Here is a 288,358-nt window from a genome sequence, read left to right as displayed (position 1 = left end):
CTGAATTCCATTGCAAACTGGCAAAACTCTATCATGCTCACTAAACAACACACACAGTACCCAAGAGAAAACAAAAAACCCAATAAAGGGTCACTTTAATATAGTGTTTCATTATTCATTTCATTTCAACTTATTTTCGTGCTTATATCCAATTAAGGTTCAAGCACACTGTCCTGGTCACACACCTCAGCTATCTGGGCCGTTTGTCTAGGACAGTGGGTTAGCTGTTAGTTGGTTAGTGGTTAGTGAGAGAGAAGAGGGTGTAGTGGCCTTACACCTATCCATTGAGCCCTTAAGAACTCGCTCTGGGTTGGAGCTGGAACCGGGCTGCGAACCCTGTACCTACCAGCCTATAGTCTGATGGCTTAACCACTATGCCACCGAGGCCGGTTTTTCATTATTACATGTAGGTCATCCTCTTTAAACCAACAAGTCTTTTGTGTGAGTGTTACTTTTAACAGTTCCACCTTCCTCGGTTCATTACTTATATTGGTGGCCATCTTGAATAAATTAAAATTAACAGGTATAGAAGAACTACTTTCATTGTGTTCATTGAACTCTAAAACCATTGGTTAAATGCAAGAATTACTTTTCTGTATCAAACAATAAGCAATTTATTGCCATTTTCTCCATTTGAACCACCATATTGGCAACCATTTTGTATTCAGGTGACCTATTTATGAAATCTGAATTATGAAGGAAGGAAATGTTTTACTTAACGATGCACTCAACACATTTTATTTACGCTTATATGGCATCAGACATATGGTTACGGACCACACAGATACTGAGAGAAGAAACCCGCTGTCGCCACTTCATGGGCTACTCTTTTCGATTAGCAGCAAGGGATCTTTTATGTGCACCATCCCACAGACAGGATAGTACATACCACGGCCTTTGTTACACCAGCTGTGGAGCACTGGCTAGAACGAGAAATAGCCCAATGGGTCCACCGACAGGGATCGATCCTAGATCGACCGCACATCAAGTGAATGCATTACCTGCCCTCATGAATTATGATGACACCAATTATGATGGCACCAGTGTCTTTCCTGGCTCCTAAAACCATGGGGTAGATATAAAAATTGTTCTTCTTTGTTTTCTGATTTGGCCATCATCTTGGCCGCCATCTTGGAGTTTTCAAATTTCTCAAGGATGGCACCCAGTGGATTATCGATGTGAACCCCCAACAGTGTCAGAATCCATAGATAACAACTATGTGTCAAATTTTGCACACCCAAGTGGTAATTCTTCGAGACTATCATAAACACACACACACACACACACAGAGACATACATATATATATATATATATATATATATATATATATATATATATATATATATATACATCCATACATGTATGCATGCATGTATGCATGCATACATGCATACATACATACATACATACATACATACATACATACATACATACATACATAAATAGATAGATGCTATGATAGGTACTATATAAAATTAGTGGGCAATGGGTGGAGTGGTGCCATATTTTTCAAAATGGCCACAATTTTTTTTTGAAATACATATCTTTGGACATCCAAATCTAATCGACATGTTCTGTTATTTTAAATGTTTGACTATGGTTTATAAAAATAAGGAATTGCTTATAATAAATATTTAATGTGATTAGATACAATGTAATTGTTATTGGAAACTCAGACAGTATTTACATACTTAAAAGTTGGTATCCTGACATTAAAAGATGCAAACTCAATGTGCTCAGTCAGAATAAAATGTGTTCAGTTATGTTTGTTAATGGTTTGACAATGTAAATTCTAATTTGCTGTCAAAGTGTTGCTTAAACATTTCACTACCTGTAATTCTGGTTGTTTTTTTATATTATATTTATACCATCTCCTATTAATGAGCCATAAATTTGCAAGTGCATTTGAAGAAATCAGTCAGCTCTCATAGTGAAGCCATTGATGCCTCTGGGTGCCACACATGTTTCGTTAGCTTTCCCCATTCCCCATTGTTTATAAATGTCTGCTTGTTTCTGTCAGTTGCGCTATATAAAATACTGAGCTGTCCAACACTACCTTTGTGACAAGATCGTTACCATCACCTAAAATTCTCCTTACAGAAAATTCCATTAATTCTGCCTGCACACCTGCTGACTTGTTAGCAGTATGGTCCACACTGCTTGCCACTCATTTAAGACTTTTGATTTCAGAACCTGCAGCCTATCTTTATAACAGAACAGGATGACCAGTATTATTGCAAGATTTGTCATTTTGATGTATGATCGCACAAGTACCTATAGTGACAATAGCCGATGATTAATGTTATAACAGGTGTTAAAACTGTATTGATATATTTTATATTTTATGAGATATTGAGTAAAATAGCTTGTGGATGGTGGCCATCTTGGATTTCAAAATGACAGCCATATATTCAATGTCACCATTGGATTCTTAGACCCCTGAAATGTCAGTCTAGGTGTTAAATCTGTATTGATATCTTTACTACTAAATGAGATATTGAGCAAAATAGCAATCTAATTAAAATTAGCTCCACTATTACATGTGGATCTAACAGCAGCCCGTTGGAGCTCATGTCCAGTTGACCTTTCATGCCGAGGGTATATGAAATGATTCGGGTGAATTACGAAGTATGCCGAAAACTAATTTCAATATAAAATTTTATATAAAATTTGTTTCAAGGCAAAAAAAAACCCGTGATGGTAGAGCCATAAAATGTTTATACTAGTATACAATCCAGAGTTTAGTACTGCACTTTCCCCCCTGTTTTTCAGTGTTGAAATAGACCAACAAGGTCGCCTATTGCATAAATAGTCTTGCCCAATATTTTTAGAATTTGTATGCTCCCGAATAATGCTATAAAAGGTGAAGTGTAATTGGTCTATACTTAAATTGTTTTTTATAGATGAAATGTCAGATGCTGTTAGATCTACTGGCGGACCCAGTAGACCTAATGTTAATCAGATTGGCAAAATAGCATGTGGACGGCGACCATCTTTGATTTCAAGATGGCAGCCACAATTTGCAAACACTTCTGTCACCACTGGATTCCTAGTCCCCTAACATGTGGGTATAGGCATTTCAACTCTCTTGATATGTGTATTAGTTAAGGAGATATTAGACAAAACAGGTCCACAATGGTGGCCATCTTGGATTTTAAGTGGGCCCTGGACTAAATATCCTTGTATTGGGTTACTCTAACCATTTGCCAATGTTCATGCTTTCACAGAAAAGTGCACAATTGATCAGCTCAGTCGCTCCACTACTAGCATGGATAGTAAACATACTGTAAGGTTATTCACATATATTTGATTACAAAATAAAAACATTACATACAATTTAGACATCTACACTGATCATTTAGATAATGGATTAATCTATCACATATAGTGTCTACATAAGGTGTTTACTTAGCTGAAATATACATTAGTTAACAAATATGTAAATTAATATAACATCTTTTGGGAAAAGTAGCCTCGGTGGATGATAATGTACCCTCGGTAGTTGGGTACTGTAAAATCCACCATACTGAAATCTTAAGTGTCTCATTTTCCTAGAACTATCCCTAGCACTGACAGTAAACATACATGTACCATAAGGTTATTCACATATATTTTTAAATAATAATAATAATTTCTTTTAATTTGGAAATGTACTCTGATCATTTAGATAATGGATTAATATGGACATATTTAATTGTCATGTCTACATTAGAAGGTGTTTACTTAGCTGAAATATACATTAGCCAACATATATGTAATGTAATATACCATGTTAAAGGAAAAGTACCCTCAGTGGATGATATCCATGTACCTCGGTAGTTAGGTACAGTAAAATCCACCCTTTTGAAATGTTAAGAATCTCCTTTTCTGAAAACTAATAATAAAAATTAAATTAAATTAAAATTAAAATTTTCATATGTAAAGAAAATCCACCCTAATCAGTTAGATAATGGATTAAGCCATCATATTCATATTAAATTGTCATGTCTACATTAGACAGTGTTTATGTAGCTGAAATATACATTAGCCAACATATGTGTAATGTAATATAACATATTAAAGGAAAACTACCCTCGATGGATGATCGATACCCATGTACCCTCGGTAGTTAAGTATGGTAAAATCCACGCTTTTGAAATTTTAAGAGTCCTCTTTTCTGAAAACCACTCCTGACATGGATAGTAAATATGCAGTAAGATTATTGACATCTTTTTACTAAAAAAAAAAATAATAAAAAGAAATTAATTTAAAAATAAATAAATCCAACTTTCACACATGGAAAGAAAATCTACCCTGATCAGTTAAATAATAGATTAAGCCATCACATTCATATTGAATTGTTATGTCTACATGAGAAGGTGTTTACTTAGCTGAAATATACATTAGCCAACATATATGCAATGCAATATACCATATTAAAGGAAAAGTACCCTCGGTGGATGATATCCATGCACCCTCGGTAGTTAAGTACCATAAAATCCACCCTTTTGAAATGTTATGTGTCTGTTTTTCTGAAAACTACCACTGACATCGGTAGTAAACATACAGTAAGATTATTCACATCTACTTAAAATATAATAATATAATTTTAATGGAAATGTAAATGCACATATGTAATAAAATGGAAATCTACCCTGATCAGTTAGATAGTTGATGAATAATTCATATTCATATTTAATTTTCAGTGTCTACATAAATTGGAGAGACCGGATGTAGCCCACTGGTAAAGCATGGTCGGTCTAGGATCAATCCATTTTGATTGGACCATTGTGCTATTTCTTATTACAGCCAGTGCCCCACAACTGGTAAAGCCGTGGTATGGTGCATATAAAAGATTACCTGCTACTAATGAAAAAATATAGTGGGTTATCTCTCTAAGACTATATGTCAAAATTACCAAATGTTTGACATCCAATGAATCAATGTGCTCTAGTGGTGTCGTTAAACAAAAAACCCAGTGTTTACTTATACATATGTATTTCACACACACACACACACACACACACACACACACACATTTATTTCAACTTATTTCCGTGCTTATATCCAATTAAGGTTCAAGCATGCTGTCTTGGGCACACACCTCAGCTATCTGGGCTGTCTGTCCAGGACAGTGGGTTAGTTGTTAGTTGGTTAGTGGTTAGGGAGAGAGAAGAGGGTGTAGTAGCCTTAAACCTATGCATTGAGTCCTTAAGAACTTGCTCTGGGCTGGAGCCGGTACGAGGTTGCGATCACCATCATGGTTGACAAAGAAAAATTTACCTTTAAAAACCTATATTGTATATTGTTGTCATGGCATGGCACGTTTAAGAGAAAACAAAATTGTGTTACGTAACGCTGTTCAATACACCCCAAACCCCTTGTAACGCCACATAACGCTTGGACTTACACTAAGCGTTACGTAATATTTGAATGGCGCCTTTATTATATTTAAACTAAAATGTCTTGCATCTTTTATAAGCATACAGTTCATAATATTCATGCTCTGTTCAAGTGAACTCGGAAATTATAAATTTGCTTTACGCTCCCGTTCATTTGCAAAGAGCAGATTCCGGAACCACGTTAACGTCTAATTTAATTTGAATATGACAATTTTAAACTGTGTCCCACACAAGTCATGTATACTTTATTTTTATATAAGCTGTGAAGTGTATTGGATGTTATTTCTAAGTTTGAAGATCATCGAACCGATTACTTGTATGAATTCAGTCGAACATTCAGTGGCGGAAATTATCGAACTTTTCAACACATTTGTTTTCCGCTTTGGTGTTTCAACACATTGGCAAGAGTTTCGATCGTTCCAGCATTTACGGTTAGGGTTAGTTCTCCATAGAGCTATGTAAATGCTCAGACGATCGGAACTCTTTCCAAAGGTTTTACCGAGATTTGTAACAAAATTTTAAAAAGGTTTTAGGTGTTACATTAGTCACTTGTCATCGGGCATATGCAGTTAACATAATTACTTGCCCGGCATGAAAATTCCACTTGGCACGGGAGTCGGGCGATGGGATTTTTTAACCCCTGCACCATGATGTGTACCACGTTGATTTACTACTATTTGTGGATACAGTGGTGTTCATTTCAGATGCCACATGTAATATGCTTTTTTTCTAGTTAAGTTCTTATCATATGCCCATTAAAGTCTTTCAAAACACAGGGTCACTGCAATAAATGAGTGTTAAGGTAATTATTTATTGGAAATGAGAGACTCTGACTATGCATGCACACACTACATATACAACTAAGCATACACAACCAACCCATAGTATGTATCTTCAAGAGTAGTATTTTTATTTATTATTTGTTTTCAATATGATACATTGCATTTGTATACAACCTTGCATAACACTGATGCTTCCTGAGGTGTACATTAAATCAGGTTGCACTGTAGGAACAACACTTTCAATTATGTTGTCACATCATATCAGAACACTGAAGATCCTGATAGTCATGAAAACACCCAATTGGACCCTTTTTGAATTTTGTTTTGTTTTTTGTATAGGTTGCATATAGTACCAAAGAAAAGAGTTCCGTGTCAAAGTTCAAATATTTACGGAGTAAAAGCAGCTGTGGGTGTGATTGGTAGTAATATGTGACATTGATTATCTGTGCAAATACTATTATCCATTGACAATAAATAAATACACTTTTATTTGTTATACAGTTGTTATGCAGTATATACCAGAAGTTGAAACTAATGCGGGGTACCCCCGATTTTCTTGCTGGTAGATTAGATGTGAGGTGCCACACTTTCTATTGCTGTACTCCTTGGGTGTGTTGAAACGCTGCTTATATCAGTTTTATTAGTAAACGTTAACATTATCGGCAATAGGAATTGATTTGGTCTATTAGAACCTAATGGGTGTTATATAGCGTCGCAAATGATGAAAGATAAAACTCGCCACCATCACGCACTGAGCCACTCTTTCCGATTAGCAGCAAGGAACCTTTCATACAGACAACATCCTATATATAGGATAGTACATACCACGGCCTTTGTCACACCAGTTGTGGAGTACTGGCTGGAAAGAAACAGCCCAATGGACCCACCGACGTAAACAATATGTCACCTCATAATAGTTTTAATTTACCTGCAACAAAATAAGGTGTCACATGGTATTTATGATTTAAAGAGTATTTTTGTTAGTAACCTTCATTTTAGCTGAAAATCGCAGTCCATTTAAGAAAAAATATTTTACCCTGTACTGGTTTCAACCTCAAGTGTACACCGTATATCAAATGTAGACTTGGGGGGGGGGGGGGGGGGGGTTGAGTAGATCATCAGCCCCCACCCCCTGCTCCGCCGTGCCTGATACTACATAAAAGATAATAGTACAAATAATCAGTGTCGCATGTTACTACCAAATAGACCTGCATTTTTATAACAAGACAATGTCTTTGTCTCTGTGTTAAATGTTTGTGGCGGGTTTTTTTTTGTCACAAATATAGGAATCTACACAATAGAAACAAACAAACAAACAAAAATAAAACAAAACAATCAGAAAACAATACAACCGCACTTTTTAATGTAAAGGAATTTTTGATTCAATGAAACAGTAAACATTTCATATCATCAAATTCAGTTACATTTTTCTTTTTACTCTAAAGATGTATACTAAATATATTTAGTTGGATAATAAACCAAATTTAATGTCAATGTGTGTGTATATGTGTGTGCTCGCGCATTTGTGTATAATAGGTATACACCAATGAAGCGTGAATAATATGTAATTTATAACTTCCCTTAAAGATATTATACCCCCAATTATAATAAACATAATATTTGGCTTGATTGGTTTCTTTTTGAAGTGATATTAGCAAATTCGTTTACACCTTTGGCATATTATAACAGTACACAATTACATACACTATTTTTTAAAGTGTTACACGAAGTAACTAACGGGTTATTCGTTATATAAAATGTGCATTAATTATCAACAATAAAGTTTAATATTGTGTACCACAGGTTCGAGTCCCAGCAACGGCATGGGGCAATTTGTGAGAACAGGAAGGATTTAATTACCCCCTGCGCCAGTGCGTTAATATCTATGTAGGTAACAGTCATGTAAATAAACGTGCTATGGCGACACTACAGAATTGACGTATGCATTCATAATCATATAACAAAAATGCTTAATAGAGCAACTTTACATTGAAAGCTATCCAGCGTTCTGGAAAAAAAAAAGTCATGTACTAGTTGATTTTAATATAAGGATATTCTTTTTGAAAAGACATGGCACCATTCATTCATCTAAATATCGAGTAATGGCTGACTGGAATTAAAGTTGTGTATGCAGTTTACAAAGACACGTTGTATTAACTTTGAGATTATTACCCTTCTGTGTTTCGGTATCGTCAATATCATATATTAGGAGTTAAAATAATGTATTATGCCAGTGGCTCACGTAATACAACTTTTATTCCTAATATATGATATTGATGATATGAGAGAGAGAGAGAGAGAGAGAGAGAGAGAGAGAGAGAGAGAGAGAGAGAGAGAGAGAGAGAGAGAGAGAGAGAGAGAGAGAGAGAGAGAGACAGACAGAGACAGAGACAGACAGACGAGAGACGAAGAAGAAGAGAGAGATAGAGACAGACATATATACCAGTGATCAAAATATATTTTTGTGTGAAAGAAGAACCGGGATATCATCATGTGGGATGCTAGATAAGTACGACTTATAAATATAAGTGAAAGTCAACATTAATGTATCGCCATAACTGGGACATAGCAAAATATTCACACGCAAACACATTTACATAACCAGATACACATACAGGAGCGCATGAACACACAAACATACATGCATGCATGCATGCTTGCGTCGATCCATCCGAGACAGGACGTAGCCCAGTGGTAAATAGTTTGCCTGATACGCGGTCTGTCTAGGATCGATCCCCGTCGGTGGGCCCATTGGACTATTTATCGTTCCAGCCAGTACGTCACGAGTTGTATATCAAAGACCGTGGTATGTGCTATCCAGTCTATGGGATAGTGCATACAAAAGATCCCTTGCTACTAATGTGGGGGGAATGTAGCGGGTTTCCTCTCTAAAACTCTAGCCGATGATTAATAAATCAATTAATATGTTCTTGTGGTGTCGTTAAACAAAACAAACTTTAAACCATCCATCGATCCATCCATACGTACGTACGTAACTACGTACCAGCCACTCACTTACCTGCCTACATCCATTCATCCATACATACATGCATATACATAAATGGTAGATACACGCACACACATACATGTACATACAAAGTATATACATATTTACACAGCATATTTCATACTATTTCTTGTGATATGTCATTCATGAATCACTGGTTGGAATAGGAAAACTCAATAGCTTCACCCAGATAATCGACCCTTCATTGTATTCCATTTCAAACGAACGGATTGCAACCGAACGAAAATCCCACTCGTTTGGGCAGGCACAGCTTCAAAATGTCCACATGCCTTTAAATGGTGTAACCAGAGCCCACGTTTGGTATATATAAATATTTTGTATGTGCCATCCTTTCTTTGGGAAAGTGCATATAAAAGACCCTTTGTTGCTAATGGCAAAATGTGACAGGTTTCCTCTCAAGACTAAATGTCAGAATTGCCAATTGTTTGACATCCAATAGCCGATTATTAATTCATTAATGTACTCTAGAGGTGTCGTTAAACAAAAAACGATTTAAGCAAATGTAACAAAAGTATTTGGGACATTTTGGGCTTCATCATGCCTCTACATATTCGATGCATATCACCAAAGCTACATATGGATCATGATATCTGCTACACATACAGACGTAGTTGCCTTAGCTATTACAACAGTGGGTGTACTTGAGAGATGTGAACAGTGGGTGGCGTTTAGTACAGTATATACATACCTGCTCACCTCATCCCGACCAAATTGGTAGGGAAAAGGGAATGGGGATGAGTTCTTCTCCAATTTGAGAAAGGACAAATGTGGTGGCCTGTATTTATGTGATGGATGAATGTTATAGTTCTGTTGATATATTGCATATAGTGTTTTTAACCACAAACGTTAACATTGTTGCTTATGGGATTTTATATGGTATAGTATAACCTATAACGGTATCCCAGTCGCCTATCATGACGGAAAGCCTCGAGTTCGAAAGTCGATCGATCGAGATAGTAAGTCAATCGATCCAGATAGTATGTCGATCGATCGAGATAGTAAGTCGATCGATCGACAAAAATAATTGGATTTGATGTCCTTCCCAGCCACCATATGTTTCTGGTCGTTCTAATATTTCACTAGGTTAAGTTTCATTTTATTTTGCTAAAACACATTGAACATACAGACACTAATATTCTAAACAACAAAATATATTTAATATGTAACTTTAATCGTAGAAATATTTATTAGTCGGAAACATCTTATAATGCAACAAACTCAGCTTTGGTAAGGGGATTGCTAAATGACGAAGACAAGGAAATATTGTCTCCCCACACTGAAATACGGGTCTGCAGACTGTATGGGGAAAATTGTGAAAAAAAATGTCTTCTGTAAAGATCGCTGTTCGAGCTTTACAACACCTTCATCTGACCCTGAAACATATTTTAGAAACATTATTTTTCGGGGAATAGACACAACAGTGTGAGACTATCTATGGCAACCCTGGAGTACTGCAGTAATTCTTTCTGGTTTCATATTACCCATTGTCGTATACATTTATGCTTAGTCATGTGTTTCAGTAATTCCCGGGGAAAGAAATTGCACACTTAATTTGTATTTTTTCTACTTCATAATAAAACCATGTATTTCATTTGTAAATAAAAACGTTTGTAAAATACCACACACACAGAACCAAAACAACAACAAAAACAACACATTTACATGTACAACTTCACACACACACAATTGTAAACACACACACACAATTTACATCTGTATTTATTGTAATGCGAACTTTGTTTAAATATTGTCAATATGTCTAATCATGAATTAAATCATGTTCAGAATTTTTCGGAGAATAGCTTTAATAATTCTTCCTGGTTTCGTTTACCCATTGTCGTATACCGTTATCCTTATTCGTGGGCTTCAGTAATTCCCGGGGAAAGAAAACTGCGCGCTGTTAATAAGTATTTTTTTATTTCATAAAGACATATATAGATTTTAAAAGGTGAGACGTTAATACAATATTGAATTGAATATATTGCACTTGTTTATAGAAACGTTTGTAACATACCAATAGTGAATAAATCATTCTGATGTTTAATCATCGGCTATAAGCATGTCAAACATTTAATAAATTTGAACATAATAATAGTCTTAGAGAGGAAACCCGCTACTTTTTTCCATTAAGAGCAAGGAATATTTAATATGCACCATACCACAGATAGGATAACACATACCACGACCTTTGATATACTAGTAGTTGGGCGCTGACTGGAACGAACTTTCGAGTAGTTATGCCTGCAATATATACACAGACGTGATGTGGTAATGAATATCAGTATCGTGTCATTCAGTTTGTTCGATTTGGCTTGAAGTGAAAAAAGAAAAGAGAAAAAAATATATATATATATATATATATTGCAAACAACACACACATACACACAGACGCACACACATACACACACACGCACGCACACACGCACACGCACGTATAATTATACTGTTATGTGCAATTTGTACAAACATAATATAGGCAATGCGTCTAATCATAATATAGGCACTGCGTCTAAACATAATTATAGGCAATGCGTCTAAACATAATATAGGCAATGCGTCTAAACGTAATACAGGCAATGCGTCTAAACGTAATATAGGCAATGCGTCTAAACATAATATAGGCAATGCGTCTAATCATAATATAGGCACTGCGTCTAAACATAATATAGGCAATGCGTCTAAACATAATATAGGCAATGCGTCTAAACGTAATACAGGCAATGCGTCTAATCATAATATAGGCAATGCGTCTAATCATAATACAGGCAATGCGTCTAAACATAATATAGGCAATGCGTCTAAACATAATATAGGCAATGCGTCTAATCATAATATAGGCAATGCGTCTAAACATAATATAGGCAATGCGTCTAATCATAATATAGGCACTGCGTCTAAACATAATTATAGGCAATGCGTCTAAACATAATATAGGCAATGTGTCTAAACGTAATACAGGCAATGCGTCTAAACGTAATACAGGCAATGCGTCTAAACATAATATAGGCAATGCGTCTAAACGTAATATAGGCAATGCGTCTAAACATAATATAGGCAATGCGTCTAAACATAATATAGGCAATGCGTCTAAACGTAATATAGGCACTGCGTCTAAACATAATACAGACAATGCGTCTAATCACAATACAGGCAATGCGTCTAATCATAATACAGGCAATGCGTCTAAACATAATATAGGCAATGCGTCTAATCATAATATAGGCAATGCGTCTAAACATAATATAGGCAATGCGTCTAAACATAATATAGGCAATGCGTCTAAACGTAATACAGGCAATGCGTCTAATCATAATATAGGCAATGCGTCTAATCATAATATAGGCAATGCGTCTAAACATAATATAGGCAATGCGTCTAAACATAATATAGGCAATGCGTCTAAACGTAATACAGGCAATGCGTCTAATCATAATATAGGCAATGCGTCTAATCATAATATAGGCAATGCGTCTAAACATAATATAGGCAATGCGTCTAAACATAATATAGGCAATGCGTCTAATCATAATATAGGCAATGCGTCTAAACATAATATAGGCAATGCGTCTAATCATAATATAGGCACTGCTTCTAAACATAATTATAGGCAATGCGTCTAAACGTAATACAGGCAATGCGTCTAAACGTAATATAGGCAATGCGTCTAAACATAATATAGGCAATGCGTCTAAACGTAATATAGGCAATGCGTCTAAACATAATTATAGGCAATGCGTCTAAACATAATATAGGCAATGCGTCTAAACGTAATATAGGCACTGCGTCTAAACATAATACAGACAATGCGTCTAATCACAATACAGGCAATGCGTCTAATCATAATATAGACAATGCGTCTAATCATAATACAGGCAATGCGTCTAATCACAATACAGGCAATGCGTCTAATCATAATATAGGCAATGCGTCTAATCATAATATAGACAATGCGTCTAATCATAATATAGACAATGTGTCTAATCATAATACAGGCAATGCGTCTAATCACAATACAGGCAATGCGTCTAATCATAATATAGGCAATGCGTCTAAACATAATATAGGCAATGCGTCTAAACATAATATAGGCAATGTGTCTAATCATAACATAGGCAATGTGTCTAAACACAATATAGGCAATGTGTCTAAACATAATATAGGCAATGCGTCTAATCATAATATAGGCAATGCGTCTAAACATAATATAGGCAATGTGTCTAAACACAATATAGGCAATGTGTCTAAACACAATATAGGCAATGCGTCTAATCATAATATAGGCAATGCGTCTAAACATAATATAGGCAATGTGTCTAAACATAATATAGGCAATGTGTCTAAACACAATATAGGCAATGCGTCTAAACATAATATAGGCAATGCGTCTAAACACAATATAGGCAATGTGTCTAAACATAATATAGGCAATGTGTCTAAACATAATATAGGCAATGTGTCTAAACATAATATAGGCAATGCGTCTAATCATAATATAGGCAATGCGTCTAATCATAATATAGGCAATGCGTCTAATCATAATATAGGCAATGCGTCTAAACATAATACAGACAATGCGTCTAATCATAATATAGGCAATGCGTCTAATAATACAGGCAATGCGTCTAATCATAATATAGGCAATGCGTCTAAACATAATATAGGCAATGCGTCTAATCACAATATAGGCAATGCGTCTAATCATAATACAGGCAATGCGTCTAATCATAATATAGGCAATGCGTCTAATCATAATATAGGCAATGCGTCTAATCATAATATAGGCAATGTGTCTAATAATACTACAGGCAATGCGTCTAATCATAATATAGGCAATGCGTCTAATCATAATATAGGCAATGCGTCTAATCATAATATAGGCAATGCGTCTAATCATAATATAGGCAATGCGTCTAATCATAATATAGGCAATGCGTCTAATCATAATATAGGCAATGCGTCTAAACATAATACAGACAATGCGTCTAATCATAATATAGGCAATGCGTCTAATAATACAGGCAATGCGTCTAATCATAATATAGGCAATGCGTCTAAACATAATATAGGCAATGCGTCTAATCACAATATAGGCAATGTGTCTAATCATAATACAGGCAATGCGTCTAATCACAATATAGGCAATGCGTCTAATCACAATATAGGCAATGCGTCTAATCATAATATAGGCAATGCGTCTAAACATAATATAGGCAATGCGTCTAATCATAATATAGGCAATGCGTCTAATCATAATATAGGCAATGCGTCTAATAATACTACAGGCAATGCGTCTAAACATAATATTGGCAATGCGTCTAAACATAATATAGGCAATGTGTCTAAACATAATATAGGCAATGCGTCTAATCATAATATAGGCAATGCGTCTAATCATAATATAGGCAATGCGTCTAAACATAATATAGGCAATGCGTCTAATCATAATATAGGCAATGCGTCTAATCATAATATAGGCAATGCGTCTAATCATAATATAGGCAATGCGTCTAATAATACTACAGGCAATGCGTCTAATCATAATATAGGCAATGCGTCTAATCATAATATAGGCAATGCGTCTAAACATAATATAGGCAATGCGTCTAATCATAATATAGGCAATGCGTCTAAACATAATATAGGCAATGCGTCTAATCATAATATAGGCAATGCGTCTAATCATAATATAGGCAATGCGTCTAATCATAATATAGGCAATGCGTCTAAACATAATATAGGCAATGTGTCTAAACACAATATAGGCAATGTGTCTAAACATAATATAGGCAATGCGTCTAATCATAATATAGGCAATGCGTCTAAACATAATATAGGCAATGTGTCTAAACACAATATAGGCAATGCGTCTAAACATAATATAGGCAATGCGTCTAAACACAATATAGGCAATGTGTCTAAACATAATATAGGCAATGTGTCTAAACATAATATAGGCAATGTGTCTAAACATAATATAGGCAATGTGTCTAAACATAATATAGGCAATGTGTCTAAACATAATATAGGCAATGTGTCTAAACATAATATAGGCAATGTGTCTAAACATAATATAGGCAATGCGTCTAATCATAATATAGGCAATGCGTCTAATCATAATATAGGCAATGCGTCTAATCATAATATAGGCAATGCGTCTAATCATAATATAGGCAATGCGTCTAAATATAATACAGACAATGCGTCTAATCATAATATAGGCAATGCGTCTAATAATACAGGCAATGCGTCTAATCATAATATAGGCAATGCGTCTAAACATAATATAGGCAATGCGTCTAATCACAATATAGGCAATGTGTCTAATCATAATACAGGCAATGCGTCTAATCACAATATAGGCAATGCGTCTAATCACAATATAGGCAATGCGTCTAATCATAATATAGGCAATGCGTCTAAACATAATATAGGCAATGCGTCTAATCATAATATAGGCAATGCGTCTAATCATAATATAGGCAATGCGTCTAATAATACTACAGGCAATGCGTCTAATCATAATATAGGCAATGCGTCTAATCATAATATAGGCAATGCGTCTAATCATAATATAGGCAATGCGTCTAAATGTAATACAGGCAATGCGTCTAAACATAATATAGGCAATGCGTCTAATCATAATATAGGCAATGCGTCTAAACATAATATAGGCAATGCGTCTAAACATAATATAGGCAATTTGTATAATAAGTTTAGTCAGAATTTACTTTTTAATAATACCAACACTTTTAATTTTAATACGTATCCCAGTGGTAAAGAATTCGTTTGATACGCGGTCGGTTTGGGATCGATCCCCGTCAGTGGGCCCATTGGGCTATTTCTCGCTCCAGCCAGTGCACCACGACTGATATATCAAAGGCCGTGGTATGTGTTATCCTGGGATGGCACATATAAAAGATCCCTTGCTGCTAATCGAAAAGACTAGCCCATGAAGTGGCGACAGCAGGGTTTCCTGTCTCTATATCTGTGTGGTCCTTAACCATATGTCCGACGCCATATAACCGTAATTATAATGTGTTGAGTGCGTTGTTAAATAAAAGATTTTCTTTCTTTCCTTCTTAACTTAAATAGGCTACATATACGTGGTGGTGGTGTTTTGTGTTTTTGTGTTTTTTGCGGGATGTTTTTTAAAATATCCTTTTATCTGTGATTTGCATATATTTAAGTTCCTTTTTATTTATTGCTGACTGCACACTGTTCCGAGTATTGGTATAACTGAATCTTAGTTATGTTCACACATTATTTTTAAAACAAAAGTTCTGTTTATTTTCTTAAGCTATCTAAACTTAATTGTATTAAAATAAAATTTTATTACAAAATGAAAACAGGAAGGAAAAGGAAAATGTTTTATTTAACGATGCACTCAACACATTTTATTTACGGTTATATGGCGTCAGACATATGGTCAAGGATCACACATATATTGAGAGAGGAAACCAGCTGCCGCCACTTCTTGGGCTACTCTTTTTCAATTAACAACAAGGCATATTGTATATGCACCATCCCACAGACAAGATAGCACATCCCACGGCCTTTGATATACCAGTCATGGTGAAAATGAAAAAAGAGGCAAACTCATTAAACTACAAAAACGTCACTTTGAGTGTTTGCCAAATTGTGATGACTCGTATTTAGTACCGATAAATTTAATGTTTGTTTTGTTTAACGACGCCACTAGAACACATCGGCTATCGATAAAGTTAAAAGTTTGTTTTATTTAACGACACCACTAGTGCACACTGAATTATTTATCATGAGCTCCAATTGTTGCATGTTTAATATTAATGTAGTAGACTATCATATTTTGTAGTATATGTCTAACATTGCTGACAAAAAAATCACCAAACTGACATATTTTTTAACTGTTACTAAACTTTGCATACAGTATCATTTTAAAACTTTCATTTATAGCGTATAATTTCGAAGAGATTAGTTTATTAAATTTTATTATATCTACAAAAATGTCACAGTGATAACGAAAATAATAAATAAATCTTACCCTAAGGAAAATCGTGTGCAATTATTTCCTGCCGTACACCGTTCCCACGGAGTACTCATGTAACTTGTATGAAGTTAAAATGTTATTTTTGTTTATTTTTTCACAGTCTTAAAGAAACCCTTCTAACACGGGCCTAGGAAGGTTCCAAAAAGTGGGGCGCGCGCGCGCGCGCACACACACACACACAACATACACACACACACGTGTGTGTGTGTGTGTGTATATAAACATACCCCTTTGTCCCCCCCCCCCCCCCAACACTTCTTACGCCAGTGTCTAACCTTTTCTGTTAGCGGACACAGCCAGGAGAGCACATACCAAGGCCTTTGATATACCAGTCGCGATGCATTGGTTGGGACGGAAACCCCAAAGAGAGAATGGGTTCCCTTGTGTAGTTTGATCCTACGACGCAAGCACCCCAAGCGAGCGCACTACCCACTGAGCTAGATCTCGCCCTGCTTCCACCCACCCACCCCGTATTTTATATATAAAAAACCGGACTATATAGGGCCTAATAATCTTTCATGGGGAAACCACGCGTTTGTTAAAACTGAAGTTGTGTTTGTATTTTCAGTTAGTATCTGATGTAACAATAATGGTGTCAGAGAAGAGATTGTAGTTTTAAAACCGTAGACATAGTTATGTCTGAATTGTGCGAGTTCTTTGGGGGGAAGGGAACGTGGCACAAAAAACATTTGCGTGACATTTGTCGCTGGTCTAAAGTAATAACGTAATTTGACACATTCCAGCGACTTGTCGATGCACGTCGACCCAACACAGGGCTTGTTACCTTTAGAATCACGCACAATTACTGTATGGTTAGTAGGGTAGGTCATCAAGATTAACCTCGAATTCGAGGTTAATCTTCATGAACTGGGTTACTGCGGGAGTGGACGTTTAATGATTTTTGTTTCGGTGTTTCCCCCATTTTTCCTACTCACATCAGTTGATTTTCAGGAAATATTTATCGCTAATATAAAGTACAATCAAACCTGTCGTAGCGACAACCTGTAATCAGCGATCACCTGCTTTAAGCGGCCACTTTTCCCTCCCAAACGATTTATAATGTAAATGCACCTGTAATAAGCGGTAACCTGTCTAACGCGGCTAGCGGCCACTTAAATAGGATCCCAAATCGCAAAAATACCTGTATTAAGGGCCACAGTAAATGTTTACTATTATATAAAGGGATATTTTTAACAACAGCAATCAGGTGCAGCAAATAACCGATCTTCACACCTTCAGGAATTCTAATACCCATTCAGTCCCGACATCTCTACTGTGTATCAGTTAAGAAAGTATGATTCTAGAATGGATCGAATTGCCTCTGGGCAGGCTACGCCTGGTATTTGTGATTCACTTACTATATACCGCATGAAATAGGAATTAAATAATTAAATGGAAAAAGAAAACAAACTTGTTGAGAACGATTAATTTACTACATTCCATTTGCATTATTTCTGAAGGCTCGTTCCATCCAGTGCACCACGACTGGTATATCAAAGGCCGTGGTATGTGCTATCATGTCTGTGGGATGGTGCATATAAAAGATCCCTTGCTACTAATGGAAAAATGTAGCGGGTTTCCTCTCTAAGACTATGTCAAAATTACCAAATGTTTGACATCCAATAGCCGATGATTAATGAATCAGTGTGTTCTAGTGGTGTCGTTAAACAAAACAAACTTTTTTATTTCTGAAGGAGACAACATGCCAAAAGTTGATTTATAGTTCACTGTGAAGCACACATCCGTTGATTAGTAGTACAGCCAATAAAACAAGAAACAACAACAAATGCTTTAAAACCTATATATAATTATGTGGCAACCTGTAATCAGCGGCCACATGTCTTAAGCGGCCACTTTTATCTACTCCCTTGTGTGACCGCATAAGACAGGTTCGACGTGTATGTAGACCTTTAGAAAACATTTAGCCACCATATATATATACTGTTGTGGTCGCCTCTAAAGGACATCAATAAAGTTCAGAGAATATAAACAACATCCACAGATAACAAAGCCGAAGTGTTCCAGTTTCCAGAATTATACCTTTAAGTACTAGGATATGACATTGTGTAAATGAAAATAAAATAATGTTTACAGGTAAGTTTCCAACAGATAGATAGATCTCTTCATTTTAGCCAGTTATATTAAACCAGTACTGACTGTATCTCCAATAAATGTAAACGTAACTGCAGCTTGCTTATAAAATATTACTTCAATAAACTAGAGATGGTAAATTTTTAAAAAAATACTTTAAAATATGTTAAAATTATTCTGGTGTCATTTTAAATGTATGTAATGCAATAAAAGTAAACTTGGAAATTTGGACAAGGGGACATGAACTTGCTTTCCTGGCTGTGGGGAAAGTGCATATAAAAGATCCCTTGCTGCATATAAAAGATCCCTTGCTGCATTAGGAACAATGTAGCGGGTTTCCTCGGATGACTATGTGTCAGAATGACCAAATCTTTGATATCTAATAGCCGATGATTAATTAATCAATGTTTTCTAGTGGGTACACAGTGTTTAAATTGTTAAGAAAGTTAACGTTTTAATATGTTACTTCACTGTCAAATATATATAAGGAATTTTTTTTTCCCCTTAGCAGGCATCTCCTCAAGATAGATGAATGGGTTCTGAGCCTAAAATGAAAGGAAGAACAATTTTTTTTTAATAATAATAAGACCAGAGTTGCTATGTACTATTATTTCCTATGTTTATTACCCTTACGTATAACTGAATAAAGCTATTCTTCAGGGAATATGTATTGATCACCACTTTTCTTTTCCGAGGATTTTGTTACTGTTAGTCTTATGTAATGAACAAATCGGTTTTCAGTTTAAAAATATGGCAGTTCTGTAAGGGTTATTCCCCTTTTTCACATTCATAATAAAAACCTGGTGATCAAATGCCCTGTAATTTTCAACTATGGACTTAAGGGCGGATCCATTATATGGGCCAGGGGTACTTGTTCCCAGTGCCGTAGCGTGGGCGGGGCCACCGGGGCGGTTACCCTGGGCGCAAAATTCTGGACTGGTGGAATGGGACTCGGGAAGTGCTATCGATTCTCTGGTAAGGGGGCGCAATACGTGCCTTGCCCCTGACTAAAAAAAAAAAAATGACTCTTCGTTTTAACAATTTGTTTACAGTTTTCATTAGAGTGAACTTATCAGGGTGTTGTTCCTTCCAGGCATAATGCAGAAGTATGATCTAACAGCTGGTCAAGTGGTGTTCAGTCTACCTATAAATCAAGGACATTTATATGGGGCATATATGACAAGCTCGTTGGTCTTCTTCACAAACTGAGGGGCGGGACGTAGCGCAGTGGTATGTATAAATATATTTTTAAAAACATCGCCCCCCTTGCCCCCCCCCCCCCCCCACCTTCCTACGCCAGTGTCTAGCCTTTTCTGTTAACGGACACAGACAGGAGAACACATACCAGTCGCGATGCATTGGTTGGGATGGAAACCCCAAAGAGAGAATGGGTTCCCTTGTGTAGTTTGATCCTACGACGCAAGCACCCCAGGCGAGCACACTACCCACTGAGCTAGATCTCGCCCTGCTTCTACCCCCCACACACACACACACGCACACCACTGGCGTAGGAAGCGGGGAAGGGGGAATGTGCCCCCCTCCCACTTTTCAGATATTTTGCTTTATATTTGCTTTATAATAGTGTAAAAGTGTGTAAATATGAAAGTGTGCCCCACCCCACACACACTTTTTGGCACCTTCCTACGCCACTGCCCCACCCCACCCACCCCACCCCGTAGTTTATATAAGACTGTGACGGGACATGCTCTTATTTTCTTTTCGCCTGTGGCGATATTAATTGTTTTAGAGGGCCGTGTGCAGTCCCAATATGCACTTAGACCATGTGGCCAGTAGTTACGTAATACCTCCGATAGTGCGGTTTTACGACCGTGGTTTTTGGCGAACTAGGCGACAGTAAGTCTGGCCGTCTAAGGAAAAATACCGTCTCTGGGAGTTGGGGAAAATTCACATGATAGGTGAGGTGCCGCGTTGTGCCCCCAGGCGATATTCGCTGTCTCTCAGATTTTTGAATAAATAGCTAGGGTTTTAGAGATATCAGGGAGAAACATATTGGAAGGCTGCCAGGGAACGTTAGTCCGTTTGGACTTGGTAAATATTATTTCTGCTTTGTTGTATGACCTTGATGTGATTGATGTGACTTTAAATATTTTAATACTGTATTATACCAATATTATTTGGACAGTGTTTCCAGTAAACTGACGAAGTAAATTGTAGGCTTTACTGTCTAAAATTATTAAAGCTTAACCAGTCATCCTAGAGGACCTAGGTAAACTGTAGGTTATTGTCTTTATTGTGATAGGTACCAGTATTAAGTCTGTATTACAAGGTTACTGAATGAGTAGTTAAGGGTTAATTAAAAATTAACCAGTTAGGAATAGAGTTATAATTCCTTTATTAATTAAGTTCCCCTGGAAGCGTTTCTCAATTATCACACGTGTGGGTGTTGTGTCATGGTGAAGTGATTAGAATATTGTGTTAACTAGACATCTAGAGATTAACTAATTAAGTGATCAGTTCTGGGTTGTTATTATCTGTTGTTGTTAATTAACTACTGCGGCAGTACATTTGTCAGCGTAGTATTAATACAGATTCCAAAGTGTATTGTGTTTTTGTTGTGTTTTCTAGTGAACTAAACGTGCTATATTACATATACTTTATATAAGATCTTATTTCTGATATACCTAGAACCGAGCCACGCGGGTATTGGACTGCCCGATACAGAGAGATCTAATAGATATACAGTTAGGAGAGAGATTTGGATAATCGTGTTTTATTCAGTTACGGGTATTATAGGATCCCCGTGACAGACACCGGACTATATAATAACCTTTCAAGAAACACATTGAATATACAGATACTGATATTCTAAGCAAGAAAACATAGTTAATATGTAAGTTTAATCGTAGAAATATTTTATTGTTCGGAAACATCTTACAATGGAGCAAACTCGAGAATGTCCCTTTAAAGCCCATCCAGTGTTTTGGCAGATCAGCCATATTCACAGATTCACTGACCATATCAACATCATAGACGCTCGTCAGTCCATCCATGAACCGGTTTGACGCTTGGTTCCTTCCTTCACATATTTCTTGGATCAACCTTTTGCTGATGTTTTACATTTCGATTTTGTATGATTGAAGCTTAAAGGGACATTCCCGAGTTTGCTGCATTGTATGATGTTTCCGACTAATAAAATATTTTTACGATTAAACTTGCATATTAAATATATTTTCTTGTTTAGAATATCAGTATCTGTATATTCAATGTGTTTCTGGTCGTCTTAATATTTGTAAGAAGCCCAAACTGGATTTTGTCTTCAAATAACGTCGTACGTACGACAAAAACAATATTTTAGGAAATAAGATGAAATTTAACCTAGTACAAATATTAAAACGATCAGAAATACGTTTAATATACAGTCACTAATATTTTATGTAATTACAATCGTTAAAAAGTCTGTTAATCGATAACATCTTAAAAAGTGCAGCAAACTCAAGAATGTGCCTTTAATATTCCAGTACAAATGAAATGTTGACGGCAGTTCTATGCCATCGTACAATAATAATTACATTTTAAATTTATTTTATAAAGAAACAATTTGCAATGTAAAATTCCAGATTTTATAAAAAAAAAAACAACATTAAATCAAACTTCAACATTTAACCATTGTGGCATAGCTTCCGCACAGGCAAAGCCCGTTTTCATTTACCACATCCATAATTTCCAGGAATAAAAGATTGGACACAACAGACAATACATGAGGTGGGGAAGATCCCCTTTATCCTAAAGGAATCGAACCTCAAATGAAACACTAGTCAGATTATAATTATCAGTTTGATATTACGATAATATTCTCATTCACGATGCCTCACCTTTGATCTGTGTCACAGAAAGAAAGAAATGTTTTATTTAACGACGCACTCAACACATTTTATTTACGGTTATATGGCGTCAGACATATGGTTAAGGACCACACGGATTTTGAGAGGAAACCCGCTGTCGCCACTATATGGGCTACTCTTTCGATTAGCAGCAAGGGATCTTTTATTTGCGCTTCCTACAGGCAGGATAGCACAAACCATGGCCTTTGTTGAACCAGTTATGGATCACTGGTCGGTGCAAGTGGTTTACACCTACCCACTGAGCCTTGCGGAGCACTCACTCAGGGTTTGGAATCGGTATCTGGATTAAAAATCCCATGCCTCGACTGGGATCCGAACCCAGTACCTACCAGCCTGTAGACCGATGGCCTACCACGACGTCACCGAGGCCGGTTAATAGTGTCACTTTCACTATTCTGGAATAGCTGCAGAAAGCGATTGTGAATCTTCTTTCACGATCGATTCCATGTGCCTTTTACTTTCCATGTACCGGCCTCGGTGGCGTAGTGGTTAAGCCATCGGACTACAGGCTGGTAGGTACAGGGTTCGCAGCCCGGTACTGGCTCCAACCCAGAGCGAGTTCTTAAGGGCTCATTGGGTGGGTGTAAGGCCACTACACCCTTTTTTCTCTCACTAACCACTAACCAACTAACAACTAACCCACTGTCCTGGACAGACAGCCCAGATAGCTGAGGTGTGTGCCCAGGACAGCGTGCTTGAACCTTAATTGGATATAAGCACGAAAATAAGTTGAAATGAAACTTTCCATGTGACTTTTCACCCATAGGCACTTGATGACAGGATAATTTAATTGTTCTCAATATACTCCAACAAGAACCTCTCGAAAGCACGTACTACATACAAACCCCTAAAGGTATTATTATGGTCAACGTGAAAAAATATATAATAATAATAAAAATAGTATTATTGTATCATACAAATATGATGAATATTTATAACAATTGATAAAAATAAAATAAAAAATTATTTCAATAAATTAGCGTCCCAACCACTGAGATGTAGCCTATATTGTTACAAGCGTTTTGCAGACGTTAGTGACGGTGGCATTTTTACAACACTCTCTACGCAAAAATATAAATTTGAAAACAGACTTGAAATATTGGAAAAATAATTAAGGAAACTTTTTAAATCTCTGAGATGTTTTATAAAGATGCAATAAAATGTAAACTGTAGATATTACACAAAGTAATTAAAAAACGTACATGTACTTGGTCAAAGTCGGGTATATAATAATTTATGGTCCTGATGAAGGTTTTCCATACCTGATTATATCAACGTCATAAGGTATTTATCAAGAAGCATGTGATGCAACTTAAGCTGTAAAATTAACTTTGTACCTATTTTTACATATTTCTCAAGTAATTTCGTATTTTAAAATTTGTATTATGGGCCGGGTAAAATCCTCACTTCGGCCCGGCCCGGAATAAAACGCGGTAAAAACGCTTGGCAGAGGGTGCTGTTAAAAGAAAATAAAACAAAACAAAAACAGTACTGACAGTTGATCGGACATTTGGGTTGGGGGTCTGCTATTTCAACAAAATGTTATTTAAAAACAATAATAGACATTTCTTGATTACAATAAGTTTTCGATATGAAATTGAACTTATCTTTCTTTGATTTTGATAGTTAATCACTCATTTTTCTTCTTTCTTTCGCTGCATTCACACACACACACACACACACACACACACACACACACCGTACTGTGGTATTTGGTGACAAAGTAACTTCCACATATTCGTCTACAACGTCAATAGTAGCTAATATGCAGTAACCGTATCATGTACTAGTGTCACAATTGGGAAATAGTTTATTACCCTGTCATCAAGTACCTATGTTTTCACCGCCCTGACTAAAACTGTGTGCGTAATTAATTAATTGTAGTAAAACATGATCAGCGTTGATATTGATCGTACAGGCTTGGGAAGTTTGTCCCAATGTTAAGAAATTATATTTTAGATTCACATTTTATTAAAATTGTATCGTACAAAATTAAATGTAGGCTGAAAACCATCCGGGACATCTCGGCCAATAACGACTGACGAATATGGTCAAGGTGCTAGTGTTTCACGGATAAACACCCAAGATTGATCAACACTAATTCAAAATCACAATAGACTTCGCAGGCTCTGTAATGATAGTGGTACGGGACGTATCCCAGCGGTAAAGCGTTGGTTTGATGCGCAGTCGGTCTAGGATCAATCCCCGTCAGTGGACTCATTGGGCTATTTCTCGTTACAGCCAGTGCTCCACAACTGGTGTAACAAAGGCCGTGGTATGTACTATTCTGTCTGTGGTGATGGTGCATATAAAAGATCCCTTGCTGCTAATCGAAAAGAGTAGCCCATGAAGTGGTGACAGCGGGTTTCCTCTCTCAATATCTGTGTGGTCCTTAACCATATGTCTGACGCTATATAACCGTAAATAAAATGTGTTGAGTGCGTCGTTAAATAAAACATTTCCTTCCTTCCGTAACGATACTAAACCAGTGAAAACAAACACGGGCGCTATAAACAATGCTTTACGAGTGTAGTTCAACCGAACTTTATTTATTTAAAAGCTTGGCATCGCATACATCGTAACTTGTAATATATAAAAGTATCGTGTTATGATGTAGCTGCGCTAGCAAAAGGAAGGTCAGAATATTTCCGTTGATTGAAGAAATATTAACAATAAAATAAAAGAATTAACCAAATACGAGGATTTAAAGACTTTTATTACAATTCAAAGACTTTCAAAGAATTTAAAGACCGCTACGAACCCTGTCAAGTAGATTTTTAAAACAAAAACTGTATACATATATATTTTGTAGATATTATAACCGTGATTATTATTATGGACTGTTAAAATAAAAAAACTGAACAGTTAGTGAAAGCACTGCCATCTTATTTAACTTCGTAAATATATGGAAACGGTTTGCCCGTAGCAGCCAGCTCCTCGAGATAGATGAATGCGTTCTGAGCCTGAAATCAAGAGAAGAATTCAAATATACATAAGACCACAGTTTCCAGATTTTATTATTTTCTATGATTATAAAAAATAATAAAACTATAATAAAACTAATGAAAACAATAATTCTAGAAATTATCGCGCGCGCGCACGCGCGTGTCTGTGTATGTGTGTGTGACAACCAAGTTTTTTGGGGTTTTTTTAGGGTTTTGTTTATACTAGACTAAATATTCTGTAAATCAGTTTTCAGTTTTAAAATATGGTAGTTGGGGAAACGTTATTCCCACCTTTTAATATTAATAAGCAAAACTTATTAAGTATTTCATTTGCATTTCAATTGAATACAGATAAAATAAAGATTATTTTTGTGGTTTATTTTTATTTTTACTGATTTCGTTTTACCAAACCTGTCACACACATTCATGTCTTTGCAGGCAGACCACAACATGGTGTTTTAATATTTTGAATATATGATCGCCTGGCCATCACGAGAACATGTTACACGTCTGCAATAACTCAGTGAATCTAGAGTTATTGCTCAGTACAGAATACTACATTGGAAAAAAAGGAAAGAAATGTTTTATTTAACGATGCACTCAGCACATTTTTATTTACGGTTATATGGCGTCAGACATATGGTTAAGGACCACACAGATTTTGAGAGGAAACCTGCTGTCGCCACAACATCGGCTACTCTTTCCGATTAGCAGCAAGGGATCTTTTATTTGCGCTTCCCACAACCAGGATAGCACAAACCATGGCCTTTGTTGAATCAGTTATGGATCACTGGTCGGTGCAAGTGGTTTTACATCTACCCATTGATCCTTGCGAAGCACTCACTCAGGGTTTGGAGTCGGTATCTGGATTAAAAATCCCATGCCTCGACTGGGATCCGAACCCAGTACCTACCAGCCTGTTGACCGATGGCCTAACCACGACGCCATCGAGGCCGGTGCTACTACATTGGAATGAAAGAACGAATGTTATATTTAAAGACGCACTCAACACATTTTAATTATGGATACTTGCCGTCACACAGATAATGAGAGAAAAAACCTGCTGTCGCCAAGCAATGGGCTACTCTTTCCAATTACCAGAAAGGGATCTTTTATATGCAGCATTCCACAGGCAGGATAGTACATACCACGGTCTTTGCTATATCAACTGTGGAGCACTAGCTGGAACAAGAAACAACCTGATGGGCCCAACGACAGACACTGGGCCATGTCCCGCCCATTGCTACATGAGTTATATAAGATATAATCTACCTTACAACTTGTTTAAAAACGGGTTTCTCTTCTTCTTTTTCTTCTTGTTTTTTAAGCAACAAACATTTAACACAGAGACCAAAAAAAAAAAAATTGACATTACAAATGTGGATGATGATAAGATGAATGGTGAAGCCGCAATATTTCCATTTTGGTATGGGACTACTTGACAGGGCCGTGCTCCACGCTTGCTGTCATTTGAGCTATCTCGGCATCACCCGAGCCAGGGGTACACGGAACTTGCAGTGCATACTGGGTAACCATCCCCCATGTTGGGTTATACACTCGCGAGACACCCCCATAATCGCGCCCGTGGGTGAAACTCGGTGTATGTGACCGTACACTTACCCATTGAGCTTAGTGGTGCACTCACTCTGTGTTGGAGCCAGTATTTGCATGAAAACAAATCCCCCATTGCCTCAAGTGCGATACGAACCCAGTACCTACCAGCCTGAAGTCCGATGGCATAACCACCACACGACCGAAAAAAACCTACATATTTACTAATGAAAGCAAGTTGGATACTTTTCTAAACGAAAGGTAAATGGTATGTAATGAACACAAGCATAGTATTGTATTTCTTACATATCAAAGATGTTGCTGAACAGAAAATTAAACGTCACAGAGCAATAAATTCCAGGTGAACACTTATATGTAGCAGAACAATTAATTTTGGTCGTGTTTATTTCATTTCATTGAATGGTATGGCTGTGATGACAGAGTCATCACCTAGGAGCATCCAATCATATGGCTATAAATCGATAAAACACACTTGTTTGTTGTTGTCATGTGATATCATAAATAAGAAATATTGTTCTCACCAACGGGTTTGTAAGAAAGGTTTGGTGTTTTTTGTTTGTTTGTTTTTTTGTTGTTGTTCTTTGTTTTGGGGGTTTTGGGGTTGTTGTTTTTTGTTTTTTGTTGTTGGGTTTGTTTGTTTTTGTTGGGGGGTCTCAATATCTGTGTGGTCCTTTACCATATGTCTGACCTCATATAACCGTAAATAAAATGTGTTGAGTGTGTCGTTAAAGGGACATTCCTGAGTTTGCTGCATTGTATGATGTTTCCGACTAATAAAATATTTCTACGATTAAACTTGCATATTAAATATATTTTCTTGTTTTGAATATCAGTGTCTGTATATTCAATGTGTTTCTGGTCGTCTTAATATTTGTAAGAAGCCCAAACTGGATTTTGTCTTCAAATAATTCCATACGTACGAAAAAACATTATTTTAGGAAATAAGATGAAATTTAACCTAGTACAAATATTAAAACCACCAGAAACACGTTTAATATACAGCCACTAATATCTTATGTAGAAAAATATATTTGATATGTACCGTAATTACAATCGTTAAAATGTCCACAATGATTCACTATCTCCTTTGATGCCTTTCTTAATTTCCAGTCTGAATTGCTATTCCAACTCCATATCTTTGTCCTTGCCTTCCCGACTCACTACGACAGGTGCTTGCTTCTTGCAGCCGTTCTACATTACTGGTAGAATTTGTCTTACCCTCTTTGTAGTGGCCGCTGTAACGTCATCAAAGTCAAAGCAGTCCTTGTATCTCGTGAAGGCCAGGATGGTTGCCAGTTCTGCATCGACAGCCATTGGTGTTCCAGTCTTGAAGTAGAGAAACAATAGCTTCTAATTACAGAGACTCTTCAATTGTCATTGTGAGGTCTTTCCCAAGGGCCGACCCAGTAAATATTTTAGGGAGGGGACCATGGTCAAAAGGTCACATGGACCAACTCCTAGAAAATAGCATTTCAATTATAAATGTACATAAATTGTTTAAAAAGGGGCATTAAAAACATTTTTGGGGGCGGGGAAGACAAATAAACATTTTGATTATATGGTTATCAACTGCAGTTTTTCCAAAAGCGCGGTACAATTTTTAGAAGCCACAATGGAAACGGGTCCTTAGAATGACAGAATCTCTATATTCAATGTGTTTCTATTCGACCTGAAGTTTATAGTGGCTAAAGTTTAATTTTACTTCCTAATATATACGTGTGCTGGGTGTCCAGGTGGCCGCCACAGTTCAGCTTGACTCCTCTCCCTGCGGGGCGAGACGTAGCCCAGTGGCAACGCGCTCGTTTGATGCGCGGTCGATGCGATGGCCGATGCGCGGTCCTTAACCATATGTCCGACGCCATATAACCGTAATTAAAATGTGATGAGTGCGTCGTTAAATAAAATATTTTTCTTCCTTCCTCTCCCTGCATAATTTCAGGCCTTTGTATATGTATATATGTTTTGTTTTGTATGTACAAAATTATTGTTTGAGCTACGTGCAACCAATAGGAGGACCACAAACACACTGGATACACAGACACTGACAGAGTTTTATGACATTGAACAAGGGAGGCGACCAAGGGCAAAAGGGCATATGGATCAACTTCCTGAAAAGGGCACTTCAATTAAAATTAATACAAATTGTGAAAAAGGGGCATTTTAATGTTGGGGGGGGGGGGGGGGGCACGTCCCCTAGTCCCCTCCCTTGGATTCGCTGTTGCTGAAATATTAAGTTCTCAATCTTAATCTTTTGAAATCCAATGCGTTTAATATCGTTTAGTATAGTTGCTTAAACAACTATATGGACATTTTCGACAAAATTGTACACGTTGTATGGGGTTTGGTTTTATAATATATTTTAGTTCAAATGCAATATGATGAAGCTGATATCGAGTGATAAAAAAACTAATTAAAATAGAATGTTTAAACTGGCTTATTCTTTCTTAGCATTAGTAATGGTACTAATGAAAAAATGCATTAATAAAACAAACGGGGTGGGATTACAGCTTGGTAGGGCCCAAACTTAACAACGGCAATTGCCTTTATTGTAATATAAATTGGCGTGGATTGAGAGCATTACCGATGGCACTTTTGTGCCGCTGTATTAAAATTACCGCCATCGATAAAACTCCTCAACTACAGCAGTATTTAACATTTGTACAATTAAAATATGTCTACATGCAACAAAACAACCTTTCGGTCATATTTATTTGCTGTAAAAGTCACCTTTTAAAACCTTTTTGTTTTTTTAAATGCAGTGGATGACAAATTCTTAAGTTAGAACCTTGGCTCAGTCGGTAGAGAGCTCGCCTGGGGTGCTTTAGTCGTAGGATCAAACCTCCTCTGGGGAATCATTATCTGACTGGTTGTTTCTTTCCCACCTCCGAACCAATGCCTTACGACGTATACACCAAAGGCTGTAGTATGTGCCTTCCTGTCTGTGGGAAAGTGCATATAAAACATTCACCGATGCTAATGGAAAAATGTAGTTGGTTTAGTTCATGTCATAATTATCAAAAGTTTAATATCCAATAGCTCATGATTAAGTGATCAATGTGTTCTAGTGGTGTATTTAAACAAAACAATGAATAGTACGATGAAGAAACCTAGGCATGAATAGTTCAATAAGCAGTTCATTTGCTTGTGTTGTTATTGTTATTTTTCTTTTACAAAACAAATATATATATAATATATATATTTATGTACCTTGAATGTTAAATCAACATCCCATTTAAATTCGTCCTTATGTCCTGCAATGTTCCCTTTGTAAGTTACTTTCGCTGGTCCTCTATGTGCACCTTTGGGTAACTTGAACATCCGGTGTCCTGCAGAAACGTATTTGGCGCCCTCTGTCGGAGAAATAATAGTCACATTTCTATTTGCTCATTATATTATTGTGTTGCATGTGGAAATGATCAGTATATCATAAGCGTCGGGAGATATGACACCAGTTGTTGGGTGAAATATTTAGAGGTGTTTGTGTAAAGTGTTCGGTGACGTACTGGTTAACCCTTTGGATGTAAGACTGGTACGTACGGAATTTTCATCCCGGAATCGGCTCCTGTTACCCACACGGGTGACAAATAGTGAAGGGGGCGGAGCGTAGCCCAGTGCGCGGTCGGTCTGGGATCGATCACCGTCGGTGGGCCTATTGGGCTATTTCTCGTTCCAGCCAGTGCACCACGACTGGTATATCAAAGGTCGTGGTATGTACTACCCTGTCTGTGGGATGGTGCATATAAAAGATCCCTTGCTGTTTATCGAAAAGAGTAGCTCATGAAGTGGTGACAGCGGGTTTCCTCTCTCAATATCTGTGTGGTCCTTAACTATATGTCTGACGCCATATAACCGTAAATAAAATGTGTTGAGTGCGTCGTTAAATAAACCATTTCTTTCTTTCTTTTACAAATAGTGATGCAACAGCTCTCACCCAAAGTGAGTTTAACAACCCGATGGGTAGGTAAAAGACCACAACACCGACTTTTATCTCTCTATCTGCTAACTCACTGACCGGGGCATGCAGACAGTCCAGATAGATCAAGTGTGTCTTCGGGACAGCGTGCTTTAACCTTAATTAGATATAAGCACGGACATTGTTCCTAATGCAGTAGCTAGTGGATATTTGGTTAGCTATTAATTTAGCTGATGGAGTGACGGACCTTCATACAGAGGGTCCGTGGTTCAAATCCTCTCAGTGAAAGTTGATTTATCTGTTACAATTATTTACGCTGGACATGTACATGTACATGTTGACTAGTATTCGCACCAACATTAACATGAATCTCATAGAACACGATAATAACAGTCAAATTGTTTACAAACACTGGCCTTGCTCAAGATTGGGAGTTTTTCTCATTCCAACCAGTGCACCACAACTGGTTAAAGGCCGTGGTATGTGCTTTCCTATCTGTGGGAAAGTGCACATAAAAGATCACTAGCTGCGTTAGGAAAAATGTAGCGGGTTTTCTCTAATGACTACGAGTCAGAATTACCACACACACACACACACACACACACACATACACACACACACATACACATACACATACACACACACACACACAGACACAGACACAGACACATACACACACACACACACACACACACACACACTTTAAAAATCATTGACTCCTAAATTATATAATATTTAATATTTATGTGTAATGGGATCAAGAAAGAAGATATTTGAGAGCATGCTTACGAACTTTAGCCGTATACTCATCACTGAGATCCACGGGTCCAGCCATTGTCATGTAAGATGTCGTGAATCCTGCAGATTTCATGGACTCTCCGAATTCGGGCCAAACCGTGGATCCAGTGAGACCATTATCTGATAACAGAACACAGCAAACCTTGTTATGCACCCAAAAAGAGAACACTGTGCGAGATGGTGACATCACACCGCAAAATCCTACATATGTCGCATTTTCAATTTAAAGGCATCTGATTAGCTGCTCTATAATGATAAGTTAAGCCAAATGGCATTAACACTACCGAAAGCAATTTTGTTGTTTTGTTTTGTAGTTTTATTGTTGGGATTTTTTGTTTGATTGGGTTTTTTTTCATTGTTGTTTTATGGGGTGGATTTTGTTGTTGTTTTGGGGTTTGTTGTTTGTTCGTTTGTTTTTGTTTTTTTGGGGGGAGGAGGTCTTTGGGGTTAGCATACACGTATATTGCAATTTATGACATGTACTACTACACGTGTACCTTTCAGATACCATATATCTCATAATACATACCTATCTATCACTTTACTAGGTGGCTACCGACTGAAATACTGAGTGTATGTTGCTGGGTATTACCTCTGAGTGTTTGTGTGGTTGGACACTAGGTTTGTACCTACACCAAAACATAAAATCAACCTTATACTCTTCTGGGGCTTGTTTGCTGGCATATATACATCATTCAGGTAAAATTCGCCACCTTCCTGTTCAAAATAAGACATTTCTTTTCAAGTCACAGGACCAACAGACTTAAGAGTTAGGTGGTTTCATGCTGTTTTACATTTTGTTTCCCTGTTTTCAACATCACTATATGTAAATACGAAATGCAATATATTGATAACATATTTGGTCTGGTTACAGACAAACAATTTTAACAGATTTACCAGCCACGCTACAGATTTTTGAAGTCATCTTAGCGCTACGATATCGTAAAACCGTAGCCCTAAGATAGCTTCGGAAATCTGGGCCGAGGGCCCCATTCTACTAAGCGATCTTTGTGCTAAGATCACCTTATGTACACAACAACCTTATAAACCTAAGGTGGTCTTAACGCTAAGATCGCTTTCTGGAACAGGGCTGAGGCTCATAACTAGCAGGGTTGGACAGAGGTGGAGGGAGCAATTGTTCCCACAAAAAAAAAAAAAACCCAAATCAATATAAAAGTGTTTTGTTTAACGACACCACTAGAACACATTGATTAATTAACCATCGTCTACTGGATGTCAAATAAGTGGTAGTTCTGTCACGTAGTCTTCAAAGAAAACACGTGTTTTAAAAAAGAAGAATTTCATTAGAAGAAAAACAGTAATTTAGAAGTGACCTATTTGTCGACATGAAGTTAATGTTTGTTTTATTTAACGACACCACTAGAGCACATTGATTTATTAATCATCGGTTATAAGATGTCAAACATTTGAGAATTTTGACAGATAGTCTTAGAGAGGAAACTCGCTACATGTTTCTATTAGTATCTAGGCAGGGGCGTGCGCAGGAAATTTTGCAGGGGGGGTCGAGGTGTCTGGCGAAGCCCGTGGCGGGGTGTCTGGGGGACCCTCCCCCCGAAAATTTTGACAAATTGACCCCTTTTAGGGCTATTCTGAGGTGTTTTCCATATCCATTCACAGGAATGTAAAAAATCCGGATATGAATTTTCTTTTCGCCTTGAGCAGGGGGGTGTTTCGACCCCCAACCCCCCCCCCCTGCGCACGCGCCTGCTAGGGATCTTTTATATGCACAGACAGGATAGCACATACCACAGTCTTTGATATACCAGTTGTTGTACACTGGCTGGAACGAGAAATAGCCTAATGGCCCCACAGACGGGGATTGATCCTAGACATGCTGTGCATCAGGCGAGTATTTTACCACTATAACACTGAAAACTGATTATTTGATGTACTGTACTACTGCTTAACTATTAATAATATTAACTAGGTAAAACCTAAAAGCGAGCGCAAGTAAGATAAATTAAGTGTGTGTGTGTGTGTGTGTGTGTGTGTGTGTGTGTGTGTGTGTGTGTGTGTTGCATATATATATATATATATATCAGAGGTCTCGCTACATGTCATAAGCAATGGCGGGCCCTCCTTCTCTTAAGACTAATTTCCAATAGGCCCGCCATCCATTGGCAGCGATAATAATATCCGCCATCCGTTTATTTAGACTGCCATCCAAAATCACAAGTCATGTCATCGTCTTGAACTACCAGAGTAATCAGGTTCACTCGTCGTTTACAAGACATTTTCGAATTACTTGTACCCTGCAAATCTTATGTACCATCCCTTCCTATAAGTGGAACCAGCTCTACCGATTCCCTCCATCCTTTTCCTGAATACTGGAGAGACCACTATATATATATATAAGGCAGTCGACGAGATAAAAATATTGTCAGATTCCTTGTGTAAAATTATTTTTTAAAGAAAAACAAGCATTGGCATGATTTAGGCTGTGTACTATTTACAGCAGTTATTTTTAATATTTGTTTTAAAATATCGTCAACTAAAATGTGTTTTACGAATCATGTTGAAACATTCCGTAAATGTTCGTTTGTTATATTATTTTGTTTGTCCATATATTAATAGACCACAATACGTGGCAAAACACATGTATACTGTTCATGTATTTATGAATAAACTGATTTTTTTTAATCGTCTCACCCACAATGCATATGCGAATCTATCATATTTTTTCTGGTCAAAATCCTATTTAAAAAAAATTCAGTGCATTCTTGTTTTGCAGGGTAATGCATCGAACGTATTTTCTAAAAATATATCAACACGATCCCCATCATAAGGTATTTACGAAAGTAATATTAATTAGCCTTGTTCTGCATTCGTCGCAGATCTGTCACCCATTTACTCCGAGTTATAGGGGTTTTTTTAACGTGATTTCACTTCTGTTGCAAAATTTTGACTTTTTTTTCATATCTAACGTATAGGACTCGGTCTGTGTAGGTCATTTCACCTTGTCATAAGCGCTCGCTGGCGCTCGGTATAATAATGCCAATTTTTTTTTTTTTATATATATATATATATATATATATATATATATATATATATATATATATATATATATATATATATATATTTATTGTTTTAAAAATAAGAAAAATACTCAACATTTTCACACCCAAGCTAATCACTGAAATTATTCCTCTAGGGATCTTTAAATTTATGCAATATATTTGGGAATTTAACACCACAGTAAACTATTTACCTTCAGGGTGCTATGAATAGAAGCAAGCACCTTTTCTTTGTTAGGGCATAGACAGAGTACACCATTTGACCTGTAAAATAAACAACGTTGAGGGTACAAAAGTGATTGTGTACAAAAGTATAGTTATTAAATTACATTAAAGGAATGCTTTTGGACTGATAGGCATATTCAACGATAACAAATGCACATTATTGTTTTATATCAACAAGTATATTGGTATATTTAATTAATAAAACGGTTAAATGTGACGGCTATTAGACATAACGGGCGCAGCCATTTTGTTTGATCACAGTGAATACGCCCTCTGGCGAGCCGGTGGTTATGTAATACTTAACGCGTGATGTCATAATGATGAAACGGGCATGCTTCGCAATGTTCTGTAATAATATCCATTCCACTAAGCCAGCAATAAGTATATATTATTTTTCAAAACAAAATAAAACACCATTGTCAAAGTCGAAATAATTGTATCATATTTTGTCCATGCATTAACCTACGTCCGGTACTGAAATGATAAACGGAGTGTTTTCTTAGTTAATAGATCTGTTCTTTTTAACTGCCTCCACTTGTGATTCCTAATTGGCAGGTGTATAATTGATAGGTAATCTGACAAGGCAATTAATTACCGCCGGTTAGACACAAAAATACGTACCAGTATTATTAACATTATAAGGTATTGTGAAATAACCTGCCACCCCTAAAATGGTAATGAACATTATCAACCGTCATGCTTTATTACTGTAAATAATTCTGTAACAGTTATGATTAAGTAGATCTAAAATCACAGAACTGACCAATTTCGTAGTCCCAAAAGAAATGGGTATCGTGGGTGGTCGTCTTTGCTCCAACGTAGCCTATCAATAGGCCTAATAGTATGCATTTTTTTCTTTGGATTTTATAAGAAAGAAAAATACTATAACTCCATTTCGTTCTGTGAATGCAAATGGAAATATATTTAGTTAAATAGTTTATTATATTATCAAGTCATTTATGTTGTTTTACAAGTCAGGTTGATCAAAGCGATCCGCCTTGTCGTAAATTAAAAAGAAAGAAATGTTTTATTTAACGACGCACTCAACACATTTTATTTACGGTTATATGGCGTCAGACATATGGTTAAGGACCACATAGATTTTGAGAGGAAACCCGCTGTCGCCACTACATGGGCTACTCTTTCCGATTAGCAGCAAAGGATCTTTTATTTGTGCTTCTCACAGGCAGGATAGCACAAACCATGGCCTTTGTTGAACCAGTTATGGATCACTGGTCGGTACAAGTGGTTTACACCTAACCAATGAGCCTTGCGGAGCACTCACTCAGGGTTTTGAGTCGGTATCTGGATTAAAAATTCCATGCCTCGACTGGGATCCGAACCCAGTACCTACCAGCCTGTAGACCGATGGCCTAACCACGACGCCACCGAGGCCGGTGTCGTAAATTACTGCGTTTGTTTACACTGTGCATACAGGAGTTGGTAGGATCTGACTTCACTACCTCCTGGGCTAGAGTACCGGACGCGACGAAAAAGAAACAAAATGGCTGCCCCCAATTAGCAGGAATAATTACGTTTTCTAAATTAATTCCTCATTGCTTAAAGCGTTAGTATGTGTCGGTGGTCCGGGTATGCATCTTTCCAACACATAAGGCTCATATTTGACTTTAGTTATCCGTTAACATATTTTAATTTTTGCAGAATACCAACTGTTTCATTATAATTAAACGGAATGAAATCGGGGAACCAAGTTTTAAATACATGTATCTTGGATAATATAATTTCATTAGACTAATCTGACCCAAGTTGAAGGTATGTTTCATATACGTTGCATTCATCGTACCCTAAAGGGATTGTCTGAAGTTTGCTGCCATTGCAACGTGTTTACAACTAACAGTGCCTTTTTGATGACATATATTAAGTTATTTTGTTGTTTCGAATATCAGTGTCTGTATAAACAAAGTGTTTGTTGTCATTCTAATGTTTGTAATCGCCTAAACCGGATTTTATCTACCAATAAGTTTGTACATACACGAATGAAAAAAAAAAATTTACGATGAAAACGAACATTAGCAAAAGATCGCAAACACGTTGGAAATGAAGGCACTAGTATCCTAAATGGTTTGTGGGGGGTTTTCAATTTAATATGTAATTTTAGTCGCCGGAAATGCTCTGTTTGTCGGAAACGTCATACAATTTCTGCAAAACTCAGGACAGTTCCTTTAAACATTTACAGTAATGTAACGCATTTAAACATTTGCCTTAAAGGCCTAGTCCCTGGAATATTGTTAATATTGAGGCTTTTCAGCCGTTCAACATATTTTGTACACGATTACTTCCCTTTACTTAAAGAAAACATTGGATATATGGATCGAGTTTTGGGGTGGGTTGTTTTGTTTTTTTACATCTATCCGAAATCGATTAGTCTGTGACGTATATGTTAACTTGAAACTGATTTATTTGTGACGCATAAGTTAAATACAATCGCTAGGGCCGTAAATAGGTTTTAGTTTAAAAAGATGTTTAAATTTAATTTAAACCTGCTTTTTTGAGGATATGTAAAAACAAAATAGAATACTTCATTCGTGCCAGTTAGATACATACCATTGATCTTACAGCGAGTTGTTTCAACAGATTAGATACATTTAATTGTAGTATAAATGGTATCTAAAGGCACGAATATAGTATTATCCTGCAATTACTAATATCAGTGGTGTAGGAAGGTGCCAAAAGGTGAGGGGCACACACACACACATATAATATAATATAATATAATATAATATAATATAATATAATGTAATATCTTACATTTTCAGTGCAATCAAAGTATGTGATATTTTTCAGATCACATACTTTAAGAATTTGATAACTTTGCAAATTAGGTGTAAATTAATCGAGATCACGGCACTAGGTTTATTGACATTTAAGCAAACGTACTAGGGTGACATTCCATAATTGACGTATGCATTCAGTCATCAAATAAAAACATTTTAATAGCAATTTTATACTGAAAGCTGTCCAAAGTTCAGAAAAAAACGAAAAAAACAACGTTTTAGCACTAGTTTATTTTGATGTTAGGACATCCAAAATGACATCTTTCAAGTTTGACTTAATTTTTCTGCAAAAAGACACCACGCTACATATTCTTACGTCATTTGAATATCTAGAAATGGCGGACTGGAATTAAAGTTGCGTGTACAATTTACAAAAACACGTATTAAGCTTGAGATTATATGATAAAGAGATTATTACCCTCGTGTGTTTCAGTATCGTCAATATCATATATTAGGAATGTATTATGCTCGTATTAACTTAAAGTAAAGTAGGGCTAGTGAGAATTTTTAATCGTCGCTAGTAAATTAAAAAAAATCTCTGATCCCATGGCTAATGGATTTTATAAAAATTCTAGAAGCCCTCTTAGATATTGTAGGCAAAAAGGCATTCAACACGTGTGAGCTACCCAAGAAAACGGTAAAGTTGTATTTAAATTGGTTTAATTTCATTTTTTTAATTATCTATAGGATTGCAGGATAAATAAACTAACCGGTTGTATACTGTCTTAAGAAATCGTCGAGACAAGGACTGGGATGTGGAGGTGGACAGCAAAAGAAGTTGAAAGATAGGAGGAGTTGCCAGATTGGGAAGAAATTAGATGGAATTCAAAGGAGAGAAAGGAAAAGGGGCAGTGGGATAAAATAAAAATTAAAATTAAAACCCCCCAAAACACAACATAACACAACAAAAAACAACACAACAAAAAACAACACCTAACCGGTTATATACTGTCTTAAGAAATTGTCTTTATCCTGCTAAAATCAAATGGCGAATGCGGTTCGGCGTAGCCTCGCCATTCTAATCATCGCAGGATAATTCCGATATCTTAAAACAGTAACCAGTTATTCTCTGTTTCTGTCTGTCGCTTACACGATGATATCAAAACTGTTATCTTTAAAGCCAAAGTCTTCTTTCAGCCGTTCCGCATTGCCGCAGTGAAACTCGATGTTTGGCTGCGACAAACCCCAAAGGTCGCAGTGGTACTTCCTGTATTTTCTGCTGATGTCAGTCTGAAATGAGACGAACGTCCAGCAGAAACGAATCCAGGTGGGGTTTAATTTGAAGTTCAATAGGTTTAAACATTCATTCATTCATTCTTGAATGTGAAGTGGAAACCACCCACAGAGTATTTTTTCTTTACTTAATACATTTAAATATTTATATGAGTTAATCAATGTGTTCTAGTGGTGTCGTTAAACAAAATCAAAACTTCTTTTTTGTATTATTTAAAACAAAATAGTTTTAGTATTTTAGCAATTGTACAAAGCAAACTTTTTACGTTAAAAGTCGGGCTATGCTCTCCTCACAAATACATTTGTTTGAAAAGAAAATTTGTTTGGAGCTCGGCCGGATCTCACCATATTAGAGGCGATATCAACCCCTGTCACGTGGCCCTTTGGACCAACTAGCTTGCTGAGAATGAAGACGAGGCTGCCAGAACCGGACCCGACATCAAGAATTTTACATCCCTGCACATGTGATGGGATCGCCAATCCAGACCCGTGATACCTAAAGTGAATAATAACATACATAAGATTAACACAACCATTATGCTAATTATAGCGTCCAAGAACTGCAGAATATTAGCAGCAATATTTTTCAATGCATTCTACTGTTCTGTGCACTGAGACAATGCATGTCTGGTTAAAATTAGAATAGCCCGAGTACTCTGACTGTAAGAGAGCTAGACGGACATTTGGACATAAATACGCTCTCATTACAGTCAGAGACCAAGCTATGTATTTTTTTGGCAATTCCCGACAACCAAAAAGTTGGCAAAGATTTCCGCTCTAATACCACAACAATCCTATGTTTGACGTCAAATACCTTTACATAGATAATTTTCGAGTTAACTGATTAAAAAAAAAAAATCCCCATATTAATCACATAGTACAGAAAGAAATGAGAGCGTATTTATGTCCAAATGTCCGTCTAGCTCTCTTACAGTCAGAGTACTCGGGCTAAAATTAGAATTGTCTAGCTTGGTTTAATCATTTCTTAACATCCAATGAGTTCTTGATTTCTCTCATGTTCAAAGAAGCTCAAAACAGTGGTGTGGTATGATTGATGCTGGTCGGGGGTGTGACATAGCCCAGTGGTGAAGCGCTCGCCTGATGCATTGTCGGCGTCGGTGCACCTAATATTGGGCCATTTTTCGTTTCAGCTAGTGCGCCACGACTGATTTATCAAAGGCCGTGAAATTTATTATCGTGTCTGTGGGATGGCACATATAAAAGATCCATTACTACTAATGGAAAAATGTAGCGGGTTTTTTCTCTAAGAATATATATTTGACATCCAATAGCCGATGATTAATACATCATGTGTTCTAGTGGTGTCATTATACAAAAATAAATTAACTTTTTTTAACTGCATGTGTGCGTGTGTGTGTGTGTGTGTGTGTGTGTGTGTGTGTGTGTGTGTGTGTGTCTCTCCAGCCAGTGCACCACGACTGGTACACCAAAGGCCGTGGTATGTTCTATCATGTCTATGGGATGGTGCATATAAAAGATCCCTTGCTGCTAATCGAAAAGAGTAGCCCATGATGTGGCGACAGCGGGTTTCCTTCCTCAATATCTCTGTGGTCCTTGACCATATGGCCGACGCCATATAACCGTAAATAAAATGTGTTGAGTGCGTCGTTAAATAAAACATTTCCTTCCTTACAAATAATTTGAATGGAGAGGCCCTTCTGGAAACTCAAGCGACGGGATAGTCGTGATGAGTATATTATAGCATGAATAATCCTTCGAAGCCATATGTGTGTTTCCGGTTTCCCAACCTACCCTAATTTTATGTAGCAACCCTGAAATTTTTACACAATTTTTGTTTTTTTTAAACCATGATCCCAGATTTTTTGCAATCAGCAAACTAGATTCGGAACACCTCGGCCGATTACGGTTTCTCGGTTTGATTCGACCAGTCCAATGCACATATTTCATACCAGTATTCCAGTCAAACCCCACCCCGCCCCATCCTCTCATTCACGCTCCGTGTCCGTGCCCCCGCCTCTTCACAAATTAGTGTATCCGTCCCTGATATTTGTCGCACCTCTTCATAGTTTCAGGGTGAAGTTTTTTTACTATTACTCTCTCTTCCTCTGTCAGGTCGGGCTCGTTGACGTTACAGACAAAATCACAGCTCAAAACGAGGTCGTTGTAAGATTCGCTGATTTTCTTAGTAATTTCATGATCGGCCATGTTGAAATCTGAAAACGATACAAACTAAATAAACTCTGTCAAAAAAGAAACGCATAGGCGAAATAGTCATGGAATTATCTCTTTAATACAAAGTGGCATAATTTCATTATTATTCATCAAATTTGACATGAGTATGTGTCAATGTTCTTGCTATGGACTGACCGCAATGGGGGCGTTTTTGTCACCAAACAGCGTCGCACGAGGGCGCTGAAATCAGTACCTTGTGTGGCCACCAGCAGCAGCAATCACATCTCCTTGGCATAAATTGAATGAGTATCTGAATCCGGGCACGTGGAATCCTAGCCCATTCTTCCTGCAGTGCATGTAACAGTTGCGGAAGCGTCTGAGGCTCCGGGTCATGCTGGCGTACACGTCTGTCCAGTTCGTCCTATAGATGTTCAATGGGGTTGAGAACTGGCGATCTTGATGGTCATGGCAGCACATTAATGTCCTCATTCTGTAGGAAATCCGTTATTACACGTGCTGTATACGGCATGACATGGTCCTGCTGAAAGAGTTCTCTCTGTCGATCCAAAATGGGAAGCATGTGACGGCGAAGAATTTCATCCCAGTAGCGTACAGCTGTCAGGTTGCCTTGTACGAACAAAAGTTCACTTCTGCCGGTGCATGAGATGGCTCCCCACAACATGACATCATTCCCTCCATCGAATCTGTCAACTTGGGCGATGCAGTTGTTGGAAAATCGTTCAATGCGGCGTCTGTAAACACGTTGTCGTCCATCACGTCGCTGTAGAAGGAAACGTGGCTCGTCGCTGAACCATACTCGCCGCCAGTTTGCCAAGTCCCACCCCCTGTACATTCGTGCACCAGGGAACACGTAAATGTCGATGTTGACATAAAATATATGGTGAGAGAGGGTTGAGGCTTTCTGATAAAAATCCATTTTGAAGTACTCTTGAAGTTGAATTGTTATAGAGGGGTTTTATCGAGTTTTTAATAGATATTTTAAAATTAAACAATTCCAACGCTTTTTCGATAAATTTCCAAGAAAGAGAGTCAAATGCTAGGGACATTCCCGAGTTTGCTGCATTGTAAAATGTTTTCATCTAATAAAATATTTTTACGATTAAACTTACATATTAAATATATTTTCTTGTTTAGAATATCAGTGTCTGTATATTCAATGTGTTTCTGGTCGTCTTAATATTTGTAAGATGTACGAAAATAATAATATTTTTGGAAATAAAATAAAATATAACCTAGTACAAATATTAGAATGATCAGAAACATGTTTAATATTCAGCCATTGATATTTTATGCAGAAAAATATATTTGATATGTAATTACAATCGTTAAAAAGTCTTTGATAGTCGATAACATCTTAAAAAGTGCAGCAAACTCAGGAATGTCCCTTTAAAGAAACAAACATATAAATTCTATCCATCATGTATAATCTATTACTTACGAATATGAACTCGCCAAACTGCTGTTTCAATTTCTAGAAACTTCGTTTCTGCGTGAATCGAGAAATTTCGACGCCGTGCCGTAAGGCGATACCGCAAGATCGATATGTAATAGTTATACTCACACTTTACGAGGTGTGTTACTGACTATCCCTACAGTTCTAGGTTTACACGACCAAAACGGTATGGATATTCACTGATACACAGGCACGGCGGAAACAAGTAGATATGGGGGGGGGGGGGGGGTGGATGACTAAGCAAAGCAAAGTTTCTAGGGGGTTCTGGGGTTTTTTTATCCCCCGTAAAATTTTGAAAACTAGATGTCCTGAAATACAATTTCCTGCATTCTACAAGTAAAATTCATCTCTGCCTTAAGATTTACCATCCGTCAGTGGGCCCATTGGGCTATTTCTCGTTCCAGCCAGTGCACCACGACTGGCATATCAAAGGCCGTGGTATGTACTACCCTATCTGTGGGATGGTGCATATAAAAGATCACTTGCTACTAATCGAAAAGAGTTTCCTCTCTCAATATCTGTGTGGTCTTTAACTATATGTCTGACGCCATATAACCGTAAATAAAATGTGTAGAGTGCGTCGTTAAATAAAACATTTCCTTCCTTCCTCGTTTGGAGGATGCATAATTATGTTGGGCACATTGGAGGTTACAGTGGGTTAGTTTGTCAGTTACTAGACAGAGACGTTTTGTGCTTCAGATAGCAGGAAAATACTGCAAATACAACATATTAAAATATTTTTTATGAGGAAGCATGCCCTCTAGACCCCGTTTGTAATGCAATGAGTTGCATATGACACACCCCTCTCCCCCCCCCCCCGCAAACAATTCTGGGTCAGCGCCTGGAAACACAATTGTGACGGGACATGCTCTTATCATTTCGCTTGTGGCGATGTTAATTGTCAGCGTAGTGTTAATACAGATTCCAAAGTGTATTGTGTTTTGTTGTGTTTTATAGTGAACTAAACATGCTACATATATATACTTTATATAAGATCGTATCTTTGATTATACCTAGAGCCGAGCCACACGGGTATACACTGCCCGATACAGAGAGATCTAATAGATATACAGTTAGGAGAGATATTTGGATAATCGTGTTTTATTCAGTTACGGGTATTATAGGATCCCCGTGACAACAAGCAATAACTAGAAAGTAGTAAATAATGAAATAAAATTAACATGCGTCTGGAGTAGTGAAACTGAAACGGTCTACATGTATTTCCTTTATTCATGTCACACGTGCACATGTAGTTTGATGTACGGTAGTTTTATTAGTGTGCGTTTTAGTGCTGTACTGGTATCGGAATATATGAAAAACTCAAGGACGTAGTTTATATTTCTCGGGATGGGAACAGTATGGAGAATTAAGTAGTAAAATGCCATTTCCGAGAACAGTTTTATATTTAGATAGTCTAAAACAAAAACCTACAACATTTTATGATATGTAGAACTAGGATTTTTTTTTTTTTTTTTTAAACGTTTACTGGATTGGGGTAGTTGACACCCCTACCACGCTAACTACAGCTCCACACATTGCATCATTTTTAACAGACATATCGTGCTATAAATCTCTCACGGGAACTGCTGTGAATAATTGTGTATGTGTAATTACATGACTCTTTCTATGGGTTGAAATATTATGAAAACATAATTTGAACTTTGGTATATGCTCCCCGCCAGTTTCCCAAGTTCCACCCCTGTACATTCGTGCACCATCGAACACGTAAATGTCGATGTTGACGTCGCAGGACGGGGCCAACATACGGTCTCCTAGCCCGTAAATCAGCTTCCCGAAGTCGGTTCCGAATGGTTTGTGCAGACACCCTCCTCAAACCAGGTATGCTTCCAGCAGTGTTCGTTGCTGTGGCAGTGCAGTGACGCAAGTGCAGAACCTGGATGTAGCGATCTTGTGCTGCAGTTGTTATGTGAGGTCTTCCACTTCTGGGCCGGTCTTCAGCTGATTGAAACTGCTGATACCTGTCCCAGAGACGTGAAATGGTGCTTTGATGGACGTTCATGTGGCATGCGACTGCTGACTGCGATTCACATGGAGGCGGCCTATTGCAATGTTTCGATTCGGCAGTCTTAGTCTTGGCATCTTGTAACTCGTCTATGTCGAAATGGAAATGAGGCATCATTGCGAGCATAGCAGCTAGCTTTAAATACCCATCACTACCCCAATCTTTTCCCCGAGTTTTCACGTGCATTCGCCAAAATCGGACCATTTCACGCCGATTTCCTGCAATTGTCGCACAACGTGCCACAACGTGCACAACGTGCGTTAAATTTGTTTTTGGGTGCATTTGGGAATGCTGTCCCATTCCAGGTACATTAACAAACATGGTCATTCAACAACATTGTACAAAAAAACCCCGATATTTTGTAAAATCAAACACTTTTCTTCTTTCCCTATCACCTATGCGTTTCTTTTTTGAAAGAGTATATAAACGGTCTCACACGGGAACTCGTTTAGTATTCTCTATGTACGTTATGACAATAAATGTGCATTGCATTAGTCATCATTTTTGTTTCCGTTTTGTTTCATGATCATGATGACCATAGAGCTTGGTGCATGTACAGACATTTCCTTTCAGTGTCCACGCTAATGCTGATGCATAGCTTCTGTACTCTGACTTCAGTGGACTTTGTTTGAGTTTGGTTTTTTCCTTCTACAAGGAGAGTTTCCATACTTTTGCTTCTCCTAGACAGTTGTCTTTCTTAACTCACGTCCTCGGTCTGTCCGGTCCATATTAGTCTAGTATCTACCCTTTGACCAGGCCAGCTTGGGTGACCCTACCAGGAGCTCATGCTCCAGCTGGCATAGCTCTCCGAGTCTTTGAGACATGCAAGCTACCTCACCATGTCAAGGAATGGACCATGATATAGGTTTTGTTTCAAATATAGGTGTACAGTTAAATGAAAGGTGTAGATGTACCATGATACACCAACAAGTGTAGGTGTATCATTATACACCTGCAGGGTGGCAGTTCCCCCCCCCCCCCCCCCCCCAGTGCTGGAGAAAAACCTCAAATTTGGGCGAAAATTACACGGATATTCGGGCAAAATGTGCTAACTTGAGACCTTTTTTACCTTGTATTTCCATGATTCTACCCTCACAATTAGTTGTAATCTAGATGTGAAAGTGCGTAGTGGTTTGTTTGCAACCCTATATAACTGTTTGGTAGTAATGCTAATAGGAATAAAAGGTGTTATGCAGATTCTGGCATTTTCACGTATTTCGGGCAAAAGCCAGCCTACACCGTAAACAACTGGGAGCCCGTACACCTATGTGTACACTTTGTTAGGAAACGTAGATGTATCGGTGAAAACACCTACACTTTTAGCAAAAGAAACCATGACAACGAGGCTGGAAATGTCAACGCTGGGAATGATTTTTGAACGTTTTCCATATGCCGAATTTTACTTGCAGGAAATTGCATTTCAGAAAAGGGGAATCGATACAACCTAAAGTATACCTCTGAAGAACATGAGCAATGGAATCATCTACCCGCTCGCTGGTGATAAACGCTTGTGACTATGGATGGGTGAAAAATGGTTACTTCAAATACCTGCAGTCATAGCTCGAGTCACATCTAGCCCTCCCCGTATTGATATTGTAGGGGAGGGCTTGAGAGGACTGTGTAATACTTCGGCAGTCGTCGACGACAAAATGGTTGCCAGCTACTGTGTCTACAATACACATTGTTTCCGGAATATCACACAACAGAGGTTTAGGTTGATTATTCTCGAGTCCAGCCATGACGGTAAACTTACATGTTACCAGTACTAACGCTACACGAAGAAACCCGACGTCTTTAAGCGAAACGAACCTGAGCTGTACTTTCTTGTGGTGACGTAAAGCAAAGTGTGTACTCACGTGACACGTTGGTATCAGACAAAAAGAGCCTCGTCGACATTCTGCAACTGACTGCTAAGGATGGATTTGTTGTTTCCAACATTTTGTTTCACATTTACCGCCCCCTTTCAATAAAACAAAGTTCTAAAAACTCCTTATGTAGAGGTGAATTCAAACACGTCGATCAGGGCCCGTGCTTATAAAACTTAAAGTCTAGACTTTAATGAAGTCCAGACTTTAACGTAATGCTATTTGAATGGCGTTGCCATGACGTTAAAGTGTGGACTTTATTAAAGTCTAGACTTTAAGGTTTATAAGCAGGGGGCCTGGTACTTCCTTTTGTTGATGAAATGCAGCCTACCGCCATTGTCATGTGTCATGTCATAGGGTTTACCGTGCACATTCAGAGCAAGCTGTTGTAGCGCACGCCTGTCGTGGGCGCAAGTGCTTGCGGAGCAAGCTCTTTCGTCCAAGACAGAAAGTTGGGGGGGGGGGGGGGGAGGAGGGACCGCCTGCACTGGCAGGTGCAAGGGAGCACCAGCAGTCCGACCGGGATCGGTAGCAGGCGGGGGTGGGTGGTGGTGCTATGGAATTTTGAATGGAGCAGTTAATATGCCAAAGAGAAAAGGTGCGCAGTTTTGATTTGAAGGAATTTTGGCGCGAATTTTGAATGGTCAGTCTAAACTGTAAAGGGTTACCGCCATTGCCCGTCGCTCCTATTTATTTGTGGTATCCTAGGCTCCTCTGCATTCGACCCTGCTCAGGATTTTACTTGTATTGAACACGAACGAACTAATGAATGCAGTTAAGGTTAAACATTACTGACATAACACAGAGTATTCAAAGATATTTTATTGTAGAAAGAATAGCTGTATATTTTTGCGTAGGATAATTATCATCCAATGTGCTGTACATAACCTTTGAAATCCGAGAATGGGGTATGTGGGGGAGCGGCACTATGCGCTTCATCATTGAAATGAATACACCGTCCCATCCACTCGGTTCAAAGATGAATTAATATATAACTGGCCACTCCAGTTGATGGCAAGGTTGAAATTGTTACGAAAGTTCACTTTTTTTAATTCGAATCTTCAAATAGAGTTTTAAAATAAAAGCTGTATATATATATATATATATATATATATATATATATATATATATATATATATATATATATATATATATTGTAGATATTATAACCATAATTATTATTATGGACAGTCAAAGATGAAAACAGAACAAGAATGTCAGCACTGCCATCTTATTTAACTTCGTAAATATATGGAAACGGTTTTCCCTTAGCAGCCAGCTCCTCGAGGTAGGTGAATGGGTTCTGAGCCTGAAATTAAAAGACAAATTCAAATAAGACCATAGATAGACGCTGTATTCTATATTGTTTTCTATATTTATTATCCTAACATAACACTAATGATAACAATCATTCTGGGAATTATCAAAACTACGTTTCTTTTTCAGGGTTTTGTTTACACTAAACGTATGTTCTGTAAACCAGTTTTTAGTTTTGAAATATGGTAGTTTCGTGAGACTTGGCCTAATCCCCTTTTTTGTATTAATAGTCAAAACCTATTCTCGTGACAGAATTTCAATTGAATATAGGTAAAATAAAGATTATTATTGTGATAGTTTTATTTTTACTGATTTCGTTTTACCAGAACTAACAAACAGACATGTATTTGAAGGAAACCCACAACATGGTGGTGTTATTTTTATCTTTTGAATATTAGAGAATACCCTTGTTATCACGAGAATAGCACTGCTGCAATAACTCAGTACATCTAGAGTTAGTGCACAATATAAAATAAGTTACATGGGTGTCCGTCAGATATAATTTATCTTACACAGTGTTATTTCAAAACATACTTCTGTGTCGGGATACCGGGTCAAAATTGGCTGAAATGTCTGCTGGATATTCCGGCAAGCTACAAACTATGCCGGCCTGAATCAAATAATTGCGGGGACGACAAATATACCTTTTATTTGTTTACCTCAAGCGGATCACAGGTGCTAAGTGTCCATGAAATCCATCTAGTCGAACAGAAGGTATTAGGTGAAAACCAGCGTTTGGTAATGGGCATAAGTCAAACTATACCCAGATTGTATGCTCTGCTTCACCAAAACAAAAGTACACAGTCTCACTAGAATGTTACTTGATGTTAATTTGTTTACGATCCCCCTCTAAACCTCCCCCAAAGTTCACCTGGCATTCCATCTCATGTCACTGGGGGTCCCCTAAATGGATTTTCTGGATCCGCCACTGCTTCAACTATTTCAGTTACTACTTAAATACCAATCATTCGTAGTACCAGGAGACGTTGTATTACAGTAATTATTTTTCTTTTCTCTTGTTTTGTTTTATTTTATTGTTGGTTTTTTTTATATAATTTGTCCTCCTTTTAATTGTCTCCTTTGATGCCTTTCTTAATTTCCAGTCTGAATTGCTGTTCTAACTCCATATCTTTGTCCTTGCCTTCCCGACTCACTACAACAGGTGCTTGCTTCTTGTAGCCGTTCTACATTACTGGTAGAATTTGTCTTACCCTCTTTGTAATGGTCGCTGTGACGTCTTCAAAGTCAAAACAGTCCTTGTATCTCGTGAAGGCTAGGATGGTTGCCAGTTCTGCATCGACAGCCATTGGTGTTCCAGTCTTGAAGTAGAGAAACAATAGTTTCTAATTACAGAGACTCTTCAGTTGTCATTGTGAGGTCTTTCGCAATATTTTAGGGAGGGGACTATGGTCAAAAGGGCACATGGACCAATTCTTTGAAAAAAGCACTTAAAATTGTATAGAAATTGTTTTTTGGAAAGGGGGTACCTTATATTTGTACACTCCGGGGGATAGGGGGGCAGTTGCCCCCTGAGAATCTTACTTCTTTTTTTAACTCCAGATAATAGTGTTTCATTTGTTTATAAAAAGTAGTGCGCCCCCCCCCCCCTAGGATTTTGATCAGGATACGGCCCTGAGGGGGGCAAGTGCACTTGGTCCCCTAACTTCGATCCATCCTTGTTTTCTACTAAAATAATATATTAAATACATTTTAATAATAAAGGCCATTCTCCATGTACACGGTTTTTGGACGAATCAAAAAGTCACTTCTAGTTTATCAATTATGGACCAGACAACGTTAAAACAATTAATAGTACAATGAAGAAAACTTGGCATGAAATAATTCTGTTTGTGTTGTTTTTATTTTTATTTTACAAAACAAAAATATATTTATGTACCTTGAATGTTAAATCAACATCCCATTTAAATTCGTCCTTATGTCCTGCAATGTTCCCTTTGTAAGTTACTTTCGCTGGTCCTCTATGTGCACCTTTGGGTAACTTGAACATCCGGTGTCCTGCACAAACATATTTGGCGCCCTCTGTCGGAGAAATAATAGTCACATTACTATTTGCCCATTATATTCTGCGTCGAAACGTTCAGTATATCATAAGCGTCGGGAGATGACACCAGTTGTTGGGTGGAATATATAGACGTGTTTGTGTAATGTCTTCGGTGGCGTAGTTGTTAAACCTTCGGGTGTAAGGCTGGAAAGTAATGGGTTCGCTTCTCGGTATCAGCTCCCACCCAGAGCGAGTTTCACGACTCGATGGGTAGGTGTGAGACCACAAAACCGACATTTCTCTCTCTATCCACTAACTCGCTGACTTGGACAGACAATCCAGATAGACGAAGTGTGTGTCCAGGACAGTGTGCTTTAACTTCAATTAGATATAAGAACGAAGATTAGTATAAATAAAATAAAATAAATTGTTCCTACTGGCAATTTGCCTACCTATTACCTCAGTTTGTACTGAAGGTCCGTGGTTCGAATCCTCTCAGTGCAGGTTGTTTTATCTGTTTCAGCTAGGGGGATTTAGCTCAGTCGGTTGAGTGCTCGCTTGATGTGCTTGCGTTGCAGGATCGAACCACCTCGGTGAATCCATTGAACTGATTGGTTTTTTGGTCGTTCCAACCAGTGCACCACAACTGGACAAAGGTCGTTGTATGTGCTTTCCGGTATGTGGGAAAGTGCATATAAAAGATCCCTTGCTGCATTAGGAAAAATGTAGCGAGTTTCCACTGATGACTACGTGTCAGAATTACCAAATGTTTGACATCCAATAGCCGATGATTAATTAATCAATGTGCTCCAGCGGTGTCGTTAAACAAAACAAACTGGGTTGTTTTTTTAACTGTTTAAACGATTTACCCTGGACATATATTAACGTTGACTGGTGTTTGTGCCTCTGGTTTTTTGCAGCCATATATGTCAGATGTAAGATGTATACTTCGATAAAAATGTTTTAGCATTTTGGTAAATGTACGTATAAATAAAACAAAACTCGTGACTTTCAAAGTGAAATCAGACACTGGATTTAATTGATGTATCATTTAACAGGAAATACAAAATGAAATGTCTAACTGCACTGTCATTGACATCGTGGCATGACAAGGTACCATTCGGTGCTATACGGAATGGTACTTGCCTTGCTAAGATGTATCACTGAGTGTGGCTTGAGGGTCCATGCACAATGCAGTAGTACCAAATTACTAACTGTATGGCCTTAGTATATTACAAATTAACGATGGCTTTAGATGTACTGGCGGACACTAAAGGTAGAAGAGGAGAGCAAGCTGCAATTGAACTGACGTTTTACACACACACACACACACACACACACAGAGAGAGAGAGAGAGAGAGAGAGAGAGGAGAGAGAGAGAGAGAGAGGAGAGAGAGGAGAGGGAGAGAGAGAGTGAGAGAGAGGTTGAGAGAGAGAGAGGAGAGAGAGAGAACGAGGAGAGTGAGAGAGAGAGAGAGAGAGAGAGAGAGAGAGAGAGAGAGAGAGAGAGAGAGAGAGAGAGAGAGAGAGGGAGAGAGAGAGAGAGAGAGAGAGAGAGGAAGAGAGAGAGAGAGAGAGAGAGAGAGAGAGAGAGAGAGAGAGAGAGAGTTGAGAGAGGAGAGAGAGAGAGAGAGGAGAGAAGGGTTGAAGGGAGAGAGAGAGGGCGGCAGAAACAGTTAGAGAGAGGGTAACGAAATTTTACACACACACACACACACACACAAACACACACAGAGAGAGAGAGAGAGAGAGAGAGAGAGAGAGAGAGAGAGAGAGAGAGAGAGAGAGAGAGAAGAGAGAGAGAGAGAGATGATATTTGTGAGTATACTCACGAAGTTTAGCCGTATACTCATCACTGACGTCCACGGGTCCAGCCATTGTCATGTAAGGTGTCGTGAATCCTGCAGATTTCATGGACTCGCCGAACTCAGGCCAAACCTGGGATCCAGTTAGACCCAGATCTGAGAAGAGAACAAAGCAGAACCTTGTTATACACCTAAAAGAGAGAACACTGTGCGAGATTGTGGCATCACACCGCAAAATCCTACATGTGTTGGATGTTCAGTTTAAAGTAGTCTGATTAGCTACTCTATATTGATGGCAAGTCAAGCCAAATAAAATTAACACTAACAAAAGCGATTTCCATGTATAACGTATAAAATTTCCGTGTAGGTTTTACCTTTCGGGTTTGGGGTTTTTGTTTTATATTTTTTGTTTTATTTTGTTTTGTTCCGTTTTTGTTTTTGTTTTGCTTTTGATTTTGCTTTCGTTTGCTTTGGTTTGGATTTCTTTTGGTTTTGGATTTTGGATTTGGTTTTTGGTTTGGTTTGTGTTTTTGGTCGGGGGTTTCTTTTTGTTTCTTAGTTTTTTTTGTTTTTTTGGGGGGTTTTGGGGGTTTGTTATGTTTGTTGTTCGAGTTTTTGGTTGCTGTTTTTTGTTGTTGTTGATTTTTTTTGTTTTTGTTTTTTTAGGGGGGTGTAATATACACGTATATTACAACATAAAAAATGTACTACTACACGTGTACCCTTTAGATACCATATATCTTACAATACGTATCCATCTACATTTTACGGAGGAGGGTTGGCTACCGACAGAAATACTGAGTATATGTTGCTGGGTGTTACCTCTGAGTGTTTGTGTGATTGGACACTTGGTTTGTACCTACCCCAAAACTTAAAATCATCCTTATACTCTTCTGGGGCTTGTCTGCTGCCATATACATCATTCAGATAAAACTCGCCACCTTCCTGTCCAAAACAGTAAAGAATTGCATCATTAAGTGACATGGCGAACGGACTTAAGTTATGTTAAGGTAAGACAACACTCAACACATTTTATTTACGGTTATATGGCGCCAGACATATGGTTAAGGACCACACAGATTTTGAGAGGAAACCCACTGTCGCCATTTCATGGGCTACTCTTTCCGATTAGCAGCAAGGGATCTTTTATTTACACTTCCCACAGGCAGGATAGCACAAACCATGGCCTTTGTTCATCCAGTTATGGATCACTGGTCGGTGCAAGTGGTTTACACCTACCCACTGAGCCTTGTGAGTCGGTATCTGGATTAAAAATCCCATTCATCGACTGGGATCCGAACCCAGTACCTACCAGCCTGTTGACCGATGGCCTAACCACGACGCCACCGAGGCCGGTAACTAAGGTAAGATTACCAACCGCCACGACAAGGTTGGTCAACGTCCTGCTCTCACAGGACAGCGCATACCACGACCTTAGAAATACCAGTCGCGGTGCACTGGCTGGAACGAAGAACAGCGCAAATGGCCCACCGACGGGGATTGATCCCAGACCGACCGTGTCAAGCGAGCGCTTTACCACAGGGTTACGTCCCGCTCCGTGGTTATGGAGACGAGAGCTCTCTAGTTTATTTGTGAGAGTTACAGAGTACGTCCTCGTTTGAACGTCAAATACTCTTGTTTACTTCACTTGTGACCTTTTCAAAATACGTTACAGGTTTGTAGTTTAACCAAACTTAGTGTTAATTTTTCACAGGTTGAAACTAGGGTCTGCGACTTTAACTATTAATATAAATACATGTATACAAAAATATTTTAAAAAACATGTAAATAAATATTATTTAAAAAATAATAACAGAAAAATACCCAACTTTTCCACACCTAAGCTTACCAATGAAATTAATTCTCTAGGGACCTTGAAACTGAAGCGATATTTTTCGGCTAAGTTAACTGCACAGTAAAATATTTACCTTCAGGGTGCTATAAACTGAAGCAATATCTTTCGGCTAAGTTAACTGCACAGTAAAATATTTACCTTCAGGGTGCTATAAATTGAAGCAAGCACCTTTTCTTTGTTTGGGCATAGACAGAGTACACCATTTGACCTGTAAAATAAACAACTATGAGGGTCCAGTGATTGTGGACAAAAGTATATTTATTAAATTACATTAAAAAAAATATTTTTTTATAGAATACCAACTATTTCATTATAACTAAATGGAATAAAATTGTGGAACCAAGTTTTTAAATATCTACGCTAAAATAATTTTCATTGTACTAAGAGATCATTATTTGAATGGTAAAGTATGTTGTGTTTTATCCTATTTGTTTATACACATTATAAAGAACGAAAACAACTGTCGTAAGTTTGAAGTATGTTTCATACACGATTCACGACTGCCCCGAGTTTGTTATCATTGTAACATGTTTACAACTAACAGTCTTTTTGATTACTAAAATTAAATATTAAGTTATTTTGTTGTTTCAAATATCAGTGTCTGTATAAAAAAAGTGTGTGTTGTTATTCAAATGTTTGTAATCGCCAAAAACCGGATTTTACAGGTCTACCAATAATTTCGTACGTACGACAAAATATATCTTATGAAGAAAACGAACACTGACTGCTCAAAAACATTAGCACACGACCGCAAACGCATTGTATATACAGATATTGGTATTATTCGAAACAAAGAAAGAAAGAAATGTTTTATTTAACGACGCACTCAACACATTTTAATTACGGTTATACAGCGTCGGGCATATGGTTAAGAACCACACAGATATTAAGAGCGAAAACCCGCTGTCTCCACTTCCAGGGCTACTCTTTTCGATTAGCAGCAAGGGATCTTTTATATGCACCATCCCATAGACAGGATAGCATATACCATGGCTTTTGATGTGCCAGTCGTGGTGCACTGGCTGGAGCGAGAAATAGCCCAATGGGCCTACTGACGGGGATCGATCACAAACCGACCGCACATCAAGCGAGCGCTTTACCACTTGGCTACGTCTCGCCCCTAAATTAGTGAGGTCACGGCACTACGTTTATTGACATATAAGCGAGCGTACTACGGCGACACTCCACAATAGACATATGCATTAAAAGACTTCAAACCAAAACATTCCAATAGCAACTTTACACTGAATGTTGTCTAGCGTTCTGAAAACAAAAACATTACATGCACTGAAGTACTAATCAAAATTATACTCAGGTGATTTTCCAGTCTTACATATTTAGTTATAAAAATACCTGGAATAAAAACCATAAAAATGTGTCAGTATTATCATGACCTGTTATGGTATTCAAACAACCGGTACCAAAAATGACAATAAATGACCTATTATAGACAGAAATATGAGATGTATTTACAATTTTACTGCAAAACATATGTAATTTGAAACAGACTATAACACCCAGTTTTATATTGAACACACCTGACACCACCCCTCTGCTTTGCTTAGTACTTGTAATTTCACCTGTCAGCTTTAATCAATATCAATCTGGGTGTTATAGTCTGTTTCAAATTACATATGTTTTGCAGTAAAATTTATTAGTACTTTAGTTTGGTTTCATATAAAGATATTAAAAAGGTCACCACGTCACATATTCATACGTCATTTGAATACCGAATAATGGCCGACAGGAATTTTGGTTAAGTATAACGTTTACCAAAAACACGTTGTATAAAAATTGAGATTATATATGATAATGAGGTTATTACCCTCGTGTGTTTCGGCGTGTTTCCTATTAGGAATAAAAATAATATATTATGCTCACCAGAGACTCGCATAATACAATTTTTATTCCTGATACTGGTGACACCGAAACTCACTCTGGTAATATAACCTCTGTTTCTGTCTGTCGCTTACACGATGATATCAAAACTGTTCTCTTTAAAGCCAAAGTCTTCTTTCAGCCGTTCCGCATTGCCACAGTGAAACTCGATGTTTGGCTGCGACAAACCCCAAAGGTCGCAGTGGTACTTCGTGTATTTTCTGCTGATGTCAGTCTGAAATGAGACGAACGTCCAGAAGAAACGGATCCAGGTGGGGTTTAATATGAAGTTTAGTAGACCTTAAACATTAACTCATTCATTCATTCATGCATTCTTTAATTTGGTAAAGCGCTCGCTTGATGCACGGTCGGTTTGGGATCGATCCCCGTCGGTGGGTTCATTGGGCTATTTCTCGCTCCAGCCAGTGCACCACGACTTGTACATCAAAGGCCGTGGTATGTACTATCCTGTCTATGGGATGGTGCATATAAAAGATCCCTTGCTGCTAATCGAAAAGAATAGCCCATGAAGTGGCGACAGCGGGTTTCCTCCCTCAATATCTGTGTGGTCCTTAACCATATGTCCGACGCCATATAACCGTAAATAAAATGTGTTGAGTGCGTCGTTAAATAAAACATTTCTTTCTTCAATTTGAAGTTCAAAACCACCCATAAAGTGTTTTTGTTTTTCAGTAATACATTTAAATCTTTATCTTAATGGCCCAAGTCTGATGGTCCTATTTAATTAGTAGTGTGTTTTTTTCGTTGTTGTTGTTGGGGGGGGGGGGGGGGGGGGGGGGGGGGGTTTGGGGGGGGGGGTGCTATTGAAGCATTTTGGCTGTTCTACAAAGCAAAGGGCAAGTCGGGCCCACAGGTACCCCAAACCAACAAGGCCGAGAGTATAGTTATTTTATATACTAAAACGCAAAAGAAACGCAGGTTCTCATTAAATTGGATATAAAATATTAAAAAAACAAAACGAAATGAAGATTTCAACATTTATTTTGGAGCTACACCAATTCGGCACACATTGGTGTTGGAAATTTTTGATTGAATTCCTTTTTGGCTATTGTTTCATGTCATAAAGTAGGGTGGGGGTCCATGTTAAAAATGTGAAAAGAGACGACCTGTAGCATTGTCAAAGTCAGTATCGCGTGTGACCACCCTGGGCATTCAAACAGGCAGTGCAACGTCTCCTCATTGAGTTGACAAGCCGTTGAAAGAATGCCTGAGGGAGTGAGTTCCATTCATGGACCAATGCTGCCTCCAGCGCCTGCATATTCTGAGGTTGTCCGCGAGCCTGAAGGCGACGTCCGATTTCATCCCAGACGTGTTCGATAGGCGCCATGTCCGGTGATAAGGCTGGCCACGGCAACGTTGGGATGTTGTGCTGAGCCAGCAACGCCTGTGTTGCCCTGGCAGTGTGCGGCCTGGCATTGTCTTGCTGCAGCAAAGCGCACACGTGGGTGAGCGGCAAAGAAGGGAACGACGTGATTGTTGATGACGTCATTTTGGGTACACGGCGGCATTAACGCGTTGTCTGAACACATGAAGTTGTGTTCTGTGGTTGAATGAGAACCCACCCCACACCATCACACTACCCCCCCGCCCCATCGGTCGGCCTGCAGAACGCAGCAGTCGGAGTAACGTTCATGTCGACGTCGCCATACTCGGATTCGGCCATCAGCGTTGGAAACATTGTAACGGCTCTCATCAGTAAACAGAACTTGTTGCCACTGGCCACGTCGCCATCTTTGATGTTGTTGCGCCCACTGTTGACGTTGTTGGCGGTGCCGAGGGGTCAATATTGGTCCCACATAAGGGACGGCGGTTACGGAGTCCTGCTGCCCTCAGACGGCGTCGGACGGTATCGGCGGACACTGGACCACGTGGACCACGCACCTGGTGAGCGGTGTTAGCGGCTGGCAGCATCCGATTCCTAAGGTGGGTCACCCGGATGTACCGGTCTAGGGCTGCGGTTGTCACCCTCGGGCGGCCGGTGCGTGGTCGATCGTTCACAGATCCAGTGATTTGGTGACGTTGAGAAAGGCGTGCGATTGTCGAAACATGACATCCCAATTGTCTGGCTACAGCAGTACGGGTCTGTCCGGCTTGCAACATCCCGATGGCCATCCCTCGCTGGAGTTGCGTCAGTCGCGGCATTTTTAAAATGTGATTCTGTTGTCTGTCACTACTCAAATTGAATTTATGCGATTAAATCCAGGTGTGTAGGCTTTATAAGCATTTCAATGAGTGTGTTTGCACTGGATTCATGATACGGATGATCCAGCACGTGCAAACAACGTGTTTTGAGAATTCGTGACGTCACACAGGTAATGAAATTGACACGCAGGTGGGACTGCGGTGTGGGTGTGTGCCATGTCCTTTAACACAGTTGAGGTTCAATTCCACCAAAGATACTGCTTTACAAAGTGCAATTCTTTCGCATTTTCAGGACCTGCGTTTCTTTTGCGTTTTAGTATATAATATATGTAACTATAATGTTAACTATCCTGTCTGTGGGGATGTGCATATAAAAGATCCTGTGCTGCTACTCGAAAAGAGTAGCTCATGAAGTGGCGACAATGGGTTTCCTCTCTCTCTATATCTGTGTGGTCCTTAGCCATATGTCTGACGCCATATAACCGTAAATAAAATGTGTTGAGTGCGTCATTAAATAAAACAGTGATAATACTCGCGGTTGCTTTTTGGGCCCGACTTGCCCTTTACTTTGCCATGCTCCCCCGGAAAAAAATTCTCTGTCCCAACCCACCCCAATACGCACCTTTTATGCCGTTAATGATTTTGTCTAATGCATCTGAACATTTATCATAAAAGCCACATCTTTGACATTTGTTTTTAATATGGAACCATTTTGGCTGTTCTACAAAAAAAGAAAGAAATGTTTTATTTAACGACGCACTCAACACATTTTATTTACGGTTATATGGCGTTAGACATATGGTTAAGGACCACACAGATTTTGAGAGGAAACCCGCTGTCGCCACTACATGGGCTACTCTTCCGATTAGCAGCAAGGGATCTTTTATTTGCGCTTCCCACAGGCAGGATAGCACAAACCATGGCCTTTGTTGAACCAGTTATGGATCACTGGTCGGTGCAAGTGGTTTACACCTACCCATTGAGCCTTGCGGAGCACTCACTCAGGGTTTGGAGTCGGTATCTGGATTAAAAATCCCATGCCTCGACTGGGATCCGAACCCAGTACCTACCAGCCTGTAGACCGATGGCCTGCCACGACGCCACCGAGGCCGGTAACTGTTCTACAAAGTTCCGTTACTGTTTTTGTGTAATATATTTAAACGTGTGTCGTGAAAGGATCATCTCTCTGGGGCGGGATGAAGCCCAGTGGTAAAGCGCTCGGTTGATGCGCCGTCGATTTGGGATCGAGCCCCGTCGGTGGGCCCATTGGGCTATTTCTCGTTACAGCCAGTGCACCATGACTAGTATATCAAAGGCCGTGGTATGTGCTATCCCGTTTGTGGGATGGTACCTATAAAAAATCCCTTGCTACTAATGGAAAAAAAATGTAGCGGGTTTCCTCTCTGATACTATATGTCAAAATGGTCAAATGTTTGACATCCAATAGCCGATGGTTAATAAAGCAATGTGCTCTAGTGGTATCGTTAAACAAAACAAACTTTTTTTTTAAGGATAATTTCTGGCATATTTTTCAAACTGAAGCATTTGGTTGTTCAACAATTACACGCAAAAATAACGTGATCTTTCTCTTTTTTTCTTGTGCCGGGGTGTCGTTAAACATTCATCAATACATTTATTCATTTTTAACGTGTTTTTTTTTTTTTTTCGGGAATACCAGACATCCTAGAACTGCCATTTATTTATCAGGTGCGTGTGCAGGGGAGAGGTACGGGATTCGAACTCAACTCGCCCACCCACCCCGCTCAAGCAAATTTTCTTTTTTAAATATCAGGGTTTCTGTCAGATTGTAAAATGGGTACGGTGCTATACGCAAATTTCTTTGCAGATTTTTTTTTTTATCATTACTGTATGATTGCCTTAACCCTAACACTAAAGTTAACCCATTTTCTTTCTGGGGGAACTCAACCCACCCCACCCCACCCCCAATACCCCCGTGTTGACTACATTCAATTCCATAGCGCCATACCCAAAAAACATTCTTTCTGGCAGAAACCTAGAATATATTTTCCCCGGACCGGCCTCGGTGGCGTCGTGGTTAGGCTATCGGTATACAGGCTGGTGGGTACTGGGTTCGAATCCCAGTCGTAAAAGAGTAGCCTATGTGGCGACAGCGGGTTTCCTCTAAAACAAAAGTGTCAGAATGACCATATGTTTGGCATCCAATAGCCGATGATAAGATAAAAAAATCAATGTGCTCTAGTGGCGTCGTTAAATAAAACAAACTTTACTTTATATTTTCTATGAGAGCATGACTCGATCCCGCTCGCTATAAACTTCGCTCGCCTGTCTAGAATCACAAACACATGCCCCTGTGGACATGTTATTCCTACGTAGGTATGTATTAGTGTATGTTTAACGACAACCCATCACAAAAACAGATCAGCTATTGGGTATACATTTTTAAATGGGACATTCCTGAGTTTGCTGAAATGTTTTTAAGATGTTTTCGACTTTTTAACGATTGTCATTACATATCAAATATATTTTTCTGTATAAAATATTAGTGGCTGTATATTAAACGTGTTTCTGATCGTTCTAATATTTGTACTAGGTTAAATTTCATTTTATTTCCTAAAAGATCTTTTTTCGTATTATTTGAAGACAAAATCCAGTTTGGGCTTCTTACAAATATTAAGACGACCAGAAACACAATGAATATACAGATACTGATATTCTAAACAATGCAGTAAATTCAGGAATGTCTCTTTAACGATCAATTCGTATAATAGTTTTTCCACACTACCCTGCCTCTCTTTCCAACATTACTTTCATCATCATCCCTCCATCTCTCTCTCTCTCTCTCTCTCTCTCTCTCTCTCTCTCTCTCTCTCTCTCTCTCTCCTCTGTCTCCACTATCTCTCTCTCTCTCTCTCTCTCTCTCTCTCTCTCTCTCTCTCTCTCTCTCTCTCTCTCTCTCTCTCTCTCTCTCTCTCTCTCTCTCTCTCTGTCTGCACTAACCAGATTTGGGGTGATATCAACCCCTGTCACGTGGCCCTTTGGACCCACTAGCTTGCTGAGGACGAAGACAAGGCTGCCAGAACCAGACCCGACATCAAGAATTTTACATCCTTCCACATGTGATGGGATCGCCAATCCAGACCCGTAATACCTATAATCGCAATGTATATAAGGTTAACACAACAAGATTAATATTGAAGCATTTTGACTGTTCAATATATTTTTATACACGATTACTTCCTTTTAATTAAAGAACACAGGATGGGTTTTTTAAACACCCAAAATCCCTCTCTCTCTCTCATCATCTCATTCATGCCCCGTATCCCCATCTACTACACAAATTAGTGTATCCATCCCGTGGTATTGGTCAAACCTCTTCATAGTTTCAGGGTGAAGTTTCTTTACTAATTCTCTCTCTTCCTCTGTCAGGTCGGGTTCGTTGACGTTACAGACAAAATCACAGCTCAAAACGAGGTCGTTGTAAAACCCCTTGACTTTCTTAGTCAGTTCATGATCGGCCATGTTGAAATCTGAAAATGAAAGAAACGAAATATAAAAAGCTGTCCTGGTGTCTTGCACACCCAATCGTTAAGGAAAGGGATATAATCTTTATTTATGTTGCATTGTAGAAAATAAGAAAGTTCTACGTCAAAGTTCGAGATGCGTGGTCTGACAGTCAAATATACTCTTCAATAAAAAGTAGGGGAACGTGAAATATTAATGTTAGACCGAACATACCTTTTGACCACAGACATCTTAGTAAAGAACGTTCAGGTCTGTTTATCAACACACCGAATCACATTCCATAGTTTTAGTACATGCATCATGCAGTTGCCCCATACACGTTTGTGGGGTGTCATTCTCGAGTTGGACAATTTCCAGGAATTTTCATTAATCACTGTGGAACATTATTTCTGTCAATCTTTTTCATTCTGTTGATCATACAGTTGTTATTGTTTTGTGTTTAGTCATTTTTATTGTTTGAATTTGCGATTTACTGATAAAAAAACGTCAACTTTCATATTTCACTTCTGACCCTAATCGTCCTTCAAGATCTTTGGTGGTCATAAATCAACTGTGATACTGAACACCGGTTGTAATGTTTGCCCAATTAATTCACTATTATCATATAACCATTCCCCACAGCTAATATACCTTACAATTTTGGCAAATGTAAATTCTTATTAGAGTTTCCCTACTGTTTTTTTAAGAGTATATTTACGGTGTAAATCCAGCTGCGGCTCTGATTGGTAGTAATATGAAGATGGTGACATTGATTATGTGTACAAATACTTTTATCCATTGGCAATAGATATATACATTTTTATTTGTTATACAGTTGTTATGTAGTATACACGGGAGGTTGAAATCAATGCAAGGTACCCCCCAAAAAATGGAACTGCGATTTTCAGCAAAAATGTGCGATCGGTCTGGGATCGATCCCCGTCGGTGGGCCCATTGGACTATTCCTCGTTCCAGCCAGTGCACCACGACTGGTATATCAAAGGCCGTTGTATGTACTACCCTGTCTATGGGATGGTGTATACAACAGATCCCTTGCTGCTAATCGAAAAAAAAGAGTAGCCCATGAAGTGGCGACAGCGGGATTTCCTCTCTTAATATCTGTGTGGTCCTTAACCATATATCTGACGCCATATAACCGTAAATAAAATGTGTTGAGTGCGTCGTTAAATAAAACATTTCTTTCCTAGCCACACGTCGGGTCCATGCATTGGAAACCGGCGATGGCCAAAGACTTCACCAATATAGTCCGCGACAATGAGTTGTTAGAGACTTTCGGTTGTCTCGGTTCATGTATCACACCCCGCGGAGCAGCCAGGCGAGAGCTAAAGCAGCTTGCTCTGAATGTGCACGTTGTTATGACCTGACCTGACCTGACCTGACATGACATGACCTTTTGATAAATATGTGGAATGTAGTTACCTAGCTCCGACTACGGTTGGACTGCTGGTGCTCCCTTGCATCTGCCAGTGCAGGCGGTCTCTCCTTCACCCACCCCAACCCGGAGGAACCGGCTGAGGCCGGTACTTGTGCCCAGGACAGGCGTGCGCTACAACAGCTTGCTCTGAATGTGCACGTTAAACAATTTCCCAATTCCCAATACCCAGCTCGGGTTACTTGGTCAAACCATAAAAGGTACAGTGTTTTGACAACACGGTTCACAACTACTGAGAATTATGGTAAGCAAAATATCTGTAAGAGTTTGAGTATACACACCATTTTTCTGGCATGTTGGTATTAGTTGTACCCACTCTTTCCGCTGTGTATGGATCAATAAGCATATACGTGTGGGTGTGGGGAATCAAAGGTACCACCCGTGGAGCCCTTACGACCAAAACGTGTAGGCCAATCAATCATTCATTCAAAATATCTAAGAAGGGTTCACCTTGAACCTGGGTTAATTTATTTTATTTTATTAGCCCTTTTTCAGTTTTTACTCCGTGACTACATCTGCAGTGCTTACATATAAAAGTCGTTGAGACTTGCACAGCGTATAAATTATACAGGGGCCGCGGAACGGGTGGGTACGAGCTTTATTTTATTTTCTAATGGCATTTCCCCTTTTCAACATCACAGAATCTCGTTTCACTCTGTTGTAACTTTATGCAAATGTGCTACAGGTATACTGGCGTAGGAAGCGGCGGGGTGGGGGTGGGGGTGCCCCCCCCCCCCCCCCCCCCCCCCCCCACACACACACCACACCACACCACACACACACACTTTTTGGCACTTTTCTACGCCCGTGAGGTATGTAGATTAACCAAACTTGGTGTTCATTTCCACGGGTTAAGGGACTTTCCTGTGTTATCGACTGACAGAGACTTTTTACCGATTGTAATTATATATCAAATATATTTTTTCTGCATAAAATATTAGTGGCTGTATATTAAACGTGTTTCTGATCGTTCTAATATTTGTTCTAGGTTAAATTTCATTTTATTTCCTAAAATAGTCCGGTTTGGGCTTCTTATAAATATTAACACGACCAGAAACACACTGAATATATAGACACTGATATTCTAAACAAGAAATTATATTTAATATGTAAGTTTAATCGAATAAATATTTTATTAGTCGAAAACATCTTAACAATGCAGCAAACTCAGGAATGTCCCTTTAAACTAGTGTCTGCGACTTTAATAATTATTACATAGTATAATGATATATAATTTTATATTTTATCGAATGAAGCGCTACGTTGTCGTATCAGCATAAGAAAATGACTTCACTAACCTTGTTTTTACACCACAGCACTGGAGCAATTTTTCTTCGAAGTCACACAGCTGTCTGTACAGAAGGCCTACTGACTAAAACGAGCGACGGTATTGTTGCAAAGCGCGCCAGCTCTTAGGTGTTTTACGGTAGGTCATGGTCACATCTGACGGGTTCGTGGACTTTCCACGGTCTAATGATATTCATACAGGTTAGTTTGGAGCCGGTGTTAATCTTTATTTACACATGTATGTAAACCGAGGTATGAAACTGATTTAGTACCTTCAGTAGTTTCTTCCATTTTCAATTCTTGTGTGTAAATATATGTACGGTAATATGTTATTTAGCCTGCCAATTTTAAATGATATAAGATCAACATAGATTGGTACATTTTTCTTTGATTTAATCAAATTAAATAGAAATTCTGATTCATATTCATAGACAAAGAAAGAGGGGGGAAATGTCCAGTTAAAATTAAATTTGTATCCCCCAATTCGACATACATGATATCAACAATAAGGAAGTCGAAAATTTAACATGTGTCTATCTAAGTGTATTAAATGTTTCAGGGCCGTAGTTAGGATTTTTTTATTTGCGGGGGTCGGGGGGGGGGGGGGGGCAACTGAGTAGTTAATAGTCTATAACTCCTTAAACGGTTAAGGAGATAATTTTCTATAAGATTCTATAATTTTTTCCGGGGTCAACTGCCCCCCCTCCCCTTGCTCCCCCCTGCTCCCCCCCCCCCCCCCCCACGGCCCTGTGTTTATGTCTGGGCCAACTTGCTGTCTTTACAAACTGCCAAGACGAAGAGTAACAACAGCGGCAGAAGATCGTTACATCAGGGAAACCCGTCTGTAAAATCGCTTTCAAGCAGAAACTGACATCCTCATTGGTTAACCGAACCGGCCTCGGTGGAGTCGTAGTTAGGCCATCGGTCTACAGGCTGGTAGGTACTGGGTTCGGATCCCAGTCGAGGCATGGGATTTTTAATCCAGATACCGACTCCAAACCCCGAGTGAGTGCTCCGCAAGGCTCAATGGGGGTGTAAATCACTTGCACCGACCAGTGATCCATAACTGGTTGAACAAAGGCCATGGTTTGTGCTATCCTGCCTGTGGGAAGCGCAAATAAAAGATCCCTTGCTGCCTGTCGTAAAAGAGTAGCCTATGTGGCGACAGCGGGTTTCCTCTATAAAAAAAAAACAGTGTCAGAATGACCATATGTTTACCGTCCGATGATAAGATAAAAAATCATTGTGCTCTAGTTAAATAAAACAAACTACTTTTTTGGTTAACCGATGTATTTTTCGTGTTGGGATGTCAGTAAACATTCATTCATTCATTCCTCACATTGGACACAACAGCACCATCAACTCCGCGTACAGTGGACCCAGCAACGTCTGGGCTTGAAAAGACCACAGTGGCAAACAGTTATGTTTACCGATAAAAGATGAAATCATATGGTAGGCTTCGCATATGGCGGTGCAGGGGTAAACGATTTGCAGACTGCTAGAATTTTAAATTGATGTTGATCATCATGTACCTTTGTTTGACACCTAATAGCCGCTATTTCTCTTCATAGCCAGTGCACCACAACTGGTATATCAAAGGTCGTGGAATGTGCTATCCTGTAATTTTTCATATTTTTAAAAACGCACGTGCGTTTGAGAAGTAACTGTGATGGAGTCGAGTTTTAGTCTATTTTTAAGGGTATTTTAACGTCACAGACTCTTGTTTTACTCTTTTGTATCTCCACATTTGTTACAAGTTTGTAAATTGACCAAACTTAGTGTCCAGTTTTACGGGTTGAAACTAGGGTCTAGGTGAAAAATATGCCTTAGTGTTTAAAAACTAGGGTCTGTCCCTTTAAATACCTCGAATCACCAGGGACCCATGCTATAACTAAAGTTTGTTTTGTTTAACGACACCACTGGAGCACATTGATTAAATAATCATCTGCTATTAGATGTCAAACATTTGGTAATTCTGACTCGTAGTCATGAGAGGAAACCCGCTACATGTTTCCTAATGCAGAAAGGGATCTTTTATATGCACTTTCCCACGGACAGGAAAACACATACTACGGCCTTTGTCCAGTTGTGATGCACTGGTTGGAACAAGAAAAAAAAACAATCAGTTGAATGGATCCCACCCCCATGTGTTATACAAAATGGTACCTTGTCTTGCGAAGATATTTGTATATATGTATATATATATACATTACATACAATTAAAAAGAATGTCTTCAATTAGAAAAATAAATAAATAAATGCACGGGTGTTTGGGTCTTGGGCCCCATTCGACGAAGCGATTTTTGCGCTAAGATCACCTGAGGTGCATGAGGATCGCTTCGTGGAACGGGGCCCTGGTTGGAGTTTCGGGGTGTTTACTTTAGTACTACTCGACAGACGTGTCAAGCGTGCTACGCTGCATTGTCGTAAATGTCCAGAAATTCTAACCAGGACCCGAACGCCCGTAAATAAATGTAGGCCAGGGCCGTAACCTCCCGGGGGGGGGGGGGGGGGAAGGGCAGTTGCCCCCCTGATAATCTCACTTTTTAACTCCAGAAAATAACATACACATCTCAGGGTTTAATTTGTATAGTGTTTTCATTTGTTTATGTAGTGCCCCCCCCCCCCCCCCCCGGATTTTAATCAGAGTATGGTCTTGTAGGCTACGTACTTGCCGTGCATGCATTAAATATATGAGGTATGCAAGCACGTCGAAAGTACTTGAACATGGAGGGGGGGGGGGGGTGACTGAGATCGAGGGTGTCCGGGATCCTGCTTTCCAAAAAAAAAAAAATGTTTAAAACGAGAAACTCGGTGGTGTTGTGGTCAAACCATCGGACATAAGGCTGGTAGGTACAGGGTTCGCAGCCCGGTACCGGTTCTCACCCATAAAGAGTTTTTAACGACTCAATCGGTAGGTGTAAGACCACTACATCCTCTTCTCTCTCACTAACACCTAACCCACTAACCTTGACAGACAGCCCATATAGCTGAGGTGTGTGCCCAGGACAGCGTGCTTGAACCTTAATTGGATATAAGCACGAACATATGTTGAAATGAATGAATAAAGCGAGAAGTTCTAAAATGCATTTCCTTGCATTTTAGAAGTACCTGTCTATGGGATGGTGCATATAAAAGATCCCTTGCTGCTAATCGAAAAGAGTAGCCCATGAAGTGGCGACAGCGGGTTTCCTCCCCCCTCAATATATGTGTGGTCCTTAACCATATGTCTGACGCCATATAACCGTAAATAAAATGTGTTGAGTGCGTCGTTAAATAAATCATTTCCTTCCTTCCTTCCATATAACCGTAAATAAAACGTGTTGAGTGCGTCGTTAAATAAAACATTTCTTTCTTTTCTTTACTTTTTAAAATCAAACCTCGTCGTTTTAGGGGAGCTATCACTAGTTCAAGAAGAGTAATGTTTAACTCTCCATCGCATGTGAATTTATATGGTACCAATATGGTAATATCTTAAATGGTTCCTGATATTCTAAGTTAGAGGAGCAAGTAATCGCTCTCCTCAATGAGTTAACATTTGTATGCAAGTGTATACATACGCTTAGCCTGAGAAGTCTACCTATTGAGAGGGGCGGGCCGTAGCTCATTTGTACAGCGCTCGCCTGATGCGTGATTGATCTAGGATCGATCCACGTCGGTGGGCCCAGTGGGCCATTTCTCGTTCCAGCCAGTGCTCCACAACTGGTGTAACAAAGGCCGTGGTATGTATTATCCTGTCTGTGGGATGGTACATATAAAAAGATCCTTTGCTGCTAATCGAAAAAGAGTAGCCCATGACGTGGCGACAGGGGTTTTCTCCCCCAATATCTGTGTGGTCCTTAACCATATGTCTGACGCCATATAACCGTAAATAAAACGTGATGAGGCCGTCGTTAAATAAAACATTTCCTTCCTTCTACCTGTTGAGAGCTAGACGGATATTTGGACAGTTATAATCTCTCTTATAACTGTCCACGTATCCGTTTAGCTATCGAAAGGCAGAGTACACGATCTAACATATACGCTGCATATATAAACGCCAGTCGGGTACAAATTGTATGAAATAATTTCTAACAATGAACAAACGTACCATGCAATCGAATAATTCGTTACATTTACAATCGCCAATATAATTAATTCTACTAACAAACAATGGCATTACTTACTATGACACATTTTCATTTCATTTCAACTTATTTTTCGTGCTTATATCCAATTATGGTTCAAGCACGCTGTCATGGGCACACACCTCAGCTATCTGGGCTGCATGTCTATGATAGAGGATTAGTTATTAGTGGTTAGTGAGAGAGAAGAGGGTGTAATGGTCTTACACCTACCTATTGAGTCGTTAAAGCTCGCTCTGGCTGCGAACCCTGTACCTACCAGCCTTATGTCCGATGACTTAATCACGATTCCACCGAGGCCGGTGTAGGCCTATCTAGAACGTTGTTGAATTAAAGGAACTGTTCTGATCGATGTTTTCAATTTTTCATTTTACTTCATATAGTGTTTCGTACGTATAAAATTATTGTGAGGTAAAATTTCGATTTTGACTACGGTTATATCATATATGGCGTCGAACATGTGGGTAACTTGGACCACAAAGATAATTCGAGAGGAAACCCACTGTCGCTTCTCAATTGCGATTAATTAGCAGCAAGGGAATTTTTATATGTATAATCCAACAGACAGGATAGTACATACATAGTACATGCCATGATCTTTGTTACACCAGCCGCTGGGACGACAAATGGACCAATGGGCCAAACGACGTACATCGATCCTAAACTGACCGCGCGTCAAGTGAGAGCTTTACCACTGCGCTATATATCGCGCTCCGATAGTTTAAAAAAGAAACTATAATTTAGTTAATATGTAATTTTGGTCATCATAGAGGTACAGTTAGTTGGAAACATCTGAAGTCAAACTCAAGACCGTCCCTTTAACAAGAAAAAAATAATAATAAAAAATAAAATAAAATATATATATATCTTCAAAAAAAGAAACTTGACATTGATTTTCAAAGTTTAATAATAAAATTTTTTAAAAAACGACGTGATGCTGACGGGTCTTGTCTAGATATATCATGCCCGTCAGTGCACCTGCCATATGCACAGGAGCCGTCCTGCCACCATGATGGATTCCTGCCCACACCATGACACTGCCACTACCAAAACGGTCGACTTTTTGTACGCAGTGTGGAGCATAACGTTCCCTTCGACGTCTATAGACACGTGTGCGTCCATCAGCACGTGACAGGAGAAAACAGGACTCATTTGACAACAAAACAGTCCTCCGCCTGGCACGTGTCCATCTCACCCTCTGCTGGCAACTGCAGACGCACCGCTAAGTGACGTGGGGTCAAAATGTTACGTCGCACTAGTCTTCTATGGAAAATTCCTGCCTCCCTCAGACGATTACGAAATGTCTGGTCAGAAATTCTGCGTAGTCCAGGCATTTGTGTCGCTGTGGTTGTTGCTGTTGTGGTTCGATTTCGAAGATGACACACCCGGATGTATCGATCTAGAGTGGCTGTGGTTACTCTGGGACGACCTGACCTTGGCCTGTCATTAACACTTTGAGTGGTGTCATACCGTGCCCATAAAGCAGAGATGCCCTGTCTGGAGATGTCAAAGTTGCCCCTGCTTGCAATCTCCCAATGGCATTATTGCGTTGAGCTGACGTCAATCTTGGCATTATTATGTTACCTACAGTGTCGTTATGCGGTTTGTTTGAATCACTGTTGATATGACCTTTTATGCCCCACCAACAGAGGGTTCGGCATGCAAAGTTACATAACTCCATGATGCACGTGCTTCTCTGAGGATTGCGTCATTGCGTTTCAGTACAAACGTTGAGTATGGCTACGTTTATGCGAATCGAACGTGTTTTATAATATTTTTGCATCACCATTCGCTTACTTACTTGATTGTCTTTACAATGTCTTTGATTCTGTAAAAATAATCCGATAGCATTATTTTTACCAATGTCAAGTTTCTTTTTTTGAAGAACACACACACACACACACACACACGCACACACACACACAGTCCAACCTGTCTATGGTGGCCACTCACGGGAATACTGAAAAATGGCCGTCATATAGAGGTAGCATAAGATGTAACATTTAAATACCACTACTACCACTACTACTTCCAATCCTCAACCGCCTTGTCACTTACATCACCTCTCTCGCCGCTCAGTGTACCTACAGCAATGTTGTGTCTACGCCTGAATGATTCCAGCTAGCCATTTGACGCTTTGAAAAGGTCTACACCCAAATCCACTCTGCCCCGGATTGGGCCCCTGGCCTTCCAGTGCGAGTACGAATAATTTTTACATGCTCATATACCACTAGAGTTTCGAGCATGTCCGTCCCGGGGCCTGTCTCTGGATAGCCAGGGGCTTGTCCCGGGACAGAAAAAAAATAAGCGGACAATTTTGAAATTTACATCCAAAAATTAAATAGTGGGCCTTTAAAATTTTGATGCGCATCTCTAATATAATTAATAAAGAAAATTCTACTCATTAAATTTGATCGGGTGGTCAAAAAGAAATTAAATAATATCGGTGGCCTGACTCGGGATGGGGGATATTGGGGGGGGGGGGGGGGTAGAGTTAAAAATGGGCAGATGTTTGAAAATAGCAATTAGTAAAAAAGTTAATAGATTTTTTTTTAAAAAGAAAAAAAGTTACAAGCCAAAAATAAAAAGAATTAACTGCTCGGTCGAATATTTATATAATTTGGAGTATTTTAGAAGGACAGTCCAAAAATAAAGAAGAGAAAGAACAGAGGATCAGACTATTTAATAATATTAAAAAAAAAAAAGTAATTTCGACATAACTTTTTGAACGAAGGTCTAAAAGTTTAAAGTCCGACCTATATGTCCACGTGAGTGGCCTCGTTAAGGCCGTTGGGGTGCACAGCTTGTAGGGACGAGATGGGTTGCATCCCGTCAAGAAAACCCCTAGATTGACAGTCAATAGACGTTGAAGGTGTAGTGCTGTGCTGAAATACAGATCTTGAGAAGCCGGATCCGTCTGAACGAGAGAGAGAATCAGACTAGGGTATAGTCCAGTCGTCATGGGTTGGTATAGTGGTGCGGACGGGCCCGACTCCGGAGGATACGAGATGGTATCACAATAAAACAAAGTAAAGTCTAGAAAAGAGTAGTAAGGGCCGACCCCGCTTCCTATTTCTTCTTAGAGTGGGGCGGTCAATCTTCCAGTGCTGCTAGGACAGGCTCGGACATGTAGAGATTAAACGCAAACAACCGTGGCGTTATGAAGAATGGCCGTCATACGAGTCACGAAAAAAAAGTCAACATAGTCAGACGGAGAAATGACGTGGAGGCAAGGAATATCGCTAAAAAAGAATCCAACCTGGTGGTGGTGCAGACTGTCGAAACGAGAAGCGTTCCAGCGTTCAATTAGTTTCAATCCCAGTAGAAAACTTCACTTCGCTGACAAAAACAACAAAAGTCAAGCCGCGAAAGCACGTGCAGTGTGCACAAACACGTCTTACTGCGACGAGCTCCAGACTGGGAATATGGCCTTCCAGGGGCCGAACCCTGGGGGGACGTGCTCGAAACCTATGTGGTATATGAGCATGTGAAAGCCTTACGCACGCACCCAAATCCACAGCAAATTATAATGCCTTCTCCTTAATCAACGGATCGTTGACATTTATTTTACGAGCTGTAGCATCATTGAACCATTTCCACGTCAGTATGTTTATATCCTCTTTTTATCAGATGGCTGATTGGTTTCATAATCTGCCAACACCTCTCTGCTTTTCTCCACCACAGACAGGTCCATTTACCCTTTTTGGTTAAAAAAAAAAAAAAAGGCCGCTGACCGCGTTGAGCAGGTGGTTGTCATATAGAGGTAAAATATACTGTAAATTGAGTTGGGGGGGGACCTGGAAGTGGCCGTCATAGACAGGTGGCCGTCTTATAGAGGTGGCCGCCAAAGCAGGTTTGACTATATTATGTATGTGTGTGTGTGTGTACATATATACACACACAGTCAAACCTGCTGTGACATATATATATACTCTTCAAAAGAAGAAACGCAAAACCACATTGTCGTAACATTTGGAGAATTGATTTAATTATTGAATGGTGAGTCCGATAATTACCAAATGTTGCAGGATTGTTCACAATTCACTCTAGTCCATTGTGAGTAAGTGATAGGACACACCACCAAGGTCAAGGTCATCTGGAGTCAATACCGGGTGTGGCCTCCGCGTGTGTTGACAACTGCCTGGCACCGCCTGCCCATTGAAGCAACCAGAGTACGGATGACGTCCCGGGGGATGGTGGCCCACTCGGCCTGCAAGGCTGCTGCCAGCTCGGGCAGGGTCTGGGGCTGTGGTTGTCGCTGTCGGAGGCGTAGGTCCAACTCGTCCCATAGATGCTCAATTGGGTTCAAATCCGGTGATGTCGATGGCCAAGGAAGGACATTAATGTTGTTGTTCTGTAGGAAAGCCGTTGTGAGACGTGCTGTGTGAGGCCTGGCGTTGTCATGTTGGAACACTGCGTTGGCGTTGGCCATAACTGGAACGATGTGTGGCCGGAGGATCTGGTCAATGTAGCCCTGTGCATTCAGGTTGCCCTGCACGTGGACCAGGTCAGTTCTGCCAGTGTGTGAGATGGCTGCCCACACCATGACACTACCCCCGCCGAATCTGTCCACTTCCTGCACGCAGTTTGCCGCATAACGTTCACCACGACGCCTATACACGCGACATCTTCCATCATGACGTCGGAGCAGAAATCGGGACTCGTCACTGAACCACACCTGTCTCCATCGCAGTTGAGGCCATTGTCGATGAATCTGGCACCACTGCAGTCGGAGTCGACGGTGTTGTGGTGTTAAGATGACACCTCGAACTGGACGTCTGGCACGAATTCCTACCTCACGTAGGCGGTTCCGTACGGTCTGGTCGGATATCCTGCGCAAACCTGGTATTGCTGCGGCTGTGGAGATGGCAGTAGTCAATCGTTCCCGAAGGTGGCGTACCCGGATGTAGCGGTCCTGCCCGGGGGTAGTGACCCGTGGTCGACCGGATCTAGGGAGGTCACGTGTTGATCCATGTTGCTGGTAACGGTCCCACAGTCTGGAGATGGTGCTTGGGGACACATGGAATGCCCTGGCAACGGCCGTTCTGGATTCGCCTGCGTCTAGTCGGCCGATGGCATTGTTTCTCTGCGGTTCACTGAGACGTGGCATGTCCTGGATTGTCAACTGTCGGCCAGATACAGAGGCCAGGCAAGCGAACACCCTGCACTTTTATACTGTCGGTGTTCATGTTGTACGTGCAGACAACGCTCGTGCAGTGGTGACATGGTTGCACGTGGCTGCGTTTTTGCGAATATTCACATTTTGGAACTTTATTGTACAGTAGCTGCGTTTTATCGAATGTAACCGTGGGAATGTGTTTGGGACATGCAATGACCTTATATTCACAAAGCATGAACCGGTAGGAAACATAAAATCGGAGTTATAACCCATTTGTACCCTTTTGCGTTTCTTTTTTTGAAGAGTATATATATATATATATATATATATATATATATATATATATTAAATTAATTGCCTTCAAAAATCCCAACCAAATGTCATCGAGCAATGTATGTGGTAAAGTGCAGAATTACCAAATGTCGGACATTCAATAGCCGATGATTAATTAATCAATGTACTCCAGTGGTGTCGTTAAACAAAACAAACATTTATACCAGTATCGATGATCGATTAGTCCCCGCCCCTGGTTATGTCAGTGTAACATATAAAATTTTCTCTTTTTGTACAAACCTGCCTCGGTGGCGTCGTGATTAGGCCATCGGTCTACAGGCTGGTAGGTACTGGGTTCGGATCCCAGTCGAGGTATGGGATTTTTAATCCAGATACCGACTCCAAACCCTGGGTGAGTGCTCCGCAAGGCTCAATGGGTAGGTGTAAACCACTTGCACCAACCAATGATCCATAACTGGTTCAACAAAGGCCATGGTCTGTGCTCCCCAGCCTGTGGGAAAAGCAAATAAAAGATCCCTTGCTGCCTGTCTTAAAAGAGTAGCCTATGTGGCGACAACGGGTTTCCTCTAAAAAACAGTGTCAGAATGATCATATGTTTGACGTTCAATAGCCGATGTAAGATAAAAATCAATGTGCTCTAGTGGCGTCGTTAAAACAAACTTTACTTTTTGTACAAATTTTGAAAACATTGGTCAAGATATAATTAAAACATAGGCTGCTCATCCATAGTGAAGAACGATATTATTTCCTACACTCAAAACATGTCGTCATCTAGGCGCTAGTAGTGACACATTAACAAAATAATAGTAAAATATATAATTGTGTAGGATAAATAATATTATGGGTATTATTTTCTCTAATGGTGTACAAGGGCTGTGGAAACAGGTATATCTGAGTTGAGACCATGCACATTGTCCAACTTAAAAACGGATGTGTCTGAAACACGATCGAATTTTGAAATTGTTATATGTTCATAATGTTGCACGATATTTGTGCTAATAAAGCAAAATACACACAATGAAATCTGCTCTTCTTGAAAACCGTGTATTTTAATTGTTATAGCTGTATCGCGCGCGCGTGCCGCCTCCAGTACAAGTGAGTCCTAAACGGCATGACGCAATCGTGCGTTCTTGAATTGTAATCAACTAAAAGCATGTGAAATTAATGAACGGCAAAAAAACAACGTCGTTTTAAGTGTAGAATATGTTTTAATCGATGCCCCAGAAAAGGCGAGAGGCGAACGTGTTTTTTGTATTGGGGGAAATTACAACATACAAACTGAGTTCCTAACAGCAGCACCATTACTTCCGGTGTAATTATTCTCACATTGGTTGAGCACGTTCGACGTTTTTGTTTATAAATGTAACTATCACTTGGTTCGTTGTTGCTGCTATTGAGTAATGTACATTTGATTTAGACCCCGTACACGTCGTCGTCGTCATAAGAAGATCCTACGTAATGCAGCGATGCCGCGGTGTTTACATCAGTTTATGTCGACGATCAGCTGACCTCCAAAAACATGGCTTCTTCAGATGGGCCAGTGTGAAATCCACTTCTCTTGTCGTTGTCTCAACCAACAAACATCATTATTATTGTTGTGCTGCGTCATCAAAATGCCAGTACATATTAAGGCACAGTGTAAGTTCCAGATGAACCCAGTCATTTATCTCGGTTGTGTTTTTAGCACTAGTAAAGTCTGCTGATCATGGGGACCAGACAACTCGGACCCATGGACAACTCGGCCAAGACAACTCGGCCCCGAGTTATTGATACGGGTTCATTGATAGGAGGCTATATCCACGAGTGTTGTACAACGATAAATAACTTTTGCATGTTTTTTTTTAGTTCACCAAGATAAACCTCGAGTGCAAGCACAAACAGCGAGGTTTATCCTGTCTAGGCATTCCGCCATTAGCAGCTTCTGGACAACGGTTCCGAGGAATTTTGCTCGGAACGAAATTGCGGTCAAAATAACGATTACCATCACATTTCCACACCCTAATCATATATTGTGATCTATTTCGAGCTCACTAAGACCAAGAAATACTTACTTCGAAACAATCTTCACTTTGAATTAAAGGAAAAAAAGTCCGACTTTACCGAGTGGATTCTAGCAGCCACTTTCTAGCAGACAATTTCAGCTGACACGCATGGCGACGTTCTAAACACCGGACTCATACGCTTTTCAAACACCGATATGCTAATTATTAGTATTCACTATAACTTAAGAATTTCAGAGTTTAAAAGAGTATCTTTATATAAAAAAACACACAAAATCAAAATAACAACCAAGACTCATTTTTATGTCTTAAAAGGTCTTCGAAAGGAGTATGAGTCCGGTGTTTAGAACGTCGCCATGCGTGTCAGCTGAAATTGTCTGCTAGAATCCGCTCGGTAAAGTCGGACTTTTTTTCCTTTAATTCAAAGTGAAGATTGTTTCAAAGTAAGTATTTCTTGGTCTTAGTGAGCTCGAAATAGATCACAATATATGATTAGGGTGTGGAAATGTGATGGTAATCGTTATTTTGACCGCAATTTTGTTCCGAGCAAAATTCCTCGGAACCGTTGTTCAGAAGCTGCTAATGGCGGAATGCCTAGACAGGATAAACCTCGCTGTTTGTGCTTGCACGCGAGGTTTATCTTGGTGAACTAGTTTTTTCTGGGATCATCTCCAATGTTTAGGACACTGATTGTAGAACAAAAACAAATTATTCGAACAGCGGAAACTATCTTCAAAGTAGAGATTGTAGACACGTTTAGAATTTAAAAAAAAAAAAACTTAAATCTATTTTTAGTTGTAGTGGAACACCTTTCAAATAATAATAATTAATAAAAGGAAAATATTATCTTGCTCCTAACCCCTCAAAAAAAAAGGTCAAAATTTAATTTTTGTAATCAAGGGACATAACTCCGTTTAGTTAAAACAAAATGACACAGTATAAAATATTTACCTTAGACAAGTTTAGTATCTTATTGTGGTGTAAACTATATTAATAACCATTAAACCTATCAATATTTTCCCTAATTATTCATCAGAATACCAAAAATGTATGTAAATTCAGCAAAAACATTGTTAAATGAGGTATTACTAGGAATACATGATGTATGCACAGTATGGTATTACCCCGTAAAAAAAGAGAGGGTAATTTAACTGATTTACATTAATGTTATTGGCATAATTGCACAACAGAGAATATTATACAGTACATAATGTAGATTTCAGTGTTTAAGTGAAAAATAAATGCTGGGTTGGACAAATATTTTAATAAAATACAAGCTGTACAATGTTTATCTTCATTCAGGCTTTTGAATGTGTCTAAGCAACTTCACCATAAAAATATGCATGTTTAAATACAATTATATATTTTACTATTACATTAATGTTAAATCTTTACAAATTGTCCTTTTAAATATGTCATTTCTATAGTACCTTTTAAAAATAGTATGTTTGTAAACTCAATAATTTCGTTTGAAGCAAAGGTCGTGCATGTATATATACATATATAATTATATTGAATTCTAAAGAAAATCACTTTACCTGGAGAACTTTATAAATATAATAGGTCATTAAAATTTAAAATGATCTTACAACATGAAAAGATTCTGATTTGTGTCAGCAGGGATGTTTAAATTATTTGTGCTTTAAGTTTAATAGCAATGATGATGATATCATTGTAACTCACAAAATAATACTTTTCTGTTGATCATTCTAATACAATTGTCATATAAGCTTTTTTGCTATTGGTTAATTTCCGTGATAAATCGGACGGTAGATGTACGCTGTCATTGGCAACCAGGATTTATCACGATGGCAAAATTCCGAAAACTCGTCTTATATGCTGTCACATGGTCTCATGTGTGGTGTTTTCGTTAGTATATTAATTCCGCACCTTCCATTATATTTAAATGTAAAAATAATTTTTAGATCAATATGATGTTAATATTATTTCGTGCCATTATTATTTTTAACATTCACAGCAATGAACACCCACACTCCCAGAGTAAGGTCCAGTCCCTGATCGATCGCAACAGTCAGTTCGATCATGTGTCTTATTGCCTGCTATTCTAGTCTGTCTTACCAAAATGGCACAAGCAGGTTCAGCAGAAATAATTGTATCACAATCTAAAAAGTACACCATTTTTGTTTAGAACATACTTTTTGGGACAATAAACTTGATAAAGAAGACAAAATGGAATGACTCGATTTTGTAAACACAATTTTAAACAACAATAACTGATTTAAAATTGCGCAATATTTTGAAAAACTCACGAAAATAATGCTTACCGTTTCGTAAATGAATATTTTTTTTATGTATTTATAAAAACAATAAGTGAAAATATGTTAGTAAAAGTTATAAATTTGTAGACCTACCCCATCAACATGATTCTTGGTCAAAACTAATCCAGGCGAATTCCTCAAAATAATTCAATATGAGGTTAAAACACTACTTCACTATTGTAAATTCCAATCATATGCATACGTTTTGCAACACAAATTAACAGCAAACAACAAAATATTTTTAGTGTATCCTGTAAATATTACAAGAAATCATGTTCAAAATACAGACTACAATACTAATAAATTTGCCTTTACTTCGCTCCTAAGTCAGTGAAGTCATGTCAAAGGAAAGAAAAAATATATTACGTCATAATTTTACTTACTACAAGCGTTTTCATTGAATATCGGAAGTAAGGAGAATAGATAATTAGGTTTTTAAAATTTGTGGGATTTCTTTCATAAAAATACAATAAAATTGATTACAGATACTCCGAATAGGTGTAATATTAGAATAGGGATAATTTCAGTGTTTCGTTTTTAACTATACGGATTTATCATAAAATTTGGATAACCAAAATCTTGTTTTCGTCTCATCTCTAAATCCAAATTTTGTGATAAATCCTTATAGTTAACAACAAAACACAGTGATATTATCCCCTAAATGACATGAGGATCTGAACTTATTTTAAGTATGAAACTATTATTAGCACCAACCCGAAACCACTTTTGTCTTTCGAGCATATAAAATTAAACTATTTCTCTGTCTTCTACAAATGAAGAGATCTTCATATATATACATGTCCATTAACACATCCTAAAAGGACGTTATAAAATTGACTGCGGCTAATGGTGAGTTGGGAGGCCCTACTGATAATGTGTTAAAGCCACATAATTTTTTATTATGGTCTGATGGGCCTAGATATTATTTGGCTATTGGATTTCACAGTAATGATCGTCTTCGTAAAATAATGGAACCAAAATTTTTTCCCATGATTATTATATTGAGGACGACTATTCAATGAAAATAATATATATATATATATATATATATCATTTTTTGTTTTTAATTATGTTTCTGATATCACACTACTGGGGCATGTTTGACACAATCACGAGACCTGATTTGGATTGTTGTGTTAACCGAAATTCTCAGTGTTCCGGTTCAGGTAAACCCGAATCAGAGTTCCCACGTGCTCAATTCAAACACGTTACACATTTGAACCAAAATCAGTACCACTAATTATTTCAAGTATATCTCTTATGTATGTAACCAAATGGTGTCAGTTATTAGGTCTAAAATACAATTTCTTTTCTAAATCTGATGTCACAGTCCTTTACATGTAATTTGATTATTGTTGAATAAATAGTTTTAACATGCGTACATGTATTTTAGGTACTTTATTTACAGTCACTGTACATAATAAAAATCATGGGCTAGGATTGTTTGATCTTAGAGTAGCATGGTGATTTCCCTAAAAATTTGGCACGGCATGGTAGACCAAACACTTTTGGGGCATTTTCACAATTTTTGGGGCACTTGTATTTCATTAAAAATAGAAAAAAATTCATTGAAATAAACAATGTAATTTATGTGTTTGCTTTAATAAATGAATGGCAAAAGATATAAAAGGCATATTTTATTAATTAATAATACCTTTTTTGGTGTTTTATAAAGGCAATTTTAGAATTAATTACTGAAAAAGGCTTCTTTAATCTCAGGGCAGCATGGTGCTGATTACGGCAAGGTGGCATTAGACTATTGAGGCATGGTGCCGCACCATGCTGAAACAAGCTAGGGAAAACACTATAACATGTGGCTAATCTATATGCATGTATGTACCTTTTAATCAGTGAAATGCACTAGTACATGATGTACCTTGTTTATGCTTTCAGTATACTACAAGACCAGCTGTGGTAGACGCACATATTACAAAATGTGTTCAAGGTACTGAAAGCTTTGGACCAGAAGAAAGTTCACAACAAATTACGTTGGACCCTAGCGACAAACCTTCTGACGTGAATTCAAATGCTGTTGCCCTGACACAAACTGTAATTGAAGACCAGCTCAAGAAGGATCATGCAATATCCCTTCACTTCAGAAAGTCAGATTTGATTTTAAATGTTGAAAACAAGAAATTGTCAAACTTTAGCCTCTTCCTCCCAAGTGAGAAAGAGGTCTACCACATCGCAAATGATGATGATGCAAAGTCTCGGTTGTCAGAACCGTATCCCACAACCGTGGAGGACATTCCCAAATCTCGACAAATGGAAGGCGAGGAACCTGCACCATCCAGCAACATTGAATCAATAGAAGAACATTTGTGGAGAGAATGTCGTCTAGATTTGCGCAAACTGCCACAGTTATATCTTCAACTTTCCAAGATCAGATTAACAGGTATGCACATGGCTGGGAGGCTGTAGGGTGAGGTGGGGCAGTACTGAGGTACCAGCAGATAGGAATAATGATACCGAATACATGTACGTCTACATTGTTAGTGTACTTGCTGGTTGAAAATTGGATTAATGATATAATTATTGAGTGCAGATTTTTGCTCTTCAGATCCTAGGATTTGCCACTTTGCTGAGAGTACTGTTGACTACATGCTTGGCTGAAAATTAACATCCTTCTAACATTAAACTGAGTGATTTATATTATGGAAAATGATTTATGATACTGTCCAAATGAGCATTGATTTTTGATCCTTTTGTACACAGTAGGTTTTGGGTTGGGATTTTTTAATTTACATTCAAAGGGAAGCTATAGATATCTCTAATTAAATTAAAGTCACAGGAGTGATGGGGAGCCAGTGTGATAGCTCCCTTTAAACGGCCAGGGGCCTAATTCACAAAGATCTCTTAGGCTCTGCTAGACAACAAAGTATTCTCTTTGTAAGTCTTTTAGCATTGCACTGCGAGATTGCAAAGTAGCGAGAGTTTAGTGAATTAGGCCCCAGGTCTGAAGCAGGCAGCAAATGCTGCTCAGAATATACCATATGCTTTCTCATATGCAGTTTGATTTTCACAGGACTTTGTAAACTGTAAAATAAATTACAGAATTGAGAATTCCTTAGTTTCAAGAGTGATAATATAAATCATAAACTTTTATCCACACACAACTAATTACGTGAAAATTGATTTCTAGAATTGCTGCTCACTTTCTAGCATAATCTTCCAAATTAACATTTGAGAATCACAAGGATAGCTTGTAACTGCACAAAATTAATTTTGATCCTTGGATCCATGAAGGAATTTAACAAAACCTCACAACTTCATCCATCTTTTAAAATCAAATAAATGCAGGTTTTCTAAAATGCATAATAGGAGCGTCTACGGTAAATTAAAAAATAAGGGATTGCCTGTTAATCTATTACCATTACAATTTGGTAATAAATATTGTTTAAATCAGTTTAAAAAATAATCCATGTCTCATAAAGCTGCTTGCTACTTTGTGTAAATAGGTACCGGTATGAATTATTAATTATGCTAGTATTTACAAAACATTTACATTTGCAGATCTAAACACTGAGAAACCAGATTTCTAATCAATTATGTATCGATTATAACTGCTTTAAAATTTCATTTAATGGTGAAGGTTGCATTTGCAAGCAGTTCAGCCGTATCTGTTTGGTTAGTACAAGCTTTATTATTATAAATAAGTAAATATTTAGTATTTTGAGTGGACAAGTGTCACAGAAATCTTCCAGTTCCAAAATATGTTTCTCAGAATTTCTTCATGTCTGGTATTAAGTATACATGTACCGGTTAAGTTAAATGAACTACAAATATATTTTAATATTTACAGTTGAAGAAAGACAACTGTTACTGGAACATTGCATTGTTTCCATACAGAGTTGTTTCCCTTCAATGCTTTTTTTTGGTATATATTTTCTAGACTAATTTCTATAATTGCTACTCAGTTTTTAACATTTGCATCCAACTTAAAATTAAAACAGCATCTAGATTACTTTCCACTCCACAAAATGTATTTTGAGGCTTGCACTTTGTCTTGTTTTAAATTGTAATATTGGAAGTTTTAAGTATTTTGTCCAGAGATTACTATGGTGGGGTGGGGTGGGGGAGTTGAAATGAGCTTCATCTCTCACATTTTTGGGAGATTTCGGGTTTTTTGTTTTTTAAGTTGGCCTAAACGCATGCAGTTTTAAGTTTTTATATTTACTCTCTTATAATTGTTTACTTGCATGAAGGTCTGGTGGTTTTGACCGCAATGGCTGGATATGCCATTGCACCTGGTGCTTTTGAGCCAACAACATTCCTGTTTTGTACCCTTGGAACTGGACTCACATCATGTGCGGCAAATTCTATCAATCAGGTACTTTTGTTTTGTTCCTTAGGTTTAGCCACAGCAGGACTTGTAGAATTTTTATAAAATCCAGTGGCCATGGGATCAGTGGTTTTAAACATTCACTAGCCACAATTAAAACTTCACTAGCCCTACTTTACTTTAAGTTGATACAATTTTACTAATTAATAGTAATAATAGGATATGTCACCAAGAGGGAGATAGAGCTTAAAAACACTAACATTGGATGGTGGTGGTCGTGGCAAGATATTCACATTTACAAAATAGACTTAACTGCAGCATTTGACCTTTTTTTTCACTAGCTGTCGGGTACGGCAGTAGTAGTCATTTACTAGCCCAACATTGAATATCAGTAGCCATGGGTGTGGGGCAACCATAATCTAGAAGTCCTGGCCACAGTATAAATGTATACCTCTTTACAATTTTGAGTGTTGTAGTGGGGGGGGGGGGGGGGGATAGTCTTCTTCCGATCCAACTGGAGAGGACTATAGGTTTTGTCTCTGTCATTCTGTCCGACATAAGAATTTTCCAGACTATATTCCACAATGCCTTAAGTTACTGAGCTAACATTTAGTGTGTATAGCTTTATCATGTAATCTTACAGATCAAGTTTGACTTTCATGGGTTTTAGGGGCAGAGTTTAGCTCAATCAGTTGAGTGCTCACCTGAGGTTCTTGCATCGCAGGATCAAACCACCTCAGTGGATCCATTCAACTGCTTGGGTTTTTTCTCGTTCCAACCAGTGCACCACAACTGGTCAAACGTTTTGGTATATGCCTTCCTGTATGTGGGAAAGTACTTATAAAAAAGATCCCTTGCTGCATTAGGAAAAATATAGCAGGTTTCCTCTGTTGACTACGAGTCAACATTACCAAATGTTTGACATCCATTAACCTATGATTAATTAATCAATGTGCTCCAGTGGTGTCATTAAACAAAACAAACTTTTTTTCATGGGATTTATCCATTTTTGACAGTTATGACCAGTTTGAAAGTTTGACTTCCATGGGAATTTGTTCAAGGGTCATAACTCTGTCAAAATTTGAATTTATCCATGATTGACAGTTATAATAGCCCTGGAACTGACAGTTATCATTAGCATGTCCTTATCATTCTATTATTTCCATTGTTTTGCAGTTTTTGGAGGTGCCCTTTGATGCTCAAATGAACAGAACAAAGAACAGAGTATTGGTTCGGAAGTATATGAGGTAAGAATAGATTACTATGATGCATGTCCTCTCAGACGAGATCCAAATTGCAGGGCGAGGTTGCTTCTCTCTTAAACTTTTCTGAAAGGGTGAAGTTTTTAGCAGGAGGGAGACTAATAAAATATGCTTAGATACTTAAGACTTAATTATTATCTATGGCAGGGTTTCTTCCAGAGGGTAAACCGGGTATGGTATACCTGCATTTTTTGCAGATTTTGACAAAATTAATGATGCTTATCATCACTGTATGATTTTCTTAACCCTAACCCATATATTTTCTAGGGGAGGTCCTAATACCTCAGGTACTTTTGTTTTGTTCCTTAGGTTTAGCCACAGTATAAATATATACCTCATTACAATTTTTAGTGCTGTAGTGGTGGGATGTAGTCTTCTTCTGTTCCAACCGGAAGGGACTATAGATTTCGTCTCCGTTGACTGGTTGCATTCAGCACACACATTGTAAATATTCATTTCCATAGCACCATACCCTAATATGTCTTTTCTGTCGGACACACTGTATGGGTATTCCTCCAGTTCTGCATCACCATTCATCCGTGACTGTACAGTGCAATTGTTCACTGTTTTAACAAGGCAACACCCATGTCGTCTGACAGTTATTTACAAGGTGAAGTGAAGTTGATCAAAGTGATATTTTGGCTCACTTCGCTTGCTGGTCCTAGATCTTTTTTAAATATGCATTCCAGACATCCAGTATTACATATACACATAGATGTACATGTTTACGTACTAAAAAAAATAAAAATGTGTTTTGGTGTGATTCATTTAACTGAATGTACTGGTACAATGTTGATATGAATCCTGATATTTGGTGCTGGAAGGGACCATCCAGCATCAAGACTAAATTCATTAAGTGATGTTAGTGCTTTATTATACACCCATCTATGATGGGTCGTATAATGGTATGGCTCTGTCTGTATGTCTGTTAACGTTTTCTTGTCTGGACCATATCTTGCATATCAAACCTCACATGTAGGAACAACTCGGGATGGTGGTGTGTTGCATACTATTATTAGGTCACTGTGACCTACTTGTCACAGTCTACTGCACATAAGGGTAAATCATTGTTAGGGACCATATCTTGCATACAGATGGACCATGTAGGAATAACTTGGGATGGTGGTTGGTCCAAAACAAACTCTTCATCCATCCCATTGCAAATATTTCACAAAATTAGAATTGAATGATACCCGTAACATATTTATTAATATAAATATGGTTTTCCATCAAACTCCTGATGGGTGTATCAGGTACCTCACTGGTACTCTTTGTTATTCATGCCATGCCTTTTGATGTAAGTATGTGAACAAGATACAAGTAGTATACGCCATTGTTTAAGATGTTAAACAAGTGTTATTTTTAACATGTTTTCAGTGAGCTGCATGCTGTTTCATTTGCTACTGCCTGTGGAGTCACGGGACTGACCATGTTGACTCTGGGGGTAAACAGTATGACAGCTGCTCTGGGTGCCTTCAATCTGGTGTTATACACAATGGCTTACACCCCTATGAAGAGAATGACCTCTGCAAATACCTGGCTGGGTTCCATCGTAGGAGCAATACCACCCATGATGGGTTGGGCAGCAAGCACAGGTGGTTTGGAATCAGGTTGGTTGATGAAATGAAATGAATGAATGAAAGAAGAATAAATGAATGTTTAACAGCACCCTAGCAAGTAGAACACATCAATTGGGTGTAAAACAAAGGCAGTTTGAGTTATGGATGGGTATTTGAAGTGGGGGAGGGGGGGTGTATAGGGATGAATGTTTTTTATACTTAAGGTGGGACAAACGGGTAAATGGTTCTCATATGGGAAGCATGCCCCCTTTTTCTGTGTGCCTGCTTTCAAAAATATAATCACGGCTTTAGATTGCACTGAAGTCGAAGAGATAAACATTGTGCCTATAATCTAAATGCCTAAATTAAGTATGAACATGCTGACTCAAAACCATTGAAATATATATTCACAGACCTTCAGCAGTTTTTAATAGTATTACTGTACTAAAAGGACCCTGTACTTAGAGGAGACAACAAAAACCTGTTGTACCCAAATTAATGAGATCTAAAGCTTTGCTAGCTGGTGTACCCTTTTTATCAAGCATGTTAGGTTTAAGTTAGGTTGAAGTGGCGACAGTGGGGTTTCCTCTCTCAATATCTGTGTGGTCTGACGCCATATAACCATAAATAAAATGTGTTGAGTGCGTCATTAAATGAAACATATCCTTCCTTGTATTCAATCCTCTACATTAACGTTTTCTTTTCACATTACCTGTCCTCAAACAAGGGCACCTCCCCCCCCATGCAAGTGGTCTGGTCCGAACATCCCAACAGCCAATGGGATGGCCTAAATTCTTCTACTGCATACTGCTCTCTAGTTCCGGTCACATGACTGTAACTTTCTTCTTTTTCTCTACGCTAAAGGGTCTGGACGTCCTTTTGCTTGGCTCTGTTTTGGAGTCAATTTCCGGGTTGTCGTGTGCCATGTGGCCTCACTTCAAGATGCAACCTTTGTTCGGGATTGTCTGATGTCGAGTTCTCGACTTACTTGAAGGTGGTGTCAGCGAGGACCAAGAAAGTTGAATCTTCGCCTTCGATTGCTGACTCCGTGGCGAAAGTGTTAGATCTTTTCTACCGACCATGTTGAAAGAAACAATGGCGTCAATGGTGACCTTACCCAAACCGGCGGTTTTGGGGGCAGGTCCGGTTCCGGTCCCCTCTTCAGAGGGTGCGGCTTCTTCAGCTCTACCGATGCCTAAGACTTCGGATGACAGGCCTGCCGTTTCTAAGCAGTTTTCTAAGAAGCCGGCTCATGCAGATAGACGTTCTACGGACTCCAATGCTCACCGATCTTCGGCGGGGAAGTCATCTTTGGCGCATCGGAGTCCGGACCGTAGCCGTTCCCTACGACCTGCACGGCTCCCTACGGATTCGATTGATCCGGTTCACTGGCGGCTTCCATTGCGGCAGATCGTTTGGCGAGTGCTCCGAGACTTTGGGGATGCAGCGCCTACAGTGGTTTCTGCTGCAACTTCGGTCTCGCCATATTCCAGGGGTTTCCAATGTACTAGCCAACACGCTGTCTTGACCGTCGTCTCCACAGCCGACTGAATGGATGCTCCATCCCGAAGTGTTTCGATGGGTGTGCAACAAACTTTGGAAACCAAACATCGATCTCTTTGCCACACGATTCAACCATCAGCTGAGGGTTTACGTGTCTCCGGTGCCAGATCCAGAAGCTCTGGATTTCGACGCCTTGGATATCAGTTGGGAACAGATGGACGCGTACGCGTTTCCTCCACCAATCCTCCTTCCAAGGGTGCTTCAGAGGTTTCAGCTGTACCATTGTCGCCGCTTGCCAATCCACATCCTTTACCACTGCCAGACTGGGATCATCTGTTGCTGCATCCCACGTCAAGACTATACCATCCACGTCCGCAGTTGTTACAACTGCACGCGTGGACTTTATCTCCAAGACTTTGAGGAAGAAAGGTTTTTCTTCACAGTCCACGGCGGCCATTTTAAAAGCGCACAGATCATCTACTACTACGGCTTACAACGTCAGATGGCTTTGCTTTCACCGTTGGTGTATTCGGAAAAAACTTAAACCTCAGATGATCCAGATACCTCGTCTTGCAGATTTTGTGCTGTATCTGCGGACCGCTTTACGATATTGAAGGAGTCTACCATAGCTGGGTACGTTTCGGTCATCGCTACTGTTTGTGATGTCGCTACTGGAACGAAGTTGTCAGGTATTCCTGAGATCCATAAGATGATCAAGGGGTTTTGCCTTGAGGATCAAGTACACCGGTTTCGGGGGGGGGAGCTTGTTTTGTTCAATGTTCTGACGGATGCACCTCATTACGTTGTCGCTTGTTATTACTAACACTTCAATACGTGAGGGGTTACCTAACTCCTGCATCCCTGGTGGCTACGTCTTCCCACCCTGTCAGAACCAGCATGTGATGTGGCTTCTTCCGCCTCCTGGTACATTGTTCTGGGAGCCGTACCTGCCACTGCTGACGGATGCCACCATTCTGGTTGTTGTTACTAACATCACCTGCATTGGTCTGTGAAGGGCATCCCTAGGAGGAGGGCTTACCAGGGTTGGCCTCATTCTTCCACTAGTCAGCCTCTTTCCGGTTTGGGGATTTGTCATAAGCATCTACAGATCTCGGCACCCACCACCATCTGTTGAATGCTGCCCTTGTTTGAGGACAGGTAATGTGAAAAGAAATGGAGAAAACTTGGAGTGTTTTCTCTTTTATAGATACATTACCTGTCCTCAAGATTTCATCCCGCCCGGGCCTCCCCGCTTCCTGTTCTCCGTGCGATGCGCTCAGGGAAAAAGAAGGAAGTTACAGTCATGTGACCGGAACTAGAGAGCAGTATGCAGTAGAAGAATTTAGGCCATCCCATTGGCTGTTGGGATGTTCGGACCAGACCACTTGCGTGGGGGGGGAGGTGCCCTTGTTTGAGGACAGGTAATGTATCTATAAAAGAGAAAACACTCCAAGTTTTCTCCATTCTGTCTAGGAGCAACATGTTGATGGTGCCTACTTCTATTTGTTTTAGGCGCCGAGTAACAAGTTTAGAAGACAGGGCCCTGTTCCACAAAAGAATCGTAGCTAAGCTTAATTGTAGTGACTTAAAAGTTGCATTTTATTAAAATCTTCTTTGTGAAGAAGTGCGAATTAGTTAAATAATAAATTAGTTTACCAACTTTTTGGAACACCTTGGATGTATTCATTGGTATCAGACATCCATGAAGTAACTTTGTCAGTTTATTTGCTAAGCGATAATTGCCGAATTCATAAGACATGAGAGTTATATCCTGTATTTTCTATGACAGTCGTATGGCTTAGAATGTTTTTCAATGAATGCCAAGTTTCATAAATAGAGGATTCGTTAAGAGTGGTTTTTTTAAAATGGAAACTATCAACCAAGTCTATGTTAATCAGTATTTGAGCCTCGAAAAAATACCAATTAACTAAACTCGGTTGATATTTTACATCTTAAAAAACATGAGTAGCAAATTCTATTTATTCTATAACACTTGTAAAATAACCTTTTCATTTTTTATTATTCATATTTAGTAAATTACAGTACTGAAGTCGCCTCCATCAGTAATATGACATCGTCATGATTAGCACAAATTACTTTGAGGTCACGCACTTAAACTAAATCTTATGAACATGTTATGCTCAGGTACATGTATACAGGTCTTGATGGTTTGTAAACAAATTACCCATTCACAGAAACACGTTATTACGGTACTGAGAGACCTTGAAAATTTGCATATACCTTTAAATTTGCATACCATTATTAACCGAGTTAATAAACTATATTATCATATATTGATATCATTATGACATGGATATCATGGGTATGTTAAAGATTAAATGGTATAATAAACTATATTATCATATATTGATATCATTATGACATGGATATCATGGGTATGTTAAAGATTAAATGGTGTATATTAGATCCATTTTTACACGAAAAGTTGGTATCCTCCTTAGAAAATTATCAAATCATCATCTAACTGCCATTTGACACCGTAATTTACAAAGATAGTAAGCAACGCCGCGTCATGGAACGGGCTGGCTTTCGAAGAACAAAATTATGGTCACAATGGTAGGTATTTATGGTGAAAGTAGTGCTACGATCACTTCGTGGAACAGGGCCCTGGTTTATATCTGGCACTATACTCATATAATGTACTGGTGTGTTTGTGTGTGTGTGTGTGCTCAGTGACTAGCAGTAGCACATGAAAGTATCCTTAATTACCGGTCGCTTATGCAACCAAATCAATCACATCATAGAAGGCTGATATTCCTCTTTTCTTTAAAATAAAAATAAAATCAATATCAAAATTATTTTCATTTGTTTTTTAACAGGAGCATGGCTGTTAGCTGCTGTCATGTATGCGTGGCAGTTCCCACATTTCTGTGCCTTGAGCTGGAACCTTCGCCCCGATTACTCCCGAGCTGGATTCCAGATGCTGTCGGTGGTGAACCCGGCGATGTGTAAACGGGTGGCGCTCCGTTACTGCCTGGTCACAACCGGCGTCTGTCTCCTCTTCCCGGTCTTTGATGTCACCACGTGGGCTTTCGCAGCCGATTCTCTCCCCTTGAATATGTACCTGACCTACCTAGGCTGGAGGTTCTATCAAGATGGCGACAGTAATTCTTCACGGAAGTTGTTTCGATTTACGCTGCTGCATATTCCAGTTCTGTTGATTCTGATGCTCCTCAGCAAGAAATCTTATGGAAAAAGAACTAATGACTTGAAACCTTCAACAGATCAGCTAGTGGTTCAAAATGTATAGTGTATTAAAAATTAAAAATTGTGTGTGTGCCTGTTATTTTAGTGCGAGTGATGGATCAACGGTGACATTTTACTGTGGTTTTAAAACAATAAAATTTGACTGAGACACAGGGCAAGCTTTGGGTCAGAAATTTTCGCCAAATTATCTATTAAAATCCAATAATTGCAAAAGCCCTGTAATATTGTAACAAAATATCAAATATTCCATAAAATTATTTTGCCAAATTAAAATAAAATTTTCTAATTGTTTTTGAAATTCGCAGTTGCCGAATTTGGCTAGTGTCAGAGCTAGCCCTGGAGACACCTAGTGGTAAATTTATATTGAACTTCAAAAACATGTTGTGGGTTCACTTCCCCTATTCCTAGCTGTTGTAAAAAAAACAAAAAAAGAGGATAAAATGTTATACGTTCATATTGTTAATGTTTACTTTTGGGATGGGTGAGGACGGATATAAAGTTAAATTTTGAATTGTGTGGAATGGTGTCCGTATCGAAGTCTAGAAAGATGAGTTGTAAAACATTGTCTCCACAGGAAGTGTGTGCAGTTTGAGTTTTAGTAACACACTGTAGGAAAGAGACTACATGTACTTGTATTGCTTAATTGAATAATTCTCAGTCTGGTTTGCATTCTGGCAAAAAATATCAGGTTCCTAATTGTGATATGTGTGTGAATTTTAATGAGCTTGACAACCATATTCTGTATATACGATATTTATGTATTTTATAACCAGCTGCATTGTAAGTGTTTTTATTAAGTTTTTGTTCCAAGTAAAATACTGTGTTTACCATGAGTTTTAACATATCTTACTCTAGACGAGTTTAACTGATGCAATATTATTTTCTATATATATGTGGATAGCAGTTTGTTGTGAAATACCAGAGCTCACCCTGCCCATTGCCAAATTAGCCAGCTGCTAATTTTTATAAAAAGTGGCTACAGTGTTTAGCAGTTGGCTAATTTTTGTGTAAATTAACTCTTCTTTTTATAATCATGTTCACGGAATTACTGCACATAATAAAAATTTGTTTAAAACTAAATTCTTTTTTGTGTGAGCCCTGAAATACCTTACAGGGCCGTAGCTAGAGGGGAGCCCAAAAAAAAAAATCAGAAAAAATTATAGAAACAGAGAAAATTCTCCTCTTAATGGTTGAAGGAGTTTTAGACTATTAACTAGTCAGTTGCCCCCCCCCCCCCCCCCCCCCCCCCCCCAAAACAAAAAATCCTAGCTACGGCCCTGCCCTAGGAACTAACAACCATTCACAAAAAACACTGCATTGCATTAACGTAATGTTATTTATAGAGATCATGGAAACTGGAAAATCTTAAAATGCACAGCTTCTACAGTGGATGACCCGATGGGTTTCTTCCTGTCAGCAGTATCACGCAGTGTATGTAAGGGCTAGGATTGAGCTCCTTTCGTGGACTATTTTAGCCATTTTGTGTTTCAGTACTATGCTGTCGGTGGGGTGGTGCATAAATAAGATCCCTAGCTGCTAATTGAAAGGAGTAGTCCATGGAGTGGTGAAAGCAGGTCTCTTCTCATCTGTATGATCTATGACCATATGTCAAATGCCATATAACCATAAATACAAATGTGTTGAGTACATCATTTAATAATACATTTCTTTATTTTCTTTCAATTAATAAATATTACTTATTACTGAAAATCAAAGTGGGGTTCATGTTTTATACTACTACTACTACTACTAGGTCTTACTTATCTCAATATACCTACAAACTTTCCACTGTTCTATGATTTACTCTTCTCATTCGTTGATGTCATTAAAAAAAACCTTGAATGTTTATCTTTCGATAAACTTTAGAAAATTATGCCGTATCATCAAACGGGACATCAGTGGGTATGTAAAACAGGTCATGGAAAGGAGGATAAAAGCTGATTTATGTGTATTTTTAACTAAAGTTGTTTGTGGTGATAATATAAGAATTGTTTTGTGGTGGGGTTTTTGCAAAATTATTTAGCTATAACATTCACAAATTTAGTTTAAAATCACTTGGCTACGCAACACAATTTTATTCAGTTTTGTGACTGTTAATGTATACATTGATAAATTCACACAAACATGACACACAATTATTATATGTAAAGCTGCATTCTCATTCCACTTGTCACAAAATCATTTCTAAAGTACAAACACAAACCTTCCATGTTAATTAACTGTTGTGTTTTCAGTATGAAGATGTACGGCCCTCTTGATTCTTTTGTCATATTTTGTAATACTTTTTGACATTGTTACTGAGATCAGCAGAGTTAAAATCTGTGCAGTACTCGGTGGCATACCTAGGGTATGGCAGGTATGGCACATGCCTTAGACACCACTTGAAAGGGCAGTTTCTATTAAAGTCGGATGTTATCTAAAAGATGGGTGTCAGTTGTTTGGACAAGAGGAGCAATTTCAGTGCTTGCCATAGGTGCTATTTTCTGTAGATACGCCATTGGCAGTAGTAAGTAGCAAGTTAATACTGTGTTAAGTGGCGTAGGTTAACAACTGCATTTAAATGATACCAAAGAAAAATAAGGCAGACATCAGAGGTGTATTGGGGTGGGGGGCAGGGGCCTGCCCCCCTAAATTTTGTGACAGTTATAATTTTATTATATATTAATTTTCATCCCCCTTGACATTCCACCTCATGTCATTGCCCCCCCCCCCCCCCCCCCTTACGACCCCAAATGGATTTTCTGGATCTGCCACTGGACATGACATCTATTAATATTGTTGAGATTGCAGTTTTAATAGCATCATAAAAAGACTTGATTTAATTGTAGTAAGTAACAGTATGTTGGATGTAGAATTGATGTATATTGTGGAATAAAATTTTGGAAATGCCATTCGGGTGACTAATGAGCATTGTCATTGTTTCAGTATTTTGTCATCTCTTAAAAAATTGAACCACTTTTGAACCATATACTGTGTGTGTATCTGCGAAACACAGTACAGATGTGACATACATGTAACTTCATTACATCATTCACAGAAAAGGTTTATTAAAATACTCGGACACTCAGTAAGCCGGAATTCCCTCTAATCTGGATGTTTTTCACAGTCCTTGTTTTTTCGAGATTGGTACATAACGTCACCTCTGATATACCAGTCACGTCATTCTGAATGAAAAATAACCCAATGGTTCTACCAATCCACTGCACGTCTATTAATAAATAAATACAAACTGGAAATATGAGAACCGGTAAAAATTAAAATTAAAACATATTGAAAACAAAGAATTTTAAAATGGTCAAATACATTTTGGTAAGATTTGTACTTTGATTTCACATTTAATTTAAATTAACAGGTTCATTGTAATAAGTTGGTCATATGCTTCAGTTATTTTAAAGTAAGAAAAACGAACACATCTCACGGCAGTAGCAAGTAGACATTGGGGGGGGGGGGGGGGGGGGGAGAGAGCTGACATCAAGGGCGCAAAACGGTTTCTATAGGGTTCCTGTGCATGCTTCTCTAAAATTTTGAAAACTGGATATTCTGAAATGCAATTTGTCACATTCTACAAGTAAAATTTATCTCTGCCTTAATATATATATTTTTTTGCCTGTTTCTGATTGCATGTTAAATAATGAAGACCAGCTATCGGCTGTGAGCAGACGTACCACTGTCAACATGCAATGCCCAAGTTGTTCAGACACGTTACTGTCAATTTTCAGATTTTCGTGTATGGACCCACTAAACCCTATTTAATGATGTGACAGTCACATTTTGTATTGTACTGACAAATGATGCCTCAAGTACTATCCTGTCTGTGGGATGATGCATATAAAAGATTCCTTGCTGCTAGTCGAAGAGAGTAGCCCATGAAGTGGGGACAGCAGGTTTCCTCTCTATAAATCTGTATGGTCCTAAACCATAGCTATATGCCTAACCGTAAATAAAATTTTGAGTGTGTCATTAAATTCCTGATTTTATTTTGTAAGTCACAATTTTCTTTTATTCAAGCACATTTGTCAAATTGCTAAACTTTCTTGGCCAAGTATATATATATACATTTCAAGTGTTTAATAGAAGTCACAACATCCATGACCATTACATACAGGTAGATAACTATTTTAACGTGCTCATATACCACTAGGGTTTCAAACACGCCCATCCAGAGTCCGACCTCCGATCAGATCGGTGGCCTAACTCGGGATGGGGTGACAATTACAAATGTGCTATTACTATATACACCATGACTGGCACATCAATGGCTGTGGTATGTGTCTGTAGGATGGTGTATATAAAAGATCCCTTGCCACTAAAAGAAAAAATGTGGGTTTCCCCTCTAAACCTGGCCGCACGCTGTCCTTGCGAGCTACGGTTTTGGCCAGCATCATTTACAAACGACGCCGGCAAATATCAAATTATTTTGATTTCTGCAGTCATTGCTGTCACAGCTGTGCCAAGAACCGCCGGCATGAAATCACTGCGACATGGCTACGGCGTTATCCGCACACCAAGGCTTGTGGCTCTGCGATTCATGGCGGCGATCAAAAACCGTAGCTTGCAAGGGCAGTGTGCGGCCAGCTTAAGAATATATGTTGAAATTACCAAATGTTTGACATCCAATAGTCAATGATTAAATAATATATAATCAATGTGCTCTAGTGGTGTCATTAAAACTTCTTTTTTTTTCAAGTGTAATGGAAGCCTGTTACAAATGTGCCATACTACATGTATATTCAGTACTGTATCGTTGCAGAAGACCGATTCCAAAAATATTTACGAGATAAGGATTATGCAGTCATATATTGCAAATCTGTCAGGTGCTTATATTGTCTACAGAGAGCCGACCTAGACTACAGTATACAGTTCCAAATTTAACTCCATCTATAGGTAAGACTGATCATTTACAGCATGTCATGCAGGTGCCAGAAATGTATCTAGTTGCCAGAAGCCCCTTTAATGTGATACTAGCCAACCATAATTTAGTTGGGTTTTTTTTTTTTTTTGGGGGGGGGGGGGGGGGGGTTAAGGGGTTCATTTGATATACCAAACCCCTACCACCCCTAGCAAAAGACTAGGTCCACTTTTAAAAAAAAAAATAATAATAATTTCCCACACAAAGACTTCATTATACTTTTACAACTTTAAGTTGGAGCCAGTTTGGGGTGGTTTGGGGTATCAAATATGATTGCCATATGCACGCTAGTCCACAGAGCGCGTGGTTGGTCTGGGATTGATCCCTGTTGGTGAGCCCATTGGGTTATTTCTCATTCCAACCAGTGCACCACGACTGGTATATCAAAGGCTGTGGTATGTATTATCCTGTCTGTGGGATGGTGCACATAAAAGATCTTTTGCTACTAACCGAAAAATGTAGTGGGCTTCCTTTCTAAGACTACATGTATATGTCAAAATTAGCCGATTATTAATAAATGAATGTGCTCTAGTGGTGTCATTAAACAAAACAAACTAGTCAACAGAACAGGGATTTTTACACTGTACTGCTTGCTTATCATAAACAAAATAAGACACAGATTTTGACTTTTTGTTTAATTGTAAAGCAACAGTGAAATCGAATGCAACAACAACAAAAAAGACCACTGTATTCATAAAATATAAACATTCATTTAACGATAGATTTAACAAAGAATCTAATTAATGTATAACTTATAGATTAAATTTACTGAAAGTCAAACCTTGCATGTAACAAACATCATCAAACAAATAATTCAGACACTATTAATTCATTTTAGTCATGAATACAATCACATATATTTACAGGCCTGTAGCCAGAATTTTGAGGGGGTGGGGTGGGGGGTTGTTTAGGGGCATACTGAAAAAAAACCCAGTGGGGGGTCAACCAAACCATTGGCTACGGGCCTGATTTACTAATTGATTCTGATTATCCTTTCAAAATGTCTATACAATATACTGGTATACCGGAATCTTAAAAAAAACCACCCCAAAAAGGAAAATTAATATGCAAATACAAAGGATTAATAATTATAAGCAAATTGTAGAGCTGTAGCAAATGAAGGGAAAGATATTTACATGTACCTTTTAAAGAAGATTTTTGTATACATAATATTAAAATATTATTTTTATTAAATATAAGTCCATTTATTGAATAATAAGCTATTTTAGAAATGAACTATTGTGAAATAGTTTCACATGTAAAATACATGAAGCATACAAAAGCATAAATAGAAAAGGTGCTGCATTATGAATAATTATTGCACCCGGCTGTCTGTAACTATGCAAAATCTGATATGTTTTTTATACTGGCAAAAAAACAAAACCATACCTGTATAGACTACAGAAATGCAACAAAAAGTTTGATACAAAAAATTGTGACCAAAAATAGAGAGAAAAAAATCAATTCTGACACAATAAATACATAATGAAAGAAAGAAAACTGATATCACAGAAAATTAAATCTGTTCAGTTTAAAATATATCTATTGGAATGATGAAACGAGGAAAAAAGTTAAACCCAAATAATAAATTAGTTTAAAACAAATTCACAAACAATTAAGAGAGTCACGGGTAACTTTCTAATTCGGTGGGGGTTTGGGTGAGAACTAATCTATAATGAGGGTCATAGGTACCTTTTCTAATTTGGTGGGTGGGGGGTGGGAGCTAGTCTATAATGAGGGTCATAGGTACCTTTTCTAATTTGGTGGGTGGGGGGTGGGAGCTAGTCTATAATGAGGGTCATAGGCACCTTTTCTAATTTGGTGGGAGCTAGTCTATAATGAGGGTCATAGGTACCTTTTTTAATTTGGTGGGTGGGGGGTGGGAGCTAGTCTATAATGAGGGTCATAGGTACCTTTTCTAATTTGGTGGGTGGGGGTGGGAGCTAGTCTATAATGAGGGTCATAGGTACCTTTTCTAATTTGGTGGGTGGGGTGGGAGCTAGTCTATAATGAGGGTCATAGGCACCTTTTCTAATTTGGTGGGAGCTAGTCTATAATGAGGGTCATAGGTACCTTTTCTAATTTGGTGGGTGGGGGGTGGGAGCTAGTCTATAATGAGGGTCATAGGTACCTTTTCTAATTTGGTGGGTGGGGGTGGAAGCTAGTCTATAATGAGGGTCATAGGCACCTTTTCTAATTTGGTGGGAGCTAGTCTATAATGAGGGTCATAGGTACCTTTTTTAATTTGGTGGGTGGGGGTGGGAGCTAGTCTATAATGAGGGTCATAGGTACCTTTTCTAATTTGGTGGGTGGGGGTGGAAGCTAGTCTATAATGAGGGTCATAGGCACCTTTTCTAATTTGGTGGAAGCTAGTCTATAATGAGGGTCATAGGTACCTTTTTTAATTTGGTGGGTGGGGGGTGGGAGCTAGTCTATAATGAGGGTCATAGGTACCTTTTCTAATTTGGTGGAAGCTAGTCTATAATGAGGGTCATAGGCACCTTTTCTAATTTGGTGGGGGGTGGAAGCTAGTCTATAATGAGGGTCATAGGCACCTTTTCTAATTTGGTGGGAGCTAGTCTATAATGAGGGTCATAGGTACCTTTTTTAATTTGGTGGGTGGGGGGTGGGAGCTAGTCTATAATGAGGGTCATAGGTACCTTTTCTAATTTGGTGGGTGGGGGTGGAAGCTAGTCTATAAAGAGGGTCATAGGCACCTTTTCTAATTTGCTGGAAGCTAGTCTATAATGAGGGCCATAGGTACCTTTTTTAATTTGGTGGGTGGGGGGTGGGAGCTAGTCTATAATGAGGGTCATAGGTACCTTTTCTAATTTGGTGGGTGGGGGTGGAAGCTAGTCTATAATGAGGGTCATAGGCACCTTTTCTAATTTGGTGGGGGGTGGAAGCTAGTCTATAATGAGGGTCATAGGCACCTTTTCTAATTTGGTGGGAGCTAGTCTATAATGAGGGTCATAGGTACCTTTTTTAATTTGGTGGGTGGGGGGTGGGAGCTAGTCTATAATGAGGGTCATAGGTACCTTTTCTAATTTGGTGGGTGGGGGTGGAAGCTAGTCTATAATGAGGGTCATAGGCACCTTTTCTAATTTGGTGGAAGCTAGTCTATAATGAGGGTCATAGGTACCTTTTTTAATTTGGTGGGTGGGGGGTGGGAGCTAGTCTATAATGAGGGTCATAGGTACCTTTTCTAATTTGGTGGGTGGGGGTGGAAGCTAGTCTATAATGAGGGTCATAGGCACCTTTTCTAATTTGGTGGGTGGGGGTGGGAGCTAGTCTATAATGAGGGTCATAGGCACCTTTTCTAATTTGGTGGGGGGTGGGAGCTAGTCTACAATCCTAATGATGAGGTCTCACAAGTTAACATTTTTGAACACCGTCATGTACACTGTCGAAAAAATAGAAAACATTTCTTGTCAGTCAGATATAATCTGCTGTTTACTAATTAGCTAATTTGTTAGAGGGACTACCCTGAGTTTTCAGCCATAGAAAGATTTCTGTTCCCTCCAACACTATAAACACACATCCTGCTTTTTCTTCTTTTTAAAAAAACACTACCTTTAATTACCGTAACATGTTTTAAATACAAAGCATTATAGGGATAAATGCATTTGGAATTACTTTCAGTTGAATTATTTCAAATTTCATTTGGCCGTTGAAAGAAATAATAAATCTGTACATAAATTATTTTTGACAAAAATCGATTTTGAGACACTACAAAATATTTTGATTGTAGAAATGAATTGGTCATAAAGCTATTTATATTCTAAGCAGGAAACTGTAAATAAATTGTAACTTTAATACTATTTATTCGCTGAAAAGTTAAAATGGATACAAAATCGGGATAATCCTTTACATGGCGATTCGAAAGCTAGGCTATACATTGCAGGCATGTGTGCAGAATTTTATGCAGCAGTATCTAGGCTGTCAAGCATGTGCCCCCTCCCCACTTTTCAGATATTTTGCTTTATATTTGCTTTATAATAGTATAATAGTTTCAGCCAGTACACCACGACTGGTATATCAAAGGCTGTGGGCTGTGGTATGTGCTATCCTGTCTGTGGGATGATGCATATAAAAAATCCCTTGCTGCTAATTGAAAAGAGTAGCCCATGAAGTGATGGCAGTGGGTTTCTGTGTGGTGCTTAACCATATGTCCATCGCCATATAACCATAAATAAAATGTGTGGAGTGCGTCGTTAATTAAAACATTTCTCCTTCCTTCTTGCATGGGATTATCAATATTCATATTGAATGCAATTTGGAACCGCTCATCATTTCATGAAATCATTCTTAAATCACTTGTGTAAATACAACAATACACTTAACTTTCATAACTTAAGTACAGTAGTACAATTTTATCATAAGAATAAAAATGCTAATTTTTACTAAAACTGTTTTTAAAAGTCATACTAGGAGATCAATTTTGAGCAATGGTCCATGTTCTAATTAATATACATGTATATATACATTTATGGACACAATAACTATTTACGTTGTCTATTTTGCACTAGAAACCCTGTTATTTCCACAAAAGAAATTGAAGAATTATATATTTACACATACATGTACATATCAGACTGAGACCAGTAAGAAGCATGCCATACACACTTACTGTAAGTTATGTGACAATTGAATACCCCATGATCTGAATTTAATTAGTCCATGCTAACAATATATAGTTCTAAATATCTGTTGTGATGAGTTATTGCCATGGTTACCATTACATAATATAATAAACAATAGGTGAAACATTGATATTTTTGACAATAATAATCTAATAAATAGAGCCATGTACAATGTATTACAAGAAATGTTGCTAGTAAATTATGAGACTGCAGCTTAAAATATGCAAAATGAAACAATATGACTTCATTAATAAATAGAGCCATGTGCTCCCCTGATTTTAATGTCTGCCATTTCAATGAATGCTTCTCCTGTTTAGAGGTACAATGTATTACAAGAGATGTTGCTAGTAAATTATGAGACTGTAGCTTAAAAATATGAAGAAAGAAACAATGTGACTTCATTAATAAATAGAGCAATGTGCTCCCCTGATATTAATGTCTGCCATTTCAATGAATGCTTCTTGTGTTTAGAGGTACAATGTATTACAAGAAATGTTGCTAGTAAATTATGAGACTGTAGCTTAAAAATATGAAGAAAGAAACAATGTGACTTCATTAATAAATAGAGCAATGTGCATTAATGTATCTCTGATTATCTGATACAGACAATTGATAAGCACACAGCATGGAAAATACATAAAGAAAATATAAGAAAACTTCAAAAATCATACACACTTCTTCTTTATGCAATAGTAGAATCTGATGCATTCTGGCCCATTTTAAATTAGCTTTTCTATCAATCTAAACAGGTTGTGTAAAATTCTGAGAGTAAAATTTAGACAGGTCTATGGAAATGGAAGAAGACCTTTAGGAAATTAAATGTCTGGTCTAGCTGCCATAGTAGGGTTTTTTTTACCAAATCAGATTTTATAATTTGTGGTGTAAAAGTCATTTAATGTATTAATCTTAACTTCTTTTTTAAATTAAAAAAACATTTGAAATGTAAATAATTAATTTAATATTTTGTAAAATATCCATTAGGATGGGCACCCACAATTATGTTTAAATATGATTGTTTTATTGATCCGGGGGGAAATGGAGCTGAACATAAATGTAACTGTTGACACCATCATCACTAGGAGTAGCAACACCAATACGGAAAATTGTTAAGACTTTATACCACATAACAATTCCAAGTGTCCTTATTAAGACCTAATTAAAACTTTGTAACTATTCACAAACTCAACAAAATGATCACAAATATAATTACATCCTATTAAATAAACGCACAACAATATTGCACAATCTGTTTTGAACATATTAATGATCATTTCTGCAAATGAAACAACATATATATCATAATTTACACTGACTGATTTCTGGAGTACTATATTACAAGTAAAAATGGCAATAAAATGTATATAATATGAGTCAAAAACAAAACAAGATGACTTTTAAGCTTTAAACAACATGCTGTTCAAATATTTTCAGGGAAAATATAAAGTTTCCCGAAATCTATAAAATATTTTCAGCATTTGTTTAATTTTCAGCACCATTTATTATTTTGTTCTACTGAATTTGGAAGAAAAGGTTGTTAAAACAAACGTGGGTATGACATCATTTGTCATCACAAAGTATTACTGGGATAGCTCTGATACTTTCCTACCGTAATTTGCAATTTGCAAATTTTATTAACAATTAGTGAATCTTAATTTAATTTGGGAAAAGAATTCATGTAATGAATAATCAATCATAATGACTGATATTTTGTTGGCAAGTACTGTAAAATAATTTACTTTCGTGGGATAAAATTATCGCAATTTAATTAAAATGAGTCAGTTTGCGAGCATTTATTTTTGCAAATCCGCCATCCCTCCCCACAATAAAACTGGATTTTTCTCTTTTTTGTGTATGATAATTTGGCAAACAAATTTGCTCACCCATACAGAGCTAGCCCTGTTATTAGATTTGTAATGCAAGTGACAAGATAACCAAATAAATCCTTCTGAATCAAAAAGCTTTAGCAAAGGGATAAAACATTACTAAAATACTCTTATAGATAAATACTCTTTAATCAACAGGAGTACAAATGTACACAACTGGCTTAAATGCTATTATTTCACAAATTATAAAAATCAAATATTTCATTCATGCATACAAATAATCAACACAATGAGATCATATATCGTTAGACGTTATAATAACAGGAAAGTCAATAAGTGGGTGTCTTGTAAGAATATTAATATTTTCTAGTAAATAAAAAAGACATATTTTTAACAAAGAGGCAAAGCTTTAAGCAAATGAAGAAATTCATTTTAAATAACACCATAACAAAAATGAAAATCTGTGTTTTCCACCTCAATGCCAACAAAATAAATATTATACAATTATTAAAAAAGACAAATAATGACAGTATTAATACACAGTTTCAAGTCACAAATAGATACATTTAGCAAAGTAAGCAAATAAAACTTGCCTCCAATGTTATTTTAATTCTCCATTATCATCAATATAATATGTTAATTTCTCTAAACAGCCAATCAAAACCTGTATTTTCTTATTTATTACATTTATTCTAAACACTAACAACATTTATTTATTCTAAGACATGTTGTTGTTAAAAGATACATTTTAATTCAAATGTTATTTAGAATTTTCAGTGGACTCAATCATTTACAACATATAACAATTACCTGGTATTTAAAACATTATAACTTGAGAAATCTGAAAATCAAGCAGAATGAAGCATTTTTATCCATTTAGTACTAAACATCCTAAATAATTTACAGAATAACTGTCAGTTGTGAATGTACAGAAACTTTAATTTTACATGCATGTACCAGTACTACAGATATGTACTAATCTGGGCCATACATGTATTTTTGAAGCTATCTTGCACTATGAAATCGTAAAACCACCGTAAGCTATGTTGTCACTATGGAGTGTACTGTAGTGAATTTCATAGCCTAAGATGGTTTTACGATTTCGAAAGCTAACATTAGATTTCACTGATCTGGACACAACATATTTTTTCACATTGAGGTCTCTTTTTTTTTAGCACAATAATGTTATTAACACTTGCTGACGAGATAGATATTCAGAAATGCCTTTTAAGCTATTTTAGTCTAATTAAGTGGTTTTGAAGTAAAATGTTTTGAAGTCAGACAGAGTGTATTTAATTTTGATATGTTTATTTTGTGTACATGTATATTTATTTAGGGCACAATATTCTTGGCGCAATCTAAAGTCATACTAATAATCACAATAAATAATTACTACTATTAAGTATTAATTAAGCTAAGTTTATACTTCGGTTGCGTCAAAGTGCAAGCTTTGCGTTAAAATCTTTATCACTGAACAATGATGTGCATCAAATCTGGGTGTTATTGCTTGTCACCACCACTAACACGGCCCAAAAGTTGGAATTTACAATAACTTTAACTTTCTACATTTCCACTCTGGAATCATATAGTGTGCCAGTGTTACCAGCTAATTAAATTTCTAAACGTCAGATCTCTCTGCAATGATGTCTTAATCTTTGTAAACAAAGACGAAGGCCAATATGGCAAGGCGCAAAATAAGTGATGTTGTGCGGGAGAGGCTTACTGATGCAGTGAGAGAATGAATGAATGAATGATTGAATGAATGACACACCCTAGTACTGCAGTGAGAGAATGGCCATGTCTGTGGGACATATAGGCTGCAAAGAGTATAGCAATCAAGAAATAACAACAGAATTATGGAGTTCTGCTGCTCAGTAATGCTGGTGGTGACACTTCTCATCGCTACCATTGCTGCAACCAAAGTATAAATTCGGTTTTACCATTTTTGCTATCAAATATTAGTGTAGCAGTGGTTCACTTTTTGTGTGGTTTGTTTATTCGTTATTCTTTGTGGTTTGTTTGTTCGTTATTCTTTGCATCATGAGGTAGACATGTTTTCTGAGTATTTTTAAATTAATACTTTAAAATATAACAATTTTATACAACTACTAGAGCACTGACCTACACGTAGACAGGATTTTTGGGAGGGGGGGGGGGAGCATCCAAACACATCCACACCAATATCCACTTAATGTTCCATCAAGAAAACAGTATCTGATACCACCAGTTGTCTGCACAGGACAGAGTTAGTACTGGATTGTAAGACAGGTCTATATCTATATCTATATATCTCTATATCTATATCTATATCTATATCTATATCATATAATATCTTACATTTTCAGTGCAATCAAAGTATGTGATATTTTTAAGATCACATACTTTAAGAATTTGATAACTTTGCAAATTAGATGTAAATTAATCGAGGTCACAGCACTAGGTTTATTGACATTTAAGCAAACGTACTTGTGTGACACTCCATAATTGACGTATGCATTCATAGTCATCGAATAAAAACATTTCAATGGCAATTTGACACTGAAAGCTGTCCAGCATTCAGAAAACAGAAAAACATTAAGCCCTAGTTTGTTTTGATGTAAGGACATCCAAAATGACGTCATTCGAGTTTGACGTCATTTCCATTCAAAAATACACCACGCCACATATTCTTACGTCATTTGAATATCTAGTAATGGCGGACTGGAATTAAAGTTGCATGTACAGTTTACAAAAACACGTTGTATTAAGCTTGAGATTATATGATAAAGAGATTATTACCCTCGTGTATTTCATTATCGTCAATATCATATATTAGGAATAAAAATAATGTATTATGCAAGCCTCTGGCGAGCATAATACAATTTTTATTCCTAATATATGATACTGACGATACCGAAAAAAACTCTGGCAATAACCTCTCTCTCTCTCTCTCTCTCTCTCTCTCTCTCTCTCTCTCTCTCTCTCTCTCTCTCTCTCTCTCTCTCTCTCTCTCTCTCTATATATATATATATATATATATATATATATATATTTAATTATCCCGCAATCACTGTATTCATTGGCAAGATATGAGGACTAAATAAATCTTTATATTTTCAGGTATTCCCTATATGATACACCTGTTATAAGAGAGAGTATGTTTCACAAATCTGAAGAAAACTTGAATTGTTTTCTCTTTTTATGAATACTCAACCTATAGCACTACTCTGTTATTTGTCTTTGATAGTAATCTACTACTTTTTAAGAGCCTTCAGAAGTTTCGGAATTTGTTCCTCTTTGCATGAAAAACTAAAACATAAACTAAGTAATATAGGAAGACAGAGATAAGCCTAAAGAAACCGAAAGAATGATTAAGATTTTTACTTCTTATCTTACAACGAGGGGACAACCCCAATATCCTTTCCAGAGTGCTGATGTATTGGTGTTTTTACCATTTCATTGGTGATGTATTTCAAATGCACTGAACTAGTATATCTTACCTATATACACTACAAAGATGAAATGTTTTAAATTTCAACTTGGAAAATCACAACATATGTCACCATACATATCAAATACAGTGACTACATCATACCCTTGCATTACTGTCATATAACATCATATAAATACTGAAAGCAAACATTTTGACTGATAAAACCATTCATATTCTCCTTTATGCTTCGTTTCTCTGTTCTAATTTATATACAAATATTTATATTTTCACAGGTTAAATATACAGTAGTTTTACATTTTTCAACACTAACTGCACATCTTGTACTTTCTAAAATGTCCATGTAGACCAGCTAGTATTTCAAATGTATAATGTAGGGAAAGGTCTTTATATAGGCTATGTCTGTTGGCCAATCCCATCTGTTAATATAAACAGAAATAAATATTGTTTAAAGCAATATATAATATAACTGACAATGATTATAACACTTGACATACAGGTACATGTATGCGTATTGATTATCATCAGGTAATATTTTGTTTTCCTAGTGAACTGAAAAGTGATTACCGTAGTAATACTGTTAAAAGTTTTAAAATGCAATTTTTGAAACTTGTGTAGCAATCGTGATGCAATACTGAACAAAATGTCCCCTGATCATCACCAGTCTTATCTACATCAATGTACATACATGTATAATAAAACCTCAGGGAGATCCTCAATATTAGATTGTTTCATTTTAGTTTTTGTTAAAGAACTTTTGGCCACTGGAGGTGGCGGTCAGAGAGTACTGATCACCTAACACATAATGAATATTAGTCCCTTTTTAATGTAACTTGTGTCTGCTATCCATTAATGCAATTCCTCCACTGGAGGTGGGGGTCAGATAGTACTGGTCACCTAACATATAATTAATATTATTCCCATTTTAACGTTATTTGGATCTGCTATCCATTAATGCAATTCTGCCACCGATTTATCACGCTTTTCCATATCCGCATTAATTACTTCACAAAATTCGACACTGTCAAAGTGTAATTTTAGGCCATGTTTTTTCAGCACACTGAATGCCCACGCATGGATCTGTGTAGTTGCGTAGCGTGGGCGGGGACACCGGGGCAGTTGCCCTGGGTGCAAAATTCTGGACTGTTGGAAGGGACTCCGGGAGTGCTAACGGTCCACTGGTTAAGGGGCGCAATACTTGCCTTGCCCTGGGTGCTGGCAACTCATGCTACGCCACTGGAACTGTGTATTCTGAAAAGGTACTACATGTATGTGTATGCACTGTATTGATAAATACGCTCACAGAAACACACACGAAATCACATTTATTAGCAATAAACAATTAACAATATTAGTCTTTGTATTTTAGACACAAAGCATCAATTGGGAAGACCAGTGAACTGTTACCTATATTATAGATATGAAAATATACCTATATAAATTTGAGTGCATATTAAAATTCTTTCATAAATCCCCTCACACTGAGCAACATCTGACAATCACGTTGATATGACTGAAAACATTACATTACATTAGACAGGGAAAATAATCAGATTTCACCAACAATCTTATGACTTAATACATTTCGGGCCAAATAAAAAAAATGTGTGTAGTTCTGGTTATATGTGAAATTGTTTTAGAGGCTATATTTATATGTAGGTAGGCTATAACCTTTTTTTTTATAAATTCCTATTCCTAAAATCTGTCAATCTGGTCTTAATTGGCAAAGAGCAGAAAAGTAACATTTCAAACAAATGCTGCATCCTCTCACTGTTTTGAAGATCAAGTTTTGGAAAGAAAGTCTATGGTTAGTGAAAATGGCAAAACAAATTACCGTTGGTCGGGTAACTGGAACCACACACATTTTAAATTTTTTTAGCCTTACTTACAAGTAGCTGGCTATGAACTTCAGATTTTCTCCACAATCCTATACTGATATGACTGAATTCATCATCTGTGGTTGTCTGGGAATTTCTGATGCTTTCCTGAGTACTTCTAAATATATGAAGAGTTCTTTTCCAAAATGCGATATATGCCAAATTCCAAATTTTGGAGTTATGCTCAGTGAAGGAAAACTGTTGGTACAACATAGAGTTTCGGTCAAAGCACGATCAGTGTTTCTGCCAGAAAGAAATTTTTGGGAATGGCACTATGCAACTGAATGCAACCACAGTCAACATGGTGTATGCATGGGGGGCCTCCCCAGAAAGAAAATGGGTTAAGTTCAGGGTTAAGAAAATCATACAGTAATGATAAAGAGTCATTAATTTTGTCAAAAGGTTAATTAAAAAAAATTAAATCTTCAAAAAATTTGGGTATGGCACCATACCCATTTTACCCTCTGGCAAAAACCCTGACGATCTATACCCATTTCACAGAATCTTAAAACTGTGTCTCGTGTGCTACAAATGTATGTCAGGTTGCAACACAATCATGCTTTTCTCAAAATTACAAAAATCTATATGTCACATCTTGGAAATGAACTCGTCAAACTGAGGTGATTATTTGACAAAGGGTAACATTTTTATATGCACAATTCTGAGAGTACTGCTAAAGCAATACATGTTCACTACTGGGCCCAACAAATCTCCTACGTTGAAAGGCCATACATGTACATAATACATGTATATAATAACTATGTCAAAAATGGACCAATCCCCATAAAAGTCGAACTTGATCTGTAACTCTAAATGATAAAGCTAAACATAAAATTTCAGTTCAATAATTTGAGGCATTGTGGCAATGTTTTTTCTGGGTTTTTTTTGACTATATGTCCCCTCTGGTTGGACCGGAAGGGGACTGAAAATCCTCTATTAGCAAAGTAAAGTATTTAGCAGCAATTCTGAACTAGGGTCCATCGACTTCTACAAAAATGAAAATTTTCCTAGACATTTCATTTTGCATAACCTGTTACAACTATACAACTCATGCCCTAAATTTTAATGTGTGAACAAAAAACCCAGGTTATATGCAAAACAAAGACTTGCTCCGATCATTTGCACCTATCGGTTGATACAAAACAAATCTGGAAGATTGAAAGTTGTACTTGGCATACAGGAAGTTCATTATCTTTCAAAGTAGGAAGCTGAGAAAAGTAGATGGCTACATCTACTAAAAACATTGAGGTGTACAGTGGCGGATCTCGGGGGGGGGGGGGGGGGGGGGGGCAGCCCCCCCATCCCTAAATTTTGCAGTAGTTATAATTTTATTATATATTAATTTTCATTTTTTTTACAATCCCCCTCCAAACCTCTCCCAAAGTTCCCTTGGCATTCCACCTCATGTCACCCCTAAATGGATTTTCTGGATCCGCCACGGGTGTATAAGTCATAGGAAGCACGAAAAGTACATGTAGGTGAAGTTAATCAGTATTTGTCTCGGCAGATGCCTCAACAAATACCTATTAACATAGACTCGGTTGATATTTTCCACATTAAAAAATACTCGTGATGAATCCTCTATTTATTTAACAAGGCACTCATCACATTTTCATTTCTGGCCAGAAGAAACTCGCTTCTAAAGCCACCATGTCATGGGCTACTCTTTTTGATTAGTAGCTCATGGAGTGGCAACACCAGGTTTCCTCTCTAATTATCTGTGGTCCGTAAACGTATGTCAGACGCCATATAATCATAGTTAAAATGTGTTGAGTGTTGTGTTGTTAAATAGAACATTTAGACTTTCTTTACATGTTAGCAAGTGTTTACCATTTACTGACTGCAAAAATGTGGTCCACTATTTTGCATTTTCCTCTTGTTTTCAATGTAGTTAATTTTGGGAATGAATGAATGAATGAATGTTTAACAACACCCCAGCACAAAAATACACATCTGCCATTGGGTGTCACTTAATTTTAGGAGACATACATATCATAAGTCAGATACAAAGCCATGTAATTTGAACACATTTTTTAAACATTAAATCTTCTTCTTTTTTGTGGAAAACATGACTGGACATAACTAGTTATGGTTGTTAGCCCATCTAGGTTACACCAAAAATTCATCCCTTTACTTTCATTTACTCATCAATTAAATGCATGACAGTTATTTACACAAAAGGGTACATATGAAAATACTGCCATCATGATAAAATCATGTTTTGATTTGTTCATAGACTGTTTTGCAAAACTTAATTGATAACAATGCAAACAATATGGAGTATACTTCTGCAGAAAGGTCTTCATTTGAATTTGCTGTCATTTGAATCTGATGACCTTGAATCCGATGACCTTGATCCTGATGACTTTGACTCTGAAGACCGTGACCCCGATGATGTACCCGAGTCTGTTTCCTTGCTAGATCTATCAAACCCAGCCATTACTTTCTCGTTGGTTTCTTTCTGCTTGTAGTTCTCAAAATCTCGGATGTCTTCTATTGTCATGTCTGAAATACAGCATTAGTACAGCACGATATTAAATTAACGAATGAATGTTTAATGACACCTCAGCACGAAAAATACATCAGCTATTATCAGGTGTCAAAATCTCGTAAATACATCGGCTATTATTGGGTGTCAAACTATGGTAAATACATCGGCTATTATTGGGTGTCAAACTATAGTAAATAAATCGGCTATTATTGGGTGTCAAACTATGGTAAATAAATCAGCTATTATTGGGTGTCAAACTACTGTAAATACATCAGCTATTATTGGGTGTCAAACTATGGTAAATAAATCGGCTATTACTGGGTGTCAAACTACTGTAAATACATCGGCTATTATTGGGTGTCAAACTATGGTAAATAAATCGGCTATTAACGGGTGTCAAACTATGGTAAATAGGCCTACATCGGCTATTACTGGGTGTCAAACTATTGTAAATAAATCAGCTATTATTGGGTGTCAAACTATGGTAAATAGGCCTACATCGGCTATTATTGGGTGTCAAACTATGGTAAATAGGCCACATCGGCTATTATTGGGTGTCAAACTATGGTAAATAGGCCTACATCGGCTATTATTGGGTGTCAAACTATGGTAAATAAATCAGCTATTATTGAGTGTCAAACTATGGTAAATAGGCCTACATCGGCTATTACTGGGTGTCAAACTATGGTAAATAAATCGGCTATTATTGGGTGTCAAACTACTGTAAATACATCGGCTATTATTGGGTGTCAAACTATGGTAAATAAATCGGCTATTACTGGGTGTCAAACTACTGTAAATACATCGGCTATTATTGGGTGTCAAACTATGGTAAATAAATCGGCTATTAACGGGTGTCAAACTATGGTAAATAGGCCTACATCGGCTATTACTGGGTGTCAAACTATTGTAAATAAATCAGCTATTATTGGGTGTCAAACTATGGTAAATAGGCCTACATCGGCTATTATTGGGTGTCAAACTATGGTAAATAGGCCTACATCGGCTATTATTGGGTGTCAAACTATGGTAAATAAATCGGCTATTATTGGGTGTCAAACTATGGTAAATAGGCCTACATCGGCTATTACTGGGTGTCAAACTATTGTAAATAAATCAGCTATTATTGGGTGTCAAACTATGGTAAATAGGCCTACATCGGCTATTACTGGGTGTCAAACTATTGTAAATAAATCAGCTATTATTGGGTGTCAAACTATGGTAAATAGGCCTACATCGGCTATTACTGGGTGTCAAACTACGGTAAATAAATCGGCTATTATTGGGTGTCAAACTATTGTAAATAAATCAGCTATTATTGGGTGTCAAACTATGGTAAATAGGCCTACATCGGCTATTACTGGGTGTCAAACTACGGTAAATAAATCGTGTCAAACTATGGTAAATAAATCAGCTATTATTGGGTGTCAAACTATGGTAAATAGGCCTACATCGGCTATTACTGGGTGTCAAACTATTGTAAATAAATCAGCTATTATTGGGTGTCAAACTATGGTAAATAGGCCTACATCGGCTATTACTGGGTGTCAAACTACTGTAAATACATCGGCTATTATTGAGTGTCAAACTATGGTAAATAGGCCTACATCGGCTATTACTGGGTGTCAAACTATTGTAAATAAATCAGCTATTATTGGGTGTCAAACTATGGTAAATAGGCCTACATCGGCTATTATTGGGTGTCAAACTATGGTAAATAAATCGGCTATTATTGGGTGTCAAACTATGGTAAATAGGCCTACATCGGCTATTACTGGGTGTCAAACTATTGTAAATAAATCAGCTATTATTGGGTGTCAAACTATGGTAAATAGGCCTACATCGGCTATTATTGGGTGTCAAACTATGGTAAATAGGCCTACATCGGCTATTATTGGGTGTCAAACTATGGTAAATAAATCGGCTATTATTGGGTGTCAAACTATGGTAAATAGGCCTACATCGGCTATTATGGGTGTCAAACTATGGTAAATAAATCAGCTATTATTGGGTGTCAAACTATGGTAAATAGGCCTACATCGGCTATTACTGGGTGTCAAACTATGGTAAATAAATCAGCTATTATTGGGTGTCAAACTATGGTAAATAGGCCTACATCGGCTATTACTGGGTGTCAAACTATGGTAAATAAATCGGCTATTATTGGGTGTCAAACTATGGTAAATAAATCACTATTATTGGGTGTCAAACTATGGTAAATAGGCCTACATCGGCTATTACTGGGTGTCAAACTACGGTAAATAAATCGGCTATTATTGGGTGTCAAACTATTGTAAATAAATCAGCTATTATTGGGTGTCAAACTATGGTAAATAGGCCTACATCGGCTATTACTGGGTGTCAAACTATGGTAAATAAATCAGCTATTATTGGGTGTCAAACTATGGTAAATAGGCCTACATCGGCTATTACTGGGTGTCAAACTATGGTAAATAAATCGGCTATTATTGAGTGTCAAACTATGGTAAATAGGCCTACATCGGCTATTACTGGGTGTCAAACTATTGTAAATAAATCAGCTATTATTGGGTGTCAAACTATGGTAAATAGGCCTACATCGGCTATTACTGGGTGTCAAACTACGGTAAATAAATCGGCTATTATTGGGTGTCAAACTACTGTAAATACATCGGCTATTATTGGGTGTCAAACTATGGTAAATAGGCCTACATCGGCTATTATTGGGTGTCAAACTATGGTAAATAAATCAGCTATTATTGGGTGTCAAACTATGGTAAATAGGCCTACATCGGCTATTATTGGGTGTCAAACTATGGTAAATAGGCCTACATCGGCTATTATTGGGTGTCAAACTATGGTAAATAGGCCTACATCGGCTATTACTGGGTGTCAAACTATGGTAAATAGGCCTACATCGGCTATTATTGGGTGTCAAACTATGGTAAATAGGCCTACATCGGCTATTATTGGGTGTCAAACTATTGTAAATAAATCAGCTATTATTGGGTGTCAAACTATGGTAAATAGGCCTACATCGGCTATTACTGGGTGTCAAACTACGGTAAATAAATCGGCTATTATTGGGTGTCAAACTACTGTAAATACATCGGCTACATCGGCTATTATTGGGTGTCAAACTATGGTAAATAGGCCTACATCGGCTATTATTGGGTGTCAAACTATGGTAAATAAATCGGCTATTAACGGGTGTCAAACTATGGTAAATAGGCCTACATCGGCTATTACTGGGTGTCAAACTATGGTAAATAAATCAGCTATTATTGGGTGTCAAACTATGGTAAATAGGCCTACATCGGCTATTATTGGGTGTCAAACTATGGTAAATAGGCCTACATCGGCTATTACTGGGTGTCAAACTATTGTAAATAAATCAGCTATTATTGGGTGTCAAACTACTGTAAATACATCGGCTATTATTGGGTGTCAAACTATGGTAAATAAATCGGCTATTATTGGGTGTCAAACTATGGTAAATAGGCCTACATCGGCTATTATTGGGTGTCAAACTATGGTAAATAAATCAGCTATTATTGGGTGTCAAACTATGGTAAATAGGCCTACATCGGCTATTATTGGGTGTCAAACTATGGTAAATAAATCAGCTATTATTGGGTGTCAAACTATGGTAAATAGGCCTACATCGGCTATTATTGGGTGTCAAACTATGGTAAATAAATCGGCTATTATTGGGTGTCAAACTACTGTAAATACATCGGCTATTATTGGGTGTCAAACTATGGTAAATAAATCGGCTATTAACAAACTATGGTAAATAGGCCTACATCGGCTATTACTGGGTGTCAAACTATTGTAAATAAATCAGCTATTATTGGGTGTCAAACTATGGTAAATAGGCCTACATCGGCTATTATTGGGTGTCAAACTATGGTAAATAGGCCTACATCGGCTATTACTGGGTGTCAAACTATGGTAAATAAATCAGCTATTATTGGGTGTCAAACTATGGTAAATAGGCCTACATCGGCTATTATTGGGTGTCAAACTATTGTAAATAAATCAGCTATTATTGGGTGTCAAACTATGGTAAATAGGCCTACATCGGCTATTACTGGGTGTCAAACTATGGTAAATAGGCCTACATCGGCTATTATTGGGTGTCAAACTATGGTAAATAGGCCTACATCGGCTATTATTGGGTGTCAAACTATGGTAAATAAATCAGCTATTATTGGGTGTCAAACTATGGTAAATAGGCCTACATCGGCTATTACTGGGTGTCAAACTATGGTAAATAAATCAGCTATTATTGGGTGTCAAACTATGGTAAATAGGCCTACATCGGCTATTACTGGGTGTCAAACTATGGTAAATAAATCAGCTATTATTGGGTGTCAAACTATGGTAAATAGGCCTACATCGGCTATTACTGGGTGTCAAACTATTGTAAATAAATCAGCTATTATTGAGTGTCAAACTATGGTAAATAGGCCTACATCGGCTATTACTGGGTGTCAAACTATTGTAAATAAATCAGCTATTATTGGGTGTCAAACTATGGTAAATAGGCCTACATCGGCTATTACTGGGTGTCAAACTACGGTAAATAAATCGGCTATTATTGGGTGTCAAACTACTGTAAATACATCGGCTATTATTGGGTGTCAAACTATGGTAAATAGGCCTACATCGGCTATTATTGGGTGTCAAACTATGGTAAATAAATCAGCTATTATTGGGTGTCAAACTATGGTAAATAGGCCTACATCGGCTATTATTGGGTGTCAAACTATGGTAAATAGGCCTACATCGGCTATTACTGGGTGTCAAACTATTGTAAATAAATCAGCTATTATTGGGTGTCAAACTATGGTAAATAGGCCTACATCGGCTATTACTGGGTGTCAAACTATGGTAAATAGGCCTACATCGGCTATTACTGGGTGTCAAACTATTGTAAATAAATCAGCTATTATTGGGTGTCAAACTATGGTAAATAGGCCTACATCGGCTATTACTGGGTGTCAAACTATTGTAAATAAATCAGCTATTATTGGGTGTCAAACTATGGTAAATAGGCCTACATCGGCTATTATTGGGTGTCAAACTATGGTAAATAGGCCTACATCGGCTATTACTGGGTGTCAAACTATGGTAAATAAATCAGCTATTATTGGGTGTCAAACTATGGTAAATAGGCCTACATCGGCTATTACTGGGTGTCAAACTACGGTAAATAAATCGGCTATTATTGGGTGTCAAACTATGGTAAATAGGCCTACATCGGCTATTACTGGGTGTCAAACTATTGTAAATAAATCAGCTATTATTGGGTGTCAAACTATGGTAAATAGGCCTACATCGGCTATTACTGGGTGTCAAACTACGGTAAATAAATCGGCTATTATTGGGTGTCAAACTACTGTAAATACATCGGCTATTATTGGGTGTCAAACTATGGTAAATAGGCCTACATCGGCTATTATTGGGTGTCAAACTATGGTAAATAAATCAGCTATTATTGGGTGTCAAACTATGGTAAATAGGCCTACATCGGCTATTATTGGGTGTCAAACTATGGTAAATAAATCAGCTATTATTGAGTGTCAAACTATGGTAAATAGGCCTACATCGGCTATTATTGGGTGTCAAACTATGGTAAATAGGCCTACATCGGCTATTACTGGGTGTCAAACTATGGTAAATAAATCGGCTATTATTGGGTGTCAAACTACTGTAAATACATCGGCTATTATTGGGTGTCAAACTATGGTAAATAAATCGGCTATTATTGGGTGTCAAACTATGGTAAATAGGCCTACATCGGCTATTATTGGGTGTCAAACTATGGTAAATAAATCGGCTATTATTGGGTGTCAAACTACTGTAAATACATCGGCTATTATTGGGTGTCAAACTATGGTAAATAAATCGGCTATTATTGGGTGTCAAACTATGGTAAATAGGCCTACATCGGCTATTACTAGGTGTCAAACTATGGTAAATAAATCAGCTATTATTGGGTGTCAAACTATGGTAAATAGGCCTACATCGGCTATTACTGGGTGTCAAACTACGGTAAATAAATCGGCTATTATTGGGTGTCAAACTATGGTAAATAGGCCTACATCGGCTATTACTAGGTGTCAAACTATGGTAAATAGGCCTACATCGGCTATTACTAGGTGTCAAACTATGGTAAATAGGCCTACATCGGCTATTACTAGGTGTCAAACTATGGTAAATAAATCAGCTATTATTGGGTGTCAAACTATGGTAAATAGGCCTACATCGGCTATTACTGGGTGTCAAACTACGGTAAATAAATCGGCTATTATTGGGTGTCAAACTATGGTAAATAGGCCTACATCGGCTATTACTAGGTGTCAAACTATGGTAAATAGGCCTACATCGGCTATTACTAGGTGTCAAACTATGGTAAATAGGCCTACATCGGCTATTACTGGGTGTCAAACTATGGTAAATAGGCCTACATCGGCTATTACTGGGTGTCAAACTATTGTAAATAAATCAGCTATTATTGGGTGTCAAACTATGGTAAATAGGCCTACATCGGCTATTACTAGGTGTCAAACTATGGTAAATAAATCAGCTATTATTGGGTGTCAAACTATGGTAAATAGGCCTACATCGGCTATTACTAGGTGTCAAACTATGGTAAATAGGCCTACATCGGCTATTACTAGGTGTCAAACTATGGTAAATAAATCAGCTATTATTGGGTGTCAAACTATGGTAAATAGGCCTACATCGGCTATTACTAGGTGTCAAACTATGGTAAATAAATCAGCTATTATTGGGTGTCAAAATATGGTAAATAGGCCTACATCGGCTATTACTGGGTGTCAAACTACGGTAAATAAATCGGCTATTATTGGGTGTCAAACTACTGTAAATACATCGGCTATTATTGGGTGTCAAACTATGGTAAATAAATCGGCTATTATTGGGTGTCAAACTAGGGTAAATAGGCCTACATCAGCTATTACTGGGTGTCAAACTATGGTAAATAAATCAGCTATTATTGTGTGTCAAACTATGGTAAATAGGCCTACATCGGCTATTACTGGGTGTCAAACTACGGTAAATACATCGGCTATTATTGGGTGTCAAACTACGGTAAATACATCGGCTATTATTGGGTGTCAAACTATGGTAAATAAATCGGCTATTATTGGGTGTCAAACTATGGTAAATACATCGGCTATTATTGGGTGTCAAACTACGGTAAATACATCGTCTATTATTGGGTGTCAAACTACGGTAAATACATCGGCTATTATTGGGTGTCAAACTATGGTAAATACATTGGCTATTATTGGGTGTCAAACTATGGTAAATGTAAAATTAGCACATTATTTATTAAACAATATCTACATTTTGTAGTGATGTTCCCTATTTGCTGAATGGGGCGGGATCGATGTAGCAAAGTACTCGCCTGATGTACAGTCGGTCTAGGATCGATCCCCGTCGGTGGACCCAATGGGCTCTTTCTTGTTCCAGCCAGTGCATCACGACTGGTATATTAAAGGCTGTGGTATGTGCTATCCTGTCTGTGGGATGATGCATGTGAAAGATTCCTTGCTACTAATGTAGAAATGTTGTTGGCTTCCTCTCTCAGACTATATGTTAAAATTACCAAATGTTTGACATCCAATAGATCGATGATTAATAAATCAATGTGCCCTAGTGGATGTGTCGTGAAACAAAACAAACAAAAAATCTTTGCTGAATATTAGTCACTCCATCCTTCAGCCTGACAGTCCTGAGTTTACAACCATTGTAAAATGTTTCCGGCCAATAGAGCCTTTTCGATGATGTAACATACAAATTAAATACATTTTATCATGTAGAATATCAGTGTCTGTATTTACAAGGTGTTTGTTGTTGTCCTAATGCTTGTAGTAGCCCAACCCTGATTTTACCTCCCAATAATTCCGTACGTATGAAAAAATATATATCAAAAATTAAAGTAAAAACTGAGTGCTACAAACTTTAGTATACCACCACAAATGCATTCGATATACAGACACTGGCATTCTAAACAAGAAAATTTATTTAGTATGAAATAGTAGTCGCCAACAAGGCTCTGTTATCGTAAACATCATACAATGGCTGCAAACTAAAGACAGTCCCTTTAATTAAAAGTGCTTCCATCTTCTTACAACAATGCCCATTGCCCTGTTTTTGCTTCCAGTCATACTCCACAAATGGTGTAACAAAGGCCGACAGATGAATTATGTATTAATTAAGGCAATGCCACATGACACGAGTAACTCATATAAGAATATTCGATTGCACAACAACCAATGACATTGTAATGTTTGTCTTGTCACAACTGGCTATTCTCCTGGCTATTCTGTGCTCATAACGTGTGGTGTTGCCTTTAGTATGTACTAACGAGTGGGATGGTCCATATAAAAGATCCCTTGCTGCTAATCAACAAAAGTAGCTGAGCCATCTGGCATCTCAGAAGGAAGTTTCCACTCAAATTATCTCTATAATATACAGTCCTTAATCATACGTCTGACACCATATAATCTTAATTATAATGTGTTGAAAGTGTCGTTAAATACAACATTTATTTATTTATTTATTATAACAATAAATTTAGTATTTTTTTCTGAAACTTTTTTTCTTTCTTGAAAATTATAGTAAAGTTTTTTCACATCCCAAATTTTCAAATTTTACCTTAAGTATCAAAACACTCTGACAATTCAAAAGGACATGTTTCTACAAGCGAATATTTAATAAAACATCTGACTCAAGGTTTAATCTATCCAGGGCTTGAAACAGCTAGTGGCCTGTGAAAAAACAGTAAATTTTTTAGATCTTGAAGGTGAAATAGAAATTTACCTGCTGAAACAACCCCCAAAAAAGTTATAATCATTGACAGATGTATGTCCAATCATCTCATCTACTATTTACCTTATGATTCTGTTACATTTTAATTTTATAACACTCTATAATACATTTCTGGGGTCCTAATTCTTTACACACTATCCCATACCCACTTCCTTTTACCAGTAGGCCATACTGTTTCTGAACTGAACCAGTGTGCTCATGTACCTCAGTGGATCCATTCAACTGATTGGGGGTTTTCTCATTCCAACCAGTGCACCACAACTGGTCAAAGGCTGTGTATGTACTTTTATGACCTCTTATCTGAACTACATATCAGAATTACCAAATGTTTGACATCAAATAGCCATTGATTAATTAATCAATGTGCTCCAGTGGTGTCCTTAAACAAAACAAACTTTTTTTTTTTAGTTTACAAGTTTCAGTCGTAAGGGCTCCTCGAGTGGTACAAACCTTGTAAAGGCAGACTCTCCTTTTCAAAAATGTATCTCTAGCCTTTAAAACTCAGCTCATGCATGGCAGTATATGGCAGCCTAAATGTAGCCTGACAGCTTGCACTGTACAGAAACTTACCTATCCATTCATCAATCCATGCAAAAGCCTGTCTGTGTCCCAGCAACAAGATATCTCTAACAGCCTGTAGGAAGAAAAACAATTACCTCACAGCCTATAGGAAAAAAAAAAACTATTACCACAACTGCATGTAAAACACTTTTTGTGAATTTGAAATTATTTATTAATATTACCATAATGGAGATGAACATGCAGTTTACTAATTAAATTGTTTACTTATAGTAAGGTGGCAAGGTACCTAGGTTGCATAGAATACAGACAAAAGACAAAAGGTATTTGTAGACAAAAGTTATTTATCTTAAAATTCTAGAGTTTTTACAAAATTTATCTTTAAATTCTTTATCTTTATGCAAAAGATACCAAATAATTCTTCTACTGTCATGTTCTTAAACCATCATAAACTTTTGGAACCTGATGCAAATTTACTTTAAAATGGCATTTCTGTTGTAATTTAAGCATTAAAATGAACAGATTTGAAAACTATAATGCGTACCTTGTGAGTAAAAGACTCTACCTTCCCCTGCATTCCCCAGACTTCAAACTTCACTTTGACCACCTTATAGGAACACATCACTGGTTTTGTATTCTCCTACAAATATAAAGACAACAATATCATAATCATGTAACTTTTTGTGTTTTATCAACACTGATAATTACTAACAACGTTTAATTTAAAATAAACTATGCGATGGAGGATTAGTATGAATGACAGTACGGCAGAAGCAAGTAGACATTGGGGGGTGGGGGTGCTGATGGATATCAAGGGTGCAAAGCAAAGTTTCAAGGGAACTTGGGGGTATGCTCCCCCAGAAAATTTTGAAAACTAGATGTCCTGAAATACAATTAAAATTCATATCTGCCTTAAGATTTACTAACAATAATATTTTTGATTCAGAATTATTGCTGGGGCTGGAGCCCTCCCACCCACCCCCACCATCGACCCCCTGCTTCACTGTGCCTGAATGAAAAACCCAACATGTCTTTTAACTAGATATAAGTTGTTGAAGTAAGTGTTGCAGGGATGGAATTTTATGACAGCAATTGCCGTCACTGCGATATGAATTGCCATCACTGCGATATGAATTGCCGTCACTGCGATATGAATTGCCGTCACAGCGATATGAATTGCCGTCACTGCGATATGAATTGCCGTCACTGCGATATGAATTGCCGTCACTGCGATATGAATTGCCGTCACTGCGATATGAATTGCCGTCACAGCGATATGAATTGCCGTCACTGCGATATGAATTGCCGTCACTGCGATATGAATTGCCGTCACTGCGATATGAATTGCCGTCACTGCGATATGAATTGCCGTCACTGCGATATGAATTGCCGTCACTGCGATATGAATTGCCGTCACTGCGATATGAATTGCCGTCACTGCGATATGAATTGCCGTCACTGCGATATGAATTGCCATCACTGCGATATGAATTGCCATCACTGCGATATGAATTGCCATACATATATGACAGGGACTTTTCCAATGATAATTTTTTTCCTGCTGGATAAAAATTATTGCCATCGGTTGAAGGGATAATTATTTTTTATTTATTTATTGCATTGGTTACTGGTTTTAAAATTGCTGTAGGCAGGTTCAAAATTGCCATCAGTGAGCATTTTGCCTCATTTAAAAAAAATTCAAAATTGCTGTATGTAACAAATTCTTAAGCTGTATCTTAACCGGCCACATGCGATGTGAGCGATGTGAGCGATGCAAGCGATTATTTTAGAAATCATTGATATAAATCTGTCGCATCGCACACGTGCAGTTAGGATGCGGCAATGGAAATCAATGATTTCTAAAATAATCGCTCGCAGCCAGTTAGGACAGGGCTTTACGTTCCGAGTCATGGTGTTGTTGTGTTACTAAGAGTAGCTAAAATATACCGTGTATAGATTTCTAAAACCAAAAATTCCATAAACTGATTTGGTGTCACTCACAATTGCACCTATTGATGCAGGGTTTTATTTCTAAAATTTGACTTGACACCCATGGCTTTGACTTTGGGAATTTTAGCATTGTTTTACAAAATCTGGGGAATTTTCAGTTTCATTTAAAAAACATCTTAGTAAGCCTTGTTAGATTCGAAAAGGCTAATGCTATACATATACTTGTATTTATTCAAATTAATACCTAGTCTTATGTACTGTTTTAAAAATATGCCTTAATATAATATTTAAAAAATTAGAATTATTTACGTTGATTGGGAAATAAAAAACAACACAGCTTTTGAGGAATGGTGGGGAATGGTGCTGATTATTGGAGTTTAGAAACATAGGTGATAAAACCCTGTGATGTTCATCTCAATGCAAACTAAAAAAAACATAACTTTTTTTCAAAACATGATATAAAACACGATTAATCTACATGTAGTTCCTTTTTCAAAAATAAAATGAAAAATAAATAAAATAAAAATTTAATATGATAATTTTGTTTTGGTTTTAAATATGTTCCAAGATGAACATTCACAGAATCTGATGCAACAATAAATTAAATGTTATTGATTTTATTGATTTAGGAACTACATGTAAACACGAAAGATAACACCGTAGTCACCGCAACTGGAAAGAAAAAAAGTTAAACGTTTTTGTTTAACCACTAGAGCACACTGATTAATTAATCATCGACTACTGAATGTCAAACGTTTTATAATTTTGACACAGTCTTTAGAGAAAACTTGCTACATTTTTCTATCAGCCGCAGTGGATCTTATACACACACTTTTCCTACAATCAGAACAGCACGTACATTAGCCTTTAATAGACCAGTTGTGGAACACTGTTTGGGACAGGAAAAATCCCAATCGGCCAATGAGATTCAATCCCATGACCCAAGCACCTCAGACGATCGTTCTACTGACGGAATTAGTCCAATAGGTCTGCCAATGAGATTCAATCCCATGACCCACGGAATTAGCACCAATAGGTCTGCCAATGAGATTCAATCCCATGACCCAAGCACCTCAGACGATCGTTCTACTGACGGAACTAATTCGAAGCAATCTTAGCCTATGAAATCGTAAAACCATCGTAAATTGTGACGTCACTATGGCATGTGCTGTAGTGATGTCACAACCTATGATGGTTTTACGATTTCGTTGTGCTACGATGGCTTCAAAAATGTGGGTCCAGCCCCAGGAAAGAAAGAATCAACCGTGTTTAATAATGACACCTCAGCACATCTTAAACTACTACACCATTTGGTGTCTACCATATGGGTACCATGACACTGGGTCTAGATAGTAAGAGAAGAAACCTGCTGTGGCCACGAAGACCACTACTACAAAACAAAGACAACAGATCTTCTAAATTCACTTTCCCTATCTGAAGACAGGGCAGTAAGTTTTTTATTTACCTACCGGCCTTGGTAGTGTCGTGGTTAAGCCATCGGACTACAAGCTGGTAGGTACAGGGTTCACAGCCCGGTACCGGCTCCCACCCGGCAAGTTTTAATGACACATTTTATTTACGGTTATATGGTGTCGGACATATGGTTAAAGACCACACAGATATTGAGAGAGGAAACCCACTGTCGCCACTTCATGGGCTCCTCTTTTCAACTAGCAGCAAGGGATCTTTTATATGTTCCATCCCACAGACAGGATAGTACATACCACAGCCTTTGTTACACCAGTTGTGGAGCATTGGTTGCAACAAAAAATAGCCCAATGGGCCCACTGACAGGAATTGATCCTAGATCAATTGTACATCAGGCGAGCACTGCACCACTGAGCTACAACTGCCCCCCCCCCACCACCACCACCACTTAGATAACATGGTCAAATAAATGTGTGGAAATCAGAAAAGTAAACAACCTTCCAATCTTCTTTCATTGGGCCTCGGCCAGTCTTTTTGGATATAAATGTTCTGAGATCCTAAAAAAAATAAAAAAATAACACAATATATTACCATATTATGTAAAACAGACAAATTATGCGAAAATATAGGTTGAAGGTTTGGAGACTAAAACAAATAGTCTCAAGTGTAGTATAGTAACTGTAAAACCTGACAATGAATGGATGGCTGGATGGCTGGAGGGATGGATGGATGGATGGATGGATGGATGGATGGATGGATGGATGGATGGATGGATGGATGGATGGATGGATGGATGGAGGGATCGCTGGATGAATGGATGGATGGATGGAGGGATTGCTGGATAAATGGATGGATGGAGGGGTGGATGGAGGGATGGAGGGATGGATGGATGGATGAGATGGATGGATGGATGGATGGAAGAGATAGATGGCTGGCTGGCTGGCTGGCTGGCTGGCTGGCTGGCTGGGTGGGTGGGTGGGTGGGTGGGTGGATGGATGGATGGATGGATGAATGAATAATTGAATGAATAATTGAATGAATACTTGAATTAATGAATGAATGATCGGATGGACAGATGAATTATTGAATTTACAAATGAGTGAAGGAATGAATAATATTTAATGACATCCCAGCATGAAAAAATATCTTCTTGACACCGAACAGTCATTGATTTAAAAAAATCCTTTTGGTTGGTTTTAAAGTGTATTGCTATGGTAACATACGAACCTCTTCTGGTTTGTAGTGTTTTTCTGGCACTGCGTCGAACACAATGTCAACATTGTCAACCTCACGCACATCCAGCTCCTCTGGTGGCAGATTTAAACTCTAAAAAGTAATGAAAACCCTTATCAACAATTTGGGCTTTTTACTCAGAGCTATAATCTGGTTTATTTGTCATTTCAATATAGATTAAAACAGAATCATCTAAATGTACATGTGTATACAGGTTTTTTGGGGGGTTTTTTTTTTAATAAACAGTTTGCTTCACCCAATCTGATTAAAATTAGCTGTACTGGGTCTGCTAGTAGATCTAACAGCATTGCGTGGACTCCCTTGTCCAGGTGACATTTCATCTATAAATAACAATTTAAATATCGACCAATTACGCTTTGCCTTTTATAGCGTTATTCGGGAGCATACAAATTCTAAAAATATCGGCCAAGACTATTTATGCAATAGGCTAACTTGTTGGTTTATTTCAACACTGAAAAAACAGGGGGGAAAGTGCAGTAATAAACTCTGGATTGTATACTAGTATAAACAGATTTTATGGCTATACCATCACGGGGTTTTTTTTTCATCTTGAAACAAATTTTATATAAATTTTTATATGGCAATTAGTTTCCGGCATACTTTATAATTCACCTGAATCGTTTTGTATACCCTCGGCATAATCCCGAATGTTTTCAAATTCTTTTCAAATTACTGGCATGATTTTGCAAGTGAGGTTTTGATTGGTCGAATGAAATGTCAACTGGACATGAGCTCCAACGTGCTGCCATTAGATCCACATGTAATAGTGGAGCTAATTTTAATTAGATTGTGTTTCACCTAACCTCTTATTAGCCCCAACCAGTCCAACCGGAGGGGACTGTAAGTTCTGTATCTGTCCTTCTGTCTGTCTGTCTGTCTGTCTGTCTGACTGTCTGTCTGTCTGTCTATCTGACTGTCTGTCTGACTGTTTGACTGTCTGTCTGACTGTCTGTCTGTCTGACCATCTGTCTGTCTGTCTGTCTGACTGTCTGTCTGACTGTCTGTCTGTCTGTCTGTCAGGGAGTCCTTCTGTCCCACATACAGTTTTTCACACTTTTTTTCGCAATGCCTAAAAATACTGAGCTGAAATTGTTTGTATGGCTTTATCATTTACTGTTACAGATCAACTTTGATTTTCATGTCCATTTACTGATTATTGAGAGAGTTGTGGTCCTTGAACATAGGATAGAAAAGAAGAAGAAAATCTTGACTTTTATTTTGCAACACCTCCAGATATTGAGCTGAAATTTATATAGCTTTATCATGTACTGTTACAAATCAAATCAAAGGGAAGGAAAAAAGGAAATGAATGAGTTTTTCTTCAAATAAAGGTTATCCTACACCGAGTATTATTATTATAAAATTATTTAGAGAAATTTGAGTTTTTGCTTTTATTACCCACTTATTGTGTCATTTAAATACTTGACCTTTTTATTTAATTTTTTCATTACTAGTATATAATTAAATTACCGTTATATTCGTTACAAGATAATGTCATCCCAATGGTCTAGATGTAGCAACGGGAGTTTGTTCCTTTCTCGATGAATGTAAACATTACATCATCAGGGAACATCATATCTGATGACATCATTTTAAATGGGCACGCTGTCTTATTGTGCATTATTGTTTATGGACCAAAAATAATTCAAAATAAAGTATGAAGTTTCAGTGTTATTATTAGCAAGTATGATTCAAATTTAATTATAAGTCTGTTATTTCTTTTGCGTTCATCTGGGTATGAACCAAAAAAAATCATCCACAAACTTATGTGAGAACAGCTTTTCTTAAATAAATTACAATTATAAATATATATATATATTTTTTTTTTATTTTTTATTATTAAGTTTTTTAACCCCAATCTAAACAAATTTTTGTATGGGAGAGTCATGGATGAAAACAACTCATTACCACCTTTACTATGCTCCAATAAACTGCATACATGTCTCATTTGTTATAATTTCAGTGTTAAATATTCTCAAAATAAAACAGTTACACAGGTACTTTAATTAACACATTGTATCATCTATACAAATCAGAGTTTGTAACTATATATATATATACTGAACAAAAAAAGAAACTTCCGATTTGTACATATAGTAGTTGTTGTGTTAAAGAATTCATTGTGTAATGAAATTATATAGGTAGTATTAGCCTTGAGCTGTATTATCAGGATTCATGAATTTTATTGATTATTTTTGCACTGTTAATCGTCGACAACGTGAAATTCAATTTGCACATGCATGCATGGTTCGACATGTCCCGTGTAGTATTCAGTCAATTTTTTTTACTTGTCTTACTGACATTGTTGTCAAGTGAACGAAAACGCTTCAAAATTTGTAAAAAAAATTAAAGTTTTTTACATTGTAGCATTTTTAGTATGCCAAGAATACCCAATAATTTACGCGAACGGGTGACTGACATGCTTGATGCTGGCATGTCGACAGAAGACGTTGCAAGGCATGTTGGGAGTTCTAGTCGAGCGATACGAAATCTTCGCGTAAGATTTCGAACGACAGGAAGCACCAACGACTTGCCACCTCGTGGACGTCCGCGTGTTACAACACGTGGTCAAGACCGCTATATCATGAACACACATTTGCGCAATCGATTCCAAACTGCCACTGCTACTGCTGCTAACACACCTGGGCTTCACAATAACCGAATCAGTGGGCAAACTGTTCGTAATCGTCTGCGGGAGAATGGTTTACATGCACGACGTCCTTACGTCGGATGCGTTTTAACGCAACGTCATCGTCTAAATCGTCTTAATTGGGCATGTGTACACACTCGTTGGATACGGCGACGCTGGAATACCGTTCTTTTTTCAGATGAATCCCGATTTTCTTTACAACGTGGTGATGGCAGGGTGCGCGTCTACCGTTGGAGAAATGAACGCTATGCTGACTGTTGTGTTCTTGAACGAGATTGTTTCGGGGGTGGGGGTTCTGTCATGGTCTGGGCAGCCACTGCCCATGGTTATCGTTCACCACTAGTCGTCATTGATGGCAATTTAAATGCTCAACGTTACCGCGATGACATTCTCGTTCATCACATCATTCCTGTTCCATAACAACGCCAACATCTCGATTTTTCAGCATGATAATGCCACCTCTCATACAGCTAGAGACACTGTAAATTTTCTTAGGACAAATAACATTGATTTCATTGATGACTGGCCCACTAAAAGTCCTGATCTCAACCCCATCGAGCATGCCTGGGATTGTCTGGACAGACGATTGAGGCGTTGTCCCAACCCACCCGCTAACGTCAACGAACTTCGTCAAGCGCTCATTCAGGAATGGAACAATATTCCACAGGCAGAAATCAACACTTTAGTCAATTCTATGCGCCTGCCATGCACTGCAGTGGTCAATTCAAGAGGTGGTCATACCAGTTATTAAGTGGGTGTTTTTATTTTTAACCCCTACCACACTTGGTCAAAATTTCTCCCAGTTTCTGTTAACCTATGGCCATGATTTTTGCACCAAACGATGCATCATGGAACACTCTTTAAACGCATATATAACAATTATTCCCCCGGTTTGTTTTCATCAAGTTATGTTCAAACAAAGTTAGCGGAAGTTTCTTATTTTGTTCAGTATATATATATATATATATATATATATATATATGTCCATTTTGCTTACATTTTCAGATATGCCAGTATTATCTTGGTAAACTGTGTCTATGTGAATGGAGAACCTTGGAATGAATGAACACTGAAAATATCAAAAGCAACAATTTACCAATAACGCTAAATTGGAAAATTAACTATATACATGTAATATAGTGCTAAATGGAAACTTCATCCTAACATAGTTTAAGAGCAATGCTAAATTGAAAATTTATCCTAAAGCAGTTGAAGAACAATGCCAAAATGAAAATGTATTCAGGCCCCAAACTAGAATTGAAAAAGTAAGAGAAGTGACTTCTCCCATCCCAGGGGGAAGAAGAGAAGTGTGGTCAAATTAGGCAATGTTAACATTTTGTTGTGTTTCATCAATCATGTTCTGCATTCATTCGGAAATGTTCCAAATTACACACACGGTCTTAATCCTAATATTTCGTTATCAATTATAACATTTAATTACAACAATTGAATATTGTCATTTAAAATGAGATAGTATTAAGTAACTTATAATTAATGTGTCATTGTTATGTTAAAATGACAGTAATAAATTTGTATTTTCTGGCATTACTTAAATAAATCTTGCCAAGAACTACATGTAATTCTAAGCAACGTTTGAGTGCTCACTGCAAACGACGTGACATCAGAGATTTGTTGTTGTATAGTATATATGGCGCCAATGTAAAACATACAGACCGTCAACGTGTTATGTGAACTACTTGTATGACAACAAGTTGGGGGTCATGCTTTGGGATTTGTTTTTGAAATCAATTAAATCCAAAATATTATGGCTAATTTGACTTCTCACTACTGCTAATAACTATGCAACTTTAGCTAACTTTTGGCTAAAAAACCCCTCCATTTCAACAATTAGATTTGGGCCTGTGCATCCTAGAACAGTTTAAGAACAATGCTAAACCTGGAATTTATCCTAATTTAAAACAGTTTACTAATAACAATACACTGGAAGTGTGTTTAGAAGCACTTCAACAGCAGTGTTAAATTGGAGTATTACTTATATAATTACATGTATGACTTCCTGTTAGAACTCTGTAAAGATAATCAATAATGTAAACTTTAATATTCCTTACTTCAAAATAAATCACCGTATAAATGACTTACAGTATATTCTGTGTAAAAGATGATCCACGGCAAATATGGAAAGAAAAAAAGAAAGCCAAAAATATGACATTAATACAAACTGTAAATAATTTGATATCTTAGCTTCTTAAAGGGACATTCCTGAGTTTGCTGCAATTTTTAAGATGTGATCGACTAACGGAGACTTTTTAACGATTGTAATTACATATCAACTATATTTTTCTGCATAAAATATTAGTAGCTGTATATTAAACATGTTTCTGATCGTTCTAATATTTGTACTAGTTTAAATTTCATTTTATTTCCTAAAATATTTTTTTTTTAGTACATACAAAATTATTTGAAGACAAAATCCAGTTTGGGCTTCTTACAAATATTAAGACAACCAGAAACACATTGAATATACAGATACTGATATTCTAAATAAGAAAATATATTTAATTTTTAAGTTTAATCGTAGAAATATTTTATTAGTTGGAATCATCTTACAATGCAGCAAACTTGGGAATGTCCCTTTAAAAATAACAAAAAATAACAAGGAATTAAATTACAAAATTAAAAACTATAACATACAAAACAAAATTTTATAAATCTTAAAAAGTATTCCTAGAGCATCGTCATGTTTAGAAGACTGTGTGCTAGCTTGCAGTTGCTCACTAGACTGGGTTTTTCCACCCAAAACATAAAAGAATTCTGGAAGCCAGTTGAATTGCCCTTTTGATCATGTGTGCTCTAGTGATGTCGTTAAACAAAACAAACTAACGTTTTCTCACTCAAGATCAAATAACCGTATTTTAGATACCAAATAACTAAAGTTGCTGAGGTGTCATGACATTCCCTTCATCTTCTTTCATCACAGAACACAAATATCAAATGTTCATGGATGAATAGACTTGGCAGACAAGACCATATTATACAGTACCATATAATTATTATATAAAGACTCATATACACTTGAACAATGTATATTGCAGTCACCATGATGACCACACTATTTAACGAGCAGAACATTGATATTTTTTGTTAAGATGTTTTACCTACCTGTAATAGTAAATGGATAAAAGTTCCATGCCTTCTCTGTAACATAGAAGATTCTGGGAATCATGGATTTCAGCCAACTTGGTAATCGACTGAAATAAATAAAATAACACTGCATGTAGTCTTATAACCAAACAGACAGGTATACGGCTTGAATTTAACTATGGCAAAGATACCAAATGTCATATTTGATAAATAAAGTGCAGCTGTAGATCATGGCCTTCACTGAAAGCATTCGTTAACAACTATACATTTACAGTTATATGATTTACTCTATTCTGACTGGACGACATCACTTAAAAAGTGAATTTCATCCTTCGATGAACCTCAGAAGATGACATCAATACATCAAATGGGACATCATTATGTAAAACAGGTCATGGAAAGGACGTTAGTCGCTGATGTTTGTGTATTTTTAACTAAATACAAGTGTTGTTTGTAATTATAAAAATTGTTTGTAAAAAATGTTGGTGAATTTTTCGATGTATAGGCCTAACAGTCACAAATTTAGTATCAATACGTTTTGCTACACTACGCGATTTTGTACAATTTGAACCTGTTATAGTTTTATACGTTGATAAATTCACAAAAACAACAAACAATTCTTAATGAAAATATGTAATAATTAATGCAGTCGACAATATAAACACAAATTACCGTATATAGATGTATGTAAAATATATATATATATATATAACTGCTGTAGCAGCCTTTGAAATTTAGATCATCTCGCTACAAAACTTTAGTAGAGATGGTAAACAAATAAATTCCCAATAATAATCAAAATGCTACCTCATATCAATTAACCAACAACATTTCGCAGCTGCACTGCTGATTTTAAAAACAAAAATGTATGTTCAGTAGTTGCTAGTTTCTAGCATTGTTAAGAGGCACTATAGCTTGTAACCACCTATATGTACTATACTCTACTACCAGGGGTTGTTAGTTAGTGCTGTGGGTCAGACAAGCTTTATTAGCAGCAATAAACGAGGATGTTAGGTGGGTGTAGGGAAGTATATAGAGAGACCAGATACTGCACCCGTGAAGGAAGTTGAGACAGGTAGGCGATGGTGTGGACAGCTCAGAAGACGGAAAGAAAGAAATGTTTTATTTAACGATGCACTCAACACATTTTATTTACAGTTATATGGCGTCAGACATATGGTTAAGGACCACACAGAGTTTGAGAGGAAACCCGCTGTCGCCACTACATGGGCTACTCTTTCCAATTAGCAGCAAGGGATCTTTTATTTGCGCTTCCCACATACAGGATAGCACAAACCATGGCCTTTGTTGAACCAGTTATGGATCACTGGTCGGTGCAAGTGGTTTACACCTACCCATTGCGCCTTGCAGGGTTTGGAGTCGGTATCTGGATTAAAAATCCCATGCCTCAACTGGGATCCGAACCCAGTACCTACCAGCCTGTAGACCGATGGCCTAACCATGGCGCCACCGAGGCCGGTAGCTCAGAAGACAGAGTCGGAGGAAACTGACAGACAGGATCGAAACAGATTGAAATTTGTGGGAGAAATTGGAAAGTTTTTATATTAACATAATGAGAATGATAAGCAGAGGGCGATAGATGAGAAAGAAAAAAAGTTGTTTTGTTTAATGACACCACTAGAGCACATTGATTTATTAATCGTCGGCTGTTGGATGTCAAACATTTGGTAATTTTGACATATAGTCTTAGAAAGGAAACCAGTTACATTTTGCCATTAGTGGCAAGGGATCTTTTATATACACCATCCCATAGACAGGATAGCACATACCACAGTCTTTGATTGTTCAGCAGAGCAGCACTGTTGATTACTGTCACAAATTTCGAGCACTGCTGTAGGCTGACTAAAGATTACCTGAGGTGAGTGTGGAAGGTTGGAGAGAAAGGTCAGGAGTGACATGGATGGAAGAAGAAAGATAAGAGAAGTAAGGGGACACGGTGTGCGAATGGTGGAAAAGATAAGGGGTAAGGTGGGAAAGGTAAGGGTGGGGGGAGAAGGTGGAAGAAGAAAGATAAGAGAAGTATGGGGACATGGTGTGCGAATGGTGGAAAAGATAAGGGGTAAGGTGGGAAAGGTAAGGGTGGGGGGGGAGAGAAGGTGGAAGAGAATGGAAAAGACTTGGGGAATGGGAAAGTGGGAAATATGTTTTGTTTTTGTGTGTGTGTGTTCATGTGTGTGTGTGTGTGTGTGTGTTTGTGTGTATGTTCGTGTGTATGTTCGTGTGTGTGTGTGTGTGTGTGTGTGTGTGTGTGTGTGTGTGTGTTGTTTTATGTGGGCATTTCTCTGTGCACTGATGTGAGGTTTAGGTGTGTGAAAGGTGTTTGATTTACCTAGACAGGTAAATATGTTTCTTTGTGTTCTGGTATGTGTGAAAGGTGTGTTAAGTTACCTGGACAGGTAAATGTGTTTTTCGGTGTACTGGTATGTGTGAAAAGTGTGTTGAGTTACCTGGACAGGTAAATATGTTTCTCTGTTACTGAGATACAGGTGTATGTGGTGTGTTATTGTGTGAAAGGTATGCCGAGTTACCTGGACAGGTAAATGTGTTTCTCAGTGTACTGGTATGTGTGAAAAATGTGTTGAGTTACCTGGACAGGTAAATATGTTTCTCTGTTACTGAGATACAGGTGTATGTGGTGTGTTATTGTGTGAAAAGGTATGCTGAGTTACCTGGACAGGTAAATGTGTTTCTCTGTGTACAGGTAAATGAATTTCTCTAGGTAGGTGTCTGAAAGGTATGCTGAGTTACCTGGACAGGTAAATGCATTTCTCTGTGTACTGGTATGTGGTGTGTTGGTGTGTGCAAGGTGTGCTGAGTTATCTGGATAGGTAAATGTGTTTCTCGGTGTACTGGTATGTGTGAAAAGTGTGTTGAGTTACCTGGACAGATAAATGTGTTTCTCTGTGTACTGATATGTGGTGTGTTGGTGTGTGAAAGGTGTGCTGAGTTACCTGGACAGGTAAATGTGCTTCTCTGTGTACTGGTATGTGTGAAAAGTGTGTTGAGTTACCTGGACAGGTAAATATGTTTCTCTGTTACTGAGATACAGGTGTACGTGGTGTGTTATTGTGGTGTGTTATGTGTGTGTAAAAGGTATGCTGAGGTAACTGTGTTTCTCTGTGTACTGCGGGTGGTGTGTTGGTGTGTACCTGCGTTACCTGACAGGTAAATGTGTTTCTCTGTGTACATGTACAAGTAAGTTACCTGGACAGGTAAATGTCTTTCTCTGTGTACTGGTATGTGGTGTGTTGGTGTGTGAAGGGTATGCTGGACAGGTAAATGTTTTCCTGGTACATGTAACTGTAAATGTGTTTCTCTGTGTACTGGTATGTGGTGTGTTGGTGTGTGTGTTCTGAGTTACCTGGACAGGGTGTGTTTCTCTGTGTACTGGTATGTTGTGTGTTGGTGTGTGAAGGGTCTGCTGAGTTACCTGGACAGGTAAATGTGTTTCTCTGTGTACTGGTATGTGGTGTGTTGGTGTGTGAAGGGTGTGCTGCATTACCTGGACAGGTAAATGTGTTTCTCTGTGTACTGGTATGTGGTGTGTTGGTGTGAAAGGTGTGCTGCATTACCTGGACAGGTAAATGTGTTTCTCTGTGTACTGGTATGTGGTGTGTTGGTGTGTGAAGGGTGTGCTGAGTTACCTGGACAGGTAAATGTGTTTCTCTGTGTACTGGTATGTGGTGTGTTGGTGTGTGAAGGGTGTTCTGCGTTACCTGGACAGGCAAATGTGTTTCTCTGTGTACTGGTATGTGGTGTGTCGGTGTGTGAAGGGTGCTCTGAGTTACCTGGACAGGTAAATGTCTTTCTCTGTGTACTGGTATGTGGTGTGTTGGTGTGTGAAGGGTGTGCTGAGTTATCTGGACAGGTAAATGTGTTTCTCTGTGTACTGGTATGTGGTGTGTTGGTGTGTGATGGGTGTTCTGAGTTACCTGGACAGGTAAATGTGTTTCTCTGTGTACTGGTATGTTGTGTGTTGGTGTGTGAAGGGTATGCTGAGTTACCTGGACAGGTAAATGTATTTCTTCATGTACTGTATGTGTGAAAAGTGTGTTGAGTTACCTGGACAGGTAAATATGTTTCTCTGATATTGAGATACAGGTGTATGTGGTGTGTTATTGTGTGAAAGGTATGCTGAGTTACCTGGACAGGTAAATGCGTTTCTCCGTGTACTGGCCACGCCCATGTTCTGGATGTTCGCACGGCTCGTTCTTCACAACCTCAACACCTTCGCCCTGGTTACTCTGCTCATGACAGTGTTTTGTGATCATGTACAGCTGACCAATATGATACTGCAACCACAACCATTACAATATATCACAGACAAAAACAGATAACATAACAGAGAACATTTTGTTTTGAAAATTTATACTGATCAAGTGATATTTGTTGTCTTGGACTAGATTTGCTTTTTTGGCAACAGCATTTATTGTTGCTGTGCCAACCCACACACCCACAACACACTAATCCAGAGGTTGTTCCTATGCATTGGACTGTTCTTACTAATATAAGAAGTATCGCCAACCAATATTGATGAAAGACATATGACAGTAGGGTAAATTAAAGCTGCAGTCTGCAACAAAAATATTTATCTTTAGACAGTTAAATTTAGAATAGACCATCAACATTAATTTCAAGTTCATCATGTCCATGGTTAGCCCGAGTATACTCTGCCGTTCGACAGCTACCTGTAGACGGACATTTTCAAGTTTGCAGATAACAAACAGATAACTGTGTAGCAAAAACAGGGAATGGCTGCCTACCATCAGGTAGTCAAAGATTCCTGCTCTAATATAATAATAACCCTGTGTTTGACGTTAAAGGGACAGTCCTGAGTTTGCTGCAATTTTTAATATGTTGTTGACTTTTTAACGACTGTAATTACATATCAAAAATACTTTTCTGCATAAATTATTAGTGGCTGTATATTAAACGTGTTTCTGATCATTCTAGTGTTTGTACTATGTAAAATTTCATTTTATTTCCTAAAATAAAAAAAAATTGTACGTATGAAATTATTTGAAGACAAAATCCAGTTTGGGCCTCTTACAAATATTAAGACGACCAAAAACACATGGAATATATTTAATCCGTGTTTTTAGACGTTAAAAGATTTTATTAGTTGAAAACATCTTACAATGCAGGAAACTCAGGACAGTCCCGTTAAAATTAAATACCATAACATTGATAACGGTATTCAACATCAAACATAGGGTTATTATTGGTTATTAAATACCATAACATTGATAACGGTATTCAACATCAAACATAGGGTTATTATTGGTTATTAAATACCATAACATTGATAACGGTATTCAGCATCAAACATAGGGTTATTATTGGTTATTAAATACCATAACATTGATAACGGTATTCAACATCAAACATAGGGTTATTATTGGTTATTAAATACCATAACATTGATAACGGTATTCAACATCAAACATAGGGTTATTATTGGTTATTAAATACCATAACATTGATAACGGTATTCAACATCAAACATAGGGTTATTATTGGTTTAGACTATTAGAGCGGGACTTTTTGACAACCAGGTTTTAGGCATCCATTTCGTTTTTGCTATACAGTGATCTCTGACAGTAGAGACCGATCATAAACATCCAAATGCTCCCAAACGACAGAGTACTCACTACTGTCCGAACTAAATTGTTAACAACTACAAAAAATTACTCTCCTACCTTTAAAGTGGCAGTATCTGGAATATTTTTATTATTTAAGAATATAGAACAGAAAATCCAATTACGTTTGGTGCATATATGACGCCGCACTCCACATTGGTTTCACTATGCTGGCTTATCCAGGTTAAAAACAAAGCCATGATTTTGAAAGTGTGACACTTTTGACGGGCTCGTACCGATCTCGGTTTTCATTGGCTTATCATAAGTATAGAATTCCCCAACAAGAGATCACGTGAGATTTCGCAATTTTTGAACAAATTTAACTGTCTCATATCTCCAAAACATATTTATATCCATAGAGGTATGGTACAACGCCTTTCCAGGGGTCGGTGGGTGGGGGATTTGCCTTGAAATTTTGACAGTGGCCCGCTGTTGCCATGTGTGTTACATGTAAGGGGGTGTTATTAATTACGTAACGCTCTAGGGGTAGAGGTAGAGGATACTGTGTTCGATTTACGTTAACATTTTTCAAGACTATATGTTATTTTTATTCATTACTTAGACCTAAAAAGGTGTTTTTTGGAAATGCGCAGTCAGTCTAGGATCGATCCCCATCGGTGGGTATATAAAAGACCATGGTATGTGATATCCCGTCTGTCGGATGGTACATATAAACGATCCCTTGCTAAATAAAAAATGTAGCGGGTTTCCAAGGCACGCGTGCAGGGATTTCAGCGGGGTTGGGGTTATAGACTGCATTGAGCGAAGTTTATATGGGGCCATGCTCCCCGCAAAAATACATTTCAAATTTTTTTAAGCTTGGGCAAGTAAGGGTTTCGACCTCCAATACCCTCCTCCTGCACATGCACCCGATTCCTCTCTAAGATTATATGTCAAAATTTCCAAATGTTAGACATCCAACAGTAGATGGAAGGAAGGATAGGATATGTTTTATTTAACGACGCACACAACACATTTTATTTACGGTTGTATGGGGTCGGATGATTATATAGAGGATAATAAACAAGTTCCCAGTTATTATCAAATTTATATCCCGAGTGAAATAATTTTCAATTGTCATGAGCTTTAGCGAGTGACAAATGAAAAGTATTTCACGAGGGACATAAATTTGATAATAACTGGTACCGAGTTTGTTATTCTATTTATTACCCTAGGTATGGTTTTTAAAAGCCTTTATTTTCGATATAGCCTACATCGGCTACACGTCCACGTATATAGAAACGACGTTAACTACTTTACTGTTCTGGGTATTGCTTTAACTTTGTATTTTATTCACGATTCACGGATAATTTTCAAAGCCCAAAGTTCTATATATTCTGTAAAGAATATCTATAATAAATTGCATTAAACAACCATTTTATTACAAGTTTAACACTGAAACCAGAAAGACATAAACACAAACTCTTTAAACTACGTGACATCATTGTGTGTGCTTTGCCAAATCGTGATGACGTCATATTTAGTATCGACAAGGTGATTGGTTTGTTGGCGTCAAATCGTCCAATAGTAGTGTACGTTAAACCAATGCATGATAATTTCTCAGTGATTTTTATTTTCCCCATTAAGAGTGCCTGCTGGGGCAATAATAAATCGTATGCTTTATCTTTGATGTCGTTAAACAACCCCTACCCCCCCCAACTTTACCCTTTCCAAACGAAATAATATTTATTTGAATTTGTCAATTTTAATACATAAAATTAAGAAGTGAAACGTTCATTGTCTACTTTAGTATATTTTATTTCTAAAATATATACATGATTAATGTGTTACTAGTATACAAACTAAACTTTGAAAGTTCTACTAACATTTTATAAAATATCAATTTTGAAATAGGAAGGTACGACTGTCGATAATAAGTTGTCAAGATCAAACCGGTTTTAACTCTTTTAATTTTTTGAGACGAACTCTACAATTTGAAATCAGCAAACGCACGTGTTAACTGAAACTGACAACAGGCTGTCGTTTGTGCTTTGCCAAGCTATGGCGGCAAAGGCGACGAATCAAGCATATACGTTTGACGATATCCGTTCATAGCAAACACACACGACTTTTTTAAAAGTGCATTTGAGCTTGTATTTCACATTTGTACATGATGTTATAATATGGTATACGGAGAATGTAACTTTAATTGCCGTTAGATTTCCTCCAAAGTTTGTCCAGACACAAATCACAAAAAAAACCACTACGAATATACAGATTCCACACACGAGATTGCAACGATGTCGCCAATATCGTCTTTGCTGAGATTGCATAGGAAAAAATACATGCCGTTTTCTGTCGTCTGCCATGTTGCTTGTTTATGGAATACTCTTCAAGAGGGGTGAAAGCCTCAAAAGTATGTGACACAATTAATATGAAATCAATGATCTCTAGTGGTATCATTAAAAAAAAAATAATAATAATAAATAATATGACGTCATCACGTTTGCTTTTATATCATAACATGTTATGACGTTGTTAGATTAAGACTTATCCTTTCACCCCTCTTGAAGAATATTCCATAATTTTTCGTAGTTGTTAACAATTTGGTTCGGACACTAACTCAGCAAGTCCCCATCGGTCCATGGCTTACCTCTTCAACTGTGAGAGGCATGCATATTCTGTACTCTTTTATATGCATGTTGGCTGGCAGCTGTCAGTAACCAAACATGAGCAACATAATCGGCGCGAATATGATACTCGATCACAACTGTCAGTGTCAAAGATTTGACAACACTTTCTGGAATGGTCAACACTATAATACCGGAAGTTTTGTCTGAAAATAATGGTCGTGTTCGAACGCACATGCGTGGGACGTGTAATTCGAGTAATGATTTTGAAGCTGGAAAGTTAATAACAAATCACGAAAGATATTATATTTAATGCATTAATTTGTAATGAAGTGTAATAAATAAGTTCTATATAATAGTATGCTTCCCCTAATAAAACTAGCATTACTACGCTGATTTTAATAATAAAAATTCTATATGTAAACATAATAATAATCTAAGGGAGATAACTCTTGAAACCTTAATTTCTAATTATTTAGTAAGGATTATCTCCCATACAATGGACAAAAGCCGTTGGCCTTATTTATTCGATGTAATTAAATTAATATATATTTTTGTTTTGAAAAAAGGTAATTTTTAGTAAATACCAGAACGACCAGAAACAATTAATTCCTGAAGCTTTATCACTTAAGTAAATAGAGGAATGCTTAAGTTAACTATAATTTGATAGTACAACTGAAAGAATAACTGAAAGTAGTTTACATTGAAAAAAAAACACTTAGCGCTTACCATAAAAACGAACAACTAAAATGTTTATATTGTAATTAATATCAGATTTATTTGCGTAAATTCCGTACAAATTTCCTTTCCCATATGGAACATAAAGTACTATAAAATAAAAATTAAACAACTTTTAAAGGGACATTCCTGAGTTTGCTGCATTGTAAGATGTTTCCGACTAATAACATATTTCTACTATTAAACTTACATATTAAATATATTTTCTTGTTTAGAATATCAGTGTCTGTATATTCAATGTGTTTCTGGTCGTCTCAATATTTGTAGGAAACCCAAACTGGATTTAGTTTTCAAATAATTTAGTACGTGCGAAAAAAAAATATTTTAGGAAATAAAATGAAATTTAACCTAGTACAAATATTATAACGATCAAAAACACATTTAATATACAGCCACTAACATTTTATGCAGAAAAATTTATTTGATATGCAATTACAATCGTTAAAAAGTCTCTGTTAGTCGATAACATCTTGAAAATTGCAGAAACCTCGGGAATGTCCCTTTAAAATAATGTAGAGTACATACTAATAAAACAAGTATTCATCCATCCATCCATCCATCTATCCATCCATCTTCCCACCCAAAGACCCACCCACCCATCCACCCATCCACCCACCCATCCATCCATCCATCCATCCATCCATTAATTTTAAAGATGTGTTATTGGGGGTACTGTATTTATTTTATTTTTAATTCTGTCACACAATATTCTTTAATATTGTTTGGTCACCAGCTTTGTCACACGTAAAAAGAAAATTAGTGTTGTTTTCCATTTTAATACTGAGCAGCGGGATGATACTCCAATTTCTTGTATTGTAAATTTTAATTAAAAGAAAAAGAAAGAAAATGGGTTTCAAACTTGGGTAAATGTGTGAAATGTTCATGTTTTACATGTTTTCTTATATTGAACAGAGTAGAATAGAACAAAACGAAACTGAAACATCTTCTTTTGTAAAAAGTAGGGATTTCTTAGTTATGTTTTTAACAAAACAAAAAAAAAGGAGTAAAAAGTAAAACGGGGGAAAAATTAATTAAATTTTGCTACTTTGTGCTTTATTTATCATAGCATAGTCATATTCATTTTTAAACCATCTAAAATATGTATAAATTTGTATGTTTAGGTACAAGATGTGTCTTTATTCACTTAAGTCCACACATGACTGTATAAATGTTCTTAGTAAAAAAAATTATGTCTTAAAATGTGCCATGTTCTTTGTATTATTCATAAATAAAGATTGATTGACTGATTGATTGTATTATTATCATGTTACGCGAGTTACGGAAACATCTCGCCCGAAATAGACCGTATTGGCAAAACCGCTTCATAATAATACTACGCTTTTAAATTATTGCGGACGGTAACAGTCAATTGCAAATCGCAAACATGGTGGACGCAGCCGAAGGCCGTCTACAACGGATGGACGTGGATTATAGTTCCACTGTAGATGAAAAATTGCCTAAGTGTGAAAAACTCGCAAAGGTATATCAGTACTTAAGTTTTTCTGACAATAATTTGTATTCCATAAATGAGGAGTACTTGTTGAAATGTTTTTGTAATTCGCTTTGTCATTGCCATTCGTTTGTCTGTTTATTTCGTGATATTAGGGTTCGTAGACACTAAGCTTCTGAAGAATGACATAAATTTAGTTTTAGCTGTAGTGAAGGAATACCTTTCAAATAATAGTAATCATCTCGCTTCTAAACCCCATAAAAATTGGATTTTTGGTTCAAGGGACATAATTCGATTTGGTCAAAATAATAGAAAATTGACATTAATTAATGATCAGACTTTAAATTATTTTTGTTTGCAGTCTTTTCGCTGCTCCATTCTATTGCATTTTGCGGCCTCCTTTCACGTTCTGTTGTCCTTTTTTTTTTTTCACCCCTCATTATTAGTCCAAAGGGACTTTTACGTCCGAATCTTAGTTTGACACCCAATAGCCGATGTATTTTTCATGCTGGGGTGTTGTTAAACATTCATTCATTCATTCTATGTCCGAACCTTATTACATACCCTATATGTAGCTGGTATTCAAAACTTGTGGCACCATGTTTTAAACGTTTCTCAACCGAAATAGTGCAACAAATGGACACACAATTTTTTTTTTTTTATAACCTACCTTACTCACTATTATTATTATTAATACTCACTATTATTATTATTATCATTATTATTTTTATTATTATTACAGCAAGGGAAGCTTACAGAGGCATTAGACATTCTGTTGTCATTGGAAAAACAGACTCGTACAGTGAGTAATATTTTTACTGACTATTATATACATATTTGTAACTATTTATTTCCAATCACACACATCCTATAGGGATTTTTTTTAACGTTTTCTGCTGTTGTTTACGTGAACAGCTGTGAAGTGATATACTGTTTATAATTTTAAAGTTTTGTGAACAACCAGGGCCAAAACATTGGCCAATTGGGATTCTTATTAGCCATAATGAAAATGTTTCAGTTAATTATGTACCAACTATTTGAAATAAAAATAGAGCCAGGGCTAGTTCTGGGTGATTAGGAAATTTGCCACATTATCTCAAAAATGCAAAACCTATAGCTATATTCCAACAAAATACGAATTATTATAAAAAGAAATTTGCCAGATTAAAATAAAATTTGCCATTTGTTCTAAAAATTCGCAATTGGCAAATTTGTCGAGTGGCAGAGCCAGCCTTGAAAGCTATAATTGCTGTATATACATGTATATGAAGTTACATACATGTATGTATATCAAAGTGGGGTGTGTTTTTTAAACTATTTATTCAAGTAAATGAAGTGGATCGGCAAACATATGGTACGCCTATATACTAGTAAATGTCTCCAATCTTCGGAATGTAAAACCTAAATGTAATGTGTAAACCAACAAATACATGTATGGAATGGAGGTTGTGTTTATATGCAGTCTTTTGGCCATTGTTGACCACTCACAACATAATTAAATGAATATTATATCTATAGATATATTTATTTATTTTTAAAATTATTATTGTACTACATGTATACAAAACACATTGGACAAATTAAATGATAATTCTGAAGCATCTTGGATCCACATTTAGATATATGTATATTTTTCATTGTTTGTTGGTGTTCATTTATTTATTCATTTATTTCAGGCCTCAGACACACATTCCACTGGTCGTATTTTGGTATCAGTGGTTAAACTTTGTTTTGAGAGTAAAAACTGGGATGCCTTGAATGAAAACATTGTCTTACTTACCAAAAAACGTGGCCAAATCAAACAGGTAATTCTCAGATTTGATGGTTCATTTTATTTTTATACAGAACTTTTTCTACTTGTATAGGTTTTTTTTCCCCACTAAAGATTATAGCTGCGGAATGTAGACCAGTGGTAAACTGCTTGCCTGGTGTGCAGTTGGTGGGCCCATTGGGCTATTTCTTGTTCCAGCCAGTGCTCCATAACTGGTGTAACAAAGGTCATGGTATATACTATAGATACTGTCTGTGAGATGCTGCATATAAAATATGCCTTGCTGCGAATCAGAAAGAGTAGCCCATGGCTTGGTGACACCGGGCGTCCTCTTTCTTCTGTGTGGGGTCGGGACATAGCCCAGTGGTAAAGTGCTCGGTCAGTCTGGGATTGATCCCCGTCGGTGGGCCCATTTGGCTATTTCTTGTTTCTGCCAGTGCACTAGACTGGCATATCAAAGGTTGTGGTATGTACTACCCTGTCTGTTTGATGGTGCACATAAGAGATCCCTTGCTGCTAATCGAAAAGAGAAGCCCATGGAGTGGCGACTGTGGGTTTCCTCTCACAATATCTGTGTGGTCCGATGCCATATAACAGTAAATAAAATGTGTTGGGTGCGTCGTTAAATAAAACATTTCCTTCCTTCCTCTCTTCTGTGTGGTCCTTTACAATACATGTTTGTCTTGCACAGTATAACCTTAATTAAAATGTGTTGAATGAGTTATTAAATAAAACATTTCTTTCGCTCTTTTCTTTCCTTAAGATTATCAGGGCTCAAACTTTAGAATTTGTCACCCACAGCATTTTGGTTTTTTAATTGCCATGGGTGAAACGGCCAACTACAGCAATTTTGAGCTTGCATCTGGTAATTTTTAAACTGTCAGTTTGCAGCAAATAAACATGACTGAAAGGTTATTGTTTTGCATGTAGATATATTTTAAATGTACAAATGTTAAATATTGGCAGATAATGTACACAAGATATTATTTTGCCATTGTTGAGGAGTTTTACCGATGGCAGTATATATATTTTTTCAGCGGAACAAAATTGTTGCTGGCGACGCTTTCCACCCACTTCAAATTATATATGAATGGCGGAAATTGCTGTAGGTGCCGTCATTCAGTTCGGGCCCTGGGTTATGAAACATATTAGCTATTTTAATTATACAGTATCATACATTGGATGTTCATAGTCTTTTTAAAAATAACTCATTTTCAAATAACATCCTTTTGACTATTTGAGATTGAATGTTGGCATTTGACTGCCCTCGTTTTATTCACTGGTTGTATTATGGCTGTTCTCTACTGCATATATACCTAAAATTAGTGTTTGGAGAGGTCTTAATATAGGCATTGCCTGTTGACCAATTCATTACCATTACAATTTGGTAAATAAATAAAAATAAATATTGTTTAAACCAAAGTTCAAAGAGTGCCCATCTCTAGTGCTAATTAACTATTGGCAATTTCTTTTGAAAATATTAAATGTTATTTTATTTTATTTTTTGCACAGGCTGTCACAAAAATGATCCAAGAAGCTTGTACTTACGTTGAAAAGACTCCATCACAGGATGTCAAGTTGAAGCTGATTGACACTCTCCGGACAGTTACCGCTGGAAAAGTCAGTTACAACAGTACTCTTACACAGCAGTGTTTTATTTTAATGGTCAATGACTGAGATATTTATTACCATATTACATACTGATTGTACAGATTTTGGAACATCCTGATATACGTACATATGCTGCACCACAAATTACATACTGATTGTACAGATTTTGGAACATCCTGATATACGTACATATGCTGCACCACAAATTACATACTGATTGTACAGATTTTGGAACATCACGATATACCTACATATGCTGCACCACAAATTACATACTGATTGTACAGATTTTGGAACATCCTGATATACGTACATATGCTGCACCACAAATTACATACTGATTGTACAGATTTTGGAACAGGCTGATATACCTACATATGCTGCACCACAAATTACATACTGATTGTACAGATTTTGGAACAGGCTGATATACCTACATTTGCTGCACCACAAATTACATACTGATTGTACAGATTTTGGAACAGGCTGATATACCTACATATGCTGCACCACAAATTACATAGGTATTGTACAGATTTTGGAACATCCTGATATACCTACATATGCTGCACCACAAATTACATACTGATTGTACAGATTTTGGAACAGGCTGATATACCTACATATGCTACACCACAAATTACATACTGATTGTACAGATTTTGGAACAGGCTGATATACCTACATATGCTGCACCACAAATTACACACTGATTGTACAGATTTTGGAACATCCTGATATACGTACATATGCTGCACCACAAATTACATACTGATTGTACAGATTTTGGAACAGGCTGATATACCTACATATGCTGCACCACAAATTACATACTGATTGTACAGATTTTGGAACATGCTGATATACCTACATATGCTGCACCACAAATTACATACTGATTGTACAGATTTTGGAACAGGCTGATATACCTACATATGCTGCACCACAAATTACATAGGTATTGTACAGATTTTGGAACATCCTGATATACCTACATATGCTGCACCACAAATTACATACTGATTGTACAGATTTTGGAACATCCTGATATACCTACATATGCTGCACCACAAATTACATACTGATTGTACAGATTTTGGAACAGGCTGATATACCTACATATGCTGCACCACAAATTACATACTGATTGTACAGATTTTGGAACATCCTGATGTACGTACATATGCTGCACCACAAATTACATACTGATTGTACAGATTTTGGAACAGGCTGATATACCTACATATGCTGCACCACAAATTACATACTGATTGTACAGATTTTGGAACATGCTGATATACCTACATATGCTGCACCACAAATTACATACTGATTGTACAGATTTTGGAACAGGCTGATATACCTACATATGCTGCACCACAAATTACATAGGTATTGTACAGATTTTGGAACATCCTGATATACCTACATATGCTGCACCACAAATTACATACTGATTGTACAGATTTTGGAACATCCTGATATACCTACATATGCTGCACCACAAATTACATACTGATTGTACAGATTTTGGAACAGGCTGATATACCTACATATGCTGCACCACAAATTACATACTGATTGTACAGATTTTGGAACATCCTGATATACGTACATATGCTGCACCACAAATTACATACTGATTGTACAGATTTTGGAACAGGCTGATATACCTACATATGCTGCACCACAAATTACATACTGATTGTACAGATTTTGGAACAGGCTGATATACCTACATATGCTGCACCACAAATTACATACTGATTGTACAGATTTTGGAACAGGCTGATATACCTACATATGCTGCACCACAAATTACATACTGATTGTACAGATTTTGGAACATCCTGATATACCTACATATGCTGCACCACAAATTACATACTGATTGTACAGATTTTGGAACAGGCTGATATACCTACATATGCTGCACCACAAATTACATACTGATTGTACAGATTTTGGAACATCCTGATATACCTACATATGCTGCACCACAAATTACATACTGATTGTACAGATTTTGGAACAGGCTGATATACCTACATATGCTGCACCACAAATTACATACTGATTGTACAGATTTTGGAACAGGCTGATATACCTACATATGCTGCACCACAAATTACATACTGATTGTACAGATTTTGGAACAGGCTGATATACCTACATATGCTGCACCACAAATTACATACTGATTGTACAGATTTTGGAACAGGCTGATATACCTACATATGCTGCACCACAAATTACATACTGATTGTACAGATTTTGGAACAGGATATACGTACATGATATACCTACTGATTGTACAGATTTTGGAACAGGCTGATATACCTACATATGCTGCACCACAAATTATTGTACAGATTTTGGAACAGGCTGATACTGCTGGACCACAAATTACTGATTGTACAGATTTTGGAACAGGCTGATATACCTACATATGCTGCACCACAAATTACATACTGATTGTACAGATTTTGGAACATCCTGGCTGCACCACAAATTACATACATTGTACAGATTTTGCTCCTGATATACCTACATATGCTGCACCACAAATTACATACTGATTGTACAGATTTTGGAACATCCTGATATACCTACATATGCTGCACCACAAATTACATACTGATTGTACAGATTTTGGAACAGGCTGATATACCTACATATGCTGCACCACAAATTACATACTGATTGTACAGAACAGGCTGATATACCTACATATGCTGCACCACAAATTACATACTGATTGTACAGATTTTGGAACAGGCTGATATACCTACATATGCTGCACCACAAATTACATACTGATTGTACAGATTTTGGAACAGGCTGATATACCTACATATGCTGCACCACAAATTACATACATGTACATGAGCAGGGCTGGCTCTGGCACTCCCCACATTCGCCAATTGCGATTTTTAAAAACAATTGGCGAATTTTATTTTAATTTGGCGAAATAATTTCAAGTATTAATTGATATTTTGTTAAAAAAAACTAAACTGGGTTTCTGTAAGTTTAATAGATAATTTGGCCAAATCTTCTGCTGACCCAGTGCGTGCCCTGCATGAGACCATTTATATTACAAGAAGTGTGTTTTCAAGCGTACGTCACACGCAAAAGTGAGTGGTGTGGTATTAAAAATACACAAATTGTAATATAAATGGTTTCTTTCAGGAACGAGTATAGTATTCAGTTTATTACGCTGCTTATCAATGAACAAAAGTCCAATAATTGCTTACAACACAACTAAACAAGACTTGAAAATGCAGTCCTAAGACCAAAAAAATTGCACCACTTGTCAAATTACATCATTTAGTGTTGACTTGATTTAGCTATTTATCAATGAAACTTTGCCACACATTTATCAATCAAGTTTACATAAACGATGCAATAAATGTTTTCAAAGGTAAACAAAATTATTAAAATATATTTTTTGTTAAATTATGCAGCTGACATTAATTGTAAGAATTTACATCAAGTTTCTTTTTGATTATAAATATATGAATCAAAGGAATGATGGGCACACTTTTTGTACTACCCACTACATGGAGTTGTACTGTGTGACACAGTTGATCAGCTGATCAGAGGTCATGACCTCTTAAAAAAAGACTTATTTCACATTGTGGGAGACGGAAAATATCACATGGATATCTCCGTCACCACAGTGTAATAAATATATGTGTGTGTTTTAAAAAGCTCTTTAACCAAGTCTTCTTATGGTGTGTTCTAGTGGCCTTGTGGGGCGGGTACAGAGGTCGCTCAATGCACAGTTGTTGTGGGATCGATTCCCGTCGGGTGGGCCCATTGGGCTATTTATCGCTCCAGCCAGTGCACCACGACTGGTACATCAAAAGCCGTGGTATGTGCTATCCTGTCTGTGTGATGGTGCATATAAAAGATCTTTTGCTGCTAATCGAAAAGAGTAGCCCATGAAGTGGCAACAGCAGGTTTCCTCCCTCAATATCTGTGTAGTCCTTAACCATATGTCTGAAGCCGTATAAATGTAAATAAAATGTGTTGAGCGCGTCATTAAATAAAACATTTTCTTCCTTCATTGTTTGTTATGAATTGTAAGAACTGTTCCTAATCAGATTATCTGAATAGTTTATTATTGGTATTCTGTCGCTACAGATATATGTAGAAATAGAAAGAGCAAGACTAACCATGACCTTGGCAAAAATCAAGGAGGATGCTGGGAAGATTTCTGAAGCGGCCACCATCTTACAAGAGCTTCAAGTAAGAAATAACTGATTTTACTGGGGTGTTTGTCAAAAGGAAAAAACCCACTGTTCAAATATTTTGTATGCCTTCACTTGTACATAATACATATATTTCTTTTTAACTGAACCTGACCACCAACCAATGGCATTTACTTCCTGTCATAGTAGACTTGTCTGAACATCCCAGCAGCCAGTGAAATGGTTTAAAATCTCCCAATATTTCTTACACCTACACTTGTTTTTGATGTTTAAAAGCAAAGACAACTTTGTACATTAAAAGTCACTGACCCTAGTGGGGTGGGGCGTAGCCCAGTGGTGAAGCACTAGCTTGATGCGCAATAGGCCTAGGATCGATCCCCATCAATGGGCCCATTGGGCTATTTCTCTTTCCAGCCAGTACATCAAGACTGGTATATCAAAGGCCGTGGTATATGCTATCCTGTCTGTTGGATGTGCATATAAAAGATCCCTCTCTGAGACTGTATGTCCAAATGTTTGACATCCAATAGCCGATGATTATTAAATCAATGTGCTCTAGTGGTGTCATTAAACAAAACAAACTTTAACTGGCCCTAGTTTTCTATTCCTGTACATTGACAGTTTCCAATAATATCCATTTGGAGCTAGTACAAACAGCAGGACGACCAGATCCCGTGCTTATAAAACTTTTAGAAGTCTGGACACAAGATTTTAGCAAAGTCTCAAGGCTTTAACTACATGCTGTTGGTATGAGTGAAACTTTTATTAAAGCCTTGAAGATTGAATGTACCCGTTGACCAAGCATGCTGTCAAATGCCATGCGAATCGATGCAGTAGGTTCAAATCCTGCCAATTGATACTTTGTGTTTGTAAATATTAACTTCAGACTTATATGCATGAGACTTAAAACACATTGGATTCCGGTTAAAACAAAACAATTATATACTAATGGAGAGAGTATCTTTTGATGCATGTATTGTACAAGGTATATAATTAACAGTTTTGAAAATAACCAAATTGTTTTTATGAAATTATTTATTGGTTATTCATTAACATTATGAGATGATATGAACAAAAGTCACAAATTTCAACCATTTACAAACTTCACAGTTGGTTTGAGTCCATTTTATTATGACTTTTTTCAGTAAGTGTGTATTGAAAATAACTAGTTGATGACCTCGAATATCTGCTTTATCCTGTGACGGTAAGAATGGGAAATAAGCCTCATGGAATTTCTTTCGGCCTGAATAGGATAAAGCAGATATTCAACGTCATTAACTAGTTATTCTCTATAAATCTTTGTCCTGCAGACCATATAACTTAAGGGAAAAAAGCAATTTTTCTGTTATTTCAGCCACATTGTACGATTAATTAGAGGTCAAAGGAGCAATTGTGTAATGTAGCTATGCATGTGACATCAAAAGTGATATCCTTCTGTTATACAGATATGACTTTGCTTTATCCGTCATCATATTCTGTCAGAGAAACGGTGGTTGAAGGATATATATATATCACGTGTCCTCTTTTTTTTCCCCTCTTCAGTTTATATGTAGTATAAAAAACCTTTTTTAGAATTTAGGCACACGTTACTTCTTGCTTAAATTATCAAATTTGGCAAATCATGTATTTTTTTTGCATACCTGTATTATATTATTAGCATTTTTTAATAGTTAATAAACCATCTGTGTTTAATGATTAGGTTGAAACCTTTGGATCTATGGAAAAGAAAGAGAAGGTCGAGTTTATTTTGGAGCAGATGAGACTGTGCCTGGCAAAGAAGGACTATATCAGGACTCAAATCATCAGCAAGAAAGTGAGCATTCGATACTTTGAAGACAAGGATACCACGGTGAGTGTTCTACTGACTGCTTTATTCACAAAACTGGGGGGTAGGTCACTCTCCTGTGGCTGGTGCAGTGGGTTCTTCAAGAAATATTTTGTTCAGCACAACTGGTATATCAAAGGCCCTGGTATATGTTATCCTGTCTGTGGGATGGTACATATAAAAGATCCCTTGCTGCTAATGTAAAAATGTAGCAGGTTTCCTCTCTGACTACATGACAAAATTACCAAACGTGTGACATCCAATAGCCGATGATTAATAAATCAGTGGGCTCTAGTGGTGTCGTTAAACAAAACAAACTTTAAACTAATCAATTTATCAAGAATAATAATATTAAAAACAAAATATTTACCAGTTGTGTTTTTATGCCATCCTAACTAGTGCCTTACAGCTGAGAAAATGCATGTAAAATACTCCTCGGAAGAGTAACCTATTTGGTGGCAGCAGGTGTCCTGTCCAGATAATGTCAACTAAGTGTTGATATGGCAATATGATAAACAGAAACTATACTCTGTATCACTTGAATACCGTTTTTCGTGTAATTGACTACAAGTTATTTATATCTGAGCCGATTGTTTTTTAAATTGGATGCAAAAATAGTTTTCTTTTGTTACTTCCAAAACACTTTTACTTTTCTTCTTATGTCAAACAAAACTTAAATTATTTATTAAAAAAACCCATATTCTTAGAATGGAATGGACTATAAATATATTTTTTGGTTTTAATGTGCTGTGGTGTTCGTAAACAAATATCTTGTCATTCTTTCATAGCGATTATATATAATTAACTGTCGGTTAATTATATAGTAAAATAATACTTACTGTAGTAAATAATGCATATTATTTATTCATATCATGTGTAAAATAAATGTATATATAGATATACAGGTATGTTAAAAAGAGTTCATATAATTATCATCGCATTTGGGAATGAATGAATGAATGAATGTTTGAATGAATGTTTAACGACACCCCAGCACGAAAAATACATCGGCTATTGGGTGTCAAACTATGGTAAAATGCAACAACAGTGTGATGATCATCATCAATATAAAAATTCAATAGTTAAATTAAAACACAGTGTAAAGAACTGTGCAAAAATACAAATATCACAGACAGATAAAATTAAAATTTAGAATAAAACTCAGTATCACGTAAAAATTGTAAAATAAGTTCTGGATGGAATCGAAAGGATTCCATCACAGTTCGTGGTCCAAATATATCTTTTCGAATTTCTTTCAGAAACTGACACTTCACCAAAATGTGACACACAGTCAGAGTCGCATTTGGGAATTTGTCATCTATCATGCATATAAATCAAACCTAGAGGGGAGCAGTTACTCCCCCTAAACACCCCACCCACCCCAAAAAGGCTCTTTAGTTTTAAAATGCCCTTTTGTTTTACTGGAAAAAATTATTCATTACTGTGCTGATATTTTTACTGCACCGTCTCCCCACCTTCCAAGATATTTTAGGCTAAATACATCCCTGTATATTTGGGAGTATTTCCAGGCTTATTTTATTGCACTTGATTTGAAATTGTGTTTTACGATGTTACACTATTTGTTTGCAGGAACTGAAGTTAAAGTTTTACCAGCTGATGATAGAGCTGGATGAGCATGAGGGCTCGTATCTAGCCATCTGTAAACACTACCGAGCTATCTACGACACCACGCAGGTCAAAGAAAACAAGGACAAAATGAAAGAGGTATGCCTGTTTCTGTGATAACATCGGGGTTTGCCAAATTCCTCTGTTCTGGCTAGTGAATTTATTGCCTGAGCTAGTGGAAATCATCAACTATATTACATCAGCCTCGGTGGTGTCGTGGTTAAGCCATCAGACATAAGGCTGGTAGGTACAGGGTTCACAGTCCAGTACCAGCTCTCACTCATAGAGAGTTTTAATGACTCAATCGGTAGGTGTAAAACCACTACACTCTCTTCTCTATCACTAACCACTAACTACTAACAACAAACCCACTGTCCTGGACAGACAGACCAGATAGCTGGGGTGTGATCCCAGGACAGCATGCTCGAACCTTAATTTGATATTTAAGCCTTGACATTTGTTTTAGTTGGCATTGAAATAAGTTGAGATTGATCATTCAGGTTACTGGGGGGTTAGCACCTGTCAAGAGAGTCGAGAACGGTACTTCGTTCTTCACACAATCTTTTTGAAACAAAAACTGCATCCTAACTTTTGATTAATTGTCATTTTTTCTTTTAAATCAAACTTTCATCCAAGTGTAAGTACAGTAAGAACAGTAATATGAATGAATAACAAAGTATCAAAGTATCTGCTATGTGATTTTATAGTAATAATAATGGGAATTGTAAACTTGATAAATGTGTTGTAACTTTGAGGTTTTTCTATAGTCCGTCCGTCCGTCCCATCCTCCTACAAAAATGTCTTTTGTGAATAATTTCAGTTTGGTTTGACGTAAGAAGAAAAGTAAAAGTGTTTTGGAAATAAATAAAAAAATATTTCTGTGTGCAATTGACAAATCAACCGGCTCAAAAATAATTAACTTCTAGTAAATTTGATAGTACGAAACAAAGGTGTTCCCTGTGGGACAGACAATCGGCCTGTATTTTACGATAATCTACATATAGGGTACCAAAAGGTATGCCTATTTTGATGCCTGTATTATTACTTATTATTAATTTAACACATTTTAAGATTTAAAAAAAAGAAAGTTATGAATAAATACTCAAATGTGTTTTAGCCCTTAATTTAAAAAATAAAAATTGGGATTTTTTTTTATCTTTCATATACAGTAAAGTACTTTTCTATAGCCATTACCTGTCCTCAAACAAGGGCACCTCCCCACCACGCAAGTGGTCTGGTCCGAACATCCCAACAGCCAATGGGATGGCCTAAATTCTTCTACTGCATACTGCTCTCTGGTTCCGGTCACATGACTGTAACTTCCTTCTTTTTCTCTTCGCTAAAGGGTCTGGACGTCCTTTTGCTTGGCTCTGTTTGGAGTCAACTTTTATAAGACCTTTGGTTTTGTATTCGTGTTTGGGTGAAATGTTTTTCACCTTCGTTTTCGTTAGCTTTCGTATGTTTTTTTCGCGTATTTCGCTTGACTTTCCAAGCGTTTAATTACATGAAATGTTGTTTATATTGCCGGTTGTCGTGTCGGACGCCATTTGCAAAATGGTGTCTGTGTTGACTGGCTTTGTGTTTGGGTGAAATGTTTTTCACCTTAATTTTCGTTAGTTTTTGTATGTCTTTCGCGTATTTCGCTTGACTTGCTAAGTGTTAATTACATGAAATGTTGTTATATCGCCGGTTGTCGTGTCAGACGCCATTTGCAAAATGGCGTCTTTATTTACCGGCTTTGTATTTGTGTGTTATGGTTGGTTTTTCTTTCTTTTCACAGATTGAAAAATTACTATTATCATATCTGATAATGTTCAGGCGACTAGTTCGAGCGTGTTACGCTGCAAGAAGTTAGTGCCGGCGACGACCCACACGACTTATGTCCAGGTTGTCGTGTTTCGTGTGGCCTCACTTCTATATGCGACCTTTGTGCGGGCTTGTCTGATGTCGAGTTCGCGGCTTACCTGAAGGTGGTGTCAGCGAGGACCAAGAAGGTGGAATCTTCGCCTTCGATTGCTGACTCCGTGGCGGAAGTGTTACGTTCAATTCTACTGACCATGCTGGAAGAAACAATGGCGTCAATGGCGACCTTACCCAAACCGGCGGGTTCGGGGTCAGGTCCAGTTCCAGTCCCCTCTTCAGGGGGTGCGGCTTCTTCAGCTCCACCGATACCTAAGACTTCGGATGACAGGCCTGCGGTCTCTACGCAGCCCTCTAAGAAGCTGGCTCATTCAGATAGACACTCCACGGATTCCAAGGCTCACCGATCTTCGGCGGGGAAGTCCTCTTCGGCGCATCGGAGCCGGGACCGTAGCCACTCCACACGACCTGTACGGCTCCCTACGGGTTCCACAGATCGTCAGCGCCAACCTTCAGTTGATGTGGCTTCCAAGGCCTCCGAAGGTTAGACGGGACCATCCACGGTCCGGTTAACCGGCGGCTTCCATTACGGTACATCGATTGGCCTGTGCTCGAGTTCTACGAGACTTTGGTGATGATGCGCCTGCGGCATCTGTCATTGAAGAGCCCGACTCTACGGACCATATGACTATGAGGGATTGCTTGGCGGCCGTCTACGACATGTTGCCGTCCTTGCCACATCCAACGACGATGTGGTCATCCGTTCCTTGGCATCCATACGGGACCGCCCACGGTCCGGTTCTCCGGTATCTCCATCGGGCCATGACCAGAGCGACTGCCCTGTTCACGGGTGCTACGTGACTTTCTGATGATGTATCGGTTCTTGCGGTGCTGGAAGATCTGGATGCGGCGGACCACCTGTCACTGAGGGATTGTCTGGCTGTCATATCTGATATGCTACCGCCGCTGGCCCATCCACCTGTTTCAGCCAAGAAGGGTCCGGTTTCGACGATCGCCACGGAGGTTCCACCGGCAGATGTCGGCATTCGATCGTTGGCTGCCACAGGCCCCCGTCGGTTTACACGGCTACCAGTAACCGGCCCGTGCGGATCGTTGTTCCAGCAAGCAAACGGAGCCCTGTAACGAACTGGAAAATTGCGTCATCGGCTCACCGTTTGGTACCGTCGTCCCGTGATCGATCGAAGTGGTGCAGCGTCCAGGGTTCCACCGGCTCCTGCCGGTCCGTGTACATCGTACCGTCCACACCAGTCAGCAGCTGATTCGGCATTCAGGGTTTACACCGGCTCCTGACGAGACCGTCCACGGTCCGTGTTTCCGATTGCAGCCAGTACATTGGATCGAAGTGCCTGTGCCAGGTTACTGACTGATTTTCCAGATGATGCGTCGGCACCTTCCGTTATAGAAGATCCGGACGCAGTGACCCACATGGCTGTGACTGATTGTCTCCCGTCTTCAACCTATCCTTCAACGGTGTGGCGCCGGCTTTGGATGACGCTGTTTCCGGCGGGACCAGACGTCTTCCTAGAACTTACAGATTGGCACGTCCTGTCGATGGCTTCAGTTCAGCGTACATGTACATGGCGACCATAACTCCTCGTGTGCAGGATGCCAGAGGATATACCTTGTTCTAGCCGTCGACTTTGATGTTGGTCTACCTTATATCTTCCGTGACGTCGATGTGCACTACGATTGCACACTATCGTCAACCGACTTGCCTGAAGCGATCCATTCTCGACTTTCAGCACAAGCCGGTAATCTTGGCAGACCTGTGGTCTACATACGGCTCTTTGCCGTGAAGGGGTTCGACGTTACAAGCGTTCCGGGTTGGTGACGAAGACAGTCTACTGGTCCGGTCACTTGTGTTGAGATCCCGTGCACCGATATTCTCTTGTTCGAGGAAGGTTCAGCGACATTCGGCAGATCGTTCTCTATATCCGGTGGCGATGCAAGACAGTTGCTACTTCCGCTGGTTCCAGAAGTTATCTAGTTGCCATCACGTGGTACGGGGGTTTTACATTCACCGTTTTCCTATGGTTCATTGCGGCTTATCAACTCACTGACGTTCACTGTTGTTACCGCCAGAGTTCGTGACCGATGCTGTCTAGATGGTCTCTGCTGCTGTTCCGCACCGGGTGGTGTGACGACCGTGGATTTTAGCCGGTTGCTGTTTTGCGTTGCTTCACTTCCAGGTATATCGGGCATGTAGCGTAGCGAGTTGCTACGCTGTCTTGGCTCTTGCCTGTATCACGGGGTCGCTGTTTCCGATGTCTTGATTCCTGAATCACTCTGTTACTGTTTCATGAAGTATCATTGCAAGAGTAATTTTGACGTCGGCGCAACATTTTATGCTTAGAGGTCGCGGTATCCAGTTTGTTTCTGAATCCATGCATTCAGTACAATAACGCAGATTTGCTGATCCGGTTACCAGTCGCCTTGCAGTCCAGTCCCTGTTGGTGGCTGTGGTTTCCAGATGAAGCCGATCTACACATCAGCCTGTTGGAGATGTTGGCAGTTACGTCATCCTTCATTGGCGAGAGATGCTGTCAGGCGCCTCTCTCATGGTAGCCACAGACAGTACCACCGCAGTGGCTTATATCAACCGTCGGGGCGGAACCCACTCCAGCAGTCTGCTACAGTTGACTTATCGTCTCTACAAGCTGGTTGACGAGATTCCGTTGCAACTTCGGGCTCGCCATATTCCAGGGGTTTCCAATGTACTAGTCAACACACTGTCTCGGCCGTTGTCTCCACATCCGATGGAATGGATGCTCCATCCCGAAAGCGTTTCGATGGGTGTGCGACAGACTTTGCACACCAAACATCGATCCTTTCGCCACACGATTCAATCATCAGCTGAGGGTTTACGTGTCTCTGGTGCCGGATCCCGAAGCTCTGGATCTCGACGCATTGGCCATCAGCTGGGAACAGATGAACACATACGCTTTTCCTCCACCAATCCTCCTTCCAAGGGTGCTTCAGAGGTTTCAGCTGTACCATTGTCGCCTGTTACTCATTGCTCCGATGTGGCCATCCAGGATGTGGTATCCAGATCTAATACGTCTTGCCGATCCACATCCTTTATCGCTGCCAGACTGGGATCATCTGTTGCTGCATCCCACATCAAGACTATACCATCCACATCCGCAGTTGTTCCAACTGCGCGCGTGGACTTTATCTCCAAGAGTTTGAGGAAGAAAGGTTTTTCTTCACAGTCTACGGCGGCCATTTTGAAAGCGCACAGATCATCTACTACTGCGGCTTACAACGTCAGATGGCTTTGTCTTCACCGATGGTGTGTCTGGCAAAAACTCAACCCTCAGACGATTCAAATACCTCGTCTTGCTGGGTTTTTTGCTGTATCTGCGGACCACTTTACGATTGAAGGGGTCTACCATCGCTGGGTACGTTTCAGTCATCGCTACTGTTCATGATGTCACTACTGGAACGAAGTTATCGGGTATTCCTGAGATCCATAAGATGATCAAAGGGTTTCGCCTTGAAGATCAAGTACACCGGTTTCGGCCACCAAGATGGGACCTGAATCTGGTGTTACGAGCGTTATCGACCGCACCGTATGAGCCGATCGAATCCTCTTCCCTGCAAGACTTGACGCGGAAGATGGTGTTTTTACTCGGTTTCGCCACGGCTGCCCGTGTCTCAGAACTCCATGCGCTTGATGTAGACTTGGTACGTTTTCACCGAGATCGGCGTGCAGTCAACTTGGGGTTACTCATGAACTTTGTTGCAAAGAATCAGTTACCAGACCAAGTGCCTCGTTCGTATGTTGTGCAGGCCCTCTCCTCTATCGTTGGTCCAGCGGACGTTGAGGACTTGGCGTTGTGCCCTGTTAGAGCCCTGCACCAGTACATCGAGAGGACCAGATCTTTTCGACAACATCGCAAAAGACTTTTCCTCTCCTGTAACCAGAGTCGGTTGAGGGATATTACCAAGAACACGGTGGCCACCTGGATCCGGTCTTCTATCCTGACCACCTATCAGAAGGAGGGTTTACCTGCTCCGTCTGCTTCTAATCCGCATGAACTCCGTGCCTTGGCTGCCACGATGTCCCTGCACCGCAACACACCCATTCAGCACATTATCACTGGTTGTTTCTGGGCTACGGACTCCATCTTCGCCAACTATTATCTGAGGGATGTCTCCACAGAAGACGTTGAGGGGTTCCATCATCTGGGTCCGGTTATTGCTGCACAGACTCTGTTGAATACAAGCCGTCCTCGTTGATGTCTGTCTGATTCTGGGCTGCATACCGAGATGTCCATCGAATCGACAGATGAGGATTGCTTAGACTTTTGTTCTTTTGCACAGTTCACGTACTGGTGCCGGAACTTTTTGTCTCGATAACCTTTACCCTGCACTGCATGTGGTTATTGGTTGTCGTTATTGAACTAACAGATCTTTGGTGTACTAGACAGAAAACACTCGGGGGGGTCTTGTTTTGTTCAATGTTCTGACGGATGCACCTCATTAGGTTGTCGCTTGTTATTGAAACAAATAACACTTCAATACGTGAGGGTTACCTAACACCTGCATCCCTGGTGGCTACGACTTCCCACCTGTCAGAACCAGCATGAGATGTGGCTGCCGCCTCCTGGTCCTTGTTCTGGGAGCCATACCTGCCACTGCTGATGGATGCCACCATTCTGGTTGTTGTTACTAACATCACCTGCATTGGTCTGTGACGGGCATCCCTAGGAGGAGGGCTTACCAAGGTTGGCCTTATTCTTCCACTAGTCAGCCTCTTTCCGGTTGGGGAGTTATCACAAGCATCTACGGATCTCGGCACCCACCACCATCTGTTGAATGCTGCCCTTGTTTGAGGACAGGTAATGGCTATAGAAATGGAGAAAACTTGGGAGTGTTTTCTCTTTTATAGATACATTACCTGTCCTCAAGATTTTATCCCGCCTGGGCCTCCCCGCTTCCTGTTCTCCGTGCGATGCGCTCTGGGAAAAAGAAGGAAGTTACAGTCATGTGACCGGAACTAGAGAGCAGTATGCAGTAGAAGAATTTAGGCCATCCCATTGGCTGTTGGGATGTTCGGACCAGACCACTTGCGTGGGGGGGGAGGTGCCCTTGTTTGAGGACAGGTAATGTATCTATAAAAGAGAAAACACTCCAAGTTTTCTCCATTTATAATGAACTGGAAGGGACCATGATAGTTAGTTTGTTATTAATGTATAGGGAGATAAACAGGACTTTGCAACCAGTTCATTCTAGGTAGTAGTTTGTTCTAAGCATGTTCATTATAAGTGTGCTTCACTGTGTGTATTGTGTTGGGTCACCAAAAAACAGTGATGGTATGTTTTTGTTTTTTTCAGGCTCTGAAGTGTGTGGTCCTGTACATGATTTTAGCCCCGTATGATAACGAGCAGGCAGATCTCATACACCGAGTGAAGGAAGATGGCAACCTGGAGGAGATTCCCAAATACAGGTGAGGCCTTTCAAATACACAGCAGCCAACTGGTAACACTCTCTAAATATGATTTTAATTGTTTGATGCAAGAACTACATGTAGAGTGAAAACATTTTCTCGTTGTAATGATTGGCCAGGGTGCTTGGCAGTGGGCGGAGTTAAAGGTATGAGTAGTTACGCACGTGAAGTGTCACTTAATGTTTCAGTTCAGGTGACACACTGGGTTTTTGTGGTTGGTTTTGTTTATTTAGTATTGTCTGGGTGTTTACAGCCATAAATTCTTCTTTTTTGACTTTTTGTTTTTTAATTTATGCGATTATTATCATTATAGTAAATATATTAATCATATACATGTTTTTCTGTTGTTACTGTATTCCAAAAGTGGATTTCCAACCTGAAATAAATCATCAGAAAGCAGAAATAAATGAATAGAATGCAGAAATTAATAAATGAATAGAATGCAGAAATTAAAAAACTCCACATACATGTGTTTTGGTATCTATTACATAGCCTATTTTAAATAAGTGTAAAAGTAGTTTAGTGTTGACTGTATTTGGGACAATATATATATATATATATAGTAAGATTTAATGGAGATATAATAAAAGAAAATAGTATGTTTAAACAACACCAAACTACCAAATTGTGTTTAGATTTACAACAAATCAACCTAGTTTTAATTTATTAAAGTGGGATCAGAAAGTAATTTATGTTGGAAACATTATTGACTTTTATGTCTCGCATTTATAATGTAAAAGGTGAGCTATACATTGTAGTTATTACTTTTGTGGTGGCAGCAATGGCATTAACTTTTCCATTTATTAGTCCTAAATTAATAAAACTTTATGAAGAATAAAAATTAATGAAATTAAATTGTAATTGAATTTTGTTTTTAAGGTTTGATTTTTTTGTTTAGATGGACATATGTGGATGCATGTCTGTGATATCAAATAAGTTTATGACAGGCAATCCGTTTAATTCCATGGAACACTTCTCTTGTTTTAAAATTTGGTTTCATAATGACTAAAGAAATGTTATGACATTTTAAATCATTTTGTTGCTGACTTTAAACCATTTCACAGGGAATTATTTATTAATTTTTTATAATCGTTTTAAATTATTTTTGTTACATTTTGATTAAGAGATTATCTGAAACACTTTACAACCCTAAACCATTTTACAGGGAATTATTTATCAATTTTACAGGGAATTATTTATTAATTTTTTATATTTGTTTTAAATTATCTTTGTTACATTTTGATTCAGAGATCTTCTGAAACACTTTACAACCCATGAGTTAATAAACTGGAAACAGCTGTGTCAGTCGTTCGAGTCGGAACTGAAAACTGGTTCTTCCGCCAACCCCCCGACCCACGTGTTTAACTCCAAGTCAGAAGGGGGTGTCAAGAGGTGGCAGGATTTGAAGAACAGAGTTGTTGAACATGTGAGATTTATTTCACTCTACTACAAAATTTGATTGCAACTTTTTTTTTATTATGTATATTTTTTTTTAGTTTAGTTTAATAGAGAATACTACATGACTGACTATTAGAAACCATTTATCTTACAGAAAGTTGTTTAAAAACATTTAACAAGCAAAAGCGAGTTGGATACATTTTTAAATGAGTTTAAAAAAAACCACATATTTAACAAGCAAAAGCGAGTTGGATACATTTTTAAATGAGTTTAAAAAAAAAACATATTTAACAAGCAAAAGAGAGTTGGATATATTTTTAAATGAGTTTTTTTTAATATATTTAACAAGCACAAGCGAGTTAGATACATTTTTAAAATGAGTTTTAAAATAAATAGAGAAATCAGTTTTAGATTGACTTATATGACACGGAGTAATCAATTTCGATTGAGCTTCTTTTCTTTTTTTCATTGGATGGTATGGCAGTAACAACCTCGTCATGATCTAAGAGCAGCCCATGATATGCCTTTTATATTGTTGTCACATGTATGTGTGTTATTAGTATATGTTATCATAAATAATACATGATGTTCTCACCAACAGGTGTGTAAAAAAAACATGTGATCCAGTGAGTAATGCAGGGCTTGAATTTAAGGAAAAGTTTAATTTGTTTAACAAGTAATAATTTGATTCTTTGTTGCAGAACATCCGAGTGATGGCTAAGTATTATACAAGAGTTCGAATGACTAAAATGGCCGAATTGCTAGACCAGCCAGAATCTGTGAGTGTGTGGTACATTTCTCCATTAGCTAGCCAACTAATAAATGTGTTGTTCTCATATGCAGCTGTATTTAACAATTTAATAATAACAAGAATCAACAGCGGATTTATCTTTACAAATTAGTTGTGCAAAGCAAAATGTAATATGATACCAATTTTGATAATAATTGAGAATGTGGTAGAAGAAACACGAACAATTGTTCTATGTATTATATAATAATTAAATTTCCATTACAACATAACGTCATCCCATTGGTCCAGATGTAGCAATGGGAGTTTGTTCCTTTCTCAATGAATGTAAAAATTACATTGTCAAGAAATGTCATATCTGATGACATCATTTAATATGGGCAAGTTGTCTTGTTGAGCGTTATTGTTTATGGACCAAAAATCAGTTGAAATAAAGTATCACGTTTTAGTGTTATTATTAGCAAGTATGATTCAAATTTAATTATAAATATTGTCTGTTATTTCTTTAACATTCATCTGGGTATGAACAAACAAAAATCATCAGTAAACTTATGTGAGAATGGCTTTAAAGATTCACACAGTTTGCAGATGATTTTTTTTGTTTTCATACGCCGATGAATGTAAAAGAAATAACGGACAATCCGTAACTGTTTGTACCAATAAGCAAATGCTTACGGCAAAAACCAATTGAAATGATACCTTGTTTTGACTTCATATTTAAAGTAAACAGACAGTTTTGCAGCTACCAATAGTTGATTTTCAGTTAAATTCCCTGACACCTTAACTTAATGCTTTATTTTTTATTATGTATTTATTTTAATTTTTCCAAGGAAACTGAGGATTTTTTGTCAAACCTCGTAGTGAACAAGACAGTATCAGCGAAGATCGACCGTCTTGATGGAATAGTAAGCTTCACATCTCACAAAGACCCCAATGACATTCTCAACGAATGGTCGTACAAACTTAACGATCTGATGCAGTTGGTGAACAAGACGAACCACCTCATTAACAAGGAGGAGATGGTGCACCGCATTCATTGATGTCACTTCGGTTAACCCTGTAAACAGTTAACCCTTTATCAGCACCGGATATCACTCTGTTAACCCTTTCTCAACATCAGAACATCATTCTTGTAACTCATAAAGCAGTCATACTCATTTCAGTAAGAATGTCCCAGCGATTGCTGACTCATAGTTCAAATTTGTTGCTGAGTCTAGTGACTGTGAAACATTTAGACTCTTGAGATTCTGACATTAGAGATTTTTTAAAAATATTTCCAGGTCTTATTTCAGAATTCCAAATGTTAGAGTTACCCGAATTTTTTTCCACTAAGCTTCCCCAAAATGACCAGCAGTTGTTGACTCAAATTCAGGTTTCAGAGATGAAAATGCTGCTTATTTTTCTGGAATTTTAGATTTTTATGGTATTCTAGATATTTATAAAATTTCTGATTTTCATGGAATTACATATTTTTATACAGAATTCCAGATTAACTGAAATTATGGATTTTTATTAAATTCCAGATAGTTGGAATTCCATATTTTCACAAAATTTCAAATAAGCTGAAATTATGGATTTTTCAGAAGTCCAGATTTTAGTGTTTCCATGAAACTGTTACTAATCCTTGTTCTTTGATAAAAAAAATCTTTACAATAACCCTGTACTTCACAGTTTTCCAGTGTTTTGGGTTTTTTGCCAGTGTCATTTTTATCTCTTTGTCATGCAAAATGCATGTTAAATCTAGTACTTGTATCATTCTTGAAGACTTAACCGAGTGTCAAGTCTAGAACTGTAACCATATCATTGCATGTTTGAGTGTAAACTCTTGTGAGATGTATATTAATAAAAAAAAATATCTTGTAATGCAAACAATATTTTTTAAATGTTTGATACTATAAATTATTGAAAAAGAACCAGCTTACAGATTAAGCACTGACATCTTCAAACATTTTTACACACAAACTAGTATTGCTGTCATCGGCAACCAAGTCTTTTTACTGGAGATAAGTTAAAAAAATATCTTTAATATTCAAAAATTCTGATTAAGAGCTTGGGTTTTGGGGAGCTTGATAGTAATGCAGTTTTGGGGATTCAGTTTTCTGTTCATCTGTAATTTATACCATCTGCTTTTTCATCTCTTGCCCATTGGGCTATTTCTCATTCCAACCAGTGCATGAGGATTGGTACATTGAAGGCTATGGTATGTGCTATCCTGTCTGTGGGATGGTGCATATAAAAGATCCCTTGCTACCAATGGAAAAATATGGCAGGTTTCCTCTCTAAGACTGTGAAAATTACCAAATTATTAACGTCCAATAGCCGATGATTAATAAATCAATGTGCTCTAGTGTTATTGTTAAACAAAATAAACTTTAACTTTTTTTTATCTCTTATGGAATGATCTCTGTTTGTCATCTTATGGAAGGTTCTTTTCAACAGCTTGTTGAAAAAATGTTTTGACAAATGTATGAATTTGCAGAAGGGTCAAGTGTTATTTATGTTGATATTTTTCTTGTTCAAATTATATAAAGATGTTGTGTCATGATTTGTAGTAATAAAATGAGCATGACATTCTCTGCCTTGTCAACTTGTGTCGGTTTTGGTTATTTCTTGGGAAGCTTGGTCTAGCTTGGGTTATCTCCCATCATAAAATACTAATGTGGAAGTGCTTCCTGTGTCAAAAGCATAGGAGGCGTTAACTTCCCCCCTAGTGCTGAAGCAAAACCTCAATTTCAGGCAAAAATTATACACGTATTCGGGCAAAATGTGCAAACGTGAGACCTTTTTATGTACATGTATTTCCATCATTCTACCCTCAGTCCTGTCTGTGGGATGGTGCATATAAAAGATCCCTTGCTGCTAATCAAAGAGATTAGCCCATGAAGTGGGTTTCCTCTCTCAATATCTGTGTTGTCCGTAGCCATATTACCGTAAATAAAATGTGTTGAGTGCGTCGTCAAATAAAACATTTCCTTCCTTCTGCCCTCAAAATTAGTTGTATTCCATGTAAAAATGCATAATAATTTGTTTGCAACCTATATACTAGTAGCTGTTTGGCAGTAAAGCTTATATGAATAAATGTTATCCAGGTTCAGGCATTTTCATTTAAATCGGGGGGGGGGGGGGAGGCAACCTGCCCCTGCAACAAAACTCCGCCTGTACGCCTTTGTTCTGTGCTGCTCTGTATGAACTATATAATGCAATTCTGTTTCGCTGTGTGGACTTTGAGCCAACTTCTGTTTACCTTTAGCAATTACAGGTCAAAACTAAATTACTTCTACATGTAGTAGTTGCAAAAAGACTTTTTTTTACCACTCTAGAAGCTTTTTTGTTCAGCATTTTATTTTGTTTGTGGTATAAGAACTAATCCCCTTTTAGTAACAACTCGCACTAGAATACAAATTAGATGCCCATAAGAAAAGTGCCCATTTTGTAATGAAAAAGCCTTTTCCTTGACAGGTGATAGTAATTTGTTGAGTGCGTCATTAAATATAACATTTCCTTCCTTGATTCCTCTCTGTTGGTCCATTTGGTTATTTCCTGTTCCAACCAGTGCTCAAGGACTGGTGTATCAAATGTTGGTCTTGATAGGTAATACCAAAATGCATGTAAAAAAAGATACTAGTCATAACACGTGTGAAATTTTACCTTTTTACCAGTATGAAATTTTACCTTTTTTGAAAAATAAATCGGGGATGGTGATAGGTAATAAAAAGCAGGCTACAGACTTGAATAAAGCATTTCAGATTGCATGTACATGAGCCTTTTACTAGCAGTTTGTTTAGTTACCGGTAGAAAACATATGGCAAATGCATTATCAAGATTGACTTTTTTTCTGACTAAGCAGGGCACCTCCCTTAAAACTACATGGTAGATGTAAAATTCCTTTTTTATGTTAACACTTTTCATGTTTGATTAGGGTTGGAAGGGTATAAATTTCTTTGCAATCTAGCTTCGGATAACCATGCCACCAAAACGTAAACAGCATTCTGGACTGGTCAAGCCCTGTCATGTCTGAATGATAGCATATCCATGAGACAAGTAGCGAGATACCTACAAGTGAGCCATTCCGTCATCCTTTAACTGCAAGAGCGTTTTCATGACTGGCACAGTGAATGGGCTACCCCTCGGAGATGCAGTGTTCATATGGCCCGTAACTTATTGCGACTAGTATACATGATCCTGTTCAGTACTAACTCATATGGCAGAAGGTAAACAAAGGATTATTCTGACACTTAATCGCTACTAATAAAATGAGCATTCTGAGAGAACTGCTAAAACAATGGAATGGAAGGTCTTAACGTGTACATTCAGAGCAAGCTGTTGTAGCGCACACCTATCTTGGGCACAAGAGCTGGCTGGTGAAGGAGGGTCCGCCTGCTCTGGCAGGTGCAAGGGAGCACCAGCAGCCCAATCAAGGTTGGTAACAGGCAGTGAGTGGTAGGTGTTATGGAATTTTGGAAGTCCCGTAGGATTAAGCCAAAGAGAAAATGTGCGCATTTTTGTTGGAAGTAAATTTGGCGCAATTTTGAAGGTCGTTCGAAAGTGAAAGGTGGGGAGCTACATATAGGTTTTGAAATTATTAGGCCGAGAGTAGCTCGTTATTAAGACCGTGTTGGTGCTGGAGGATGTCTCCCTAGTTTGCCCATGTCCCCCACTATTTATATATCGCCCAAGTTCAAGGGCCATTACTCCGTCAAACATCAATAAATTTTATTTTTGATAGTTGTGACCCTTTTAAAAATTCCCAATAAAGTTAAACTTGATCTTTTGATACTTATGTCAAAAATGATCTGTAGCAGCACATGATAAAGCTATACGTAAAATTGTGAGAAAAAAAGTTGAAAACTATTTGCGGAACAGACGAATGGAGACGAAACCTGTTGTGCACTCTGGTTGGATCTGTCGGGGACTAATAGTGTGCATACTGCAGGTTAGCTCAAGTGACCTCTCCCCATCGGTGGGCCCATTGGACCATTTCTCGCTCCAGCCAGTGCATCACAACTGGTATATCAAAGACCGTGCTATCCTGTCTGTGGGATGGTGCATATAAAAGATCCCTTGCTGTTAATCGAAAATAGCCCATGAAGTGGTGACAGCAGGTTTCCTCTCTCAATATTGTGGCCCATAACCATATAACCATTAATAAAATGTGTTGAGTGTGTCGTTAAATAAAACATTTCCTTCCTTCCTTCGAGTGACCTCTAGCCCTCCCCTTTGTAAATATGTTGTAGGGGAGAGCTAGAGATGGACTGTGTAATACTTTGGTAATCGTTGTCGACCAAATGGTAGCCAGCTACGGTCTAAAATACAACTTGTTTCCTAAATCTGATGCCACAGAGCTTTAGTTTGATTATTCTCATGTCGTCATGACATTAAACTTACATGTTGTTAACCAGTACCAACACTACACTAAGAACATACACCACCCCCCACCCCACCCCTATATGTCACAAGAAAGTACAGCACAGGTTCGTTTCTCTGTATTATTTGTCCTGTATATTAATAACAATTCTGTTCTATTCGTAGATTTACATTTACATGCAAGATTAAGTTTACAATGTTTTGTTAAATGGTTTCCTATTCTGTTGGACCTGCCTTCATGCTCACAAGGTGGTATGGCTATCCACCGTCTGTTTATCGTTAACCAACACAGAGTACAGTGAATTCTGTGACACACTGATTTGCTCACAAGGTGGTATATCTATCCACAATCTGTTTATCGTTAACCAACACAGAGTACAGTGAATTCAGCGACACACTGATTTGCTCACAAGGTGGTATATCTATCCACAATCTGTTTATCGTTAACCAACACAGAGTACAGTGAATTCAGCGACACACTGATTTGCTCACAAGGTGGTATGGCTATCCACCGTCTGTTTATCGTTAACCAACACACAGTACAGTGAATTCAGCGACACACTGATTTTTATCGCTGGTGTCATTAAGGGCAAAATAGAAATTAGTAGAATATTAAACACCTCAGTACATTTTAATTACAGCCATTTGCTTTTAAGCACGCTTATTTCAACACTGCCAAAAGAAACAAAACTTGCTGTGCCAAATAGGCTACTATATATATATAGCTCCGACGGATAAAGCAACAGTTTGAAAAAAGTTTGTTTTGTTTAACGACACCTCTAGAGTACATTGATTTATTAATCATCAGTTATTGTAATGTCCAACATTTGGTAATTTTGAGTCATATAGAGGAAACCTGCTACATTTTTCCATTAGTAGCAAGGGATCTTTTATTAGCACTATCCCAGACAGGATAGCACATACTAGTCGTAGTGCACTGGCTGGACAGAGAAATAATCCAACGGATTCCCCAAAAGGAGATCAATCCCAAACCTACCACCAATCAAGCGATCACTTTACCAATGAGCTACGTCTCGCCTCTACAATAAAAACAAAAGCGTCTAAAGAGGGTGCTCGATTTTGCAGCACACTGCACCTCGGGGGGGGAAAAGAAAGAAAGAAATGTTTTATTTAACGATGCACTCAACACATTTTATTTACGGTTATATGGTGTCAGACATATGGTTAAGGACCACACAGATTTGGAGAGGAAACCCGCTGTCGCCACTACATGGGCTACTCTTTCCGATTAGCAGCAAGAGATCTTTTATTTGCGCTTCCCACAGGCAGGATAGCACAAACCATGGCCTTTGTTGAACCAGTTATGGATCACTGGTCGGTGCAAGTGGTTTACACGTACCCATTGAGCCTTGCGGAGCACTCGCTCAGGGTTTGGAGTCGGTATCTGGATTAAAAATCCCATGCCTCGACTGGGATCCGAACCCAGTACCTACCAGCCTGTAGACCGATGGCCTAACCACGATGCCACCGAGGCCGGTCGGGGGAAAAAGAGCTCTACCATCTAAGCTAAACCCCATCACAACAAACAAGTTAAAATTTGTTTTGTTTAACAACACCACTAGAGCACATTGATTAATTACTCATTGGCTATTGGATGTCAAACACTTGGTACAACAGAAAAGAAACACACACAAAATATTTCATATTTATTAAGCTCTGTGATTAGATATTGTGATAGAAATATACATCTCTGATATGAAAACATTGCTGGATAAAAAAGAAAACTAAAAATCTGTGCACCAGTTCTCATGAATATTAATATCACATTCTCCGATAAATGTATTTTTAAAATAAAGTAACAATGGTTTTTTTAATAACATTCCATCAAAACATTTTTAAATTAGACACAAAATTAATACCACCAGTGATGATGTTATAACTTAAGATTAAATCTAAGGGAAAATATGATAAAAATATACAGAATGTAAATCATATCAAACACATATTGACCAAAAAAAGATTATAAATATTACTAAATTAACAACTTATTTTTGGAAACTTCTGGTTGTCATGTTCTCCAAATATTTTTTTTTTAATGCATACTGATACACATATTAATGTGGGGGAAAAAAAGATATACATTTTAAATACAAATTAAATGTAATCATAATTAGTACTGCAAAATAATATTAAAATTTTAAACTATTTTCATTTTAAATTATATTTTAGGCACTTGGTAAAATACAAATACTTTTATATATTTTATACAGTATTGGCCATTATAATAAAAACATACACATTTTGTTTAAATATCACGGATACACCAATGATGGACGAAACTATTACATTTTTGTTTAGCTGTCAAGTGAACACATTCAATCAAATTTGAGTTGAAACATTTCGTAAGTAGAGGATAAGCTGGAAAATAATACTTAGTATAAATACAAAGACTTGTGAACGAATATGTTCAATGTGAGGGAAAAACCCACCTTTCTCTCTTATCACAATTAACAAATAAAAGATAAACTCTGAACAAAGGCACAACATATAGTATAGCTACCAAACAAGATGTAATATTGTTATTCAAGTATAACTTTCCTGGCATCCTTTCTCACCAATTTTAAACTTGTTTTATAAGCACCTTGCTACACATAAATTTAACATAAAATTTTCAGTACACAGCAAAAGTGATTTATGTTGTATTACACAAAGTATTTAACACTAGCTCATTAATATTAAATAGGAGTTTTAACAAAGTCATCACATACACATTTAACACAATTTTGTTAACCGAAAATAGCTAATATGATTTAATATGTATTCACAAGCATACGTTCTTATCAATAATACAAAATCATGTTTACTTCACAAATGGAACACTAAAACCATCAACAAAAGTCCTGAAATTATCACAATGTATATTATGCACTCATCCACACCGGTACATATAATGCACGTTTCTACATATGTGATTGATAAAATGTCTTTCATCAAGAAAGCATTGTTTCTGAGCTTCACTGAAATGGGTGAATGATTAAACTTAATGAAGGACATGTTTGAATTGATTAATAAAGGTATTTATCTGGATAAACAAATGTCAATTGTTGTTATTTACAGTAACTGCGATATATATATACACGTGTGTGTGTGTATATATAATATATATATATATATATATATATATATATATATATATATATATATACACACACACACACACACACACACACACACACACACACACACACACACACACACACACACACACACACATATGTATATATATGTATATATACACACACATACATATTGTATATATCCTGCTACTATTAATTATAACACATATTACATGGAATGTTATACTGGAAATAAAATGGTTAGTAACAGTAACACACCTGAACTTTTAAAAGACACATGTAACTATACAGCTAAATATTTATTGATTTCACTGGAACATTAGGGTGGCAGAAAAGGGAAGGTACTATAAAACATACATTATGTCAAGATGGAATAGGACTAACATGAGGGTTTAGCAACATTGATTTTCCTGTTAATAGTTGATCCAAGACTATAGCTAAATTAAATGTGTCACCTACCTTTACAAATATCAATACCATTTTGTTAAATTTAATAATTTTACCCCCAAAAATGTATTTTTTTTAATGACAAAAATCATTGATACAGCTTGTTTATTATTTAAAAACTAATTTTTTACTAAATTTAATTTTATTTTTAACATCCACTGAAATGAACCTCCATGAGTCATACTCACAGAAGAAACTACAAGCCAAGTTTTACTGATCTAGGACTTGGTTTGTGGAAACAAAACAGAAAATAAAGACAAATTGAAGTAAAAATTATGAGTAATCTAACTTGGTCGAACTAAATGTAAAAACATAATTTCAAGTAGTGCTACAAACCAAAAAATTTCAATTAATTATATACATGTAGGTACTTGAGTAATGCTCTGGCTTACAATGTGAATTGCAGTTTCAAATCCCGACTCCATGCTTGTAAAAGCATCCAGACAGACGTTTTGTAAATGAGTCCAGTTAACATGTGAACAAAAGACAATTGTCGTGTTTAACACATACACAAACTAAATAATGAAAAATTCTGTTACCAGGGTAATATAAAATGGACTGCAATTTATTGTTTTCCACTGAACTGAACTCTTGAATAATCTTACAACATATAGACTTCAAAATGTTTTGTAAGTTATTGTTTTCTGCTTAAACCGAAAATGGGAATATACATGGGTTTTGTTTAATACAGAATTTGTTTAATACAGAATGAACACTGAAGTTATACAATGTGGACACTGGAGCATATAAAATGTACCAAGAAATTTATTTTATAACATACTAGTAGCTAGTCTATAAAAATGTATTGTTTTTTATAAACTGAACACTGAAATTGATCTATACAAAATGAACTGAATTCACCATCTTATTCAAACTACCGTATACAAAACAGACTGAAATTTAATGTCATAAAGAACTGAACACATAATTATCTGATCTTGTACAAAATGGACTGTAACTTATTTTTATTAATATGAACATTGAAAAAAAGTTTTAAACAAAAGGGACTTTATATTTTATTGTCTTATACAAACTGGATACAAAATAAATAGAAATTTTATATAATGGAAACTGAACACAGGGAAAATGGTCAGAAATGTATTCTTACATGTATATAAACTGAAAACTATAATATACTCAATTTATTGGACAATTGTTTATTATATCTCTATTACAGAAATGATGCATATTAAAACTGCATACTTTGAACATGTGTTTCTCTAAAAACACTAGCATAAAATACATTTTGAAAAGATATAACAGTAGTTTTCTGTATGTTCATTTTTGAGTACCAGTTATATATTTCAATTGTCTACTGTAAAATTTAGTAAGTTTATAAAATAAATATAATTAACATACAATGTATAAAAGATTTATTTAATTTATTCACAACCTGTTTGCTCTGAGCGTAATAAGGCACATTATGGTACAAAGATTAATTTAACCACACCCTTCAACATGCCTCCTATTAGATGGTCTAATTCACTGTAAATCAAATAATTAAAAGAAATATATGTATTAAAAAATATATAAATTAGTGTAGGTTTTTCAATGATGTTTTTTAAAGCACACCAGTTTTTAAATAATAAAAAAAAATCTTTTTTTTTTCCTATTGGCAGTATAGTGATTTCTCTAGAAATTTGGCAAGGCATGGCAGACCAAACACTTTTGGTGCATTTTCATCATTTTCGGGTGTAATTTATGTGCTTGCTTTAAGAAATGAATGGCAAAAGATATAAAAGGCATATTTTATTAATCAATAATACCTTTTTGGGTGTTTTATAAAGGCAATTTTAGAATTAATTACTGAAAAAGGCTTGTTTAATCTCAGGGCAGCATGGTGCTGATTAAGGCAAGATGGTGCTAGACTACTGAGGCATGCATGGTGCCGCACCATGCTAAAACAAGCTAGGAAACCACTACAATATACATGTAGGTTCTTGCTGAATATTTGATTACATTATTATAATAACAATTTACGTGTACATTGAAAAATCTGACAGAATATTTCATTTCAAATATTTTACTCTACATGAATGTATACTTAGATTAAAACATTTAAAATAAAAATAAAACCCCCACCAAAAAACCCACATGTAAAGTTCATAAGTCTCTTTGATGTGTTATTAATTGTATATTACCATCAATGGAATGAGCTGTAATCCAGCAAAGATCAACAGAGAGTCTAAGACCCAACTGAATGAACTTGTCTATGGTGACAGGTTGAAGGGCATGGTGTTTTGAAGGTTTTGAAAGACATTCTAAGGCAAGATCTAGTGGACACATATTACAGATAGTATTTGACTGGCCAAACTGGTTTTTTCAAAAGCCTGAGGTCATCAGAACCTGGTTTAGGTACATTTTGACCAGCTCCGGTTATTATATTATTTAAAAATAGATATACCTTTCACTAAACACTGAATCAGATGTAGAATCATTGTTTACATGTTGCTGGAATAGAGGGAGGGGGGGGGGGGGGGGGAGAGGGGACAATGGGCACAAAATGTTGGAAATGAAAAAACAAAATTAAACATTCTTGGATTTGTAAAGCGTAAATAAATATTGATGTAAGTGCCTAAATCATTTTAGTGGGAAAAAATATATATATATATTTTACATACACACTTGAAGAGGAGTAAATTTTCCATCACTGCATGCATAAATATTTAAGAAACAAATTTCAAGTATGATCACAGTCGGCAGTCAGTTAAATTCCATCTTAAACCATCATCTGTAGTTCTACCGGATACCGTAATATTCAGCCCAGTCCTCATGGCATAATATACATGTATAACTTGAAATCTGCACATATATATATGGACATATTTTGATTATCCAATTAGCTGCCTTTTTATATCTAGCCTCAGGCTCAATCATACACGTTAAATGTCTTATTATTTTTAAAATAAATAAACCAGGACATTTCATTTGTTAAGAAAAAATTAAAATGCTGGTACCCTAAAGCTAAACACTCCATATTAATATTAAAATACTGAATGCTGTTCACCAATCAAATCATTACTCTTTAGTCTGAAAGTAAAAACAACAACCAGGACATTTCATTGGCTGGAAGGACTAGCTGGTACCCTAAAATTAAAACCCTCAATATCACATTTTAATATTAAAATATTGATGTTGTTCACCAATCAAATCATTACTCTTTAAACTGAATGTAAGAAAACATTATTTTATCACAGATCATAATGTCCCATTCAACTGGAATGTTTGTAATTATGACCATGGAAATGTGTTATTTACATTTCTTCACAAGAATATAATATGTATCAGGTATGTGAAGTGATTTCTGTGCTTCTACTGGCAGTGTACTGGTGTATTTCTCCTACAATACGGCAGACCCATAGGAACGATATCTGGAGTGTGTGAGTGGGGGCACAACCTCTGTAATGGTGGCACAAGCCATATTTTTACTTTTATTTATATAGTTAGACACACACAAAACAAACATTTTTGAGTTGGAGGGGACACAGCTTCCCATCCCAACACCACAACCTCACCTCCACTCCTACAGGCCTGATGAAGTCGGAACATATGTGCCAAGGAGATGTCAGCCAGAACAAGTAAATGATTTCAATAGGTAGTAGGAATTTACCTTCTACTCGGCCAACAGAATTCAGGAAGAATTCCCCCAATTCAGACATTTTATTCTAGTATTACGTCTAAGCATCAATATGGGGGGAAACAGGTAAACTCTTTCATTGTATTTTATATAATACATTTTCCATTTATTTCTTAAATTTTCGAGTGATTTGTAGTAGTTTACAATTTAAGAAAAGGATTTAATATAATGATCTGTAGTGTTTAAGAACATTTCTTGGTCAAACAAGGCCAAAATTATATAATAAAAATATTTCCCTAACATATTAAAGACATACATATATGTACTGTATACCCAATAATATAATTCCCTATGAAGAATGCTAATTCAATAATACATTCAATTATTGTACGAACAATGATACACCATTAGACTCTAGTACAAAACATATATAATTATATATATATATTTACAGTATTAAATGACTTGTATAATTATGGATTATTTTCGTAATGAGGCTCATTACATAAAAATAGTCCTATAATTATTATAAGTTTTATCTCTCCAACATGCATGAATCAAAAATACATTTAAAATTATGCAAACACAAAAACATCACAATACTCATGAACAACACCACATGAACACAAAACACCACTTCGTTACACATGTTAATTAATTATTTACATGTAAAAACAAACTGAAATAAAACATGAAATTATACAAATGAAAGTAAGAAAATTATATGCCAAGTAATATGAACAAAGTGTGATAAATAAATCACCATACATAAATCACCACAATATATATGTGCTAAAAAATAATTCCATTCAAATAATATAAACAACAGACAATGCAAAACCAAAGAAAAGTCATTTTGACTGAGGTGTGGACTTTTAAAAATATTTTTTATATAGTTCTGGTGGTGTACTTATTCAGTCCTTTCAGGGGCAGAAGCAGAACTTGTTTTAGGGTGGGTGGGGGCAACCAAAGCTTAAAACCTAATATATTATCTTGAGCATTTTCATCATTGGACAGTTGCTGTCAACATCAATCATAGAAAAATATTCATTTAAGGATTTTTTTTTTGTAAATTTTTTCAATAGGTTTAACAATTATTCCAAAGAAAACAAATTAAAGGTATTGGAAATGGCCAAAAGATGCTTTGCATCAAAACACAATTTTTATTATATGTACCAAATTAAATCTATAAAATTATGATTCCTCCAAAATATTGACCGTGTATTTTTCTATTAGTATCAATATATACTTCCAAAAATAAAATCACGGGCAAATGTATAAAATCTGTTAATAATTCATACTAGTTCACTAACATGCATGTCTACATTTCCCTATTGCAAGTTATATGAAAATACATGCACATGTACACGGAACAACAAAAGAAACACATTTTTTTCTTTAATGTATTTAAAATTATTCATTTTTAATTCCATTAATTTTTATGTGTCTATTACAAATTTAAAATATATCACCAATGTCTATTTACCAAATTTGATTTTATCATGAAAAAAAATATCAGATATTAAAATACTTGTATTTCTTTTATTGCTGAGTATACATGTAGAAAGATGACTTAAGTACAGCAAAAAGAAACTGGGGCCTAATTCACAAAGGTCTCTTAGGCTCTATTAGACAACGAAGCATCTTCTTTGCAAGTCTTTTAGCATATTGCGTTGTGAGAGTTTAGTGAATTAGGCTCCTGGTTCACAAAGGTTATGAAATGTCTGCTTGAAAGTATTCCTAACTAACACTAAAAAAAAGAAGAGGAAAATATTTCGAACACATGCAATAATTTAAATTAAAGACAAAAACCAAAGCTGGACTAACACACATAACATATCTTGCTTAATTTGTTTTACAAGTTTAAAACCCCTGCTTGATTATGTTTTACACACTTCTAAGTCTAATGAGAACAACAAGATAATGTAAAAAATATTAATTAAATAAATTTTGCACCATTAATTATTATATTTACAATGTTTAGATCAACTAAATTTCTTTTACCTTAGTAAAACTTCATAAATGGCTAACCTGTACTATTTCATGAGTATTAACAATTTTTTTTTTTTAAATAATAATTTAAGAACAACCCAAACTTTAAAGTCTCCGACCGTAGTTTCAGCCAATGAAAATGGACAGTAAGTTTGGTTAATATACAAACCTAAAACACATCTGTATAAATTACAATAAAGTGAAACAAGAGTCTGAAATAGTGAAATACCCTTTAAAAATAGACTGGATCTTACCTCCAACAGTTACTACTCTCAGAGGTACATGTACATATAATTTTAGAATTATGACAAATTCATGTCACAGTATTACAAACTCCAAAATGGCCAGACCAACTTTGGATGTACAGAAATGGATAATCTAAACAATAAAATGGATGTCATATCGGTTTTCAATTTTCAAAAAATGGATCTAATAGAGACAAATGTGCAGGAGTGTTTAAAAACTAGTGTCTGTCACTATGAACAAACCAAACTTCAAACATTTTACATAATATAATGTGATAAATGAAAAGCGAACATGGTTTGTATAGAAATGCCAGCCTCTGTATCCATTTCATGTTCTTAAAACATAGTACAGCATTAATAATATAGGACACAAAAGTTTGATGACAGTGATATCAAGATGAATCGTGAATAATAAAAAAGAAATACAGAGGTGTGTTCAGGAGGCCAAGCACTAACAAACTATTTAACTGGTACACATTCATGTATTGAACTTATGCTGCAAAAACTGGTCTAGTGACTGACCGCAATTGCTCTCCCTCCTGAACACGTCTCATGTATATCCATCAGACAGCTGAGATGTTAAAGGGCGGATAATCACTAATTGAAGGCACTAGAATCACAGACTTATGGAAACATCAAGTTCCCTTTCAGGATTTCGCTAGATTAATTGTGCTACAATAAGTGCTGTCAATGAAATCTGGGTCATCAGTTTCGGGTTGCCAAATGTGTTTTAAAGTTCTCTTAATTAACAGTTATTCAAGTGATAAATGCATTTAAACGGACTCAAAAAATTTTTTACGCTCTGTTAAAAAAATATTAAGGCTCTGTTACAAAATATATATGCTCTGTCAAAAAATACTTTATGGCTTGAACAATTAAAATGTTTCTGCTATATCAGCCAATTAGAGTAGGAAACATACACGTGACTGGTTTATGCACTTTACTATATAAACCGAAAGACCACATTGCGAAACCAAGCCAATTGTTCACAAACATTATAGTGTCCCTTGCTTTGGCTGCATGGAGGCTGCTTATGTTTTAGTTGATACATAAAACCAAATAAAATAAACTGAATGAAAATGATTTTCCTTTTTTTTTTTAATTACAATAACATATATATAAGTAACAGAGTCTATAAAAACCTGTGTTGTATACATGACAAAAAAAATCTGATAATGGATTTATTACAGGATTCCTGGATTTCTTTCCGACAAATGAAGATTATGGCTGTCATCTGTAATCCTCCAAAAACCATAATCGTGAGTAGATATTTTATGCCATAGAATGCGTCGTCTGCAGTAAGATGGATTCTGAATATTGGTAAACTAGTAGTATTTGCGTGATTTCCTCGGCTGATCGGGTAGTTGGCTGTATGGTTTGTCATATCTAGCACTACCAGTGTTGTTGTCTGGATGAAAATAAAAAAACAAGATTATCATAATTATGTAAATTTATTCCATCCCCTGTAAATTTAATAAAATAAAAAATTTAAGTCATAAATTACAAACATTGAATTTAATAATGAATTTTTTAAAATTAAAACCATAAAGTGAACTTTATCAGTTAATCAAAGAACATAAAAATATTTATCCTCAAAAACTAAATCATCTAACTAACTTTCGTTTGACTATGATAACACATAAATCAGCATAAAATCTTATTTTTCACATAATATGTTTTGTATTCATATAGGCAGATCAATGCTAAATATTGGTTTTATTTTGGTATGACACAACATAGGTACAATCCCTTTACTATCTTCTAAACTCGATATGCTATAATATGAGTACGAAATGTCATATATATATGAATGAGATATAAATTTTGTATTTAAAACTTTATAAATAATAATCTAGGGATGTACATGTAATACCCATTTAAAAACAAAAGCTGAAATTATCTTTAAATAGCTGAACACATGTACATTGTACTATACTATTATTATAATTATAGTAATTTTTCAACATTTTAGGAAAAGAAAGAAGAAATGTATTATTTAATGACACACTCAACTCATTTTTATTTACAGTTATATGGCATAAGACATATGGTTAAGGGTCATGCATACAGGTAATGAGAGATGAGACCTACTGCCACCATACCATAAGTTACTCTTTTTAATTAGCAGCAAGGGATTGTTTATATGCATTATCCCACAGACAGCATAGTGCATACATACCACAGCCTTTGTAATACCAGCTGTGGAGCACTGGCTGGAAAAAAAAATAGCCCAATGGTGGGCCAAGTCAGGGATCGATTCTAGATTGATCAAGCCTCAGGAGAACACTTTTACTAGTGGACTACATTCCACTCCTTAGCATTTCATATCAAATTGAGTCTACTTTGTGAAAATTGTTTTATGCAAAAAAAACCCACCTAAAATCGGTTAAAAAGCAGAAAAATCTAGAATCAATGTTCTGTAGTTTATGTTAAAAAGCATAATGAAGAATTTCAAAACTAAGAATACCTCATGCATGGTTTATATGATAATAGATATATATTGCACTGATATATAACATATAAATTAAAAGACAATCCTATACTACAGGCTGAAGAGAAAGTATCTGATTGACACATACCTATAGACTGTTAGTAATTATAGCTGTTTATATGTTAATGTAGATGGTTATTTACATGTATTATAAAGTCCTATTCCAAACCTAATACTACTAATACATGTAGCATGGTGAAAGTATAAGCCTCTACTTTCTAAATGATTTCTTAATCTACTAAGAAGAAAACAGATGTCAAAATAACAAGAGAAACATAACTCGCATTAATTAAATGTTAGATAACAAATAAATCATGAGTTGTTTTTATTTTATAGCAAATAATTATGATTTAAAGAAAGTTATTTGAAGATAACAATTACCTGTATATATATATATATATATATATATATATATATATATATATATATATATATATACCTAAGACACAATACGTAAATGTCCAGTATATCAACTTAAGTGTAAAAAAAAGAAGAAGTTTGTTTTGTTTAACGACACCACTGGAGCAGATTGATTTATTAATTATTGCCTATTGGATGTTAAACATTTGGTAATTCTGACACAGTCATCAGAGGAAACCCGCTACATTTGTCCTAATGTAGCAAAGGATCTTCTATATGCACCATCCCACAGACAGAACAGTACATACCATGGCCTTTGATATACCATTCATTGTGCACTGGTTGGAACAAGAAATAGCCCCATGGGCCCACTGACCATGCATCAAGCAAGAGCTTTACCACTGGGCTACTTTCCAAAGTTAAATTTAAGTGCCATAAATTGTTTTTATGTAAGCTTACATGATTAAGTACATGCTGTTAATACATGTAGATGAAATTGTACTGGGTGTTATTTCTTATATATTTTGCATATATGCATGAATAAATGAATGAATGGATGGATGGATGTTTAACAACACCCAAGCACAAAGAACAAATTGGCCAGTGGGTGTCAAACAACGGTATTTGATGATCAACATCAATGTAAAAAAATGTAATTAATAAAAATAGTGTAGACTTCATTGAAAGAGTCACATTTGTGAAAGATACAATTAAGCATAATTATTAACAATAAATACAAAAAAAATAAAATCTTCAAAAAGATAAAAAATAAACACTATGGTCAGACCATGAAAACAGTTCAGTTTATGGAGCTGTGGTTAATTAACAAACCAATATTGAACCGAATTATCGAGACAAAACGAAAAACAGATTAGAAAGTAAACAGCTGCAAATGATCAAAACAACATACCAAAAATAAAATCTTCGAAAAGACAAAAACAAACGCTGTGGTCAGACCATAGAAACAGTGGTTGGAGTTGTAGTAAACAATCCAATATTGCACAAAATGAAAAACATATTTGAAAACATTGTCACAGATGCTTATAGAACGTGTTTTAAAATTTCTAAGAGAAACCCAATATGTGCTGTATTCACCACTCTCAAGGAAACCCATAAGAATGTTGCCACCCCTGTACCACGATGAGGAACAACGTATGCAGAGATTGTATGCACTTCAAATGTATATATGGGTTTTATTTGTTATACACAAAGTTGTAAGCTACATGTACATGTATATCTGAAATACTAGCTGTCATTTTGCTACTCTTGTAAATAATCAATCATATTGGAAAATTCCAGGGTCATAAAAACCAATCCATATTATATTTAGTCATGTTAGTGGCAGCAGTCATAAATATTGGTAACTAATTTCTGAGTTTGCTTTTTTAAAGGGGTTCATATTGTCCACCACCCCCTACCCCATTTCAATTTTTCAGCACAATGGGGTTACGGAGTGATTGCTCTGTACAAACAAAATAGTCTGAGGTAGTCATATTTATTAGTAAAATTGTTGCAAATTTAAATAGAATACTCAGACAAAAAATTATTTAAAGAATGGTATATATTAGAGTGAATTTTTTTTTTCAGGAATGAAAGAAAAAAAAGAAAGAAATGTTTTATTTAACGACGCACTGAACACATTTTATTTACGGTTATATGGCGTCAGACATACATGTATGGTTATGGACCATACAGATATTAAGAGAGGAAACCCGCTGTCGCCACTTCATGGACTCTTTTCGATTAGCAGCAAGGGATCTTTTATATGCACCATACCACAGCCTTTGATATATCAGTCGTGGTGCACTGGCTGGAACGAGAAATAGCGGAATGGGGCCACCGACGGGGATTGATCTCACACCGACCATGCATTGAGCGAGCGCTGTACCACTGGGCTACGTTCCGCCCTTTTTCAGGAATGGTACATAGGTATTTGTGAAAAAACTTAGGAGCAAATGGGTTAACATCAATTAAGCATTTTGAGGTTTTTCTAAAAGTAGTAATTTTATTATTGATGGCAAAACAAATCGATCAGTAAAGGTCATCATACCTATTTATGCTAGTGCATGTATATAAAAATAATATAATATACTGAAGTTAAAAATACATGTATCATGCATTGCCGATTATAAATATAATACAGCATAAGTATTTTTGTTGTTTCCAAGTTGGAAATTAATTTTACAGTCTACAGTCTACTTAGTTATAAATAAGTGTATGGAGACTGCATGTGGGAATAACATACAACATTAATGTGGAGAACAAATAAACACCAAAATTATGATTTGGAACATACCTGTAACATGCATTGTCAAGTGTATGAGTAGTTTTTATCCAAATATTTTCACAAATAGTTTTGACTGTAAAATTAACTTCCACATTGAATTATTCTGTTGTTTTCTTGGATAAAAATTGGAAACAGGTATTTCACACCACAAATGTTGATGTTACTGTATTACTGTTTAAAAACAAACTCAAATTTTAATCTTACACTGGAATCGAGATCAATCAACATATCCCCCCCCCCCCTGCGATTTTTAGCTTGAATAATTTGTTTATCAGTTGTACGATACATGACATGTTAGATTGAATACTATTCATCCAAAGTAATTAATTCAAAACAAAATATAACTGATCATACAACTCAAGCTGTCACTGGAAAGGAAAGAAATGTTTTATTTAATGACACACGCACTCAACACATTTTATTTTATGGTTATATGGTATCAGACATATGGTTAAGGACCACGCAGAGATTGAGATAGGAAACCCGCTGTCGCCACTTCATGGGCTACTCTTTTCAATTAGCAGCAAGGGATCTTTTATATGCACCATCCCACAGACAGGATAACACATATCACGGCCTTTGATATACCAGTCGTGGTGCACTGGCTGGAACAAGAAATAGCCCAATGGCCCCACTGACGGGGATCGATCCCAGACCGACCACACATCAAGCGAGCGCTGTACCACTGAGCTAGGTCCCGCCCCTCAAGCTGTCACTGATGAATGCATTGTGAGATACCCGATGAATAAAATAACAAAACAAAAATAATATGAATATGGTGTGAAGTGATTTTTTATTTGTTTTCTGATATACGTGTGTGCGTGTGTATGTATGTGTGTATGTATGTATGTATGTGTATATATATACACATACATGTTGAGAATCATGGTACATGTATATGTAAGTGAAAAAACAACATTTAAATAAGTATACAGGTGTGGTTTGAACTGTGGAATATAAAAATAAAATGTGTACCAGTAAATAAATAAACAAATACATATTTTTTAAATTACACATACATATAACATTGGTACTCAATGTACATGTATACATATTATGTAAAATACCTATGTCCAATAAACAGGGTGTATGTATTCTTCAGCCTAAAAGAAATCCTTATTAAGTTTGGATTTAAGAGTACATGTACATATAGGTTATAGTTTTATAGTCCTTCCCAAAGGGAGTGCTTTTTTTTTGATACTATGGAAATTACTACATGTTATTTATTTATGAGCTGATTGTTTTCTACAATGGACACAAAAATAGTAAAAAAAATTGTTATTTACAAAATACTTTTACTTTTCTTCTTACGTCAAACCAAACTGAAATTATTTACACAAAAAAACAGTTTTGTATGACGATGGAACAGACTATACCGGTATGTTGAGATTTAAAAAAAACTTGAGACCTATATAATTATTTTAAAACCATGCACCTGTGCAGATATGTTGCTTTAATTGACAAGGACAGTGCAATTAATGTGTTTGTGAAAATTTCATTTCCAAGTGCACCGTTATCACACAAAAAAACAAACATTAACTCAAGGCAAGATTTGTGAATTATTTGAATGCGCTCATTTTAATCAAGCTTTTATAATTAAAGAATGCCAATTATAGGCACAATGTTCTGACTTTGGGCACTTAATGTGAGTACAACATGAATATACACACAAGACCCGTGTATAGTGACACGTACCGTATTAACATTCCTAATTAAGCATGCATCATTAGGTGATAGTCTGAGTTAAAAGTTAGACCTTCATCATGTGATTGTCTGAGTTAAAAGTTAGACCTCATGGATAATTGTAAAAATCATGGCAGTTTACAAGTTCAATATGTACCTGTAATTGTCCCCAGTTTCTAGTGTAGGAGCTACAACATGGAAAATTGTGTTTAGTTTTGTTGGTTTTTAAAAAAAAAAATTCATGTAACAAAACTGTATGGCCTAACTTGAAACTTTCTTTATGTTAGTTACAAAATTAATTCATGTAATTTCAACTTGCAGGATGAGCAAAACAATTTGCCAAATTGTCTATTAAACTTCAAAAATTGCAGAAATTGTCAGTTATTTTCTTTAAAAATGTCAATTATTACATGAAATTATTTTGCCAAACTAAAATAAAATTTGCCAACTGCTTTTAAAATTCACAATTAGCAAATTTGGTGAGTGCCAGAGCTAGCCTTGATTGGATGAAGCATCCCAGGACACTAAAAACCATCAGTCAATGGGTGCCAAAGGTATAGTACACAAATACATTGTATATGCAAATACAGAAATAAATGATGACCAGATTGTTTTTTAAATGGTGTAAGCAGTTGATGTGACAAACACTACAATAAAATTAATCAAAATAAACTGCTAAGATCTGTTAAAACAATTACCCACAAGAACTAAACTTTGGCACAAGCTATATATATTAGGTCCTGCATGTAACACACAACATGAAAAGGAGTCCAATTTTTTAAAGAATACTGAAGACAAATTTTGGTGTGCTTTTATAATGCTGTATTTTTGAAGTGCATGGTGCTGACATGCGATTCACAAGAGAGTGTATAGCATATGTATGGTATTGCCTTAATTGTGGTTTCACTTCACAAATACAGTACATAACACAACAATACGTCAGCAGGCACTAATCTAAGATTCAAAGAGAGGAAGATAAAAGTTTAAAAGTGAGTTTTGTTTAACGGCACCACTAGAGCACATTGATTTATTACTCATCGACTGCTGGATGTCAAACATTTGGTAATTCTGACATACAGTCTTAGAGGAAACCCATACATTTTGTTTTTACTAGCAGCAAGGGATTTTTTATATGTACTTTGCCACAGACAGGGCTCGAAACTCGCCAAAAATATGGTGGCTCAAAAACTAATAATGGATGTTGGCAAATTAAGGTAAGCGAACCATGAACAAGATTTTAATGTGGAATATATATATGCAATACAAATATTAATAGTGGCTCATATGTTATAGCTCTAAAGAAGATCACCCAAATAAAATTATCTGGGTGATTAACACCATTATTTTTTAATATTTAAGTCGCCCAAACGGGACATTGGTTGCATTTGGCGACCTGGCCACAGGCTGTTTCCAGCCCTGGCCACAGATAGACAAGGCAGCACATAGCACAGCCTTTGATATACCAGCATGGTTTGCAAGCTGTAACACACACAAAAACAATCAGAGAATGGGTCCACTGTGGTGGTTTGATCCTATTATGTCAGCACCTCAGACTAGCACTCTACTGACTGAGCTAGACCCCACTCCCCCAAAACAAAAAAGTGGAAGTAATGACTTCTCCCTTTTTAGAAGAATGGGAATAAATTTGGTAAAAAGAAAACAAATAATGTATTAGTGAATCAGTGGTAAAGTTTAAGACATTATTTTGGGGATAAGTTATTAAATGTGATTATTATTTGGAAATCATTAATATACAGCCAGACTATGCCTAGATGACATGGTTGTTCATTCCTGTACTGTAGTTACAACTAATAAATTAAATGAAGAATAGTATTTAAAACCTAGCTATATAGTCATGCACCTATATACCTGTACTCAACAAAATTAATTAAGTGCCAGTCGACTTTTTTGTAATTCTATGCAAATGCCATATTACTTTAGGATGTTTTGATCACAAATGACTTCTAAACATAAACTGCAAGACATATCTACTGGCACTCATTGAAAATTTGTTGAGTGTATTATTCACATCTAGGTGACTTAATTGTCAGTTTATACATAGTTACATCTATAAATGCGAACTTACATGCAGGACTAAGATCGGTGTCAGTCTCTCTTTGCACCCTTGTTTTGGCTTTGTACACAATAAATATAATATATCCAAAGGTAATTTTTATATATGATACATATTTGACAAATGGTACATTTTATTTTTTCCATTCTTTAAAACTTATCTTAATATTTTGTCTAAAATTTATGAAAGATAAAAGCATATCGTCCTGTAAACAGCATTGTCTGCTCAATATAGAACTCGGAACTCATTTGACAGCGGTCAAGGCAAGTAGTCCACTTTTATTTAATATGGCATTGTAATAATATAAAAAATTTTTTATTGGAATGATGTCAGTAATCCAATGATGTCACTTTTCTTCTTCTTACAATAACAATAAACTGGGTACATGACGTTTCTGGTTTTAGAACACTGAAAAATTCCAATGCAAAATTGCTATTGTTAAAAAAAAAAATAAAAAAAAAAAAAAATAAAAAAATTTACTAACACACCTGTTAGTGTTTGAAGAAAATATTGTAATAATTTTTTTTTAAACTATTTATGAAATATGGATTTGAAGTGAAATTATTACGGTAAGATATGTGTGACGGTACATGCTCTTAATTTGTTTTCGCCTGTGGCGATATTAATTGTTTTAGAAGGCCGTGTGCAGTTTCATTGCACTTAAGCCCAGATGGGCAACTTGTTACGTAATACTTTTGCACGACGGTCATCTCTGTACGCCTAATACACACCCAGCCTAGGTGCGGAGCCATGTGGCCAGTAGTTACGTAATACCTCTGCGAGTGCGGTTTTTACAACTGTGATTTGGCGACGATGGCGTCAGTAAGTCTGGCGATCAAAGAGAAAAATGCGTCTCTGCGAGAGGTGGAATATCAGATGACAGGGGGGAGGACCGCCTTGTACCCCCAGGCGATATTTCGATTTATAATAAATAGCTAGAGTTTTAGAGTTATGATGAGAAGCAAAAAGGACAGAACAAGGAAGGCTTCCCGGGAACGTTGTCCGTTTGGACTTTGGTAAATATTTAATTTCTGCTCTGTTGTATAACCTTGATGTGATTGATGTGACTTTAAATATTTTAATACTGTATTATACCAATATTCTTTAGACAGTGTCTTCGGTCATCTGACGAAGTAAATCGTAGACTTTTTGTTCTAACATTAGACGAGTATTTGGTAATATAAAGCTTAGCCAGTCATCCTAGAAGACCTAGGTAAACTGTAGGTTATTGTCTTTATTGTGATAGGTACCAGTATTAATTCTGTGTTACAAGGTTACTGAAGGAGTAGTTAGGGTTAATTAAAAATTAACCAGTTAGGAATAGTGTTGTAATTCCTTTATTAATTAAGTTCCCCTGGAAGTGGTTCTCCATTATCACACGTGTGTGTGTGTTAGCGTTTCTCAATTATCACATGTGTGGGTGTGGTGTAACGGTGAAGTGATTCGCATATTGTGTAACTAGACACCTAGAGATTAACTAATTAAGTGATCAGTTCTGGGTTGTTATTATTGCTGTTATTAATTTACTACTACAGCTGTACATTTGTCAGCGTAGGTTAATACAGATTCCAAAGTGTATTGTGTTTTTGTTGTGTTTTCTAGTGAACTAACGTGCTATATTACATATACTTTATATAAGATCGTATCTCTGATCATACCTAGACGAGCCAAAGCAGTTTTGAACTGCCTGTTACAGAGAGATCTAATAGATATACAGTTAGGAGAGATATTTGGATAATCGTGTTTTATTCAGTTACGGGAATTATAGAATCCCCGTGACAATATGTTACATTTATTGTGTACAAAGCCACCACAAGGGTGCGAAAAGTGACTGTCATCAACCTTAACTCAAAAAGAGTATTACTGAATTAGAAGTTAGTAGAAAAAAGCACTAGTACTTACTGTTAGTAAGAATACTTTGGCGGCTTGCCATGAAAACCATGGTCAGAAGGATATACTTGTGGGCCGCCACCGTATGCAGGGGGCAAGGGCTCTTTACTACCTGGGTAGTCAGGTCTGGGATTGCCGCCCCCATATGCTGGATAGCCATTATTGTGTGAACTGTTGTTCCTCGGCTGGCGGTAGTCGTCACGGTGATAGCCAGAATTGGAATATCCCGGTTCAGGGCCAAGATGCTGATTGACACTGCAGAAAGCAAGCAGCAGTGTAATGTGTGCCAATTGCAGAAATTAAATGTGGCTACCAAAAATGGGTTAAGTTACTGATAAAATAAACAGAGTAGATAAAAAAAAAATGAGAGAGAGAGGAAAAGAATCCTAATACATGTATCATAATACATAATAGTTTTAAAAATACATGTAGGTCAAGAAAAATAATCAAAAATAAAAAATCTTATTATTATAAATCATGGTTCAAAAATGAGGTCAAAGTAAACAGAGGTATAGATAAGACTTTTTTTAAATTAAATTTAAGATGGTTTTAAAAAAAGATCAAGTTAAAATAAACAGTTTGATTGAAAATATTATGAAATAAAAAATTACAGAAGTCACCTGAAAAAGGGTCAAATCAAACTGAAGAAATGTAAGATTGAAATAAATTGTGGCTGTCGAAACAGGTCACCTTACTGACTTTGAAGATAACTAGGTCAAAGAAAACAATGCTCTATCAGGGGATGTGATAGCCATTTAAATATAAAGACTGAAATTATTTTTTAAAAAGGTGAGCACACTATACTATGATTAAATAATGGTGTTTTTTTGTAAACCTTATAGAAAAGAACATAGCTGAAAGGGATAAAAAGTTAAATTTTAAAAATTAAAATCACATCACATTATATACATGTATGCATAGTGCTTTCTAAAAGCAAAGTTCTTAATAAAATGAAGGTTGATGAGAAAAAAAAGAGAGTAGAAAATGTTTTTGAAAGTTAAATTGTTAATTATAAATATGAAATAAAAATGACAAAAGTAAAGTGAAAAAGGGTCAAAAGTCAGCCAATCTGAAGAAATGTAAGACTGAAATACATTTTGAATGCAGAATATTTTGTGACAGCACAAATATTTGAAAAATAATAATTTTTTTAACATATTAACCAATTCCAATACTGTATTCTTAACTATACATGCAGGTAACTAAACATATTTGGCAGTGTCAACAATACATGAATCTGACTTATAGAAACAGGAATAGCATACACACAGGAAGAAATTATAAAATATATTTCAATTCAAAATATGCTTTTCAATAAACCTTTATCGCCAACATTGTTACTTTTGTATATGTACATAAAAACTGTAATTTGTACTTTACAATACCAATAAAGTTCAAATAAAACAGACTTCTTTGTAATGTACTTTTGGAGAGTTACGTAAGTCATAACAGTTTATTCATATTAAAACAAAGATTATGTTGGGAGATTGAAAATGGATATTATTTGGTATTTAGTAATAATTAACTTAATGTATTTTTTATTTTAGGGGTTTGTAAAAAAAATATTTAACAAAAAAAAAAAAAAATTGCTATTTGTTTGTTGGGCAGCTGAATGAATATAACTACCACCTCTTTTAATTCATTAATCCATGATGCACATTAAACATACACACAGTAACTCAGGGTGGGCATTTAATTCTTCTTCAACCAATCAGTTAAAGCAGGAAGAATGCATGCTGGGAAGCATTGTGGCTAATCCAACACCAGAACATTCAGCAACCACATTTTTAACCAATCAAGTTAACACATGCTGCTCAAATCAAACATGAATACATAATAACTATGGCATGAACGTATAAGTTCTATTACCCAGTAACACCGCTGTTTAGTATAGTATAAGTGTGAATGCTAGTAAGTGCTACTTAAATAATGTGCTTAAATTGTTTCTTGGGTTTTCTTTTTAAACTACAATGTACTTTAATTAACTTCTGCTGCTCAAAGGTAAGAAGAGAAGTCTAAAAGTGTTCAATATCACTGGAGAAAGTTTAACATTTTACATTTTTGACAGAGTCCAAAATTGTTTAAAATTTGTAAGCCTAGTTCAGGGTGGACATACATGTATATTACAGGGCCGTACCCTCCAGGGGAGAATCTCACGTTTTTCCTTCCTTTTTTTATTACTCCAGAAAATAGCATACACATCTCAGGGTTTAATTTGTATAGTGTTTCATTTGCTTATAAAAAGTAGTGCCCCCCCCCCCCCCCTGCCTAAGCTTTTGATCAGGGCACAGTCCTGCATTAGGTACAAACAAACACATAATTGCACCTGTGGAGTAGTAAGACTCATAATGTGACCTCAGAGGTCATCATAAAAGTCTCCTATTTATTTTCGATGTCATAATTTGCATTAAGGAAAGCAAAGTTAGCATTTAGTAATTACGCTGTCACTAAATTAATACTTTACTTCTGCCAATATTTCCAGATTTATAATGCCTCGATCATTACATGTCTAGTGAATTCGCCCTAATATACTGGGTACATCTAAAAGGCACTTCAGCAAGGCTAGAATTTAAACTAAAAGTTATGCCATCCTTAAGAAAAAAAAATTCTGTAACCCAAACCTTATATATCAATACAAAATACACAATTAAATATAAAGTAACAAATGATTAAAATTGAAAAACAAATTACATAAAATCAGTGTTTGGGATATACAGAAAATCAACTATTTTTCAAGGATATTTTTAGTGTTAATATCTGAAGAAGTGTGACTAAACTCTCGTAAGGAAAGAAAACATCTCTCACCTGGTTAGTGGAATGGTGTCAGGGTGGGGCCCACCATACGTAGGGTAGTTCCTTCAAGAGATATGTTATCACATGAGGTTAGGTTATATTCCACACAATATGTACACTTACAGATCACAGACACCAAATATATCAGGGATGGTGAATATAATACAAAATAAAACTTTAAAAGGACTTTTTTTTTCAAATCTCTTTTTATTTTAGATCCAAATCAGATAAAGATTGTAAACATCTTTTCTTTTCTTTTGTCAAAAAATTAAACTCAAAGAAATATATCTGTTGAAAAGTCACATTTCTGATATATATATATACCAACCTGGCCCTGTGCTTATAAACCTTAAAGTCTAGACTTTAATAAAGTCCAGACTTTAACGTCATGGCAACGCCATTCAAATAGCATTACGTTAAAGTCTAGACTTTAAAGTTTTATAAGCACGGGCCCAGCATTTAAAAAAGTATGAAAAATGAATCAGAATCAGAATTAATTTATTAACCAAATCAAACATGGCTGCAGGCATTACATACATAAATGACAACATTAAAAACAAATTAAAATTAATTAATAAAAAAAATTTAAATTAATTAATTTTAAAAAATCTGTCATTGGCAGAACTCTCTGGCCAAATCTTTGAATGGCATGCTTGAACAGTTCCCCATACCATACAATGAAAGCCATGCCTTTTTTTAGGTGGAGAGATGGGTATAAAATAAGCATAATTTGTTAATGATGATGATGTTATTGATTATGATGATCATCATGATGTTAATAATAAGGATAGACAAGCAAATGCATGATCAGAACAATAGTTCTTCATTTGCAAATAGAAAGACTTTCACTATGCTACACTGCAGATTATGCATAAATCAAATGACAAAAAAACAAACAAAAAATGAATGCTATTAAATATTATACAGAAATTTGTTGTTCAAATTTTATTTTCTCAAATCATACCATAGCCTTTGATATACCAGTCGTGGTGCACTGGCTGGAATGAGAAATAGCCCAATGGGCCCACCAATGGGGATCGATCCGAGACCGACCGTGCATCGAGCGGGTGCTTTACCACTGGGCTACGTCCCGCCCCCAACTCCTGGGAATCATGAATAAATAACATTTTGTCCTGTAGGCCCCCATCTTGTCACAAACTGTGTTAGTCAAGTTGTTAATTACATATTTAATTCTTTAAAAAACAAAAAAAAAACGGAATTTATGAAACGGAACATAACCCTTTTTTGAAACGGAAAACATCTTTGCAACAACAAGATGAAAATGAGTAATTTGAAATAATAACAATAAAAAGGAAGAAAAAGAAGAGAAAAAAAAGTTGAACTTACGGGTCATCGAAGTCTTTAGATTCCTCATACTCGTCCTCCCTTCGGTACAAACCGGCCAGTAACACAGCGAATATTATGCTTGGAATGAAAAAGAAGATACACCAACCCATGCTGAACCAGAATCCATTCTGAAACACAAAAAAAACACCCCAAATATTGTCAATCTCAATTAAGTTAATATATTTCTCAATAAAAATCATATACAGAGGAACTGATAAATTGTTTTTACACTTGCGACGCAACATGCCGATATGCTGGATGTATCACAACATGAAACTAAAACAACAATCCAGCAATTGTCTTATGACTAACAAGGAATGTTTTATTTAATGACATACTTAACACATTTTATATACGGTTATACGGCATCAGACATACAGTTAAGAACCACACAGATATAAAGAGGAAATCCGCTGTCGCCACTTCATGGACTAATCTTTTTGACTAGCAGCAAGGGATCTTTTATATGCACCATCCCACAGACAGGGTAGTACATACCACGGCCTTTGATATACCAGTCGTGGTGCACTGGCTGGAATGAGAAATAGCCCAATGGGCCCACCGATGGGGATCGATCCCACACCAACTGCGCATCGAGCAAATGCTGTACCACTGGGCTACGTCCCGCTCCTCCGACGGGGATCGATCCTAGACCGACTGCGCATAAAGAGAGTGCTTTACCACTGGGCTACATCCCACCCCAGCACCAATACAAGCATAACACCAAAGTAACACCATACCAAAGGGTTGAGAACAGAAACACAGACAGCATCCGTCATCATATACACCGACTCGTAGACCGGCTTGCACTTGCCAGCTTTCTCAATCTGAAAACAACATCAAACATGTATTAGTGATTTCCCTAGAAATCTGGCAAGGCATGGTAGACCAAACACTTTTGGGGCATTTTCACCATTTTCGGGGCACTTGTTTTTCATTAAAAATACACAAAAATTAATTGAAATAACATTAATGTAATTTATGTGCTTGCTTTAATAAATGAATGGCAAAAGATATAAAAGGCATATTTTATTAATTAATAATACCTTTTTGGGTGTTTTATAAAGGCAATTTTAGAATTAATTACTGAAAAAGGCTTGTTTAATCTCAGGGCAGCATGGTGCTGATTAGGGCAAGATGGTGCTAGACTATTGAGGAATGGTGCTGCACCATGCTAAAACAAACTAGGGAAAACACTAATGTATAGAAATCAATCGGAAAAATAGCCTGATGTTCAGTATAAAGTCACATAAATTGTATATATTTTTTATACAATTATATAAAGTTATTGGGAGATGAAATGGGCGATATCACATTAAGGGTCTCCATTTTGCCACATCTGAAACACTAGATGTTTATTGCAAATAATTTTAAAATGTTGGAAGATTGTGTATATACATCACTGGGCCTAAGAATAATTACTAAATTACAAAAGATTAAATCAAAGACAGAGGGGAGGAAGGTAATGGAAAGAGGGAGGGAGGAATTGAGGCAGAGGCAGAGGCAGAGGCAGAGGCAGAGAGAGAGAGAGAGAGAGAGAGAGAGAGAGAGAGAGAGAGAGAGAGAGAGAGAGAGAGAGAGAGAGAGAGAGAGAGAGAGAGAGAAAGAAGGAGGAAGGTAAGAGGGAAGGAGGAAATAGAAATGGGATCTTCTAAATTCATTATGTCTAGACACAAAAGGTGGGGGTTTTCTGTTTGAGGCATGTTTTAAGGAAAAACAATAAACACTTACCAAATCGATTATTGAATTGATCCTCTTTTGAGTTAAATTCTTGAGTTCTTCAGCCACATTTTTCAGTTTCTGAAATAGCAATTAAATGTGAACGGAGAGATATGTTTTGTTCAACGACACTCCAGAATATTTTAAGTTACTATAGGGCATCTAAAATTAATATTACAGTAATATGTATTGAAGAAGACAAGTTATCACCTCCTATCAACTAAATTTAAGTGTTCTCCTTTTCAATGTTAACGTTCAAAATCATTATTTCTCTAAGACAAAACAAATTATTTCATTTTAATTGTTAAATAACATGACACCACTAGAGAACATTAATTATCAGATGTCAAACACTTGGTCATTCTGAAATAATTTAGTCCTTAAAAAAAAACCCCAGCTACCAGGCAGGACATCACATACCATGGTATTTAATATACCACTCATGGGAAATGATTGGAATAAATTCAATAAGGGAGTGGGTCCACAAAGGTAAAGAAATGTTTTATTTAACGATGCACTTAACACATTTTATTTATTGTTATGTGGTGTCGTATGGTTAAGGACCACACAGATATTGAGGGAGGAAACCTGCTGTCGCAACTTCATGGGCTACTATTTTCGTTTAGCAGCAAGGGAACTTTTTTATGCACCATCCCATAGACAGGATAGCACATACCATGATCTTTGATACACAAGTCGTGGTGCACTGGCTGGAATGAGAAATAGCCCATTGGGATCGATCCTAGACCGACCACACATCAAGCGAGAGTTTTACCACTGGGCTACATCCCGCCCTCAAATTCTTTATAATGCAGATACATACACAGGGTGGCACCTAAGTCTGCGCACCTAAGCATTTGCGTTATATTTTAAAGTTAAAATATTTCTTTAAAAATATTTGTTTCACTGCCACAGTACAATGGAACAATAAACGTGTTACAACTAAAGTTATTTTAATTTTAATGTTTTTTTAAACTCAAGTAATGAGCACATATTTAGTGGGACCCCTCTGCATTTACTGGCCTGCATGACGGCACATAAGTCTGCGCAGCAAACATTAAAACAACCACTTCTGTCGTTAATGTTTACATAAAACAGTAACAAACAATGGATCCGACTTTTTTAAGTTCTAAATAACAAACACTTTCTGTTATAGTCTGTTTCAGAAACATTTAGATTGTGCAAATGAGATAAATATAAATGGTGTTCCATGCTCCTTAGTTTGGACAACACAAAATGACAATATAAAAAAGCCAATGTAAAAATATTTGATCATTATTCAACAAAAATTGTCTGCTATTAACTGTGTAAATGAGTACAAATAGTGTTCGTTAGACATAATTATAGGACAATCAATGATAATTTTGAAACAGACTATAGCTAAAATAGGCCATGCTGCAAGTGCAATCTTCAAAGTCTGTGTGCAGCCATTTTGCATTGTGTCACTCAGAGGGAAATTCAAAGTATGCTTGGATGTTTACATCAACAGATAAAATAAGACATTCATTTCATTTATGGATTCATAAATTACAATAAGGTATGTATTGAAGCTTCTATGTAAATTTATTTAAGTTGATATGCAAGGTTGATCATTACAACGTTGACAGACACGTGTTGACAGGTGATAGAAAAACATGTTGATCGAGGCTGGCAAAAATATACTTTTAGTGCATTAATTCAGAGTTTTTTTCAACCTCTGTAACCTTCGTAGTGCCCTCTGTATTAAATGATCTGCCACAAAGTCTTCATAATACAGATACATACCTCTGTAACCTTTGTAGTGCCCTCTGTATTAAATGATCTGCCACAAAGTCTTCATAATACAGATACATACCTCTGTAACCTTTGTAGTGCCCTCTGTATTAAATGATCCTGCCACAAATTCTTTATAATGCAGATACATACCTCTGTAACCTTCGTAGTGTCCTCTGTATTAAATGATCTGCCACAAAGTCTTTATAATGCAGATACATACCTCTGTAACCTTCGTAGTGCCCTCTGTATTAAATGATCTGCCACAAAGTCTTTATAATGCAGATACATACCTCTGTAACCTTCGTAGTGCCCTCTGTATTAAATGATCTGCCACAAAGTCTTTATAATGCAGATACATACCTCTGTAACCTTCGTAGTGCCCTCTGTATTAAATGATCCTGCCACAAAGTCTTTATAATGCAGATACATACCTCTGTAACCTTCGTAGTGCCCTCTGTATTAAATGATCCTGCCACAAAGTCTTCATAATACAGATACATACCTCTGTAACCTTCGTAGTGCCCTCTGTATTAAATGATCTGCCACAAAGTCTTCATAATACAGATACATACCTCTGTAACCTTCGTAGTGCCCTCTGTAACCTTTGTAGTGCCCTCTGTATTAAATGATCCTGCCACAAATTCTTTATAATACAGATACATACCTCTGTAACCTTCGTAGTGCCCTCTGTATTAAATGATCTGCCACAAAGTCTTCATAATACAGATACATACCTCTGTAACCTTCGTAGTGCCCTCTGTATTAAATGATCTGCCACAAAGTCTTCATAATGCAGATACATACCTCTGTAACCTTCATAGTGCCCTCTGTATTAAATGATCCTGCCACAAAGTCTTTATAATGCAGATACATACCTCTGTAACCTTCGTAGTGCCCTCTGTATTAAATGATCCTGCCACAAAGTCTTCATAATACAGATACATACCTCTGTAACCTTCGTAGTGCCCTCTGTATTAAATGATCTGCCACAAAGTCTTCATAATACAGATACATACCTCTGTAACCTTCGTAGTGCCCTCTGTAACCTTTGTAGTGCCCTCTGTATTAAATGATCCTGCCACAAAGTCTTTATAATGCAGATACATACCTCTGTAACCTTCGTAGTGCCCTCTGTAACCTTCGTAGTGCCCTCTGTATTAAATGATCCTGCCACAAAGTCTTCATAATACAGATACATACCTCTGTAACCTTCGTAGTGCCCTCTGTAACCTTTGTAGTGCCCTCTGTATTAAATGATCCTGCCACAAAGTCTTTATAATGCAGATACATACCTCTGTAACCTTCGTAGTGCCCTCTGTATTAAATGATCCTGCCACAAAGTCTTTATAATGCAGATACATACCTCTGTAACCTTTGTAGTGCCCTCTGTATTAAATGATCTGCCACAAAGTCTTCATAATACAGATACATACCTCTGTAACCTTCGTAGTGCCCTCTGTATTAAATGATCTGCCACAAAGTCTTCATAATACAGATACATACCTCTGTAACCTTTGTAGTGCCCTCTGTATTAAATGATCCTGCCACAAATTCTTTATAATGCAGATACATACCTCTGTAACCTTCGTAGTGTCCTCTGTATTAAATGATCTGCCACAAAGTCTTTATAATGCAGATACATACCTCTGTAACCTTCGTAGTGCCCTCTGTATTAAATGATCTGCCACAAAGTCTTTATAATGCAGATACATACCTCTGTAACCTTCGTAGTGCCCTCTGTATTAAATGATCTGCCACAAAGTCTTTATAATGCAGATACATACCTCTGTAACCTTCGTAGTGCCCTCTGTATTAAAGGATCCTGCCACAAAGTCTTTATAATGCAGATACATACCTCTGTAACCTTCGTAGTGCCCTCTGTATTAAATGATCCTGCCACAAAGTCTTCATAATACAGATACATACCTCTGTAACCTTCGTAGTGCCCTCTGTATTAAATGATCTGCCACAAAGTCTTCATAATACAGATACATACCTCTGTAACCTTCGTAGTGCCCTCTGTAACCTTTGTAGTGCCCTCTGTATTAAATGATCCTGCCACAAATTCTTTATAATACAGATACATACCTCTGTAACCTTCGTAGTGCCCTCTGTATTAAATGATCCTGCCACAAAGTCTTTATAATACAGATACATACCTCTGTAACCTTCGTAGTGCCCTCTGTATTAAATGATTCTGCCACAAAGTCTTTATAATGCAGATACATACCTCTGTAACCTTTGTAGTGCCCTCTGTATTAAATGATCCTGCCACAAAGTCTTTATAATGCAGATACATACCTCTGTAACCTTTGTAGTGCCCTCTGTATTAAATGATTCTGCCACAAAGTCTTTATAATACAGATACATACCTCTGTAACCTTCGTAGTGCCCTCTGTATTAAATGATCTGCCACAAAGTCTTTATAATACAGATACATACCTCTGTAACCTTCGTAGTGCCCTCTGTATTAAATGATCTGCCACAAAGTCTTTATAATACAGATACATACCTCTGTAACCTTCGTAGTGCCCTCTGTATTAAATGATTCTGCCACAAAGTCTTTATAATACAGATACATACCTCTGTAACCTTTGTAGTGCCCTCTGTATTAAATGATTCTGCCACAAAGTCTTTATAATACAGATACATACCTCTGTAACCTTTGTAGTGCCCTCTGTATTAAATGATTCTGCCACAAAGTCTTTATAATACAGATACATACCTCTGTAACCTTTGTAGTGCCCTCTGTATTAAATGATTCTGCCACAAAGTCTTTATAATACAGATACATACCTCTGTAACCTTTGTAGTGCCCTCTGCATTAAATTTGTTCTCAGCCTCTTGCAAACCATCCAGCAAAGCCTTTGTTTTGTCCTAAAATAGCAAGGAAATGAATATTCGTTTAATGACACCTTAGCTGGCACACTGTTTGAAGGTTAACTTTATAATGAAGTAAATAAAAAAAAAAAAAAAAAAATAATAATAAAATTCCAAGTTGTACCAGAAGATGACATCATATTTCCAATAAAGGCTGTAACAACTGTATAAAAATTACTGAAATTCCTGCATTAAAATTACTTTTTGGCTAAAAGGAAAAAAGGACCAAAGGTTAATTCTCTTGAATAGTGATGTATTATTAGAAATATTTTATTTAACAATGCACTCAACACATTTTATTTACGGTTATATGGCATCAGACATATGGTTAAGGACCACACAGATATTGAGAGAGGAAACCCACTGTCGTCACTTCATGGGCTACTCTTTTCGATTAGCAGCAAGGGATTTTTTATGTGCACCATCCTACAGACAGGGTAGCACATACCACAGCCTAAATGTATACCAGTCGTGGTGCACTGGCTGGAACGAATAGTGATGTAATTCATATGATGTTCTCTTGAATGGCGACGAATAATTTCTATGATTTGCTGTACAGTTTACGTTTATGGCTCGCTTGTTTTCAGATATATTTTGGAGCACATTTTGTAGGCATTTTGTAAGAGGCTTTGCAGTACTCACATGAAAGCAAAAGTACATGTAGGAATAAAACGTTTTACTTGTTATTGGAAATACAAAGTATACAGTTCATAATTTTATCACAAAGTTAACCTTTAATAAGCTGAGAGTTGTTAAACATGCTAAACAAGGAAGGAAATGTTTTACTTAACGACGCACTCAACACATTTTATTTACAGTTATATGGCGTCGGACATATGGTTAAGGACCACACAGATATTGAAAGAGGAAACCCGCTGTCGCCACTTCATGGGCTTCTCTCTTAGATTAGCAACAAGGGATCTTTTATATGCACCATCCCAGACAGGATAGCACATACCACAGCCTTTGATATATCAGTCATGGTGCACGGCTGGAATGAGAAATAGCCCAATGGGCCCACTGATGAACATGCTAAACAGTGACACTTGGTCTATACAGTTAAAGAAGAAAAAATGTGCTGCTCTACCACTGAGCTACATTCAGCTCCACTTCTGCAATAAAAGAACTAGAGTAAATGCATTAAAATTTAAATAAGTGGCTTGGTCTGGGATCGATCCCCGTCAGTGGGCCCATTGGGTTATTTCTCGTTCCAGCCAGTGCACCATAACTGGTATATCAAAGGCCATGATATGTGCTATCCTGTCTATGGGATGGTGCATATAAAAGATCCCTTGTTGCTAATCGAAAAGAGTAGCCCTTGAAGTGGCGACATTGGGTTTCCTCCCTCAATATCTGTGTGGTCCTTAACCATATGTCCGACACCATATAACCGTAAATAAAATGTGTGGAGTGGTCGTTAAATAAAACATGGCTGGAGTGAGAAATAGCGCAATGGGCCAACTGACGGGGATCGATCCCAAACCGACCGCACATCAAGCGAGCGCTTTACCACTGGGCTATGCCTCACCCCTTTACTTACTGAGTCATGATCATAAAGATATGAACTGAATTTCATTATAGAAGATAAAAACATGCACTCATCATATTAACTTCAGAAAGATAATGTGGTAGAGTTTATATACCTGGATGTCCAAATGTTTCTTCAAGGAATTCAATGAGTCATTAAGATGTTTCTGGAAAAAAAGAAAAGAAAAAAGAAAAGTAAATTAAATCAAAAAGAAAAAATTAATTAGAAAACAACAGCAAGTTATGGACTATTAGCTTTATTTGCATGGTTAGTTCTGTTGTGTGAAGGTCTGATGTGTATTGTTTTGTTTTTCTTAGATATAGGATAATAAACGAGTCACCAGTTATTATCAAATTTATATCCTGAGTGAAATAATTATTTCACGAGGGACATAAATTTGATAATAACTGGTAGCGAGTTTTTTATTCTATTTATTACCCCAGCTATTTGGTTTTTTTTGTAAAGCCTTTATTTTCGATATAGCCTACATCGGCTACACGTCCATATATATAGAAATGACGTAAACTACTTTACTGTTCTGGGTATTGCTTTAACTTTGTATTTTATTCACTGTTCACAAATAATAACCCCAACGTTCTATATATTCTGTAAAAAATTTTTTATTAAAATCTACAACGAACTGCATTAAACTACCATTTTATTACAAGTTTAACACTGAAACCAGAGAGAAGTAAACGCAAACGCTTTAAATTATGTGACGTCATTGTGTCTGCTTTGCCAAATTGTGATGATGTCATATTTAGTACCGACAAGGTGATTGGTTTGTTGGCGTCAAATCGTCTACTAGTAGTGTACGTTAAACCAATGCATGATAATTTCTCAGTGATTTTTATTTTCCCCGTTATGAGCGCCTGCTGGGGTAATAAAATGCATTAAGCTATTATTGTGCTAATACATAGGTTTTCACATGAATTTCATCATGGTTTACAATAGTTTGTTAAAACCTGTAGTTGTGTATGGACAGGAAGTGAGGAATACTTATCTTAGTGATGTCTCATAACAGTTTTCAGATACAGATAGTTGACTAGTATGTCGACGATTGATTGAGAGAGAGAGAGAGAGAGAGAGAGAGAGAGAGAGAGAGAGAGAGAGAGAGAGAGAGAGAGAGAGAGAGAGAGAGAGACAGAGAGAGAGAGAGAGAGGGAGAGGGAGGGAGGGAGAGGGAGAGGGAGAGAGACAGTGACACAGAGAGGGAGAGAGACAGGGAGAGAGACAGAGAGGGAGGGAGGGAGGGAGGGAGGGAGAGAGAGTGAGACAGACAGACAAACAGACAGACACCATACAGGCTATTCCAACTTAAAAAGCAGCAAGCGATCTTTTATATCCACTTTACCATAAATCGAGCACTATGTACCACTAGCTTTGATGTATTGCATGGGAAAAACAACCACCAAAGGGAAGTGACCCATTAAGAGGCTAGAGGCCAGTACATATCAATGATGTACATCCTGCCTCATAGTTGTGTTGTGTTTTGTAAGATACTAGGCCTTTAAAATCTTACCACTTCATCTTCCATTGGTATAACATACTGACTCTCCAGCGCCTTCAAACGTTTTCCATTGTCTGTTAGATTCTGGGCTAGAGCCTAAAGTGAAAAAAACAACAACACAATGTTATATGCACATCAGCAAATCAATTGGAAAGGAATGTAGGTAGTGTTGGTCTAGAGAACTGAGAAACACACTAGCTGTTATATCATGTAGGTAGTGTTGGTCTAGAGAACTGAGAAACACACTAGCTGTTATATCATGTAGGTAGTGTTGGCCTAGAGAACTGAGAAACACACTAGCTGTCATATCATGTAGCTAGTGTTGGCCTAGAGAACTGAGAAACACACTAGCTGTCATATCATGAAGCTAGTGTTGGCCTAGAGAACTGAGAAACACACTTGCTGTCATATCATGCAGCTAGTGTTGGCGTAAAGAACTGAGAAACACACTAGCTGTTATATCATGTACCGTAGGTAGTGTTGGCCAAGAGAACTGAGAAACACACCAGCTGTTATATCATGTAGCTAGTGTTGGTCTAGAGAACTGAGAAACACACTAGCTGTTGTATCATGCAGCTAGTGTTGGCCTAGAGAACTGAGAAACACACCAGCTGTTATATCATGTAGGTAGTGTTGGCCTAGAGAATTGAGAAACACACCAGCTGTTATATCATGTAGCTAGTGTTGGCCTAGAGAACTGAGAAACACACCAGCTGTTATATCATACAGGTAGTGTTGGTCTAGAGAACTGAGAAACACACCAGCTGTTATATCATACAGGTAGTGTTGGCCTAGAGAACTGAGAAACACACCAGCTGTTGTATCATGCAGCTAGTGTTAGCCTAAAGAACTGAGAAACACACTAGCTGTCATATCATGCAGCTAGTGTTGGCGTAAAGAACTGAGAAACACACTAGCTGTTATATCATGTAGCTAATGTTGGCCTAGAGAACTGAGAAACAAACTTGTTGTCATATCATGTAATGTAGCTTAAGTAAAAAAATTACTTTACATCTCTCTTCCCAAAGGAGTAATAAGCACATTTCATTTCATGGAGACAGACAGCCATTTGTCTTTCACTCAACTGATGATACCGTATCGTAGAATTATCACAAGAAACAGATATATAACCACAGCATCATGTTTAAATTTTTTAAAAGACTATTGCCACAGATATTAAACCATGATAAATTGAGGTTTTAAGCTTTAGTAACTTGAATTCCTGAAGGCTATTATAAAAGCATTTAACTGGGATGAGTACAAGAGCAGGGCTTCTAGATTATGGTAGCCCCACTCTCATGCCTAGTGATATTCAATGTTGGGCTAGTAAATAACTACTATTGCCATGCCCGACCAGTGTTCGAGATTAAAAATTTGGGGCAGTATCCCAGTTGGATACTAACATTTTAAAATCTGGTATCCCACCTGAGAATTTAGTATCCCACTTAAATGAAATTCATAAATAACATCATAACAAACTTGGACGACACTGTTACTTAACTTTACCAGTAAATAATGACTTTCATTGTTTCAGTGAGAAATAAAAATGCAGGATTAAAAAACAAAAAAACAACATTATATGGTATCCCGGTGGGATACTGGGTTATTGAAGTCTGGTATCCAAAATTAAATTCTGGTATCCCCGGGATATCGGGATACCGTTAATCTCGAACACTGCCGACGGCTAGTGAATTTTTTGGGTGTATTTTGTAAATATGAATATCCTGACCATACTCCAGCCCCACCAAGTTAGTGTTTTTAAGCTTTATCCCCTCTTTAGGTGACATATCCAATTATTATTATTAATTAGTAAAATTTTATTTACTTAAAGTAAAGTAGGGCTAGTGGATTTTTAATCATGGCTAGTAAATTTCTAAAATTACTGATCCCATGGCTAGTGAATTTCATAAAAATTCTAGAAGCCCTGCTTTGAGAAAAACATTTGTTCAAAAGATAAGACAGATTTTGGGTGGGGGTTTTTTTTTCTTCTGTTTCACGTAAAATGCACTGGAGCTACACAAACATCTGGACCAGAAACGTGTTACATTTGCCAAGATGACCATTTGAGCAATATGCGGGGTTCAAGCTGTCATTTAATTGTGAACTAAAGTTGAATTTCTCAAATATATTTCATTATTAATTTGCCAAAAAGGTAATTTGGAAACCCAAGCAATTAGAGCTGGGCGTTCATTTAAAACTCAGTACAGTCAGACCTCGTTACAACGACCACATTCGTCCCTGGGTCACTTTGTCGTTATATCGAAATTGTCGTTTTATCGATTTATTAATCATCGGCTATTGGGTGTCAATAGTAGCAAGTGATTATTGATATGCACCATCCCACAGACAGGATAACACATACAAAGGCATTTAATATACCAAACATGGTACACTGGCTGGAATGAGAAACAGCCCAATGGTCCCACCGACGGGGATGGATCACAGACCATCACTAAATCCTAAGTATATTATTATTAATCAAAGCTCTTTCACAGTCAATCTAATCGACTGGTACCTACTTCGTTTCCAAAATGTCATAAAACTAGTAGACATGATTGTTCGAAGTTAATCCTTTAACTGAATGACTAAAGGCTTATGTTGAAAAGCAATACACGCCTACATAGTTAGCCAACATCGGTAACTCAGACATCATGTGACATTGTCGGCCCGCGACGAGATCAAGGATGCCAAATGGCTGTGTGTACTGCCAACGTACTACGGCATCTGTGATTATGTAATGTCGTTGTATAGGTGTTTTTAGACATTGGGTGCACGTTTGTTCCTAATTTGCTCTGTCAGTGTCAGAAGGTGTGAATTCCGTTATAATGAACAGAATAACATTGGTGTACATTCATTCCTGACAATTTGTGGTCGGATGGTGTAAATGTCGTAGTAACGACGGTCGTTGTAACGAGGTCTGACTGTATACTGAAAATACTGCTCGATATCGGTATCTGTATCAGAGTTGTATCCATACCGAATACTGTATCGATACCGAGATAAATCGCCAAAAACATACTAATACCAAACCTGTAATGTCAATACTGCCCAGCTCTACAAGCAATACATTTCTTTTGAGTCTTAATAACACTTTATTTGTCTAACAGAAGCTTGAATTTGGCTGCAGATTTTCTAATCAAATCAGCCAGATTGTTGATAATATTTTGCATCCAGCTTAAATTCTGAATAAGATATAATTAGAAATATGTAATTTAATAGTAAAAAAACCCCCACCTGTTAATATAATTGATGAAATCTAATAATAACTAGGGCCAGTGGTGCAGTTAATAAATATAATGACAGAAAGAAATTAGGGACCACAGAGACTTAAAGCAGAAAGTGATTGCAACGAATTTATCCTCATCCATGGTGTCAAGACGTTAACTCTGTTATTAACACTCAATCCTACATTATATCTTTGTATTACTATATATACAGCCATAACTAGCCAGAGTGACTGCAACCAATGCCCTCATCCATGGTGTCAATACGTTAACTGTTTTACTTAATCAATCCTACATTATATCTTTGTATTACTATATATACAGCCATAACTAGCCAGAGAGTGACTGCAACCAATGCCCTCATCCATGGTGTCAATACGTTAACTGTTTTACTTAGTCAATCCTACATTATATCTTTGTATTACTATATATACAGTCGTAACTAGCCAGAGAGTGACTGCAACCAATGCCCTCATCCATGGTGTCAATACGTTAACTGTTTTACTTAGTCAATCCTACATTATATCTTTGTATTACTATATATACAGCCATAACTAGCCAGAGAGTGACTGCAACCAATGCCCTCATCCATGGTGTCAATATGTTAACTGTTTTACTTAGTCAATCCTACATTATATCTTTGTATTACTATATATACAGCCATAACTAGCCAGAGAGTGACTGCAACCAATGCCCTCATCCATGGTGTCAATACGTTAACTGTTTTACTTAGTCAATCCTACATTATATCTTTGTATTACTATATATACAGCCATAACTAGCCAGAGAGTGACTGCAACCAATGCCCTCATCCATGGTGTCAATACGTTAACTGTTTTACTTAGTCAATCCTACATTATATCTTTGTATTACTATATATACAGCCATAACTAGCCAGAAAGTGACTGCAACCAATGCCCTCATCCATGGTGTCAATATGTTAACTGTTTTACTTAATCAATCCTACATTATATCTTTGAATTACTATATATACAGCCATAACTAGCCAGAGAGTGACTGCAACCAATGCCCTCATCCATGGTGTCAATATGTTAACTGTTTTACTTAGTCAATCCTACATTATATCTTTGTATTACTATATATACAGCCATAACTAGCCAGAGAGTGACTGCAACCAATGCCCTCATCCATGGTGTCAATACGTTAACTGTTTTACTTAGTCAATCCTACATTATATCTTTGTATTACTATATATACAGCCATAACTAGCCAGAGAGTGACTGCAACCAATGCCCTCATCCATGGTGTCAATACGTTAACTGTTTTACTTAATCAATCCTACATTATATCTTTGTATTACTATATATACAGTCATAACTAGCCAGAGAGTGACTGCAACCAATGCCCTCATCCATGGTGTCAATATGTTAACTGTTTTACTTAGTCAATCCTACATTATATCTTTGTATTACTATACATTCAGTCATAACTAGCCAGAGAGTGACAGCAACCAATGCCCTCATCCATGGTGTCAATACGTTAACTGTTTTACTTAGTCAATCCTACATTATATCTGTGTATTACTATATATACAGCCATAACTAGCCAGAGAGTGACTGCAACCAATGCCCTCATCCATGGTGTCAATACGTTAACTGTTTTACTTAATCAATCCTACATTATATCTTTGTATTACTATATATACAGTCATAACTAGCCAGAGAGTGACTGCAACCAATGCCCTCATCCATGGTGTCAATATGTTAACTGTTTTACTTAGTCAATCCTACATTATATCTTTGTATTACTATACATTCAGTCATAACTAGCCAGAGAGTGACAGCATCCAATGCCCTCATCCATGGTGTCAATACGTTAACTGTTTTACTTAGTCAATCCTACATTATATCTTTGTATTACTATATATACAGTATTTTACCACTGGGCTATGTCCTGCCCCTTTCTGTGTCGAACCTTGAATACAGACATTACTATTCTAGTAGGGAATTAAATTAGGCCTACAATACTAAGTGTATTTGTTTCTTTCATTGTAAGATAAACATCATCTTTAAAATAAAACTCTTATTTACAGCATTGCCGGACTGGTTTACGTTGCTGCTTTGTAGAAAAAGAGCTTCAGCCAGATCTGTTAAATTTGCCTTCACCAATTTCTTTTTCATCTGAAAAAAAGAAAGAAAAAGATTGTATTACATGACTATATAATAGAGTGAACAGTCATTAAAAAAAAAAAAAATCTATTTGTACTACTATATTTTAATAAAAAAGACTGTTCCAATAATTAATTTTAGAATAAATATTAAATGTTTATTTGTTGGAGTGGGGTTTTTCCCAGATATGTATTTGGATTGAATTTAATTACACTGACAGACATGTACATGTATATAGTGATTGAGCTTTTACAAGTAAAGAAGAAATTAGTGAAAATATGTTATATTTGTCAAGGCTATTCCAGAAATAATGCAGAGAGATTGTTTTTTAATTTTGATTTGGGCTTATGGTTAGATTGGAAGACATTAGAATTGATATTTTAAGGTGGTGATTTACAGCAATGTATAGTGTTTTAATTGGGTGGGTTGGAGGCTATGCAAAATTTGCCAACTTACCAGTATATATTTTACGTGTGGTTTAAAAAAATAAATAAATAAAATAAAAAATAAAAAATCCATCTTTCCAATGGATCACCTCTGGAACAACCTTAACACAATTAAATCTAAGTTGACAGTTTATTAATTTCATTTACAAAGATTAACTTGTACTGAGAAAATTTAACATGACAACAGAAAACTATTTTATATAGAATTTTAAAACAAAATTTATGTAGCTTAACAAGTATTAATACAATTATTTAATTTAACAGAATTATTTAAATTTAAAAAAATATTTAAAAGATTAAATGGTAGAATAAAAAAAAAATTAATAGACCACAAAATATGCTAAATATTAATTAAAAGTCATGCATGTATGTATACATTTCATGCAAATAACTAATCTATTACGACTATTATCAGCCATGTTTATTTAAATAAAGAGTAACTGGTTAAAAGCATCTATCAGCTTTTTCTGTGTTTTTTCAAATAAAATTCACCATAATATAGATTAACTGCATAAAGCCATTGATATCTTATAATTAACCAAATTAAGTAATCATTTTCATCCTGCAATTCATCAAAACACATTTACTGCTACAAATAGTTTTCAGTGTACCATATATATTCTGCCAATGTAACAGGCGATTGCAGGATAAAAACAGGCATGAACTTTATATATTTGGTCCTTGCATGTAGATACACGTACTTGATTCTCTTTATGGCTTAAACATCTGTAACATCTTCACGCTTGACAATTGAAAATTCATTTTTATGTGTATATAGTACATACATGTACAAATACCCACCTACAGACTCATCAGGCATAAAGCTTGTTTTGTTTAATGACACCACTAGAGCACACTGATATATTAATCATCAGCTATTGGATGTCAAACATTTGGTAACTGTGACATGAAGTCTCAGAGGAAACCCACCACATTTTTCAATTAACAGCAATTAGGGATCTTTTTTTAAACACTTTCCCACAGGACAGCACATACCACATACAGCCAATGATATACCTGTCTTGAAGTCATCAAGCATATTCCAAACTTTCAAATTTTCAAATTTTATCTGGTGAAACAGTCAAATCTAATCACTGTCTGAAGCTTTGAACATTCAAGAACACGGCAAATGTCTACAGTTGAATATTCCAAACAAGAAACCAAGTTTTAACTAAAGGTACTGATCAATATGACATTAAGAATATTAACTTCTGGGATTTTTTATATTATTATTATTAATTTTTTTAATTTGTTTTTGGGGGGGGGGGGGGGTGTTGTTCTAAGCTTCAAGTTCAAACATAATTTTTTGTTGATTATTTTACACTAAATGCGTAAAGCAAACTGTCTACACAACTAGTGACCTTTTGGCAGCATCTCCATTAGCATAGCAACAATTGTTTCACAAAAAACAATAAATCATGCATAATACACTACTCTACAATTCTTTATCACTGACTACTGAGGGAGATAATCCTAGCAATATAACTGTACATTAAGTTCATTTTCTTAAATTATTACTGAAATAAAATTTAAGTATTTCTGAAATAGTCTGGTAGCTATAGCTTCCATAATCCAAAATGACATCTTTAATTATGAGTACATGTATATATTAATTTTTTTGGTATATTGTCTATGGGCAGATTCCCTGATTAAATTCCATGTGATTACAAGAATTAAGGCTGGGTTCAGCACTAAATATTTATGGAGCATTACAATAAAAAATAAATAAAAAAAACCCACAGAATTTTTACAAATTATAAAGAATATGTATAACTATGTGGGATTCTTTATAAATCACATCTGGAATTTTGAGCACCCTACTTTAACATACATTTATTACATCATAAACATTAATAATTTCTGTAATTTGTATTCAACGTACGTTAATCTCCTAACTTCAAGGGTCATAACTGTCAAAAATAGACAAATCCTAATGAAACTCAAACTTGATCTGTACTTCTACACGATAAAACTATACATAAACATTTCAGCTGAATATCTCGAAGAATTGCTGAAAAAAAGTCCGGAAAACTATATGTGGGACAGAAAAAACATATAGTCTCCTTCAGTTGGTGAGGTCGGGGACTAATAATTACTATTAAGCTCTGCTAGTCTCCATCGCCTAAAACAATTCTATACAACATGCATGCCTGCATTCCCTATGGGAACAAGCACCTAATATTGGACACACATTTAAAGCAGCCTTGATGATGCAGTAATTAAACCCATCAACTTTTAGACTGGCAGGTTCTGCACTCGTATCTTTGTACCAGCTTAACATTACAGTTATAAAACAAAAACTAATTTCAAGAAGTATATTACATCGAATGTTTGAAAAAGGCACATCATATAACTACATGCACAGCAAATATTGGCACTACTGCACAACACCCCAGCATTCATGCTTTATTTTTATACACAAATACATGGTTACACAAGTACTAATAACCAACTTTGTTCACAAGTTTTCATTCTGTCAGACATAATACAAACAGTGGTTGTATGGTTTCCAGTTAATTGTCAGCCAGTGACCAAACACTTTTCACGTTTTTGATAAAAATACATAACTTCACATACGTTGTTTCCGCTTCCTATTTATTGCATGAGTTTATTTTGCACAAGAATATATATTACGAGACCGCGTAGCGGTCGACTGGTATGTTCTTTCGTAAAATAAACAAGTGTAATAAATAGGAAGTGAAAACAAACGTATGTGAAGTTCTGTATTTATTACATACTTTCTTTTATGTTTTACAAAAACGTTTTTTATTTTTAACATCATAACAACACTTTGTTAAATCTATGATCAAAACCCTATTCATGGATTCATTTAACATTAAGAATCATACTCTGCGGCAGCCTTCTGTAATGTTTCAAATACCATATGAAATGGAAGGAAGGAAATGTTTTATTTAACGATGCACTCAACACATTTTATTTACGGTTATATGGCATCAGAAAAATACGATATGACATCATTTGTAAATCATATAAGACATCAGTAAATAAAAGGAGCTAAATGCAGGTAAAAAGAGAAAGGGGATTCCCCATTTAAATATTCCGGTCCATATTGCACATATATGCGATACAAAATAAATTTATCAGTTTCAAAATGCCTTTATCACTATAGTAAGATTGAATAGGTATGTAATAAAAGACAGCATTGGGAAGAATTATAATAATATATGCACTTTCCCACAGACACTTCCTAGGTAAACTGGTTGGGACGTAGTGGTAAAAAAAATTAAAAAATAAAAAGTCAGAGAATGGGTCCACCAAGAGTAATTGTAAGATTATAAAGATAAAGACTAATTTAGCATAATCATGTATGAGAATGCCCATGGAGATAAAAGAAAAAAAGAGAAAGAAAATTCAGAAAATCCCAATAGAAGTACAAAAACAACATCTCATAACACTATCATGCACAGCTAACAAGTATTTCAATGCACAGGTTTCCACTACGGCTAATTTTGCATGTCAGTAATAAACTACATGTATGTAAGTAAAAAATGGAACCAGCACACACACACACACTGCCGATATCTGATAAATGAAAACATCTGCTGCAATCAACCTACTGTCATGCTCAAGTCAACATACCTCTCCCAGCTTAAAAACAAACAACACAAATTAAAATTCAACACATAAAACAAAAAATGACTGCTGCATTATCCATAGTACAATGTGTATAGTTCATCTCCCAACGTTGAACATTTACAAAATTAATGTAATTATTGAATATGTAGTAATTATTTCTTCCCCCCCCCCCCCCCTCCCTCCATATCTCTCTCTCTGTCTTTTGTCTTTCTCATCTGTCTATCTTTCTCGTCTGTCTGTCTGTCTGTCTGTCTGTCTGTCTGTCTGTCTGTCTGTCTGTCTGTCTGTATGTATGTATGTATGTATGTATGTATGTGTGTATGTGTGTATGTGTGTATGTATGTCTCTCTCTATAAAAAAAAAAGAAAATGACTGCTGTGTTATCCATAGTACAATGTATATTGTTCATCTCCCAACGTTGAACATTTACAAAATTAATGTAATTATTGAATATGTAGTAATTATTTCTCCCCCCTCTCTCTCTCCCTCCCTCCCCCTCCACCAATCCATTTCTTTAAATGCATCATGGAAGTCTGCATCCCAGTAACAGATCAAATTTAAGACGTCACAATATTTCATGCAAACCATTGTTCTGTCCTTGTGTGTCGGTTACACATGAACCATCGTTGAGGCATGTGTTCCCTACAAGAGTGAGTTCACAGCGTAGTGCGAAGGTGCAAGGCCACTATGCCAACATCTCTATCTGCAAAGGTTCTTCTACATTCGTGAGCAAATTTTCCTTGAGAATTAAGTTTTGCATGACAAGGAAAATGTGTCCATGTATAAAGTAAAAATGTAAAATTCCCGTGTACAGTCCCAGTCACTGGAAAGCTGGTTCTACCAGTTACTGGGGAAACGGCGGTGTGCTACTTTCTGATGTACACGCATCTTCCTCACTACTACTTTCACTTTCATTTTACACCCATTTCACTTCCACATTGTCACGGTCATCTACCTGGCTGCACAATAGGGAAAAACTTGTTGGTAACCTACAGATACATGGGCACATCACTCGTAACAGGAAAATTTATCAAACAAATACCGGTCTCTTTGACACAGTGGTTCAAAAGCCAATAACCATGAATACCACAATATTTATAACGAAGTTCACAAGGAATATTTTAAATGTGCTTTCCCAATGACAGCATACATATATAGCACCTACACTGTCTTTGATACACAACTTGCAGAGCACTGGCGAGAATGGGGAAAAAACAGTTAGTCTATTCACATAGGGAGGGTGCATGGGTGGAGGGGGGGCAGATTAATCCTGAGGTGAGTGCTCTATCACCAAGTTCGGGCCACTCATTATATGTAGACGGAAATGTTTTACTTAACGACACACTCAACACATTTTATTTAAGGTTAAATGGCATCGAACATATGGTTAAAGACCACACAGATATAGAGAAGAAACCTTTTATATGCACCATCCCACAGACAGGGTAGTACATACCATGGCCTTTGATATATCAGTTGTGGTGCACTGGCTGGAACAAGAAATAGCCCAAGGGGCCACCGACTGGGATCGATCCCAGACCGATCACGCATCGAGTGAGGGCTTTACCACTGGACTACGTCCCACCACCTCATTACATGTAAACTATCACATAATTTTATTTAATTACTATGCTGCATATTTTCTCAAGTATTAAACTAATCCAGTGCCAAAAAAAGTAAAAGCAGAACAGTATATAAAGTTGAAGTTTGTTTTGTATAACAGCACCACTAGAGCACATTGATTTTATTAATCATTGGCTATTGGATGTCAAACATTTGGTAATTTTGACTCGTAGTCGTCAGAGGAAACCTGCTACATTTTACCATTAGTAGCAAGGGATCTTTTATGTGCACTTTCCCACAGACAGGAAAGCACATACCACGGCCTTTGACCAGTTGTGGTGCATTGGTTGGAACGATAAAAAAGAACATTATATAGTCAGAACAGTATCTACCAGTCTTTGATGTACCACAGCACTAGTTGGAACAAAACAAAACTAGAGTCCATCAATTGTGATCGATCCTGTGACCGACTGCACCTCAGGTGAGTGCTCTAACACTTCAGTTGGTACAGTGCAATAAAAACAAAACAAAAAGTCACCTATTAGCATATATACATGTAGCACCAAAAAAGTACCCATCTTTCTTCTGCATACAGAAATATCCTATAATTATATTAAAGGTGTTAGTATTAATCTGAATTAAAGTTCTATTTAATGTCACACCCACACCACATACAATGATACTAACCTGTGTTTCATAAGTATCGAAATCTATACCATCCAAGCCTGAATTGGCAAAGTCCTGAATATCCTTCTTAAGTCCAGGTGACAGCAATGAAATATTTCCAAAGGTAATGGTTTTATTAGCAATTTCATCAAATATACCAAGCACATCCTGAAAACAGAAACCAAAGCAAACTAATATAATGAGATGTGAAATAAGGGTGTATACCACAAAATCAAATCCCATAGACAAACAATAGTGATATATGTAGCTAAAACTCCTACCTGTAGCGTATCAATCGACATACATACCACATATATAAATACTACCACTGATACACCACTGCAGGATTACAGGAAACCCACAACATTTTTTTCCATTAGTACCAAGGGATGTTTTAGCACATATCATTTTTTAAATGCAAACAAAAGGATTATCTGCTTACCTATTACGACACATAAACACACAATTTAATTAGTAACTGTCAGGTGTCTGTAGAATGCTGGGGTTGTGCCACCCCTCCAAACTTCGAAATGCCCCCAAAATTCTACTGTTACGATGAATTTCTTGTCATTGGGGAGAAATAATATTTGTGTTGAATGAATGTTTTCAAGGAAGATTACCCATATATAATGCATATTACTGCATTTGGGAACACTGTAGGTGTCTTTTTTAATGTTGTTTCCACCTCTCTAAACAAATTCTTTATCTGCCCTTGACATGGCAATTATCTGGGTTTCCTAGCTGGGTTGTCGTTGTTTTTTAGGGGGTTTTGGGGGGGGGGGGGGGGGGACTGTCCATTTATAATGCATATTAATTAGTGCATTTTGGAATACTGTAGGTGCCTTTTAAAAGTTGTGCCCACCTTCCCAATCACATTCCGTATCTGCCTCTGACATGGTAATTGTATTGATACTTACCGTAGTGTCAATTACTGCTGAGACGTTGAAGAGGTTGTCAAGCTTTAGGGTGGAGTATATCGGCTTGTTGGCCCTGCAATTACTGGAAGGAAGGAAAAAATGTTTTATTTAACGACGCATTCAACACATTTTATTTATGGTTATATGGCGTCAGACATATGGTTAAGTACCACACAGATATTGAGAGAGGAAACCCACTGTTGCCACTTCATGGGCTACTCTTTTCGATTAGCAGCAAGGGATCTTTTATATGCACCATCCCACAGGCAGGATAATATACACCACAGCCTTTGTTACACCAGTTGTGGAGCACTGGCTGGAACAAGAAATAGCCAAATAGGTCTACTGACGGGGATCGATCGCAGACAGACCGCACATCAAGCGAATGCTTTACCACTGGGCTACGTTCTGTCCCCAGCAATTACTGGAATTAGAATGAAAATGATTATTTTCATTCTATGTACTATCATAAACCCACAGTAAATCTGTCACATTCACAAACTTTACTGGATATGTACTGGTTCATCAGGAAATATCCACAATTGTATTTAGAACTGTCGCATTCATCAAATTTACTAAACATGCTGTGCATTGTTTTTATATTTACTAAATGTATATGTAATATTTATCCTGCAACCACTGTTACTATTGACAGATTATGATGACTGATTAAAGCAAAGTCATAAACGTATACTAGCAGATTACGACTTTTGACGAAACTCATATGACGTCATACGCATAGCTACATTACAAAATTGCTCATTTGACCTTTAGGTCATCGTACAATGTGGCTGAAATAACAGAAATAATAGCTTTTCCCCTTAATTTTATGATCTGCAGGATAAAGATAATAACTAGTTACTGATGTTGGATATCTGCTTTATCCTGTTCAGGCCGAATGAGAAATTCCACTCGGCAGAGCCTCGCGAAATTTCCCATTCTTACCGTCACAGGATAAAGCAGATATCCAACGTCATTAACTAGTTATTCTCTATGTACAGTGAAACTTGTTTAAATCGGACCCTGAAGTAACCGGAATCCAGTCAAAACACACCAAATTTCATGGTCCTGAATTTTCTAAATTCGAAAATGCGAATCTCTAAAAACGGGATCCAGTCTAAATCAGTTAAATATTAGGTTCCCTTAAAGTCACTACAATAATATTAACCTTCGCTAAGATCGGAACCCTGGGCCCCATTCCATGCAAGAATCGTAGCTAAGGTTAATTGTAGTGACTTAAGGTGAGTTTTACAACTGGCACCGTAAACTTTACAGCCATTCCACAAAGCAACCTTACGGTAGTCGTAAGTAACCCTTCAATGATTAAAATCTTCTTTGCGTAGAAGTGCGATTTAATTAAATAATAAATTGGTTACAGACTGTTCGGAACATCTGGGATGTATTCACTGGTATCAGACATCCATGAAGTAACTTTGTCAGTTTATTTGCTAAGCGATAATTGCCGAATGAATAAGACATGAGAGTTATCTCCCATATTTTCGTGTGAAGGTCGTATGGTCAAGATTGAAAAACAAACACAGAGTTTCACAAAAAATATTTGGTATATATGAGAACCATTTTAATACAAAAAGTTAATTTCTTAGAAAATTATCATATCATTATTTAACTGCCATTTGACATCTACGTTAGTAGCTTACAAGGAAGTAAGGAAATGTTTTATTTAACGATGCACTCAACATATTTTATTTTACGGTTATATGGCATCAGACATATGGTTAAGGACCACCCAAATACTGAGAAAGGAAACCCGCTGTCACCACTTCATGCACTACTCTTTTTGATTAGCAGCAAGGGATCTACATCTGCCTCGTACCAATTGTAAATTTTCACTGTACTTTATGACAATAGTAAGCTACGCCGCATCTTGGAAAAGGCTGGTAATCATAAAAAAAAGTTAAGGTCACGATGGTAGATATTTATGGTAATAGTAGTGCTCAGATCGATTCGTGGCCCTGGTATAAACCGTCACATTTATCACATTAATTAAATATTTGCGTCTTTTATAAAGTAATAATAAAATAACTTACTTCAGGACATCCACGATATCGATGTCAACATCAGCGTTCTTGTAAAGTTTCTTTGACAGATCAATAACATTCTTCATAGCATTATTGAATGGCTATGAAAAAAAAAAATCAAGAATAAGGCATTGATAAATACATAAACAAATAAATGATAAATAAATAAATGAATTATTTCAAATATCTGCAAATGATGCAAGCAGACTTGGTGGTAACTAACTAATAAAACTTCAGCTATTAATTCCTGAAAAAGATTTGCCGAAGACCACTTTTTTAACCGACGCAAAGGGTATTTCTCACACAAAAACAACAAACTACAATACCCATTATCAAGATTAGTCACGAACAGGGTTGTTCTATTATTATTATTTCTGGTCAGTGTCATGTGCAAAACAGCAGGAAATATGAATGAATGAATGAATGAATGAATGAATGAATGAATGAATTTAACAACACCCCAGCACAAAAATACACATCGGCTATTGGGTGTCACAAATGGTAAATATATGAAAATGGGAAGGAAATGTTTTTATTTAACGACGCACTCAACACATTTTATTTACGGTTATATGGTGTCGGACCACACAGATACTGAGAGAGGAAACCCACTGTCGGCACTTCATGGACTACTCTTTTCGATTAGCAGCAAGGGATCTTTTATATGGACCATCCCATAGACAGGGTAGCACATACCACAGCCTTTGATGTACCAGCCGTGGTGCACTGGTTAGAGCGAGAAATAGCTCAATGAGCCCACCGACAGAGATCGATCCCAGACCGACCGCGCATCAGTTTTAAGAAATTGTGAACAGTTTTGGTATCTCACTCGCTTTCGCTTGTCAGATACGAAAACTCTTCACTCATTTCATTAAAATGGCATGACAGGCACACTCATTTAATATTCTGTATCTGTATCTTCGCCTGCAGTGGTCATCAATTTTACATTATTATAGGTTTCAAATAAGCATTGTTACAGTATCTGGTAACCCATGTTCAGGTTATCACAAAATAAGAGCCTTGGGTTTAATTCACTAAACTCTCATAACTTTGAAATCTCGCAGTGCAATGTTAAAAGACATGCAAAGAGGATACTTTGTTGTCTAGCAGAGCAAAAGCAATCTTTGTGAATTAGGCCCCTGGTTACCTACAGGTTATTTATCAAGCTTACAATTCCTATCATCGTTATTATTAAAGCACTTCACAGACACATTCAATTATTTGTTATCTAACTGTATCACTGCTTTAATTTTAATGGCACTCGTTTGTTTATCATATACTTTAATAAACCACTAATTCAAGAGTAACAAGTGTGGTTTTTGTTTAATCATTTTATTGACGTTTCTTAACCTCCTGGGGTGGATGCATGGCCCAGTAGTAAAGTGCCTGCCTGATGAGCAGTCGGTCTGAAATCGATCCGTCTGTGGTCCCACTGGGCTATTTCTCGTTTCAGCCAGTACACCACGACTGGCCGTGGTATGTACAATCCTGTCTATGGGATGGTGCATATAAAAGATACCTTGCTACCAATGGGGAAAATGTAGCAGGTTTTTCTCTCGAAGACTATATGTTAAAATTACCAAATATTTTGATATCCAATAGCCGATAATTAATGAATCAATGTGCTCTAGTGGTGTCTTTAAAAAAAACACCTAACTTTTAACATTAAGTTAACCTCCTGGGCCCCGTTCCATGAAGCAATCTTAGCGTTAAGACCACCTTAAGTGCATCTGGTAGTTATGCACTTACAGTGATCTTAGTGCTAAGATAATTTCATGGAACGGGGCCCTGGTAAACAGAACAACAGTTCTCAGCTTATTGTGATGCATTTTATTATATTATTTCCTCGATTCTTACTGGATGATGTCACAAAAAATCTTAATGTTATCCTTCTATAAAAAGTTTGTTTTGTTTAACGACACAACTATAGCACATTGATTAATTAATCATCGGTTATTGGATGTCAAACATTTGGTAATTCTGACATATAGTCTTAGAGAGGAAACCCGCTACATTTTTCTATTAGTAGCAAGTGATCTATTATATGGACCATCCCATAGACAGGATAGCACATATAATGGCTTTTGATGTACCAGTCGTGGTGCACTGGCTGGAATGAAAAATAGCCCAACGGGACCAACGACGGGGATCAATCATTGACCAACCACGCATCAAGTGAGCACTTTACCATTGGGCTACGTCCCACCCTCCTCCTATAAAATGCAGAAAATGGCGCCATTATGGAAAATGTTACCTTCAGTGTGTTGGGGTCATGGTCGACGAAGTAGCGGCACACCTCCGTGTAGAAGGGTCCACCGATGATGAACAGGATGATGATCAGCAGAATCAACAGCCACGAGAACAAGAAGCTGAAGCCAACGCCACTGTACAGGGACAAGAATTCAACAGAATTGAATGTTTCGTCTATCACAAAGTGACTACATGAATAAAGAAATAATTTGTGGCATATAATTAATCTAGGTGATTGTGAATTTTCTTATATTATTATTTTTTTTTTAACATGCATTTTGATGAACACAATCGATACAATAGCCAATGATTAATAAATCACAATGTGCTCTAGTGGTGTCATTAAACAAAACAAACTTTTTAGATGAACATACATGGTTATATTAGTCCAGGTAGGCCTAGTTATGTTCAATTTTTGAAGGTTGCATTTTTTTTCTGCTCAAGTTAAAATTTTGGTCATATGTTCCCAAGACCTACCTGAACAAGAAATCCATTGGTAGCATTATATTATGTGCAATTACATAGGATATTTCATTGGTCTAGAACTTATATCTTGTGAGAAACCAATTTCATTAATAAAGAAATAATTTATGATATAACCTTCAAGATAAAAACATATACAGTCATCTCCACTTATTTGCACATCGGTTTATAGCATAATTCGGTTAATCGACTATTTTCACCCAACACGGAACCATTTGCCCGTATAACACTACAAAACATCCGGTTAATTGCACAGACTACAGGCTATATATCGGTTATTTGCACATATAAATAACGTAGTTTTTTTTGTTTGTGCTAAATTAATGTCACAAATGACTGAGAAAGTCTATCAAACTTTGGCAAAAAAACTCAAATAAATCACCGATTAATCTGTTTTGTTTGAGCTCACTGTGTGTGTGTAATAAGCCGACTGTAATCGCTGTTTACAGAGTCGACGTGTGACATGCAAATGAGATGGTGTGCACGTTACTACTGGTGAATCACAATACCCGACTACAAGATTTAAGAATGACATAAATAAGTTGAATAAACCTAAGACCTAATGTTTTGTTTGCAATATATTGCTGTTAATCAGAGGCCATCTCAATAACAGGTAACGCTCCGACTATTATTTTTAGAAGTACCGCCTGTGCGCTTGTACGCATGCGCACTCAACTATTGAGGCCCTATTCGATTGACGTGTTCAGGGCAATCATTGTTCTGTGTCAATTACGTTATGTTGAGAAGTCTTGTTAGTAATTAAAAGATTACAGATCAATCGTCCTAGCCGGTTATGTTTTTAATAAATGTGACTGAGAAAGAGTTGTTGTTCACTTATTCATTAGATGCAGTGTTAAACGCAAAAGAAACGATTTATCACTTGCTTCCCAGAAAATGTAGCGGAAAAAAAAAGACTGGTGGGGGGAGGTCGTCAAAAAACAAACATAACAAAGACCGTTATTTATGGATCGTCCCTAAGTTTTTGCTATATTGTTAGACACCAATCAGTCGGACCGCACCATGAAGGTCAAGTCAATTGTGTTAGACCGGTCATGCATGCAATGCAGACTGCTGGAACTGATAACGATTCACTAGCCGAGCTTAACTTTAATTGCTTAACAATAGCAAAGTCATTATTTGGGGATCACAAATAATACCAAAGCTTGCCATATCTTTTGGGAGGGAAAGAACACCATACCAGCAAATTCATACAAGTTCACGTAATTCTATGGTAAGGCGCATTCGGTCAATCAACAGCCCGGTAATTCCGGAAACTGACGTCATTTTGTAAACACGTGCACCGATGAAACGTGAACTTTTTGATGGTTCTGTTGTTTCAAGTTTATCTCATTAACTACATGGCTAATACACTTTGTGTACACTAGTGGATGGTCAGTGTTTTTTTTTTTAATGCACAAAGTTTGTGTTTTTAGAAAACGACGCCCAGTGACAGACGTTGTTGGGTTGTTTTTTTTAAAATGATTTCTGATCTGGCAGATTAAAACAAAAACATGCTAATTATATATATATCGATCGATATATTTTTTTTACATTTATATATATCCAACTGCATGTGACATGTGTTAACTGTAATAGTTCCGGTATGAAGTACCGCATTATGCTAGACTGTCTCCCATGCCACTTTGTAGTTGGATGGCTGTTACAAAGTGAAAGTCGGTACTCTATCGGTTAATCGACTAACCCGGTTAATTGCACAAAATCGAGCAGCACCGAGGGTATGCAAATAAGCGGGTTTGACTGTATATATAATAATATAAAAATTAAAAACAAATGAAATTTAATTATTTAAAAAAAAAAAAATTAACATTGGATTGAGATGAACATATGTGTATGCATCTCTTTCCCTTTTTATTTAGTTCTTGTAGTTTGTGAGACATGGACCTAAATGCAAAATGTCGGAGTTACATGTAAATCTTCACACCATCGCCACTACAACTTCCGTCATCATTGGAAAAGTAAAATAGCTATACCTCACCTAATGACTTCATCATCAAGATGAGACAACTTTGTCTAATATACCTGTACATAAGTAACTTACGCCATAAGAAAGTTGCTTCCCATTCCCTTGTTGCAGCATGGGGCATCGTGCCCAGGTCTCTCACCACACATCCCAAAGAGCACACCCATGTAGTATAAAACTACAATCAGCAGGTAGATGCAGCACACACCAATCCCACCATAGTATCTGCAGGAAGGAAGGAAATGTTTTATTTAACGACGCACTGAACACATTTTATTTACGGTTATATGGCGTTAGACATATGGCTAAGGACCACACAGATGTAGAGAGGAAACCCGTTGTCGCCATTTCATGGGCTACTCTTTTCGATTAGCAGCAAGGGATCTTTTATATGCACCATCCCACAGACAGGATAACACATACCACAGCCTTTGATATACCAGTCGTGGTGCACTGGCTGGAGCGAGAAATAACCCAATGGGCCCACCGACGGCGATCGATCCCAGACCGACCACGCATCAAGCGAATGCTTTACCACTGGGCTACGTCCCAGTACCTGCAGGAAGACAAGCATATTTAATAATACTTATTTTCATCCTAATATCCAGTTAAGGTTCAAGCATGCTGTCCTGGACACACACACCTCAGCTCTCTGGGCTGTCTGTCCAGGACAGAGGGTTGGTGGTTAGTTGTTAGCGGTTACTGAGAGAGAAATCAAGTGTGGGGGCCTTACACCTACACACGGAGTCATTAAAGCCGGTATTGGGATACAAACCGAGGACCTACCAGCCTTAAATCTTATTGCACAATTATATTTATTATCAGTGCTTTAAAAGGTAATTAATTCATAAATGAAGTGGATTCGTAGTTTTTTTTACACGATTATATTTAGCATGCAATTTTCAAGTTGCATAGTTTTAATCCATATTTCGGGCTGGTGGGGATGGGGTAGTCATTTTTCATAGTGACTAGCAACTTAACTACATGTAGGATATTAGTCCATCCAGGGTACTGGAAATATTTCCTAATTTCTACCCATGACAAATATAATGAAAGAACGTTTTAGCCCTAAAACAAGTTGAATGATCCAGAGATAATGTGAAAGTAGCAGCTGCCAAAACTGGGTTATGTGCCTTTAAAATACAGGGATGTGAGAGGGGCTGGAACAAACAAACTTACTGCGGTCAAGGTCCAGGGGCCGCTCAAGGGACCCTGAAGAAAAATTGTTTGCAACCCTTGGAACTGCCAAAAATTGCATTCAATGCTAACGAATCTAAACTGGTTATAACTTATAATATAAGGCACACATCATAAACTTGAAACCGTGAAAACATGCAAATGAACCTTGTGTGGTCAACAGTACTGAACATCATGTTGTGGGTTTTTTTAGACGAAATGGAAAAGCGTATTTACACATTTCCACGTAACTCTCACATCCCTGAAAATAAATTATAAATAAAAATTACTTACACATAGTCGGCATATTTTTTCACATCAGAGGTGCTAGTATTTACTTTATCTTCGGCAGTTTTGAAAAATGAGGTCTGAAATATAAAACATTGGTAATTATACAGGGCTTGTAGAATTTTATAAAAATCCACTAGCCGTGAGATCAGTGATTTTAAAAATATACTACCTACTTTAAATAAATACAGTTTTCCTAGTACATGTAGTAATAATCAGATATATCACCTAAAGAGGGAGATAGAGAAAACCCCCCCATTATCTTTGGGGTGGGAAGAGGGGCAGGATATTCATATTTACAAAATAAGACTTAAATGCAGCATTTGACAAGGTATTTGTTTCACTAGCTGTTGGGCCAGTTATAATAGTTATTTACTAGCCCAGTTATAATAGTTATTCACTAGCCCAGTTATAATAGTTATTCACTAGCCCAGTTATAATAGTTATTCACTAGCCCAGTTATAATAGTTATTTACAAGCCCAGCACTGAATCTAGAAGCCCTGTTATATTAGGTACCAAGGGCCGGCTTTGCAAAGTCTGTTTTTCTCTTACATGTGTGCAACTATAGTTAACCTGCAATTACTATATTCACTGGCGATATATTATGACTAGATAAATTTCTATATTTTCAGTTACATGACATAAGCCTGACTCGACTCGAATATTTAAGACTAGATTTTCATTGGGTTTTTTATTTAAAGTCCATGAATTTACAAATCTTTTAACATTAAAGATTACCCTTTTTTTAAACTAGAAACCCCTCTAAACTAACTACAGACGAATAATCCCATCTCACTGTGTTCATGTAAAGTGTACTTCTGAAAACCAGACAATCAAACCAAGATCAACTGTCAATGAGAGGGGCGAGGGGGGTTCTGTTGGTGTGTGAATATAAACCCCCTTTTGGTGATTTTTCTTTTTATACAATTCTTTGCTCTGAGACAAAAAAAGAAGAAGATAATAATACATTAGCTTAAAATGTACTAGTTCATTACAAAAACAAGCCCCTTTTGAAACCAAAATTCCTGGAGATGCCCATGAATGGCCTCTTTGTGACTGACATTATTTCCTATTGCACCTCAGCGAGCACGATAACCAATGCCGTACTTACAAATGATTTGACTTGGTCCCTGAAATTATCCGTCTGGTTCTTGATCTTCTGTCTCACACTATCCAGTGAAGAAGAAGCGCCTAAAATAAAAAAACAAGACACACATTTAACAGTAAAAAACTAGAAAAAAGTTCCAGAATAGGAAAGGAAAAGAAAGAAATATTTAAATGACTACATCTCAGGACATATTAAACAATGACCACTTGGCCATGGTACATGTATGTGCTGCCCTGTATTTGGGAAAATGCATATAAAGGATCCCTTGCTACTAATGGGAAAATATAACAGGTTTCCTTTCTAAGACTACATGTCAGAATTACCAAATGTTTGACATCCGATAGCCAATGATTGATAAATCAACATGCTCTAGTAAATTTATTCAAATAAAACAAACAGTTTCCTAATAAATGGTCGTTTCAACATTCTAAGCTACATTTGGATGATAACCAATGCTTTCAATATGGCATGGTCATAGACAGGGTTATTTGGTGTCTAACATACTTCTATTCTGACATATGATTAGCAGAGAAAAAAGAACACACTCACTGCCACCACATGTGCTACTCCTCTCAATAAAGCAGCAAGGTGTCTTTGATATGTACTTTCCCATAACAGGACAGTACATACCACAGTCTTTGATGTACCATCACACCTCAGGTGAGCACTTTAACACTGAGCTACTCCCCCCCCCCCTCCACCCCACCCCCCCCACTCATCATAATGCAATGAACTAAAGATATAACATTATTTGAAATATTATTTTAAGATTTTACTTACTCTCAATCTCGGAATTTATTCTATCAGTCGAGTTTTTCTTCACTTCTTTAATTTTACCTTCAGCCTGAAAGTGTAAACAGTTTTGATTAGAGGCATTGCATCCAGTATAACCAGCTGCTTAGCTCTTATTTAACAATATAACAAGCATTTAGAGAGTACTGCTAAACCGATCTTGGTGGTGTTGTGGTTAAGTCATCGAAAACAAGGTAGATACTGAGTTCGCAGCCCAGTACAGGTTCCCACCCAGAGCGAGTTTTAATGACTCAATGGGTAGGTGTAAGACCACTACACCCTTTTCTGTCTTTCACTATCCAACTAAAAACTAACCCTCTCTCCTGGACAGACAGCCAAGATAGCTGATATGTGTGCCAAGGACAGCGTGCTTGAACCTTAATTAGATATAGCCACAAAAATAACTTGAAATTAAATGAATGAAGTACTGCTAAAGCAATACATGTCCCGTACTGAGCCGAACAAATTTTCATATCTCCTAAACTCAAGGGCCATAACTGTGAAAAATGGATAAATTAGCAGTGATAGTTAAACTTGATCTGTAACAGTATGTGCTAAAGCTACATTGTACATACAAAATCCATCTTAATATCTTGAGGCATTGCAAAACAAAACCCAAGAAAGAAAAAAATTCATATCTCCTATGTTCATGTCAAAAATGGGTAAATTGCAATGAAACATTTTTCTGTAACAGTACATGATAAAGCAACAATTTTTTTTTTAGCTCAATATCATTGTGAAAAAACCATCCGGAATAATATATGTGGGACAGACAGAAGGACGGAGATGAAACATATAGTTCCCTCCAGTTGAACCAGTGGAGGACTAATAAAATAAATTAATCAATCACAGGTAATTCTATAGGTCTCCTGAGCCTTCAGCACAAGTGACCTAAAAAGGGCAGGCTGTCTGCCAGACAGTAAAATGGGTATGGCACCACACAATTTTTTTTGCTGATTAATTTTTTTAAGTTAACCTTTTGACAAAATTAATTACTCTTTATCATTACTGTACGATTTTCTTAATCCTAATCCTAAACTTAACCCGGGCAGGTCCCTCATACCCCCACCCCCCCATACCCCATGTTGACTGTGGTTGCATTCAATTCCACTGCGCCATACCCAAAAATTTATTTCTGGCAGAAACACTGAAGAGTGAAATGAAATGCTGTTGAATTATCAGCAACTCTATTCGATTCGATTTCTCTTATTAATTTCCATTCATTTTATGTCATTATACTTTCAATTTAATTTAATTTGAACATATCTAAGGCATATTAGTAAATTGTCTGTATACCTAAGACATACTGTAAGTCATAAAATATTAGCGATCTTAAAATTTAGCAAAATCCAAATAAAAACCATTAGCGACATAGAACTTTAGCAAGCTAGGTCATCATGTCAGAAACTAAAAAAATACTAAGCTTACGTTGTAGGATCAGCTGAAATAATGTTTTTTTGACAAATCTTGACGTTATGCAGCTTAAAGACATCTTGAATTTAGTAGAAAATTACGGTAACGTGCATGCAACTAACTATTGTTGTTTGCTATTATTTTGGTTTAATCAATAGCATGTAACCATTGTTGCGAGTTCTGTTAATAACAGAGAACACAACTGCACAAACGTTTTTCGGAACAGTCTGTTGGACGTCTCTTTAAACTTAGCATCATGAAATATCAGATAAATTTGCTAACATTTTATGCTCATATCTATACAAAATTGGTTATATTTCTTCTCCAATGTGTAGTTTTTGTAATTTAGAACTTGATACAATGACTCATTTGTTTTGGAAATGCACATTAGTCAATGACTCATTTGTTTGGGGAATGCACATTAGTCAAAGACTCATTTGTTTGGGGAATGCACATTAGTCAATGACTCATTTGTTTGGGGAATGCACATTAGTCAATGACTCATTTGTTTGGGGAATGCACATTAGTCAAGGACTCATTTGTTTGGGGAATGCACATTAGTCAATGACTCATTTGTTTGGGGAATGCACATTAGTCAATGACTCATTTGTTTTGGGAATGCACATTAGTCAATGACTCATTTGTTTTGGGATTAGTCAAAGGACTCATTTGTTTGGGGAATGCACATTAGTCAATGACTCATTTGTTTGGGGAATGCACATTAGTCAATGACTCATTTGTTTTGGGAATGCACATTAGTCAATGACTCATTTGTTTTGGGAATGCACATTAGTCAAGGACTCATTTGTTTGGGGAATGCACATTAGTCAATGACTCATTTGTTTGGGGAATGCACATTAGTCAATGACTCATTTGTTTGGGGAATGCACATTAGTCAACGACTCATTTGTTTGGGGAATGCACATTAGTCAACTCTATCTGGACTGATATTTCAAACTGGATTCATATAAAAACTGGTAGTAATATTAAATTTAATAAACAAAATGTTACTCTTGGTTTTTTAACTAGAAATAATAATCCAGTTAATGCAATTGTTCTGGTTACTAAACACTTACTATTCAAAAGTCATTACAATGAATATACATGTATGTACCCAATTTAAACTGGATTCAGAAAGTTGACTGATTACTATTATATAAAAAAGACTATTGCTTTTTGTTCTTGTAATTCTGATAGATTCACCAAATTGTGGTCGATCTGCCACAATTTATTTAAAATGTAGGGTTTGTTTTGGTTTTCTTGTCCGAATATTGAGTACATAATTGGCCTCTGTTTTTTTTTTTGTTTTTTTTTTCTTTCTTTTATGGGGGAAGAGAAGAAAGGAAATGGATACATTAAATCTTCATGCATTGTATTTATGTCTCTCTTGTATTATGTATGTGGATATCATAAAAATGGGGAAAAACAAACAAACAAAAAAACACACATTTTATGCTCGCTAACATTTGCTGATTTACAGTATTATAAATGCCATTGTCTACTGCAACATTACCTCTTCTACAAACTTCCCCATATTCAGTGTCTGACTGACATTACCAGCAACTGAGCTAAGATTATTCAGCTGAAAGAGAAAAATAAATAAATAAGGGTCATTCCAGAAATATTTTGTGGTCGGGGAGCATACTCCAGGGTGAGAGGTACAGCTCAAATTATTTTGGTACAGTTGCTTAATTTAAATTTAATTTAAACGATCATTAAATTTTAATTTAAACATGCACTGAAATGCAACTAAAGACCAAGTTTCATTGATCTAGGACTTATAATTCTGAGAAATGGAGAGATAATAATAATAATAATACAGATATAGCATGCTGTGAGATGAACATAATACATACAAACCTACTCTCATACAGTTTGTCAGAAATACAGCTAAACATAAAATCTTCATCCTGTTATGACTGGTGTGATAATGACAGCAGCTTACCGGCCTTGGTGGTGTCGTGGTTAAGCCATCGGACATAAGGCTGGTAGGTACAGGGTTTGCAGCCTGGTACCGGTTCCAACCCGGAGCGAGTTCTTAAAGGCTCAATGGGTAGGTGTAAGACCAAAACACCTTCTTCTCTCTCACTAACCACTAACTACTAACAACTAACTCACTGTCCTGGACAGACAGCCCAGACAGCTGAGGTGTGTGTCTGGTATGGTGTGCTTGAACCGTAATTGGATATAAGCATGAAAATAAGTTGAAATGAATGAAAATGACAGTAGCTTTCAAGCAAATATGTCTCACTTAACCACCAAACATTGTTAGTTTACTATCTTAGTTGTGATTAACCATATTTGCTATTTTTCCTAATATATGCAGAAGACTATACATGTAGGGTGTGCAATCTTCTAAACAAAAACCAAAAAAATCCTATCTAAAATAAAAACAACTACAGTGAAACCCCCATAAACCAGACACACTCGGGACCAAGTAAAATGTCCAGTTTTAAAGGATATCCTGTTTAGAGAGGTTCTCTTTTTGTACTGATATTTAAAAGAGGACTGTGAAAAACATCCGGTTTTAAGTGAATTCCAGTTTACTGAGGGTCCAGTTTTGAGAGGTTTCACTGTATTTGTTTGCTAAACACAAATCAAATATAAATCAGCACACATGAATCTGATACAACTGATATTGAACCCTGTCATATAACAACTAGTTTCTTATTTTAGAAAGCCAAATGGGATGATTTTTGGGGGGATAGTTTAGATTAGATACATATAAGATAATAACAAGATATGAAATATAATATTAAAAATTACAAATGCAATAACCTGTGTAAAATCTGCATCAGTGTTATATTGAGTGGTATTAATGGTACAATTGATGTTTTTGCAGATTAATTCAACTGAAGACTTTATCTCATTTAGTTCTGTCGTTAGGTTCTGTCCCATCTCAATCAGTTTCTTCAGAATTGTGTCTACATTTCCCAGTTCATCTTTGGTAGAATTAGCATCTGAAATAGTTAATACATTCATACAATATCTTACATTTTCAGTGCAATCAAAGTATGTGATATTTTTCAGATCACATACTTTAAGAATTTGATAACTTTGCAAATTAGATGTAAATTAATCGAGGTCACAGCACTAGGTTTATTGACATTATAAGCAAACGTACTTGGGTGACACTCCATAATTGATGTATGCATTCATAGTCATCAAATAAAAACATTTCAATGTCAATTTTACACTGAAAGCTGTCCAGCGTTCAGAAAACTAAAAATGTTAAGCTCTAGTTTATTTTGATGTAAGGACATCCAAAATGACGTCATTCGAGTTTGACGTCATTTCCATTCAAAAAGACACTGTGCCACATATTCTTACATCATTTGAATATCTAGTAATGGCGGACTGGAATTAAAGTTGTGTGTGCAGTTTACAAGAACACGTATAAAGCTTGAGATTATATGATAAAGAGATTATTACCATGGTGTGTTTCAGTATTGTCAATATAATATATTTTTGTGCCCACATGGCCTCAATAATCAAAACAGAATAATTTACAAGGGAGACAATTTAATCAAGAACTTGTTTAAAAAAGTAAATACGATGTCTATATTTTCACTGAAACTAAAATAGAATGAAAATAAATTTTGTTTACCGAATATCACTTTTATGGTTTCTGTAGATCTATATATTTCATAGCTATGTATATATAGGGAATAACTGATTACTGTCTTAAGATATCGGCTTTATCCTGCGAAGGTTAGAATGATGAATGCAGCAAGGCTCTGCCGAGCTGCATTCGCTATTCGACCTGAGCAGGATAAAGCTGGTATTTTAAGAAACTAACCAGTTTCTTTTATCCTGCAATCCTACGGGAATAGTTGGAAAATCATTATTTATTCCATTATTGTGTACACAAATAAGAGTATCGTCAACCTAGCAAGGCTTTTACTGTATGAAGTCATACAAGAGACACGTCATTATTTGTAAGATGCTAGCTACATTCTGCAACATTAAAAGAGCGTTTCTAAACTCTAATTCATAAATAATTATACAAGTTTTGTATTGCTATTGCAAAACTAAAAGTTATTTGTATTTACTGTACTTAAACAAATGATTTATGAGTATGTTTATTGAAAATCTAGTCTGTAATATTTGAGTCGAGTCGGGCTTATGTCACATGACCTAATTTTTTTGCCAGTGACCGAAAATATAGAAATTTATCATATAATATCTTACATTTTCAGTGCAATCAAAGTATGTGATGTTTTTCAGATCACATACTTTAAGAATTTGATAACTTTGCAAATTAGGTGTAAATTAGTCGAGATCTCGGCACTAGGTTTATTGACATTTAAGCATACGTACTTGGGTGACACTCCATGATTGACGTATGCATTCATAGTCATCAAATAAAAACATTTCAGTGGCAATTTGATACTGAAAGCTGTCCAGTGTTCAGAAAACAAAAAACATTAGGCATAACTTTATTTTGATGTAAGGACATCCAAAATGACGTCATTCAAGTTTGACGTCATTTCCATTAAAAAATACACCGCGCCACATATTCTTACGTCATTTGAATATCTAGTAATGGCGGACTGGAATTAAAGTTGTGTGTACAGTTTACAAAAACATGTTGTATTAAGCTTGAGCTTATATGATAAAGAGATTATTACCCTCATGTATTTCGGTATCGTCAATATCATATATTAGGAATAAAAATAATGTATTATGCTCGCCAGAGGCTCACATAATACAATTTTTATTCCTAATATATGATACTGATGAAAGAAAGAAAGAAAGAAAGAAAGAAGTGTTTTATTTAACGACGCACTCAACACATTTTATTTACGGTTATATGGCGTCAGACATATGGTTAAGGACCACACACATTTTTTTAGAGGAAACCCGCTGTCGCCACATAGGCTACTCTTTTTTACGACAGGCAGCAAGGGATCTTTTATTTGCGCTCCCCACAGGCAGGATAGCACAAACCATGGCCTTTGTTGAACCAGTTATGGATCACTGGTCGGTGCAAGTGGTTTACACCTACCCATTGAGCCTTGCGGAGCACTCACTCAGGGTTTGGAGTCAGTATCTGGATTAAAAATCCCATGCCTCGACTGGGATCTGAACCCAGTACCTACCAGCCTGTAGACCGATGGCCTGCCACGACGCCACCGAGGCCGGTGATACTGATGATACCAAAAAACACTGGTAATAACCTCTATTTATCTAGTCATCATATCTCGCCAATGTATACAGTGATTGTGGGATAAATAGAGGATAACTAGTTAATGACGTCAGATATCGGCTTTATCCTGTAAAGGTAAGAATGGGAAATTTCTCATTCGTCCTGAACAGGAAAAAGCATTTTTAGAGCATATCAAATGAATATAATACCACTGTTTTATTGATGAAACAAATGGTTAAATAAATGGAGTATAAAGAAAGTAGTGGTTACACCATTGACATCGTACTTTTGATATTGCTCAGGGTAACACAAATGACATAGTGGATATTTTGTTTTGATTTTTTTTTTGTAGTTTAAACATTGCAGTGATAAAATAAACTAACCTATCATTGTTATTAAAAAAAATAAACAGTAAAATATTATTGCTACAGCTTAAATTTTAATTTGAAGAACTTTTTTTTTTTTTACAAACACAAAATTAATTCCACAATCTTAAAAAAGAAAAAAAGAATTTGTAAGCATAAGTTAATGTAAATATCAAATTCTAAATGCCTGTGTCCTGAATTTAATTCTTTTTATCTAAGTATTGACCATGATTTCCAAGTCTCATCTTGTACAGCTATAACTTTTGGCATTTGACAGGGTTATGACTGCAACAATTGCTTTAAGTAATACAAGCAATACAAAGCATGGCATGGTCCAAAACTATACAAATAGTAACGGAAATTAACACACATTCGAATTTGATTGTGTTTTAAAAATAATAACATACATACTTAATTAAAAAAGGCTTCAGTAATTAAGTTTTGAAAATCGAATAAGTGACTTGTGTATCTAATTGATAAAATATTTACAAATGTGTCAAATATTTTTAACCCATAGTTGTTTCTACACATACGTGTGATAACAATTTCAGGACATACGACTGGCTGCTCCTAGGTGATGACCAGGTCACCGATGCCATGTCCAATAAAAAAACAGCACAGTGGAAATCGATTACACTGTGATGTATAGTTAACCTGATAAACATGTGTCTGTGACGCATAAGTTAGCTACAAATGCAACGACTGTAAATAACTTTTAATCGAAAAAGATGTTAAAATGTGCTTAAAACCTGGTTTTTGAGGATATGTAAGAAATAGAATAATACATTTGTGTCCTTTAAATACCATTTATCTAACAACTCGTTGTTTAAAAACATCAAACTCGCTTTCACTTGTCAAGATACATTTTAAAACAACTCGTTGTGAGATAAATGGTTTCTAACGGCCACTTATGTACTATTCTCTATATATTCACAGATGTATTTCAGTCAGTAAGAAACCTTTAGCAAGGTCTTTGGCCTGGTTAAGCAAAGATGTAGCATTAAGTGACTCTGCAACTTGATCCACTGCAGTAACAGCTGATTCTGAAAGTAAAGATAAAAAATTTCAGTTTCAAAAGTTAATCAAATAAATTTTTTTACTCGTGTCTCACTTTTCATTAGGCCAAATACAAAAATGTGTGTGGTTCCGGTTACATGTAAAAACAAACTAGGGTAGGTAGGTAGGCTATAACGTTTTAATTTTTTCGTTAATTCCTAAAATCTGTCAAACTGGTGTTGACAAAGAGCAATAAAGTAACATTTCAGACAAATTCTGCGTCCTCTCACTGCTTTGAAGATCAATAGGAATGGGAAAAAAGTTTAGGATCAAAGAAACTGGCCAAACAAATTAGGGTCGGTTGGGTAACTGGAACCATATTTTTTGGGGTTTTTTTGGCCTTATTATTAATACTTCACAAAGATAAAAGCTCACCTCACTATATTATAACATTATTTACTACATGTAATGTAAAATAGAGCCAAAACTGCAGTTTTACTAAACTCATGTGTTACTGCTACCAAGGGTTATTGTCAGCAGTTTTCATACAACATAGAAGTATGTCGCTATGTTTATCAAATATTTTGTTATACAAACTAGCCAAATTCCAGACGGATTCTCAGTTTTAAAGTGAAGAATAATACGTTTTCCATTTGAACAAAATATTGAGTTTAGTCACAATATTAAAGCAGGGCATGTGACCATAAACAAATTTAACATATATGGTTAAATAATGGCATTACAAATTTATAGGATATTAAACGAGCTTCCGTTTCATATCATGTTTATGTCCCAAGTAAAACAAAATTTTCTATTTTCACGTGCTTTACCAACAATTAAAATTATTTTACGAGGGACATAAACATGATACAAAATGGTAGCAAGTTTAATATGCTATTTATTACCCCTAATCGATCTTAATTTATATCACTCAACTTGTTTAGCTGACATTCATGTCAGGTCGTAGTGCGCCAATCGATGACATCATGTGACGTCGAAGTGTTACGTCCCACTTGGCGTTCTAGTGAGACGTATCACTATGGTATGTACCAAGATATTTTTAACCACATGGGTAATAAATACCAAATACTGCAGCTTTGTTAAAACACATCAGTGCTGTCATCCAAAACTAAATTCATTCAAATGTAAGAGTTATTTCCCCTGCCAGCTATACTACATGTAACTGTTCAAGGACCAATATATAATTAACAGCATTTATACAGAAGAAAAAAAAATCATTACACTTAATCATATATATATATATATATATATATATATATATATATATATATATATGATTATTTTTTTTTTTTTTTTTTTTTTTTTCTGTACAGTTATGTATAATGATTTTTTATATATATATATATATATATATATATATATAAAAAAATCATTATACATAACTGTACAGAAAAAAATATTATTACACATAATTATCCAGCATATTGGTTTTCACACTGTGTATTACTGTTGTGGATGACATGTAGGTGGAGAGACAGGGCTTCTGGATTATGGTAGCCCCACTCCCATGGCTAGTGATATTCGATGTTGGGCTAGTAAATAACTACCATCGCCATGCCCGATGGCTGGTGAACATTTTTGTAAATGTGAATATTCTACCCCTTCCTCCCCTCAAATCTAATGTTTTTTAAGCTCTATATCCTCCTTTATGTAACATAAACAATTATTCCTATTAGTTAAATTTTATTTACTTAAACTATGGCTAGTGAATTTTTAATCAAGGCTAGTACAAATTTCAAATCACTGATCCCATGGCTAATGGATTTTTATAACAATTCTAGAAGCCCTGGGAGATACATCTGTATATTAATCAATCATGCTGTTTTTCTCATTCTAGAAGCCCTGGGAGATACATCTGTATATTAATCAATCATGCTGTTTTTCTCATTCTTGAAGCCCTGGGAGATACATCTGTATATTAATCAATCATGCTGTTTTTCTCATTCTAGAAGCCCTGGGAGATACATCTGTATATTAATCAATCATGCTGTTTTTCTCATTCTAGAAACCCTGGGAGATACATCTGTATATTAATCAATCATGCTGTTTTTCTCATTCTAGAAGCCCTGGGAGATACATCTGTATATTAATCAATCATGCTGTTTTTCTCATTCTAGAAGCCCTGGGAGATACATCTGTATATTAATCAATCATGCTGTTTTTCTCATTCTAGAAGCCCTGGGAGATACATCTGTATATTAATTAATCATACTGTTTTTCTCATTTTTGAAATAATACTATAATGTTAGCACATATGTGGAAACATGTACCTCTATATCTCAAAAACCCGTCTTAACCAATACAAAATCAGAGCCGACTGAACGAATTATATTTAACTTTAGTTACATGTAACTTCCCTACTTGGGGCGTGATGTAGTCCAGTGGTATAGTGCTCGCTCGGTGCACAGTCGGTATGGGATCAATCCCAGTCGGTGGGCCCATTGAGCTATTTCTCGTTCCAGCCAGTGTACCACGACTGGTATATCAAAGGCCGTGGTATGTACTACCCTGTCTGTGGGATGGTGCATTTAAAAGATCCCTTGCTGCTAATCGAAAAGAGTAGCCCATGAAGTGGCAACAGTGGGTTTCCTCTCAATATCTGTGTTGACCGTAACCATATGTCTGACGTCATATAACCGTAAATAAAATGTGTTGAGTGAGTCGGTAAATAAAACATTTCTATTTCTATTATTCTTCCCTACTTAGCCTTGTATATTTAATAAAGGCAGGTGTCCATTTAGTCGCGATGTCAAGATGTCATATTTTGTCCATGTTTGAGACTTACACACAATTAAAAATTAACAAAGGATGATCTCTTTTAACCCTGACTTTATCTATTGTTTTTCTGGGGCAATAAAAAAAAAAAAAAAAAAAAAAAAAAAAGGAAGATCTTCTTTTGTAAATTCCACCTTTAGTGTTTGTAATAATTTCTTACCATTTATTCTTCTCACAAGCTCTGTCCGAGTTTTATCAAATGTCTCTAACGTCTTGTTAGCAACATCCTGTCAAAAGAAAGAAAGAAATGTTTTATTTAACAACACACTTAACACATTTTATTTACGGTGTTAGACATATGGTTAAGAACCACACAAATATTGAGAGGAAACCTGTTGTCACGTCATGGGCTACTCTTTTCGATTAGCAACAAGGGATCTTTTATATGCACCATCCCACAGACAGGGTAGTACATACCACGGCCTTTGATATGCCAGTCGTGGTGCACTGGTTGGAACGTCCTGTCAAAAGATAAACATAAAAACCAGTCTATACTGTACAGTTTCATGCAGCCTCGATAAACAGTGCTGGAATAATAAATTAAAATAAATGTTGACAGCCGACATAAAATAAGCTGAACATTGTCATTAAAAACACAAACACCTGTAATGTAAAAAAAATAATTCTTACTTATGCATCAAAGTTATTAAAAAACCATGGATGGCTCATTAAATAAGCTATGAACTAAACAAAAATTACCAATAAGTCAGCTAATGTGATCTTAAAGTATAATTAAAATTTTAAAATGGTGCAAGTGTTATACAACTGTATGCAACAGTGAAATTCCTATAGCATGTTCCACACAAATATTCCATGAATTGTCTTAAATTCTTTGGTACTGCTTCATCCTAACCAGGCCTCCCCCCCAAAAAAAAACCCCAAAAAACAAAAACAAACAACAACAACATATATTTTGGAAATTATGTGTTTTGGAAATAACAAAAAAAAACTAACTATTTTTGTGTCCAATTTAGAAAAGAATCGTCTCAGAAATAATTAAATTCTACTAAATTCCATAGCATGAAAAAAGGCATTCCATGTGGGATGGACTATAGATTAAGAATGGTTGTTTCATTCTGTATTAAACTACATGTAATTAACAAACTGTAGATCGACATACTTGTATTGTGTCATCAACATAGTTGTTCAATGTACTAAATGCCGAAGTCACTTTGCCAACCGGTCCATTGTTATCCTTGTTGAGCAGTCGGCTGTGTATCAGATCATTGGAAACAAAGCAGCATACTACACCAGCTCTGTAAAATACATGTATTTAAGGTTTTCTTTAACAACACCACTAGAGCACATTGCTTTATTAATCATCGGCTACTGGATGCGAAACATTTTGGCAATTCTGACATATAGACATAACAGATTTTTTTATATGCACTATCCTACAGATAGGACAGTTCATACATTGTACATTGAGACAGATGGAGAGGGAGAGGGAGAGAGAGAGACAGAGTTAGAAGGGGAGAGAGAGAGAGAGAGAGAGAGAGAGAGAGAGAGAGAGAGAGAGAGAGAGAGAGAGAGAGAGAGAGAGAGAGAGAGACAGACAGAGAGAGAGGGAGAGATGGAGTTAGAAGGGGAGAGGGAGAGAAAGAGAGATTTGCGAACAGCGGTTCAAATTTTTTTTTGACATGTATAAATGTTTCCGCATATTGTTGGTAATTCCAATTACTTGTAAAGTATATACTACTCAAAAGAATTTAAGGGTCAGATGATATTTTCGACATTATTTTCTGAATGTCAATTATATTAGCTAGACCATAATGTCACGCATGGTATTGTTCCATTTTGACGAAAGTGGGTCTAAGCAACCCATAAATGAATTAAAATCCACTGTCATTGACACTGTCGACTAGTTCTAATGGTGAAAACATGCTTACATTTGCACGTAAATTAGGGCGAAAGCGAAAGGTCTGCTAAGTGCCCATAACTTGCTTTTTCACAAAGCGCTTCATTTGCACGCTTTGCACGTGTATTTCATGTTCCCAATGCTGAATTTCCGTATAATTGGAACTTGCATTCGTGTACGGTGCACACTCCAAATTCGACAATGGTACAACTTCAACTGACTATCGAAGATCGAGAAAGGGCTATTGCTTGGCTTCAGGATGGCAATACGCAAAGAAATGTTGCTCTGAGACTTGGTGTCAGTCAGAGTGTCGTTGGCCGACTGTGGCAACGGTACCAAGCAACGAATTCTGTTCGAAATCGTCCACGTTCGGGAAGACCCCGAAGCACTACAAATAGAGAGGACCGCTACATCACCAATATGGCTCTACATCAACGCACAACCACTGCACGCCGATTACATGACAATCTGCGGACTGCGACTGGAACTCGAGTGTCTGATCAAACCACACGCAATCATCTGAGAGCCAATAATCTACGCTGCCGTCGCCAGGCTGTTCGACCACCACTCCTACCACGTCACAGAATGGCCAGACATCACTGGTGCACGCTTCATCTGCGGTGGCAACGTGTTCAGTGGGGTCGTGTGATGTTCACTGATGAGTCCAGGTTTAGTCTCCAGTTCAACGACGGTCGGGTTCGTGTCTACAGACGTCCTGGGGAGCGCTTCGCTGACGTTAACGTTAGACAACGTCACCGGTTTGGTGATGGCAGCGTCATGGTGTGGGGCGGCATCTCTATCCACCACAGGAACCCCCTCTATGTGGTGGATGGCAATCTGAATGGAATCCACTATCTGAATGAGATTATCCGGCCGTTGGTTCTCCCAGGCCTTCAGCAGATTGGCGGCGGGGCAGTTCTGCAGGATGACAATGCCAGACCCCACGGCGCCAGGATGGTAACGGACTTTCTCAGACAACAAGGTATCGCCAGGATGGATTGGCCAGTATATTCGCCTGACTTGGCCCCAATAGAGCACGCCTGGGACGAATTAGGCAGGAGAGTTCGGGATAACCATGCCCCTCCGGCCAACGTTCATGATCTAGGTCAACTTCTTATGGCAGAATGGCAGGCCATTCCCCAAGAGTTTTTCAGACGTCTGATCAACAGCATGAGGCAACGATGTGTCGAGTGTATTCGCGCCTGGGGTGGATTCACACACTATTAAACGAATGTTCTAATGTGTAAAATCCATGTTTGACAACTTTCAACTTTGACAGCATGTCATGTGACTTTCTTGTATACAGTGACGTTTATTTGTGGGTTTTTGTAAATATGGAACAATAAATAAAAATGTTGGTGTAGTTTACATCATCAATCTAATACACTCTGAAACTTATTTGGTTATAAATTTTTGACCCTTAAATTCTTTTGAGTAGTATATTTCGGCCAATCGCAGTACTCGATTCCCTTAAACATAACATGTTTGCATGAGCAATAGGTGCTGTTTGGTTTCTGCACAGAACCTGCAAATTTCTTGCCAGGACTGTAAAAATTGTAACCTCCCAAAATAGGGAGTGACCTCAGTGATTAATCCACCAAGAGAATAAACATTTTAAGTATGTTTCGTCCCAGTCGTCAAAACTGAAAAAAGTAAACTTCAAGAATTATAAAATGGCACCCAATTTCCGTCATATTAAAACGATTCAACATCGCTAATTTCTGTTAGTTTTAAATTTTATCAGGACGAAATCATCTGCAGTTCCAGAACTACAATGTACATAAACTACTTTGCACTTTTTTTTCTTTCTTTTTTTTAAATAAATCTTTGCACATTTTGTTTTCACTTTCAGTACTAGCAATTTTTTTTTTTTTTAAATAACTAGTTAAATAATTCACTAATATATATTATATGCATGTACTTGTGCTTGTTTCTTTATTTTAAATCAATGATGCCTTTTTATGTAACTTATGTTTAGTTAAATAATCAACAGTTGGCCTATATATTATATATTTGTGCTTATTCGAGTTATTCCATACTTTAAAAAAAACACCTTCTCAACAAAGATTTGACATCATCAAAATAATAATAAACATTACAGAAATATGTCTTTACATATATATTTCTTTTAGACTTCTATAATGTATATATGGCACCCATATATTATATACTCCAGAATGCATCTAAAGACAACTGAATTAAAAAAAAAAAAAATTAAAAATGGGAGAGACTAACCCCAGACCCCCTAGCATCGTTACCCCAAATTATTTTGCCAACCCTCTGAACTCAAATCCTGGGGGAAACATTGCCGAAGTATCCTAAACCCAAACCACTAACATGGCATGGTAAAAATGCTACTTTTGTCTTCTAGTCAAGATATAATTTTATATTTACAATTATTTTACAAATGACCATTTAAAAATAAAGTGTCTTGCTCTTAAAATAGTTTATAAAATGTATGTATGCTAATTGGCGTACTTGTACTACTTATGGAAAGTATCATAAATAAACTGAACCATGTACCGAAAGTCGAACCGAAAATAAAACCCCCAGTCCCATCCCTAATTGGGATGACCAAAAAACACTTAGTATTCCTACTGATACAGGTATTCTAGAAAAGAAAATGTATTTAATAACTAATATTAGCCACTAAAAAGTCTCTGCTAGTCATATAAACATCTTACAACTGTATTCATTTCTGATTTTTCTTTTTTTTAAATTAAATTTGTCTTTATTAATTTTATTTTATTTTTTTATTTGGTGGGTGGTTTTTTTTCAATTTATTTATTTAAATTTGTTATTCTTTTTTTGCTACTTTCAATCTCTCTAACTCTAAATATAATTTACATTAACATTTCCAAAGTATTTGTGATTAATAAAACGTACATTAAATCATATATACATGTAGATTAAAGGGTGTGAATGTTTTTGTTGATTATTCTTAAGTATTTACATGTACATGTATGTATGTTTTTTAAACGATGTATGATTATAATATAAATTTTAAAATCTTAAATAAAAAAAATTAAAATCTGAATTGCAAGGGCGACCATCTTACGAGTATGATTGTGTTGAAGATGAATAAGATAGCACAGAACGATACAGATTAGTGAATGTGAATTTTTTTTTTCTTATGTACATGTATGTATATATTTTTGAAAAATGTATGGTTATAATGTAAAAAAAATTAAATCTTAAATTCAAAAATTATAAATTTGAACATTGAGGCGACCATCTTACAGCATAATTGTGTTGAAGATGAGCAAGACTGCACAGAACGATATCCGCTTGCACTTGGCGTGTTTTGGGTCCATTGTCTTTTTCCCTCCACCGCATTTTCCACAACATCGACAGCAGCAGAAGAAGAGACCAAAAATGGGCATGATGATGAAGAACAGAAGTCCAGCCACAATGCAGGCCGCATAGCCTCGGCCATAATTCAACCACTGAAAAAGATACCACAAATAAATAAATGATAAAATAAAGTCTCTGTCTAAAAACCACAATTAAAAATCTCAAGTTAAAAAGCTCAACATTTCGTCAGCTAAATGCTGACATCCTCAGGAGCAAACTAAACATAAAACCAGGAGTTCAGCATTAAAAACAGGTGAATAAAAACAGTTCAAGTGAAAATGTCAAGTTAAAAGACTAAAAAAGTCACAGGATAAGACGACTGGGGGAAAGTAACAAAAGAAGAGTCAGTGACTGCTTGGATCATACTCATTAAGTCCGTCAGGCCACATTGTGTTCAAGCGGTGCATCCAGAGTGATTCGGCAATGTTCAATTTAGTTTTATCAAGGTTAACATTCTTGGTAACACAGTGCAATTATAATCATGTCCTGCTATATTGAAATGAGGGCCATATGGGGTGCTTTAAGATTGTTTATTATACAGAATGTTGTGCCTATGATTACCGAGTCGGGTACTGAATGGTTGGGCAGTTTGTCCTACATATTGCATTTTGCAGTTAATACAAGTCAGACAGTAAATAACAAAAGTTGTACTACAGTCTATACTGTCTTTTATCTGGAACACTTTATTGTTTTTGCTGGCAATATTTTGGGTAGATGTAATTTTTTCACAAGTTTTACACCTAGGCCTGTGAAAATAAATAAACAAAATATTATTTGTAGTTTGACGTGAAATATTTCGCCTGATTTTTTAAAACAATGATATAATATATAGCACATTTGGGTACAGTGGTATTTACATGTATATACAAATGTATGCCTGGTGTAGTGTTTTTTGTAATCTAAACAGAGATTAATAATGTGCATATAAAACAATAATTGACACTAAATAACAAGATGCCATTAACTGACATGATTGTGTAATTAATATGTGTGTGTGTGTGTGTGTGTGCGTACGCGCATGTATGTGTGCGTATGTGCATATATATATATATATATATATATATATATATATATATACATGTATTTAATCCGAGGAGTGCAAACTTGGTATCCTTGATTATTCTAAAATAATGGTGTCCTAAATGGCTGCCAAAACACACAACTGGCAATACTTAGGGTATTTTATCACCTATGACAAACCTGTTATGACCATGATGGTGTTTTAGGGGTCACAAATAAATGTTTAACTACCCACGGTCAGTTAATTATGGTATTATGGTATTGATACATCATTAAAATCCAAGATGGCCACCACTATAGCAGCTAGAGCAAAGGAAGTGCAATTAATTTTGCATGAACTAGGCAAAAGTTTTGATGTTATTTTTAGTGACCTAGTTTTATGGGCAAAATGATTTGATTATAACAAATTTTAAAAACCTACAAAGGTACTAGGTTTTTCCCCTTTAAAAAAAAAATGGAGCTAAAATGCAAAACAACAACAAAAAAATTCAAATGCTAAAAGGTACACATGCATGTACCTGTACTTACATTTTTCCATTCACTGAGTGAATCTGTAACAATCTCCGGTTTCGTAAATATTATGCTGAAATCTGAAGAAAAAAAGTTTTGAACAATTAAATTTTATATCAATCTAGAATTTATTCTAAATGTAAGAATGACAATATTTTAAAGAGTATTTTGCATTTGCTAAAAGATACAAAAATAGTCAAATTACAAAGTTGGATTTCAGGTGGGCTGTCGATTTGCACATCGGCCTCCTTTTGGCAGTGCACGAGCATATCTTTGCCAACAATGCAACAATGTCAAGGACACTTATGTTAGTCTCCAACTACCAACTGCCAGCAGAAAGTTGGCCAACTCGACGGCTGTGTTATAATTTCCCTAACTCATGACGAGTACACTCAGATTAACAACTAATGGGTTATACAACAAGAATCGAGTTGTAAGAGTGCTCAGACTAGCAAATGGACAGTCGTAGAAGTAGTGAGAGCAGAAAGTTGGCCAACTTTGTACTGGCAGTTGGTAGCCTGAACCCAGCATAACTCATATCTAAGTATCAAAATTCTGTTTATCACATGTCCCAGGTCTCAGCTAGGGAACAATTCTTCACATGACCTGTCATTCTGTTCTCATGTCGGTTACACAAGTTGAAATTCATGCAAACCGCCAACTGGTTCATTACGTACGGTGAATCATTACGTTCTAAAATAAAAAGTCTCCAACTTACAGGAAAGTGGTGCTAGGTGAGCAATCAGACAAAGTTTCAATTAAAGTTTATCTGTGTTAATTACATGTAGTGCCCACAGGTACATGTATGTGTAAAATTAGGTAATATTGTGGAACAGAAATGGAAGTGGTGCTAGGTGAGCAATCAGACGAAGTTTCAATTAAAATTTATCTGTGTTAATTACATGTAGTGCCCACAGGTACATGTATGTGTAAAACTAGGTAATATTGTGGAACAGAAATGTCACATTAATGGAGTCATTAAATATTTGTGTCTGTTTAGAAGCTGTCCAATATAAACATGTAATATCACATGACAAATTCTGTAAATTATTTGACATGTTTAGTAAAAAAAAGACTTTGAACAGTTAAGACAGCTGACTGGTTAATTCAATGTGTAAGGGTGAGACACAGCCTGATGGTAAAAAGAAAGAAATGTTTTATTTAACGACGCACTCAACACATTTTATTTACGGTTATATGGCGTCAGACATATGGTTGAGGACCACACAAATTTTGAGAGGAAACCCGCTGTCGCCACTATATGGGCTACTCTTTCCGATTAGCAGCAAGGGATCTTTTATTTGCGCTTCCCACAGGCAGGATAGCACAAACCATGGCCTTTGTTGAACCAGTTATAGATCACTGGTCGGTGCAAGTGGTTTATACCTACCCATGCATTGAGCCTTGCAGAGCACTCACTCAGGGTTTGGAGTCGGTATCTGGATTAAAAATCCCATGCCTTGACTGGGATCCGAACCCAGTACCTACCAGCCTGTAGACCGATGGCCTAACCACGATGCCACCGAGGCATATATTTGTTATATATATTCATGAGCTTAGTGTTTTGGTGGAGTATTAATTGTCATATATATAAATTATGTTGATCGATGTACTTTTGAATACTGTAGGTGCCTTTTTTTAAATGTTGCACTTCACCATTAAAAAATCCTACATCCACCCATGAACATATCAAATACAATATAGGAATTAACACAGGATCTTGTGTCAAATATTTTCAAATACTTTTCATCACGTATCACCCGTCGTATAAAATCATTTGTTATAGGCATGAGCAGTTTTAAGGCACCATAGTTGCACTCAACCAACACTGCCCCCTCGCTTCATGCTAGGGTGAGTTTTAATGGCTGAATAATGATGTCTTTAGATAAAGCCACTATATACCGATGGTACTTCTCTCTCACCAGCAACTAAATAATGTCGTCAAACATTCCTTTCCTCACCTACTAGGTCAATGTACGTGTACACCTGTTTTGACACATCAAGTAAAAAAAAAATTGCTAATTTTTTTTTTTAAAGCAAATTACATTAGTGTTGTCTAGACAATAAAAATCCTTCTGAACATCACAACAATGATGTTAATGCATCTCATTTCCTGTGACACTTTTAAGATCAACAAAATCAATGAGGTGTGAATATGTAGACTTCTCCAAGCGAGCCATGATCCAGAATTTCAAGGTGATTGAAGAAGAGACAATTCCTGTCATTGCCAATCTCAATGTATAATGCAGTGGCTATATTGACATACTTCGCACAGCTATTTCATTGTTTTTGGAATTGCCTGGAGAACAGCAATTTCAAAACAGCATTAAAGGGACATTCCTGAGTTTGCTGCACTGTAAGATATTTCCAACTACAGAAAAATATATTTAATATGTAATTACAATTGTTAAAAAGTATTTGTTAGTCGATAACATCTTTAAAATTGCAGCAAACTCAGGAATGTCCCTTTAAGGCATTTATGCAGTCCACAAATGTGACAATGTGTGTGTTAATGCTCGATTGATAGATGAAGGTCATCATGTACCTTTCTCATGCTGTAACACTATTTACTTATACAATCCACATACACGGTAATTTGTGAATTATAATGCTGGATTGATCAATCATTAAATCCCTATCTTGTAACATCATTTACTTAATATACAGTGAACACATGTGACTGTCTGTTTATTAATGATGGTCTGATCAATTACCGTTAAGTCCATATCGCACATCCATCACGTCATATCATTTACATATATAATCAACACATGACAATTAATTTGTTTATTAATGTTGGACATCCATCACGTCATATCATTTACATATATAATCAACACATGACAATTAATTTGTTTATTAATGTTGGACTGATCAATCAAGGCCATATTTGCACTCTCATTTCTGTAACATCATTACTTATACAATGAACATGTGACAATCTGTTTATTAATGTTGGACTGATCAATCAAGGCCATATTTGCACCCTCATTTCTGTAACATCATTACTTATACAATGAACATGTGACAATCTGTTTATTACTGTTGGACTGATCAATCAAGGCCATATTTGCACCCTCATTTCTGTAACATCATTACTTATACAATGAACATGTGACAATCTGTTTATTAATGTTGGACTGATCAATCAAAGCCATATTTGCACCCTCATTTCTGTAACATCATTACTTATACAATGAACATGTGACAATCTGTTTATTAATGTTGGACTGATCAATCAAAGCCATATTTGCACCCTCATTTCTGTAACATCATTACTTATACAATGAACAAGTGACAATCTGTTTATTAATGTTGGACTGATCAATCAAGGCCATATTTGCACCCTCATTTCTCTAACATCATTACTTATACAATGAACATGTGACAATCTGTTTATTAATGTTGGACTGATCAATCAAGGCCATATTTGCACCCTCATTTCTGTAACATCATTACTTATACAATGAACATGTGACAATCTGTTTATTAATGTTGGAATTGATCAATCAAGGCCATATTTGCACCCTCATTTCTGTAACATCATTACTTATACAATGAACATGTGACAATCTGTTTATTACTGTTGGACTGATCAATCAAGGCCATATTTGCACCCTCATTTCTGTAACATCATTACTTATACAATGAACATGTGACAATCTGTTTATTAATGTTGGACTGATCAATCAAAGCCATATTTGCACCCTCATTTCTGTAACATCATTACTTATACAATGAACATGTGACAATCTGTTTATTAATGTTGGAATTGATCAATCAAGGCCATATTTGCACCCTCATTTCTGTAACATCATTACTTATACAATGAACATGTGACAATCTGTTTATTACTGTTGGACTGATCAATCAAAGCCATATTTGCACCCTCATTTCTGTAACATCATTACTTATACAATGAACATGTGACAATCTGTTTATTAATGTTGGACTAGCTCATCACTTAAAGCCATATTTGCAGGGGCAGGATGTAGCCCAGTGGTAAAGTGTTCGCTTGATGCGCAGCCAGTCTGGGATTGATCCCCGTCGGTGGACCCATTGGGCTATTTCTCGTTCCAACTAGTGCTTCATAACTGGTGTAACGAAGGCCATGGTATGTACTATCCTGTCTGTGGGATGGTGCATATAAAAGATCCCTTGCTGCTAATCAAAAAGAGTAGCCCATGAAGTGGCGACAGCAGGTTTCCTCTCTCAATACCTGTGTGATCCATAACCATATGTTCTACGTCATATAACTGTAAATAAAATGTGTTGAGTGTGTCGTTAAATAAACCATTTCCTTCCATATTTGCACTCTCATCCTGTATCATCATTTACTTACAAAATCAACACATTTGTGACAATCAGTGTATTAATGCTGGATTGTTCAATCAAGGCCATCTCCAAAACAAATTCTTGTTTTTTTTTTAACTTGAAAGTGCTATGACAGCTGCAGTCTCACCTTCATCCTGTAACACTGTTTATACAATCCACATGTGACAATCTGTGAACAACTGTTGGTATCTGCAGAGCATATTTGCAATGAAGGAAGGAAATGCTTTATTTAACAACACACTCAACACATTTTATTCATGGTTATATGGCGTCAGACATATGGTTAAGGACCACACAGATATAGAGAGAGGAAATCTGCTGTCGCCACTTCATGGGCTACTCATTTCGATTAGCAGCAAGGATCTTATATATGCACCATCCCATAGACAGGATAGCACATACCATGGCCTTTGATGTATCAGTCGTGATGTACCAGTCATGGTGCATAGGCTGGAGCAAGAAATAGCCCAATGGGCCCACTGATGGGGATTGACCCCAAACCGACCACACATCAAGTGAGCACTTTACCACTGGGCTACGTCTCGCCCCTCTATTGTAGAAGAAACATCTGGAAAACTATGTGGGACAGACGGATGGATAGACAGACAGACAAACAGACAGATGGACAGAGACAAAACTTATAGTCCCCTCTGGTTGGATCAGTAGGGGACTAATAATGCATGTATATAAATTATGTGACATGAAGTTAAGAACAACTGATGCACGCATCCCTCCGCCTTTATGTACAGCACCTACAGTACATTAAATAATTAAACTATTTACAAATGTCACATTCTCAGTACACATACTTAGATAAAGACCAACAATGTACTTTACTGACATGTATAAACAAGTATAGCTAGATGGAGCAAAATTATACAGCCAACAATTAATGACCAAAGAACAACATCATGTCAGTGCAAAAAAAAATCTAAACTGAAGTGAATCCATTCCAAATGCTTTTTTTTCTTTTTTCTTTTTCAAACTGCAGGTTTTAATGTACATATGAAGTACAACCCTATACCTATCTACACCGTGAAGGTGTTACAGCATTGTACACTTAGAGGTGCTAAACTTACATGCAGTTTTGGCAACCATGCACAGCACTGATGTATATATAAAATAATTGAGCCAACTATTCAATTTGGAGCTGAAATGTGCATTCTTTTTTATATACTCAACAAAATTAATTATGGGCCAGCAAACTTTTAATAATTCTAGTGGCATATACAGTGAAACCCCTCTAAACCGGACACCCTTGAAACCAATTAAAATGTCTGGTTTTAAGAGGTATCCGGTTTAGAGAAGTTAAGTTCTGTATTGATTTTTAAAACAGGACCATGAAAAATGTTCAGTTTTGGGGCAATTCCGGTTTACATAGGGTTTAAATATTACCAAAAAAAGCTAAAATCAGGGATGAAATAGGAAATTAAAGGGACACACCCTAGTTACGGCTAGTTGTTAACCATTACGGCATTGTTTTTCGCTATTAAACCCATTTTTTCACAAATAAAATTGCACTTTACTCACATTTTATTATTTAGAATACACATTTCCATTCACCTGAAGTGCTTTTTGGTAATCCTGGTAATCCTGATGTTTGTAAAACCACGAAATGCATTTTTTGTATTTCTTAAAATGACGTGCTCACTCGAGAAAAAAACGTTAAGCAAGCGAGGTCCAATCTATTTTTTGAGGGAATCTTCCTGTGTAAACGTCACAGACGTTGGTATACCACGTGACCGTTATCATTTTGGTTCGGTTTGTTTTCTTGTGCACGGTTCGCGCAATCAACATCCGACTTTCAAAATTATTTCAAGCAATTGGGACATGGGGATTCCCATGGTATTTATCGATATAAAACCTGCTTTTTCACTCTATTTGATAAAAACGTGATCTAAGTGTGTTACAGGTTTGTAGATTAACCAAATTATAATTTATTTTCGCTGGATGGAACTAGGGTGTGCAGCTTTAAGAAATAGGAGCTGAAATGATTTTTAAAAAGCTGAAACCTTTGCATACTACACCTAAATAAAGGTCATTTATCAGCATTTCAGATCAAATCCAATCTACTTTGTGAAAATACTTGACTGTATGTTGGTACACAAAAAAGCTGAAATCAGATTTAAAAAAGCGGAAAAATCACACCCCTGTGAAAATAAGATTTTAAAAAATATATAAATTTACAAAATCTCTCCCTGATTTTGCTTTCCACCCCACCCACCTCCATATTATGTGATAAACTTTGGTACAGCTCTAATATTACATGTGCATGTACTATAGCTTGTACATATTTGACAGCCAGTGGGTTGTTATGCCATGCGCCATTCAGAAAGTGGTTCATCTAGACAGCCAGCTGTATTATGAAATGTCAGTGGCCCATCAAGCAGACAGGTGAACTAGCCCTGACCCAAAGCATGTACATAAAAGTAGGCCACCTACAACTGCCATTATGCATGAACAACAGGTGGGCACCTAACATAAAATATTTATGGAGCAACGGAGATCACATTTTCATCTCCGATATTATGCAGACTCCATGGCAATGGTAAAAACCAGTAGCATATATATAGCTTATACATACATTAAAACAAGGTGGGGACATATAGTTTAAGCTGTAATCAAATAATGTTTAAAATGAAATAAATGGAATAGAAAAGAAATGAAGGGAATATTTAATGACAGACCAGCACACTTGTTATTTAACAGTTGCCACATTGTTTTATGTAATGTGCATATATGCATCATTATTTTATATATTGTAAACCAGGTGAATTTTTTTTTTCTTTTCGCGACCACACTCAAGTCTCGAAATTTGTATGTACGCATTAGTTTACTGCATTAAACAAAACAGAACAAACTATAATTTTGTACTAATTATTGCAGAAATGAAGTGCATACATGTATACTAATGGTAGCTCACGAAATTTACACAATATTTATTTGTTTAACATCGCCACTAGAGCACCTTGATTTATTAATGATAGGCTATGGAATAAAGTTTGTTGATTTGTTCAGTGACACCACTAGAGCACACTGAATTATTAATCACTGACTATTGGATGTCAAATATAAATTTTAACAATTTTGACAAATTTAGTATTGGAGGAAACCTGCTATAATTTTTTCATTAGCAGTGAGGGGGCCATAGATAGGATAGTACATAGTACATACTATGGCCTTTGTTACACCAGTTGTGGAACACTGGCTGGAACAAGAAATAAGTCAATGCCTCACCGATAAGGGACCTTTTATGTGCACTTTCCCACAGACAAGAAAGCACATACCATGGCTTTTGTCCAGTTGTGGTGCACTGGTTGGGACGAGAAAAAAACAAATCAGTTGGAAAGGATCCACCGATGTGGTTAAATCCTGTGACACAAGCACCTCAGATGAGCACTCAACCTACTGAGTTAAATCCCACCCGTACATGTAGATAAGCACTCTATCAACTGTTCTAGATCCCGTGTACCAATAGAACTAAGATTGTGGGTACATTGACAAGGCACATCTTTCCATGTGGATCTACATGTAGTCTAGAGAATTAACAAATAAAGAACCAGTCAATCAAAACTTGAAAACATGATATATACACTGTATGCAAAACGAATAGTGGTGCAACTACAGGTGCATGCATGTAAATCAGTGGTGCACTTATGTGTGTATATATATATATAGACCAAAAATACACGTAGATCATGTTTTGATATCTTGTGTATATCTCATGCCGTGATAATAGCACATACAATTAAAAAGTGTTTAACTTATCTGTCAACGGTGTTGCTTCAAGTGTACTTAATGCCTTTATGAGATTTTATCAAATAACTGCCACGTTAAACCTTTTTTATTTTTAGCTGAACATACATGTAACCCTTAGCTATATTGTTCAAAAGATGGCATCCATGTTTTTTAACAGTTGACATAGCCAAATGATTAACATAAATCCTGATTCATATTAATTTAGTTTTAAACATACATGTACAGGGCTAGCTCTGGGTGAGCAAATTAGTTTGCCAAATTGTCCATTAAACTTTAAAAATTGCAGAAATGAACTGTTATTTTATTAAAAAAAAGATAACGTCAGTGAGTGCCAGAGCTAACCCTGATGTACATAGTACATAGTATATTTTAAGATAGACCTAATTTGTGTACATCAGTACAGTCATTAAATATACATGTATGATGGTCATAAAGGTAAATTTAATATTCATGAGAACCGTTAAGATTAGAGATAAAACAACAAAGTTCATATCCATTTGACCTCCAAGCAATGGTCTATGGACATCAAAGGGCTGGCTTTGAGAAGTACTATAGACAGGTTTCGCTAGTGGCCTGCAAATAATTTGAAGAACATGGCTGTTTGACCTTTAGTGTACAAAGAGTACTTGGAATGTGTACACAACTCTGGAGCACAACATGTGTTTGCAATTCACTACCTACAAGGGTAGAAGACAACAATATCATGATCAATTGGAAACTTAGATTAATAGTAATCCACACTTAATAATTCTGTATTATATAGTCCAACCAGTATTAAACAGCCTGTTAAAGAATGAATGAATGAATAAATGGATGGATGGATGGATGGATGGATGGATGGATGAATAAATGGATGGGTGAATGAATGCGTGAATGAATGAATGAATGTTTAATGACACCCTGATATACACACAAAAATACACATCACGACTTGTGATAAGCAGTATAAAATGAGAAGGTTTGACTGTATGTGGATATTTACGAGGTATTATACATGTTTTACATGTACATGTATGTCACTCTGATTTAAGAAATTTCATTAAAATATATTGATGGAAAGAAATAAAAAACATATAAATATAGTAATAACAAATATTGATTGCATTCAAAAACACTCATCCATGGTATTAGGAAGTTCAGCATGTTAGGAAGTTTAGCATGTTACATGGGTGGAACATAGTGGTAAAGCATTCGCTTGATGTGCGGTCGGTCTGGGATTGATGCCTGTTGGTGGGCTCATTGAGCTATTTTTCGTTCCAGCCAGTGCACCATGACTGGTATATCAAAGGCCATGGTATTTACTACCATATCTGTGGGATGGTGCATATAAAAGAACCCTTGCTGCTAATCAAAAAGAGTAGCCCATGAAGTGGCGACAGTGGGTTTCCTCACTCTATCTGTGTGGTCCTTAACCATATGTTGATGCCATATAACCGTAAATAAAATGTGAGGGATCTTGGCCTGTTCAAATTGCTAATGACATCACTCTCTAATGACGTCATTAGCTTTCCGGGTGTTATTTTCACTTGATCCCGGAAAAAGAATGTAATTATCCAATCACAATACAGAACACACTCGCCATTAGTTTACAATCAGAAATAACCAAGCAGTGAATGAAATTTGATCTTAAATACCATGTGTTCCCACTTTTTTTTTTCCCATCAGTATACATTTGGTTTGCTGTATTGTAACTTTACCCCCCTTTTGATAAATAAACGTTACTGGCTAGTGTATTGGTGCACTGGTGCAAATGATATTTTCACTGTGAAGATCATGAATTATATATATTGTAAACTGACTGTCGTATTGTGATTGGTTAATTACATTTTTTTCCCGGGACAGCTATAGAAAGCTAAGCATTAGAATTTTAGCATTTGTCCACAGACGAAGTTGATGATTCAAGGGTCTACATCGAAAAATCTACCAATCCTGTAGCAATGTTTTTGATGTCACTTTCATTTTGACTTGTGACATTTGCGGGAATAGACAATAACACCCGCAAATCTAAAAACTTCATATGGTTATCTCCTAAGTAGAATGCATGCGTTTTTTGTAATTCTAATAACATTTACAGCGATAGAAATAAGCAGAATTTTCATTTGTCCACCAAACAAGTACATCGAAAAATCTACCAATCCAGCAATGTTTTCACTTGTCCAAATAAATGTTTTGTTTTGTTAAAGTACAAGGACTGTATTTTTGATAGCTCAGAATTAAACTGCATTGAAAAGTTTTACTCGTTCACTGGACAACTATTTAGGTACATTTTGCTTGTCCGAGCAGATTTTCACTTGTCAGGACAAACGGACAAGTGCTTATTTCGAACATTGATTTACATGTAACTGTACACTTAACAATATCAATGTTTATACTTGATTTCCATTTAAGGATTAATTAACCATTGAAAAGGGAAATTGAAATTTAATTCTCTATAAAACACTCACAACACGACAACTTCCTGAACATGAATACACATGTATATATGCAAAATACTGAGTGCTGTGTGCCAATGCATATTACACCAGAGACGACTGTATATTTAAGGGTTGTTCATGGATCCACTGCACATCATGGTATTTAGCTCAGTTGGTACAGCACTCACCTATGGTGCATGATCGAAGGATCAAACCCCCTTGGTGGGGCGTGATGTAGCTCATTGGTAAAGCACTCGCCTATAATGCACGGTTGGTCTAGAATCAATCCGTCATGGGCCCATTGGGCTATTTCTCGTTCCAGCCAGTGCACCACAACTGGTACTTCAAAGGCTGTGATATGTGCTATCCTGTCTGTAGGATAGTGCATATAAAATATCCCTTGCTACTATAATGGGAAAATGTAGCAGGTTTCCTCTCTAATACTATGTCAAAATAACCAAATGTTTGACATCCAATAGCTGATGATTAATAAATTAATGTGCTCTAGTGGTGTTGTTAAACCACGGCCTTTGATATACCAGTCTTGGTGCACTGGCTGGAAAGAAAAATAGCCCAATGGGCCCACTGATGGGGATCAATCCCAGACCGACTGCACATCAAGCGAATGCTTTACCAATGGACTACGTCCTGCCCCTATTCTGGAATAGCTCTAAGAACAAGAATTTTGCAGAATTAAACTTTAAATACAGCTAAATGTTCAAGTTGACACTACATTGGCCATTGCTGCATGCATGCACCACCAGAACTGTAACACGCTTCTTTTTTTAAAAATAATATTTATTAAATACAGCTGCATGAAATGGATTTGTAAACAGGTGGTATAGGCCTATATAAATTTATCTTTCCACAAGATGATGACAAATACTATTAAAAAAAACTGAAAGAATGATAAACACATCTTGTATTTCGATTTATCTGTATACTGAACTGGGATTTTTGCTTTAAAATAAACACGAGTCATGTAGAAAAGAGATGGTAGATGTGGGGGGGGGGGGGGGGGAGGGGGGTTACCTGGTACTTGTAAAATATAGCTAACATTTTTAGTTTCAAGATTGGTCTATCGGATCTAATCCCCTCAGTATAACATTTAGATGGTCAACAAGATCAAAATATTTCTATCCAATATACCGGTATCTTTTATACATGGGTCAATAGAATATTGCTGTTGCAAGCTTCACTGAAGATATGTAATAACATTAAATGTGAACATGCAGAGCCAAACAATGTACAGAAACCCACCAAGCAGGACTAACCACAACTGTACCATCGTAGACAGATATTTCTATCATGTGGGTTGTTAAAATTTAAAAAGCCGACAGGTCAATTTTCTTTCTCCATGTGAACCTTTATTGCAAGATAACTACATGTACTAGCATCCCTTCAAAAGATTTTATTTTACGATAACAGCATTCTTTCTGAAGATTTATAGTACTTAACTTTGTTAAGACTTGACTATCAGGTTCTCCATAATAGCTGCTGATAAGTCGGTCATACCTTACAATTACAGTGACGTTCTTAGTTATAGTCGAAGTAATAAAACAGATAATACTAGTCCACACGATATATAATATATTTAATGTGGTAGGTGCATGTACATACATGTATGTAGCATGCATAAGTAAATAAAAAGATTATTCACTGGTAATATATACCGAACAAAATAAGAAACTTCCGCTAACTTTGCTTGAACATAACTTGATGAAAACAAACCGGGGGAATAATTGTTATATATGCGTTTAAAGAGTGTTCCATGATGCATCGTTTGGTGCAAAAATCATGGCCATAGGTTAACAGAAACTGGGAGAAATTTTGACCAAGTGTGGTAGGGGTTAAAAATAAAAACACCCACTTAATAACTGGTATGACCACCTCTTGAATTGACCACTGCAGTGCATCGCAGGCGCATAGAATTGACTAAAGTGTTGATTTCTGCCTGTGGAATATTGATCCATTCCTGAATGAACGCTTGACGAAGTTCGTTGACGTTAGTGGGTGGGTTGGAACGACGCCTCAATCGTCTGTCCAGACTATCCCAGGCATGCTCGATGGGGTTGAGATCAGGACTTTTGGTGGGCCAGTCATCAATGAAATCAATGTTATTTGTCCTAAGAAAATTTACAGTGTCTCTAGCTGTATGAGAGGTGGCATTATCATGCTGAAAAATCGAGATGTTGGCTTTGTTATGGAACAGAGGAATGACGTGATGAGCGAGAATGTCATCGCGGTAACGTTGAGCATTTAAATTGCCATCAATGACGACTAGTGGTGGAACGATAACCATGGACAATGGCTGCCCAGACCATGACAGAACCCCCACCCCCGAAACGATCTCGTTCAAAAACACAACAGTCAGCATAGCGTTCATTTCTCCAACGGTAGACGCGCACCCTGCCATCAACACGTTGTAAAGAAAATCGAGATTCATCCGAAAAAAGAACGGTATTCCAACGTCGCCGTATCCAACGAGTGTGTACACACGCCCAATTAAGACGATTTAGACGATGACGTTGCGTTAAAACGCATCCGACGTAAGGACGTCGTGCATGTAAGCCATTCTCCCGCAGACGATTACGAACAGTTTGCCCACTGATTCGGTTATTGTGAAGCCCAGGTGTGTTATCAGCAGTAGCAGTGGCAGTTTAGAATCGATTGCGCAAATGCGTGTTCATGATATAGCGGTTTTGACCACATGTTGTAACACGCGGACGTCCATGAGGTGGCAAGTCGTTGGTGCTTCCTGTCGTTTCTAACGCGAAGATTTCGTATCGCTCGACTAGAACTCCCAACATGCCTTGCAAAGTCTTCTGTCGACATGCCAGCATCAAGCATGGCAATCGCCCGTTCGCGTAAATTATTGGGTATTCTTGGGATACTAAAAATGCTACAATGTAAAAAAATTTAATTTTTTTACAAATTTTTGAAGCGTTTTCGTTCACTTGACAACAATGTCAGTAAGACAAGTAAAAAAAATTGACCAAATACTACACAGGACATGTCGAACCATGCATGCATGTGCAAATTGAATTTCACGTTGTCGACGATTAACAGTGCAAAAATAATTGATAAAATTCATGAATCCTGATAATACAGCTCAAGGCTAATACTACCTATATAATTTCATTACACAATGAATTCTTTAACACAACAAATACTATATGTACAAATCGGAAGTTTCTTTTTTTGTTCAGTATATATGTAGAGAAATATAAACAGAAAGGGACATATGGACTTGTTTAATAAAATGTAGAGAAATATAAACAGAAAGGTACATACGGACTTGTTTAATAATGGATTATTGCAGGGATTCTAGATTATGGTAGCCCCACTCCCATGGCTAGTGATATTCAATGTTGGGCTAGTAAATAATTACTGTTGCCATGCCCAACGACTAGTGAATTTTTGGGGTCAAATGTTGCAGTTACATGTAAGTCTATTTTGTAAATATGAACATTCTGCCCCAACCCCAACTCTCCAGTGTTAGTTTTTAAAGCTCTATCTCCCTCTTTAGGTGAAATATCCAATTATTACTATTAATTAGTATAATTGTATTAACTTGAAAGTAAAGTAGGGCTATAGTGAATTTTTAATCGTGGCTAGTAATTGTTTTAAATCACTGATCCCAGGTGTAGTGGATTTTATAAAAATTCTAGAAGCCCTGATTATTGCTACAGATCAAAGATCAAAGAGGAATTTACATTTTAAAAAGATTTATTTTGTTTAACACCACCACTAGAGCACATTGATTTATTATGGATGTCAAATATTTGGTAATTTTGACATAGTCTTAGACAGGAAACCCGCTACATTTTTTTCATTAGTAGCAAGGGATCTCTTATATGCAACAGCCCATAGAAATGATAGCACATACGATAGCCTTTGATATACCAGTCGTGATGCACTGGCTGGAATGAGAAATAGCCCAATGGGCCCACCAACCGTACATCTGGTGGGTGCTTTACAATCCTCAAACAATCCCTCCATAAAAAATAATCTCTGGACACCTGTAACAAAATTATCACTCTGAGAGACTCTTTCTCTTACATGGGCTAGACGTAGTCCAGTGGTAAAGCATCTGTCTGATGTGCGGTCGGTATGGGATCGATCCCTGTCAGTGGGCTCATTGGGCTATGTTTTCGCTCCAGCCAGTGCACCACGACTGGTATATCAAAGACTGTGGTATGTGTTATCCTGTCTGTGGGATGGTGCATTATAAAAGATCCCTTGCTGCTAATCGAAAAAGAGTAGCCCATGAAGTGGCAACAGCAGGTTTTCTCTCTCAATATCTGTGTGGTCCTTAACCATATGTCTGATGCCATATAACCGTAAATAAAATGTGTTGAGTGCATCGTTAAATAAAACATTTCCTTTCCTTCCCCATACATGTATTTCATTAAAAATTATTAATTGCCACATGACATACATGTTTTATGCAATACTTCATATTCCACGATTAGTATATCAAAGACAATGGTTTAAATTAAGCTATTCTATCTGGAACATATCATGATATATACATAAATAATATGCCACCATTTCCAGCCCTTTATAAATATTCATCACTGAAATTGATCCAGATGGCAGGCTAGCTGTGCACAGGTAACCAGGCACCGATGCTTTCAGCTTCACCAACCTCAATTACTTTGATTAATTTCACCTCCACATTCACCTTGCATACATATAGGTACCACAACGTGTAGTGCCAATCATTTGCCCTCTGGGGTAATACAAACACAGGTTAATTAATATTGCTATCATATTTGTTTACATCAAGCTACATGTAGGCCCTTGTCAAAACAGGGAGAGCATGCATGTACAGGACAGTACATAGTATTTAACTTGAACATTCAGAACAAGCTATTGTAGCGCTGGCCTGTCATGGGCACAGGTGTCAACTCTCGCCCTGCATATGGCCAGATTTAGTCCTTTAATACACATACATGTACTCAGAGTACACACTGTCTTTGACACGAAAACAAATTAGAATGAGTGCAGTATATGATAGGATGGATGGATGGATGGATGGAGGCAAACTTAAAAAAAAAAAAATCTAATTCCAAGCAAATGCAAATGCTTACACTAGCATACATGTATAGGAGTACATGCGCCACTATTGTGGCCACAAATCCACTACGGTTAACTGCAGAAAAACAAACACCCACCCAAAACTCTATCCTAAAAGAACATCCTTTACATTCCTTTCAAACAACCCACAGCTTAATTTCTACATTTTGGTATATCATTGATGGTGAATCCCCTCATGTGACCCGTTCAACTTGAAAACCATTCAGCGTATCAGTCTTCTTTGTACTGGACTATTGTTCATTCTAGCAGCATGAGTAATAGTCACCTATTTGAGTCAACCAGACCAATGGAGCACCATACACAGTGTACACGCCCTACATGTATCGTGTACACAGCCAGGTGGGGAGCCTTGTCTTAAATCAATACAACTCAAACCTTATAACACAAGGAAGGAAAACAAAGGAATGTGTGTTATATTATACAGTGAAACTCCTCTAAACTGGACACCAATGGGACCAAGTAAAAAGGCTGGTTTTAAGAGGTATCCAGTTTAGAGAGGTTCTCTTCTGTACATATATTTTAAAATGTCCGGTTTTGAAGGAATTCCAGTTTTCAATTGACTAGATATATCGCTAATCAAGATTTTGAAAACAAAATGTTCCCTGATTTAAGCATTGTAAATATTTCTACTTTCACACATGTATTAGAAAAATAGGAAGGAAGGAAATGTTTTATTTAATGACGCACTCAACACATTTTATTTACGGTTATATGGAGTCATACATATGGTTAAGGACCACACATATACTGAGAGAGGAAACCCGCTGTCACCACTTCATGGGCTACTCTTTTTGATTAGCAGCAAGGGATCTTTTATATGCACCATCCCACAGACAATATAGTACATACCACGGCCGTTGCTACACCAGTTGTGGAGCAATGGCTGGAACAAGAAATAGTTCAATGGCTCCACTGATGGGGATCGATCCTAGACCGAATGCACATCAAGTGAGCACTTTATCACTTTGCTACGTCCCGCCTACTAGAAAACTAGGTTTCGTAAATTCAACCGAAAGTCTTTAGAGGAAACACGTGTCACTTTTTTTCCATTAGGGATCTTTAATATGTACTTTCCCATAGACATACTATATGGCCTTTGATATAGTAACCGTGGGGCACTAGTTGGGGCTTTGGAATTGGGGCATTGGGTGGCAGGGTTTCTGCAAGAGGGTAAAACGGGTTTGGCGCCATACCCAAATTATTATTTATTTAAGTTAACATTTTGACAAAATTAATGATTCTTATCATTATTGCATGATTTTCTTAACCCTAACCCTAAATGTAACCCATTTTCTTTGTTGGGGAGGCCCCCCTTACCCCCTGTTGACTGTGGCTGCATTCAATTTCATAGCGCCATACCCAAAAGTTTCTTTCTGGCAGAAACACTGGGTGGGATAAGAACAAAATCCAATGGGTCCACCAAGGAGATTCGATCCTATATGATACCATAGTCTTTGATATACCAGTTGTTTGCTTAACACCACCTCAGTATATTTTAAACTACACCTATTTGGTGTCTAACGTGTGGTTATTTTGAGAAAGAGAGGGAACCTGCTGGAGCCACAGGGTAATCCCAGCAAAAACACAGGTCAGGTAATAGGGTTTAACATGCACTGCATGCAGAACAACAAGCTGTTGCAGCACACACCTGTCATATGGGCACAGATGTCGGCACCTCTGTTAGGACAGGAAAGGGTTTGGGCTGGGTGGGAGGAGGGACCTCCTGTGCTGGCAAGTGCATGAGAGCACCAGCAACCCGACCAGGGTCGGTAGTGGGCAGGGGCATTTGTGGTACTATTGAATTTTGTATGTATTTAGAGAATAACTAACGAGCTACGAGGAATTACGGATTATCTGTCCCGAGTGAATTAATGTTGTAAACCCGAGCCTCTGGCGAGGGTTTTACAGCATTAATTCACGAGGGACAGATAATCCGTAATTCCTCGTAGTGAGTTGGTTATTCTCTTTATTACCCATTGTCAATCTTTAACGATTTTAAAAGTATATTTACGTTCTCGCTGCTGTAACAACTAACAAGCTCTACCAGCCATAACAATGTATTCATACACGCCATTACCGGTGCACACCCAACAGTATCCACCAAAGAATAGTTCCCCAAAAAACCCAGTAAAAATAATAAAATAAAAATATTTTTAAACATTTGTACATATAATTTGATTTTTAATTCCGTAAATGTTCGTATCGTATAAAAATATTTGAAGTTGGTAGTAATAGTTTGACCGATAAATGGAATCATGAATGAACAAAACGTAGTCCCGGCAGTATGTAATTGCCAATCAAATCTTGTCTTTTTAAAGCCAGCCAATCAGTGACTGTAGAAGCAATCTGCACACTGTGCAGAGATCGAAAAAATATTACCCCGTATATTTGAGCCCATATGGGTAATAAATAAATATAACAATTTGCACAGTTTTCATAATGTAATTTTGATTCATTGAAAAGAAATGAGCTACATGTATTTGAGTAATTTTGCCAAATTGTAGCTCATATCAAAAACACACCTTTTGAATATCCATAGATGGGAGAGTACATACAGTACATACCTTAGCCTTTGATAATGGCCCACCTGTCAAATGACAAATGACACCTCAGGTGTGCACACAATCACCAAGCTAAATCCCATCCCAGGAAAGAGATAATGTTCCATTTAACAATGCACTGAACACACATTTATTTATGGTTACATGATGTCGGACATATGGTTAATAGCCACACGGATGAGAAAGGAAACCCACTTTGGTCACAAAGTGATCTTTTACACAATGTATGCAGCATATCACAGACAATTAAGATAGTACATATCATGGACTTTGTTGTACCGGTTGTTGCGAAGCACTGGTTGGAACGTGAAATAGCCAAATGGGCCCACTGGCACGGATCAGTCTTAAGACTGATGTGGATCAGAAGAGCACTTTATACCACTGTGCTATACATGTGTGTCATACACCCACCTCCTGCATACCAACAAAGAAAAGGATTGTTTAAAATGTTTCAAGAGAAAGGGATCCTATGCTCATTCATATAGAAAGGACAACCGATATACATGTACTATACGTACAACCTTTGATACACCAGCTGTGCAGCATTGATTCAAATGGAAATAAAATATGAAAAATATGAAAATAAATAAATTTATAGCCAGAATACACCTGTATTTAATAGTGAAAAATATGCCGTAGTGCATGTTTAAAAACTAGGGTCTGTCCCTTTAAATTAATGAATATTAGTCATTCAATCCTGGTAATGTTTCAAACCAGGAAGATATTGTTGATCAATAGAGGCTATTTTAGGTGAGGCTAAGTTCTTTAGTATGCCCGAGCATTTGTGTTTAGACTTAACTTAAGTATTTACCTTGTTCACCCGGCCACACTATGAAGAAACTCGATCCAGCAACCTTTGTAACTACATGTCAAATGTGCAATATTAAGATATATATTATTTAGAGCAATAAAATCATGGAGAATATATTATCTACACTTCCAAGACAATATCAACAGCAAATAACAGACTCATTTTAAAGGTTTTAAATCATAACAAAAGAGAACATTTCAATACTAATTTCAAAGAAGGTATTTCAAATATTAAATGTGCTGTACAAAAACTCCCTCTCCCGTTTTCCCTCCCTCTCCCTTTGTGTGTGTCTGTGTATCTGTGTGTGTGTGTGTGTGTGTGTGTGTGTGTGTGTGTGTGTGTGTGTGTTTTGTATGGGTGTTCGATTTGTGATCCTTTTTAATATAACTTGTTTTTAATTCAAACTACTTTGACTCTGTAGCCTGAGTACCCTGCCGTTCGAGACCTAGATGGACATTTGGACGGTCATGATCACTCTCTCCGCCAGAGATATAGCGAAAACATGAAATTGCTGCCTACCACCAGGTAGGTCAAGATTCCTGCTTTGATACACCAATAACTCTATGCTTGACATTAAATACTGTTACATTGATCATTTTCGAGTTGGCCAAATAACAAATATTTGACATATTAGTCACTAATACACACATTACAGAAAGAAACCCGTCAGCACTTATGTATTTAACCAGAACATTAGAGAAAGGGTGTGCTGTCAGGTTTCTTCCTATAGTGTGTGTATTGGTGGTTAATATGTCAAATATGTGTTACTGGCGAAATCGAAAATTATTATAAAACTTGCAGAAGCAACAATGCAAATACAAATACATGTAGCTCTATATAGTCCCTCCTAGCCTCCATGAACATTGTTTTTTTGTAAATAATTTCAGTTTGATTTGGAAATAACAAAAACAAATACTATAATGCAATTTAGAAAACAATCAATTCAGAAATAAATAACTTATTGTAAATAAAGCGAAGTACATGTTTGTACTCTTATAATGAATGTGAAGGGACCATGATAGTTATAGCAGTAGTTCGTTGGACATGTTTGCATAATTTGGTTATTAATGTATAGGGAGATAAAACAGGACTTTACGATCAGTTCATTCTATATAGTAGTTTGTTCTAAGCATGTTCATTGCAAGTGTACTTTACTGTTCCACAATAATAAAATGACATTCACTAATGGGAAGGACAATAGGTACCGTACATTTCATGTACATACATTTCCGCTCTACTTCATTTTGTAAATGTGAGAACGTATAATAGTATTACTAACATTGTGACGGTACATGCTCTTAATTTTTGTTTTCGCCTGTGGCGATATTAATTGTTTTAGAAGGCTGTGTGCAGTTCCAAATGCACTTAGCTAGGTGGGCAACTTGTTACGTAATACTTCTGCGCGATGGTCGTCTAATACACACCCAGCCCAGGTGCGGAACCATGTGGCCAGTAGTTACGTAATACCTCCACGCGACCGTGGAATCTCTAGCGAACTGGCGACATTAAGTCTGACGATCTGAGGAAAAAAATACCGCTTGGTCGCGGTGGAAATATCAGATGATAAGATTCGGTGCCGCGATAGCTAGAGTTTTAGAGTTATGATCAGAACGAAAAAGGACGGCTCCCAGGGAACATAGTCCGTTGGACTTTGGTAAATATTTTTATTTCTGCTCTGTGTATAACCTTGATGTGATTGATGTGACTTTAAATATTTTAATACTGTATTATACCAATATTCTTTAGACAGTGTCTTCGGTCATCTGACGAAGTAAATCGTAGACTTTTTGTTCTAACATTATACGAGTATTTGGTAATATAAAGCTTAGCCAGTCATCCTAGAAGACCTAGGTAAACTGTAGGTTATTGTCTTTATTGTGATAGGTACCAGTATTAATTCTGTGTTACAAGGTTACTGAATGAGTAGTTAAGGGTTAATTAAAAATTAACCAGTTAGGAATAGAGTGGTAATTCCTTTATTAATTAAGTTCTCCTGGCAGCGTTTCTCAATTATCACACGTTACTGAACGAGTAGTAAGGGTTAATTAAAAATTAACCAGTTAGGAATAGAGTGGTAATTCCTTTATTAATTAACTTCTCCTGGAAGCGTTTCTCAATTATCACACGTGTGGGTGTTGTGTCACGGTGAAGTGATTCGCATATTGTGTGAACTAGACTCCTAGAGATTAACTAATTAAGTGAACAGTTCTGGGTTGTTATTGTTGTTGTTATTAATTAACTACTACGGCTGTACATTTGTCAGCGTAGGTTAATACAGATTCCAAAGTGTATTGTGTTTTTGTTGTGTTTTCTAGTGAACTAAACATTCTATAATTATATATACTTATATAAGATCGTATCTCTGATCATACCTAGACAAGCCAAAGCGGTTTTGAACTGACCGTTACAGAGAGATCTAATAGATATACAGTTAGGAGAGATATTTGGACAATCGTGTTTTATTCAGTTACGGGTATTATAGAATCCCCGTGACAAACATCTACTTTGCACAATATTTGTTTCTTTTAAAATGACTGAGGTGTACTAAGGTAATTCTATCCACTGATGTTTTTCGAACTAGGAAGAACACCATGAATACACACGTTTATGTCCTCATTGCCCATAAGTACTCACTTAAAATTAACTAGATACAGCTTGGTTATAACTTGAAAGATGGAATGATGAACTTACAAAATATGTCGCACCAAGGTTACATATGTTGTAATATTAATGTGAAAATACCTCTACAGAGTAACCATTGTAAAGTATAAGTTAAAGTTCATTAAATAACTGACTACGAGAAATTACTTCACCGATCCTTTTCCACATACAAGATTGTTCCAAGTTTCATTTTCCTCCCATAATGCACCGCGCGTTCTAAACCCAAGTCGTACAATCTGTCGTTTTTCCTTTAATTCAAAGTGAAGATCGTTTCAAAGTAAGTATTTCTTAGTCTGCATATGCTCGAAAAAGATCACACTACACGATTAGGGTGGGAAAAGGTGATGGTAGTCGCTATTTCGACCACAATTCCGTTCCGAGGAAAATTGCTTGGAACGGCTCTGTGTTTACGAATGGAAAATGTCGTCGGCCCTATAAACTCAGTAATGTGCATTTACATTCGAGTTTATTTTTATGAACTATAGTCCGTCCCATCCTTCTACAAAAGTGTTTTTTGTTAATAATTTCAGTCTGGCTTGACGTAAGAAGAAAAGTAAAATTGTTTTGGAAATAACAAAACAAAATATTATTTTTGTGTGGAAGTTACAAAACAATCGGCTTGTATGTAGTAACTTGTGGTAAATTCCATAGTATGAAAAAAAGGTGTTCCCTGTAGAATCTATAGAAAACATTGATTTTAAATAACTGACTATGAGCTATTAATTGGATGTCAAACATTTGGTAATTCTGACACAGTCAGAGGAAGAAACCTGCTACATTTTTTTCATTACAAGCAACAGATCAAATACAGATAAATGCATGCAGCTCTACTAAGACTAGGTATATTTTATATACAATATACACTTCCACTCTACTTCATTTTGTAAATGAGAACATATAATATACTGACTTCCAAAAGAAATTTTACAAGACTTGAAATTGTTATAAAAAAGCCAATACACGGCACGGTGCGATATGAAAGTATCATGAAGTTCAACATCATAATTAACATCACAATGCACTTTGTGATAGATACAAAGTGTTTGAAATGTGATTTCTGAATTGGTTATTTTCGATTAGCAACAATATTGATCAAATTATATGTATGACATTCTAAACAAACTTTACAAGATATTATAGAAAACCAACAAACGGTATGGTGGGATATGAAAGTATCATGAAGTTCAACATCTTAATGTCATATTGCTAAGTGTTTGGAAGGTGGTTTCCAAATTGTGTTTTTTTTCGATTAGCAACAATATTTATCAAAGTATATGTATGACATTCTAAACAAACTTTACAAGATATTATAGAAAACCAACAAACGGTATGGTGGGATATGAAAGTATCATGAAGTTCAACATCTTAATGTCATAATGCTAAGTGTTTGGAAGGTGGTTTCCAAATTGTGTTTTTTCGATTAGCAACAATATTTATCAAAGTATATGTATGTAAAGTTTCTTTTGGATGCCAGTATAGTATAGCTAACATCTATTGTCCGCAATTTTTTTTTTTTTTAAATCACTGAGATACATACATTGTGTGAAAAGAGTAGCCCATTAAGTGGCGACAGCTAGTTTCCTCTCTCAATATCTGTATGGTCCTTAACTATATGTCCCACGCCATATAAGCATCAATAAAATATGTTGAGTGCGTTGTTAAACAAAACATTTCCTTCCCTCATTGCCTAGATGGGTCAATGTTGTAAACATTTGTTAGCCATATACACAGACCTACACCGTAAGAGGAGATGACAGATGTGGTTATAAAATGCTTTTAAATTAAAATTTGTGCAGGCCCTATATAAATGGAAGGGTTTTGTTTTTACCAAAAGTCGGCTCAAGTCGCCAAGCTATTGGCAGTAGTGAGAAGTCGAAGTTGCCATAATATTCTGGATCTAATTTTAAATGAATGAATGTTTAACAACTCCCCAGCATGAAAACTACACGAGTGTGAAACTAAGGTAAATGCAAAAATTAAGTGCAATCGAATTTCAAAAACAAAATAACACAAAAGATGTCAAGACACCAATGTTTGTAGTGCCAAAGTTCATATAACACCCTGTTGGTCTGGGGTTTTACTTTAGGGCCAGACTGTACATCATTCAACACATGCCAGGCTGTTTGCAGCAACCAATGTGTAGCATTGATTGTAAACTGACTGGAGTGTGTTCTGTATTGTGATTGGTTAATTACATTCTTTTTCCAAGATCAAATGAAAATAACACCCGGAAAGGTAATGACATCATTAGAAAGTGACGTCATTAGCAATTGGAACAGGCGAAGTTAACGATTCAAGGGTCTACAGTTAGATTGTAGCAAGGTATTTTTTTCAAGAAATGCCAAATCTAAAAACTCCATATGGTTATCTCCTAATTGTATACTGTAGATTTTGGGCTAAATTCATTCCAGTAATGCCAGAAAATGCTCTTTATTACTTTTATTTTAATGTAGTAATGACATATTAATTATCATTTATTTAACACTATCATGTTTTAATAAAAACATTTAATTGTTTTGCTTACATTACCGGAATTTATATTTGATAACAAAATATTATGATTCGAACTGAGTGTCTGAGCCTTTCCGAATGAACGCGAAACATGATGAACTTGATGGACTTTATGAAACGTAACAATAAATGTTCACTTCGCCTATTTTTATTTTAAAACTTCTCCCCTTTCTTCTGGGAAGGGAGAAGTCACTTTTACTTTTTAATTCTAAATTAGGACCAGTTTGTTCTAGTTTTTTTTTTTGTTTTTTTTTTTTGTTTTTTGGGGGGGCTGTATGTTTTTTCATTACTGAAAGTCAACTTATTCCCCAAAATCACACAAATCATGCATGTATACATTATATATATATATATATATATATATATATATATATATATATATATATATATATATATATATATATATATATATATATATATATGTATATGTATGTATATGTACATGCCTTATATATGTAACTGGTACACCAGTATACATGTATATATAAACATCAACAACATACTTGAATATTCAGTCAGGCATTCTTCATAATGTATATTGATCTATGTACATCAACATTTTAATGATGGATTAATTACAACACATGCATGTATATATGTAAACAGGTTGTTTTGCTAGTACGCAATTAGTGATGTATATTTAGGAAATCACATACTTAACACCATATGGCTTTATGAGAAATGTGATAATAATCCTGTTCTAAGTAACACAATACATATATTGATTACCACAGCAGTGACTCATGACCGGGGAAATAAAAAATAAAATTTCTCACTGAGAAATTATCATGCATTGGTGTAAAATACAATATTATTGGACAATAATTTGGAGCTTACAAACCAATGATTTCGCTGATACTAAATATGATGTCATCACAATTTGGCAAACAGACACAATGACATCCGATAGTTTTAAGAGTTTTTGTTTGTACCCTCAGTTTTTATTGTTAAACTTGTAATAAACAGATTTTTAGAGAGAAATATAGCTGAGGTAATAAATAGAGTAACAAACATGGTACCAGTTATTATCAAATTTATGTTCCTTTTTTTTTAGCTAAAGCTTGAGACAAGAAAAAAAAATTTCACTGGGGATGTGATTTTCACTGGGGATAAATGTGATTTTAACTTGTATCTGATTTATTATCCTCTACATGTATATATAATATATATACATTTTTATATATATATATATACATTTATGACAATGTGTTAAATTACTGATTCTGTTGAAAACACATTTATTGCAAATGATCAAATATTTCAATTAATTTAAATGGACAAATCAACTTACATACTCAACATATTATTGGCAGTGAAAAATACCAGACTAGTTTATATAATAAAAAAAAAATTAAAAAAATCTAAGAGCATGAAAAACTGAACTTCTCAAAAGGACTATGCACGTTCAAACACACTACCCTGGACACAAACCTCAACTACATGAATATGGGATGTACAGTGAAATCCCTCTAATCTGGTTTTTAAGGGCATTCCTGTTTACAGAGGGTCCAGTCTTGAGAGGTTTCACTGTATATATAATATGTCCAGGAGAGAATATTTAAATTAATCGTTAGTGGTTAGTGAGAAACTTCAAAACAACTGAGACCTTCCCAATCCTCTAAGAGATGGGACAGGCCAGGTTTGACATGAAAAATTACTTGTCGGTGTCTTAGTTAATAATAAAGCTACAAAATGATCAAATAAACCACGTTTGACAAGAAAAGGTCAGCTGGTGGTGAAATCCACATACATGTAATCATGTAATGTACAGTGTCTAGACAGTTGCACTTTAAAAGAAAGAAAGAAATGTTTTATTTAATGACGCACTCAACACATTTTATTTACGGTTATATGGCATCAGACATATGGTTAAGGACCACACAGATTTTGAGAGGAAACCCGCTGTCGCCACTACATGGGCTACTCTTCCGATTAGCAGCAAGGGATCTTTTATCTGCGCTTCCCACAGGCAGGATAGCATAAACCATGGCCTTTGTTGAACCAGTTATGGATCACTGGTCGGTGCACCTACCCATTGAGCCTTGGAGTCGGGTATCTGGATGAAAAATCCCATGCCTCGACTGGGATCCGAACCCAGTACCTACCAGCCTGTAGATCCAATGGCCTAACCACGACACCACCGAGGCCGGTATTTTTGCATTTTAAAAAGCAGCTCGATAATCTAAGAATCTGTCATACATTAATTATAGTGACACACGGTAAAACCAAATGTTTAAATACATGTATACGTATGTACATTCACTGCATGTACATGTCATGGTCATATCTTACAAGTCTCCCCTAAAAAAAAAAAATACATACAATCGCCCTCCCTCCCACTCCCCCCCCCCAAAAAAAAAAACCCCAACAAAAACCCACATAAAAACCCCAACAAAAACCCCACCTTTAACGCTTGTAAAGATAAGAGAAAGCTGATACAGTATATATAGATAGTAAAATGTCTCTTACAGTCTTACCATAATCATACAAAGTTTTCTTACTTTAATTTTTTCCAGCTTGAATATACTGGTATATTAGCAGATAATTGTGCTTTATTTTAATACACTCTAGGGAATAATGATAATTTAAGCAGTGCATTGGTAATAATTCATGCCTCACAAATGAATAAGTCACTCCAGTTATTCATAAGGTTTTTTTAAAAGACATGCCAGCATGTCTGCTGTCAGAAGAAGTGCCATATGCAATTTTTGTTATGTTGTTGTTGCCTACTAGGGCCATTCAAATATTACATAATGCACGAGGGGTGGGTGGGTGTAGGTCCAAATGTTATGTGGTATTACAAGGGATGAGTGGGTGTACTGAACAGCGTTACATAACACACTTTTTTTAATTACTAAAATCTATTGTTGGGTTGGAGTTTTTTCCCTAAACACTCTATCACGGCGACAATGTTTATATTGGTAGTTATAGCTAGATGAATACACCAAATAAGGAAGGAAAGAAATGGTTTAAAATTAATTAACAACACACTCAACATATTTTGTTTACTGTCATATGGTGTCGGACATATGGTTAAGGACCACACAGATATTGAGAGAGGAAACCCGCTGTCGCCACTTCATGGACTACTCTTTTTCGATTAGCAGCAAGGGATCTTTTATATGCACCATCCCACAGACAGGATAGCACATACCACGGCCGTTGATGTACCAGTCGTGGTGCACTGGCTGGAGCGAACACACAATAAGGATTATAATTAATATATATTAATATAACGTGGGTAACGGGCAGAATTATTTCCCCGTTATAATACCCATGCACCACAAACAATATAAATGGAAACACAAAAATAACAAGGCAACACATTAATAATTAATTTGGTGTCTCCCGCCTCCCCAATATGATCATTTCTGGAACTCCCTTGCATGATCTAATTCTGGAGGTAAAACATTTGCAGAGTGGTATATGTGCCAGTCTTTTTAGGCATGTGTGCAGAAAATTATATCAGGGGGGTTCCAGACTGGTGAATGAAGGTTTCAGGGGTGGAGGGTTCGGTCTTTTCCCCTGGAAAATATATTTAAAAAAAAAAAAAAAAAATCAACCCTTGAAACCCCCACCCTACCCCAACTGCACTTGTACCTGCTTTTCTTGCCCTAGCTTTGTTCTTACTAGTTTTAGAGTACTTTTTTTTTAATATACATTCACTTCATTAAATAGTAAATGACAAAATAGTTTTCTATTAATTTGTTATGGAAAATTGCATCACAATAAATAATGTCAAACACATTACAACACCTAGATTGTGGCAGACATATTGATTATATAAATTATGGAGAAATGATAATGATAACCTTTTCATATACAGTGAAACCCCTCTAAACCGGACACCCTCGGGACCAAGTAAAATGTCCAGTATTAAAAGGTATCCAGTTTAGAATGGTTAATTTCTGTACTGATTTTTAAAAAAGGACTGTGAGAAATGTCCGGTTTTGGGGAATTCTGGTTTACAGAGGATCCAGTTTTGAAAGGTTTCACTGTACAAACTAAAGGCCATGCTATTATCAGGTTACACTCACATATGTTACAAAATGATATTACAGTCAAATGTGTTAATTAAGCAGCTAGCCACCAAAATTTGGAATTTAATGGAATACATCAAAATGTGGCCTTTTAAAACAGGTGGCTGCTAAAAATAGGATTATACAATTTTAATACATGTAATCTTGTTTGATGTATCCCAGTGATAATAGCTTGCTTGAAGCACATTCAGTCTAGAATTGACCTCTGTCAGTGTGTGTGGTTATGGCTAAGAAAAGGAAAGGAAGGAAATGTTTTTTATTCAACGACGCACTCAACACATTTTATTGACGGTTATATGGCATCAGACATAATATTGTTAAGGACCACACAGATACTGAGAGAGGAAACCCGCTGTCGCCACTTCATGGGCTACTCTTTTTCAGTTAGCAGCAAGTGAACTTTCATATGCACCACCCCACAGACAGGATAGTACATACCACAACCTTTGTTACACCAGTTGTGGAGCACTGGCTGGAACGAGAAATAGCCCAATGGGCCCACCGACAGCAATCGATCCTAGATCAATGGTACATCAGGCGAGCGCTGTACCACTGAGCTACGTCCCCCCCCCCCCCCCCCCCTTCATTGCTAAGAAAACATATGAAATTTACAGTGTTGGACATTTACTTGTATGTAATTTTTTAGCTAGAAAAATATGACTTTATGCGCATTCGATCAGTCCAAAACAGATCCCTGTCTGTAGGCCCATGAGGTTACTTCTCATTCCAGCCAGTGCATCACAATGAGAATACCAAAGACCGTGATATGTGGTATGTGGTGTTCTGTCTGAAGGATGGTACATATAAAGCATCCTTTGATGGGAAAATGTAGCTTTTTTTCTTTCCAAGACTATATGTAAAAATTACCAAATGCTTGACATCCAAACAGCCAATGATTAATAAATCAATGTAGTTTAGTTGTGTCATTAAACAAAACAAACTTTAAAACTTTCATTTACTGATAGATGTTATATGTTAGAATTATCCTTTGTATTTATACATATGTATGTACTGTGTACCTCTTCAAATACTGTCAATGCTTCGAGGCATGTAAAGTTCAGGTGTAGAGTGCACACTTGAGGCACAACAGATTATGTATCAATTGTCCTATAGGTGGATTTTGCGTAAACCATTTTAGTTTATGCAAATTATCCATTTCTCATAGGCCTGCTCTCCAATTGTGGGGTTTTTTTCTGTCCCAACCAATGCACTATGACTGGTATATCAACGGCTGTGGTATGTGCTGTCCTGTTTGTGGGGAAAATGCATATACATGTAAAAGATCCTTGTTGCTGATGGAAAAATTAAACGGGTTTCCTCTAAAACTATGATTGAAAAATTACAAAATATTTGACAACCAATTACCGATGATAAATAAATCAATGCACTCTAGTGGTGTTATTTATATATAAAAAAAAAATACCCTCATCCATCCACACTTGGTTGTTTGCATACAGTATGCCGGAAAATGTGCAGGTTATGTTGACTATCTCTAGATAGAGCAAATAAAGAGATTACACAGGAATTAATGAGTAAATCTATATTCATCATTCACCTTCAGGGATTGACAATATTTGTTCTAGCGATTCAGCTAGCATCCACAGTGTTTGTACTTGTGGCATAACAAGTCAGTGTAATCCACTAACCTTGCTAACCTGGTTAAACAAATATCTTACAGGTCGAAAAATCACACAGGTGCTTGTACTGCACAGATAGGTGTTTGTTCTAACACATTGTATAACAACTTGTTACAGCACTTAGCATACGTTGCTTTATTGTTTTTTCATGGGGTTTTATTACATTGTTGCTGCTCAACACATTTTATTTATGGTAATATGGCGTCAGACATATGGTTAGGGACCACATAGATATTGAGAGAGGAAACCCTAAGTCACCACTTCATGGGCTACTTTTTTTTTATTAGCAGCAACCAAGGGATCTTTTATATGCACCATCCCACAGTCTTTGAGATACTAGTCATGATGCACTGGCTGGAATGAGAAATAACCCAATGGGTCCACCGACTGGGATCGATCCCAGACCGACCGCACATCGAGCAAGCACTTTACCACTGGGCTACTATAGGCTAGTAGATGTCAAACATTTGGCAATTTTGACATTAGTCCTAGAGAGGAAACCTGCTACATTGTTCCATTAGTAGCAAGTGATCTTTTATATGCACCATCCCACAGACAGGAGAGCACATACCATACCTTTGATATACCAGTCGTGGTGCACTATCACAAATAATAATTAAGTTCTACGTATCCGAGTGTTCAAAGCAACACTGCCACCACAAAATCATGCTCGTCTATCCTGGCCCGACCTTAAAAGTAAAATGCACTTCTGACTATTGAAGTATATAACTCTTAGTAATTCAACTGTTTATTTTGTATATTAGAATATCCAATTTTTAAAAAATAAAATTTAATTTGCTCAATTAAAACTTATTTATATATAAGCCGCTTAATTTGCACTAATAATTATAATACTGTTCTATTATAATTTTCTTGTGATACTAAATTACATTTATACTGTATGTAACTCTGTATGACAACAAATACCTTTAGTATAGTTAGCAGGAGGAATTGGTCATTAATTTAAATGATAGAGAACATAATTCCTATATTAGTTTGGGTACCAATTGTTTTAATTTTTATTGTGTATTACATTTTTAGGTTCATTATGTTTTTTTCGTGGATTACACATTATTTGATGGAGACTAGTTTTATGCATTTACTCACTTATCTTGTCTGTGGGATGGTGCATATAAAAGATCCCTTGCTGCTAGTTGAAAAAATGTAGCCCATGAAGTGGCGACAGCAGGTTTCCTCTCTCTATATCTGTGTGGTCCTTAACCATATGTCTGATGCCATATAACCTAAATAAAATGTGTTGAGTGCGTAGTTAAATAAAACATTTCCTTCCTTCCATATAACCGTAAATAAAATGTGTTGAGTGTGTCGTTAAATAAAACATTTCCTTTGTAAAGGCAGGGTCGGATCTAGCTCGGTCAGCTAGTAGAGCTCTCACCTGAGGTAAACCCAATTTCTGATTCCCCCCTCCCCCCCATTCCAACCAGTACCCAACTCGTAATTCCCATGTCTTGCAGGGTTTACCCTGCTCATTGCCAAATGCTAATTTTTATGCCTACAACATTTTTTCTTTGGTTAATAACATTTTTCTTAAATTAGCCACATTTTAATCATTTTCTAAATATCTGAAAATTGGCTAAACCAAAAAAAAATTCCAGGGTGGACACTGCACTCTTAAATTGGCATGTGCTGTTGTGTCTATACAAAAGTGCATGTAAATGATCTGTTGCTGGGAAAATGGAAAAATGGAGCCGGTTTTCTAAAAACAAAAATGTTTGACATGCATTAGTTGCTGATTAATATTTAACAAATCAATGTGCTCTAGTGGTGTCATTAAACAAAACAATATTTTAACTTTCATAAAGGTACACCTGTTATAATACAAGTGTTATAATACGAATACATACATGCATAACAAGTAGCTGTAATATACTTCCTGGTAACCTGACATTATTAATAGGCCACACTGACTCTTGGTAAACAATATTTAACTCCGGACACTTTTAGTGCCTAAAGCACCAATCATTCTTGGCTATTGACAACAGAGACATTCCTGTTATCAATTAACATGTATAATCAATACAACTTAATTCTCATCAAAACAAATTACACGCATGACTGTCCTGTCGGGAAGTTAACTCGATCAATTTAAATGATTCACATGTGTAATTCATTTAAACTGGAAGCAAACAATTTGTTTGGGTTTTTTTAACGCATGTTGCTCAAAATACACAACCTGATTTCTTTACAAGTAGCTTTTGTAATAATAATTGAATTATGGCAATGGTCCATAATTCAAAAACTAAAATTGCCGAGAGGGTTGACATGGATTTCTCTCCATCATGGTTCAGTTTCGGTGATGCGATAGCTAGATTTGGTTTCCAACAATTAATGTAATTTTTATTTATTATCCAATTTTGGAGAAATAAGGTCCTTAAATCCTTGACAGTATGCCTTTAAAACTATATTTATATATGACCACACAAGTTAAAAATGATCTCATAATGTGTGGAATACATATTGTACATCATGCAGGCCTCCGAGAATGAAACATTTGCTTAATCTAGATGATTTTGAGGCAACCCATTTAATTTTGCATAATCCATTAATTTTTTGGCAAGAAACAAATAGGGCTAGAACTGGCACTCGCCAAATTCACCAACTGCGAATTTTAATCACAACTGGTGAATTTTATTTTAATTTGGCGAAAGAATTTCATCTAAAGATTGGTATTTTGTTGAAAATAATGGTGGTTTTCTGCTATTTTTGAAGTTTAATAAATAATTTGGCAAACAAATTTACACACCCAGAGCTATAGCCCTATCAAAGAATCGGTTAAGCAAAACTAGGCTTATGCAAACAACGCACAAGCAATTTTCAGAGGCCTGTACATGTTATGATGTATTAACTGTCCATACTTTCATGTTACAATTAATCACTTAATTACCGTTATCTTTATGGTCCAGGACTTTAAAAAACCTATTTTGTAACATGTTACATATATCTATTGTAACACTCAATCCATACTTTTACTTATTTAAATTAATCCTTATTACAGCCCCACCAGTTAAACATTACTTCATAAGGTGTGGAAAACATGCAACAATTCATGCATACCACTTATTGTTTAATCACTGATAAAATTTGCCACGTCAATTAGGTAAATCAAAATGAAAGGCTGGTACACATATGTACAGTACATTCTTTTATATGTTATGTCAGCAGGGTAATAGCATACATGTTTTATTTAACAAAATACCATGTCACCAGATATATACAGGTGTTCTTAGATTACTGAAAGTATGTCATTGTGGTAGGTTGTATACATATATGATTGCCGAACAGGTATGGCAAAGTTTTATTTAAACAAGATTTAAATTTTTAATCTCATATCATCTTTCCTTTCTCTCTCATGAATTCTCTCTTGTGTTAGGCCTGTGGAAAAGCACTCACCTGATCAGGGGTGCAGAAAGTACTTGCCTGCTCGCCAAATGCGAGTGAAAATTTTGACGGACGAGTAATTACAAAATGAAACTACCAGTCCTATCTGTTTTTTGACTGACTGGTGTGTGTATGTGTGTGTGTGTCTCTCTGTGTGTGTATGTATGTGTGTGTGTGTGTGTGTGCATGCGTATGTGTGTGAAGGTTTCACATGACGCAGGAATCCTACGTATTTGACACAATATTTACCTAAAATACTCATACATAAAATCTGTGTGCATCATGGTTAACGTAAAAGATTTCCGATGTCAATCGATTTACATTTTAACTCTTTTTTTTTTTAAATACATAAAAACCTAACGACTATGAAGTTCAAAACGAAAATAGCCGAGTGGTTAAACTGGTTTCCAACCTTCTCAATACATTTAACACACCGTAACTTAAGTGTAAAACCAAGTGTGGCTGATGTACATGTAGTGTGCCAGTCCCTTTATCTAAATACCATAGCAACAATGTCGAATGTCCAGTATACATGTATACAAATATCAGCTGCGAGTTTTCAGTTCGCTCTATATGTATATAGACAGTTATTCAGTTAATTATGTCATTTAAGAAATATATAATAGATGACTATTTTTGAATGCATGACTCCCAAAATAAAATCCCGGGAGTCACGATGACTCCCATTATACAGATGCTAGGTGGAACCCTGTGTGTCTGTGTGTGTGCATGTGCATGTGCGTGTGCGTGTGTGTGTCTGTACATGCATTGAATCCATGACTCTGCATCAGTCATGCCAGGTAGAATTTCAAACCATTCAAACAAATTGTTCAGAATGATGAAAATAAAACACAATACATGTACTGCATTGACAAGATTGCATGTTATTTGAACTATCATGTGATACTGCAAACACCATTTCAGGAGAGTGATCTTCAGCTATTCTTTATTTTTCAGATGGCAAAGACTGCATGGTTCAAATCTACACCCCAGTGCTCATCTTCCAGCCAACTGAGACAGATGCTACATGTAATTAAAACTGTCCTTAACTAATTCTTCAGTCAATTTGTCAATTTTCTTCTCTTTTTTTTTCATATTAAAAATACTTTAAAATGAATATACAGTCAAACCTGTCTATGACAGCCACTCAAAGGACCAGGCAAAAATGGCCGTCATAGAGAGATAACCTTCATCTATATGAAGGTCTGACAATTATTAATCAAAATCTAACATCTTTTCCTTGTGCTAGAACTGTTAATGTATTATATAAATGGGAAAATATCTCACTAAGAAAAACAAAGACAAATACTTAACTAACCTCCAATTTTAATTCTATTACATAAAAGAATTAATATTTCAGAAAACAATAAAAATAATGTAGCACTTCTGCAACTGAAGTCACTATAATCAACATTACAAATTTTGGTGGCATTTTAGAAACAAATATCAGAAATAAATTGCAACAGTATTTAATGTTGACATGTTTAATTGCAGTTGTTTTAACTGCTTTAAATTCGTAATTTGTTACAAAAATTGTTGTAACTATTTTTCTGATGCACTTTTGTGGCCGTGACAGCAGGTTCATTTTTGTTTTTTTATTAAACAAATTGTGTCCACTGGCCGCGTTGAGCAGGTGGTTGTCATACAGAGGTAAAATATATAGTAAAATGCGTTGGGGGACCTGAGCTGCAGAGTGGGCATCATATAGACAGTTGACCAACTTAAAGAGGTGGCCGCAAAAGCAGGTTTGACTGTGTGTGTGTGTGTGTATGTATATATATTTGAAACAAGAAACATTTGAAAAATCAAAACTCTGAGATGCATTCTCATGGCCTCTCTTAGCGCAAATCAGTCACCATCCATTAAATGCAGCAACTGAACAATTTTACTCGAAAAGTAGGCGGCAGCAAAAGCTGTTTCAGGCGGCGATTTGCCGCCGGAGACCGGGTACTTCTGAGGGCTCTGGCCATGTGATCAGTAATTTAAAAAATTTACTAGCCACGATTACAAATTCACTAGCCAAACTTTAAGTTAATACAATTTTACTAAATAATATTAATAATCGGATATGTCACATAAAGAGGGAGACAGAGATTAAAAACATTAAAATTGGGGGGTGGGGTAGGGGCAGGATATTCATATTTACAAAATAGACTTAACTGCAACATTTGACCAAAAAAGTACTTTACTAGCCGTCGGGAATGGCAATAGTAGTTATTTACTAGCCCAACATTGAATATCACTAGCCATGGGAGTGAGGCTACCATAATCTAGAAGCCCTATATACATACTATATTAACAGAGAAGGGGGTCAGCAGGGAAGGGGGTCAGGAGTCACAGTATGCATGATACCATTTTTTTTTTTTTTTTTAATTATTATGTGTTCTCTTTTTTGCAATGTTTTGCCATTGATCACTAAATTAATTCTCATAACTGTTAACACAATACATGGCATATTTGGCCAATAAAATTTGGTTGAAATCTGGTGTCTGAAAATGGCGAAAATTATAATTTCATTAATTCACACTTCACTCATGCGTCTTTTTTTTTATAGTCCATATTCTGTTCGCGAAATAAATTTAGGACATCATTTACATATTCATGACAGTTTATACAAAAACGAAATGGTATACCTGAAAAGTTGTAGGGGGACACAATCCCTTGTGAGCAGGCACAAGCCATATATATTTATATAAAAACAGACCAAAATATTAAATAAAAAATTGTCAGAGACTCAAATTGCACCCCACCCCCTCCTTCAATCTCCTATACAGGCCACAGGTACCCCCAAACAGAAACCCCATATACAAATATTAGTTAGCCTACATAGCCTAGATAGGTAATGTTACTATAACATATCTGACATTAATGTTTGGGGATACCCGTGATACAGGCCCTCTGAATTTATTTTTGTGAAATTCATAAATGGTTTACGCCAGTTTTTAATTCTTAGAGGCCTATAAAACAAAACCATTTTCAGTGAAAACCTTAAAAATAAAGAGATTAGGATAAAAATGGGAAAACAAAAAACACAGAAGAGAAACTAAAATTATTTTGTGTTGGCCTAGGCATATTTATTTTTTAAAAATTAAAAAATAAAATAAATAAATCTTACTTAGCCATGGCAGCTCCGTAATTTTATCTGTCTGCACAATTTCAAGAAATGCATTTGTCATGTCGTACAAAACCTCCATTCCTTTTTCTATAGACGTTTGGTCATTCCCATTTCCCGAGTCACCGGTTACTGGTTGCGTTCCATTTTGAGACTGGCTATCCGTACCAAGAAACACGCACGATAAAACAACACACAACACAAACGTCCTACGTATATTACTAGTTGTAGAAGCCATAATCGTCCTGTTCTATGTACATCCACTAAGTCAAACCCTGAATTAATATCGCGCCAACTAACAGCTACTAGCTATATCTGCGATGTTTACAACGCCAGGTTTTTTCTCCCAATGTTGACCATCCTACATTGCACTCTCTTCTCACAACCTTTGAAACGACAGGTTCCGGGTTCGGTGACGTCACGGACGCCAAACACGCCCCTGATGCTGAGACTTAGTGTGTTTTTCTCATCGATTGGGAAACCACTGAGCCGCTTTTACCTGTAAAATTTAATTTAACAAGTGGGTATGGTTTTATTTGTTTAAAACAAAGCAAGGTCTTTACAAAACGATTAACGCCCCAGTTGTAACAAAAATAAGCAAAGATAGGCATGACGTATTGTGTACAGGCAGTGTCTGAGTGTGTACAGGTATAATAAAGGTACATCTAGGTAAATCGAGCTAATTCAGCCATTTAAGACAGTACAGGGTCAGGTACATGGTTTTTTCTAGAGAGGGTGCAACTCTGGAAGAAAAAAAATCCAAACTACAACAACATGCATTAATTGTTAGACTGGGCATAGATGAAGATGGGGTAGGCACAATATTTAATAGTGAAGGGGACACAAGCGAGATTTTTACCTTTATTTATAAATATAGAGTAGGGTGTTGGAATGACTAGCTAGGGGAGGGCTGTAGGTGACTCAGGCTAGGGCAAAATGAGCTGGCCTGAAAACTTTTCATCATGTATTTTCATAATTCTAATTACAATATTAGTTGTAATCCATGTAAAAATGCGTAGTGATTCGTTTACAACCCTATATAGCTGTTTGGCAGTAATGCTAATTTGGATAAATGTTGTTATCCATATTTGGACATTTTTGTTTAATGCGGGCAAAAATCAGCCTGCCATCCTGCAAAAATGGGAGTCCGTACGTCTATGGCATCCCCAGCACCCTTCCTTAGATCTATCATCAGCGCCTGAAAATGCATATAGCAGGCGCGTGTGCAGGCGGAAGGGAGGGAGGGGGGGGGGGGGTTCGGGGGTCGAAACTCTTCTCTGCTCAAGCACATTTTCTGTTTTCTCAATATATTTTCCCTGGGAGGGAGCATGACTTGATCCCCCCCCCCCCCATAAACGTCGGTTGCCACAGTTTAGACCCACCCCTCCCCCACCCTACACGGGTCTACACGCCTGTGACATTGAGTACCCAGTATATATTTTTTTTCTACTTAAATTGTGTTTAGCAGACGCGTGTGTAGAATATTGTGCAGGGAGTGAGGTCTAGATTGTGGCGAGCGAAGTTTTTAGGGAGGTCAAGTCATATTCCCTCGAAATATACATTTTAAAATTAGAAATGTTTCTTGTATCTGGAGGGAATTCGACCCCAACCCACTCTCTGCACATGCGTCTGTATACAGCCAGACCTGTTTTATGATTTAAAAATCACTGAACCTCGTTTCCCAAGGTAGGCTATGTACACCTTTCCTGCTTCGTATGAAATGCATTTTAGACATAGCAAACACCAAGACGGCTCAAAACATACTGAACTCTCCATAAATTTATAATTTAAGCCAGAAGTTGTAATTTAATGGTGAAAAAAAGCTATAAAAATCAAAAATATGTTTACACTACCTAATAACTTGGGTCAGCGCTATTAATGCAGATTAATATGTAATTTGGGAAACTAATCAGGTGACCTCTTATCACAGGGTTTTCTATCAGCGCTTTATGGCGGCGGCTTGACTTGCAGAAAAAAATAGATCTTCATAAATAATTATTTATCAGAAATTATCTCACACAGAAAAAAACATTGAAATTTCTTGAATGTTCGTTAAAAGATTACAAGTTAAAGTTTGTTTTGTTTAACGACACCGCTAGAACACATTGATTTATTAATCATCGGCAATTGGATATCAAACATTTGAGAATTTTCCTATATAGTCTTAGAGAGAAAACCCGTTACATGTTTCCTTTAGTAGCAAGGGGTCTTTTATATGCACCATCCCACAGACATGATAGAACATATCACGGCATTTGATATACTAGTTGTGGAGCACTGGTTGGATTGAGAAATAGTCCAATGGGTCCACTGACAGGGACCTACTGGGAAAGACACGGGGGAGATGCTCCCCCGGAAAATACCTAATAGTAAAACTTTTCAGATCCATATGTAGATCCCACTTCCACGCAATACAATACAATACTGTCAAGACCAGCATTAACAAAATTAAAATATTCAATATTGCTGTCATTATTTGTGGGTTTTTTGTTAGCATTAATTTGTTTCAGACTGGACGCGATTAATCACATTTTGTTAGTCATTAGATAGACATGGTAGACATATGTGTGTGCTCTTAAGTTCTCTGTGTTTGTTAATAATAAAATAGTCGTAAAGGTGCCGAGGTGTTATTAATCATACATCCCTTTTGTTTTTTATGATACCAACCACTATAGGCAATATCAAAGCCACGATATGTGTCGTCCTGTCGGTGGGAAAGTGCTTATAAAACAAAACGCAGCTGCTGATTAATGAATCAAAGTGAATTTTTCTCATATTACAAGTATGACCCAGCTATTTAAAGAGACTGTTCTGAATTTGTTACCACGGTTAAGATGTTTCTAACTAACAGAGAAGTTTTAATGACTAAAATTGCATATTAAATTATTTTTTTGCATAAATTATCAGTGGCTGTATATTAAATGAAATTCTGATCGCAGTAGTGTTTGTACTAGGTAAAACTTCACCATATATAAAAATTAAATATGTTTTTGATCAGCCTGCTGTTTGTACTAGGTCAAACATCACTTTATGTATATTAAATGTGCTTCTGATCATCCTGTATCTGTTCTAGGTCAAACTTCACTTGATATATATTAAATGTGTTTGTGATCGTCCTGGTGTTTGTACTAGGTCAAACTTCACTTGATATATATTAAATGTGTTTGTGATCGTCCTGTGTTTGTTCTAGGTCAAACTTTACTTTTTATATATTAAATGTGCTTCCGATCTCTACAAAATTATGTGATGTTTTAAGTGAATATAATATATGATGAACAACTTGCACCGATTTTACTGTTACATATATACGTCGGTAAAATTAATATACAAGCATCTATCACCTATATTATATCAGGCCCGCAGGAACCGTGGGAGACGGGTTGGGAGAAGAATCAACTTGAGGACGAAAATGTCTCCCCCCCCCCCCCCCCCACACACTTTGAAAATCTGTCCTACGGGCCTGATAAATAAAGATAAATATATGACTTGTGACCCCCTCCCACCCCTTTGAGGCTCTGACCCCTTCACTAGAGATTGTGCTCCCTCCCCCACTTCAGATATCGTTCTTACGGGTCTGTAGAAGGATGGATACTGACACGAGACAAATGTACATTTAGCTGGTACAAGTCTGTAACATTGGCAATTAACTTTTGTTAATAAAAGTTTTTTTTTTAAAGTTGACGTTTGTTTTCTTTAGGCATTATTGCATTTATAAATCGACCATACCCCGAACTCTTGAGTCATGATCACATCTTATTATGACAGTTATTTTTATACCTTTGTGTCAACAGTTCGTCATCGGTTGCATGACTACTAGTATTAATCCAGTCTCCACCGGTATATTTTATTTATAAGATACAAGTGACCGTTTATCTCTCTATCTGGTGTTCGCTGGCCAATAAGAGTGAAGCGGCTTGTAGATCTATAGTGGTTTAGTGTTGGCGTTAAGTGCGATATCGGTATGTCTTTGTATGGACTCGTCTCTACTCTCCCAGTTTAAAGGCTTACCCTCCATTCCTATCAGTGCTTCCACGACTGGTATATCAAAGGTTGTGGTAGAGACGACTGATCATTTAAAATATTCGTTGCTTTGTATCGTTAGATCTCTCTCTCTCTCTCTCTCTCTCTCTCTCTCTCTCTCTCTCTCTCTCTCTCTGCCCCCTCCTTTCTCGCTATTTATCTCACTGTTCTCTCTCGTTCTCTCTGCCCCTTCATTTCTCTCTCGCTATTTCTCTCAGTTCTCACTCTATCTTTCTCTGTGTATATGTGTGTGTGTGTGTGTGTGTGTGTGTGTCTCCCCTCTCTCTGTCTCTCTCTCTCTGTCTGTCTGTCTCTGTCTCTCTCTCTCTCTCTCTCTCTCTCTCTCTCTCTCTGTCTCTCTCTCTCTCTCTCTCTCTCTCTCTCTCTCTCTCTGTTCCCTCTCACCAATGGCAGTTAAGTAAAATTTTGTTTTGTGAAAATGTTGATATGTTGTTGTTTTTTTGAACCGCCTTACATGTGCCTAATACTTTATTATCACCCTCCCCCCACCCCCCCCCCCCCCCCCCCCCCCCGGTATTTTACGCTAGGCACGGTCATGCCCACCCCAATACCATGAACACTGGCTAAACACATCTTGCGAGGAAAATGTGTTTACTAACAGCCTCTGTTATATTAATAGATCACGTTATTGACCGAAAACTGACGAACGTTATAATCGACGGGGGTGGGGACGAACTTCGGAACGCGATAACCGTATCATTCGACAAGTTACTTGTGTTCGGATATTAAGTGGATTTTATTTGATGATCGTGACTGTCACAGTCCTTTCATCGTCTTTTCCAGTGGGAGCGATGGTTTTTGTCACGATCTGACATTGAAAAGGCTTTTCGTATACAACGTCATGTCAATCAGGAATAGGTTAACTGACAAAAAAATTTAACCAATCAAAAGTGACTGAAGTTAGGTTACAGCAACTTCGTCAGCCAGTTACAATAAATAAGAGCGTGAAATTTAATTAAAGGGACATTCCTGAGTTTGCTGCATTTTAAGATGTTTCCGAAAAATAAAATATTTCTACGATTAAACTTACATATTAAATACATTTTCTTGTTTAGAATACCAGTGTCTGTATATTCAATGTGTTTCTGGTTGTCTTAATATTTGCAAGAAGCCCAAACTGATTTTGTCTTCAAATAATTTTGTACGTACGAAAAAACAATATCTTAGGAAATAAGATGAAATTTAACTTAGTACAAATATTAGAACGATCAGAAACACGTTTTATATACAGCCACTAATATTTTATGCAAAAAAATATATTTGATATGTAATTACAATCGTTAAAAAGTCTTTGTTAGTCGATAGCATCTTAAAAGTGTAGCAAACTCAGGAATGTCCCTTTAATTATTTAAATATTTCGCAATAAATAACACACTATATATACCTAACGCATTTTGTTTTTTAGCATATCATTGTCTTTGTCGTGTTTTTGATAGACTGGATATTTTCAGAAGCCAAGATTAGATTTCGCTTCCAAATAATTTCGTATGTACGAATATATACTACTCAAAAGAATTTAAGGGTCAAAAATTTATAACCAAATAAGTTTCAGAGTGTATTAGATTGATGATGTAAACTACACCAACATTTTTATTTATTGTTCCATATTTACAAAAAACCACAAATAAACGTCACTGTATACAAGTCACATAACATGCTGTCAAAGTTGAAGGTTGTCAAACATGGATTTTACACATTAGAACATTCGTTTAATAGTGTGTGAATCCACCCCTGGCGCGAATACACTCGACACATCGTTGCCTCATGCTGTTGATCAGACGTCTGAAGAACTCTTGGGGAATGGCCTGCCACTCTGCCATAAGAAGTTGACCCAGATCATGAAGGTTTGCCGGAGGGGCATGGTTATCCCGAACTCTCCTGCCGAATTCGTCCCAGGCGTACTCTATTGGGGCCAAGTCAGGCGAATATGCTGGCCAATCCATCCTGGCGATACCTTGTTGTCTGAGAAAGTCCGTTACCACCCTGGCGCGGTGGGGTCTGGCATTGTCATCCTGCAGAACTGCCCCGCCGCCAATCTGCTGAAGGCCTGGGAGAACCAACGGCCGGATAATCTCATTCAGATAGCGGATTCCATTCAGATTGCCATCCACCACATAGAGGGGGGTCCTGTGGTGGATAGAGATGCCGCCCCACACCATGACGCTGCCACCACCGAACCGGTATCGTTGTCTAACGTTAACGTCAGCGAAGCGCTCCCCAGGACGTCTGTAGACACGAACCCGACCGTCGTTGAACTGGAGACTAAACCTGGACTCATCAGCGAACACCACTCGACCCCACTGAACACGTTGCCACCGCAGATGAAGCGTGCACCAGTGACGTCTGGCCGTTCTGTGACGTGGTAGGAGTGGTGGTCGAATAGCCTGGCGACGGCAGCGTAGATTATTGGCTCTCAGACGATTGCGTATGGTTTGATCAGACACTCGAGTTCCAGTCGCAGTCCGCAAATTGTCACGTAATCGGCGTGCAGTGGTTGTGCGTTGACGTAGAGCCATATTGGTGATGTAGCGGTCCTCTCTATTTGTAGTGCTTCGGGGTCTTCCCGAACGTGGACGATTTCGAACAGAATTCGTTGCTTGGTACCGTTGCCACAGTCGGCCAACGACACTCTGACTGACACCAAGTCTCAGAGCAACATTTCTTTGCGTATTGCCATCCTGAAGCCAAGCAATAGCCCTTCCTCGATCTTCGATAGTCAGTTGAAGTCGTACCATTGTCGAATTTGGAGTGTGCACCGTACACGAACGCAAGCTCCAATTATACGGAAATTCAGCATTGGGAACATGGAATACACGTGCAAAGCGTGCAAATGAAGCGCTTTGTGAAAAAGCAAGTTATGGGCACTTAGCAGACCTTTAGCTTTCGCCCTAATTTACGTGCAAATGTAAGCACGTTTTCGCCATTAGAACTAGTCGACAGTGTCAATGACAGTGGATTTTAATTCAGTCCCCCCCCACACACACACTTTCTGGCACCTTCCTACGCCAATGGTTAATTTAGGCCAATGTGGGGGTTTTGACGGGTAGGCCCCTATATCAAAGGCCGTATTATTGATCCAGTAGCAGCAGCGACGATTCATATCTATGTATGTATGCATGTATGTATGTGTCTGTGTGTATGTCTGTCTTTGTGTGTGTGTGTGTGTGTGTGCCCCCCCCCCCCCCCACACACACACACACTTTCTGGCACCTTCCTACGCCACTGGTTAATTTAGGCCAGTATTTTTTAATTTTTAGGTTTACGAACAAGAACTTTTGTGCACAAAGGTAGGAGGAAGGGGGAAAAAAAAAACCTATTTGGGGTGTATCAGTAGGGGTGATTTTATTTTTTTAATATGGCTACTTTGATAGATATGGATTATTTGTAACAAAATAAGATTGACAAGACAACCGCGCGGTGCATGGAAATCGGACCGAAATAGCAAATCGGACCGAAAGAGAGCGACCGAAGACGAATTAACAATTCGTATCAACAACGGTTTATTTATTGACGAAATAAGTGTTATTTCTCACTGTTACCTTACGAAATGCGCCACAGTAGAGTAGAATGGTAACTTTTTTTTTTCTTTAGAGCTATTTGTGGAAGTCTGCGGCAAAAAAATAAAAATTAAAAGTGAAAAATACGACTTTTATTTTTATTTGAGCAAAATTTACGTCGGCGGGTTCGTAAACCGAATAATAAAAAAATACTGGCCTTACCGAATGTTTGACATACAACAACGCATGCTTAATAAATCAAAACAAACTCTTGTTAAAAAATCTGTTTTAGTCTGAAACATTTTAGAATGGCAGCTAACTCCCAGGACATTTTAGGGTTTTTTAAATTCTCAATCGATCCAAGATTAATTTAAACAAACTGCATTCGTAACTAAACAAATTGCAACACGTCCAAAAAACTACAGTTCAACATACCATTGATATATAATGTATCATTTCAAATAAAAGCAAAGCACAATACTAACCTTGAACAAAATATTTTAACATATTGTCACACGCAGACATTCCGTTTGTTGATACGGGATCATTGCCAACTACTGATCTACAATACCATGGATTTTTCTAAGGAGCGGAAGGAAGGGATATTTTATTTAATCACGCACAACATACAACACATTTTAACTACGGTTATATGGCGTCGGGCATATGACTATAAGGGCCACTTAGATGTTGAGATAGAGGAAATCTTCTGCCGCTACACAATGGGCTAATCTTTCCGATTAGCAGCAATGGATATTTCATATACAGCATCCCATAGACAGGATAGTTGAAACCACGGCCTTTATTACACCAGTTGTGGAGAACTGGCTGGAACAAAAAATAGCCCAATAATAAGCCCACCGACGGGGATCGATCACAGACCAACCGCGCTTTACGAGCGCTTTACCACTGGGCTACCTTCTAAGGATGCAATGTCCAAAACATAGTACAGTAAAACCCCATCTAACGACCACCCCGGTACTAAGACCACCCCGCTATAAAGACCAATATTTTAAAGACCGGAATATTTCCTTATTTTATAGTAAAACTACCCCGGTATTAAAACCATCCCGCTATTACGGATTACGACCAGTAAACGCAGACCCAATGGTCGTTTTCAATGCATTTAGACCCCACAAATGTTACCACAGCATTCACTTGTCACGTGACATAAACGACCAATCTGATAAAAATTAGCTCTACTGGTCTACCAGTAGATCTAACAGCATTGCGTGGACTCCCATTTCCAGGTGACATTTCATCTTCACCCGAATTATTTTGTATGCCCTCGGTAGAATCCCGAATGTTTTCAAATTCTTTTCAAATCACTGGCACAGTGTTCGAGATTAACGGTATCCCGATATCCCGGGGATACCAGAATTTAATTTTGGATACCAGACTTCAAGAACCCAGTATCCCACCGGGATACCATATAATGGGTTTGTTTTTGTGTTGTTGTTGTTGGTGTTGGGGGGGGGGGGGGGTTGGGGGGGGAGGGTTTGTTGTTTTTTTGTGTTTTTTTAATCCTGCGTTTTTATTTTACGCTGAAACAATGAAAGTCGTCATTTACTAGTGAAGTTAAGTAACAGTGTCGTCCACGTTTGTTACAATGTTATTTATGAATTTCATTTAAGTGGGATACTAAATTATCAGGTGGGATACCAGATTTTGAAATGTTAGTATCCAACTGGGATACTGCCCAAAAATTTTAATCTCGAACTCTGCTGGCATGATTTTGCAAATGCCATACTAATACCATCCTAGTGCTTTATGTTTCACAGAAACTGACAACAAATGCAACGTTTAGCTGCAATCAGTCAAGTGAGACACAAATCACGTGTTTGTATTACCTTTTAGTCTAAGCTCTAGATTTTTTTAGGGGCGCTATTTCTAGTTGGGGCGGGACGTAGCCCAGTGGTACAGCGCTCGCTTGATGCGCGGTCGATGTGGGATCGATCCCCGTTGGTGGGCCCATTGGGCTATTTCTGGTTCCAGCCAGTGCACCACGACTGGTATGTCAAAGGCCGTGGTATGTACTACCCTGTCTGTAGGATGGTGCTGCTAATCGAAAAGAGTAGCCAGTGAAGTGGAGACAGTTGGTTTCCTCTCTCAATATCTGTGTGGTCCTTAACCATATGTCTGACGCCATATAATCGTAAATAAAATGTGTTGAGTGCGTCGTTAAATAAAACATTTCTTTGATTTCTAGTTGGACCTGACATGGTGAGCTGCAGAAGCTTTCTAGCTATTTTATCATTTGTACACATCCCCTGAATGAAACTAGGGTGGGGGTACTAAAATCAAATACTGATGATTAATTAATCAATATACTCTATAGTGGTTTTGTTAAAGAAAACAATCTTCTTTTTGTTTAACTCTAATATTATATGTCAAATTTAACAATTGTTTGATGTCCAATAGCAAATGATTAATAAATCAATGTGATCATGATATAGAGCTTGGTGCATGTACAGACATTTCCTTTCGGTTTCCACACTAATGCTTATGCATAGCTTCTGTACTCGGACTTCAATGGACTTAGTTTGAGTTTGGAGTTTTCCTTATGCAAGGAGAGTTTCCTTACTAGGATTCTGAGATTTTGATTTTGATTTTGGAGTTTGCTTCTCCTAGACAGTTGTCTTTCTTGGCTCACGTCCTCTGTCTGTTCGGTCCATATTAGTATAGTCTTTACCCTTTGACCAGTCCAGCTTGGGTGACCCTACCAGGAGCTGATACTCCAGCTGGCATAGTTCTCTGAATCATTGGGACTTCCAACTACCTCACTATGTCAAGGAATGGGCCATGAGATAGTAAATCAATGTGTTCTAGTGGTGTCGTTAAAGAAACCAAACTTTAACTTTCTTCCTCCAAAAACACATACATTAATCACTGGATTTTCGGGGAGATCTGAAGTTCTGGCACGGTTTGTTAGTTTTGTTTAACGACACCACTGGAGCACATTGATTAATTAATCATCGGCTATTGGATGTCAAACATTTGATAATTCTGACTCGTAGTCATCAGAGGAAACCTGCTACATTGTTTTTCTAATACAGAAAGGGATCGTTTATATGCACTTTCACACAGACAGGAAAACACGCTCTTTGTCCAGTTGTGGTGCACTGTTTGAAACGAGAAAAAACCAATCAGCTGAATGGATCCACCGAGGTGTTTCGATCCTGCGACACAAGCACCTCAAGCGAGCACTCAACCGACTTAACTAAATCCCGCCCCTTCTGGGAAGGAGTGCGCATGCCACCACCACTTGAATCTACTCCTGGAACGACTTACCAAATATGCTTATTTTTTAGCACAATATAGTTTCTTACAAACATAAACTAAGAAGCTTAGCCTATAAAAATAATTTAGTACGTATCTTTTCTTATATGATTGGTTTGGCAATTAAAAAACAACAACAACAAAAAACCCAAACAAACATAATATTAAATATTTCAGTCCGTGAAACGAATAATATTTGCTATTTAATTGTTGCTTCTTTTTAAGAGATAGGCTGATAATTTCCGCTCTTAAAGGTCCTATGTTAAAGCTGAAACTACAATATTTCCTCCTTTTCCCCCCATTTATTTATAATAAATAACTACAAATTAATAAGTCCCACGCATAATCTTTTCATAATTAATTCTAGATAGAATAATGATTTTTAAAAATCACCGGTAGGATACATTGATAAAGGCTTTTTATTTGAATATTAAACTCATTGGGTTGGAAGAAGAAGAAGAAGAAGAAGAAAGAAGAAGAAGAAGAAGAAGAATAAAGGGAAAACTGAGAAGAAAATGGATTAGGAGGAGGAAAAAGTAATGTTTGTGCATTCATTACAAGGCGTAGGAAGGTGCCAAAAAAATGTGTGGGAGGAGTAGCGCGCGCGCGCACACACACACACACACACACATAAATATATATAAACCATCGCTTCTGCTACTAGATCAAGAAAAGGGATGGGGAGACACATGTCCCCTTGCCATCCACTTCCTACGCCAGTGCATTAATTATGGGCTATTGTCCATAGTCTTCAGAGTAAATCTTCTACCTTTATTTTATCAACAATAGATTTTTTTTATATGCTGCTTCAAACACATAGTCTTCAGAGTAAATCTTCTACATTTATTTATTAGCAACAAGGCATTTTTTATATGTTGCTTTTCACTGACAGGACAGCACATACCTAAGTCTTTGGTATATCGAAGAAAGAAAAAAAGGAATTGTTGACACACACAACTACGGTCTGGTAGGCATACTATCGCTAAACATTATGTGCTCATGCTGACGGGACATTTTGCCCGACCAGTATCAATAATTATTTGTGGTGTTTGTACATGAGAGAGAGAACGAGAGAGAGAGAGAGAGAAAGAGAGAGAGAGAGAGAGAGAGAGAGAGAGAGAGAGAGAGAGAGAGAGAGAGAGAGAGAGAGAGAGAGAGAGAGAGAGAGAGAGAGAGAGCGAGAGTGACGGACGGAGAATGAAAGGGAGAATTTAGAGAGGAACTAAGACGAAGTGAATAATATGCATGGACGTAGGAAGGTGCCAAAAAGTGTCTGTGTGTGTGTGACCAGTGACCCATAATTGACCTCTTAACAAAGTCCGGCCTGGTTTGTGCTGGCTATCCTGCCTGGTAGAACTGGTTCAAATAAAGTCCCATGGGGTTTTTAATCCAGATCGACTCCAAACCCTGAGTGAATGTGGCACAGCGGGGGTTTCCTGTAAAAAAAAAACAGTGTCCGACCATGATCCATAACTGTTTGACAAAGTCCAATTTGTGCTATCCTGATAAGAGAAAAAATAAATGTGCTCTGCTGGCGTCGTAAAAGAGTAAAATGTGGCGAAGCGGGTTTCCTCTAAAACAAACCAGAGTCAGAATGACCATATGTTTGACGTCCAATAGCCGATGATAAGATAAAAAATCAATGTGCTCTAGTGGCGTCGTTAAATAAAACAAACTTTACTTTGTTCACATACAAGAATGGCTAGACTAAGGTGCAGAATAAACTAAATATACATCTCAGAATTTAATAACCATTTAATAAGTACAATTTATCAATAGCAACTGAAATATAATAACTAACTAAATAAACTAGATAACTAACTAACTGACTAAATAAAATGTTTAGCTGACAGTAAAACACGTGACCCCTCTCAAAACAGGTTTGTGACGCCGCCTTTTTTTTTATTACCTGTACGAAAATAACCAATCGAATCCAATCGGACTATGTCGTTAATTGTCGTTAGGTTTCGTTCTTCCGAACGCACAACCGAAAAGATCCGAAAGACGGCGCACTCTCCGTGACGTCAAGGGATTTTCCCGAGTAGATTCATTGATGAGTCATCCAGAAGAAAC

At 36.8% G+C, this 288,358-nt stretch overlaps 8 protein-coding genes and 1 long non-coding RNA gene across 14 annotated transcripts in view; 3 read left to right on the top strand and 6 right to left on the bottom strand.

Annotated features, from left to right (window-relative positions):
• Positions 1-25,932: 25,932 nt before the first annotated feature.
• Positions 25,933-32,590, bottom strand: LOC121380037 (arsenite methyltransferase-like). The gene is made up of 4 exons (XM_041508764.1): positions 32,392-32,590; positions 30,897-31,039; positions 28,908-29,015; positions 25,933-26,135 (listed from the first exon to the last, which is right to left on the bottom strand). The coding sequence occupies exons 1-4, from the start codon at positions 32,585-32,587 to the stop codon at positions 26,058-26,060; spliced, it is 525 nt and encodes a 174-aa protein (XP_041364698.1). The 5' UTR covers positions 32,588-32,590; the 3' UTR covers positions 25,933-26,057.
• A 398-nt stretch (positions 32,591-32,988) lies between these two features.
• LOC121380036 (arsenite methyltransferase-like) lies at positions 32,989-43,428 on the bottom strand. The gene is made up of 6 exons (XM_041508763.1): positions 43,302-43,428; positions 41,727-41,883; positions 40,034-40,184; positions 39,546-39,685; positions 35,630-35,699; positions 32,989-33,117 (listed from the first exon to the last, which is right to left on the bottom strand). Exons 2-6 carry the CDS (start codon positions 41,873-41,875, stop codon positions 32,989-32,991), a joined length of 639 nt encoding a protein of 212 aa, XP_041364697.1. The 5' UTR covers positions 41,876-41,883; positions 43,302-43,428.
• Positions 43,429-48,388: 4,960 nt separating this feature from the next.
• On the bottom strand, positions 48,389-64,505 carry LOC121378338 (arsenite methyltransferase-like). Its single transcript, XM_041506466.1, has 10 exons — positions 64,459-64,505; positions 61,577-61,733; positions 61,204-61,354; positions 56,157-56,296; positions 54,322-54,391; positions 53,192-53,273; positions 52,356-52,484; positions 50,419-50,561; positions 49,733-49,840; positions 48,389-48,513 (listed from the first exon to the last, which is right to left on the bottom strand). Exons 2-10 carry the CDS (start codon positions 61,723-61,725, stop codon positions 48,436-48,438), a joined length of 1,050 nt encoding a protein of 349 aa, XP_041362400.1. The 5' UTR covers positions 61,726-61,733; positions 64,459-64,505; the 3' UTR covers positions 48,389-48,435.
• A 10,769-nt stretch (positions 64,506-75,274) lies between these two features.
• On the top strand, positions 75,275-92,988 carry LOC121378401 (protoheme IX farnesyltransferase, mitochondrial-like). Its single transcript, XM_041506556.1, has 6 exons — positions 75,275-75,622; positions 80,157-80,658; positions 82,469-82,593; positions 83,722-83,792; positions 85,185-85,417; positions 89,710-92,988. Exons 1-6 carry the CDS (start codon positions 75,443-75,445, stop codon positions 90,138-90,140), a joined length of 1,542 nt encoding a protein of 513 aa, XP_041362490.1. The 5' UTR covers positions 75,275-75,442; the 3' UTR covers positions 90,141-92,988.
• Positions 92,989-95,626: 2,638 nt separating this feature from the next.
• LOC121379004 lies at positions 95,627-99,067 on the bottom strand. Its single transcript, XR_005958794.1, has 2 exons — positions 98,264-99,067; positions 95,627-98,101 (listed from the first exon to the last, which is right to left on the bottom strand). It is a non-coding gene; the product is annotated as an uncharacterized LOC121379004 (long non-coding RNA).
• An 8,074-nt stretch (positions 99,068-107,141) lies between these two features.
• On the bottom strand, positions 107,142-137,412 carry LOC121378225 (cytoplasmic phosphatidylinositol transfer protein 1-like). The gene is made up of 10 exons (XM_041506302.1): positions 137,274-137,412; positions 133,185-133,333; positions 129,039-129,127; positions 128,019-128,026; positions 126,916-126,987; positions 123,242-123,340; positions 122,512-122,571; positions 119,181-119,276; positions 118,688-118,751; positions 107,142-109,284 (listed from the first exon to the last, which is right to left on the bottom strand). Exons 1-10 carry the CDS (start codon positions 137,319-137,321, stop codon positions 109,082-109,084), a joined length of 888 nt encoding a protein of 295 aa, XP_041362236.1. The 5' UTR covers positions 137,322-137,412; the 3' UTR covers positions 107,142-109,081.
• A 1,941-nt stretch (positions 137,413-139,353) lies between these two features.
• On the top strand, positions 139,354-162,551 carry LOC121378769 (26S proteasome non-ATPase regulatory subunit 12-like). Its single transcript, XM_041507075.1, has 11 exons — positions 139,354-139,468; positions 140,181-140,240; positions 141,115-141,243; positions 142,722-142,829; positions 146,967-147,071; positions 148,734-148,883; positions 150,450-150,584; positions 157,706-157,818; positions 159,067-159,244; positions 159,918-159,995; positions 160,795-162,551. The coding sequence occupies exons 1-11, from the start codon at positions 139,373-139,375 to the stop codon at positions 161,002-161,004; spliced, it is 1,362 nt and encodes a 453-aa protein (XP_041363009.1). The 5' UTR covers positions 139,354-139,372; the 3' UTR covers positions 161,005-162,551.
• Positions 162,552-170,723: 8,172 nt separating this feature from the next.
• On the bottom strand, positions 170,724-275,869 carry LOC121380166 (prominin-1-like). 5 transcript variants are annotated; one of them, XM_041508962.1, is made up of 28 exons: positions 275,472-275,867; positions 239,144-239,205; positions 237,482-237,687; positions 233,504-233,639; positions 232,544-232,610; positions 229,551-229,634; positions 225,856-226,037; positions 224,591-224,659; positions 221,653-221,716; positions 220,876-220,955; positions 219,770-219,843; positions 218,378-218,524; positions 215,840-215,969; positions 213,595-213,686; positions 211,547-211,628; positions 210,651-210,797; positions 208,404-208,412; positions 204,280-204,369; positions 199,017-199,100; positions 197,610-197,660; positions 195,883-195,963; positions 191,344-191,412; positions 190,353-190,439; positions 189,613-189,740; positions 188,278-188,328; positions 185,485-185,727; positions 181,666-181,696; positions 170,724-176,095 (listed from the first exon to the last, which is right to left on the bottom strand). In XM_041508962.1, the coding sequence occupies exons 1-26, from the start codon at positions 275,704-275,706 to the stop codon at positions 185,487-185,489; spliced, it is 2,748 nt and encodes a 915-aa protein (XP_041364896.1). In that variant the 5' UTR covers positions 275,707-275,867; the 3' UTR covers positions 170,724-176,095; positions 181,666-181,696; positions 185,485-185,486. The 5 variants fall into 5 exon arrangements, with proteins under 5 accessions (XP_041364896.1, XP_041364895.1, XP_041364898.1 ...); XM_041508961.1 differs by lacking the exon at positions 181,666-181,696 and having other exon boundaries at positions 275,472-275,866; XM_041508964.1 differs by lacking the exon at positions 181,666-181,696 and having other exon boundaries at positions 185,585-185,727; positions 275,472-275,865.
• Positions 275,870-288,158: 12,289 nt separating this feature from the next.
• LOC121379945 (dual specificity mitogen-activated protein kinase kinase 4-like) overlaps positions 288,159-288,358 on the top strand; it is a 27,019-nt gene continuing 26,819 nt past the window's right edge. The window contains exon 1 of one of the 2 annotated variants that reach the window (XM_041508638.1): positions 288,159-288,358. This exon is cut by the window's right edge and continues 194 nt beyond it. The gene's annotated coding sequence lies outside the window, so the exon portion shown is untranslated. The other variant, XM_041508640.1, reaches the window with a different exon arrangement.

Source organism: Gigantopelta aegis, chromosome 8, assembly GCF_016097555.1.
Source record: "Gigantopelta aegis isolate Gae_Host chromosome 8, Gae_host_genome, whole genome shotgun sequence".
Taxonomy (NCBI): Eukaryota; Metazoa; Mollusca; class Gastropoda; order Neomphalida; family Peltospiridae; genus Gigantopelta; species Gigantopelta aegis.
This window is presented reverse-complemented; position numbering and strand designations above follow the sequence as displayed.

What these genes read in the sequence shown, in the direction of transcription:
- LOC121380037 (XM_041508764.1), bottom strand. Translation starts at nt 32,587, where the DNA reads ATGTCACCATCTCGCACAGTGTTCTCTTTTTGGGTGCATAACAAGGTT. An exon ending in TGAGTATACGGCTAAAGTTC is followed by an intron (nt 31,040 to 32,391) that starts GTAAGCATGCTC and finishes TTTCTCCGACAG; the next exon opens with AGGGCGCCAAATACGTTTCT. An exon ending in CAGCGGCCACTACAAAGAGG is followed by an intron (nt 26,136 to 28,907) that starts GTAAGACAAATT and finishes TCTTGATTTCAG; the next exon opens with GCTCAGAACGCATTCATCTA.
- LOC121380036 (XM_041508763.1), bottom strand. Translation starts at nt 41,875, where the DNA reads ATGGCCGATCATGAAATTACTAAGAAAATCAGCGAATCTTACAACGAC. An exon ending in CACCCTGAAACTATGAAGAG is followed by an intron (nt 40,185 to 41,726) that starts GTGCGACAAATA and finishes TATTCACTTTAG; the next exon opens with GTATCACGGGTCTGGATTGG. An exon ending in TTGATATCGCCTCTAATATG is followed by an intron (nt 39,686 to 40,033) that starts GTGAGATCCGGC and finishes GTCTCATTTCAG; the next exon opens with ACTGACATCAGCAGAAAATA.
- LOC121378338 (XM_041506466.1), bottom strand. Translation starts at nt 61,725, where the DNA reads ATGGCCGATCATGAACTGACTAAGAAAGTCAAGGGGTTTTACAACGAC. An exon ending in ATGTTGATTTAACATTCAAG is followed by an intron (nt 49,841 to 50,418) that starts GTACATAAATAT and finishes CTCTACTTCAAG; the next exon opens with ACTGGAACACCAATGGCTGT. An exon ending in CAGCGACCATTACAAAGAGG is followed by an intron (nt 48,514 to 49,732) that starts GTAAGACAAATT and finishes TTTTAATTTCAG; the next exon opens with GCTCAGAACCCATTCACCTA.
- LOC121378401 (XM_041506556.1), top strand. Translation starts at nt 75,443, where the DNA reads ATGCAGCGATGCCGCGGTGTTTACATCAGTTTATGTCGACGATCAGCT. An exon ending in AGTACATATTAAGGCACAGT is followed by an intron (nt 75,623 to 80,156) that starts GTAAGTTCCAGA and finishes TTATGCTTTCAG; the next exon opens with TATACTACAAGACCAGCTGT. An exon ending in CACAGGTGGTTTGGAATCAG is followed by an intron (nt 85,418 to 89,709) that starts GTTGGTTGATGA and finishes GTTTTTTAACAG; the next exon opens with GAGCATGGCTGTTAGCTGCT.
- LOC121378225 (XM_041506302.1), bottom strand. Translation starts at nt 137,321, where the DNA reads ATGCATATAAAAGAGTACAGAATATGCATGCCTCTCACAGTTGAAGAG. An exon ending in AAACGCATTTACCTGTCCAG is followed by an intron (nt 129,128 to 133,184) that starts GTAACTCAGCAT and finishes TATTTATTTCAG; the next exon opens with TCGATTACCAAGTTGGCTGA. An exon ending in ATACTGGCATATCTGAAAAT is followed by an intron (nt 123,341 to 126,915) that starts GTAAGCAAAATG and finishes ATTACTTTTTAG; the next exon opens with AGTTTAAATCTGCCACCAGA.
- LOC121378769 (XM_041507075.1), top strand. Translation starts at nt 139,373, where the DNA reads ATGGTGGACGCAGCCGAAGGCCGTCTACAACGGATGGACGTGGATTAT. An exon ending in AGTGTGAAAAACTCGCAAAG is followed by an intron (nt 139,469 to 140,180) that starts GTATATCAGTAC and finishes TTATTATTACAG; the next exon opens with CAAGGGAAGCTTACAGAGGC. An exon ending in TGGAAAAACAGACTCGTACA is followed by an intron (nt 140,241 to 141,114) that starts GTGAGTAATATT and finishes CATTTATTTCAG; the next exon opens with GCCTCAGACACACATTCCAC.
- LOC121380166 (XM_041508962.1), bottom strand. Translation starts at nt 275,706, where the DNA reads ATGGCTTCTACAACTAGTAATATACGTAGGACGTTTGTGTTGTGTGTT. An exon ending in GGAAGCAACTTTCTTATGGC is followed by an intron (nt 215,970 to 218,377) that starts GTAAGTTACTTA and finishes GTCCCTGTACAG; the next exon opens with TGGCGTTGGCTTCAGCTTCT. An exon ending in TACCAATGGAAGATGAAGTG is followed by an intron (nt 197,661 to 199,016) that starts GTAAGATTTTAA and finishes CTTTTTTTCCAG; the next exon opens with AAACATCTTAATGACTCATT.